General features: G+C 46.3%; 7 protein-coding genes and 1 long non-coding RNA gene across 12 annotated transcripts; 4 read left to right on the top strand and 4 right to left on the bottom strand.

Moving 5' to 3' along the window:
• Positions 1 to 5453: 5453 nt before the first annotated feature.
• On the bottom strand, positions 5454 to 10797 carry IL36G (interleukin 36 gamma). The gene is made up of 5 exons (XM_014558297.2): positions 10638 to 10797; positions 10152 to 10219; positions 9574 to 9681; positions 8720 to 8859; positions 5454 to 6193 (listed from the first exon to the last, which is right to left on the bottom strand). Exons 1-5 carry the CDS (start codon positions 10655 to 10657, stop codon positions 5960 to 5962), a joined length of 570 nt encoding a protein of 189 aa, XP_014413783.1. The 5' UTR covers positions 10658 to 10797; the 3' UTR covers positions 5454 to 5959.
• Positions 10798 to 22452: 11655 nt separating this feature from the next.
• IL37 (interleukin 37) lies at positions 22453 to 131119 on the bottom strand. Of its 3 annotated transcripts, XM_032469528.1 has the most exons (10): positions 131036 to 131119; positions 107912 to 108066; positions 63448 to 63604; positions 46881 to 47026; positions 45544 to 45749; positions 28301 to 28432; positions 27137 to 27199; positions 24650 to 24769; positions 24146 to 24288; positions 22453 to 23918 (listed from the first exon to the last, which is right to left on the bottom strand). In XM_032469528.1, the coding sequence occupies exons 5-10, from the start codon at positions 45560 to 45562 to the stop codon at positions 23628 to 23630; spliced, it is 768 nt and encodes a 255-aa protein (XP_032325419.1). In that variant the 5' UTR covers positions 45563 to 45749; positions 46881 to 47026; positions 63448 to 63604; positions 107912 to 108066; positions 131036 to 131119; the 3' UTR covers positions 22453 to 23627. The 3 variants fall into 3 exon arrangements, with proteins under 3 accessions (XP_032325419.1, XP_032325420.1, XP_006183689.1); XM_032469529.1 differs by lacking the exons at positions 45544 to 45749; positions 46881 to 47026; positions 63448 to 63604 and adding exons at positions 30604 to 31275; positions 34296 to 34380; XM_006183627.2 differs by lacking the exons at positions 45544 to 45749; positions 46881 to 47026; positions 63448 to 63604 and adding an exon at positions 30604 to 31275.
• Positions 71309 to 78505, top strand: IL1B (interleukin 1 beta). The gene is made up of 7 exons (XM_006183589.3): positions 71309 to 71423; positions 71873 to 71934; positions 72465 to 72516; positions 74242 to 74440; positions 75221 to 75382; positions 76821 to 76951; positions 77697 to 78505. The coding sequence occupies exons 2-7, from the start codon at positions 71888 to 71890 to the stop codon at positions 77907 to 77909; spliced, it is 804 nt and encodes a 267-aa protein (XP_006183651.1). The 5' UTR covers positions 71309 to 71423; positions 71873 to 71887; the 3' UTR covers positions 77910 to 78505.
• IL1A (interleukin 1 alpha) lies at positions 112415 to 122232 on the top strand. The gene is made up of 7 exons (XM_014558296.2): positions 112415 to 112599; positions 113248 to 113306; positions 114290 to 114338; positions 115667 to 115889; positions 117482 to 117655; positions 118930 to 119051; positions 121192 to 122232. The coding sequence occupies exons 1-7, from the start codon at positions 112486 to 112488 to the stop codon at positions 121387 to 121389; spliced, it is 939 nt and encodes a 312-aa protein (XP_014413782.2). The 5' UTR covers positions 112415 to 112485; the 3' UTR covers positions 121390 to 122232.
• A 145-nt stretch (positions 131120 to 131264) lies between the features above and the next one.
• Positions 131265 to 148945, top strand: CKAP2L (cytoskeleton associated protein 2 like). 2 transcript variants are annotated; one of them, XM_032469789.1, is made up of 9 exons: positions 131265 to 131347; positions 133021 to 133087; positions 134561 to 134612; positions 136522 to 137780; positions 141024 to 141234; positions 142112 to 142267; positions 144516 to 144579; positions 146093 to 146282; positions 147767 to 148945. In XM_032469789.1, exons 1-9 carry the CDS (start codon positions 131317 to 131319, stop codon positions 147990 to 147992), a joined length of 2256 nt encoding a protein of 751 aa, XP_032325680.1. In that variant the 5' UTR covers positions 131265 to 131316; the 3' UTR covers positions 147993 to 148945. The 2 variants fall into 2 exon arrangements, with proteins under 2 accessions (XP_032325680.1, XP_006183649.1); XM_006183587.3 differs by having other exon boundaries at positions 141027 to 141234; positions 147767 to 147992.
• Positions 148946 to 152758: 3813 nt separating this feature from the next.
• On the bottom strand, positions 152759 to 195373 carry NT5DC4 (5'-nucleotidase domain containing 4). The gene is given in 18 exon segments (XM_032469555.1): positions 152759 to 153283; positions 154377 to 154454; positions 157066 to 157126; positions 157513 to 157564; positions 158230 to 158400; positions 158514 to 158580; positions 158825 to 158932; positions 159729 to 159761; positions 160088 to 160171; positions 160422 to 160475; positions 160621 to 160682; positions 160685 to 160713; positions 161058 to 161115; positions 161225 to 161316; positions 161521 to 161815; positions 161904 to 161977; positions 195073 to 195244; positions 195358 to 195373. Coding segments are annotated over 18 exon segments (1560 nt in total). The 3' UTR covers positions 152759 to 153229.
• LOC116660390 lies at positions 163255 to 181460 on the top strand. Its single transcript, XR_004315890.1, has 3 exons — positions 163255 to 163266; positions 172859 to 172909; positions 181393 to 181460. It is a non-coding gene; the product is annotated as an uncharacterized LOC116660390 (long non-coding RNA).
• A 3765-nt stretch (positions 195374 to 199138) lies between the features above and the next one.
• On the bottom strand, positions 199139 to 213327 carry SLC20A1 (solute carrier family 20 member 1). Of its 2 annotated transcripts, XM_032469791.1 has the most exons (11): positions 213085 to 213324; positions 212001 to 212595; positions 211699 to 211839; positions 211395 to 211480; positions 207537 to 207633; positions 204944 to 205063; positions 203224 to 203493; positions 202544 to 203102; positions 201766 to 201951; positions 201126 to 201210; positions 199139 to 200101 (listed from the first exon to the last, which is right to left on the bottom strand). In XM_032469791.1, exons 2-11 carry the CDS (start codon positions 212326 to 212328, stop codon positions 199940 to 199942), a joined length of 2034 nt encoding a protein of 677 aa, XP_032325682.1. In that variant the 5' UTR covers positions 212329 to 212595; positions 213085 to 213324; the 3' UTR covers positions 199139 to 199939. The 2 variants fall into 2 exon arrangements, with proteins under 2 accessions (XP_032325682.1, XP_032325683.1); XM_032469792.1 differs by lacking the exon at positions 201126 to 201210 and having other exon boundaries at positions 213085 to 213327.
• Between the last annotated feature and the right edge of the window lie 9541 nt (positions 213328 to 222868).

Raw genomic sequence — 222868 nt, 5'->3', positions numbered from 1 at the left:
ATGAATCTAAGAGCTGGTTCCTTGAAAAGATAAACAAAGTGGACAAACCTTTAGCAAGACTCAATCCTCAGCAAGAAAAAAAGGGGAAGGGCGTAAATAAATAAAACCAAATGAAAGAGGAGACGTGGCAACGGATACTACAGAAATACAAAGACTCGTAAGTGTGGTGGCCTCAGAGGTGGGCCTCTCGGGTCCCCTTTTAAGAGGCCCTGTTATGAGACTAGCTGGCAGGCTGCCTCAGGCTGCCGCCACTGCAGATCCACGGCAGTCTTCTTGCCAAGGCTGCTCTCTGCCTGGGCTGCTCCCAGCCAATGGCTGAGAGCAGCAGGGGGACCGGAGCCCAGCCTTTCCTTGGGGCGGGGAAGCCTCCACAGGTCAGCTCTGCTCTGGGGTTCCTCCTCAGTCTGGCCAAGACTTCCTGAGCGTTTTCACAGCCGCCCCCCAACAGTCTGAGTCTCCCCCTGCTCACTCTTTCTTCCCTCTTTCCTATCATTGCTGTCAGTCTTGCATTATGACCTCAAGGCTCTGCCTGCCTACTCCTGACCCCTCCCCCCGGATATCTCTCAGGTGCATTTCTCCAAATAAACTTACTGCATGTCTCACTTCACTTTGGCATCGTCTCGTCAGAGCACCCAAATTGACTGACGTGACCATGAGTGAAGCTCAGGAACCGGAGGCAAGTTGTAAGAGAATAGAAGTGGTATAATTCCACTTACATAAAGTTTAAAAGCATAGAAAACTAATTAACATCTATTTTAGGCACGTATTTGTACGCGGTAAAACTGTAACAAAATGCAAGGGAATAACAATCATCAGATTTAGGTTCACAGTCACATCCGAGGGAAGGAAGGGAAGGGAACAGGATGGAAAGTGAACACACAGGCGGTCCTAAAGGTCTGCTGTTTCTTTAGCTGAGTGATGAGTTCCTGTGGATCCCTTTTATTTATATCTTGGATATATTTGTTATAAATATTTGTACTCAATATTTATTTTGAAAATAGAAAGTGGGTCCCAAAGAGATTTCCTGAATTTTCTGAAAATAGGAATAATATAACAAAATCTATCAGGTACTGTTTACCATCATTTCATTCCTTCATTAAATCCTCATAACAATTTCTTAAAAGCCATATAGAACAATTATTTTAAAAGCCATGTGTAAAATAAAAAAAAATAAAATATTAATTACAAGGTAGAAATAAACCAGTAAAAGAAAAAAAGATAAAAAATAAATTCAGTCATATGGAAAAGGCAGTCGTTCTTTTATCTAAATTTTACAAAGAGGGAAAAAATCATTTATGAAAGTTGTAAGTATAAATATCCAGATATTGCAGTCCCTCCAAATATGGCCCCATGAAGAATGAGATCATTTAGCCTCATCTCTCATCATAGACTTGGGCAATAATCTAGGCAACTTCAAGGCAAGGTCCTGCAGGCAGAGAGATGGTGCATCTTCCCAGCGGGAGAAAAAGAAGGTCTGTGGCCTCCAGGCCTGTTGGAAAAATTAACAATCACAATTTGCTTAAAACAGAAAAAGAGCTACTGACGAAGGAAAATGATTTTAAATTCAAATGTTAAAGGTTAGACAGCTGATGATGTACTGGAAAGCATCATTTTTAGAAGGCCATGAAAACAACCTGAGTTTTCCACATTGAAAAATAAAATTGCTCACCAATGCTGTTAGCTCTGACCTTTCTCCTTCCAAAAACAAAAGTTTTGCTTCAATATAGCCAATGTATCTCCAGGCCTTACCAGCTCCTAGGAAGGGGTCCCACCAACAATGATGACCCAATTGTATGAGCTGACTTAACGCAACCATGTGGGGAGGGCGTGGCTCACCACTATAATGCTGGTATGCGCTGGCCTTTCTGTCCTCCCCGACCCACCCGCACTCCGCCCTGATCCCTGCAGATAGCACATGCCTGTTCCCCTGCAGCCTGGGCATGAGATTTGGTTACCAACCCATAGGACCAAGAGAGATTTCAGAGTGACAAGGAAAAAAGCCCATACGTGGAACCTTGCCTCCTGACAGTTCATGCACTCAGCTAAATATTGTTTTGCCTCTTCAAGACACAGCCCAGGCAATATGGAACTGTGTTGTGATCTCTAACGAGAAATACGTATCTGGTCTTTGTCCCCATTTCCATCACAGAGTTCCTAAAACCCTTGGAATTTCCAAGATGCTGACAACAATAAAGATGTCTTTTGTCTGTTAATGAGGTGACTTTTGCTGATTGCCAGGAAAACCAATCATTTGATTAGAGGGTTGAAACTTTCAGTTCCACCCACTCCTGACCTCCAGGGAGGGAAGACGGGCTAAAGGCTGAATCAATCGCCAATGGCCAATGATTTAATCAATCATATCTAGGTAATGAAGCCTGTGCAAAAGCCCAAAAAAGATGGGTTTGGAGAACTTCTGGGTTGGTGGAAATGGGGAGTTTTGCAGAGACTGGCACCCTCAGAGATCATGGGAGCCCTGTACTCTGTCTCCATATCTTGCCATGTGCCTCTCTTCCATCTTAGGCCCTGCTCTAAACCTAGTAAGTTGGAAATCTGAGGGAAATGGATTTAAGTACAAGGTCTAAGTTAGCCCAAACACCTGGGCCTTCAGTTTATACCCCCAGGTGCTTCTGCTGCTGCTTCAACTTTGAGAAACGTGCACAGTACAGTTCAGCACTTATGTCATTACCTCAGGATGTTTCGCTAGCCAGGAGTGCCCCACCCTGGGCGGATCATCTGCTGACACCCTGCTGGGTGAGACAGCCCCAGCGGCGGCAGTGAGGTGGCTCAGCTGTTGCTGTCTTGCTCTGCATCATTACTGCTGATCTCTTGGACAGCGTTTCATAATAACTCAACTCCAGGAGACAGAAATTAAAAGACCCAAAATTAAAAGTGTCATCATTTCCAGGTCAAAGAGCGAATGTCAGTGCCACCCTCGGTGAGTCACATCCACTCTGTGGACCTCCCTTTCCTCACCCATAAAATGAAAAGGCTGAGGGAGATGATGTCATTCAGAAGAATTATCCAGTTCTTGGTGGGAGCGGGAGAGGATGGGGCAAAAAAGATTATTCTTTTCTTTTTTGGAAGGGGGGGAGGTAATTAGGTTTATTGATTGATTTATTTAATGGAGGTGCTGGGGATTGAACCCAGGACCTCGTGCATGCTAGGCATGCGCTCTACCACTGAGCTATACCCTCCCCCACCCCACCGTTTTTTGCATTATGAATAATGCTGCTATGAACATTCCTGAAAAGTCTTTAAGCAGACATATGCTTTCATTCCTTTTTAAAAAAAAATTTTATTGAAGTGTAGTTCATTTACAATATTAATTTCAGGTGTACAGCAAAGTGATCCAGTTATACATACACATACAAACATATTTTTTCCTTTTTTAACTTTTTTGGGGGAGGGGGTAATTAGGTTTTACTTACTTATTTCATTTTTTTTTTTAATGGAGGGACTGAGGATTGAACCCAGGACCTCGTGCATGCTACCACTGAGCTACATCCTCCCACCGTGTGGCTTTTCGGTGTCACTCTAGAACATCATCTAACAGGCTCACCCAAGGGTCATCTCACTCTCTATAAACACAGCTTTGTTTGGCTTACTACTTACTGTTAACTTGTAGGAAATAAAGAGCGTATGATTTTTGTCCAAGAGATATGCAAATAACATCAGTCTGATAGAAAAGATAACGTATGAAGTTTGTCATTCAAGAGACAAGTAAAAGCGTCCTACTAGACACACAGAGGGAAACAGGAAAGGAGCTGCAGGACTTAGCGTTTGCCTCATGAAACAGAAAGCAGTTGGCTCAGAAACAGGACTGAGGCAGGAGAGTATTGCTTTTAACCACAGATTTGTATTATTTCAGTAAGAACTGTCCTTTAGACAACTTTCTAAAGTCTAACAAATAAAAATTAATGTATTGACATGAAGAATTATTAACAACCACTGTTCTCGAGGTCTTGGGGCAGCAACTTTAGTCCCCGTGCCCAGGAGCTCATGAGTCAAAGGCAGAGTCTTCAGGAAATAGCCTTTGTTTGCTCTTAAGCAGTCCTGGTGCCAGGAGATGTGAGCCCCAAAGCAGCTGGACAGAAAAACAGCCCAGTCAACTGTCTTCTCTGTAATTGTGATTTGGGGTGGCAAGATGTTTAATTCCCAAATATGTGAAAAGCAGGTATACACCAGGCCATTACCCAAACATGAGAGTGCTCCTCCTCACAGGGGCCTTCCAGGATTTCACACACTGTTCCATGTTGTGTGTGGTAGTTCTCAAACGTGATGTGTAAGGCAGGGGTCCATGGAAGTCTGTTCTCCCAGTTCCACAAACTGTGAGATTATTGGGTTTTCTTTTTGAGAACGCTCTAAATATGCTCTCAGAACCCTTCTGGACCGCCAGAATGACATCAGGACTCATATCTGAGCTTTTGTCTGTAAGCTCCCACCCCAGATAAATGACATTCCAGGGTGGCAGAGTGCCTACATGAACAAAGAATTCACAGTAGAGAAAGGAGATGGGGGAGCTGAATCATCCCACAGCCTGGTAGGGTGGAGATACTGCAGCACTCAGAACCATCATCATGTCCCAAGCAAATGTGTCATCAGATCCCAACTGTCAAATGTAACAATTGACAATGTGACAATGTAACAATACTAACCGGCAGACGTAACAACCTGTCACCATTTATTAGCAGTGGGTATAGCACTAAATATCCAATGCTAACTCTTCAATTTGATATTCCAGAACTAATTAGCTTAGTGCCCACTTTAATGTTGGTTTTTATAAAACTGCATGCTCAAAAGATGCTTAATTGAAGAAGAAAACTTTTAAAAATTAAGACACACTGTATTAAATTGGTGCTTACTGATTGCTGACTAGCACGCCTAGTAGAGATTGTCCAAAAGTTAAATATATATATATATTGTTACTGGTGCAATTGTGTTGATTGTATTTAAGCAAACATAATTTTCTACATTTGCAGCATGTGTCGAAATAAGAAATCCGTTATACACAGGACCAGATCTCAGCAACATCTTTTCACAGTTATACCCACAGTCAGTTATTTCATTTCATCAGAGTGTATCATCTGAAGCACGGCTGGGGGGAAAGCTGGGCTCTCTGTTACAAGAAGACTCCACTTTACTGCAATTTTTAAAGGGAGTATGTGGCTAGTCAGCATGTCTAAGAGGAAAAGCAAGCCTGGCTATGAGACTATAGAGAAAGTGCTCAAACAGTGCCCTTTTACGTGCATAACCCCCCACCCCACCCTCTCAGCACTGGCCCTTCTCCCCAGAGCTAAGCCCCAGTCCCAGGCTCACCCACCGTGGTGTCCTCATTCAATGACTCTCGCTAATTTCAACTTACTCTTTGTTTCCTATTTCATTTTAAATCTATTTTGGCTTTTTTTTAAATTATTTAAACACATGGACTCTATATCTGGCTTTATGCTAACACATTAGAATTAGACAAAAATAATTTAATTTAATTAAGAATTATTCTTCTTTACAAGTTCCTGACCCTTAAAAGGATGTATCACACATCTTGCAATATACCCGCAACATATAAAGAATGTGGAAGACGTCATCCCGTTAGGGAAGAAAACAGAACAAAACAAGAACAAGGATGAGCTCCACGCTAGTCCCAGGATCTCGGGTGAGGTTCACGAGCTCTGTGGTGTCTTCAGAACTATCCCCAGGAGGGCACCGTGTTGTTTTTCGGTCCTGACGTCCTTGTACAGGCGGCTTGTGGGGTGGAGAGCTCAGGCTTGAAAGGGGATCCTCACATCACCCCCTCCCTCCTGCTTCTGAGCCCACGTTCTACTCCTTGGTTGCCACGAAGTCATCACTTCTTCTCCACTCATAAGATAAGATGAGAACAGAGTCGAGCCCACCTCAGCACGGATGGGCAATGACACTGAGATAAGATAGATGAAAACACGCTGAGAACTAGATATTTTAAGACCTAGTTGCCACCTCTAGGTTGAGTTTGAGTCTTGAAATCTAAATTGAAGGCAGTATTGTGCGTTGTCCCCAGGTCCGATGTGAGGATGATGGGCTGGCCTTTCTCGGAGGAGGCGATGAACCAGCCAGGGAAGGCCACGGACTCGAAGGTTGAGGTCCTGCCCATCCTGGTGTGGTAGAAGAGGTAGGGCTTCACAGGCTTGGCTTGGTTGTACAGATCCATGATCTTCTGCTCCTGAAAAGGGACAGAAGACACCAGAAGAAGGAGAGTCTGTTTGAGTGGTTCAAGCGTCCTTGTACATGGTCAGTAAATGTCCCAAAGTTTGAGAAACCCTATCCAACTCAGAGCAAGCCTAGAAAAAACACATTCCAAAGGAACAGCAGATCTCACCTTCCCAGCCCCCACTCTCAAATCCAGAGATGGCGCGGAGGTGACACAGGGCCAATAAACCAGTGGCCACACTTGAACGACAAACTGGAACTCTCCTCACACAAGAGGCTAAGGGCACCCCCAAGGGAAATGAAGGAGATGCTCATTTGCAGCAGGAAGCCGAGGACCCCCCCTCACCAAAACTGCATCAGGGAGGGCACCATCCTGCAGGAACCACTGCTTCAACCTCTGACCTCCGACCTCCGACAAAGGGCCACCCAGTCAGGGGTATATGGATCTCTGATCAATCCCAAACAGATTAGAAAGTTCAGTGACATGAAGAAGACACAAGACGGTCTAACAGATCAAAGGACTTGCACCCAAAGAACAAAATATATAGATCAATCAGGAAAGGTCTTCTATATTGTACATAGAAGTATATTTGTATGTGTATATATTTGTATATTCACATATTGTTATATTTAGGTAAGAGAAATGTTTCTAAGTCAATTACGTATGTCCAGGATCTCCAGAGAGACACACAGGAATGGCCTATGATTCAGCCACATCCCACCCTAAGTCGGGGGAGTTCTCCCATACGATCGCTTTATTCAGTTAATAACTTCCAGTTAGTCTATCCAATTCTCGGGCAGCCAGAAATATAGGCGTCATCCTGATAACCGCTTTCTTTGATCTCTCAACTTCTAAGCCAGCAGCACAGCCCAGGAGCAGTATTTCCAAAATATTTCCTGAACTGAGTCGCTTCGCACACCCTCCCCCACACACAGCTAACCCCAGTCCATCTCCTGCTCCTTTCCTACCATCCATTTCCCACCAAGCAGTTGAGTGGACTGCAAACTGAAATAACTGAATACATAAGATCGTGTTCCCTCCTGGCTGAAATGTATTGAATGATTTCCTTGTAATAATAATAAAATCCAAAATCTCTAACAGAGCCCGCAGGATCTACACCCACCAGCTCTTGCCTGCGTGGCTGAAAATGTACTTTTTAGTCCTCATCTTAATTACACGCCGCATTCACTCTATCAGCAAATCCCGTGGCCTCAATTCAAAATATATCTGGAATCTGACCATTTTCTTTCTACCTCCCTGCTTCCCCCTCCTCCATCAGATCACATCTGGGTCACCTCACAGCCTCCGCTGGTCAGACTTTCGCCTTCAACCTTCATACTCTGCTCTCAAGGAGCAGCCAAAATAATCCCTTTTAAACCTTTCTCCATTCATGTCACTCTTCTATTCGAGACACTCTAATAATTTCCCATTTCACCCCGACTGAAAGAGAAAATGCTCACAAAGGTGGGCAATGCCCTTCATGGTCTGCCTTCCTCTCCCTGAACTCCTCCTCCCCGTTCAGTTCACTCCTCCACATCGGTTTCTTCACTAGACCTTGAACTTGCTCTCCCGTATCCCCTGCTGGCTAACTCCCTGGCCCCTTCTACCCTCTGTAAAAATCTCACCTTCACAAGAACGCCCACCGCACTCTACAGGGGCAGCCAGCCGGACCCCAGCTGTTCCTGGCACCACCAGTCTCTCCATCCTGCTCTATTTGTTCGTTCCCAGGAGACAGAACGCCCTTCAACTCATCACAAGTCAACCTATCTGTATGCTTATTGTGCCCACGTCTCTTCTCCCATCAGAATCCAAGCCCCAGGAGGGCAGAGCTCTTTGCCATTCTGTGCACTGATGGTTCTCAAATGTCCCTAACAGGGAAGGGGGGCCAGGAAGCTCGCACACACATTTACTGCCTTGAATTGGACTGGGGTTGAATTAAATTGGGTTGAAGTAAGCTCAAGTGTAAGAAACAGGTTTTTTTCAAACAGGCGATTATAAAAAAAAAAAGAGAGAGAGAAAAATAAAACCAACTGGAGAGCTTGAGAAGTAACACAGCAAAGATCGAAAGTTCAGAAAACACAAGAGAATCATTGAGCAGACAGGATGAGAATAAAAGGTAATCGTGGCCTGGGAGATGGAACCAAGAAATTCTCCCAGAATGCAGCACACACACACACAAGGACAGAAAGTATGACAAATTAGGTGAGATATTAAAGTGAGATCTGAAAGTTCCAATGACAGATGAATAGGAATTCCAAAAGGGGAGATAAAGCAGAAGGAAGGAGAGAATGTACTTAAACAATGGCTGAGAATATCTCTTCTCAATATTCAAGAAAGACAAAAGCCCTCAACTAGCGAGGGGCAGGACAAATCAAAGAAAAGCCTGTTGCACGCACGTGACTCTAAAGGAGCTAGAAATAAACATGCTTAAGAACAGGAGACGATTTCTTTTTTGACTATAAAATTAGATTTCCTAACAAATCAGCTTCTTAGGAAAAAAACTGGGGTTTTCCCACATTATGTTTTTTAGTCACTCACCTTCAGCTGCAGGGTGGGCTGTCCTCCGATGTCCTCACAACACAGACACATTTCTGGATTCTCTATTCCCACGTAAATGGGAGTCCCTTTGCCTTGCTCAAGGGCCTCTGGATACTTGCATGGGACAATAGTGGCAGTGACTATTGGATAAGAGGGGAGATGGTGTCAGTGTCCTTTGCAAGTCAGGAAAGACCAGAATCTTCCAGTAGGTCCAGAAGAGACCTTGAGAGTATAATTGCCGCTAGTCCAGACCTACCACACAGCCAGCCCCATATTCATTCATTCATTCATTCGTTCGTTCGTTCGTTTGTTCACACCAAGCGCCAATCACCTCCCTAGGAAATGGAGCAAACGCGAAGCCTTAAACAGAGGGCAGAGCCTACCCCTGAGATTCTCACACGTCTGTCTGAACATCTGGAGGAGGGAAGCCCCAACCCCAAGCAACCCCTCTGATCCTTGGAGAGCTCAGCTCATCAGCACCTTTTGCCTAATGTGATGGTGAAATCTGCCTTCCTCTGGGATCCAACCAACTAGTCCTCTTAGGACACCAGAATTTGGAAGAACAAGCCCGCCTCTTCCTGAGGACAGGCCTTCAGGTCACTGAGAGCAGCTCTCTGTCCTGGGGACAGGATGGTGCTCCACGCTCTCTGCTTTCTTTGTCCTGATTGGAGACACCCATTCTCAGGCGGGTGTGGAATTCTTCCCCCTCAAGGGGGGCCCTGTTGTAATGCCACACTTTAACAAGAAGGCAGGCGCCAGTGTCCCAACCTCCCAGCGTCCCAGCGTCCCAACATTCCAGCTGCACGAATGTAAGGGGCTGCCTCCGAGGGAGCAGCTGCCCGACAACCTCTCACCTGAAGCCACCCTGTTATTCCGTGGGACAGTCACGAGGCTCTGACCCTGAAGGACCCACATCTGCTGACTCAAGTCAGAGATGTCCACAGTCTGAGGTTTATCCACTGCTGTTTAAATAGAAAAGAATACGAAGAAAAAATGAGCAAGGCTGCTTCAGCAGATGCTAGAAGACAGATCTAATCCAGGCCTTTCAGGAAGGATGGTCCAGGGTTTACACACCAAAACCAGCAGGTCTCACGTGACCTATCAACCCAGCCTCTCTTTCCGTAAAGCTGTGGGCTCTGGTGCAGAGGCCTGGGGCCGTAACTGGTCTAAGACAGTCACCCAGCAGCCCCACGAGCTCACGTGTGTCAAGGTCCAGCCACTCTCCCTGATGCCCATGCTGTGCTTGACCCAAGGTTGGGTCTGGAGCTCGAGCAGTGAACAAGCCATGGTCCCCACCCTCAAAAGCTCATGTCCAGTGGAAGATGGACAGCACTGGGTGGTAAGTGCCATATAGGGAGGGACAGAGAAGATGGACGTCCAAAGAGACAGGCATTGAGTGCAGGTGTCCCCAGCCTCCAGATCCCAACATTACCTGCTGTATGGTGTCCTCCATGGGTAGAGCCTTTCCAATTGCCTACCCTAAGGGGGTTGTCTTGGTACCTGTGGGGACAGGGATAGAAGATCTGAGCCTCAGGAGACATTTCCAAACCCTTCCCAGGACCGGTTCCTAAGGTCCTTATTCTGGACGGGGAGCTGAAGTCTGGCCTGATGCCAAGCCCTAGTCAGAAGACCTGGGGCAAAACTTCAAGGCAACCAACCTTAGGGAGAGGATATCAAGCAGAATTTTCCTCCACCCAGAGCTCCAGCTGGGGACAGTGTCCCCCCGGATGACTTTTGACCTCACATAGCCCCCAGCTCCCTGATGCCTGTGTCCCCTTCTCCCAGCAGCCCTCCCCACTCCTGCTGGCAAATTCTTCTGCCTGGAAGCAGGGGAGGGATCCGTGCCAGGGCAGCAGAGCCAGGATCCCAGGAACTCCCCAGTAAGAAGCAGCAGCCCCACACAGGACAGGACACGGACCCAGCCCGGCGTGGCTTCATCCTTCCACTAAGCCGCGGAGCATGAAAAAGACAGCAGGCTTGAGAGTCGAGGACCGTCCGGCTATCAGCTGTCAAGGACTTTTATCAAAAGTGCAAGGAACCGAATCACAGCTCCAGCAGCAACCAAGAGCGCTGACGGCTCCAGAGCGGACGGTATTTATCTGAGATCACAGGGAGGTGCTAGCTTCCTCAATGGGGCGTGACAATCTTATGACCTGAAAAAATTGCCAGGTCTTCCTTCCGGGAGATTCCGGGAGGTTCAGATAAAGAAACTGCAGCATCAGCATGAGTGTGACCTGCCTGGGCTCTCTGAGACGTAAGTGCCAAGTCAAGTCTCACCGACACGGTTAATAACAAACCCTGGGTTTTTCAGGAAGGGGAGACTGAGGGACTTCCCCAGGACTCAGTTCTCCTGCCATGTCACTCTGAGGCTAAGAATGGAAATGCAAGATCTAAGCGAAGGGAATCCATCCTCCGGGGCCAGGAATTTGCCCGCTGCAGTCCCACTAAGAGAGTCCTGGGACTGCAAAATTAGCTGTGTGCTCAGGCAGGAGCCAAAGGGCATTCCTGCCCACCCAGCACTTCCATCTCCGGTCACCCTTGAACGGAGGGTTAGGCTAGAAGCCCCCACCCCCACACACACACACTCTTTCGGCCCCTCAGAGATGCACTCCATCTCCTTGGAAGCTGCAGATATTGGGCAGCACACCTGTAACTGAGGCCATCTTGGTCCCTGGTGCCCCCAAAATACAGTGGACCCCAGAGCTGCCTGAGGACTAAAGAGGTAGGCAGTGATTTCTCTAAAAACTGAGCCCTGGATGCCAGCCCATCCTTCATCCTCTGCTCTGGTAATGCAGGACATTCGTAGGTTCTTAATAAATGGTAACAGTTATTTTTCTGCGTGTTTGTTACACACACACACACACACACACACACACCAGTCCTATCTGTTGAGGTCACACAAAAAAATTTTCCGGGACACAGGTTAACTTGACTAAAGTGAATTTCAGAAGACAGCTCAGTGGTAGAGCACATGCCTAACATGCACGAGGTCCTGGGTTCAATCCCCAGTGCTCCCATGGCAAAAAAAGTACACCTAATTACCCCCCCAAAATTAATTAATTAATTTAAAAATTTTAAAATAATTACTGTTGGAAAAAAGACATTTAAAAAAAAGAAAGAAAACAGACTAGCAGCCTACAGCTTCAAAGTCATCTATCTAGCTGGAAAAGAAAAAGTGCAAAGAATATGACAGAAGCTTCTAGGCAAGCAGCTCCATGAGCCCCTCTTCCCACCCTTGAAAAGAGTCTCCTTGCTCAACCTCTCACCCCCATCTCCTTTTGGGAGTTAGAGGAACATGATCTTTTCCTGTTGAGACCCCAATCCCATCACTTTGGGTTTCCAGTTTATCTGCTATCCTAGGAGAGAGAGTGTGGTCATGAATTCAGACACACTTCTGTTCAAAGCTAGGGTCAGCCAGCGTTACCTCTTGAGTCCCCTCTACCCGGCTGAAGAGTTTCTCCATCAGTCAACATATCCCCTTTCTTGGGATGCTTACCACAATACAGCATCTAAAAGTCCTCACCATCTGGCCCCCCAATTCCCTAGGTCTCTGTTCCAATCAGGATCCAGTCTGGAAAGCAGAACACACACAAGGAATTGCAAACAAAGGGAACTGAACACAAGAAACGGGTTACACTCATGTTAGAAGGTCAAAGAGTCAAAAGGAGCTGCCGAAGTACCCCAGATAGTACCAAATGCAGGAAGGAGTCAAGAGGGGACAAAAGAACCTAGGAGCTCAAAGGAGGAAGCTTGGAGGACCGACGCTTCGAACGCAGGAGGCGTTCCTCTCCCAAACTTGATTTCCAGATTCTGAAAAGAGAGTGTAGTCTGCTGGGTGCATGAACCACGAAGGTGGAGATGAGGGGTCAGCCCCAGTGATGTTCAGAGGGCCCAAGGAACACCACCCAGAGAGCTATATTTTCATTGACTCAAAAGCCTTAGGGTATAGCTTGAATCTTCCATGCCCAGGTGAAGGCTTGAAAACCCCACGTGTCATGGTGACGTGTGTCCTGCTTAGCCTCAGCCTCTTGTTCCACTTGACCCTGACCTTTCCCAGCTTCCCAACATTCAGAGGATCCAGCAGTCCCAGAATTCTCAGCAAGCAGCATCCATTCTGAAGTCCCCAGTTTAAACTCTGGTGTGAATGAGGATCAGAGAAATTAGAAGGAATAGGAGTGACGGTGGTAAGAAGGAAGAACTGACCCATTGGGGTGGATAATTGCAGAGCAGAGAGCCCACCGACTGAAGAAAGAGACCAGAACTTGTCTTGGAGCAGAATGGATGATTACATGATACCTCAGCTATATTTGAGCAGACTATCAATTTTCGTGCCGGTCATAAAAAGTAAAGAAGGCAGTTCTGCTATGTGAACATAACCCAGTTTGCCAGATTCTTTCCATGAATGTTTCACTGTCACCTGGAACAACGAAAGTTATGCACACGGTTCAGTGCGACTGGAACTGAATTCAAGTAAGTGTTCATAAAGCCAAACATCTGAGACATGCAAATATTTTTGAGATCACTAAGTCCAGATTCCAATTTCCAAGCTCTAAGGTGTCAGCATCCACGCTTGCTTGGTACCAAGTCCTGCCCGTTTGCTCACTTAATATGCCTATGATCTTAAGAAGCTGAGGGAATCATTGGAAACCAGCAAGAGGAAGACAGTTCGGTCATCCATCACCACTGGAATCTCTAGGTCTGTTCACAGGTGCACAGTCTCCACAGGGACTTATTCGTGTAACCAAGCTGACAATCACAATTAATTAAACAGAAGGGACCTTGAAGCAGTAGAGATGATCTGGCTCCAAAAGCTGACAAATACACAGAATCAGATTAATAGCAGAACGAGGCTTAATCCAGGGCTCTCTGCTACAGTGCTCACCAGCTCCGTTTGGGCTCCAAAAAGGGCTAAAGCCACTGTAGTGCAGGTCCCAGCACAAGCCACTTTCAATCAGGGCTGGCAGTCTGCCCTGGGCGTTGTTACTAGGGAAAAAAAAAAAAAACAAGCCTGGCACTCACCTTGGTTAAACTAATGGGGCAACAGGATGTGTATCATAAACCGCAAAGAACAGCACGGAGCCATTTTACTCCAACAGATTTGAAAAAAACGCCAAGGAAACCCCCAGGGCGGCCTCTGCAGCCCAGGCCTTACCCAGCACGTGTGGGATGATGCACTTGAACGCGCCCAAACCTCTGTCCTCCAGGTGGCCCAAGCCCAGTGTCTAAGACTCACCTCCCTGGGGGCTGACCCCTCACATCTCCCTGAAGCTGGTTTCTTCATGAAACCCCAGCCTGTAGGAGATGGGCCAACACGCTGTTTAACAGCTTCCTCTCCCTCAAGTGAAAATGAAGGCGAAATGAACAAAAATCACCCCCAAATATACTCACCAAAATGGCAGAAATAAACAGAAACATTAAAAGCATTATGCCAAAATGATCCAATCACTCAGAACCAACATAAAGGTATATCTCTCTAAATTTAAAATTGCCATCGACCAAGTTGGACACTTATGGGCAACCAAAAAAACCATACACAAACAGCTAAAGCCTAGTTGGACAGCTTGCGGTACAACATTTAAGGAGAGGTTGTAAGTCAAAAGCCAAAAGTTTGAAATTCCTGGTCAAAGCGCCAGATGACAGAGCACTTTCAGCCTTCACCCAACGATCCTCATCACACAAAATGCAAAAGCCATGAGCACAAAGATGATAAGCTGAACATCCTCAAAATTTTAGAATTTGGGGCAAACTTGGACCAAACATACCACAGAAGAAAGTTAAAAGATAAGATACCTGGGAGAAAATATTTGCAACACGTCTAACAAGCTAATAACTAATATCCAAAGGTTTTAAATAGTTCCCATTCATCAATGAGAAAAATGCAAATAATTCTATAGGAAATGAGCGATTGATGTAAAAAGCATTTAACTGGGAAGAAAATGTAAATATCCTATAATTAGAGGTAATTAGAGTTAACCATACTCGTGATTAGTAAGATGCAAATCAAAGCAATAATGAGATTCAGTTTCCACCCACCAGGAAGGCACAAACTAAAAAGATAATAGAATATGAAAATGAATATATGTATGCATATGCGAGACTGGGACATTATGATCCGTACCAGAAATTGACACATTGTAACTGATGGTACTTCAATTTAAAAAAAATAAAAGATAATAGTCAGTGGTATGAGGAAACAGATTCACTTATTGCATGGATGGATATGTGAATCAGCACACCTTTTTTTGGAAAGCAATTGCTCAGAAACCTAAAATATGTCTACCCTTTGACTCATCAAATCTACCTAGGATGATCTATTGGTTAAGCTACTTTCAAGCTTCAAAAGCTGGAAAAATCCAATTCAAAGTGGCTAAAACAATAAAAATATTTTCTACATCACATGATTGGAAGCCCAGAAGTAGTGTAGGACCAGGGTTGCTGATCTGATAGTTCTATGACATCAACAAAGATCAACATTTTAAAAACTCTCTCTGAACTGATGTTCTTAACTTAAGGCTAGCTTCCTTCCAGTCTGTAAGATAATTTTGCCTGCGATGATCAGAATTGCATACTCAGTTAGAAAGAAAAAGAATGTCTTTCCCACAACAAAGCCAACCCTAAAAAAAAAATACATAAAATTTCTGGTTTTTTAGACTGAACTACCAAGTAATATGTGCAACTGACATGCTCATTTAATGGCGTGGCTTCCCTCTCCCATTCCTTGACCCAACACTGGGCTTCCGGGTCCTGGTTTATCCCCTGGGTTCCTGCTACTGTCTGTTAATGGTCTGTTGCCTCAAAACCTCGCAGATCTGCTCACTTAGTCAGATTTTTCTAGAATACACATCTGCTCTTGTCACTGTGCTCTCCAAAACTTTCAATGACTCCCTGTTGCCTGGACGATAAAGTTCAAACTCTAGCACAGGTCAGTCCCTAGCAAGGGAGAGAGCTCAAAAGGTGCACAAGGGGAGAATCCGATCAAAGGGATTATTTACAAAAGTGAGCGGGACCCCAGAAAACAACAAAAGATGGGGAAGCTGCCGACAGCTAGAATCCACTTCGCCCTCCGGAGGAGGAAGGGCAAGGGGACCTCGGGGGACAGCGATGCAGAGAGATTCCGGCTGTGGTCTTTTTTATTGGAACATAGCCGCTGCCAATTGGCCCCTGGCGGTGGGGTGGGATGATTGTATGCTAACCAAACTCTCATCCCTCCCTCTGATCTCCCATTGCCTGAGTCCAACCCGGAGACAGAGGACCAGAGACCGCTGAAGCAGCCCCCAGGGTCAGTCTCGCAGGCGCGGAGCAGGTAGAGGCACGGAGCATGCCCACCTGAAGCTCAGGGGTACCACCTACCACCTGGATTCCAGCCCATAACTGCCCGCCCACCTCAAGGCGCAACCTGCTGCAAGCCGCCGCCTCACTCTAGCCAAGAAATCCCTCTACAGTTCACTCCCCAGAGTAAAACCCTCCGCGCCGTCCTCAGCAAGTCCAGGCTCTAGAGTGAGACTCCAGGTCTCTCCATGAGCTCACCCTGTGTGCCTCCTCGCCACCTCCATCTCACCTCAGCTTCGCGAACGCAAAGGTTTGGTTCAGCACAAACCCCTTAAAGAGCCCTCCTAAGCCCCTTCTCCCTCCTGGATGCTGCTACAGAGAGGGCATGGCCGCCAGAGAATCCAGAGGCCACCTTTGTGCTCACCCTGAAACACCGTCAGGGCTTCCAGCTGGGCCCTGGCTGAGCTAACGCAGAGCTGTGCCTTCTCTGACCAGCAGAGGGCGCCGTGACACCGAATGACGTGTCTGGAGACACCTCTGGAGGCCACACCCTGGGCTTGGAGATGCTGGAGCTCCGAGCTCCGCGCAGCGCCTGAAGGCAGGACCTTTGTCACAAGTTTAGAACTGCGCTTTTCAAATTTTTTATTTTAATGCAACCCACGGTTTGAAATAGATTTTACCCTGCATCCCAATTCACACATCCATGTATATTTATTATCGACTTTTAATATTATTCTTAATATTATTCTGCCAAAATCTGTTTGCTGATGGTATTTCAGTAATAAATTCAAAAATAAATAGTTTAACACAATTAAATCTAGTTAACTAATTAAAGTGGAGTTTTAGTCGTTGTACCTGTAAAGTGGAGCTTTTAAAATTGTTTTTATGTGACTGAAGCATTTATTTTGTGACAGTCACGTTTTTAGTTACTGAATACCTGAAATTTTTTATATTAGTACACCTTATTTTCTTGTTGCATGCTTAATTTAAAAAACTTTTTCGATGAAACTTATTTTGAAACTATATTTTTTGCTGAAGTAAATTTTGACCAAAAATTATGAAAATTTGATGGTATAAAGTCATAAGGGCCTAACATCTCTGCAAAATGCAACAGATTTCATTTTCATGCATTATTTATTTTCTGGGCAGTAGAGTGCACAACAGCTAATTAAAACTAGAAAGTTATTAGATTCATAAATTATACTTGTGGGGAAAAACACTTTGTAACCAACTGTTTTAAAATATTAAAAGATAAACTGAGGCTTATTAACAGTTTTAAGAGTTTATTTGAGTAAAAGTCCATTCGAATCGGGCAGCATCCAGTCTAGCAGACAGAAAGGAGCTCCGAGGAGACCTACAAATGAAAGACTTTTATGGCAAGAAGGGAGCGGGAACAAGGAAGTTTTACTTTGGATTTGTTATCGCAAAGTTACTTTCCTTTAGGGGATGGCTAATGTCCTAGCTAGTTCTGACCAGGCAATTCCTAAGTGACTGGGTTAAGATTCCTTTTCTGGGAGAGCTGGGAACTGTAATTGAGTTAAGTCTCAGTTTGGTGATAGGGGGCTTAGCATAAGCGACTCCATTTGGGACCTGCTGTCTTGTTTTTTTAACAAACATAATAATAATTATCTCCTATTTAGAGCCATGTTCCAAATAATTCTCTTCCGTAGCTTAAAAGGCTTGTTTGCATGGGAGGTTATCACAGGCAGCAAGAGCAGGACACAAACTGCATGGACACCTTGTAAGATGAATGGAACTTCCTAAGCGTCTACAAATGCAAAACAAGAAACAGTGTATTTCATGAGCTTGGTGACAACAGTGTCACATGTTCTATTGTAGCGGGAAGGCTGCCCTAGACAACCAGTGAGCATGGCTGGTTAGCAAGCTCTACAACACAGGCAGGGAGCTGGATCTGGCCTGCAGACTATGATTTGCCAACCAATCCTGGTTCTAAAATGAAGATCTTAAAGGGGTGCCGTGGCGTGCTGGAGCCAGTGCACCCCAGCTTAGAAGAGCCCACGTGAGCATCTCCTCTTGACTGCAGTCCTGCGACTGCATGTCATTGAAGTTGGTTCTGCTGGGAGTCGTTACATCGTGAAAACCAGCAAGAGCCGTGTTATCAGAGCTCCCTCCCAGTCCCCCTGCCCCACAACGACCGAGAACTGGTTGAACATCACTAGGGGTGTGCCTGCAGACACTGGGATGGAGCGAGGAGGCGGGGTGAGACAGCCCTTTGGAATGTTAGAAGAAACTAAATGTTGGTTTCTAATTTATTTAGCCCTTGTAAATTTTCTAATTTTATGTCAGCTTCATTAAGTGCTATTGTCTACGTTTCAAGATATGTCCTCAATTTTGTTTAATTCATCGGGGTAACCGGGATCAAAAATGCCTGGGGTGCACCACTCGTAAGGCTGTCTGTTACGCTCTGCTGGGTAACTCCCTCCCAAGCAGGGTGCAGGACGGATCAGAGTCTTCTCTTTCCATTCCCAAGACAGCCTCCCTCTTTCCCTCTCCCCCCTTGTCCTGCCCAGGATCTCGGATGGGGGTGGGGGAAGTGATCAGCTGGGGAGAGGACCCCCTGGTTGGGGCACTTCTGCGTGAGTTCTTGCCCTCGGATCATCCTTTTACAGGCGTAGAGAATTCCTTGAGGTGAACAGCTGAAACGTTGGGTGCTATGGGTTGAATTGTGTCCCCCCCAAAAAAAGATACATTAAAGTCTTAACCCCCAATACCTATGAATGTCATGTTATTTGGAAATGGGGTCTTTGCAGATGTAACCAAGTCAAGAAAAACTTCTCAGGATGTGTCCTAATCCAAAGTGACTGATGTCCTGGAAAAAAGAGGGAAATTTGGAGACTGACACACACAGAATGCTTCATGAAGACACAGAGACACGGGGAGAAGAAGGTCATGTGACAATGGAGGTGGAATGATGTATCTACAAGCCAAGGGACGCCAAGGATGGCCAACAAAGCCGGAAGCTGGAAGAGGCTCGGAACAGATTCTCTGTCAGAGCCCTCGAAGGAGCCCGTCCTGCCAACATCTTGATCTCACACTTCTCACCTCCAGGACTGTGAGAGGATAAATTTCAGTTGCTTTAAGCTGCTTCGTGGTTTTACTCTATTCCAGCCACCCTCAGAAGGGAATACACTGGGATTCTGGGGTGTAATGTGTAAGGGCCAAAACCTTTTCGCTGAACCCCCAAACCCATGATTACAGTGACAGTTAGGAAAATAAAACCCAAAACACCTTCACATCAACAAGAGAAAGGACAAAAACCACATGATCATCTCAATCAATGCAGAAAAAGCATTTGATAAAATTCAACACCCATTTATGATAAAAACTCTCGCCAAAGTGGGTATAGAGGGAACATATCTCAACATAATAAAAGCTATATATGACAAACCTACAGCCAGCATAGTACTCAACGGTGAAAAACTCAAAAGCTTCCCACTAAAATCTGGGACAAGACAAGGATGCCCACTATCACCACTCCTATTCAACATAGTCCTGGAAGTCCTAGCCACAGCAGTCAGGCAAGAGAAATAAAAGGGATCCAAATTGGAAAAGAAGAGGTAAAAGTGTCATTATATGCTGATGACATGTTACTATATATAGAAAACCCTAAAAGGTCCACACAAAAGCTACTAGAGCTGATTGAAGAATTCAGCAAGGTAGCAGGTTACAAAATTAACGTTCAAAAATCAGTTGCATTTCTTTACACTAACGATAAATCAACAGAAGAAGAAAGTAAAGAAACAATCCCCTTTAAAATAGCACCCAAAGTAATAAAATATCTGGGAATAAATCTAACCAAGGAGGTGAAAGAATTATACACAGAAAACTATAAACCATTGATGAAGGAAATTAAAGAAGACTTTAAAAAATGGAAAGATATTCCATGCTCTTGGATTGGAAGAATCAATATTGTTAAAATGGTCACACTGCCCAAGGCAATCTACAGATTTAATGCAATCCCTATCCAATTATTTGGATATATTTCACAGAACTAGAAAAAATCATAATAAAATTCATATGGAACCATCAAAGACCTAGAATTGCCAAAGCATTACTGAAGAGAAAGAAAGAGGCTGGAGGAATAACTCTCCCAGACTTCAGACAATACTATAGAGCTACAGTCATCAAGACAGCATGGTATTGGTACCAAAACAGACATATAGACCAATGGAACAGAATAGAGAGCCCAGAAATGAACCCACAAACTTTTGGTCAACTCATCTTTGACAAAGGACGCAAGAATATACATTGGAATAAAGACAGTCTCTTCAGCAAATGGTGTTGGGAAAACTGGACAGCAGCATGTAAAACAATGAAGATAGAACACTCCCTTACACCATATACAAAAATCAACTCAAAATGGATTAAAGACTTAAACATAAGACAAGATACAATAAACCTCCTAGAGGAAAACATAGGCAAAACATTATCTGACATACATCTCAAAAATTTTCTCCTAGAAGAAATAAAAGCAAGAATAAACAAATGGGACCTAATGAAACTTACAAACTTCTGCACAGCAAAGGAAACCAGAAGTAAAACAAGAAGAAAACCTACGGAATGGGAGAAAATTTTTGCAAGTGAAACTGACAAAGGCTTGATCTCCAGAATATATAAGCAGCTTATACGACTCAATAAGAAAAAAATAAACAACCCAATCCAAAAATGGGCAGAAGACCTAAACAAGCAATTCTCCAAGGAAGACATACAAATGATCAAAAAGCACATGAAAAAATGCTCAAAATCACTAATTATCAGAGAAATGCAAATCAAAACTACAATGAGGTATCACCTCACACCAGTCAGAATGGCCATCATTCAAAAATCCACAAATGACAAATGCTGGAGAGGCTGTGGAGAAAGGGGAACCCTCCTACACTGCTGGTGGGAATGCAGTTTGGTGCAGCCACTATGGAAAACAGTGTGGAGATTCCTCAAAAGACTAGGAATAGACTTACCATATGACCCAGGAATCCCACTCCTGGGCTTGTATGCAGAAGGAAATCTACTTCAGGATGACACCTGCACCCCAATGTTCATAGCAGCACTATTTACAATAGCCAAAACATGGAAACAGCCTAAATGTCCATCAACAGGTGACTGGATAAAGAAGATGTGGTGTATTTATACAATGGAATACTACTCAGCCATAAAAACCGACAACATAATGCCATTTGCAGCAACATGGATGCTCCTGGAGAATGTCATTCTAAGTGAAGTAAGCCAGAAAGAGAAAGAAAAATACCATATGAGATCGCTCATATGTGGAATCTAAAGAACAAAAACAAAAACAAACAAACAAACAAAAACAAAGCGTAAATAAAGGACAGAAATAGACTCACAGACAGAGAATACAGACTTGTGGTTACCAGGGGGGTGGAGGGTGGGAAGGGATAGACTGGGATTTCAAAATTGTAGAATAGACTACACTGTATAGCACAGGGAAATATACACAAAATGTTATGATAACTCACAGAGAAAAAAATGTGACAATGAGTGTGTATAAGTCCATGAATGACTGAAAAATTGTGCTGAACACTGGAATTTGACACAACATTGTAAAATGATTATAAATCAATAAAAAATGTTAAAAAAAAAAAAACCAAAACACCTGCACTGGATTTATACACGTTTTCAAAGATGCATCTGCTTTGCAGGGGAAGTCCTATTAGCTGTGGCAGGAAGAAGAGCATCATTTAAATAACAGCCCTTCCCTCTCTCTCTGCCTTTCTCCCTTCCTCCCTCTGCTCTTTCTTCCTCCTTCCTTCATTCATAAAAACCTTACTGAGTGTCTACAAATGCCGGGTGTTATGGTAGGTTCTTGCGATGCATCGGAGAAGAGGACACGCGTGGAACTTACATCCTAGCAGAGGAGGCAAATTTAAACCTAAGAAATAAGCAAATTATACAGTACGTTAGAAGGACATAAAAATCAGGCCAGGTAAACGGGGGGTTGGTAGTGCTGGGACAGGGAACGACTCACAGCTTTAAGGGGGGTGGAACACCCAGGTGAGCACCAGAGCCATTCCGGAGCTTTCCAACAGTAAAGCCAACAGCGCGCAGGAATCCTGTGCTTCTGCCAGGTGGGGGCAGCTACGTCTGTGGTCTTGGTGGAGCCTCACAGGAAGCCCACGCGACCTGCTAGCGCATCACAGCAATTTGCTCCATGTCATCAAGCTGAGTGTCTTGTAGGGATGTTGATCAAAGGGTGCTGCCATTGACTGACCGAGGAGTAGATGCGTGAGCTGAAGCAGGGGGTCACACGCTGTCCTTGGAGTCTGAACCTTTTCCTTATCCATCTGGACGGTGGGGCCAAAACCTCCCTGGCTCTTGTGATTTTGGACCTGCTGGAAATGTCCGACTCTGGCTTCTAAGCACAGCCTTCATGTGCTAAGCAGAGTGATGCTCCCACAGATGTCCACATCCTACCCGGATCCTGGGAAGATACGTACCTTCAGTGGCAAAAGGGACTTTGCAGACGTGGTTAAATTAAGGGTCTTGAGATGGGAATTATCCTGGGTTACCGGGATGGGCCCAATGTCATCACAAGGGTTCTTAACAAGTGAGAGAGGAAGGTGGGGGGGGGGGTCCTTAGAAGAAAGACTCCACCAGCCCTTGCCAACTTTGAAGATGGAGGAAGGGGCCATGAGCCAAGGAATGCAGGTGACCCCTCGCTCGAGGCCAGAAAAGCAAGGAAATCAAATCAGTTCTCCCCTTGAGGTTCCAAAAGGAACGCAGCGCTGACTACACTTTGAATTCAGCCCAGTGAGGCCCATTTCAGACTGACCTCCAGAAAGGCAAGGTAAGAAACTGCCTTGTTTTAACCACTATTGTGTGCTGATTTGTGACAGCCGCGATGACAAACGAGCGTGCCCCCAAATCCTTCTAGTACATTCCTGTTTGTTTGATGTGCTTTCTGCTTCGGGGAGCCTGACTCAGCTATTGTCGCTTGGAACTGAGGAGCCATAAGTAGGCATTTCCAAGGCTCCCCTCCCCTGCTCTGCTTCCAGTCGTGGGTTTCTGGTCAGCCAGCCCCTCCTTTCAGTCTTCACTGGGATCCGAGCCAGCTAGGGGCGGGCACCTGGCCCTTGTGGGCAGGCCTCCCAGATGCCAACTGGCTGCTCACCTGGTCCCCCGGCTGCCACCTGACCCAGATTCCTTGTGTCTGTGCCTCTCCCACACCTTGGGTCGCCCCATTCCTTTATCTGGGACCCACTCCACCCTTTTCCACTTGGCTGGATGGTCACTTTCTGCTTTTCTTCCCATCACACTGTGCTCTAGACACAGACTAAACCATTCCGTGGACTTCAGCATCCCCCCGACCCAAAGTGCCTGTCCAGCCCCTGGAGGAATGCTAACTTTGGGGCACAGTATTATCGCAGCTGCTCCTTCCTGTCACAAGTTCCGACCGCCTGGCTCGATCATGCCATCCGACACTGCCTATGGATGGCTGATGGTTCAGCGTAAGTCGCACACAGGCAGAACTTTATTTCATCTAAGAACTCTACAATGAAGCAAGCCTTCTTTCTAAGACCTAAAGACACAAATTCCCAAAGTACTAGTAAGAAACAGATGAGTTTAATGAGCAGCTTCCGTGTTCCTCTGCCCTGGGCAGGAGTTAAGGAGTTAAGGACAGGAAGGCGTCTGATGGGGCAGCTGCGCACTCGCTGACCTCACTGGGGCTCATTTCAGCTTCGCAAACTGGGTGAAATGAAAACTCAGTGTGTTTCTTTCTCCCTCGAGTATTTGTCATTCCAACAGGTTCCCAGGCATTGCAGGAGGTGCAAACGAACCATCCGGGGTGGGCAGCTGACTCCAGCGTGTTCTTGGAGCCCACCTTAGCCCTATAAAAGGTGAAGGGCGGACATGCTGGTTCCTTCTGGGCAGCCAAGTCAGAAAGATTCTTTTTCTAGAAGGTGAAAGGGTTAATTAGATGCCACGGGCTTTGAGACTGAGAAAACCCAGCCTATGCACTCTTGGGGCACAGAGGCAAAGAGGAGGGCAGGAGACCCTTCCACGCAAAGTTTGCGGAAAGGTGGGTGCTCCTGTTACACTGACCGAGATGAGAATGTGTGGAGCGTGACAGGCATTGAAGACCCCGGCCGAGGGTCAAGGAAACCGAGCTGAAACACTCACCTTCAGCAGCAGGGATGGATGGAGCTGCCCTTTGTTCTTCTCGCAGCAGAGACACAGCTCTCCTTTAGAGACGGCCAGGAAAATGGGGCTTCCTTTCTTCTCACAAGGTGAGCCCACGTGGGAGGCAAGTACAAAGAAGGTCTCTGGAAAAAGACAGTCAGAAAAATGGGGTGGTCCTCAGCGCAGGGAGGAAGACTCTCTCTCTCTTGTCTGCATGATGTGTCGGCCCCTCCCCTTGGCTCTGAGTCAAAGCCCCCTTGTTCATTCTGGTTCAAGCTGCCTCTTCTTTCAGGAGAAACTTTCCAGAAAGACCTCTGTTGGATCTGGTCATCGTTACAGACTCGCCACCGAATTCCTAGTGGCCCTGGTGGTCGCTGGGCTCCTCCGCCCTGCTGCCTCCCACCGGCTGGAGCTGCAGGCGTGGGGCAGCCTGAGCTGCGCCCCACAGAGGAAGGCCTCACCCTGACCGCGGGGATGGAAAGCCCGACCACGACTGAGAGTCACCTGGGAGAACGTAGCTTTTATACGGAACAGCTCTCAGCGTCCCAGAGTCCAGGACCAGGACTTTGTGATCCCCGTCATGGATACTGAATTTCTCCGGACCTTTGGCCTTCACTCTTGGACCTAGGTCAAATCAACCAGTTATCAACACTTCAACATTTCACACTGAGAACACAAAACTCAATCCTTCCTGGCCCACTGCCGATGGTCCCAGCCTCAGCCCTCCCCTCCGCCTGCAGGCTCGGCTACCGTAGCCCCCTGGGGATGTCTTCCACCCTAGGCCTTCTGCCTTGCTCCAGATAAGCAATTTCGCATGTATGTAAGCACGTGGGCCCCCACTTAGACACATGGGCTCAAATCCAAGCTCTGTCACTTGCTACTTTAGGACTTAGAAGTTCCTGAATCTCTCCAGACCTCCATGTCTTCATCTGTGAAATGGGGGGGGGGGGGGAGCTGGGTCGATGAAGGGACAGTGGCAGAGCGAGGAGTGAGAGGCGGAGGCCGGACGCCCCCGGGAGCCCAGCACCGTGCCAGACTGAGCTGGCACTGCCGGCCTCCCACGAAAAGCTGCAGGGCTCGCGCCTGGCCCTGAAGGAACCTCGCTAACAGACAGGACCAGCTACAACAGTGGTCAGGCGGCTTCCGAGGGCCCGGCTCCTGGGGGTGCATTCTGGCCATTCCTGCCTAGAGGTGGGGGCCACACAGGGAGCCTTCCCTACTGGGCCTCTGACCGGGCAGGTGACCTGCCCCTCAGAGAGGTGCTCAGGCCCTTGTTTGCTGAAGGGCAGGAGCCCGAGTGCAGGCCAGTGACCACCATGGACGAGTGGCTGTAAAATGCTCGACATGATAACACAGTACCCACTGCACCGGGTGGTTCTGTAACTGAATTACCTTCCGTAGGCGATTATCACGAGAGATGAAATCTAAGGTCTCATTCTCTGCAATCAAGACAAAGCCTCTCTGACTGGACTCTCAGCTCGGAATGTCCTCCTGGCCTCCTCCTGCGTGAGACTAGGGGGGGGGGGGCTTCTGCTGACTCCCCTGCTGCCTCCTCCCTGAAGCCCTCCTTGGCCCCTCTGCACGGGCCGGCCTCCTCTCTGGGCTGCACAGTTCTTTGCACCCATCCATGCAGCACACGTGTCGGCGTCCTTGCCTCATCTCCCTGTGGTGCTGTAACCCCCCGGGAGCAGGTCCTCTGCCTGACTTGCCCACAATCCTCCTCAGCCTCCGCCTAGAGCCCCAAGCATCGCAGACGCTCGGTGCTGATGGCATGGATGACCGGCCCCAGCGAGATCCTACGAAGCCCTACAGCGGGGCCAGAGGAGACCGGTGGTCCTCAGCTCTGCTCACATCAGACTCTCCTCCGCAGCTCTTCCGGGCCCCAGACTCCTGAGTTCACGGACGGATGTATGTTGATTCAGAGTCATTAACTAGATTAGCTCTAAGCCTTCCAGCTTCTCAAATGTTAACCACACCTACAGACCCTGCCTTTCTAGACGCCCAGGTGCTGTTGATACAGATGGTCTGAGGACCACTCTTTAGGGGTCACCATCCAAGGCAGCAGTTCTCAGTCTTGGCTCTACACTGGAAATCACCTGGTGGGTGATGTTTTAAGCCCATGGGTGCCTGGGCCCCACATCCCTGAGATTCTGATTCGGTTGGTCCAGGTTGAGACCCACGCGTGCTATTTTTAAGAGGCCTCATTTCCACCACTACCACTGTACATCTTTAAACATTTCTTAAATCCGTTCTCCCCTTTTACCTCTGGTTCCCTCCTATCATGCTCTGTCTCAGGCCCTCATCACCTCCTTCTCAGGCCAGCGCAGTGTCCTCTGCACTGGTGTTCTTGCCCATCTTTTCTGATCCCAAGTCCTTCTCAAGACCACTCTAGAGGTGCACTGGAGGCCTTCCACCTGACCTGGGCAGACAGATGTTATAGTAACTTCAAATTCCAGCATCTGTCACATACCGTCTGTGTCACCTGGGACAGGTAACCTCCCTCTCTTCTTCAGTTTCTGCCCTGAAAAGTGGTGCTGTTAACCATTTCCCCATGGGGTGCCGTGAGCTTCACGTGGTAGCCTGTGAGAAGGGTTCTAGCTCAGAGGGGCCGCCATGGTGCTCAGTGGTGTGGGTTCCTGTGCGCCCCCTGCTGGCCACGTTTCTGGTTTTTATAAGCACTGTGGGGCAGGCCGGGCTGCCAGCCTCGTGGCAACAGTCAGAAAAAAACCCCTGGAAGGTTTCTAGGCTCAAAACCTTTCTCCTCCTGTGCCCTCAGCACGCGTATGTTGCTTGTATCTCTCTGGAAAAGCAGAGGCCCACCTGAATAACCCTCCTGGGATTTGCTTCTAAAGGTAATGCTTCAGCCGGGTCCCAGCGGCCTTAGGTGTCCCCAGCCTCTGACTGTCCCCCTCCCCTAAGAGAGCCCAGTGGCCCATCCCCCACCCCATCCCCACCCCTCCCCAAGTTCACCAGTTCCCTGGAGGGCCTTACTTGAGTGGGCAGAGCTCACGGAGGTGAGGCTGGGGCCCAGCTCCAGGGCATCTCTGGAGGGATCTGGGATCAGAGACAGTGAGGTTAGCACCCGCAATTGGAATTTTCAGGAGCATCCGGGGCCCTTTACTGCCTTACTTCTTTCTTGTGTGTTTTGAGAAACACTGAAGCACAGAAACCGTCATGACATCAGAAACAGCTTCCCTGGTCAAAAATGGCAGGAAATGGAGATGAAACAGAGCTAGCTCGTGTCTGAAGGCAGAACTCCCTAGAGCACCTACTTACTGGCAACATCTGCATTGCATTCATTCAGAGGGCATCGTGCAACTTGCCTGTTTTACTTTGAGAATAATCTGGAAGATTCTGCCCCCGTAAAACATTCAGTGTGAGCAATGCCTGAATGAAATGCCTGGTTGTCACCCACACCACTTTTGCACATTGACAGCACGCAGAATTGTGGAGGAAGAAAACCCAAACCCTGTGCTCTGGGGCAAAGGTTCTACCCAGTCTTGGCTTTGCTACTGCTGGGCTGTCGTAGACAATTCCGCGTCGCTCCACTCCGGGCCTCATCCTCCCCTGTCCCTGGAGATCTGACAGTCTGCGCTTCCGAGACGCAGGGGGGCTGCACCTTGCTGGGGGAGGTGGGGTGGCGCATGAGCTGACAGCTCAGGGATTTGGCCTCTTGAACTCCACGCATTAGATCATCATTCTGGTCAAATGGGTCATTGGGTCCTCATTGTCCCCCTTGAGCCAATGCCCAAGTGCAGGGACCACTCAGAAGCCCTGAGCAGGGGTCATTTTCCCAACTCAGCCCCAGAGGACCCCTTGTCCACAGGGCCTTCTCCTCCCTGTAGGTCAGTTGGAAGGAAAGAGATGCATTTGGAGGATTCAAAACCATCCAGTTGGTGAGTCAGGACTTCAAAGCTCCGAATCTTTGGATGAAGATGATCTGTTTCTCTACCATGTACTACACCTGGACACCTGTGGCAAAGCTTCATTCACCCCTCAAGGATTTCTCCCTGATTCATTTTCCAGAGAAGTTCTCAAAGCTCACTTACCATGCACGGTCAACAGTGAGGAACTGGGTCTGGGCACAGTATCTCAGAAGGTCCTGCTTCGGGAGTTACTCTTGGGCCCTGGGGTGGACATTTTTAAGAATCTCACCTTCTGAGCAGCACTGAGGATCGTCTCTTTCCTGGTCTTCAGAATCCATAGTCACACCTGGGTTCTCCTCCAAAAAGGACATTTTCAATGTGATGAAATGACTCAACAGGAACCTGGGATGAAGGAGAGGACCTGAGTGGACAGGAAGGAGACTGGTTATGGCATCTTCTGACCCCAGGAGACCTGGCTGGACACCCCTAGTGCCAAACAGACTGCAGAACTTGCTCTCTGCTTGGAAGGCCTCCAGGGCTGGACCGTCCTCTTCTACCAGTCCTCCACTGATGTCTGCCCCTCCAGAACAATGTTTACCAAACTGTGGATCACGATCTCATTTTTATGGATCTTAACATTTTAGCAAAACAAACTAGGGAGCAGGGTCTAGCTCTGTGGTAGAGTACATGCCTAGCATGCATGAGGTCCTGGGTTCAATCCCCAGTGCCTCCACTAAAATAAATATTTAGATAAACAAACAAACAAACAAAATTACACCACTACCACCACCACCACCACCACCACCCCCACCACCACCACCACCACCCCCGCCAAAGGGATAAAAAGACAAAATAGAAAAGTCAAAGTATATTGTTCTAATCCTGGGACTGGCAACCTACAGCCCACAGGCCAAATCTGTCCTACCGCCTGTTTCTAAATAGTTTTACTGGAACACAGCCACGCCTGTGTTTACATGTTGTCGGTGGCTGTTCTCCACAACAGCAGAGATGAGTGAATAAAAGACAGGTCACCTGGCCAGTCACGCCTCTACTGCTTACTGCCCCAACCTTCTTAGAAAAAAGTTGCCAACAGTGGGGATTGAGGGGTGGGTAAAGCTCAGTGGTAGAGCTCACGCTTAGCAGGCACGAGGTTGTTTGTTTGTTTTTTTAAGTAAAGTTAGTTTATTTTACCTGTAGCTCTTCCAATATAAACTGAATATAAATGCTGATACTGAGAAATATTAGGAAGAATTACTGATAGATGTCAGAATACCAACCTCAGGACCTCCACTAAAAATGTTTTTAATTAAAAAAAAGAAAAGAAAAAGGTTGCTGACCCCCTGCTATAGTCTAATTGTGGCAAAGAAAGGCAGTTTCTTTGCAGCCTCTTGTCATGGACAACTGAGCCTCCAAAGGTCCCAGGAGGTTCAGCTCCCGATGGCTTGGGGCGGGGCTGACACAGGACGCTGAAAAGGCTTGGAGGAGAGAGGTTTCCAACACCCTCCATTGTACAGATCACAGCCCACTCGCTTCACGAAGAACTTCCCCCAACAGCAGTTCAGGACAACAGAGCGAGGGAAGTGGGCACGAACGGTTATTCCCATTTTACAGATGAGAATCCTGAAGGTAAGTGGCTTCTCAAGGATCACACCACTTTCCAGGCTGCAGAGGTAGACCCTGTGCGTGGAAACCCAAACCTTTGAGAATGGCTTAGGAGAGAGGCCAAAGGAACCTACATGGTTCTGCAAAAAGTAAAAATGACAAGACAAGGAAGAGCCCCAGGACTGGCAGCAGGGAGAGTGGGCAGAAGGAGAGGAAGACCGTCGGGCAGCTCTAGGCGGGGCGGGGAGACGCGCTGGATCTTCAAGGGCACCGATATCTACTGTTTGATCTTAAGTTGTTTGCTGTTTGGTTGCACCCCCTAAACCCACAAAGCACGCCTGCCCCTGCAGTCTGGGGGACAGGTCAACGGACACGGAGGATTGGTGGCACCTGAGAAGGCAGAGAATTTGGCAGCCAGAGGACATCAGAACAAGAGACAGGAATGTAGGTACCCAAATCCATGAAGATGCTGCCGGAGGCCAGAATGATGCCCACAGGCTGGAGGACCTGGGGATGTCCCTGTGAGCAGCTTATGGAATTTGCCGTCCATATCAAGATAAATGTGGGTGGCTTCCTCAGAGCTCCTTGAAGGAGGAGTGCTTTTGGCCATTGAGACCCATCTCCCTCCACCCAAGACCACTCAAAATATTGTGTTCCAAGACCTCTTTCCGCAGACCAGCACTTTCTAGACTCTGAAATCAGTCTTTTCAGCCTCCAGAGGAGGGGCTGGCATTATCAGGGTTGGCAGGGTCTGCCTGGGCCTGGAGCAATGCCCGCTTATTGGCAGAATCTCTGCTAGGAGACATCGGGCTGCTGCTGGAGCTGACAGCAGCATGGTCTGGGCCGATCTCAGAGGTAATATTTAGAAATTCAGGAGATCCACAGCGGGGTGTGTTTCTGATGGGGAAACAGCAAGGCAGGTGCCAGCTGCTGCTCTGCGTCCCTACCTGCATCAGATGGCTTCCTGAGTCGGGGGTGAGGACCACTCACCTGGGGCAGGGATCCCTGAGGTCTGCGGCTCTGTCTTAGGCTCCTGGAGCTCTGTTGTTGTCTGCTCTGGAGGGGCCGAGTTTGAATAATAGTTTGGAAGCAAAGATGCAAATGCAACAGCAGCATTCCTCTAGCCAATAATTGATGGTATCTTAGGTGATCAGTCATCGCCCATTGCCTGCCATCTTCCATACCAAGAATACAAAGAATTCCCGTGGGCAGCGTCACTCTGCTGAGGACTGTGCACATCCAGTCAACACACTTCACAGCACTTGAGACAGACTGTGTGGCTGCCAGTCCAGTCTGACAGTGACAGCGTAGGAAAGAGGAGACAGGGTCCAGGTCAGGCAGGGGGCCTTGGAGGTACAGGGAAGTCCCCGTCCTCATGCCGTTCAGGAAGGTGGGGTCCCCACATCCCAAAGAAAAATGTCCTTCTTTCGTCTGTCCTTCCAATGCACTCCAGAATGTCACTGACACCTCCCGCCACCTCTTCTGTCCTCTCTTCTTCAGTGATGACATGCAGAGCACCCCCATGGGACCATCCTTGAGCAAGTCCACCAAGGACAGGCTTCTCTCTACAGCCCGTTGGTTATTCACTTGCAACTTCTTGCATGTTGCGTTGCATCTGCTCACCAGTTCCTCTGTGTGATTGTGCCTCCCAGTACCAAAAACCTGGTCAAGACAGAGGAAAATCCACAAAGCCAATTCAGATAGTAGCTTCTGGGCCACCACCACCGGCATCACAACCCAGGGACAACGGCGACAACCACTGGAGTCAGCCTCGGTGCTCTCGCCGCGCAGGGTGTGGGCTAAGTCCACTGCTTGCCTTATCGCACCTAACCCCCGGGTGATCCTGCAGGTGGATGCTGGCCGCCCTGCTTCCCAGACAAAACGCAGTGCAGCCTTAGAGGTTCGGCAAATGTACCCGCCATCGCGTATGTAATTACGGGCAGCACAGGACACGCGCTCGGGCCTTTCTGAGCATGTGGGAGCTCCGTCTCTTACGTGTGGTTACAGACTAGGGTCTCTTCTTCCAGTCTTGTGGTTGTGGAATGTGGTTGGCACATTATTTTGTATCACATCTTTCCTGCTTAGCAAGTGTCCTGCCGTTCTACTCCATATGATATCTTGAATGTTATTTCATCAATACATTTTTACACTATTTTTAATTTCTGCAAGGTATTTCATTATTTGTCTAAAAACATGGAAAGAGATGTTACTCTCTTAACAGCCAAAATAAAGCCCTAATTCGTCTGTTACATTTCTAATAAGGAGAAGTCTCTATTTGGAGAATTTCTTGATAAACCTTTGGGATGGGGATGAGAGTGATGAAGGAAAAGATGACATAAAGATAAAACAAGTCCCACCAGTCACTCAATCGCCTTCTAGGAAGCACTTCTGTTGTGCTGGGTTCTGGAATGAGCGAGAAAGCCCGTGTGGGTGCAGCCCAGCATTGCTCTCAGGGTGAGGGCCGTGGACACGGGTGGGGAGGGGCCGTGCTGGGGTGGATATGAAGTCGACTGGCAGAGGTCCTGCTCCAGGGAGCCCCAACACGGGGAAGCAAAATGAGAGCCAAGGGCTACCCCTGACAGTGCTTCCCTCTCGCATCTCCACCCAGTAGCCCGGGTGGGCGGCTGGCCTGAGGACACCTGAAGGCTGCTTGTCTGCTCACTCACCCTTCGGTTTCGCTTCGGAAACCTAATCCCATCTCTGGCCTTTTTCCAAACATCAGCCTACTTGTCTTACGGGTTATGTCACTTCTGCTCAGTAGCTTGACGCAAGGCCCACATGTTAACGAAAACGATTCTTTTGGAAATTTTCAATCTTACTTTTTAATTAGTATTTTATAATTCTCTTTAGTAAGAGAGCCTCAGTGGAGATTATTTTCATCTAAGAAATGTTAAAACTCAAAGACCATGGTCTGGAGATATTGGTTAAGATGGCTAGGGAAAAAAGGTAATACAACAGGCTGAATGCATGTTAACAGTGGGTGCTTCTGAAAGGTGGGGTTAATAGTGATTTTCTTCTATTTTTCTATACTTTCCAATTCTCTGCGAAGGCCTTATGTACTTTGATAACCAGGACCTACAATAATCTGCCCCTGGCAAGTGCAGTCTGCTCATTAATGAGGGAGGTCAGCTCAAAGAGAAGAGAAAGGTGTCAGGGTGGGGACCCAGGCTCTGGCTGGCGGGAACCTGGCAAGAACCCAGCTCCACCAACTGCCTGGGGCCCCGGCCTGGGCTTTGCTGGGCATGGGAGGAACAGAAAGAAGAGAGAAACTCCAGGACCGGAGACATCCAACAATCCACAGAGCTGAATGAAGACAGTCACCTCGACTGTGCTGAGGTTCTGTGTCCCCTGGGTCTCCTGACAACAAGGCAAAGTCCTGCAGAAAACCAGCTCTAGGCGCCCCTGCTGCAGAGGAGAGCGCTTACGAGCATGCGGGGTCCGGGCCACCTGGATCCCTAGTGGGCAGCTTACAGTTCATTCACCCAGAGCCTCCTCATTTAGTACATGCCACGTGCTAAGCTGGGTGCTGGCAATACACCAGGAATCAGTCCACCTTGACCCCTGCTCTCAGGGCGCTCTCAGTCCGGGAGCACCAGGCAAGGGGAGCGAGAGAAGAGGGCGTTTTCAGCAAAGAAAATGGCGAAGCCAGGGCCCAGGGGCACGGGAGAAGCTGGCCTATTCTGGGCATTGCGAGTCCTGTGTGGCTGGAGGTGAGGTTGAGGACCTGACGCAGAACTTTCTGGGCACAGATGCCATACGGATGCCTTGGGGTTCAGGGTCCTTCAGGCAGGAGAGCATCGCTTCAAGTTTTTCCTTTTATAAAAATGCTTTCCTTAATGGCGGGGTGAAGGCCAGATCTAGGAAGAGAAGGACTGAGCTGGGGGACGAGTTAGAAGGCTGAAGCCAAGGACGATGAGGGACACTTGAACTTGGGCAGGTGCAGGGCCTGGAGAGAAGCAGGTGCCTTCCCGAGGTCTTGAGGAGGCAGACTCTAGGTCATAGGCACAGATCCCTCCTTATCTCTGGACTGGAACAAGCCATCAGCCCCAAGACAAAACGGGAAGACAAATTAAGACAGAGATGGGCTTGGGACAAGCCCTGGAGGCGTGTGGAGTTCAGGGTAGACAGTGTGACACTGATTATAACCAGGAAAAGTGTCAATCCACATGTATGTAGCACTTAGTAGGGGTGTTTACCTAAGAGAAATAATTAGCCAGCATTGTAATTCACTAGAGTTTAGTTTGGAGGGGGTTTTAATATCAGATTGCTAAAGTGTAAAATCAGAACCAAATAAAGAAGTTAACAGAAAGGCAAGTATGGCCCCCAGATGTCCCCCATGTGGACGCAGAAGTCTGCTGGGCCAACCCCACTCCGTGTGCTGGCTGTGTAGAGTGTCTTCAGTGACTCTCCAGTGTAAATACAAGGACAGCTCTGTAGAAGCCTCTGGGGACACTTCTCTGCAGATTTCCAGGCCAAATCCAAATGCTTCAAGAACCAACCCTCACAGACATGCAAATTAGGGCAGAAAAGAAACTTTAAAGAAGTCCAGAAGACATACTCTACATGAGAAAACAAGGGGGATCTGAGGGTGATGGAAATTTTTCTCTTCTCTATGCTGTTTTGAAATTTTCTCAATAAGCTTTGAATTGCTTTTATGTTAGGGAAACAAACACGATACTTACGAGAAATCAGGTTCATGAAGAAGGGGAGAAGGTTTTCGAGGTATTTTGCCAGATGTTTCGCTTCCATGAATCGTGTTAACAGAAGCTGTAGTAATAAGACCAGCGAGACACTGTTGTTGCAAAATCAAGGAAACCCACATCACACCACCTCTTGGCCTCCCAGGCCAGTGTCTCAACCGAAGACACATGTTGTGGTCGATTGTGTGTCACAAACTAGAATGACGTGGTGAGAAAAGGCAGACAAAAAGCCCTCTGATTAACTCATGGCAGCCAACACAGACAGCCCCGGTGGCTCCACAGGGCTAGTCTTAAAAGGCAGGAAGATGTGGACAGCTTCTGCGACCACAACAGGAAGGACCTTATGCCCTTAAAGGATGACATTGAAATTATGCAACCCCCACTGGTAACGCCCTCGCTCAAGGGAGGTGTCATGCAGGTGGCTGTTAGGGCAAGGCAGGTACTATGGTATCTGACAAGGGAACTGGATACAAAATAGACGAAGAATCAAAACTAAATATGGAACTCTTCCGTAACGATGCTAAGACCCAGTAACAACGGGATGGGTGATGTTCACATACACATCCACCAGGCAGTTCTCTGCCATACAAGCTGGGTGTCCCACAATTCAACTCAAGTTTAATGCTATCTTCCCGAGACAGCGTTAGACCGCACAGGTTAAGGGCTCAGTCCCACAAGACCCTCCCAGCCTGCTTCAGGCACCAGTTGCAAGTCACAGGTCCCCAGGTTATACACAGCTTCCGTCCGACTTGGCTACAAATCAGGAGTTCCCACGACCCCCTCCTTCGATTTGGTTCGATTAATTTGCTAGAGAGGCTCACCAAGTTCAAGGAAACACTTACATTTCCAAGCTTATTAAAAGATATGATAAAGGATACAGATGAACAGCCAGATAAAGAGATACATAGGACAAGGTCAGGGAGGGTCCCAAGAGCAGGAGCTTCTGCCCCATGGAGCTGGGTTACATCACTCTCCTGGTGTAGGTGTGTTCATCCACTTGGAAGCTCCCTGAACCCCGTACTACTGGGATTTCATGGAAGCCTCCTCACGAGGGCGTGCTCAATTACTAACTCCACTTCAGCCCCTCTCCCCTCTCGGGAGGATGGGGATGGGACTGAAAATTCATAGCCACTAATCATGGCTTGGTCTTTCCGGCGACCGGTCCTCATCCAGGAGCCCACCCAGAGCTGACTCAGTAGAACAAAAAGATGCTTCTGGTGCTCTTATCATTTAGGAATTCACAAGGGTTTTAGGAATAGGGGGCAAAGAGCAATATATTTTCTATTGTCTCCCATCTTCCAACTCAATAAGACAAACTGCCAAATTTTTTTTTATGGGCAAAAGATTTGAACAGAAACTACAAAAGAGAGATAAATGGTCAGTAAGCACATGAACAAATGCTCCACATGGTTAGTCATCAGGAAAAAGAAACTCAGAGCCACAATGAGATGCATCTATGTACCCACTTAGATTAGTCTAACATTAAATAAAGCAAAGAGTACTGGCAACGATGTGAACCACTGGAACTCACACACATTCCAGGAGGGAATACAAAATAGCATAACCATTATAAAGGACTCTGGCAGCTTCTTACAAACTGTCAAACATATACTTACCAAATGATCCCGCAACTCTGGTCCTAGCTACTTAACCAAAGACTTGTGTACAAACATTCATAATAGCTCTACTCGTAATTGTCAAAACCTGGAAACAAATCAAATGTTCATCAGCTGTCAAATGGATGTGCAAATTATTGTACATCCATACGGTAGAAAACTATTCTGCAAAAGAAAGCGATTAACTACTGACAAACACAAAAATATGGTCGAATCTTAGAAACATCATGTCGGGCAAAAAAAGCCAGACACAAAAGACTACACTGTGTATGATTCCATCTACACGAAATTAGAGAAGGGGCCAACTGAAGCCTCAGGGTTGGAAAGCAGGTGAGTGGCTGCCCGGGGAAGGGGTGGGAGGCTGGCTGCAGAGGAGCATAAGGGAACTTCAGGGGGTGATGGAAATATTCTATGACTCAGCTGAGGTATTAGATTCACAAGATTTTTTATTTGTCAAAACCCATCAAGGTGTACCTTTAAAAATGGATTTTTACTGTATGTAAATTATACTTCAATAAGGTTGAGAAAATAGAGATAAGTATGATCTCATTTAGGCATAATAAAAAGATGTATGTGGATGTGTGTTCCATGTACGGCATGAAGAGGATGCCAACCAACTGAGGGCATGGTTGGCGCAGATCAGGGGAGTGCGTTTGGGAAGAAGGATGTGTAAACCAGGACCTGGGCCTTTTATCCTACAAATTCTGTGCTGGTTGAATTGTGTGGAAAAAAAAATTAGAAGAAAAAGAATGAGGAGGAGAAGACGGAACAGAAGTGATTTGTCCAGGGAACACCAGAGGCACGCAGGATTCAAGTCCAAGCTTTCTGACTCCATGTGTGGATGTGACCCAGGTCCCAAGAAGGATTAAAGGCAGACGCTCTCCATCATCTGTTGCTCATTTTGATGGCATGCAAAACCATGTCCAAGGGCCGCTTGGAAAATTCCTAATTGTGGAAAACATTGCTCCCTTTCAGTGGAAACACGTAATGCTGTGGTTTCTGATTTCAATTGTTAAATAAATATTTGTCATTTTTACCAATAACTTCTTCCCAAGAATAGAAAGAACTGTCTTTCTGCTTCCTCATCCTCAGCTGTCGCTCCGGCACAGGCAGTACCCACGGACTCACCTGCCAGTGCTGTCCGCTAAGTCCGCAGCTCAGCCCTTCCTAGTCCCATCAGGGGTGGTCCTCTGAGCATTCTAGAATGCTGCAGCCTAGACCTCAAAACACTCTGCATCTTTAGTTCCAAAAATATGAATCATGGCAAATTTTATATCAACCATCTTTTAACGCGCAGTAACTGGGCACCTCTAAAAATGTATTTTCAGTTTTAGAATAGTGCCTGGTACATATGGCACTATTTACGGTAGCAATGAATCCACATGGAGCTGAAACAGCAATGCCAAATTTCTCTTATGACACTCAGGGGGTTTTGCAGGGGAGAGAAGGAACGAGTGGTTTTTTTCCCCCTATTTCTTTACTGAGTTTACTGTCTCTTTGCTAACATCTGGAGCAAATCTTGGACTGGTGAACCCGAGGCGTTCCCCTGAACTGTGGCTACGTGACCACTAGGTGGCAGAAGAGAGCCTGTTGCCGGGGGCTGGGGGCGGGTAAACAGCCTCGCAGCCCGACGAAGTGACTCTTGGGGATTTGTGACCCACAGCTTTCTAGTAAACGTAGAATCTGTTTCTTAAAGCCTCCAGAACATGTCTACCTCGTGATGAAAAGACTATACTTCAAAAGAAAACCGTGGCAAACTCATTTTAAACGATGTTTCCAACATGATGTTCTCAACATGATGTTCTCAAGGCAGACACCTTCCAACAAGGAATTTACCGGCTCTCGGGAGCCTGGCTTTGCTTTGCCTGCAAACTCACTGTTCTTAAATCAGAATAGAGCCAAGACGGCACCTCGTTCACCCTTCAACTGCTGAAATAATATGCAGGCTTGTCTCTTTCATTACTTCCTATTGGCTTATCTCTCTATGGGGAGAAATAACCAATATGACCAATTAGCCCAAATCTGGGAATGGGGAGCAGGGACGCCTTGGTGGCAGGGGAGAATCTGAGAATTTCACTAAGGATTGTCTCGACACACACCCACTTCGCATTTTCTTATGCCCTTTTCCAACTGCTCTCCTGAGCCCCCTCTGCCTCCCACCTCCCAAAACTACCCCAGGAAATACTGGTTTGTGGATTTACGGAGGGCCAGGTGACAATGTCAACGTGACAGCTTTCTAAAGGAGTTTCCGAGGGTAACCTTGATTCCACGTAAGGCTTGCCCATCAAAGCTGCAATTCCGCAAACAAGAGCCAGACAACCTTCCCAGAGGACTAGAGCAGTCTGCCGCAGGGTGGAGAGAAGGGGGCCCAGGGAGAGCCTGCCCTCCAGGCTGAGCCCTGCGATGGGTGAATGACAAACACCGACATCTGTTTAGACACCTAAGGGAGCCCAGGGAAGCTGCAAGCCTTACGGAAACTAGAAATTACAAAAACGGTAGCAAGAAGTGTCTGGACAGAAGCATACTACGCGGACACAGACACACACTTTCTCCCGTGGCCCCGGGAAAGTTCAGAAGAACACCTAGAAGCTGCCTTTAGTCTATATCTCAGCAGTGAGAGAGGCTGTGGGCCTGAAAGTCAGTGGTTGGGACAAAAAAGACATAAAGCATCCTGCAGTGAGGAACGTGGGGACCAAGACCAAACGACCAGAGACCAGCCGGGGCCAGAGACAGCACAGCAGTTCCCAGCAACCACCGCAGACTCGCTGCTGGCTCTCTGCCAACAGCTCTTTGCTGTGAAGACCGCTCCACATCTTGGGAGCCCCCCTAGGAGGAAGAGGGGAAGGGTAGAACCCTGACCTGGCTGAGTTTAAACCTAAAGGGACTGTGAAATTATTGAATTGCCTGAGTTTACTTGAGAGAATGAAAAGTGAGGGTTTCCATAAGAGATTAAGGAGAGTTACGCAAATAGGAGGGAAGTTCTGCTTGTGCTCCGCTGAGTATGTCCCCGGGGGCACGGACTCACTCCCTGGAAAATGGGCGGAATCCGAGTTCTTAGCAATGGGACGCAGGCTGACTTCTATTTCCTAACTTGGCACAGAGGGCAGGGAGATCACTGTTAAAAGAAGGAAGTGAGCCCCAGAAGCCAGCTCAGTGATCAGCATGCCATTCTCTGCGTTGACATCTCTGTGAGGCAGGTCATGGGATCCCATTTTACAAACGAGGAAACTGAGGCTCAAGGCAGTTAAATGACCTCCCCAAAGTTGCTGGTGGGGAACGGAGCTTGAACGTGAACCCAGCAGTTCTGCATCTCGAACCTGCCCTCTTTGCATCACACCTCACTCCTACTGCAGTGCATGAAATGTTTGTCTCAAATCAGAAATAACAATAATAAAAATAATAACAACTTAGATGTAACTACCACTCCCTCCTCTTACTTCTTGCTTATATTTTCAACACCCCATGCCAGGGTAAATTTCAGCCGCTTAAAAGTTAGCCATGGCCTTGACATCCAGCAACCATCCTTCCAGGAATGTATTTCCATTTCTTTATTTGTAGACCTGCACTGTCCAATATAGCGGCCACTCACCGCCACATGGTTATTGAGCATGTGAATGTAAAGTACATACATGTAAAGTATAAAACATGTAAATTATGTAAACATAGAGTATAAAATGCACCTCAATGTCACAGATGTGGTATGAAATAAAGAACGTAAAATGTCTCACTGATTTTTTTTATATTGATTATGTGGCCAAGTGATAATATTTTGGATATATCAGGTTAAATAAAATACATTAACATTAAGTTTACCTCTTTCTTTTTACTTTTTTACTGTTTTAATGTGGATACTACCAATTTTTTAAATTCCATATGTGGCTCACCTTTGCAGCTTACAATTAAGTTTTTCTCAGACGGTGCTGCTCTATGAAATTAATTTGATATCTATTACGTGATCCTTCATTGATTATTTTCCAAAGTCAGTGATTCAACGGAAAGACAAAAGGTTCCCAAGACCAAGGTTTTGTTTGAGTTGATTTTTGCCGGTGGTGTTTTTTTCCAAATGCTTTCTTGTTGCTGTGTTCCAGTGGCTCTTAGGAGAGCCAGAAGTCAAAGCTTGAGAAAGTGCAGAAGCTTTGAAGATATGAGACCCTGGTTCATATTCTGGTTCTACTTCCTATTTATGGGGAACTTAGGCCAGTTACTTAACTCCGCCTGGATTATACCCTGCAGGAAAGGAAGGGCAAGAATAGCTGATGCTTAAAGATGCTGAAAGGATAAAATGAAATAATAAGTATGAAGTGGCTGGTACCCACTTTGTTTTATAAATACAGCCCTGCTCTTCTCCCTGACTGCCCTCATCCTCGTTTCGAGTCCACTCCTTGAACTATATTTAAAATTCACTTTGTAAAGGCAATCAGTGTATGTGGGGAAATTTGAAATGTAATAAAGCTGTAAAAAAAAAAAAGTGCGAAACTGTGCTTAGAGAAGTGAACTTCTAGCTGATTTGGGGAAAGCATGGTCATCTGTGCTGGATGCCTCGGCTTCCCCATCTGTGAAAGAGGGAGAAGGTTATACAGCAGTAACGTTTGGAAGCCTTAGAGGTGGGGCCGGCTGTGGGTGTGGAGGGCGACTCCAGGGTGATCCTGCCCCACCCACTGAAGACCTGACAAAGGGACATCACTGGGCTCTGATGGGGGGGACACAGTCCCTGACGCGGTGGTCACTTTAACTTGAGTTTCTCCCATTGCTTTCCATTCTTTTTTTTCTTTTAATTGAAGTATAGTAGATTTACGATGTTGTATTAGTTCCTGGTGTATAGCATAGTGATTCAGATATATGTGTATAGATATATATTCCTTTTCGCATTCTTTTTCATTATAGGCCATTACAAGGTATTGGATATAGCTAGACAGTAGGACCTTGTTGTTCATCTATTTTATATGTAGTAGTTAGTATCTTTGAGTCCCAAACTCCCAGTTTATCCCTCCCTACCCCCTTTCCCCCTTAGTAACCATATGTTTGTTTTCTATGTCTGTGAGTCTGTTTTCTGTTTTGTAAATAAGTTCATCTGTGTCATTTTTTTTAGATTCCACATATAAGTGGTATCATATGGTATTTGTTTTTCTCTTTCTGTCTTACTTCGGTTAGTATGATAATCTCTAGGTCCATCCATGTTGCTGCAAATGGCATTATTTCATTCCTTTTTATGGCTGAGTAGTATTCCATGATATATATATACAGAAACGCCTATCTTAGCAACATTAAAAAAAAAAAAAACCCAAGCCTTCATTTTCTTCTGGAGAAACAAGCCTCCCTGTCTGGCCATATAAATCGTAATGTGAACAATTTCCAGCTTGCCGGCTGTGGCCATCCAGGTGGGCCTCCCCTGCACTGCAGTTACCTCCTAATTTACAACTTCCTCTGTGTCTGATGTGTTCCCACTCCACTCAAATGAGGAACCAAGACCAAAACAACCTCTGGTGCCCAAAAAACTGTTGGAAGCAGAGGCTTCAGCCCCCCAAACCTCAGATTCAGGAGGCGGGAGAGCCCCGCCCTGATCTTTCCTTCAGGAACCAAACGAGATCGGGGGTTGCTTGGTTTTGGATACGAGGAGTGATGGCTTCTGTGCCTTCCCTGGCATGAGGGCTGAGGCGAGGCGGAGGCAGTGATGCTAGAGGACAAGCCATCTCTACGCAGAGACGGGGCTTCGCCCTCGGCGGCGGGAGTGAGCCCCAGCCCTGGGGTCCAGCTCACATTTCTAGTAGAAACAAGATGTTCAGCAGATGTTGAACCAGAGGCTGGGCCTCTCCGCCAGGCGCAGCTGTCGGATCCAGTCCCAACTCCATGTTGGCCTTGGTTCCCCTTCCTGGACCGCCAGCACAAACTCCCCGCCCCCTCCTGTCCAATTTGCATAAACTGAAAATGATCAGCCCCAGGCTCCTTTTGTCATAGGAAAGGGAGGTTTATAGAATTAGACAGAGATGAGTCAACACAACAAGGATCTCACACGCAGGCCATGAGTCAAGGCCGATGTTTCCCTGGTCACGCTGGGTGTCCGGCCCCCTAGGAAGGGCTCCTTCTTGAATCTTCCATTCAGTCTCCCTTCTTCCAAGGCATGTCCAGCTTTGGGAACAAGGTCAGCACGTGGGGATGGGGTCAGATGACATGAAGACCCCGCCCACGTCCCGAGGGAAGTGCCATTTAGATCACATTGTTGTTGTTGTTGTTGTTTTTCACTTTTCCCAGTCTAACAGTCTAACAGTCACTGCTAGTTGCAAAGGCCTGGGGCCTCCAATTGCTAGAAGCAGAGAGGGTGGAGAGGGTGGGGAGGCCTTCATTAGGAGAAGATCACGAGTTTGCCCCAAGGCCCAGCCTTAGAAAAACAGACATCTGTGGACACCTGTGGGCCAGACACAGGGTCCCAGGATGGACAGGCTTCCTGGGTACAGCCTGCTTTCCCACATGATGGAGCTAAGTCAGCCTGGACGCAGTCCTGGCGGCAGAGCGGGAAGTGACGGCATGCCTGTCAGTGTCAGCCTGCGAGCTTGCATGCATTCCTACGAGGGTGCAGTGAACTCTGCACAGCCTGTCAGACCTCTCTCAGGCTTAACCCGCCGCGTTCAGGTCCGGCTGCAAAGACGACCCAGGCAATGGATGCGACACTGCCTCAGACCCTCGGAACTGACCCGTGGCCTCAGTTCCTCTCTTATTTGAACAGTCACTGGGGGCTCCCTTCTGGGAGTCCTGGGAAAAACAAATCTGACTGAATAGCAGTCTGCACGTCTGTCCTTCAGCCTGTCTGTCCGTCTGCTGCTGCGGATGGCTGAAGCTCCAGTGGCCGTCATCTGGTGCAGAGCCCGAAGTGCATCCAGGAAGCAGAGCAGCCGGGCCGGGTCACCAGCAGCCCCGCGGACTTGCGGTCCTGCTTTCCCCACCTCTGCACCCACAGTGGCCACCAGGACCCTCCACGGCCACCTTTGTTGCCCAGCCTCCCGATGGGATTTCCTACCACCCATCAGCTTCCTGGCCTTGGGTCCCTGCCTTGCTCTCTGCCCCAGGAGCCAGCTCAACAGCTCCTGGGGATGTCGTGTCTAACCAGGCCAAGGAGCACGTGACCTAAAGCCAGACTTTTCCTTCCTGAACTCTGGGACTAGAAGACCCCAGTTGGCCAACAGTCTTTCCTTCCTAGGAGCCCCGGGGAACCTGGTTTCTTCGGCAGACCCCTCCGGGTGGTCTAGGACGATGAGTGGGCTCCTGAGAACTGCATGCCAGCCTTCTCCCCACAGCTGACCCCACTGCAGGCCATTCTGAGCCCAACGTGGGCACAGACGCAAAAGGGACGAGCAGCTGATGAGTCCCGTGGTCAACGTCCCCATGGTGTGCGTGTGTCTATCTTTGTGAAGCGGCCATGCCTCAGATCCACAAAGATTTTCTGAGACCTGCTCTAGGGTCGAGCCTCTTAAGCTATACACACCATAAAACCATCGGAACAGAAAAGGAACATCTCTACTGATGGCAGTAATATCTGGGCAGCAGCCAGAGTTCCTTAGCATCACACAGGACCGATAAGGGAATTAAAGGAGATGAGTGACATAGAATTTCTCAGGCTTCCATGGCTATGACTACCCTCCTAGTCTAAGCTTTCCTGGAGGGCACAAGGCTTAAGAATTGCATATTTTCTTTCTGAGACTATATTCCCAGCTTGACTCAGAGAAAAACTACATTTGCTCACTTTTTCCCCCACCCTCACCTCCCCCCGGGACATCCTTTGACACCCCCAACCAAAGAGTTACCTTGTCTAGCTAGCTCGTCAGGTTCGTCAAGCTCAGTTGTTTAAGGAAAGTAAAGCTCTAAGAAGCTTTTTTTAAAGCTGCACCCCAGCTTTCATATGCTCAGGGCACCTGATGAAGGCATCAAGCAGGTGCCGGGAGGCACCACCCATCACTCTAACCTGTAGTCCCCAGGCTGATCCTTGGAAAGTGACCCTGCAAGGCAGATGGAGCCATTTCACAAGGACCTTGGTGGGAAGCCAAAGGGCCTCCTTCAGCGCACTCAGTGCTCCTGATCTGTCTAGATCAGGCGGAACTGGACACCCAGACCCACTATGAGTCACCCCCAGATCACTGCCAATGTCATCCTTTTACATAAATCTAGAATTATGGAAATGCCAGTTTTTCCCTAGAATTTCTCTCTGGGCCAGGAGAGTTTTAAGCGTTTCCCAAGCACACTGTCACCAGGGCCTCCCTTGTACTTCCAGTCCACCTTGTCTCTTAGGAATGTTGGAAATTTCCAGGATGGGAATAACTTAGTGGGTCATTACGAACCTCAAAGGATGGAGCCCCAGAAAGACGTGAATAGGAGATCACGGGCCAGGATTGGAGAAGCTGCCGTAACCTTGGGGGCGCTCCCTTCCTAAAATCAGGCCTGGGGTAAGAATGATAATGTGCCAAGCAACATGACTTTTGATACAGTTTCTTGAGACCCTGCCTCCCTTTCGTGCTCCAGGCCCTGAGGAGCCGTGACTCTGTGGGAGTGACCCTCGCACTGGTGGCTTGGGGTACCATTCCCTGCAACGTAGGTACCAGGAAGGGAGGGCGAGCGGTGCTGATGCAGGGAATCAGAAGACAGGCTCTCAGAGCCCCCTCCAATGGCCTCCCTCAATTCTCTCCAGCGGCTTTCCTTAGGCAACCCTGTTGAAGTTCCTAGAACCACCCTGATCCTCACTTTAAACAAAATGACAAGCTGGGTCTTGGTGGATCCTCACGACCTCATGGCTTAGACCCTGTTCCATCCCATTACCACCCCCTCTTCAATCTTGCCTGGTCCTGTCCCAGGTCTCGCGGGTCTCCCCAGCCTCAAGAGCCCTCAGCCATCTGTGCTCTGCATTCAGATCTGCCCTCTGGGGTTCCACCTGACTCAGAGGGGACAGGGTTTGTTGGTTTGTTTTTAATTCGGGTCCCAAAGATCCCCCAGTGGCATTTTCCTCAGGGAACAAATTATAATCATATTTATCAAGCAAAGCACTTACCAAGCGCTTGCTACATGCCAGGTCCTTACAAAGCATCTTACATAGTTTATTGTATTTACTCCTAACAACATATTCTGCAAGGCTGAGGATCTTCACTGCCCAGAGACGGACTTGCTCCAGGTGTGAGATGCCACATTCCAGCTCTTTCCATCCAATCAAGCCTGTTATTTGCTTACTGATGTGGGTCTAGCCTATCAATCACTAAGACGTGGATATTAAAATTTCCCACAGTAATGGCGGCTTTGTCAGTGGCTTCTTGTGACCTGTCAATTTTTGCTATATATTTTTGTATACCATTAGTGCGTACATGTTTAAAATTCTTTTTTATCACTACGAGTGTCTTTTATCAATATGACCCTGTTTCCCTTTAGTAATGCTGTTTGTCTTAATGCTTATTCCTTCTGTTATTAGTCAACAGCCTTATCTTGTTTAAAACTTGCTTAATACACATTCTTTTCATTATTTGGTTTTCAGTCTTTTCGTACCCTTAAGTGTGACTGTGGTTAAATGAAGCTCTATTTTTTTTTTTCTTAATCTAGTCTGAGAATCTTCGCCTTTTAACGAACAAGTTTAGCTCACTTACCTTGATGGTGATTTTTCATATATTTAGATTCACTTCGTATAGTTTGTCCACTTTTTCTGTTTCTTTTTTTTCCTCTTTTCTCAGATGGTTTGAGTTGCTTCTTTTTGTTTTCATCATTCCATTAATGTTTTGTTCACTAGTTTGGAAATTATATACTTTAGCTCTATTATTCTGGTGCTTACTTCCAAGAACTTTTAACATCATACCTAATTAAATAAAATTTAAAATTTGTCAGTATTTACCCCCTCTTCCTCTTGAAAAACAACAACAAAAAATCTCAGAATGCTTTAACTCCACAATCTCTCTCCTCCTGAAAACTACTGCTGCCCAGAATTATAGTTCCCAATCAAAAATTAGACATATTATTATTTTAAACAGCGTTATTCAAACCTTGTCCATTTTCTTAGACTTCTAACATCCCAGGCCTTCCCAGTGGGGTCATTTTCCCCTTTCTGTAATACCACCTTTGGAAGTTGCTTTAACAAATGTCTCTTGGTATGAACCCTCTCATCACCAACACCTTTACATGTGTTCTTGTTCTTGAAAGATGGTTTTACTGTGCACACAATTCTAAATTGACAGCATTTGCTTACAATACTGTGAAAGTATTACTGCATTGTTTTCTGGCTTTCCCCATCACTGCTGAAGAATCTCCCATCATTCTAATTGTGGTGCCTCTGGAACAAACCAACTCCTCTTTGCCAACTCCTGTCCTTATCCTCAGCTGTGGAATAATCTTATTGCATCTGCCCTCAAATTGTTTTTCTTATTAGCTGGGTCATGCTTTTAAAAATACCTTATTGAAAACTAATTTATCCTGATCTTTCAGATGTCTTTTACTGGGAGAAATTGCTCTATTCAGCTCGTCCTCCAAATGGCTAGAAATGAAAAGCCTTTTTATTTTTCAATCCACTTCATCTGGCTGACTCCTGGTCCCACCACTCCACTGAAACAACTTTTGTGAAAGTCTCCTAATTGCCAAATCCAGCGGACTCAGCCCATGTCTTGGGCACCATTAGTCACTTCCCTTTCCTTTTCCCTTTGCCCTCTGAGTCACCTGGCGTTTCTCCCCTCTGACTCCTCAGTCTCCTTTATTGGCAGTTCTTGTACTACCTGCCCTCCGACGGTGGCTGTCCTAGATAGATTCCTTTTGCACGTCCTCTGTCACCCTTCTCCATCCCGCTCTGGTCCCTAGGAGGCTGACCCAGAAGGACTGCATCCACTGAGCTCCCTGGCTGTCTGGCCTTCAGTCGGGTCTAGCCTACAGGAGGAACTGAGAGGAAACCAGAAGGCAGAAAGGGTGAGAGGTGAGAGCATTTATTCCCCTAGCTCCTCACCTGCAGGGTGGGCCTCGCCATCCAGCTACTCTCTCCAAGTTCTGGGAAATGCAATGACCACTACAAACTGTGCGTCACCAGCCAAACTGTCCTTTTTGGGTCCTTACCCCAGACAGACATGTTCAACTTCTGTCGAGGAGATTTACCTATAAATACCGAAGGCATACCAAATTCATTTATCCAAGCTTTAACGCAATCACTCCTTATATCACCCCCTCCAAAGCAAACAAACAAATTAAGCTGATCATCCCCCAGCTGCCTGATGATGTTCAGTCATGCCTTTCCCATAGGTCAACCAAGAAGTTTCAGAGTCATCCTCACCTTTGCTTCTTCAAACCCCACTCGTATCTAAAGAGCCACTAAGTCCATTCTATTTGACTTTGGAAATATTTCAACTCTATCCTTTACACTCTCTTCCCATCACCACTCACTTATTTTAGGACCTCATCACTTCCACCTAGACTATCTGTCTCCCTGCTTTTAGCCTGGCCCAACTCCAGCCCTGTCTATACTACAGTGCAAAAATAAACTTGCTTGGGCATAAATCCAGAGGGAACCTTAATTCAAAAAGATACATGTACCCTAGTGTTCATAGCAGCACTATTTACAATAGCCAAAGCTTGGAAACAACCTAAATGTCCATCGACAGATGACTGGATAAAGAAGCTATAGTATATTTATACCATGGAATACTACTCAGCCATAAAAAAGAATAAAATAATGCCATTTGCAGCAACATGGATGGACCCAGAGATTGTCATTCTAAGTGAAGTAAGCCAGAAAGAGAAAGAAAAATACCATATGATATCACTTATATGTGGAATCTAAAAAAAATGACACAAATGGACTTAATTACAAAACTCACAGACATAGAAAACAAACTTATGGTTACCAGGCAGGGAAGGGGGTGGGAAGGGATAAATTGGGAGTTCTACATTTGCAGATACTAATATATATATACTAGATAAACAAGTTCATTCTGTATAGCACAGGGAACTATATTCAATATCTTGTAGTAACTTACAGTGAAAAACAATATGAAAATGTATGTATGTTCATGTATGACTGAAGCATTGTGCTGTACACCAGAAATTGACACAACCTTGTAAACTGACTATACTTCAATAAAAATATATATATATACAAAAAAAACTTGCTGAAGTGCAAATCCAGTTGTGTCCCTCAGATCTCCTTTGCCTAGTACACAGTGTCCTTCATAATCTGGTCCCTGGCTACTTTCCCTATCTTATCTCTCACCATTTCCTTTCAGAGACCCCACCTGAAGTTCTTTTGCCTGACAGCCCCTATCCCCCTTGAGTACTGCTCCTCCTGTAAGACTCAGAGCAGGTAGCAGCTGCTCATGAATGTGTTCTCCCATGCTCAGAGACTCAGTCACCTGCCCCTCCTCTCGGTCTCTTGCACAGATCTCCATTACAGCATTTGTAACACTCCACCATGCTTATTAACTATTTTCCTCTGTCTTCCCCGAAAACCAGTGAGCCTCTGGAGATCAGTGACCAATTCTCACTCAGCTTCATTTTTCCGGTGCTCATCACAGTGCCCTTCATGGAGTAAGATCAATAAATGCACAGCCCTCTACCTTGAGGTTCCCTGGTCCAATCTCCCCCACATTGTAGAGTAACCGGGTCATAGGTAACTCGGCACCTGCTTTTGAATCCTTACTCCTTTCTTTCCTTCTCTCTGTATCTGAGCTGCCAGTCAGGACAGAGGTAGACGTCAGTAGGGTCCATCTCTGAACTAGTTCAAATTATTTCACACCTACTTCTTCCAGGCAAATGGCTCAGTAATTCTCAGTATTATACAAAACAACTTTTTTTTAAGAACTCAGACTATTTCACAACAAAACTAGGTATAGCTTTGAAAGATAAGTCAAACCACTCAGGGCAACAGCCTACTCTCTCAAAGTTATAGCTCTATCACCTTGTCCAATCAGCAGTCCATCTAAAACAAGGGAATGTTTCTTTCAAAACGTAAATTGACGTCGTTAACTCTTGTCTTAGTTCATAAGAGTTGAGGTCAGTTGGAACAGTCGCCTGATGGATAGATGATTTCCAACAGAGTCAATGAAACAGAGATCACTTTGCCCCGGCCATTTTCTTAGGAAAATATGCTTTATTCATTCTGGAGACAAGCTAGGTTCATATCCTGCTGCAGAGGATGGAGAGATAAGCATTTTTTGACACAAAGATGATATGATTTTACAATCTAGGAGTTTACATTTAGATTTTGTAAATCTATGATTTTATAGATTTTTTTTTTACTATTTACATCTATTTAGATGATTTTACCATTTAGATTTTACAATCTAAGGCCGGCCTTCAGAAAACAAATAGCTATGCTGTTTAAGTATTACCAAAATAATAGCTTCAAAATAACTTTTCTAAAACCAAAGCCATCATTTATGAAGACATCCCACGCATTTGGTTAGCCTACAACTAAGTTAAACCACCCATTTAGATGAATGTTAAAGGAATGCAAAGCAGAATTCTTCAAAAACTACGTAATAGAAATTCTCTGAGTATTGACTTCACTATCAAGAGTTTCCATCAACAATATTCCTATCCTCGGTTTCCGACATGGGAGATAAACCCGTATCTGAGTAAATGCTGTCACAAAACACCATTGAAAACTGCATAATCAAATACCACCTGAGTGTGATGAGTGCCACATCCTTACATTGCTCTGAAAGCGGAAGGCTTTGTTTTTGCATCTTCCCATGCTCTTTTTCAGGAGCCAGGGAGGGTTCATGCACTTCCACGTGGCACAGCCTTGTGTTTGATATGGTTCCCATCCCCTGGTTATGCTAGAAAGAAACAGTGCAATGGTCTAGGAGCCAATTAGACGTGGAACACACCCATTTAAGTAAAACTCAATTGGACATTCACAACCATTTATTATGTACACACTGTGCTGTGGGGAACAAGTGAATAGGAGCCAATTAGAAAATGATTTAGGCTGAGAGAGCATGGAAACCGTATCATTTTCTCTGCCTGGGGCAACGGCTTTGTGCATATTCACCTACTGAATTCCTACCTTAGAAGCCCATCTACTCCAAGATAACACCCATTGGGGGTTATTCTCTCTTCCTTTCCCATATTCCTAGAGTATCTTTTTTTCACCTCTATTATATTATTTATCATATCTGTTCTGTGACACAGTTTTCACTTTGTATCAACCTTTCCTCTTTCCTAGATCCCAGAGCTCCGGGGGATTTGAATCTTTTTGTTGTTGTTGCTGTTATTCACTTGTTCCCCACAGCACAGTGTGTACATAACAAATGGTTATGAATGTCCAATTGAGTTCTACTTAAATGGGTGTGTTCCACGTCTAATTGGCTCCTAGACCATTGCACTGTTTCTTTCTTGCATAACCAGGGGATGGGAACCATATCAAACACAAGGCTGTGCCACGTGGAAGTGCATGAACCCTACGCCATCACGAGTTGCCATCATGCAGAATAAAACACAACTCCTGGGCCAGGAATTCAGAGCCCTTCACAGCCCACCTCTACCTGTCCAGCTTTATCTGCCACCACATCCCGATGCATATGGTCTGTTACCTGCAACTGGTCCCCCATGAACTTGGGGCTAGTATATATTCTCTAATTCTTGGCTGGAGTATTCTACACATGCTTACCAAATCAAATTTGTTAAATTGCACTGTTTATTTTACCAGTTTGGGGGGGGGGGTGGAATCTATTTGACCTTTAAATAATAAAAAAAAAAAAAGATGAACTGAAATCTCTCCCTGTGGTGATGGATTTGTAAAATTTTTCACTATTGCCATACTAGTTTTGTCATCTATGTTTAAAAGCTGTTTTATTAGGTACATACAAATTTAGAATGATTGTGTCTCTCTGGTGAATAAAACTTTTCATCACTGAGTAGTGCCCCTCACAAGGATGCTCATCTCAGAACCCATCCTGGCCAGCACACTTAGAGCTGTTTTTTCTAGTATTCCTCTCTAGCTTTTTAAAATTTTTTTAAATTTATTATTTTATTTGGGGGGGGGGGTCATTAAGTTTATTTATTTATTTATTAGTTTTTTTTTTTTTTAATGGAGATACTGGGGATGGAACCCAGGACCTCGTGCATGCTAAGCACGTGCTTTACCACTTGAGCTATACCCCCTCCCCCCTCCTCTCAGGCTTTTTAGTGGTGAGTTTAGTGTTGCTGCTGATAGTCCTGATTTTGTTTCTACCTTTTTCTTTCTCAATTTTTATTTGTCCTGATTTTTCTATGCTTTAATTTTTCTCCCTCAGAAACTTTTTTTTTTTTAATTAAATGAGACATTTATTGGTTAGTGTCCTTATTCCATGTCTTTCCCATGACTGTTCCAGAAGCTGCTCCCTCTACTTCTATTATTTCAATGGTTATCCCTCAAGTTCTACACTGTGTAATTACCAGAGTCAGACACTATTGTCTTTACTTCCTGGGGAAGAACAGAAGGATCGCAGATCTTTAAGTCACTCCTGAATACGTCACATGCTCTACTTGTCCAGTATTTTAACTCTCTCCTCCCTCTTCTTTAATCCCAATTAGTTTAATTAATCACTAATTACTAATAGCATCCTTGCCAGTGGTATTCGTAACAGTGGTAGCAGCAGTAGAAGTAGTATATCTACAGGCAATTTTTTTTTTAATTTACCTGCAACTTTAACAATTTTTTTGTTCCTCGTTCCTTCTTGTGTCTCACACCCTCTTTGTGGGGTTAGTCCCCTTTCTCCTGAAAGTTCCTTTACAAGTCCCATCAGTGAATGCTCACTGGGGGAGAACTCCTAGTCTTCGTTTACATAAAAACGTTTTTATATTACCCACACTTCTTTTTGTTGCTATTTTCTCTAAGGCAGAATGGGTCTCTTACCAAGGCATCGCTTCCACCCTTACCCTTCACAGACAGACTGATGCTCTCGGCAGTTTGAAGATGCTGTTCCACTGATTTTCCTTCTGCTGTTCCTACGGAGTCTGCTGCTCCAGCTGCCATTTCTTTGTAAAAAAGTTGCCCTTTTTTCTCTGACTTTGAGATCTTCTCTTTGTCCTTGTCCAGGGGTTCCACGACAATTTGCTTGTGGTGTTTATTTATCCTCCCCCGTGCTTTTTGGACTTCCTCCATCTGGGGAGTCATGGCTTACATTTGTTCTGGAAAATTCTCAGCCGTCTCCTTCAATATTGCCTTTTCTGTACTCTCCATTCTCTTCTACCAAAACTCCGATTAGACAAATGTTAGTTCTCATTTTACCTCCCCTGTCACTTAACCTCTCCTTCATAATTCCCATCTACTTTCTATCTATTCTGAATTCTGAAAAATGTGCCCAGACCTGTCTTCCAGTTCATTCATTCTTTCTTCAGCTGTTTAATCATCCACTGAGATACAATATCTCAACAGTTATATTTTTTTACTTATAGGAGATTATTTGGTTCTGTTTCAGATCTGCCTGGTTTTATTTTTAAATTCCGTCTTTTATTTCTTCAAACATTTCCTGCATTATATTGCACCTCCCCTGCCTAAGTGTAGGCAAGTGGCTTAATTTCTCTGCTTCTCAGTTTCCTCATCTGTGAAATGGGGATAATTGCTGTACCTCCGTCATGGAGCTGTAAAGATTAAATGAATTACAATACGTGTCCCTGCCAATGCCCCATCAGAAACTAGCAATCAGACTAGGTATTTCAATCGAAGAGGGAGTTAAGAACAGACAAGTCAATTTCAAAATTATTGGAACAGCTGGAGAAGAAACACGGGGACAATGGCGCAACCCAGAGAGCAGGAAATACAGAAAACTGCGGCTGCCCTGCCGAGGCTCCCCTGAGCCCACACTGCGCTGCTTCCACAGAGCCAGTCAGCTCCTGCTCATCCACCGACTACCATCCCTTCAGGGACCTTGCACATCTGAGTCCTTGCCTCAGCTCTGCCAGGAGCCACTGCAGAGGAGGGGGGGGCACTTATCTGCGAGGACCACTGCAGCTGCCCATTCTGCCGCTGCTGCCAGAGGCACTGCCAAGGGCGGAATAGCAGCCACCTTCTCCCCACCTCTTCATCCAGCGCAGACGGCAGCGGGTGAAGGCGGGTGGGCGTGGGGCTGAGCCAGCCTCTGCACACTGTGTACAGGGCTTCCAGCATGGTCTGCTGCATAAATACTTACTCTGGCGGCAGCTGTGTCCTGTGTTCAGTCATTGCAAGAGCTGAAGTCTCAGAGGGTCCCCACTGTTGTGCATTCTTTCTGTTGGCTCTCATTCGTGTCACCCGTGGTTTGTGGCTCTGTGTGTTTGGTGACCTTTCATGATGAGCCCATTCACAGTTGCTATGAGCCTGTGGGGACTGTAACCTGCGGGAAATTGGAGTGCCTGTCTCCAGAGAGGACTTGTCTTTCTCTCTGCTGAGAGGCCCGGGAGGTATAAAGGACTTTAGCAGGCTTTAACAGTCCCAGGTTGAGACAGGCCCCTTGGGGGCCAGCCATGGGCCCTGAACTCTGCAATGCTGATGTAAGTGTTTTCCCTCTGGGAGGAAGTCTGACTTCCGAGCATGTTTACCTGCTGCTCACCACCACTCTGACTTAATCTCACTTTGGGAGGCAGGGGGAGCACAGAAGGAGGAATTTAGAGATTTCCTTTCCTTACTGGGAGTCCAAAAATGTGTTTAAGTCTGTTTTACATAAGACTATTTTTTTTTTTTTGAGGAAGACCCTGCAGAGTCTATAATCAGCCGTAGTGCCCAAAGCAGAAATCTGTGTTTCATTCAATAGAAAAAGAGGAGCCATTTAAGAATGGAGACCAGGGAATGATGGGAACCAATCTAGGTTTCAGCAAGAAAACTGGCAGTAAAGCAATCTGATGGGAACACACATGTCTTTTAACAACAGGGAGTGTGAGAATCATAGTTCCCAGGAACGTATGTCAAAGGCAAATTTCTAGAAAAATCCAAATTTCAGATATTCAGCCCAATAGTTCTCACATATGTATTTGTCAGAACTCTAATCCTAGTTTGAACTTGACTGCATGAGATCACTGTTAATATGGCCTTCACTATAAATGTAATCTACTGGCATCCTAGCTTATTAATCAATCCTCTGTGACTCTGATTATTGCTCATTGTCCCCAAACAGTCGGATCCTTGACAATTCAATAGAAACAAGGAACACCTGGGCAAGCAACACTGCAGTCAAGCATTTGAACCTTGGCGACTCCACCCCAGGCAGACACTCCCCAAGGCAGCCAGCAAAGCTCCTTAACAGCAACTTGGAGGCGTGCCGAGCTCCCTCTAAGAATCTGATTCCGTGAGTCATGCTCCGTGGGCACACCCCAAATTTCTGTTTGTTTTGGAAAAGTCAATTACCTCTCACCAAGAATAATTCCCATATGAGACTGACAGGAGAGTTAACGCTGAGTGTTCAAAAAGAATAACTTAGGTACCAGCACCATCAGCAGATTTTGTCAACTGGTAACATCTGTTAGCTGGCAAGTGAAGAAGGATGGCATGCTTTCAGATATAAACATAAAATGTTTAGGGAAGAATAATGTGTAAGGATAACTCCACCCGGTTGTGTTGGTTACATTTAAAATCTGGTGCTCTTGACAGGCAGCACAGTAAAGTTGCTTGGAGAATACATGGAGGGAGGAGGGGGGAGCTCCCATGACAGGTGGCTGGAGTGAACTGGTAACACACAGGCAGGATCTATGTCGGAGGCAGAGCCTGCATAAAGCTCCGATGGATGGGGTGGGCTGACAGACCAGGGATGGAGAGGGATCCAGGAAAAGCACTAAGAATTTTACATAAGCCATTAGGTCATTGGAGAACCATTTAGTGAGAACTGGGAGACTGGGGCAGGGACGGGGTGGACAGGAGTGTCAAGGCTCTGTTTAGGACACTTTAAGCTGAAGATGCTACAGGACAGCCGGGTGATCATGCCAGGTGTGCAAGGATCTGAGCCTGGAGCACACCCTAAGCCACCCTCCGCAACACAGAACTTCCAGGCCAGCTGCTCAAGTGTTCCCAGGTAGTTTCCGACTGCCATTACATTGATAACCTGTGAACTTGAACACCAGATAAAAATCCCTCTTTTAAAGATCACGTAAAAGGGTTGGCACTTCAGGAAGCTGACTAACACTGCCTGGTTCTACCACCACCCTCCGTGACATTCTTCACGTAAATACTTCCTACCCGACCTCAAGCAGAGTCCTGCATCACTCCCCAGTCCCTCCCGAGCCCCAGTATTCCTCCTCTCGGGACCGAAACCTCATCCCTGCCTCCATTCTTGCAGTCTGCTCCCCTGAGTACCCCACACAACTGCCTCGACTCTCCTCCTGTCTACCAGTCACTCTTCTGTTCCTGGAACAAGGAAGAGAAAGAGCAAGCAAGAGAGAAAGAACCCAGAACCCTTGCTCACTTACGGCTGAACTGGAGATTTGGGAGACGCGCTATGTCTGTGTGAACCCCTGAGAAGCCACGCCCTTAGCATCTGACCGCCCACCTGTCTCCCCGGCAGGTTCCCCACTACTCTCTTTCTTGCACTGTCCGCCAGGGCTAACCAGCCACTCTCCCCAGCACGTCTGCCCTCCCTTCCCCTCTGATCCTTACATTCCCCTCTCTCCCAATTACCACGTGTTTATACCAGCCATCAAGGTCTGGCTCAAATGCCACCTCCTCCTTGAAAAGGAAAAAAAAAAAACCTACAAAGTATGAAGAACATACATCATTCTAGGAGCACATTTATCTCCTCTAACTGTCACCACCACCATGGCAGGTAGGTGTTATGGCACCTGCTCCAGAGGTGAGGAAACAGGCTCAAAAGGTGTAAAAGTACACAGTTAGTCAGTGACAGGCTGAAGTACAAGCCCAGGTGTGTTAAGCCCAACATCTGTTCCCTTGACCACAGCTTTATTTTACCCCCAAATCCAGTGGCTCTCAGCCCTGAACCCCTGTCAGGATCACCTGATGCCCCGACCATGCCTCTGACCAATCACGGAGGACCTCTTGGGGTGGGGCCCTCCACAGCACATCTTAATGCCCCCCAGGGGATTCCAGTGTGGACCCAGGATGGAAAACCGCCAACCTACTTTATCTTCTTCAACTTTCAAAGGTATCTCTTGCTCCCTCTGAACTCCCATGCCACTTCGCTTCTACCTTCAACCATTCAACTATTTACTGTCAGTCGCTGATCCCTCACTGGGTGCCAGTGACCATGCAGGGCTCTGGGACCAGCATCAAACAAGACTGATGATGTCTCATGCCCTTGGGCAGCTTCTTTCCAAGCAGAGGAGGCAGCCAGTTAAGTGGAATAAAGGCAAAAATGTAAAAGACAAAACTTCAACACTTTTAGAACAAAATAGGGGAGAGTATCTTTGTGACTTTGAGCAGGAGGAGAGTTCTTAAACAAGACACCAAAGGCAGAAACCATAAATATAAAACTGTTCAATCTGATCTCATATTAAATGTTAAACTTCTTTCGTTAAAAGAAGTAAAAAGACAAGCCACACACTGGAATATAACATTTGCAACATACACATCTCAAATATACATATACAAAGGATTGGTATTCAGAAGATGTAAAGAACTCTTACAAATCAAAGATAATAATAATAACCAGCAGGAAAAAGTACACACATTTCACAGAAGAGTAAACACAAATGGTTAGAAAACATTTTAGGAGATGCTCAACCCCATTAAAAATTAGGGAAGTGGAAATTAAGTTACGATAAGATACCATTTTACACCAAACAGATCGTCAGATTTTTAAAGCCTGGCCAAGAAGGTAGGTGTGATGGAGATGCCGAGATACTGAGAGCGGGGTGTGCAGAGCGGTACTGCAAACAGTCGCAGCACAATGTGAAAACCTAAAACAGGCAGAGCAGGAAGCGACCAGGACCAGATGGCAGGTGAGGCAGGAAAAGGTCCACGAACGCTGAGATGTAAGGGATGAATAACAGTTAGCCAGCGGAAGAAAGGGCGGGGCGTCCCAGACAGAGGGAGGGCGAGCACGATACATTTCAGGTTAAAGAGAGGCGTGTGAAAGGGCTAGGTCGAAGGAGCTCGACGCTGTGTGCACCAGCTCGAGCTCTAAGAGCCTTGGGAAACTACTGGGTTTTAAGCAAAGGCATAACATCCATTCATTCACCAAAAAAGTCACAGGCACCTGCCACAGTCCAAGCCCCACGTAGGCTCTCGCTCCACATGATGGCACCTGTTTTAGAAATATCACTCAGGTGTTGGGTGGAGAACAGGTTGGAGGGTCACATGACCAGAAGTAGGGAGGCTACTGAGGAGGTGAGGTGGGGGTCGTCACCTGGACCGGGGCGTAATTGCACAGGAGGCAGAGGGCGTAAATGCACAGGAACGCGAGGTATTTGGGAGGTAGAAGGAACCAAACGGGGCAGTCAATTAGATGTGGGTCTATAGTAGTAAATGAAAAGAAGGCCCCAAGGTGATGCTCTAGGCATCCAGGTGGATGGTGAGGCTTCTGCGGACTAGGAATTAAAGAGGAGGGCGGGAAGTGGCCAATAGGTGCATGGTCAAGGGGTGGACAGAAGAAGGCTACATGGGAGCCTGGAAAGGAACGGCCAAACAGAAATCAATGTGGCGTTGCTGAAACTGGGGCAGGGGTGGTGGCAGTGGTGTCGTTGAAGAAAAGAAAATGGTCAATGGTGTGAGATGCTGCTTGAGAAGTCAAGTTTTAAAAGGTGGCGGGGGTTGGTGGGGAGGAGCTGAAAATTGTCCATCAACTGCGGGGCCAAGAATGGCCTTCATGAGAGAAGTTTCCGTTGGGCAGTGGGAGGAAGCAAAACTGCTGAGGGCTGAGGAAGGGGAGGAAGAGCAATGGAAGGCACCCTTTTAAGAGAAACAAAGTGCTAGGCAGAGAGCAGGGGAAAGACGTTGTCTTCATCTGTTTTGCTTTGTTTTAGAAAAGCAAGACATGAGTAGGTCTGGTGAGAAGGAGCCAGCAGGGGGGAGGTGGTTGAAGATGCGAGACAGAGATGGAAACAGCAAGGCCTTGATGACTACTCCGTTCCAGCTCCAACCGGGTGTCCTTCAATTCAGCTCCAACCCAGAGCTAGAGCAGACACCACAAGTTAAAAGGCACAGTCTCATGGGGAGAGGGAAGCTCAGTGGTAGAGCACATGCTTAGCATGCACGAGGTCCTGGGTTCAATCCCCAGTACCGCCTCTAAAAATAAACCTAATTACCTCCCGCCCTGCCAAAATAAAATAATAATAAATAAAATACTTTTTTAAAAGGCACAGTCTCTTACCTTAGATGCCAGCTGCTCTTCAGGGGTCCCCAGGCCACCCACACTTCTGACTGGCTATAAATTCAGAAGCTTCCATGACCCCTCTGGTTTGACAACCCATGAGATTCACAGAACAGAACTCAGGAACGTGCTACTATTATTGTTATTTTGTGTTATTATATAAATCATTATAATTTTATTGTAAATGACACAGATCAGGAGGACGAGCTGGAAGACAAGACATCCAGGGAACGGTCTAGGAGGGATTACTGAGCTTCCACGGCCCTCCCGGGGACTCAGGCTGCATCACCAGCCCACGACGTCACTGTGTGCACTGACCAGGAAGCTCCTCCAAGCACCAGTGTCCAGAGTTTTGGGGATTTTATTACGTACCTATGACACATTAAATCATTGGCTACATGCTTGAACACAGTCTTCAGCCCCCCTCCCCTCCCAGGAGGCCAGGAGGAAGCCCCAACCCTCTGACCACCTAGGTGGTCCTTCTGGCAACCAGGCTCTGGTATGAAGCTACCTAGGTGATCTGCCACGAGCCAGTGAAGAGACTCCATGGGTTTCAAAGCTCCCTGCCAGAAGCCTGGGACAAAGATCAGATACACTTTTTATTGCATGGCAGTGAGTCAGGAGGTTCAGGGCCTGGGTGCAAGGAAACCCCCCTACCACCCCAGCAACAAGGGAATGGTGGGGCAGCGGGGCTGCAAGTTGGAAGCGTGGTGGGAGATGCTCAGGGAGGTCTCCTACGACGGGGTCTAGTTTCAAACACTGACCGTGAGAGTGGTGGGGTCAGGATTTGAGGTCAGTGGGGAGAATTTGAAATTGTTGTTGACAGACACCTAGGGAAGCCTCATGGGACTGCTGGGCAGTGTGACAGCCCAGTGGGTGGCGGCACCCAGGCATCCAGGCGACAGCCATCTGTAAGGCTAGATGGTTTTCTCCAACAGCCCCTAGCAGCCCGGCTGGAGATTCAGAGGAAGCAGACTATGAATACAGCCAGGCCTGGGGTTTCGTCTAGTGAGCGCTGGGGAAGAAAAAGGGAAAGCCCGCTGAGACCAGCAAGAAAATGGTTGAAAAGATGGCACATAGAAATGAAACCGGACGGATAAGGAAGCAACGTTGCAGGGCTGTTAGAGGGAGGGTGTCCTGATAAGGGTGAATAATTGGTGTTTTGAGAGTATGGGAGTGAGAAAGCAGGAAGGCTGTGGTCAGAGAGGAGGAAACCTGTGCGCATGATTGCCGAAATGGAGCCTTTCCAGGAGGTGCCTTGGGGGTGACCCAAGGAGCACCTACTCCACATGGAGAATTAACTCCTTGCATTCAAGATAAGTTCCCTGAAGAGAGGGACCATGATTAATTCATCTTTGTATTCCCAGCAGTGCTGAAAATACTATATTGGAAGGTAATGATACCCTTTGGGAAGGAAGGATGCTAAGTTGTGGAGGATGCTGGGAAACTCAGGAAGCCCCTGTGCGGTGAACCCACTGGAGGTTCCATTTGGTCAAAGGCCTCAGGGAACCAAGGAGACAAAGGAGCAGCCGCGCACACGGGGGAGCAGGATTCCCCATGTTCACTGCAGCCCCAGGCCGAGCGAGCTCAGTAGGAGTCAGTGTTGCCAGTTAACACTTCCCAGTCTTAACACACACATACTCACTCACAGCCAGCGATCCCTGTTGGATCATCTCTACCATCAGAGATTCAAAGACCACAGTGGGAACATTAGGAAGGGAAGTCTCATCAGGAAGGGAGTGACTTCCAGGGACACGGTTAGAAGGGCTAAACTTCACTAATCCCCTCTTTGGTCTTTCCAACTCACCCACCGAGTGCCTTCTGGAATCCCTTATTCAGTGATAGTTCGGCCCATCTGTTGAGTGCTTACCCTAAGCAAGGTGTCACAAGAGAAAGAAGGATGGACAACTTTGTCAAGGCCTCCTAGGAGCTTACAGATTGATGGGGAGGGTCAGATGGGTTCCCAAATAGTCACACTCTAGGGGGAGGGTATAGCTCAAGTGGGAGAGCACATGCTTAGCAGGCATGAGGTCCTGGGTTCAACCCCCAGTACCTCCATCAAAAAACTACCTAAATAAATAAAATTAATTACCTCCTCCTGCAAAAAATCATAATAATAAATAATAAAAATAAATTTAAAAATTAAAAAAAAAAATAGTCACGCTCAAAGCAGCTCCCTGCGTACCAACAAGGAGGCTTGTCACCTGGGGGAGAGTAAGTTGAACAGTTCTGTTCTGTTTATTGATGTGACGAGTTTGTTTGCTTGTTTGTAGGATTTTTTTCCCTCTTGACTAGAACTTAAAAGAAGTAAGAGCAAATCTCCCTGCCCTGTGACAGTGAGCCTGAATCCTCTTTACTCTGGATACTTTAAAATAACGTCTCCTAGGAAATCAGCCTCTGGAGAGAGGGAGGTAAGGAACCTGCTGGAGTTCCCAGACCAGCTGCTCCCCGCAGGGTGATGCAAGAGCTAAGTGGTCCGACAATCGAACAATGTGCGCTCAGTCAGCAAGGCTGCTGTAGGGCGGGAGAAAACGTTGAGAACTTACTCCCTTCTCCCCACATCTCCACTCACACTAGGCTGGTCCCCTTGTCAACAAAGCCATTTGTTAAAGGACAGCAAGCGGGGCCAACTCCTGGTGTCAGGAACGGTCTGAAGAGCGTGGCCCCCAACTGATGCTGGGATTTCGGGGTCCTGGGGTTCCCCAGGGGCACGGTGTAGGCCCCGCTCTCTCTCCATCTCATCACCCAGCGTGGGTGGGAGGAAGTCGAGCCGGAAGTTGGGCATTTGCGTGGGAGTCTGTGACCTGCCGGATCTGCAGCTGGACCCTGGGCCAGGCTGGTCCCTCGGCCACAGACTGACCTGAGGAGCTTAGTCAGAGATGTCTGAGCAGGAGGCCTGGGTTCCTTAAGCCCCTGTGGAGTAGGACCCTGTTGGGCGAAGGTCACTCTCCGGACTGAACAAGCAATTTCAAAAGGAACTCCCATGCGGAAGTGAGAGAGGGCAGGGAAACTTGCCAGGTCAGCCAGGGCAGCACAACGTTCCGGGCAGGACCCAGGGACACAAGTCGCCCACCCAAAGGCCCTGAACTGAATGTCTCTAGGGCCCGCATCCTTTGGAGAACAAAGAATGAAAGCTAACACAGGAGCCAGCAAGAGCCAGCAACCAGGGATTGCAGGGGTGACTCGTCTGATCAGTTTCCAACTGATGGACAATTGTCCATCACGCTTCCTGGTCTGGGGACAGGAGAGGAACACAGCCTGCTTCGATCATCAATAGATGGCAGAGAAGAGGTCGCTGCAGACATTGAGAAGAAAACCGTAGGAGTAACGTGCCACAGAGTGGCTGGAAGTGGAGAGGCGGGGTGAGAGCTGGGGGCACTGGGAGATCTTAACGAGAAAAGGATAAACCAGGTTGCCCTCAGTTAGGGGCGAGACTGACGTGGTCAAGGATCAGCAGAGGTTTGTGAGCTGGGGGTGGTGGGCAGGAGGAAGGAGGAGGGCTGAGAGATAAAAGCCGAGGGGTGGAAAGTGCCAGCAAGTTTGGGCTGTGGGAGGGCCCTGGCGATGGAGACCCCACCCCCTAACCCACAACATTGCAGTGGGGCGTGCTGAGGTCACAGACTTCTACCCCAAATCCACAGAAATGGCAGAAGCCTCTCCCCAAAAGAGGGGCACTGAGGGTGCACCCCAAGCACGGCTGTGGACCTGTGCTCCCCAGATCTCAAGCACCCTGCACCCATAGACGTGGACAGGCCCCTGGCTGGACGATATCAGCCGCCTGGACTAGCCTAGGGCAAGCCACCCAGGCACTCAGGCCCTCCCGTGACTCACAGTCACACACGGTCATCCCTCATCATATCATGTCTTGATGCACGGTCCCAACTCCCAGTTCTTTATGCCTCCCTCTGCGCAGTACAATACCTTCCAGATGCCCGGCTCTGGAAGGCTTTCAGGGACAGGGAAGTGACAGTTGGGTTCCTGGACAGGGGGACAGTCCAGTGGTGAGAACTCTATAAGGGTGGAAATTTTTTTCTCTTCTTCCCTTGTCGTTTTTTTTTTTTAATCTAATAATTAAATTTACATAAGACAGATTAACAGGAGAAAAAAATCTCATTTAATTTCATACATAAATAAAGTAAAAATATGAGACTCAAAGGCAGTCGGGCAATCAAGGTTCTATGCAGCCCTGAGCTAAGGGATGGGAGAGGGGCCTGGGGCTTCCAAGGGGACAAGGCAGATAAGTCATGTTTGCCCTGCCATGTGGATAAATCTTTCAGTTAAAAAGTTGTTTCTGGGAAGAGCTCACCTTCTGATAGAGGTCCCCTTTCTAAATTCCTTTAGGTCATTAAGGGAGAGGTAAAAGGCTTTTCCTGATCAGCTGAGTCTCGACTGCCTTCAGCCCAGAATATCCCACGTGCCGAAGTGGTTCTTGGGGACCCTTCTTGACGTGGCTGCTCTGCTGGGTACACGATGACCCCAACTGCTTCTGCCACATCGGCCCTGGAGCGGGGGCATTGCCCTCCCCTAAGTCTCTGAGGCCACCTTCCGGCCTTCAGCAAAGCTCTTCTGAAGGTCTGAGGAGGAGGGAAGGCTTCTGCCAAGTCCACAATCCCTGCCTCCTCCCTGAGTCTCTAGGCAGGACAGGAAGTGCTTGCTCTTCCCCCAGCCCACCCCCCAGGGGGCTCCAGGCAGGTCCGAGGCTCAGAGGCCTGGCCCAGGCTGCCACGAGGGCTCCCAGAGAAAGAAGATTCTCCCTGTGCCCAGCAGGGCCCTCCTCCTGCCCCAGCCCGCCCTCTCCCCAGGATGTCTGATGGTGCCTCTCCATTCCCCTCAGGGTCCCAAGCCAGGAGGTGACAATGGCCACCATTGTGGACACCAGGTTGCCCTGTTCTTCCTGATAGTTCCTTGTGCAGAGGAAGGAGACCCTCTCCCCATGCCTTCCCTGACGCCCTCCGCTCCTCCACTCTGCCCCGCAGCAGACAGCCCTTCCCACCAGAGCTCACAGTCTCCAAGGAGCAGCCCAGCGTGCAGCCCAGCGCATTCCCAGTTCACAGAGAGCCAGAGGGCGGCTCCCTCTCACGTGCCCGGGTGGGTAGAGGAAAGGGCAGAAGACTCCTCCGTGGAGGTTACACGTCTGCCACGGGCTTGCCACATTCCAGCTCAGACTGTGGACATTTGCAAAAACTCTCAAGGATGGCGACCATGCTGTGTGTGGTTTTGTTCCCCTTCCTCTGTGCACAAACACACACACACACACACACGTTTGTTTCTGGTGAGTCTCTGCTTTTGATGCAAAGATATTCTTACCTAAGGAAGCACCTTCCTATCAGAGGAAGCTAGCTCAGGATGAACGCCGTGAGGGTGGTGTGGCATGATCACTCCCGGCTTCCGTTCATTGGGTCAACACTCTTTTGTGGAGCCCTGTCATGTGCCAGGCATGGCCACAAGTGCTGGGATCCCAGGCCTGCAACAGGTATTAATAGTAAGGGAGACAAGCAAATACAACACCGTGAAGGAGGTCTGCAGAGGGTGTTAGGGGCACACGGCAGAGAGGAGGGCACCCACCACCCAGCTTGGGGAGGGGCTTGACGTGGGGCAGGCAAAGCGTGAGCTGAGCCTCGAGGCCCTAGGAGTTGGCCAAACCACAAAAAGGAGAAGGAGGTTCCAGGCCAAAAGAACCGCTGGTGCAAAATCACAGAAAGATGATCACATTCAAGGGACTGCAAGTTGCGTGGAAGGGCCGTGTGTGGGTTAGAGAAGAGAGCAGAGGACTCTGTGGTGGGACCAGCTTGCCATGTTCAGGAGCCGGCAACCATCCGCAAAGGGGCTGGGCAGCCAAGGATGGGATCTGAGCAAAGGTCTGATCACCAGGTTTGCTTTATGGGGAGGTCTCTGTGGCTGGTGTGTGGAGAATGGATGGAAGGTGTTGCCATGGCAGCCAGTGAACCAATTAGGACATGACTGAAGTAACCTAGGTGAGAAAGGAGGAAGGCTTACACAACGAAGCATGAGGATGAAGAGAAATCTACAGATCCCAGGCATTTAGGAAGGAGTCAAAAAAGACCCTTTCCCAGAACTGATGGTGGGTCATGAATCAATGGACGGGTGAGACCTTGGGTGGGAGTGACTGGGATGCTTTTTGGTCGAGTGGCTTATCCAGTGAGAGAAGAGTGGGGAAGGAGGAGCAGGGGCTTCCTCTTTTTACTCCAAATGCTTTGGTATTATTTGAAACTTTGAAGATGGGCATGTATACTAACAAAAAGCCTAAGAAGGATATTTTTTAAATGACAACTAGTTCGAATGTAATTTTCTGCTGTGTGCATCATCTGTTAACTGTGATAGATCATTTCTCGAACTATCATATAAAACATCCTTCCTTGTAAAAACCTGTTTTGAAAAGTGGACCCTGTGCGACAGCTTCATTGGTTCTTTATGAAATATTGGAAGATTTTTTTTAACCCTCTGATGTCAGGAAGAGAAAGAAACCCCAAGTCAGAGGTCAATGAGTTCTGGACTATATCCATCATATTAAATTTTCGGCAGAATTTTTATAACACCTTTACACAATCAGATGTTCTCATTCAGTAATTAGAGGAGATCCTAGACTTTACCGATGCATCCAGCAATTCCCGAGTGACCTTGCTGAGCACTTCCTCTCCCAGAAAAGAGAAAACTCAGTTCCAGCCAACAAGGAGGAAGTGAGAGAAGAAGTGAAATTAACTAAGCCCTGGAAGGAAATGGCCAAATCACCTTCAGTTGTGTAACAATCAGCGAATAGAACACAGACACAAGGAGACACAGTTAAGGAGAGAAGTGTTTTATCATCAGTTTTAGGAGAAAAGCATTTTTAAGCAACATTTAAAAAACAAAGCCTAATAAAGTGATGGTAAGAAAAGTAAGTTTTATGGATGAATATAAATAATGTATGCAATATATATCTTTATTACTAATCCAGATATTTCTGGCCCATCAATTTAGACATGCTCAATGGTAATTTGCTATCTGATGTTTAACCTAGTTTTGTTTGTATGTGTTAACTTTACACATATTTTTTGATGTCGTCATTATGAAGAAAAGTTTGTCAAGATAGAGGCTAGGACATATTGCATTTAAAAGTTTGTTAGCTTAAACTCCCAAACCAGAAACTGACACATTGTAACTAACTATACTTCAATTTAAAAAATTATTAAAAATAAAAACAAAGCCTAAGATTCCAGGGGCAGAAACCCTAAAGGGACTGTTTTGACAGCTATAACAAAGTCTTAAGGGAAAAGGAAGGGACAGAGGAAATCACGCAAACAGCTGCCAGGAGCAGGTGAGAAAATGAAGAGGAATAAGGAAGAAAGTCAGAAAAGGGAAGCGAGAACTCAGAACCCAGCTGGAAAGTCCCCGTGTCACCCTGAAAGAAGGAGAAAGAAGCAAACTCACATAATATGTCACAGCCAGGTGGGAAGAGGACGGAGGACAAGGGAATGGAGTTCACCCTAATCCTAAGAGGACAATATGGAAACACTTAGGGGCAGATACACGATCTGTCTAAACATCGTTCCGAATACAACCGGATCACTGAGAAAGGAGTTTACAGCTGGGCACTTTGGAAACACAAGAGGCGGGCAATAAATGTTTGTAACCAAAAAAAAAAAAAAAAAAAAAAAGATGAAAAAGCATCTGGTGTGGGTTTGGTGAACCAATATTTGAGTCATGGTTCCAACATTTACGAGTTGTGTGGTCATAGATACATTACCTCTATTGGTCTCAGTTTCCACATAGGTGAAATGGGTCAATACTATCTACCTGAAAGTTTATGTGACGACTAAATAAGATGATGAGAAAAAAGTGCCTGGCATTTAGTAGGTGCTCAATAAAGGACAGCTTTTTTATTTTTAACTTGTTTTTCACATTGACTTTTTCTTACTGAGTTATAGTTGATGTACAATATTATATGTTATGGGCATAAGATATAGTGATTCACAATTTTTAAAGGTTATACTCCATTTTTGGTTGTTATAAAATATTGGCTATATTCCCTGTGTTGTGCAATATATCCTGGTAGCTTATTTATACATAATAGTTTGTACCTTTTAATCACCTCCCCCTAAATTGCCCCTCCTCCCTTCCCTCTCCCTGCTGGTAACCACTAGTTTCTCCTCTATATCTGTGAGTCTGCTTCTTCTTTGTTATATTCACTACTTCGTTGTATTTTTAAGATTCCACATACAAGTAATATCATGTAGTATTTGTCTTTCTCTGTCTGACATTTCACCTAACACAAATGGCAAAATTTTGTTCCTTCTTTCTTAAGTAGTAGTCTATCATATATTCATATACCACATCTTCTTTATCCAGTCATCTGTTGATGGACACTTAGGTTGCTTCCATATCTTGGCTATTGTAAATAATGCTGCTATGACCATTGGGGTGCATGTATCTTTTCGAATTAGTGTCTTTTTTTTTTTTTTTTTTTGGATATATACCCAAAAGTGGAATTGCTGGCTCATATGGTAGTTCTATTTTTAGTTTTCTGAGAAATCTCTGTACTGTTTTCCATAGCGGCTACACTGATTTACATTCCGACCAACGGTGTACAAGGATTCCCTTTTCTTCACATCCTAGCCAACATTCGTTATTTATGTTCTTTTGATGATACCATTCTGACAAGTGTGGGTGATATCTCATTGTGGTTTTGATTTGCATTCCCCTGATGATTAGCAACACTGAGCATGTTTTCATGTGCCTGTTGAACATCTGCATTTCCTCTTTGGAAAAATGCCTATTCAGATTTTCTGCCCAGTCGGGTTAGTTTTTTGTTGTTGTTTTATTTTTGATGTTGAGTTGTATGAGCAAGGACCGCTTTTTTTTTTTTAAGTAAAAAGTAGTTTCTAAATTTATATCCAAGAAGAATGGCATAATACAATGGTATACGAAAGGGACTCGCATCCTAAAGTCTGCAGGACATACCCCGTTAAGCCCATCTGTTTACATATTAACTATGACTACGTTCTCACGACAAGGGCAGAGTTGAGTAGTGGCAACAAAGTTTAAAATATTTGCTAACTGGCTCTTTATAGATAATGTTTCCAGACCCCTGGTATAAGTTGTATCAGAATCCTGTGTTTGTAGCCCACTCTCCTATATCCATTATGTGTGAGAAAAGATACAGAGGAAAAAGGCCACCTCCCCCCCAACCCAGGACTTTTACAGTTGGATCCAAAGGAAGTACAAGTCTTCATTGGCCTCTCAGAGCTGGAATAATAACTCAGCCAACAGGGAGAGGCCACTGGAGACCAGTTACCTCACCAGAGCCAGCCGCCTGCTTGTACATCTAAGCCCTCCCTGTTCTAGACCAGGGGAGAGACCACAGCATTTCTGGAGTCTGTGTCCCCTCTCTGAGCACCTGGGTCCAAGGGGGTGGGGGGCAGACCCAACTGAAATAATGCTGTAAGAGGAAGAGCAGAGGACTCAAAACTAAAAATTAGACCATCCAATCCGAAATCATCCCGAAAGCAGGAAGAAAAGAAGTGAGGTGTCCATGGAGACAGGTGTTAACGACACAAGACATCCTTTACACTTTCAGATGCCAGCAAGACCCATGGAAATAAACAATGGAAGGAAAATGACAGACTCATATGAGCAATGTTAGGACATCAAAGCCAAGGATGAGATGGGTCTTGAGGAAAATGGTAGGAACGGTGAGCAAGGGAGTAAATGAACAAGGAAGGAATGACCCAGGGCAGAGAGCAGACATTCCTACATTTCTCATGATGATGTAAGAACTAACTCGTGATTATTTTGCTTATCTTCTTGTTCAAAATGATCGAAGACCATTTGGGTGAGGCCAACCTTGATAAGAGAGGTGAGAAACCCATGATCAGGCATAAAATGGTACCAAGGCTCTGGCTGCTCTGAATCAATGCCAGTCTCCCATCTCAGAGGAATGACCTACCAGGGTAGAGGGCAACTTGTGGCTGAGAAAGGCTGTGCTGACTCAGTCGCTGAAGAATTCCCCAAAAGCTAGAGTGGAGCTCCCTGTGACATTCTGGCATTGCCAGCTCCCCACTTCTGCTTGGTCCATTTCCCTGGTCTGCATCTCCACCTCCACTGTCGTCACTCTTCCAGACCTGCCCTCAGTGCAACTTTCTCTGTAGTGAGATGTTTTCTGCTTATTAGGAACCGGAAGGAAGTGCTGTGGCCTGAATGGTCTCCTTGGATAGACGGGGTTTGATACATGCATTGCGCAACACACCTGCTTGACTCAATAAGAGGTTTCACTTCCTAAGATGGACAGGATGCTGCCAGATTTGGGGTCCAGGCTACAGGGTCAGGATGAGACATGGCAGAGACTCCTACGTCAAGAGCTTTGCCCCATGGCTCCAAAAATGTCCCTTGAGCCAAAAGAATGAGGGCTCACACACCCTAGATACTAGACAATGGACAAGTAGATTCATTCCTGACCCCAGTCTCAAGTCCCAGGAACAGAATGGATTAACTCAGAAATGACCCTCGAGTCCCTTGCATGCCTTCCTTCCTATCACTGATTGTCCTCCTCCTTCACTCAGCTTCTAATTGCATCAGCAACCGAGGGTCTCTCTGAGTTCTCTGTCAGGAGAGCGCACAGAGCTACCAGACCACCAGGTCCCGTGGACCTCTGCACAGAGTCTGAGGAAGGTGGTCATTCCTTCAATGAGGTTTGGGGACCAGGGTTAGTTTGCAAAGTGCACCCTGTGGAGGTGAGGCAGGCAGGTCCACCGGGCTCCCTAGACAGGGCCTCTGGGGAGTCTGCAGAATCACACACCCAATTTCGTGAGGGCTTAGAGTTGAGAACTGACTATTGCTCACCCAGCACTTAAGAAATGGCTGCACTGAGCAGGATGTAGCTTGGAGATTCCCGGTGGAACATACAACTTACTGAAGATGGAATTCTTGTGTCTGCCTTCCTGATATCAAGGTACTGGGAGTCAATTAAGAATCAGGAGGCTGGTTAGTGAGTCCACTGCATTATCCTTGCCCACAGTAGAGTCTCTTTCCCTCCTGCCTGTAAAAGTCAGGAGCTCTCTCCCACGAACAAGGCTGAGCAAGCCCAGGCCTTGGCACAGAGTCACTGCACGCGTATTTGAGTGAAAACACTGTCAAATTCCTGCTCACTGTCTCAGGCTGCAAACCTTTACTGCCTGAATTTGCACATACTGGGCTAGACCCAGCTCTAAAAGAGTTCACAGACCCTTAAGGGACCCAGGCAAGTGAGCAAGGTTTCAACTCAGTGCTGTAATAAGTGCTATAGCATAGGTATGCCCAAAGGTGTAGAGAGAGCACAGTTCCTGGACTCCACGCACCCTTTACGACCTGGTCATTCCTCCTACCAGGGCTACCGTAGGCAGGTGCTCTGCCACTGTCTGAGTTAAACAAAGTCTGGTGCATTTCCAAACACTAGCAACAAAACACCCGGAAAGAGAAATCTCATCTACAATAGCATCAAAAACAATAAAATACTTAGAAATAAATTTAACTAAGAAAGTGAAAGATCTGTATGCTGAAAATTATAAGGCATTGACAGAAGAAACTGGAGACAAAAATAAATGAAGAGATCCCCTGTTTGGGACTGGAATAACTAATATTGTGAAAATGTCCATACTACTTAAAGCCATCTATAGATTCAATGTGATCCCTATCAAAATTCCAATGGCATATTTCACAGAAATAGAACAAACAATTCTAAAATTTGTATGGAACCACCAACGATCTTGAACAGCCAAAGCAATCTTAAGAATAACAAAGGAGGCATCACACTTCCTGAGTTCAGATATTACAAAGAATATACATATATATATAATTTAGTGTGACATAAAAAAAGAAAACTTTGAAATTCATGACAACCTGAATGAAACTTGAGGGCATTATGCTAAGTGAAATAAGTCAGGGAATCACAAATGCTATATGATCTCACCTATATGTGGAATCTTAAAAAAGGAAAAAAAGCAAAATCCATAAACAGAGAAAAGAATGATGGTTGCCCAGGGTTAAGGGGATGGGGAAATGCGGAGATGTGGGTCAAAAGGTACGTACTTTTAGTTATAAGATAAGTAAGTTCTGGGAATCTGATGTACAACATGGTGACTATTATTAAGTTCCCTGTAACATATAGTTGAAAGTTGGTAAGAGAGGCAATCTTCAATGTTCTCACCACCGAATACATACATACATACATACATATATATATATATATAATTATGCAAGGTGACGGCTGTGTTAACTAACCTCTTACGGTAATCTTCTTGCAATATATATGTATATCAAATCATCATGTTGTATACCTCAAACTCACACAGTGTTATATGTGAATTACATCTCAATAAAGCTAGAGAGGAAAAAAACAAAGTCAAGTAACTCTTGGAGTCACCAAAGGAGAGTCCCAGCTGGATATTCCTCTTTTAAAAACATTTTTACTTTTCAGAGTTAACAGAAAATTTCTTTTAGGCAAAAAATACCTCTGCACTTTAAAAAGAGATTGTGATCATGAAGCTTGACTTATTCACAATCTTTTCAAATATGTTCTTAATCCAGGCCCGTTCCACTGTTCATCAAACATTGATGTAGACTCCATATGCAATTGGCTAGGATACCAGCCTGCCTGGGTTGGATGAGCTTGTCTCCAATTGTGCATCCCGCACAATATTTTCTCTGCCTCATCCTAGCAAGATGAAGGGTCTCCCTAGAGGCTCCGGTAACTGGCCTGGAGCCCTCCAGGTAGAGAACAGCACCCTGGGCTTGGAACTGGCAGGGCCACCATCACTTCATTATGCCCACTTAATCCACCTCCAAGTGGAAAGATTCCTAAACTTCAGGGAGTGAGGGAGGGAGCGTTCGGGTGTATCTGTGTGCCCTCCACTTTGTCACAGAGATCCTAAATTAAAACATTCTTCTAATCTAGGAAAGCCCAGTATTTTGGTTTGACATCATCTGCATAGTAGTTTTCAGGGAAAAAACAAGTATATTTGCATGATGACACATTTGCAAAAATGTGTCACAATTTGCTCCCACTTGCCTTTCCAAGGATTGGAGGGTAATTGCAGTTTATCCTCTCCCAGAAGTTCCCAACAATCCTCTTTTCTTTCTTTTTTTTTCAACTTGGTTGTGAAATCAGTTGACAGAAGGGGAAATTTCTCAGCTCTCCACTTCTGCTTTTGAAGGCCATAAAACAGTGAGGGAGAAACTGGCAGACAGCATACCTCCTAGAGGCACAGCAGCCAAGCGAGGAATCTTCTCTCGAGCCAATCTTCAGTGATCAGGTATCGCGTTAACTCTTCCTTATGACTTAGGTCCTAAGGGAGTGTCTCTCTCTCTCTCTCTCTCTCTACCTCTCTCTCCTCCTTCTTCCCTCCCTCTCTACCTGAGGTCTGGGCTTTTTGCAAAAATGCCAGGTGTATTATAATCTGCTATAATCTGCAAAATATTGGGGTAAGAATTTAGACTGCTTATCTGGCAGCTGACATCTGATCATTACGTATCAGACCTCTGCCCCAGATCCCCTAATAAATACATTCCTGACTTGAACTTGGTTTAGCAAATGCTTTTCTCTGAATGCAAAGGATGGCTCTTCTATGCATTCGCTCAGTCATTCAAAGATTGTTTCTTTGCGTGCGCGCCGTGTTCTAGATGCTGAGGGAAACGTGTGTCAGGGCAGCCCTTGTGGGGACATGCATGGCAAGCGGTGGCTCATTTTCTCCTCTTTACACAGGTGTCTGAAGCAGCCATGGCAGCAGTACCTGAACCCGCCAGTGAAATGATGGCTTACTACAGGTCAGTGGGGGGACTGAAACCAGTCATGTGAGCAGGGCTCCCCTTTTCAAGAGTGGAATATTATCTGTGCTTGGAGACCAGATTTGTCCCCCAAGTGCCTCTTTTGGTGGCAAGCAGGGTTCCAAGGTAACCTGGTTTAAAGACTGATTTCGTACTACAAGCCCAGCCTTGGGGCCCACAGGCCCCAGAAATTGCTGCAGGGGCTGCTTGCAGATGGCAAACAGGACAAAAAGACGCCAAGTGGACAATGCAGGGGCTCCCTTGGCAAAATTTGGCTTCAGTGAGAAAGAAAGCTCAGATTTTTAACCGGGCTGCAAGTTAGACCTCAGGATCCAATAGAGAGCCACCGGGGTTCCAGCCCTGCCTCCTCAGCTGTTCCACACACGTCACCATGGAAACTGCCAGCTTCAGGCAGCTTTAAGGAACGTGCTGTTTGCAGTTTCCTATTAACAGTAAAGACTGTTTGCAGGGAAGGAAAAATAATCTTGTCCGCAAGACATAATTGAGCAATCTCTCTGTTTTTATTACAGTGACAATGACAATGACCTGTTATTTGAAGCTGATGGCCCCAAACAGATGAAGGTGAGACCTTGGGCTTAGCTGTCAACACGTGGAGGGGCTCTGACATGGGAAAGAATCAAGGAAAGGGGTCTGGGTCACCTTGTTCCTATGGCATTTGTGATGCAGTGACTTTCTCCTCTTCCAGTGAGACAGACACAGGCCGCATGGCATGCTGGCCTGGCCACCACGCAGTCAGCACAGTCGCTCACCGAGGCTGTGTGACAGTGGCCACGCTTGCGGTGGGTGAGGGGAATGACTGCAGAAATACTTTCTGCTGTCTCCTGGTAGGAAGACAGTCAAGGCTTCAAAGCACATTTGATTCTCCTCTCAGGAGGGGTGTGCAGCCCTAAAAGTGATGAAACTTCGTTAATCACTTGAGCTGAACTCTGAGACCCAGAGGAGATGACTTTGAGAACGAACATATCTGCCTCTTTAAGGGTGGAATCTTTTTTGGCTCCCTAGGGTGGAGTTTATGACAACAAGGGCAGATGATGTAAACAAAAAGACGAGCTGGGGGTTGCAAGACAATCCTTCACTTGCCGTTTGATCTCGGACAAGTCATTTTATCCTCTTTGGGCCTCATCTGAAAAATCAGGTCCATGAGCTGAATGTTGTCGGAGACTCTGGCATCCTGTAACCTTCAGTTCTAAGCTACTGTCAGTGGCGGGGAAGTTTATCCCAGCAGAGGAGTGTTTCTCTGACTCGCATCTTTGCAGGGAGCGAGGCTGACCTCCAGCTGCCCCTTCTCTTCTGTACGAGGCCCAATAGCTTCCCCAGGTGGTACAGCCGTCAGCCCAGTGCGTGCAGCTACATGGGCAGCCATTTCTCTCTGACTCTTTTACTTCATGGCAGCCTCCCCCAGCTTCATAATCCAATCTTCAGTCTTGTTAAAAGTACATTTCTTTAAAGGCTTTAAAACCAGTATAACTGGTTCCCTCCAGCCCTGGGTGGAGCGCAGCTTCTGGGTCCAGCCCTCACTCCCACTGCCTCTCCCAGCAGCTGGGCTCTCTCTCATCCTGAGCCTCAGCTCTGGGCAGGAACTCCTCTCCCCTCCAGCTTTCCTCTGTGCTGTTGGAGGTCTCTCTAACCGTCCTTCAAGCTTTTAAACCATTATCATGCCTTGGGGGCAACCTCAGTGAAGCCTTAATACAATTATAGTTTCTCTGAAAAAGGCAAAAGTGGGAAACTATTTCATAAATATTATTTATAAATTATAAATATAAATTTATAAATATTTATAAATTATAAATATAAATTTATTTCATAAATATTAACCACTTTTAAAGTATTTGCAGGATGCTTATGAGACAGCATTTGAAAAAAAAGTGTATAGAATAATTGAAGACTTGTTGATTGAGCTTAGATGTACCCAAAATACTATGATCATCATAGCCATGAAAAATTAAATGCATAGTGTTAGTGCCTTAGGTTTACAAAAAGATAAAAAGTGTAAGAAAGTGTATGTTTATGGTTAGGTGTGGCATGTGTAAGAAAAGACTAAGTAGCTATGGGATTTATTCTAGAAGTACGCTATATAGGACATCAGAAAGCCCACACTCGGGTTTTGGGTCTGCGTCTAACTGGCCACGTGCTCCTGGGTAAACCACTTAACCTCTCTGGGCTTCAGGGAGATGAAGGTGCATATTTAGAAGCTCTGTTATCTCCTCCTTCCTCCTCTCTCGCGTCAAAATGAGAGTTTTCTGGTCCAACCACCTGACCGCACTGACTTCCTTGGTCCCTCCACAGTGCTGCGTCCAACCCCTGGACCTCGGCTCTCTGGGAGATGAGGGGATCAAGCTGCAGATCTCCCACCAGCTCTACAACAAGAGCTTCAGGCAGGTGGTGTCGGTCATCGTGGCCATGGAGAAGCTGAGCAAGTGTCCCTACTCACAGTACTTCCAGGATGATGACCTGAGGAACATCTTTTCGCTCATCTTTGAAGAAGGTACTGAGTGCGAGCTGAGGACAGACACGAAATCTCTGGTCATTTCCTTCTCAGAGGCCATATCTCAACAGCTGACTCCCCCAAAGCTGAAATCCTTTAAAAGTAAAAGGCCTAGAGATGAGATGAAAACAGAGATGCCTAGAAACCCAATTAATCATCTTTTTAGTTGAAATGATTCTTTCTTTTTTTTGGCTTCTGCCAGATTTATTTGTTCACTTAAGATTTTTTTAAGGAATTCTTCTCTAATGAAATGATGATGTAACTGGCTGATGGTGCTATTAATCTTAAGAATGAAAGCTTTTCTAGAATTTATAGACGTGCACAAAATGGTACCCAAAAAGTTACATCGCTATACCTCGCTATATAAAGTTCAATTTGGTGATGTAGTTTTAGCCTCATTTTTAGTTATTGAAACTCTTCCTGAAATAGGACCTTGATAGCTACTCACATCGACAAAGCATCCAATCATTCTCAGAGTGCTTTCACGTACATTATCTCCTGCAAGTCTCATGATGTCCCCGCTGGACCAGTTCTATTGTCATTGCCATTTTACAGAAGTCACTCCATGGCTAGACCACAGCAAGCAACAGAGCTGAAGCTTAAACCCCCATCTTAGGATGCCAGGTCCAGCGTTCTGGCCCACCCCAACTTCCTCCCCACCAACGTTATCATCAAACTTCGGCTGTGCGTTCTCAGATGTCCTCTGAGAAACCTGCCTCACATCATCAGGCCTGCCCTTCTAATCTTCTGCCTAAATGACCTATGTGCTCCCCCTTTTAGAGCCTGTCACCTTTGAAACGTGCACTGATGATTTCGTGTGCGACGCGGCCGTGCAGTCGCTGTACTGCAAACTCCAGGACAAAGAGCAGAAGTCCCTGGTGCTGGCTAGCCCGTGTGTGCTGCAGGCTCTCCACCTCCTCGCACAGGATATGAGCCGAGAAGGTAACTGGGGACGTCGTGATTCTTTTCTTGGCCTCCTGGTGGCTTGCTAATTCTCTACATTTTCCACCAAGTAGAACATTCAGGCAAATGATCAACAGAAGTGAAAAAAAATGTATAATGAAGGACAGATAAACTTTCTATGTTGGTCCTGGCGATGACGCCAGACCGAGTCCCTTAGCACGTTCATTTTTGAGCAAGAGATGGGGCTTTGAGAAATTAGACTACTCCAGCACACCCAGGACCACTGTCCAGCCAAGTTATTTAACGGTAGTGCAGTGTTGGTGCTTCTGTGAGAAAGGGGTCATTTGATAGACATGACCCAACTGCCTGTGGGTTCCTTCTGCCTGTCATTGAGGTTGAAACTAGAATGGTGAAGAGATAATGTGTCCCTCCTCATTCCCAGTGCTTCCCTCTGGCCCCTAACGCCCTTCCCGCCCAACACCAGATGGTTCCTTAGAGGGAAATCTTACTGACAAGCAGGAACTGATATCTGTCTTCTGTAACTGGCAGTTGTGTCGAGTCTGGGGAGCCCATTCGTTGGGGGAATCTGCCTGTAATCTTGCCACTGTGGCTGAACCGTGTGGTGCAGCCCAGGGGGCAGCTGAAGGGAGCGGCCTGTTCTCTCCCAAGGCTGGTGACCTTGGAGAAAGCTTCCTGGTCTCAGCCAGGCCAAGACAATCCTGTTTCTTTAGAACTGGTTTTTGAGCATGACCTTGGTGGCCTCCAAGTGAGGCAGCTGTGACTGAGGAAGAGTAAAATGAGTGTCTCTCTTTGGATCCCCTTTTCCCAGCTAAGCCCATCCTTTCTCAAGTTCCTCTGCTTGGCTGCCGCATGTTCTGGAGACAGATTCATGCCTGATCTCTTTTGGGAGCCCGGTTTAACCTCTTTTCTCACTTCCAAGTTGATTAAATTGCTCGGCTCTTGTGGATGGGCACATCACCAGACAGGGACAAGACGACTTTCTTGTTCTCAGTTTCTAAAAATTATACCCCCTAATTCTTTTTTATTATTATTTTTTATATTTCTCTTTCTCCATTTTACTTATTTATTATTTATTGATGGCGGGGAGGTAATTAGGTTTATTTATTTATTTTTAATGGAGGTACTGGGGATTGAAGCCAGGACCTCATGCATGCTAGGCATGTATTCTACCACTGAGATATACCCTTCCCCTCCCCAAGCCCCCTAATTCTTCACTGTCACTGTGATGAGGCTCTGAGAAGCCTCTAGATCTTTGGGGAAAAATCTGATGTAACCACCTGAACTGGCTATTGTCTGTGAGAAGCCAGGATATCCTGTCTGTTGGGCCACAGGAACCTCGGTGTGGGTTCCCACAGAGGATGCTAAATTGTATGAGTCCTGGGCTTGGGGCCCAGTGGTTGGGCCGACCCTGCGGTGCTCCATGTCCCTGACCACTAGGCCCTTCTCCTTTCCCCAGTGGTGTTCTGCATGAGCTTTGTGCAAGGGGACGAAAGCAACAGCAAGATACCTGTGGTCTTGGGCCTCAAGGAGAAGAATCTATACCTGTCTTGTGTGATGAAAGGGGATAAGCCCACCCTGCAGCTGGAGGTAAGTGGATACCTTCTCAGGCTCCTCTGAGGCACCCCTAGCCATCACCCACTTCCAAGTCAGCTACCTCTTCCCCCCAGAACTCTGGGAGCAGATCTCCTTGACAATTTTGCATATATGTAAATACATTTAATGTCAGTGTTAAGTGCACGCAACGTTCACTCCCACCACAGAGGATGAAACCATTGTGCGGGTGTCCTCACATCCTGCCGTGGTTACCACCCGGCAGATTCTGCAGTGTTAGCGCTGGAAGGGTTGTACATTGCTGGGGCTGCTCCATTTGACAGATGACACTTTGGGAACTTAATCGATTCAAGGGATCTGTCACCTGTCATCATCTCCACTCCACTCCCCAAATCACACCTCCCCTCTCCAGCTTTCCCAGCAAAAGCTTCATTTCCAAGTTGAAGTCATTCTAGCCAGAGCCACGGGAAACAAATTCAGAAAAAGTCCCTGGAACCTAGGTCCTCCTAGAAGCTTTAAACTCATTTTCACTTTTTAAAAACATTCCCGCCCATATTATGCTCCCCAGCATTCAATACGAAGTTTCAGAAAAGGATAAGGTCTCCTTCCAGTCGCGATACAGAAGGCTGGGGTCACAAAGGTAACTCCAGAGTCCGACTCTGGGTCTGTGACCTGCTGACCCGTTTTCTCTCTAGCCAACCTGGAGAACATCCTTGTCCAGACCAGAGTAGAGTATCTCTGACCCTCCCTCACGAATATTTTTATTTCTGTTTTGCTGCAGGCACTGGACCCCAAAAGTTATCCAAGGAGGAACATGGAAAAGCGATTTGTCTTCTACAAGACAGAAATCAAGGATAGGGTGGAATTTGAGTCTGCCCTGTATCCCAACTGGTACATCAGCACCTCTACAGCTGAACAAAGACCCGTCTTCCTAGGACAGTCCAGAGGAGGCCAGGATATAACTGACTTCACCATGGAAATCGTCTCTCCCTAAAGAAAGCTGGGTCCAGAGAGTCCACATGCGTGGAGTCACCCGAGGGCTGGCAGAAGGGGGATCGGGTCTGAACATGGCTGCAGCCTGATCTTCACTGTTGTCTAATCAATGCCCAGCCACCTTCCCTACGTTAATGCTAAGGCGAGCTCCTGCCCATCAGCCGGCAGGAACAGCCCCTCCTCCCAGCGCCCATCCTCAGACCCCATCCCCTGAGCCAGCCCTCTCTCACCTCTTCTACTCACTCCGCGCCAGGCGGGTGGAAACCCCGGCGCACTTGATTCAAAGAAATCCTCTGTCCTTTGTGCCAGCTTCTGATAAGTGATCACTTAACTATTTATTTATTTATTTATTAATGGGTTAGTCTATTTAATTTAATTCAAGGGGGCCCCAAGAAGCAGCAGTGTCTGTGAAAGACCCTAGTCTTCAATATCTATGGGACCAATTTAATTTGGGTTCGTGCACCATCTTTCAATCAAGTCCTTTCACCAAGGCTGAAAACATATAAGCTCAGATTATTTAAAGGGGAATATTTATGAATGAAGTGTGATCAGATTGTTCAATGATTCCGAAATAAATTTCAATGATAAAAAAAAAAATTTCTTCCATGTGGTCATTGACAGTCCTTGCCTCTGACATAAAAGAAAGATAAATGGGACCTACTCAAATCAAATGGTGATCATTTCTTAAAAGCCTTTTGTCAAAAAAAAAAAAAAAAAAGACTTATTCGGGGGAAACAGCTGTTGAAATGTGACGGTCCTCAGTGGCCGTCCCAACACCCTCTCCTCCTCCTTTTCCACAGCTGTCCAAGCAAGGACACAGTATGTGGATGGACGGAGGCCGTACAACCCAGCAGAGCCCCTCTCCCAGCTCTCTCTCTCTCTTTCCTACTTGCAGTACAAAGCACGGGATGACTGTTATGAGAAGGCATCCAAGAGGTGCCCGTCCAGAATATGTAAGAGGATTCCAGGGAGGCAGGCAGCTGCTCTGGGGAAGAAAGCAGAGGTGCCCCTGGGAGCCCCAGCAGTGACAGTGTCCCCTTTCCTTGGTTGAGTCATACAATTCCACGCACCTCTCTCAGGCCCAAAAGGGAGGACACGCCAGAAAGAATATGAAGGCATCTCACCTTGTGAGGAGCAGAGTCTAAATGATCTATGTGAGAATACACTGGCACAGCCATTTCAGGGAGAAAATTGACAGTGTCTAATTTGTTTTCAATGTGCCTTATGACTCAGCAGTTCCGCTATTTGGTGTCTTCCCTAAAGGAACATGTTCAAGGATGTTTACTTTTAGAATTGTTTATGAAAAGTTTAACAAAATAAACTGGGAACATTCTAAATGTCCTTTGGGGCGGAATAGGTTAAATCAAAAAGAAAAAGAGCGCTGAAATGGAAAGAGATCCAGGCAAATCACTGCAAGAAAAAGTCAAGCTGTGAACAATAAGTACAGAATGATACCATTTACGTAAAAGAAAAAAACATTGCACGTCCAAAATGCCTGCCTATGTGTTCCTAAGCGCATGTAAGGCAGAGAGCCATAGGAGAGTACTGACTAGACTGAACACAGGGGTTACCTGGGGTGGGGTGGGGCTGCGGAGGCACAGATGTTTTGAGTGAGGAGAGCCAGGGCCCTCCCCTACTCGACCAAGCACAGAAGTACAACCGGAAGTAGGAAGTCTTCCCAGTGGGCTGGGAAGTCAATTTGTCTGCACCTTCAGCAGGTAACACACCACAGCTCTGATCACCTTTCATGGAGATCCCATCCACATAGCTAGAGTAGGAGGCAAACGCTTGTGAATTTGACTTGATGTCTTGGAGTCTGTGTCAGGCGGACCACAGGGTTAGGCTGTGACTCATCCCATAAGCTTGGGCTGGAGTAAGCAGGTGTGGGGAAGGTAAATGATGCAATGGCAGGTGGGAGCATCTCTGGTCTGAAGGACAGGTTGGGGATGGGTGGCTGCTACAATGTCCTGGTCAGAGCGGCAAGGGTAAGTCAGTGTGCCTTCTGTGCAGACCTCCTCCCCACCCCATTCCTTACCCCCTCAGGACGGTCTTGCTAAACTACCCACAACCACCTGGTTCAGCTGGACGCCAGGGTGAGGATGACCTGGAGAACAGGTGTGTTGCCTGTCCAGGGATGTGGGTCCACAGTCGAGCCTCCTCCCAGTTCCCATCACATCCCACCCACATCCTGGCTCCTAAACCGGCAGCTTGGAAGCAAGCTGAGTGGTTTTATTTTCTCCCTAGAAAGTCCAGAAGGCCTGCTTTTCTTATTTGCATAAGCATGACTGTTTGTTTACACAAGTAATCATGAAAACTCACATCCCTCTCTCAAAGTAGATCATAAAACCATGAACTTCAGGATATGGACCAGGAAAAGTAGGGCTGGGAGGGGCAGGGAGGATGCCAGGGGCCTGGGCTGCTCTCTCCAATCAGGGACCTCACTGTCTCTGAGAACGTTCTGGCAAACGGGGCAGCTGGGGACAGAGGGGCCCAGGTAAGGCCTGGGCCTGGGCCTGGGCAGATGGGGCCCTCTGGTAACCGAAGTACAAGTTGGGACTATCATTCAGCTACTCTCTTCCAGGTCTTGAATTTCCCCACAGGCTGTTTGAAAGGACCTATGCTTCTCTTTCTCCAGCCCGTGCACCCCAATCCCACCAGCCCTCAGAGACAAAGGTATGAAATCCTTCATCTGCCGGGGATCAGGTGGGCTTCCTGAGGCTTGTAAGTCAACCCAAAAAAGCACCGGCCGGAAGGGGATTATGTAGTTTACATATGAAAGTTTGGTTTGGATCCATCCTTGCGCCAGAGGGATGTGTGGAACCCAGGTACATCCAGGAGCATCCACAGACGCTATGATTTGGCTATGAAATGTATCAGGAACACCTGGAGGGCTGTCAAGCTTGGAAGCTGAGCCTCAGTGCCCTCCCCACTTTGAGAATGAGACCCTGGTCCCAAGCAGCTCATGTCCTCCTGACACATTGTCTGCTGGAGCAGCATGCCCAGTTCCCTTCCCCAAAGGCCTTCCAGGGCCCTAATCCTAGTAGAACGTCAGTCTTCTGACATTTCAGCTTACACATCACCTACAAGAATTTTGAAACACTGTGACCTCACCATCCACCAACACACACGTTTTATGTTAAAATCTAACATTTTTCATCACAATTTTAAATAGTTCATTGCAAATGTTCTCATTTCTGGAATATTGTAAATTAGACATTTTAAAAGAAAACTATTACGTCACTTTTGTAAATGCATCCAATGAAATCTCAATACCATAGTGACCCTTTCCTACTGTCATCCATCTAAACATAACATGAACAAATTCTTCAACAGTCAGAAAATGTACATTCATTTCTCTCCTTGAACTGGATATTTCCAATCATATCCTAGATGAAATTTTATACTAATGTAATATCTACTACACTTAAAAGCACTTTACTCATCACCTTATGATACTTCTTTGTGAAAATAGAAATACATGTTGATCAAAACTTAATTTATTATATTTTTATGTAACCATGGGATGCTGAAGTTTTTAAAACTTGGTGTAGGTTGAGTCATCATTACAATTATTGTTAGTACACAACTGATGAAAATAATATACATATCTAAATTTTTATTAGCAATGTATCTTGAGGCAGAGCTTTTTAAAATGATGTCATATATTTATATATTATTCATAATTAGAATGAAGGCTCAACATTTCTTAAATCAAGTGCTGGAGAAACTTGCACATTTAAATAATAAATAGATGGGAATGAAAGGAATTTTATCATAGCAATGCCACTCAATGCTTTGAACTTCTTCTGAGTTACTTGCCAAAAATCACATAGTCATCTATCATCAAAAACTATGTTTAATGATTTATTAGCCAGCAAGTTATTTAGGTCCTATTTCCATTTTACCGGAAGATGAACAGAAACCACCAGAGCTGCAAAAGTCCTTCTGGTTCTTCCCCAGACACCGAGAGGTTCCCTTTGTTCCACAGGTTCCACAGGGACTCTGATACCCCAGGGCAATGCAGCTTCCTAAGACTCGGAACATGCAGGAAGCCTGCTGTTCTCATCTTTTTCGAGCTAGGAGATGGGCAAATGCACAATGGGAAGTGCAGGTCACCGCAGCCTCCTTTCTACCACTCATGCAGCTGCTGCCCTGTGTTCTCTTGACTGGATAAACGACACCAAGAGTGATGGCAGCGACAGTACGGAATCAAGCTCTGCTGCACAATCGCGGGGGAAGAGGCTGGAGTGGAGGCCTGGGGCCACTCGGACCTCTGGCTTGTTTTCTTCCTCTGTAATGATGGGGGTGGAGGAAGGTCAGGTCAGGTAATCAGCTCTAGCATCTGTGGTTCAGTTCATCATCACTGATAGGAAAGCAACTAAGCAGGGTATAGGATAGAGAATAAAAGGTGGGTGCAACGAGAGGTACTATTTTAGATGAGGTGGTCGGGGAGGTGGCGAGCAGAGATCTGAACGTCGGGAGGGCACCGATTTTGCAAAGCTCTGGGGGGGCAGCACGCCAAGGGGAGGGAGCCTTGAGCTGTAAATGGGCCTGGTGTGAATGAGGTGAAGGGGAGGAAAACAATTTCCTCTACTTTTCTATGTCCTTTTTTGGCTGCTCTAATAATGAAATTCACATAAGACAGAATCATCGGGAGAAAAACAATCAAATTTAGTTTCACACGTACAGGAACCCCAAAGATATGAGGCTCAAAGAGCAACCAAAGCAGTCAGCTTTTACACCTTTTAGACAAAGAAAAATCTGTGAAAACTTGACAAAACAAAGGAGTTTTTGCTTGAGATAGCACACTACTAACAAGGTTTGTCTATACAGCTTCTAAGCCTTGAATTTTTTCTCTCTGGCCATAAAAATGCCTCCTATCCTGCTGTAGGTAGGATATCCTCCCATGGGAGATTTATTTCCTGCTTTCAGGGGGACAAAGGAAGGTCAGAGCCTTCTTCTTGCACTGGCTGCTTCCAAAGTACCCTTAATTCAAAATAGTCAATATGCCAAAGTGGCACATTTGAGGGCGGCCTGCTCTGAACCCCACTGGTGGCGCAGTAAGAAGGCCAGTGTGGCCGAAGCACAGTGAGCAAAGGAGAGAGGGCTGCAGAGCAGGACAGGGAGGCGGGCAAGGGCAGGTCTCTGCGTGAGGAGTTCCGACTTAGGCTGTGATGCAAAGCCATGCGAGGTTCCTAAACACAGGAGGGATGACCTCGTGTGGATTTTATCACTCTTGCTGTTTTGAGAAGAATGGACCCTGGCAGCAGGAGGAGAGGATGTCAAGAGTGGAAGAAGAAGATCCGTTAGGAGGCTGTGGCAGTGGAGGACCCAGGAGATAATGGTATCTTGAACTAGGGTAACAGGAGAGGAGGTGGGGAGGGATGTATTCTGGGCATAGAGACAGCAGAACTGGCTGAGGGAGTAAATGTGGGTCGGAAAGACAGTAATCAAGAAGGACTTAACAGGTTTGAGAGCAGATGAACTGGGAAGATGGGAGTATTTAATGCAAATGGGGAAGCCTTGGGAAGGAACGTGCTGGGGGGAGGGAGGGTCCAAAAGTCCTGTTGGGGTCAAGTTTTATTTGAGATCCCTATTCGACAGCCATGAGAATATAAAATTGGAATCTCCCTTGAGATTCAGATTCAGGAGTAAATGGCATGTGGACAGCATATAACGCCATGGGTCACGTAAGACTATCTACCAAGAGTGTGGAGCTGGGAAAGAGAGAATGGCTAAAGACTGAGCCCGGGGCACGACAACATAGAGAGATCGGAAGGAAGAAATGAAGCCGTCAAAGGAGACTGAGGAGGAGTAATGAGTGAGGTAAGAGAAACATCAGGAGAGGGAGAGGATGGCAGGAGAAAATGGGTAAAGGAGGAGGTCCCCCAGGTCCAACGATGCTGAGAGGCTGAGTTCATAAGGACTCAGCCATTGGATTCCCGGTAAGAAAGAGGTGGTGTGTGGCCATGACAAAAATAAGGACAGAGCTGAGCACAAAAGTGTGATTGGAATGGGTTCCAATGAAAGGCAAGGAAGGGGAGCCAGTGAGTAGACAAGGCTCCTTTGAGTAGTTTTGCTGCAAAATAAAAGTGGGAGTGAGGGGGGCAGAGAAATGGAGCTGGAGGGGACTGTGGGATCAAAAGAGGATTTTTATGAAGATGAGAATTGTAATAGCACATTGGTAGGGTTACATGAATCAATCAGTAGGAGGAAGAAAGAAAAGCTCACAGGAGCCAGAACCTTGAGTAGCCCATAGGGGAGGTGATGAAGGGAGGTGACGTGCACGGGGACAGATGCAAGTAGGTCAGTAGTTGCTGGAGTAGACATACGAGGCAGCTCTTTCCTGCCTGCTCCTGTATCCTGAATGAGACAGCACAGAGCATGCTCAGGACTGATTTAGGTCCTGGTGGTTACTATTCCTGCAGGGTCTGGGTTTCCTCTCCCAGCTCCCTAAGCAAGACCATTTTCTCTGCCCAGCTCTTACTCTCAGATCAAACAGGCTGAGCTGCCCAGGCCACTGGCACGTTCTCTTGGAATCATCCTCTGCCAAACTCCAAGTGCGGTCATGCTTTACCTACAACCCCTTCAAGGTCCTGCTGACGTCTAGAAGAGTCTGGAAGGCATCTCCTCTTATTCATTGTCACAGGACGGCTGTGAGCAGTGGCCATCCCAGGCAAATGAGAATTTTTCTGCCCTCACAGACAGGAAATGCAGAAGAATAAAGAGACTTTAAAGCATCCCATTAATCAATACAATGAGTACAGAACTGTACGGGAGGAAGAAACATCAACAGTAAAGAAATCAGTCGAGTCTGATAAAGCAATGAGAGATGTTAACTGCAACAGGTGGGAAAAAGTTGAAAGTGGTTAACATAAAAATTGCGTTAAGGGTGACATTTGAAAGATGTCCGTAGGGCTTAGTTGTGAAACCGATTCACAGCTAAAAAGCATGATCTGAAGGCCTCCCACTGACTCAGCAGCCCGACTCCAACACTAAGGGCTGAGTGTGTTACCCTGTGGTTGGCGTCAGCGTTATCCAAGAAGAGGCCACTGACCCTGTCTCAGATTCTCAAGCCAATGACCCAAATCAAGTTCCTAAATCTTTGACTCAGGATCCTCGGGGTCAGAATCTTTGACCTAGGAGCCATCTGAGATGGCTGATCTGTGATCTGTGTCTCTGTCTCTGTGTTAAGTGGATTTACCACACCAGAAAATTATTTAAAGGGGAAAAAAAGCATAGAACTGATGATGGACATGAAACCCACAGCTTTAAACCTCTTTTGTGTTGTGCAGACATCAATTCTGAGATTCCTTTAGTAACCTGTCTTTGTTATTTAATGTGCCTGAAACAAGTATAAAGAAATTGAGACACTAAAGAATTTGAAATGTTAAATTTGTAATTCCAGTTTGAAGTGTGTAATTGATATTAGACTTCTGCTTTTACTTGGAAGAATAGAAAATTTCATTCTGTTTGTAAAAAGTGTTTGAATTTTTAAAGCCTGATTTACTACATTTTTTAATTTGCCTTTTTTTGTGGGGGGAGTGTAACTTAGGTGCTTAGAAATATTTTGCTCATTAGATTTTTAAGTCTGCCCTGGCATTGTTTGAAAGAATCATGTATTAAATTTGTAGATATATTAAATTTGTAGTTTAAAATATTTAAGGAAAAGTTAAGTTAATTGCAATTAACTATGCTAGAAAAGAGAGGTAAATATTGAGATTTAATATAGTAAACAATGAAATAACTGAGCATTCATTTAAGAAATGAAAGTGGTTTTTCTCATTGTTAGACCAAAAATTAGCCTTAGAATAGCAAGACTTGTAATTTGAGCTAATTAAGAAAATTTGGGTTTTTTAATTTATAATTGTAATAGTTCACTAGCTAAATTAAGGCTCAAGTAACTCTAAATGCTTTTCTATGCACACAAGCAACTCTTGAACCTTAAAAAAAAAAGTTAACTGAGATCACAGAAAGTCAGTTCACCTCTGCAACTCTTCAAGTCAGAAGACCCCGAGTGGTCTTTGGAAAGCTGTGCTGTCCTCTCCCTTCCCAGCATCCTAACAGTCCTTCAATACTTCATCCTCATTGGTTGCTTTTAATCTCTGATGACGGACAACTCTGCTGCTCAGTCTCAGGGCTGAGTCCCAGTAGGGGAAACATCCGCCCACCACACACACACACACAGAGACTCTTTGGCAACAAAAAAGCAATTTCCACATAATTCAGATTCTTGTTTATTTCCACGAACCCCATGAAAAGTACAGAGCCTAAGCAACATTTCTGATGCCCTTTTCCTCCTACATCCATTTCCCTCTCAGCTGCCTCCACTCTTTCTCTTCCAGGCTCCCTGTTAAAATCCCTACCCCGTGTCCTAGACCCCTTGCTCTTCACAGACTGGCATCACTCAAGTCTAAACAACTGGACTGAGTAAGGCAGAACTGCCCCGTTTGAGGGCAGGGATAAGAAGAAAAAGGCTAAAACATGATGTGAAGAAAATGTATCCAATACACAGAAAAAGGGCAAACAAATTATTTGCAGCTTTTCAGGGTCTAACTAGCCTGCCTGAAAGGCACTGGATGTTCTAAGGCAGGGGTTCACCAAATATTTTCAAGAAGAGGCCAGATGGGAAATCTTTTAGGCCTGAGGGCCACAAGGTCTCCGTCATAACTACTCAACACCACTGTTATAGCGTGAAACCAGCCGCTGACAATCGGTAACAAATGGACAGGCTGTGTCCCAGTACATTTTCATTACAAGAACACACGGAAGGCCAGATTGATCCCATGGCCAATGTGCTCACCCGTTCTTTGGAGGCAAGTACCTGTGTTTAATGTACTATTTACTACTGATGAAGGCCCAGAGGCTGTAGAGTTAGATGTTGACTTGCAGAAGATGGATGAGTGGTGAGTAATTTTTGTCCAGTACAACAGCAAATTATTTCTGTCCAGGAGAAATGGTGACTTCTACTGTTATGATCTTATTACCCCAGTTTGTATCTAACTTTGCTATCTTATTCCAGCATTCTTTATTCCTCTGATGTTCTGTATATGTAGAGGTATATCTGTATCTATCTATGGATATAGATATACACGTGTGTATATGAATTTCTCATATCCTCCTTTGACCAGCTTTGTTGGTTTCCCCAATACTGAGTTAAATAGAATTTTGACATGTTTCCTGTATATTTGTAAGAGAGTTATATTTTTAATATCTTAAAAGTTATACTTCGACAATGTCTATGTCAGTAATGTTTTCCTGTCCCTTTAAAATAGAAATCTCTTGGGTTGATCTGGACCAGACTGCCCCACCATTCCCCAGGCTTTAGAGGTTCCACGGCCATTCCTCCAGCCCCGACCCATCCTCAGTGCTAGGGCGCCTGGAATTAAAAAAACTTGCAAATGAGACTGGGCTGAGCAAATTAAGAAGGAACTGCAGGAAGCAGGATGTGTCGGGGCAAGCTCCACCTGTCCTGACTCGCTAACCTCACCCAGGGAGGTCTGTGGGGACAGGGAGGGGCCCGCTGTCTCCACCTCCTCCTGTACTCCCCAAACCTTGAGTCATGCTGAGTGTAATAAACCTTGAATAAAAGATTTCAAGGGCGATAGTATCTGAAGTCCTCAAAATACTTCTCCTTTAGTCCAGAGATATTACTTATAAGAACAAGTCAGGGATGTGCAAGAAATTTTACATACTTTACAGATGTTTACTTTTGAGTAATGTTCAAACAATTTTTTTTTAATGAAAATAACCTGATCTTCCAAGAATCGAGGACTGGTTAAATAATTTTTGGTATATCCACATGGTGAAATATTATACAGCCATTAAAAATCACATTGAAGTAAACTATCTTATGATGTGGATAAATATTCATTTTATAGTGTTTGATGAAAATAAAAGCAAATAACAAAATAAACAATTTGATTCGGTTTGATAAGCATATATATTTGTGTATATAATTATATAGAGAGATATAAGAAGTGTAATACATATACAATATATGTATTATGTATATCCATTACATATATACACACATAATATGCGGTATATATGTGTAATGTATATTTTATATATATAAAGACAAATCTGATGGTGAAGATATGGTACATCCATGCTCTGCTCAGCCCGAGAGGCTGGTTTGGAGCCCTCATAGTGGGGAGAAAGTCAGACAAGAGATCAAGGCAGCTGTTTGTTCAGAGTCTCTGTGTTTCATGCTGTTTATGGGAAGACAAAGGACAGCACAACTGTAGAAAGCCCCTCCCTACTCAACCCACAGACTGCGCAGCAGCTTTGGAACCCCCAGAGCTCAAGGAAGCCACATGCAAAGGAGAGGAAGCAAAAACGTGCGTGGACCTGCCCCGGCGCTCACAGGCTGTGCCATGAGCTGGGAAATTCCTGAGACACGGGGAGAGACTAGGCCAGAAGGCAGAGGCTGCGCATCAGCAAGCCCAGGCAGGAGTCCACGTAACGCAGATGCTTCTCTCTCTGGCTGGTGAAGTCTAGGACATTTGGTCTCAATGTTAAGTAAATACCGTGAGAGCTATCCCAGCCCAGGCCCGGCCGCAAAAGGAAATAAACATAATTTTTGGTTTAGGGGGGTGGGGACAAGGGTGAGATTCAAGAAAGTTTTCACAGAAGAGGTGAAATTTAAGCCCCGAAAAACAAGAAGAATTTCTATTAGTAGACATAGGGTAGGTGAAATATTCGCAAAGACAAAGGTGGCGGGAGGGATACAGGGGACAAAGGTAGTTGTCATCACGGTGGGGAGGGACATGGCTAGTGTGGAAGGTAAGACTGGTGTTTGGAAGGAAGAGAATGCCGCAGTATACTTTGGATTTAATTCTGTGGGCGATGTGGCCAGTTGGTCACACCCCAACCCTTGTGACAAGACAAAAAGGGTTTGTTGAATGTCTCCTTTCACCCCACTGTTCCCTCCCTCTTAAGAAGAAAAAGAAGGCTGAGGCACAGAGAATGGCAATGACTTGTTCCAACTGCACTGTGATTTGGGATGAGACAAGGACCAAGCCTCACACCCAGCGCGCTGACTTGGGCTCCCTTCGTCACTAACACACTGATTTTAGCCACTGCGGACTACCTGGAGGGTGCACCAATATCAGAGCTTCAGCTTCCCCGCAGAATGCCCAGCGTTAGTCACAAGGCACAGAGGTTACGAGCACTGGGCTGGGATTCCCAGCTTTCATATAAAGTTGCTGATTGACCCGTGACCATTCACTTAACCTCCCCACGCTATTTTTCCCACTTATGAAAGGAGATCGAGGTGTCAGCATAGGAGAACATGCAACTCACCTCTCCACTATGAACACATAAAAAATACATCTACAAAGAGGGGAGGATGTAGCTCAGTGCTAGAGAGCGTGCTTAGCATGCATGAGGTCCTGGGTTCAATCTCCAGTACCTCCATTTAAAAAAAGCAATAAAAAAAAAAGAAATAAACTTAATTACCTCCTCCCCCTCAAAAAAACCAAACAAACCAAAAATACATTTCAAAAGAAAAAGATGTACAACAGATTTCTTCTGTATAGCACAGGGAACTATATTCAATATCTTGTAGTAATCAATAATGAAAAAGAATATGAAAACGAATGTATGTATGTATATGTATGACTGAAACATTATGGTGTACACCAGAAATAGACACAGCATTGTAGATTGACTAGACTTCAACAATTATTTTTTTCAAATACATCTACATGTGGAACAATTCTCACTGAAAACCAGCTGGAGATTGGCAGAAAGACTCCTGCACAACCAAGGCTGTAAGAAAGATCCACGTGGAACAGGATAGGAAGGGGAAAGAAGTGATCAGATCAGGACCTGTGTCCCTGGGAAGGGACTCAGAGGAAAAGGGAGATTACACGGGCGGAGATACTCCTGGGGAGTGAGTGATTCAAGTCATATATCGGGCACCCCAGCCCTGGGGTCCAACACACAGAAGACGAGCCCCCTTGGCTGGCTGGAGGGCCAGTGGGACTAACCGGAGGGCTGTGGGAAGCCTGGACTCTGCTTGTGAGGAATGTGTGCATGCATGCTTGCTGGGTCCCAAAGCAGAGCAGGAAGAGCAGACTGAAAATTGTCCTAGTGGTTGACCGCCCCAGTGCGCGACCCAGCCTGAGCCAAGTGAACACTCCCGTTCTGACTGCTTCATGACACGGCTCCGCACTGGGGCAGTGGCTCAACTTTGAGACACGGAGGCAGCTCAGACCGGAAGTGGCATCTGAACAGAGTGGGGACAGCCATTTACACCAGCAGCACATCAGAGGTAGCCCTGATCCCTGTCTGTGGACCACCATGGCCCAAGCTCTGACCCACCTCGAGTGCTCACAGCAACCCCTCTTGCTCCAGCTCTCCTCTGGAGTGAGGGTCTCGTGCTGGGAGAAGGGAGAGCACACACTTAAAGGGAACTAAGCCAGGTCAGACCCAATCCTCAGGGCTTCTGCTTCAACAACTTGGGACCTGACCCCACTCCCAATAGGGCAATGATGGCCACTGAGCAGAGGAGAAGCCCCAGCTGTGCACTCTTTGGCCAACATCTCCCCAACCCTCCTACCCTCAGCCCCTGGCAGCTATCTTTCTACTCTGTTTCTATGAGTTTGAAATTTTTAGATTCCACGTAGAAGTGAGATCATGCAGTATTTGTCTTTCTCTGTCTGACTTAGCGTAGCAACCCCAAGGTCACTTAGCATAATGTCCTCAAGGTTCATTCACCCATGTTGTTACAGACGGCAGGATTTCCTTCTTTTTATGGCCGAGTAATATTCCATTGTGTGTATGTACCATATTTTGTTCATCCCTTCATCCATTGATGGGCAGCTGTTTCCACATCTTAGCTATAAGTGAATAAAACTGCAATGAATATGGGAGTGAAGATATCTCTTCAAGATAGTATTTCATTTCCTTTGGATATATACCGAGAGTGGAATTGCTGGATCATATGGTAGTTCTATTCTTAAAGGATGTAGATTTTTGTTAAATGTCGATCATATATTTTGTCTTTTATCTATTAATGTGGTGTTTCACATTCATTGATTTATGTGGAAACACCCTTGCATGACACAGGTAAATCCCACTTGATCATAGTGTATGAACCTTTTAATGTGATGTTGAATTCAGTTTGCTACATTTTCTTGAGAATTTTTGCATCTATATTCATTAGGAATATTGGCCTGTCCTGTAAGTCCACAAACTTTTATTCCTTTTATTCTTTCTATTTGCTCTTCTGACTATAATTTCAAATGATCTATCTTCGGGTACACTGACTCATTCTTCTGTTTGATCCTCTGCTGTTGAAGCTCTCTACTGAATTCTTCAGTTCAGTTATAGTATTCTTTAGCTCTAAATTTTCTGTTTGGCTCTTTTTTGTTTTCATCTCTTTGTTGAACTTCTTATTTTGTTCTTGTATTGTTTTCTTGATTTTATTAAGTTACTTAGCTAGGTTCTCTTGTAGCTCTCTGAGCACCTTTAGAACAACTGTTTTTGAATACTTCTTTGAGCAGTTCTCCATACATCTGCAGTCAGTTATGGAAAGTTTACTGTGCTCCTTTGGTGGTATCATGCTTCCCTGACTCTTTGCTATCCCTGTAGCCTGGTGCAGGCGTCTGCATTTGAAGAAGCAGTCACCTCTCCCAGTCTTTATGGGCTGACTTTGTTAAGGAAAGACCTTCACTTGTGGGTGGAGCATGCTGTGACCCTAGGTCTAGTGGTGCAGGGCATCAAGTGCAGGTGCATGTAGACGCCTATGTAGTGGCCAGGGGCCAAACTGCAAACATATATGTGGGAAGGGGGTGGGGGGTGGGCCACAGCCAGCAGCAGTGGCCTGAGCCAGCTGCAGGGCCTTGGCTGCTGGCATGCACTCCTGTGGCTGCAGGGTCTCCCCGTGGATGCAGGCATGGCAGTGGAGGCTTGTGAAGGGAGTTGGGCTGGATGTGTGCAGGTGTACAGTTAGAGGGCTAGTTCCAGGTAAGCCCAGCTGTATAAGCCAGTAACAGCCATTCTATACGTCTAGCTTTGCTGATCTCCAGGGAGGGTGAAACTGAAGTGGGTCCTTCATGCAGTGCCCCAAAAGGCTCGGGGAGCGGGCTGCTGACTCTGCTTTCCCCTTCCCAGTAAGAGGAACTCTTTCTAGCTGGGGAATTCCCTTCTAAGGCTGAGTGATGCTGGTTCGAGGGATAGGATGATGCAGGCAAAATGAAACTGTTCTTCCTTCCCATTTTGCGTAGTTATTCTCAGATATTTTGTTCCTCTGATTTGCTGAAGTTTCTTGGGTGGACTCCAGAGTTCTCTTAGAGCTGTTTTTGTTCATGGACAGCTATCCAATTGTTGATCTTTGGGGGAGTGGGACAGGGGATGAGGTCTGCTCCTTAACCATCTTGGTGACATCACCTCAACGATCCCATTTTAGATGAGGAAATTGAGGCCCAGAGAGGATAAAGAATGTAACGAAGTTCATTTATTCACTCAGTAATATTTAGTGAGTACCAACCATGTGCCAGACCCTGTACCAGGTGCTAGAGATTTAGAAGGGAATATTTTAATGTGGGGAGACAGACAGTCACCATGTAAGAAAATTACTTCAGTTAGAGGGAAATGCTGTGTCAGCAATAAAACAGAGTGATGTGATAGAACTGAGAAGGGGGTTCGTCAAGGAAGCTCATCAACGAAGTCCTCTCCCAGCAAATGTCTCTGAACTAAGCTCTAAATGATAAGAAGAAATCAACCATGGAAAGCAAGAACAATCCAGGCAGACAGAACTATACATTTACATAAGCATAAGGGCCCTGAGGAAGCAACCAGTGAATGAGATTAAGAAAAAGCTAGAAGGCCAGCGTGGCTAGATTATAATGAAAAAGGGGAGAATCAGTGGCAGGATAGGAGGTGTTTTAACAACTGACCCTCTGAGGAAGAAAAAACACAAAAGTATTGGTTTGTAGCATTTTCCAAATTCCAAGGTGTAAATATTTCCACCACGGCCAACTTTAAGCTACCAACGTGACGTCACTAAAAGCGAAGTTGGAAAGAGATGAGCACAGCCATCTCATGAGCAGGTGTAAGTGGCTTCAGCACACCACTGAGTGCTATGAGGTGAAACCAAGAAAAAGACAAGGCTCACCATCACGCGGGTTTTGTAAGCTGTACCGAGGAATTTGGACCCACTTAGAGATTATTGAGAAACCACTGGACGATTTTAAGCAAACAGTAATATTACCAAATTTATGTTTTTTAAACATTATTCTAACCACTGTGTGGAGAATGGACTGTCCAGGAGCAAACGTGGAAGCTGAGAGACCAATTAGGAGGCTGTTGCTCCATCCAAGGAATGGTGGAGGCTTGGACAATCATGCATGCAAGCTTCCCTAGTGGAGAACGAAGAAAGAAGAAAAAGATGTAGATACTAATTAGGGGTAAAGTTATGGACTGGATGTGGGAATGAGGAGAATACATAAATCAAAGATAACTTCTTAGAGTTTTCATAAGAGAAGCTAGGTAAATCTTGGTGCCATTTACTGAAGAAGACCCCGAGAGGAACGGGTTTAAAGTAGGTGATGAGTCAAGGGTTCTCTTTTGGACATGTATAATTTGAGACACCAATGAGATATTCAAGTGAAGATGACAAAGACTTGGACAGATATGCAGGCTGGAGATACAAGCTTAGGAAGCACAGCAAACAGAGGGCAAATAAAGAGAAGAAGGTAGGCACAGAGCTGAGCCTGGGACATGCCCAGACCGAGAAGCAAGAGAGGAAGAGCCTGCAAAGGTGATTGAAAAGGGCAGCCAGGGGCAGAGGAAAAGTAAGGGGGAAACCAGGGAAAGTAGGCGTCCCAGAAACCAAAGCAAGGAAGCATTTCAAAAACAAGGGTGTGGCCACCCGTGTCTGGTGCTGCTGAGAGACGGGGGCAGATGAGGACAGACCAGATGGAAGTCAATGGTGACTTTGGCATGAGAGTCTCAGAGGACTGGTGGACACAGAAACCCCACTGGAACAGAGAAAGAGCAGGCGATGCAGCCGTGGAAACAGCAGGGAGAAGTGCAGCCCTCTGGGAAGGAGCACGGAGAAGTGCGGTGGTGGCCACAGAGGGAGGGGGGTCAAGGGAGGATGCCTTCATGAGGGCAGACACTTGGGCAAAGACCTGGGAGGGAGGGAGGAGTGGATGTTGTAGGTGAGAGAAGGGTCCTGAGCAGGCAGTGGGGGGGTAAAAGCCAGAGCTCAAGATGAGGGTTGTCCTCAGGGACACCTCTTCCATTGTAACAGAAACAAAGGCAGGTGGACTTGGTGTTGCAGTGCGAACATAAGAGAGCGCTTGCCCAATTACCTTTGTTGTTTTAATAAAGTACAATATGACTATCATCAGCTGGGTGTAGGGGTGGGTGAAGGTGAAACCATTTCTTCCTCCTGTTCAGCCTCCTCCCCTTTACCCTACTGAATACAGTCATACTCAATGCCTTCAGCCTTTCCCTCCTCTTTTTGTACTGGTCCTTCCGATCCTGCTCTGACTCACCAAGCTATCTCACCCGAGTAAGATGTCTACATTTTTAAAACAAAGGATCTGGAAATAATATATTAGTCTCCCCCAAAAATGCTTCTCTATAATAGAAACATCTCAGCCCAGAAGGGGAATTTTGTTCCCCCAGAGATGGTAGGAAGGACTTAACCTTGGACCTGATACCACAGCTATCACATGGACAAGTGAAGAATGACATGTGAGACTGTCATGTAACTCCCCAGGCTCCAGGATGACTCCATTACTCACATTTGACCACCAAGGCTCCATCCATAGAAAGTGAGCTTGGACTTACCTGCCCCAAAGAGGGGAGGGATGCCCCAGAACTACTGAGAGGCCTCATCAAGTGTCACTTTAGGATCCAAATGCAGTTTGTGGAATGTCCACACACTTGACATTCAGCTGTTAACTACTATGAGTGGCTGGAACTCAAGCCTAGATGCCCACGCATTCCCCTCTCCCAGTAATGACATCGGGGACACCTGCATCTGCCATCCCAGGGAAAGGTACAACAGGCCTTCCAGCCAACCATGGGTGGAGGCTCGTGTTGGAAAAATGAATTCTTCACCCACAGCTATTTTCTTTTTTCATCAATAGAAATACCTACAGACTGAGTTGGCAAATGAGAGCCTGAGACACGTGCGAGGAAATTCTGGTCCCTGCTGCTGCTCCAGCTACTGAGTAATCACTCCGAATTCATTCTGTCTCTCCCAGGATTCTGCCTCCGCTTCCTTGGGAATTCCCCAGTTCAGGGAGTTTGCAGTAATCTTGATGTCTGGCTATTTATTTCTAAGGCTAGAAATGGAATATTTGTGGAACTTCCTTTGTTAAGAGGAAATGGTGACCTTTAAACTTTCATCAGAAGAAAAGGAAGTAAATGCTATAATAAGGTTCCCTCGGTCATTACCATCTGGCAGGGCTAAGAGTCTCTGGCCTTTGGAGTGACCTCAGCAGAGTCCCTGAGAGATAGCAGGGCCACGGCCCCATGGCTGTGCAGGACCTAAGGCCCAGCTATCCCTTCTCCTTCCACCCACCCTCCACTCTCAGGAGGCCTCAGATTCCATTTTCTAAGGTTAGGGATGAAAAAAACTCACCAAGAAGAACTTTGTAGTCCCTCCCTAAGCCTATTTCCCAAGCCCGCCCCAGGATGTCCCTCCACACCTCGTCACCCATCAGCCACTTGGCCTCCCTATGTGAGGAAGGAACATCGACAAAGCCCCCCTTGGCCTCCAGGCTGCTCCCATTAACTGAGGTCCTGACGCCTCAGACCTAAAGGTTTCTTCCTGGCTCCAGCCCCTAGAATCCCTATACTCTTTTCCCAAGAAGCCACTAAAGGGAGTAAACCAAGATATAAGAAGATATTGGTGATGGCGAGGCTGTGGAGAAAAGGGAACCCTCTTACACTGTTGGTGGGAATGCAGTGTGGTGCAGCCATTATGGAAAACAGTATGGAGATTCCTCAAAAGACTGAAAACAGACTTACCATGTGATCCAGCAATCCCACTCCTGGGCATATATCCAGAGGGAACCTTAATTCAAAAAGATACATGCACCCCAATGTTCATAGCAGCACTATTTACAACAGCCAAGACATGGAAACAATCTAAATGTCCATCAACAGATGACTGGAAAAGAAGCTGTGGTATATTTATACAACGGAATACTACTCAGCCATAAAAAAGAATAAAATAATGCCATTTGCAGCAACATGGATGCACCTGGAGATAGTCATTCTAGGTGAAGTAAGCCAGAAAGAGAAAGAAAAATACCGTATGATATCACTTTATTATCTCAAGGGGAAATAAAACATTGAACTGGAAAGGAAAAGTACCTAGTTTACTAATTGGCTCAGTTCTGAATAGCACTGACATGTTATCATAATATAAACACTTGCTATTGATGTAAGAAAACAAAGATGTAACCGTATCAGGAGGACTGGGAAGTAGGTAAAATGAATGTGTTGGGGGGCAGTTTGGGGCAGGACACAGAACCAAAGTCCTCATTTCCCAAAGTGGGAATATCACTGTCAATACCTAAAACTTAAAGTTCAAGAAGTAATAAAGCAAGCATGTCATTACAAAATAAGGATTCAAGAGCAAATAGGAGAGGTGGGAGAAGGAGATAAGAATCTTCTATATTTAACAAATCTTATAGACCCACTTGACTCTTTACATGTAGAGCTTTGACTTTAAACACATACACAAAAATTATAAAACTGTACTATTTTTTAAAACTAAGTTTAAAAAGGAGAAGAAGAGCTCTAAACAGTCTCATTTCAGTAATTAAAACTCCCTTCCAAGGTAGCCCACCCAGTCAAAGTCAAAACTGCAAACTTAAATTCAAAATCAATACTTCATAAGCCAGGAAGAGAAAGAAAGACACCATATGATATCATTTATATGCGTAATCTAGAAAAATGACATAAATGCACTTATTTATAGAACAAAAAACAGACTCACAGACAGAGAAAACAAACTTATGATTATAAATCAATAAACAATGTAAAAACATTTTTTATAATTAAAAAAAAAGAAAACAAACTTACGGTTACCAGAGGGAAAAGGGGTGGGAAGGGATAAACTGGGAGTTCGAGATTTGCAGACACTAACTACTATATATAAAACAGATAAACAACAAGGTCCTACTGTACAGCACAGGGAACTATATTCAATACCCTGTAGTGACCTATAATGAAAAAGACTATGAAAAGGAATATATGTATGTTCATGTATGACTGAAGCATTGTGCTGTACACCAGAAATTGACACAACATTGTAAACCGACTATACTTCGATAAAAACAAAAATTGTAAGCAGAGATGATAGTCAAGCAAAAACAAAACAAAACAAAATCAACACTTCAGTCCCATGTGTGACCAGGACACCAATTCCTCACTCTGAAAAGGGAGCAATTAAAGAGAAAATAATTGAACATTAGCCTGTCCCTGTGTGTGTGTGAAACAAATGTGACAACACACTGAGGACTACTGGTTTAGGAAGATGAGTATACAGATGTTCATGGTGCTATCCTTTCACTTTTTTAATTTTTAAAATTTTTTTAATAAAATTTTTAAAGATTACACTCCATTTACAGTTATGACAAAATATCGGCTCTGTTCCTCACATTGCACAAGACATCCTTGCAGCCTATCTTGCACCCAACGGTTTGTACCTCCCACTACCTCACCCCTGTGTTGCCCCCCTCCCCACACTGGTAACCACTAGTTTGTTCTCCACGCCTGTGAGTCTGCTTCTTTTTTGTTACACTCACTAGTTGGCTGTATTCTAGATTCCACATATAAGTGATATCATACAGTCGTTGCCTTTCCCTGGCTGACACATTTCATCGTGCTCTTCTTTAAACTTGTCTGAATGTTCGAAAACGTTCGTGGTGACAGCTGGAGAGGGGGGAAGGAGGGAGAACCCCAGTCCCACATCTAACTCTAAGCCTGCTCAGCCTGGCCTGTGCCTCTGGGAAGGGGAGCATGTCTGTTCCTTCACTCTTTCCTCTTTCCCCTCCCTCTTCTGTCTGACCTTCCTCCCTGACTGGGAGCCTCAGAAGAAGCAATGGGAAACAGAGAAAGTCTTCCATTTCTGGGATTTGCCGGCCAGATCGAACCCGCGTGCCAGGCACAGTCCTAGGTCGCCCAGGTGCTCGGAGACAACTCGTCCAGGCAGGTCAGCTGAGTGGTTGGGGCAGGCGGCAGGAAGTCACTCATTGGCATGAGCTGATTTGTATGCGGGGGCAGGAGAATCTGCAAGGAATTGTGTGAGGTAACAGGGTGGCATCCTCTCTAGTAGGCGCCTCCCCTCGGGCACGGGAATCACCCAGAAAGGGCCTTGGGGAAGGTATTTCACCAGCGACTCCGTGGGGCGTGGGTGTAACAGTCCCCGGGACACAGGGGCAGGGGGCAGGGATGTGGTCTTCCCTCCTCTGCACGGATGCAGAATAGCCTTGGGGCCTGTCCACATGCGGGTCCTCAGAGGACAGCCCCTCCCGGAGAGACAGGCCTCCGGTGTGGACATCAGCCTTCGCTGCTGGCCCCTGGCAGCAGGGCCAGGGCTGTGACCTCCTGAGGCATCACAGGCCACTGTCAGCAACAGCAGGGGCAGTGCCATGAGGGGACTGCAGCCGCCAGGCTGATTTATCTGTCAGATAGCCCCAAAGCTAGCTCTGAGTCCAAGACAAGCTGGGTCAGACGCGGGGTGGGAATCCGAGTTCTTGGCCGGAAGGGAGCAGAGCCAGGGAAACTGAAATTACGTTTTTGTCATTCCTTTACCCCCACACAGTATGAGGCCCAGAAAACTTTTGCTTCGTTTTGTTTTTCTCCGTATAGTCTTTTATAACAGCTTTTTGACATGCAACTTACAGTCCAAAAAATGCACACATTGAAAGCAGACAATTTGATCATTTCTACATAGGCATACACCAGTGAAACTATCACCATAATCAAGATAATGAACATTTCCATTGCCCTCCAAAGTTTCCTCAGGCCCCTGTGTAACCCCAGTGCCAGACAATCATCGGAGCTTTCAGTCCCACAGATCAGTTTGCGTTTTCTAGAATTTTATATAAATGCAATCGTACAGTATGTATTCCTTCGCGTCTGGCTTCCTTCGGCATAATTATTTCGAGGTTCATCCATATTGTTGTGTGCATCATTCATTCCGTTCGTCGCCAAGCAGTTTTCCATCACGTGGATGTCTCACGGTTTGTTTATTCACTTGCTGATGGCATTGAGTTGCTTCCATTTTTAGTAATGACAAATAAAGCTGCTGTAAATATTCCTGACATGTATTTGTATAAACACATGTTTTCATTTCCTTTGGGTAAATAAAAACCTAAGAGTGGAAAGTCTGAGTCATATACAGTAGATATACGGTAGACATATGTTTCAATTTTTAAGACACTGTCAACTTGTTTCCCAAGGTAATTGTATCATTTGTTCTAGTTCTTCCACATCCTCATCATCTGCACTTGGTGTGCTCAGTCCTTCTCATTTTAGACATTCTTATAGGTGTGTAACGAGGCCTAAAGAGTCTGGAGATATGTTATCTTCTTTGGTGCCAAGAATGGCGCCAAGTCTGGAAATACTTGTTGCTTGATTGATCAGTCTTTTTCAGTAAATGGAATTAGCTACAAACTGGTAGTCCCACGGGTTAAGCTGTGCCTAGTCAAAGGCACAGACGCAAACACAGAGACAGTGAGGATCAGAAGACAGAGTAGGCGATTGGTAAGGAGGTGGCCTGGACTCTCGTTCCAGTCCGTCATCTAGTCAAAAATTAGGTAAGTAGCCATGGGCAACTCACTCAACTTCCCAGAGGCTCAATTTTTTTTTTATCTGTACAATGAGAACATTAGAGTAACTGAATTGCAAACGTTTACAGGTGATCAAAATTATACGTATCAGTGAAGAAGAATTTGCTATATTACGTTAGAGAAATTTCATTCCTATGAGAGATGCAAATTTCCAGAGATTTTAAGGACTCCATCAGATGCAAAAGCAGGGAACTTAAATATTTTTGAGTCTTGATTTTGTTACCAGGAAATTCACCTTTTGTTTGATTTCCCCAACTACCTCATAAGGAAAGCACGGCTACCCCATTTCAGATGATAGAAAACGTTTGTCTGTCAGGCTGCAAGGTCGGGCTCTTCTTGCTGCAATGATAAAGGAAGCAAGGAGTTCCCTACAGATGCATTAATCACTCAAGACCCCTGCATATGGGAGCTCCGTCCCCCTCAAACTGAATAGAGTTGCAGTTTCATGATAATCTCAGTCCTCCTCAACCCAATCCTTAACGTGAATGGTTTAGCCAGGCCTTGCCTCTAGAGACAAAGTTGCTAAGGATTTAAAAGAAGAAAAATGCGGTTCACCTCTGCTCCACTGGAGAGGAGCAGAAAGCGCAGCCCACACTGTCCTCCACGCCTGGAGGATTCGGGGTCATGAGTATTTCAGGAGGGCCATGGGCGAGCTGAGGCTTCACTGAGGAGAGCAACCAGGTCACTGAGGGGTCTGAGAGACAAGCTGGGAGAGGGGCAGTTAGAGCAGACTTGGGGAGGGGGGGCCACGCACGAGCGATGTCTCCATGTTCCTCAAGAGCTCTGCTGCGGTGTCCGCACCTCTGTGCATCTTTGAAGGCACACCTTGGATAAACAGATGGGACTCACAGAGGCATTTACAGGCTTTGGTTCACCAAAAGGGAGACTATTTTAACAACACAGAGTGGGCTGCTAAACAAAGTTACAGGTACCCCACTCCACTTCTTGAATTAGCCTCATCTTTGCAGGAAATGCAACTGACAGTACTTACTCCTGCCCTGGGGAAGAGGTTGGACTAGGAACACAGTTTCAGAATTCTAAACAGTAGAAGGTATGGTCACAAACTAGGAGTCTTCTACAGTTTGTGTTTAATGAAACTGAAGAGTTGAGACAGGAAATGCCAGATTAGACATTAACAGAGATTGCATTGAGACAATGCAAGTGGATGGTAATGAAATAATGAGTTCTAGGGCCTGGCTCAATTAGAGTGGGGAGGGCTGGGTCAGAAGCTTTCCCAGAATATTAAGTAACGCTGAGCACGAGGAACAGACTAGAAGGACCTTTATACAGGGGTCTGCCACCCAAAAAGCCACCAAGGTGTCCAACAAAAAGAGGGGTGTGTGCTCACCCCCCTTTCAGGACCTCAGAAGAGAAAATTCCCAAGAAATGAAGGCCAGAGGAAGATCTCTTCATAAAATTTTCATAGGCAATTAGGGAAGACTTTTTTTTTAATGTTTTAAATGTTTTTAAACATTTTTAAATGTTTTTCTTATTATAACAAAAGTAACATTTGTTTGTTATAGAAATGTTTTAAAATAAAGAAAAGCACAAAGAAGAAAATTTAAAACATCTGTGATCAAAAATCCAAAATATTTCTGTTCTTGACATATTGATATACATCCAGCCAGTCTTTTTTGTTTTTTATAAAAACGGGATCATACAGATATGGCTCAGTAGCTAAAACGCAGAACAAAAGGAAAAAAAAAATTTGCCGCCTCTGTCTCAAAGAGCTTGCATTATTATTTTATGAAGTGCTCGTAAAAGCTAACAGTAAAAAATCAAAAAGGGTAAAATTCATTAACAGAAAATCAATGAATTTTTTAAAGTGAAAATTGTGCGCAGTGGCCAAAGTATGGGAAAATGGACACTTTCATACAATGCTGGTGGCTGGGTCAAGGGACACAATCTTCCCGGAAGGACAGTCTGGCAAAGATGTCCATAAACCTTTGGAGTCTGAATTCCACTTTTAGAAATTTAGCCAGAAAAAATTTATCCTATGGAAATTGAGTCCCAGGATGATATAAATATTTGCCTTTATTTTCTTCTCGTAATTTTATGATTTCATTTTTTTAATGTTTAAGCCTTTAATTTATTTGGAATTGAATTTGGTAAGAAGAAAAGAAGGCAATCTTTTCATTTTTTATATTTTCAAAGGAAATTATTAATTCCCAAACACCATTTATTACTTAGTCTATGCTTTCCCCCTCTGGTTTTAAATACTGGAAGTTTGGCTCTTATGTGTGATCCACTGCCTTTCAGGCTGCATTTGAGGACATCTTAGACTGACAGTCAGAGGATCCTGTCTCCTCCCACAAACCTATGAGATAAAGAAAAACGTCACTTCTTCACTTTTCACTTTATTTCTATGAATTCCTTCTTTCCAAACTCTGCAAGGCCACTGGTTCCAGTCTATAGAAATTCCCGGGACCGCAGACAAAGCAGAACTAACCAAAATGGGGAAATTCAGGAAATGCTTCTCTATCAGTTAAGCCGACCCTATGTGGTGACTCAAACTGTCCAGAGCCTAAATCATCGTTTTCCTCCCCGAACCATTTCCTCCTCCAGACTTCTCCATTTCTGTTGTCCAGACTCAAGATCTTGATGTCAGCCCAGAGTCCTCTTTCTTCTCTCTGCACACCGCTGACCCATCACGTCAGTCCCTCCTTCCGCATTCGGGCATCTCAGCTCGGTCCCTCCACCTGGTCGCATCACTGCCCCTCAGACAGCGCCTTCCTCCCCTTCCACCGGGAGGAGCAGAGTGGTCTCCCAGCTTCACTCACTTCCTGTGCTAACAATCACAGTCAGAATTTTCTGCGTCACAGCATCGCTCTGCGCAGAACGCTCCAGGGGTTCCCCCTTGCTCACGAAGTCCAGATGTTATACTGCGCGAGGCCCGCCGCAACTTGGGAACCCCCGCCTACCGTTCCCATCTTTTCTCCTGACTCCGACACAAGCCCTCTACCTCTCTAATATATTTTTATTATTCAGTTGTTATTTCTCTCCTCTTTCACCTCTAGTCTTAACTGGATTTAGGGATATTTATACAAGTATTGAATGAAGTGTTATGATGCCCAATGTTAATTTGTAAAATTTTAAATTACACCACACATTGATGCCCATGTGTTGACTTTTCTCAGTGGGTCAGTAGCCCTCACAAAAGCACAGCTCCCAGGCCCCAGTAAGACCTGGCTTTCTCCAAGCTCTTCTTTTAAGAGACATAAATGTCTGCAAGTTGCACCCTATTCAGTCCTGGAAATTTTGCACCAAAGATTTGATCAGAATACTTTCCTCTAAGTCAAGTAAGAGCTGGAGGCAGAAGAGGCTCGGGGAGACTGAAAATGAAAGCGCTGTAACAGGTCAGAGCAAGCTGGAAGGAGCAATGAGCACCACCAAAGGTGAGCCGGTGACGGCTGCGGCTGCACTGACGTGCGCGGCACACCAGCTGTATCTCTGCGTGGATGGACCAGAGCCCGCTCCCTTGAAGGACACCACACTCTCCCTGCTTGCCCTACTTCCCTGACTTCTGCTTCCCAGTCCCCTTACCTGCACTTCCTGAGTTTTGCCTTCTGACTGCTAGGTGTGCCTCCCCAACTCTCTCACCCACTCTCAAGATTCCCATTGCTAAGGATTCCACATCGCCAGCTCTAGCCCACGGTCTTCTGAGCTCTCAGCGCATGGGTGCACTTCCTACTGGATTCGCCTCACGGGCTCCTCCCACTCCACATCCTTTTCTCCACGTCTGCCACCATTTCTCTCAGAAAATGGTGCTTTGGTATTTATTCCTCACCGCTCCTCCCGGAATATGTATAACTCACATACGTCAACCATCCAAGTGGGTAGCTCCCTTGGTGCCACCTGTCTTCCTCACACCCCAAATCTAACCAATCACCAAGTCGTGTAGAGCCTCCTTCTGATAACTCAAGTGCATCCTTTTCTCCCCATCTCCATGGCCACCATCCAAGTCCAAACCATCCTCATCTCTCACTTGGATGATCCAACAGCCTTCTCCCCTCATTTGCTTTCTCCCCTTCAGAATTCTTACAGATCTTTTGAAAACACAAATCTGATTTGACCACTCCCCTGCTTAAAAACACCTCAAAACTGCCTTCAGGATAAATCCAATGTCCTTAATTTGTTTACAAGGTTGCCTGTGACCTGGCCCTGCCTGCTCTTCAGCCTCATCTTATGCCACTTTGCCCCTCACTCCTTTGACTTCTGCCAGACGGGCCACTTTTCAGTTTCTCTAACGCAGCTTGGTCCTTCTAACTTCGGGGTCTACGCACATGCTGTTCGTTGCCCAAGACACAAATCTCTTTCCCTACACCTACCTGTCCTTCATCTGCCTAAATCCCACCCTTCCTGTCCATTATGTTGCTTTCTCAGAGAGACTTTCTGTGACCTTGCAGACTAGATTATGTGCTCCCCTCCCCCACCTAGTATCTAGCTCCATAGCATCCCATACCACCCCTCTCTTAATAACCACCCACAACTGTGACCATATGTGCAAGACATGGCGTCCCTGGGAGCAGACACTCTTCCATGAGACTCAGGCCATGCTTCTCTTAATCACACCTCATTCCTCAGCTCCAAACACATTCCTGGATCAAAGATCCCCATCTTCTATGAAAGAATGAATGAACTGATAACTTTTAATAATTATTTCAGCCTACTATAACTGACTATAGACAAGCTTGCATTCTACTCAGAATTCCTTTGACTATAACCTGATTTTTGGCTAGTCAGATTTGACATTCCCTGCAGCAAATCTATGCTTTCCATTCTGTGTCAAGGAGGGACCTGGAGCAGTAAGGAAAGATCCAAATTACATGGATGGAGGAGGGGGGAGAATGAATCCTAAAGGGGGAACAGCCTGGGCAAATGTGGAGAGATGGGAGGATGATGGATTGGGGAAGAAGGAAAAAGAAACTAACGCTAAACTGAACACTTTTACAAACACAATCTCATTTAATCCTTCCAAAACTCTATGAAGTAAGAATTACAAGCCCAGTTTTACAGATGAGGCAATCAAAGCTCTAAAACTTAAGGAACTTGCCCAGGGCCACACAGTAGGAGAGACAGACATGAAATGTTATGTCTTATGCTTTTTTTTTTAATTGAAGCATAGTTAATTTACAATGTTGTGTTAGTTTCAGGTGTACAGCAAAGTGATTAAACTATATATTTTTTTCAGACTCTTTGCCATTATAGATTATTACAAGACATGGAATATACATTGTTATTATTATTCCCTGTACTATACATTAGGTCCTATTCTTTATTTTATATACAGTAGTGTGTATATATCAATCCCAAATTCCTAATTTATCCCTACCCCACCACCCCTATCCCCTTTGGTAACTATAGTTTGCTTTCTATGCCTGTGAGTCTATTTCTGGTTTGCAAAAAAGCTCATTTGTATCATTTTTTTTAGATTCCACATTTAAGTGATATCATGTATTTGTCTTTCTCTGTCTGACTTATTTCACTTAATATGATAATATGCCTTACGCTTTTGCTAACCCAATTTCCTCAGCCTGGACTACCTACTCTCCACCTCCTAAATCTAATTCTTCAAGAGCTAAAATGCAGCCTCCAGGAAGGCTTCCCTAATTCTCTGTGTTTGCTTCAGTCACTCTCTTCCCGTCGGTCTGCTCCTGTCTCTATCACAGCACTTCTTTTATTCCGCTTGTTCTACCGTCATCTGCACAAGTCTTGCCCACAAGTTCAAGCCTGTTAAGGGCAAGTGGAGTTTTTTGCCACCTCTTCCCTGTGGCTCCCACTACAATGCCTTAACACATGATGGACCTGGCAAGATGACTTCAGGAAGGTTCCATGGAAGTATGCTATAGGAACACCTGCTTCTCTCCGCCTCCAGGTTCTGCTCCTGAGTCGAGGCTCTCTCAGGCTGCTCCTTCTCGCCCAGGTGAGCCACCATGCTTTGAGCAACCCTGCAGGGGATATAGTGGCATATGGGGAACAGCACTGGATGGTAGACCCCCTGGATGGACGAATCCAGGAGAGGGGAAATTAAGACAGTATTTCTTCCTTGGATGTTCCTTTTATATCAGAACACTCCAAAACTTGTCCAACCTTTCAGATTCAGAAACTTAAACTTCCTTTTCTTGATGGTAATTGAAGGCCCAAATGGCCCTCCATGTATCTCAAGCTTTCTAGAAAACAAGTCTGAGTCATCACCACTTAACAGATGGAATAAAAGTGCCATTTCTTTCTAATTTATCAGCAACTGTCCTATATTTCTGCAGCAGAAGAGGAACTTATTTCTGTTTCTACTCAGAGTGACAAATCAAATTTGCCACTGAAGTCATGAAAAGCGTGTATCTATTTGTGACTCAACTGTACGTGTGGCTGAGAAAGTCTACAAAAGGACAGTAAGGAATGAGTCCAGCGTGGACTCCACTATACGAACATAAAATTTCAAGAGCACAGAGGTGCCCAGAGGAAGAAAAAGGACATGTTCAGGGTAATCATGAAATATGGATTGGACAGTTAGGGTTGGAAGAACCCTAGCCATCATCCAGCACAACTTCCTCCCTTTAGAGATAAGGAAAGCCCAGGGATGTGTGGAAATTGCCATAGGTCAGAGCCAGACTTAACTCTCTTGAAGTACACTGTCTGTCACACTGGCCACTCCTTACCCTGGGCCGGAATTGCTCTAATCAGGGGTCCATCCTCTCCAGCAGCCAGGAGTTCATACTAAAGGAAGGGAGAATATTATGCATTAAGCATAGGACCTTTGCAAAGGACCATCTGCATGCATAATAAGTCAGTCTCACATCATATTAGATGCTTATATTTATGTTTATAAAAAAAATGCCTTGAAAAACTGTAAAGCACCCTATAAATGTTAGATTTTTAATGTAATTATATGATTTGTTTCTGGGATGTTCATTCGACAGTACCAACTTTTATTGGCTATCTTGTTTTCACAGCTAATTGATGTTTATATCTGGAATATCTGGCCAAAATGAAAGCATCTGATTAAGTTCTTGATTTGCTTTATTGGGAAATTCATCTCCCAGAGGCCGAAGAATGTGGCAAGAGGAATGCTAATCTAGACACACTTCTGTCCAAGAAGGAATTGATTATATGAAAGAGGAATTTTGAGAAAAAGTGCATCATACTTTGAAGTTTGTGATAGAGAAAGGAAGGACCCTCAGATACAGTTGTAATCAGAATAGGTTAGGTTTTGCCACAGTAACAAATAAACTCTGAAATCTCAGCAACTTAACACAAATGCAGGTTGTTTTAATCTCATGCATTAGCAGCCACACCTCATGCATTTCTAACCACAACATATGGGACACATGACCTCCGAAGTTGCTGCATCAGGGGAAGTTGGCAATGACGGAGGCACACACTGGTCCTTGATTGCATCAGCCTGGAGGTGAAACATATCTCATCTCACTTCCTGCTCACAGTACATTGGCCAGACAAGCCATGTGTCCCTAATCTAACTGCAAGGGAGACCAGGAAATGAAGACAGGCATTTATCCAGTAATTCCACAAATGGGCAGATGGATATTCAATGAGCATGGTCTACCAAATACATGCTCCTTAGATTTCAGGAAAGCAAATGTCGAAATGCATGGAGTATCTCGTTTGTCTAAAAACAAATCTATGTATGCCTTGAAAAAAGAAAGACTGAAAAGAAATTCACCAAAATAGTAATAGTGACTACTTTTAGTTATTCAACAGTGGGCGGGTGTTTATTTTCTTCTTTTCTTTGCACATTTCCCTACCAATATTTAATAAACATGTTTTAGAATCGAAAAAAGTAAAAAGATAATACAAGTTTTTTTTAAATTGAGAAACAAGTTCAGACCAGAGGTAACTATGACTCCGATGAAGAAAATGACTTGAAAGGAAAGGAAATTCCTTAAAAACGCGCTTCTAATTAGACAGTCAAAATTAACCAGCAAGAAGAAAAGTGAGACACAGGCACAGAAACGACTGCTGCCACACAGGAGACTTTCCCATGAACTCCGATTTCTAAAAGTGCTTCTGTGAAAGACAAAAAAAAGGGCACACAGCCAAAGGAGAAGGAAAAGAGGGGACACAGCCCTATTTACCACCATCGCAAGAGAAGAGAGAAAGGGAATCGAGATACAAACAAGCCAAAAAGGCACATAAATTAGGAAACAAATACCCTTAGGCGAAGAGAAGGGGTCACGGCCAAACGGGGATTTGCCGGCTGATCATGAAACTGTCCCTTCCTGATTCTGCCAACTTGAATTTCTCCATCTTCCCCAAGCCACAGCCATCCCTCTGCTCTCCAAGTTCCACAGCACTTGCCCAAAGTTTCTGCAAAGTTAAATGGGTAAAGATGTTAGTGGGGTCTACACAAGGCCCTGCCTTTCTGGCTCTTGCCTTTCTCCCCATCCTCATTTCACCACCAGTTTAGCCTACCCATCACCCCAACTCTGGGCTCCAGCCTCAATGCCCTACTTGAACTGTTTTGGCCCCCATGGAATTTGCTCTGCCTGGAATATTCCCTCTTCCCTCTCCATTGAACTACCCACGCCCTATCTAAGACTAGCTCCTCTGTTCAATGCGCACACTACACGTATCTCAGTTGGTACACATCTACTCATGTGGGGGTTACTGATCAGTACTGTCAGCTTGCAGGAGAGCAGAAACCATGGCTGTTTTGCTCACTGAATAGGGTCTCTTTTTTTTTTTAAACTCCTTTTTTATTTACGGGCGAGAAGCCATGGAGAGATATCTTTTCTTCACTTTACCTTTTACTAAAGAGCCAGGATATTTCAAACTAGAAATCAAGAAACAGTGAGTTTCCATTTTCATTCCTACTCTTATAATGAACTCTCCGTGTGACCTTGAGACTTAGGCATTTCCCTTCTCTGAGCCTGCTTCCTCTGTAATAAAGTGAGAGTTTAATTTAGATGGAATCTGAAGTGCATCGTTCTCCAACATATATCATTCTATGTCCTTCAATAGAGGAGACAAAGCAGAAACAAATCAGAAATCAACAAGAGCAAAGGAAAGGAAGACGTGCTAAGAAAAAGAGAAGGTCTTGTGGTTGGCTGAGGCCATGCTCTGGAGTCTGAATCCCATTTAGGCAACTTGGTAACCTTGTGACCTTAGACAGTTGCTTAATCTTCCGGGACCTTGACTTCCTCTTCTGTAAAATGTAATAAGAATGCCTACCTTGCAGGTTTGATTAGAGATTAAAGGAGATAATGTATTATAATGCCAGGATCATCAAAGACATGGTTAACTGTTAGACCCTTTCCTCTTTCCCACTGTCACGGAATTTAAAAACATTATAACTAAACAGGGCGAGGGTTGAGCCAAAGGGTCAATCGTCTCTGCATGTGATGCTTTACACGCACTTTATTCCTCTGAAGAGGCTTTCTATCACCTAAAAGGAAATAATTGCTGTTCCCTTATAGAGAAAAGTCATGTTTTCTCTCTTCATTCAAGCACCCTGAGAGATCCAACTACATGCAATGATTTTAAAGTTGGTTCTGTAGACGATTATAGGCATTTCCTGTCTCCACGTACAATAGCAAGAGCGTCACTAAATCCCCAACCAGACTCCACCATCGACCATGCACTCAGGTACGCTGATCACCTTCACCCCTTTCCTGTATTTCAAAGAAAAAAATCAAGATTTCATTGGAGGGAGAGAAGAGAGATGGAGGTTATTTCAAACCATTTTTCTTTTTTTTTTTTAACAAAGAATCCTACAATCACTGAATGATACACTGTTTGAGGCTGGAAAGACCTTTAAGGATGATCAGTTTCAGCCCTGTCACTTGGCGTTGGTGGTGATAAGAGACTTGAGCTTCTCTATGCAGCAGAAGGAGAAGATTGGACTTGGGACCTGAATCCAAGCACTGGCTCTGCCACTTTGGGGACCGTCGTTTGGTTACTTAACCCCTTCAAAGGTCCTCAGCTGTGAAAGGGTGTGGTAATCACTACCTCTCGTAGGTAAAGCGAGGCGCCAGTGAGACAGGGCGGGTGAGAGAGAGCTCTTTGTGAACTATGTAAAGCAGTTTTCAAAGGAAAGCATCACGTGATTTTTTGGACCCACAGCTTCTGGAGCTTATAAAGCATATCCACTCACCTACCAAAATACTGCACTATCTCATCTCACATACCTGATTGTGTGAATCATGAAAGAAAAACACTGATGCCCAGCAAAATCCCTGGCATAGAATAAGTGCACAATAATGTTTTTCTGGATGAGTCAGGTAAAACTGATTAAAGAAGGATTTATTGGTGGGGGAGGTGGGCAGGGAGGTAATTAGGTTTATTTGTTTGTTTGTTTGCTTTTGGAGGTGGTACTGGGGACTGAACCCAGGACCTCCTGCACGCTAATCATGCATTCTACCACTTGAGCTATACCCTTCCCCTAAAGAAGTCAAGAGGTGGGTGCGTGAAAAGCCACCCAAAGTGTCAGTCGCACGACAACCCCCAAACACCCTTGGGCTCCAGCAGAGTTCTACCTAGAGTCTCTCCGTGTTCCCTGGGAAGAGGTGGTCTGGTGCTGAGTGAGGCTTACTTGCAAGTCAACCTTTGTTCACACTCACAGAAAAGCAGGTTCCCCCAAACCAAGCAAGGACCTCTCACTCTATAAACCTGACGCACATTGCTTTCTTTAAAAACCAGCTTCCAAGAAGGTCATGTGCAGGAAAAGGCTAGACAAGGCTGCAACCTGAGTTGGCTGTCTAGAGAAAAGTTCAAACCCTCCTTGAGAAAGTCATCAGCCACACTGGAGGAATTCTCTGCAGCAGATGTGACATCGGCCAGGATGGGTGTGGCCACTGACGGTGGAACCAAGGGTATTTTCCTGGATTACCAAAGAGGTGGTATGTATTCCTCCCAGAAACTGAATAACTTCAGGGTTTCAGTGGAGGTTTTCACCTGAAAATGTCCTCCCTGTTGAAGTTTCAAACCATTACTTTCATGAGAGCTCTGTTTTCTTCTGTGAACTCAGGCGTTACGATGATGGCCATACATGACTGTTCCCAAGAGACAGAAGCCATCATTAGTGCTGTTATTATTTTTGTTTAGCTGCATCTCCATAGCAGCCCACGTTCACAGCGTGCTTTGCAATTGTTTCTTAGTAATAGTCCTCACAAGATCTGTGGGAGGCCGAGGGGAATAACCAGGGATAACATTTCTGTGTTGCCTAAAGGAGAACCACAGATACAGAGAATTGGCAGCCATCACTGTTCACAAAAGGATCCACCCCGATCCGTCCAACCTGGTCCTACCCTGGCACTGCCTACAGCCAAGACGCCAGTATTTCCACGGCTCTTATTTATAATTGCTGTAACACCAGGCCTATGACCAGCAGGAACTGGACTGGGCAACTGAATCAGAATCAGAAATTTTGCACCTAGGACAGACCTCAATGACCACCTAACTAGCCTCATTGTTTGCAGTTAAACAAGACCAAACAGAATACTTTACTCAACTCACACAGACCACGTGACTCCTAGTTCTGAGTTTTTTTGCTTTTCAGTATGTTGCGTTGTGGTGCCTTGCCTTCCTCTCTTTACATTTCTATTCCTCCCCCACCTTCTTTTCCCATCTATTTCCTTTGTTTTAAATTATGAGGCTTCAACCCCAACCAGAAAACCTGAAACACTTACCTGCCAAGATTCTGGTGTTCTACCACCCAAACTGGGCTAGCCTCGGGGTGCCAAAAATCTTTGATAGTAACGACCAAGCAGCACTGAATCAGTGCCATTTACAGTCCTTTCCTCTCCCCTAGTCTCCATTCCTGAATCCAGCCACTGGCTCTGGCCTTGCTCACACCTCCCTGAGTCTGCACGACCCTCACACAGCTGGAGTTAAGCCTAGAGAAGGCCAGGCTTCTCTTTGGGCTCTGGAAGATGGCGACTTCGCTCTACCGTGGCCAGGGCACAGTTTTCTCCTGAAGCTCCGCCACTTACTGTCTGAAATGGACTGAGGCGCTCAGAGGAGTAAGAGGATTAAGACTTCTGTGGCTGAATATCACTCTTCTCTCCTCCACCCTGCCCTAACCAGGAGGCTGTTGCCTACTCAAGCAAACCTCCCTCTTCAGAAAAGATGGAATCTCTCCCTCAAGAGTCAGCCCTTCGCTGCCAAGTGTTCCATCAATTCATCCTCGGCCCTGCAGTGCAAAAAACAAATTAAGCCAAAACACAAACTACAGCTCCTGCGCCTCTCTCCCATTCTAGCCATCTACAATTCCGATTTTAGTTCTCCCTCTCTCCCCCACTGAATATTTTTAGAAATGAGTTTCCGGCTCTTCTTCCCTTTTTCTAAGACTCCATGTTTATCATTGTTTAGAACAAAGCAACTAATAAAGGAACCAAGTCGGAAACTCCTGGGAGCTCTGTAAACACTATTATCAAGTATATAATTTGCCATTATTCTGGCCAGTATACTGTTGAATGAACGTTAAAAAATACAAAACGGAGGTGGGTGGAGGGATCAATTTGGGAGTTTGGGATTGGCAAATACAAACTACTATATATAGAATAGATAAACAACAAGGTCCTACTGCACAGCACAGGGAACTATATTCAATGTCTTGCAATAACCTATGATGAAAAAGAATATGTAAAAGAATATATATGTGTGTAACTGAATCACTATGCTGTACACAGAAACTGACATGATATTGTAAGTCAACTATATTTCAATTTTTAAAAATTAAAAAAAAAAAAAAACCACCCCAGAATCTTTCCCTGTAAATTCCCAGTGATGCAATCATGGCCACGCCTACTCCACAGCCAACAAAAGGCAAAGGAGCCTGACTCGGGCCACAGTTTCCAGAGAGACGAGCGAGTCATTTCATTGTCGCTCGAGTCGGCAGAGGTATCGTCCTTATCACATCTTTGGCTTTTAAAGTATTTCTTGTTTTTCTCCTTGGCCTTTATCTCTCAAACTGCCTTCTCTGAAGTTAAAGCCTCTTCCTTCGTTTTCCAGCCCTTCCGTGGTTTGGTGTGTGAGTTAGAATCACAGTCAGATTTCAGAAAATGATTCCCTCTGCTGGTGGGAAACTGAGGGACAGAGGAGCTGGTTTCAGCTGAGGGCACAGAGGGGTACAGCCGAGCATCCCCTTGGAGGGAACTTCTTCTACCAGAACTTACTAGGAGAAGGCTGCGAATTTCTAACTCTGTCTCTCGCTCTCATATCTGTGTAAATATCTCATTCTTGTCGGGGTGTTTTGTTTTGCTTTGTTTTCACACGTCCAGACGTTCATTGAATGCCTACTGTGAGCCGTGCATCAGGCTGGGCACATGAGGGATACCAAGATTCTATTAGAAGTTTACAATCTAGTAGAGGAGGCAAAAATATACGCAAATAATTCAAGGGGGTGAAAAGAAGAACGGGGAAAATGCTGAGTGTGAGCTAAGTCATTCATTAAGTTTCTCAAGAAGCACAGAGCAGGGATGGTTCCCCTTGCAGGCATCTGGTTCAGAGGCAGGCTGGGCTGACAGCTACCGGTGTTCTCTGTTGCAGAATATGCAGAAGATGGCCAAAGTCCCCGACCTCTTTGAAGACCTGAAGAACTGTTACAGGTAGGAAAGAGATTTTTTCTCTTGTGATTTCAAGGAGGGGAGCAAGGCACATTGGAACCCAGCTGGGATTACGGTACCCTGAATGGGGCCAGACTAGCAGAGGATGCACAGGGGTGCCCCACCTCTGCAGTGAGCACAGGCTGAGCGAAGACCCAGGGGACCTAAGCATCCAGCATGGAAACTGAGATGAAGAGGATGGGGAGACAGCCATTTTAGAAAGCTTATTGTTCAGGTCTGCTGAGTCCTAGCGGTTTTCAGCATTGACTTAGACACAGCCTCAGTGGGGTTCACAGACCCTGATACAGTAATGGGTTTTAATGAACTGTCGGAGAGAAAAACCTTTCTCAGGAAAACTTCTCGATCTCAGTCTGGAATAGGAAATGGTTTCACAGCAATTTGAGCACATGAAACATACACAGTCACACCTCCTTCATAGGACACAGGTAAATGAATAAAAAGTTAAAATTGTAGAATACCTTAAACAAACATTGGTGTTCCCATTACCTATTAAGATAAAGTGACACAAAATAGACTATGGAAATGTTGCCTGGATATTTTGCAAAGTATACATGATTAAATCTGTTTTAGTGAATACATGAAGGCAAGCTGTAACATGTAACCTATTTGGTTAAAATTAAAATGAGGTGCTTCGAACAACTTTCTTCTCTCTTGAGGAGTTTAAAATTTTCCCTTGAAATTCAATTACAACTCTTCAATTGGTTAGCCAAGCCTCATTTTTACAGATAGAGCACAGGTAAAGTTCAAGGCCTGGCCTGATGACTACTAATCCCAAATTATCAGGGACAGATTACTGTATGTATGTGTATGTATAGACACCCTTAATTTTCAAAGATGACAGTAATTAATGGCCATGTGCATGTGTGTGCGTGTTACCCAAAGCTAATGTGCTTATTAACATAGGTTTCCCAGTGACTGTAGTGATAAAACAAACAGAATTATATCCTCATTGTTTTATTTAACAGTGAAAATGAAGAATACGGTTCTGAAATTGACCATCTCTCTCTGAATCAGGTAAGCAAATGATTGTAATTCTTATGGATTTGCTATGCTTATGCAGTATTTTCTCCACCAAAAGAGAAGAGCACGGGCTTGAATCCTAGATGCTCTGGTCTTACCCTCGCTAGAAGGCCAGAGACATGCATTTCTTCCTTACAAATGAGACCAGCTGCCTCTCTGCACTGACACTTGATGGCATTCTTCATGCTCACCAGATATTCCCAAAACAGAGCAGAACTATCCTGAAACCTCACGGATGGAGGCTCCTAGGTCAGCTTTTAATCAGAATGGTAGTTATGCCATCCTGGGACAGCCCCTTCGGGCCACCTAACCAGAGGTCTGTCTCCTAAAGTGATAATTTGTGGTCAAAACTGTGGTCCTCTCCAACACCAGCTCCAGAGATTAGAGATAGCTCCCCGGACGTAATATCCCACGAAGCTGAGGTGGAGGAAGCGGGCCAGCTGAACGTGAGAAATCTGCAGCCACTCACCGTGCTGTGTTACTTTGCTGTTAGACCACAAATAGGCAGTATGCACACTGGCACTGCCTCTAAAAGCTATTCCCGGAGGAGTTGTTCTAAAATAGTTGAGCATTGTCACGCAGATGTTTAACCTCCGGAGTGGGAACTAACTGGAAGGTTACCACTAAGATCACCTGTAGACCTCTTCCATGACATCTCAGTTTTTGAAACTGAAGTATGATTGATTTACTATATTGTATTAGTTTCCGGTGTAGAGCATAGTGATTCAGGGTTTTTTCTGATTATATTCCATTACAGATTGTTACAAGATAATGAATAGAATTTCCTGTGCTATACAGTAAATCCTTGTTGCTTATCTATTTCACACATAGTAGTTTGTATCTGTTTATCCCATACCCCTAATTCATCCCTTCCCCACTCCTTCTTCCCCTTGGTAACCATAAATTTGTTTCTTATGTCTGAGTCTATTTCTGTTTTTTATATAGATTCATTTGTATTATTTTTTAGGTTCTACATATAAGGGATATCATATAGTATTTGTCTTTTTCTGATTTACTTCACTAAGTATAACAACATCTCATTTTTGAGTCTCCAGATGGATGACAAAGACTTTCCAAGACATCACATCCTTTCAGGCAAATCCTGAAGGGAGGATGGGAGGAAGTAGGGGAGGAAGGGCAGGGGGCAGAGAAAGAAGAAAGAGAGAAGGAGAGATGGTGGGGGAAGACTGGTGAAACGTGGGTTACCCAAGACCAAAATGGACGTCGTTCTCTCTAAGTCTACTGAATAAAGCCCCCTCGATAAAGGAGTCTTATTCCATGGCTATGGACAGCCTCTCAGTTTCCATTTTCCTTCCTCACAGAAGTCCTTCTATGATGCAAGCTATGAGCCACTTCAAGAGGACTGCATGGACAAACTGATGTCTCTGAGTACCTCTGAAACCTCTAAGACATCCAAGCTTACCTTCAAGGAGAGTGTGGTGATGGTGGCAAGCAATGGAAAGATTCTGAAGAAGAGACGGCTGAGCTTAAATCAGTTCATCACCAATGATGACCTAGAAGCCATTGCCAATGACACAGAAGAAGGTAAGGGGTCATGTGCAATAATATCCATTGTTTTCCATGCAAATGAGGACAGCATAGTCCAGGGGAAAACAGAATCAGAGTAACAAGAAGGCAACCAGCCATCAGTCTGGTAACTAACTATAAGAAAGGAAAATTAAATTTTATCCTTCTCCAGCAGGGATAGGGCAGCAGTGGCCTGAGCCTAGCACACTTGCTCACAGGCTCACGTCGGGGCCATATTGTTAAGGTCATGTGACTTTCAGCATTTTGACCGAAAGCAGTTATACACTGCTAGCAGGTGACCACTTATAAGCTATGCTCCTCCACATACCAATTATGCCTCCTTGGGCAAGTTACTTAACCTTTCTGTGCTTCTGCTTCCCCTGCTGTCAAATGGAGATAATCAGAGCCCCTACTTCTTGTGAAGATTAACTCAGTACTCACAAGCTTCTGGACCAGAATAATGCCTGGCACATAGAAAATACCTAATAAATGGTAGTAATTATTATTATTACTACTACTACTTTTGTTAATACTACCAACACTGCTAACTTATTAATTGGCTGCATTATCTCTAACCATCACAACAACCCTACAGCCTTATTTTACACATGAGGGAACTAAGCTCAGGGAGATAGTGACCTGCCCAAAATCTCAGCATGTAAGTGGCAGAGCCTCAAACCAAATCAGTTCCATCTGACTACAGAAATCATGATTTATATCTGATGCCTTTAATGTACAAGCCTCTACATGAAATACAAGCCCAATATTTTTAAGATAACAACTAAACATTAATATATGTTCTCCTAGAAAATTGGAAAATAGAAGAAAATAGAAGAAAGAAAATTTGAAATCACTCATACTACCACTCAGTTTACCACTGCCAGCACTATGGTACTTTCCTGAAAGTCTTTTCTGTATACATACACACACATGAACAAACATGTTGAATATATTATTAGGGTCAACTGTATACAATTTTGTATCTAGCTTTTTCATTTAGCAATAAATAAAGGGCATTTTAGAATGCCAATCTTTCACCATTATAAGTAATGTGACAATGAATATCTGCATCAGTAAACCTTCATTTCTATCACCATTTACTTCTTTAGAATAAAAGATTCCTGGAAGTAGAATTACTCAGAGCCATGAGGATTTACGAAGCTATTGATGCACACCCCCGTTCAGAGAGATGGTAGACTTCCACCTCAAGTGGCATCTATAATTCCTAGTGGATTCCTTTTTTTCTCAGAGTACATTCATTTGAAAATATAGATGGGGAACATGAGGAGTCTTCCTGGTTACTTACAAACCTCCAAACAACCAAAAATGAGAAAGTTGCACAAGTAATCTCTTAAATTTAAAACAAAACAAAAACAAACCAAAAAAACTATTGCCTGAAGAAGCAAAGTTTCAAAAGAAACAAATAAGTAACCACAATAATCCTAGAACCAATTCTGCTGACTGGGTGACTTCACTTCTCTCTGTTTCCTCTCCTACATTGGGACAGTCCTCATGTCCTCCTATAGCTACTTTCTGTGCTTGTATTAGAGCAGACATATCAGCTGTGTTTGTACCTAGACATTCATCTGAGCTTGTGATCATGGTTTTAGAAATTATCAAGCCCAGATCAGTACCTTACAACCTGCAGAGCAACGTGAAATACAACTATATGAGGATCGTCAACCACCAGTGCATCCTGAATGACGCCCTCAATCGAAGTATAATTCGAGACCCGTCAGGTCAATACCTCATGGCTGCCGTGTTAAACAACCTGGACGACGCAGGTAAGTGGACAACTCTGTCACCCTCCCCTCCCTTTATTTCTGTGTTTCTTTTAAGCGTCCTGCTTGCAAAGAATAATCCTCTCTAGGTTCCTGGCTTTGCACAGTCCTTCTAGAAGAGGATGAAGCACATCACCCCCGATGAAGGACAGGAGCTTCAGCCAAAACCTGGAGGCTCCACAGGAGAGAAGTGTCCTAGCTTGGAAAGCACTCAGCACAGTGTAAAGCCTCCTGAGATCCTACCTCCTTTGGTTCTCTGAGATATTCTTATCCTTAATTTTAGAGATAAGGAAACAGAGTCTCAGAAATATTGACTTACCCAGAATTTACTCAGAAGCCAACGAGGGGCAATCACTCTCCACTGGAAAGCCTGCTGCTCAAACTTACAGACAACACCAAACTAGAAAGAATCACTATCTTTGATGACATAATTGTGAGGCAAAACAGCCAATCAGCTGCAAATATGTCCTGAAGAATGAAATTTAGGGTCCAAGAAAGTGTATCACACAGGGCTCTTTTTGATTGGACATACTCCAGCCAACATGCTTTCCATTCTATGACATTTACAAGTTATTTTGTGTTCTATTTCCCTACTTCAGATTAGTTCACAGTTTTCCCACGTATTGACAAGGCCTGTGTGTTTGCCATTTGCAGTGGCACTAGAATATGCAGTCATGTTGCTGTGTGGGTCCCTTGGGTTTGCTCTAAATAACTCAGTTGCGAATGTCTTTGTATAAATTCTTTTCTTCCCTATAAGGTTATTTCTTTGACGCAGATCCCAAATGCTAAATTCCTGAGCATAAATAACCTTACAGCTCTTAATAAGCTTCGTTTGCTACGGAAAAGTGAACTACTCTGTACTATCATTAGCAGCATATGAGTGTTTCAGCTTCCTTAAACCCCTCCATTTTACTCATAACCTCACAAATTCCAGGGTCTTATCCCACTAATGTAATCACAAGAGATTCAATAAACACTCAGCCCCCAAGCATTCATTCAACATAGAAAATTCTAAAGTCATTAACCAAGTATTTACCTGCCCAGTAAATATGGCAGACATTGTGAAGGATATAAAGATGCGTAAATTCCATTCCTGACCTTTAGGTACTTACACCATACTTGGGGAAGTAACTACACACACACACACACACACACACACACACATGCACACGCGCGCGCGCGCACACACACACACACACACACCCCATTTTCATAAACACTTGATATTATTGAAATACAATGGATTTACTCTCTTTTTTGGCATTTCTCTTTGCCAGTGAAATTTGACATGGGTGCTTATACATCAGAAGAGGATTCTCAACTTCCTGTGACTCTAAGAATCTCAAAAACACGGCTGTTTGTGAGTGCTCAAAATGAAGACGAACCTGTGTTGCTGAAGGTCAGTTGCTCTCAGTCTCCAGCTCACCTTCACTTACAGCCCATACGTTTGCAGGTGATCCCAGCAGGCAGACACCCCCAGAGGGGTGGCACCACCCTCTTCTCTTTCTACCACCATCCCACCTGCCCAGCTGCTTTCCCATCCGACTTCTCATCCATCCCCAGAGGCCTTTTTCCATCTTTCTCCTTCCCTACCTGATCCTGTTCACCTCCCATCCCCGGGCATCAACTGATTCCATTTATCTTTGATCTTCACTGATATCTACTATCTGCCCTAAGTGATAGTAGGCATCAGGACAGTGGGGCCTGCCTCCAAGAAACTCCAATGAGCCACTGAGATCAGAGAGGACTAATCGCCTGCCAATAAGTACAAAGCAAAAGGCTGGGAGCCAGGACGCAAACCCTGGCCTTCTGACTTCAGTGCTTCTCTCTCTTTACTGGTGCCAATTTTATCCTCATCTCCACCCCATCTTCACTATCACCTTCCTGTCCAAATATACAGACACACACACACTCATGCCCACCATAGCTTTAGGTGTTCTCCCCACTGATAAACAGGTGATTCGTTCTCAGTAAATGTATAATCCAACCCCTACTCCCACCCAACTAGGATTTATTTGAATACATTGTTTTTTTCTACCTGGATCAAGTGAGAATAAAGTGATGTCTATAGAGTAGAGCAGTAACTTCATTCATGAATTCATTCATCAGACGCTATTTACTGAGCGCCTTCTGTTTTTCAAGCAGAGTGCCAACAGCTCTGTAGACAGCGGTGAGCCAATGCCTTATAGAACTCAGTCTTCTGAGGGGGCACAGACAATAGGCAAGCCAAACAACCGGCAAAAATCACAAGACGCTGCAAGTCAATGAACAGGGTGCTGAGATGGAGAAATTGGGAGCGTGCTCTTTAGCTCGGGCTCCCTGTGAGATGAGAGCTGCTTGATGGGAGGGAGCATGCCATCAAGGGGTGAGTGGGGTGGGCCCTCCAAACAGAGGGATCTGAGTGCACCTGGTCCTAGGGCTTCAAGAGCTTACAGAGATCAGAAAGGACACCCAGGGAGCTGGGGTACTCCAAGAAAAAGGAGAGATAAGTGGAGGCTGGTGTTTGCAGAGCCTTGCATTTGGATTTCATTTGAGGGACAATGAAAAGCCCTTAAAGGGCTTCAAACAAGGAAGTGTCTGATGTTACTTATATTTTCTAATATGGAGAACAGATTAGAAAGGAGGCAATAGAGAAAGCAGAGAGCTCAATTAGGCGGTTATAATAACGTCTGGGGGTGGGGAGTGGTGAGACAGGCGGGAAGAAGTAGACAGAATCTGGTTGTATTTTGGAGATAGAACCAGCAGGAGGAAGAGGGGAAACTCCACTTACTGAGACGGGGAAAACTAAAAGAGAACTGGGTTTGGGAAATAAAATCCTTGGCGACACTGAAAACTCCAAGGAAACCTCAAAAGGATATTTAGTTGTTTTAGCTTTTAAGAGCAGAGAAAAAGCATCTCAAATTGGAATTTGAATTTTGTTTTTCCATGAAAGTGCTGTTAGATTTTTTTCACACTCACCAAAAGGAGTATGGTCAAAAGAGGTCACAATTGTCAAAAAATTGTATTAAAAGGATTCAGCTGCTGATATGCCTGGGAAGCTGTGTGTGCTAGGTTTTTTAACCTTCAATTGTTGACTCAAATACAGGATAAACATCTCTAAATTCTCAAATACTTTCCTGAAATATGATTTTCACACTTAGAGGCCAAAATGCTATAAGGTCTCAGAGTCACCAGATTCAGATTTGATGCAAAATGCTTTATGTCTATGTTGGAGGCAGGACACGAATGGTGTTTGCTCTACCTGCCAGGATGCAGGGAGACACTAATGTCTTTGGCAATCCTCATGATGAAATTGAATTTCTCTCCAGTTAAGTAAGGAAATCAATTATTATGAATAGACAGGGCCATACATCTAATAGGCATGTAATAATTGCTTTCTGAATGAACAGATGAATGAAGAACGTATATCATCATGTTACAGTGTCATAGGCCTGGAGTGCTACGTTTCTCACAAAGGCCAAATGCCAAGGGATTGAGCATCAGTTCTTTTTTTAGCATCTTCTTGTTCTCTAACAGATCTTTGTTCTACTTATCCTTAGGAGATGCCTGAGACACCCAAAACCATCACAGATGAGACCAATCTCCTCTTCTTCTGGGAAAAGCATGGCAGTAAGGACTACTTCAAATCAGCTGCCCATCCAAAATTGTTTATTGCCACAAAGCAAGAAGAACTAGTGCACATGGCAAAGGGGCTGCCCTCGATCACCGACTTTCAGATACTGGAAAACCAGTCTTGATTCTGGAGGCTACGTACTTGTGAAGTGTTGACAGTCCGTATGTACCATGTACATGAAGGAGTCAAATCCTTCACTCTTAGTCACTTGCTCAGCAGGTGCCCTTTGTAGTTCTAAAGGAATGCTTACTCTCTATGTAAGAGAGAGAGCCAAGTCTAGCAGAATCAACACTGACATCTAATATTGCTTGTTATTTAAAGAACACCCTATACTTTGCAAACTACCAATCATTTTAATTATTATTCTGCATAAAGATCTTGGGTGGACCAGGGCAACTGACTATGGCTACCAAAAAGGCTCTACCCATATTATAGCTGAGTTAACTAAAGCATAAGAATACTAAGAAATACCCACAATAGCAGCTGGAATGAGAAGCCATGGACCTGGTATTTCATTTCAACTGTTCACCTTCTGCTTTTAAATCACTGATGGACCCGGTATCCAATACTCTAAGTTTCTGGGACCTCAGTCTGATCATCTTCAAAATGGAGGGGATGGTACCTATATCCTTCCTGCCCCAACAGTGTTCTATGCCAATCAATGAGCTGTTTTAGCAAAATGCTTCTTGAAGCTGAGCTCAGGAAGAAGGCAAAGCAGGAAATGTTATTTTAAGTTATTATTTATATACATATATATATTTATAAATATTATTTCTAAGATAATTATAAGATATTATTATATTTATGGCAATTCCTTGTCTTCTCTGAGTGTGATTTCAGCAATAGTAGACAGCGTTTTCCAGGCTGAGAGAGTCTGAGTTACTAAGGCACTTTGGTCCAAGTTGTGAACCTCTGTATTCTGCTACCTCAGAGCCCTGTAATTATGATAATAAATTTATATTAATTATCTTGTTTGTTTGAACTGATCGGTCAAAATCTTTCATTCCTCTGCCTTTAAACTTGCTTTGGCATTCTTGTGCCATTCAGTTTCACCTACTACCCAGTCCTACTGGCTCAAATGGGATGAAATTAACTTTGGCAACTACAGGACAACTGTTCTCTAAACTTTCTTTTCTGGGACATAAGCAATTGTTCCTTCAAGGTTCTAAAAGTTGTGATCAAATCATAGTGTTACATTACTACCAACAATGAGGATTGCTACATTACTATCAATCATAATTGAGTTAAAACCTACCAAAAAAAGTAAATCTGACACATAATTACTTGTTGTCTTAATCATTATTTTACTGCATGGTAATTAGGAATAAATGATAAAAATTCACATAAATAACTATACTTAGTGTTACTTTACAAAACCAAGATTTTATGGTTTTCCTCTCCCCTTTGTTAACCTGCCAGTATGCATAAAAGGCATTAAGAATGATAATATTCCCAGGTTCATTTAAAGCTCATATAACACACGTACAACACATATATTCACATATCCATACTAACTCACACATTCAGAGCCACATTAAAAACTAGTGATCCATTTGGAAAGCAAGATACAAAGTATGCTAAGTTGGAAAAAGTTAAGATCGAGAGAATTTGGAATTAGATGTGGAAAATCATGGGGAAGGAGCAGAGATGACTGTCAGTTTCCCGCTACTGGAGTGTGGGTGAGTGGTGGTGTCTTAATCAGTATTTTTGGTAGAAATATGGAGTTCTTCTACATTCCAGGATGTGGTATATGAGCACTGTTGTAGACATGTAATTTGAGCTCCTGGCGGGACACTCAGGTGCAGATATATCTGGGCAGATGATGATGCGTCTGGAATTCAACAGATGTTATAACTAGAGACAGATTTGGGAGACATGGGCAGGTTTATAGTAGGTAAAATCCTAACAGTAACATCAGAGAGAGAAGAGAAGCATATGATGAACCCTAATGGTTGCCCATGCAATCACTGTCTCCCCATCTTTCTTAGTGGCAGAACTCTGACTTCATTCAGAAGGACATATGTCTTGACCCAAAGAATGAATCCAGTTGGTCTAAGCCAATCACTATTATTCTGTCCTCACATGACTGACTCATGCTGAGTTAGTCCTGTCTAATGAGATGTCAGTCAGTTGGGGGCAACTGCTGAGAAAGATTTTCTACCCAGATAAAAGATAGAGCCACGTAGTAGAAAGTCTTTTTTTCCTCCATCCTTTCTGCATGAGACATGTTCTGTGAGGATGTGGAGCTTGGAACTGTGCTAACCAACTTGCCACCACTGGGAAGCCTCAAGCTGAAGAACGAAGAATGGAAGGAAGAAATCAATCGGCATCTCTGATGACACTGTTGCACTAAGAACGTACTGCCAGACTTTAAGACCACAAGAACCATTATGGTGATTTTAAGTCATTTACCTTCGGTTTGCTGTTACTTACAGCCAAACTCAGCCTAACAGCACGGCAGAATACAGACAGAAAAGTGGAGAGAAAAGGAAGAAACTGCTCTCTTGTTTGTTTCACCTCGTTCTTTCTAGCCACTGTGACTTCCTAGGGTTTCCATACCCCAAGTCTGGCTGGAATAAGACTAAGTATCTTAATATTTTAAGAAATAGAGAAATGCAACACAATTGAGCAAGCAGTATCAATTCAAGAAATCTCAAACATAATATCTGCTCAGTCTTTAATAGTGAAATATTGAATCATTCTAGAAATGGCCTCAAATGGTATTCTAACAGGGTATTCTCCACTCCCCATCCTCCCACTGCTTAAACAACAAGGTCACCATGATGAGCTTCAACAATCCTAGCCCTGAACTTGTTGGAGTCTATTTTTCTCAATACAGTCTCACACATCAGTTGCCAAATTGATGAGAGTAGAGCCAAATCACCTTTAAGTCCAAGCTATAGAAGTAAAAGGGAAAGGATATTTCCCTAACCCGCACCCACATTAAATCATTCCTCTGATGCTTATATACACCTACACTTGAACTTTTGGGGGACAATGGAAATAGTTGGGACAGCAATAATTATTATGACGGATGTAAAGTACGCTTGTATGTCTATATGTACTCCTTGATTGTGTGGTGGTTTTGTGACCAAATAAATACATTTGTCAAAATTGTCCTCTTGAGTCTTGGCCAATGTTGGCTTGTCAACAACTTTCATAAAACTTGTTACCCAGAATTGAGTACACTATTCAAGATATGGTGAGCCCAGTAAAGCCTGTCCTTCCGCCCTTCCTATTTTAGACACCATGCTGTGGTTAGAAAGTGACATTAGCTTTTTGAAAACAAGTGACACTGTTGATGATTCATATAGTGTTTGTAGGCAACTCACCCTAAATTCAAAATTTTAAATATATCCCTGTTCAATTTAATCTTAATTTGGCCCCAGATCTTTCTAGATTGTTCTGACGGATTCTGATTTCTTTTTTAACACACTGACTCTTCCTCTTAGTTTTGAGACATCTGTAATTTGGTGAGCATATTTTCATTTTCTTGACAGTATACTGAGGAGTATAAAAAATAGGTTACAAACATTTTTATAGTGTGATCCTGTTTTTATTTAAAATACCTAAAATTTGTATTTGGAAAGTTGTATACAAAAATGTTAGCAATTCTTATCTCTGAGTGCTTGGGTGATTTATAAGGTTTTCTGGTTATGTATTTTTCTGAATTTTTAAATGAATGTATGGTTGCATAGCAAAATACCAATTTATATAAAATTTTTATGAATTTGACTTTTTATTTAGATTCCACATATAAGTGACAGCACGCAGTGTTTGTCTTTCTTTGGCTTATTTTACTTAGCATAATGCCCTCAAGATCCATTCATGTTGTTGGAAACAGCAGGATTTCCTTCCTTTTCATGACTAAACAATATTTCATTTTATATATAACATTTTCTTTATCCATTCATCTGTTGATGAACACTTAGATTGTTTCCATATCTTGGCCATTGTAAATAATGCTGCAATAAACTTTGGAGTGCAGGTATCTTTTCAATATTCTGTTTTCATTTCCTTTGGGTATATAATTAGAAGTGGAAATCCTGGATCATATGGTAGATCTATTTTTAATTTTTTGAGGAACTTCTATACTGCTCTATAAAAGTTATTTCTCTTTCCTATAGATGCATTATTTGGTTTTCTTCCTCATTCCATTTCCTGTGCTCCACTCTCACTTGCCAAGAACTTTGCCCTCTTTACTTAGAAACTTATATCTTACCTCTTTTTCCATCAAAGTGACTGACAAACAAAAAGGAATCTTATACAGTCTTAGATACAAAGAGGCTAAACCCTGAACGGTAATAAACTGAGGTCTCTGAGGTGCCTGGAGTTCTCTAACATTGGAGCTTTTCCCAAGTTTACGTGCTCAGGCCTCACTTCTAGAATTCTGATTCAGTCAGTCTAGGGTGGGGCTTTGAGCATCCTATTTTCTTTTCAAAGCTCCAAAGGCAATTCTCATGTTCATCTCTGGTTAAGAATCACTGAATTAAGGCATCCCCAGGGTCAAAGATGGTTTTAACATTGGGCTCCTCTTTGGGCAAGTCAATTCATGCTTAGAAGAAGAGGGAACACAAAAGTCCCATCAACTCAGCAGAGGCCTTCTTACAGCTCTGGGGACACCAATGGGCCCCATTTGGAAATAGGGCGCTAAACAGTCAAAGCCCACCCATTCATACACTCACTCACATTCACACAGAAGCTGAGGGGCCCGGCAAGCACGTTCTTGCCACCAGATTCACTCTTTCAAAGGTCTGTAATGCTCCACCCCACTGAGAGAGGACTATGGAATAAAGAAAATATGAGTAGATTGTCCCTGGGTTGTCCTCTTATCTCTCAGCATCCCCAGAACCAACTTTGACTTCTAGGACCATGACGAGAGGCCTTGATTTCCAGAGGAACACTCCCCTCCAACCCCCACCAAGAAGTAGAGCTGATATCCTTCCACAAAGCTCTTTCTACATCTTAGTTCGTGACACCAGTTCTTCCTCTTGTGAAAAGAAATGCTGTTACTAAATTTTTAAAGGGGAAAAAGAAAGGATTTTTGAAAATTACCAACAGGCATTCTTAGCGTGACATACTGCAATAATTTAGAAAAGATTATTCAACAGATGTTTTGTGAGTACACAGAATAAAATGTTTCAGTCACAAGCCTGAGCTCCCCAGGAGCAAGTCATGCCACAAAACTCATTTCCATGTCTGCTGGGATGATTCCCCGATTGGTGTCATTGGCAAGTATATCTCTATTGTGACAACAGGCATACTGTAGCTTAATGTCATTAAACATTTAAATCAGATAGCTACCTCTTCTTGTTGTGGTTCAAACTCATCAAGGGAATTTCAGGGATTATAACCTAGTTTCCTGCATATTGGCCTCAAGGAAGAGAATGTGCTGGGTAGAGGATACGAGTATCAAGTGTCTTCTGCAATTCTAGCCATCTTGTAAATTAAAATTGGCTCTCTCTTACAATTTGGTCTCTTGTGAATTTAGAATACTATAAAGAAAAATAGAACAGACTTTGGAATCAGTACTGGATTCAAATCTCATTTACTTTATAACTCTGGGCTATATCTTTGGACTATAACTTTCTCTTAATCTCTCCATCTCAGTTTCCTGACCTGTAAGAATGGAACTAGTAATAATCACATCAAAGGTTTTTTGTTTTAAATGAGATAAACTACAGAAAGAACCCATCACCAAGGATTAAGAATGTTCAGTTCATTTTCTCATTCACTTAAGAGTAGCTGTTGTAATTTTTACTTATCCTTGAGAGACTAATACATAATCAGGGTAACAATTAAATCAAGTTCCTGAACCCACAAAACTGAAGACTGGGCCACAGGTGAAGGGATACATTCTTCAAACCATCAGGTAATGTCTCTGGACCAGCTAGTCTGCCATTCTTGGTGACTTCAACATGGCCATGTTATATCTTTCCAACTTCTACATTCTGTTGTATTTTTTTTGGTATGTATATGCACACATTTTTTTTTGTTGTTGAAGTATAGTCAGTTTACAATGTTGTGTCAATTTCTGGGGTACAGCATAATGCTTCAGTCATACCTGAACATACATATATTTGTTTTCATATTCTTTTTCACCATAAGTTACTACAAGATACTGAATATAGTTCCCTGTGCTATACAATATGAGCTTGTTGTTTATCTGTTTTATATATATATTAGTTAGTATCTGCAAATGTATTGTATTTTGATTTCTACCATGGCATTTAACAAAGTCTTTAATGATATAGTGATAGACAAGATATATAAGGGCCAGAACAGCCAATAGTATTACTGTGTGGACCTGCAGCTACTTCTACATAGTGTGGTTACTATAGTCAAAGTCTTTTACAAAAGTTCCACTCAGTCATTCAATAGATATTTATTGAATTCTTATTTGGTGCCAGGTAAAGTAAATATACTGGTCTGTTCTCATAAAACTTACAGACTAGCAAAGAGAAAGATAAATAATCAAGCTAATCACAAAGCGAAACTCAGGAAAGCTCCCTTGCGAAAGGGATGCCTTGCCTGAGACTGAAAGATAATTAAGAATTAACTACAAGAGCCTCTTTGGGTATAGCTCAGTGGTAGAGCACATGCTTACCATGCAGGAGGTCCTGGGTTCAATCCTTAGGACCACCACTGAAAAAAAAAAACTCTCAATAATAAAAAGACAAATGACCTAATTAAAAAATGAGTGAAGAATCTGAATAGATATTTCTCCAAAGAAGATATACAAATGGCTAATAAACACATGAAATGTTCAATGTCATTAGCCATCAGGGAAATGCAAATAAAAACCACAATGAGATACCACTTCACACTCCCAGGATGGTTATAATGAAAAAGATGGATAATTAATAAGTGTCTTTAGAATATGGAGAAATTGGAACTGAACCCTCAACAGTCTGGCAACTTCTCAAATTGGTAAACAGAGTTACCATATGACCTAGTAATTTCACTCCTAAGTTAAATACTCAAGAGTATTGAAAATATATAAAATATATGTCCACACAAAAACTTGTACATGGTTGTTCACAGCAGCATTACTTATAAGAGCCAAAAAGTGGAAATAACCAAAATGTCCACTAAGATGAATAGGTAAAATGTGGCATATCCATACATTAGACTATTATCCAGTCATAAAAAGGAATGAAGTACTGACACAAGCTACAACATGGATGAACCGGAAAACATTATGCTAAGTGAAAACAGCCCATCATAAACCACACATTGTGAGAGCAATGGGAAGCCATTAAAGCCACAAGGAGACCAGAGGACACTCTGCTTGATGAGTTGAGAACTGTTAAACCTGCCTAGCTTTTTCCCCATATTTTGTGTCCTACAAAATAGCTCTTCAAATATTCAAAGAATGCAGAAAAGAGTGCAAAATCGGCCTATGTTGCTCCAGAGAACTAGGACCGACGAGCAAGAGGTTTATTTGAGCTCATTTTAAAGAAAGTTTCCTAATAACCAGAGTTCTCAGAAAACAGGAAGAGAAGGTAGTTCTCTGGCACAAGCAGAATCCCTGCAAAGATGTAATATGTCCATGGGATCTGAAGAACACTCTAGCACAGGGTGGGAGATCAGGCAAGATGACTTTTAAAAACGTTACCTACGCAGTTACTAAGAGTCTGTAAAGACCAACAGAACTCCCTTCACTTTTCTGAAACTGTAGCAAGCCCCTTTCTTACTCATTAACCAAACATGCTCTTGCCTAGCTGCTAGATTTAACTATGAGGCAAGGATTCATAGTCGTAAATAGAGTCCACATTTTTCATTTAAACAATTATCAGTTGTCCTATTTTAAACATATTTGTATACTACTAATGTAAATGCCAAAATACGTAAATCCAGAAACCCTAGGGTGGTCCCCTGCTGCACACCCAGTTTGTGAACAAAGCGCTGCTCCAGTGGCTTCACTGGAGAGCCCATGTGTAGAAGCGAACCTGGCAAAAATGGACCCAGACACAGCTGCACCTCTCTGGCATCTAGGAAAGAGGAACCCTAACACACACGGTGCAAAAAGCATTTCCCAGACCGCTTCATGGAACTGGGGAATAGCCCAAACAGGACAAACTTCAAAGGAAAAAGTATTAGGACCAAAAGAAGAAGAATGAGCTGTGTCTAGGGACTCAGGAGGACTGGGCCAGCCCCCATTAACCCTTCCTCGGGTAGGCATACACCCAGCTGATGAGGTGTAATCAAAAACACACATTAAAAAGGGGGGAGGGTATAGCTCAAGTGGTAGAGTGCATGCTTAGCATGCAGGAGGTCCTGGGTTCAATCTCCAATACCTCCTCTAAAAATAAATAAATAAACCTAATTACTTCCACCCCAAACACACACACACACACACACACACACACACAAATCATGCATTAAAAAGGAGCCATTCTCGGGGGGAGGGTTCAATTCCCCAGTATCTCTGTTGTGGGAGAATAGGTTCTTACCTTACATAGGAAAGAATTAAGAGCAAGGCATGGTAAAGTGAAAGCAAGTTTATTTAGAGAGATACACACTCCATAGACTCAGAAGGGAAAACAGCCTAGGAGATATATACTCCATAGGTAGAGAGGTGTAACGTGTTTAGTTTAAAGTAAAAGTAGATATACACTCCATAGACAGAGTGCGGGCCATCTCAGAAGGCAGAGAGACAAGAGACAGAGACAGATAGAGACCACAAGGTTTGGAGTTTTAGGTTTTATAAGCTCGGTAATTTCATATGCTAATAGTAGAAGTATTATTCCAACTAGTTTGGGGAAGGGGCAAGGCTTTCCAGGAATCGCCCCCTCCGCCCACTTTTTGAATTCTTTTAAGGTCAGCCCAGGAACCCTCAAGGCGCCTGTGGGAGCACCATGAGGCTCAAGGTCTACTGGAAGTCAAATCTTCCGCCATCTTGGTTCTAACCAATTTGTCTTGTCCTCAGTGACTGTGCTGTTCCTTCAGTGGGTGTGCCCTGCTCCCTTTCCTCCCACTTCACCTCCATAAAAAATAATAAAAAAATAAATAAAAAGGAGCCATCCTGAAAACGGTATGGCAGTTCCTCAAAAAATTAAAGACAGGCTTACCATTTCATCCAACAATACCCCTTCTAGGTATATATCTCAAAGAATTGAAAGCAGAGACTCCAACAGATAGTAGTACACTCATGTTCAAAGAAACATAATTCACAAGAGCCAAAAGGTGTAAGTAACCCAAGTGTCCAGGGCAGATGAATGTATGTGCAAAATATGGTATATACATAGAATGGAATATTATTCAGCCTTAGAAAGGAAGGAAATTCTGTCATATGTTACAACATGGGTGATACGAGAACTCCACCTTCTGGTTTCCCCACTCTATCCGAGGTAACTGTTCATTAATTTTTTACAGTGGTTATGGTTGTAAAGCATTGTTAAGTGTACTTAATGCCACTAAACTGTACACTTTAAAAAAATGGCTTAAATGGTAAATTTTGTTATGTATATCTTACCACAATCAAAAGTCGAAATGGTACTGACCTGCTGTACCAAAAACTAAGAGCCTTTAGTTTCACAATAACAAGTAGAGATGAATGCTCGCGAAGAGCTGCCAAATTCATCAGATTTGGGTTTTATTTTATTTTTATGTGAACCTTAGGATCTGAGAGGGTTAGGGAGGCCTTGCCTTCTAGGTCCCCGGCGCAGCCCCAGGGCCGGTCACCCCTCCCCTCTCCCAAGCTTTCTAAGAAAATGATAGCACCACTGCCCAGAAGCCGCATCCTTAAAAGGGTCGGGGAGACTCACAGAGCTGCTCCGCCTCCATCCCAATCAGTCGCCTTCGTCCCAACCAGCCGCCTTCAGAGCCAAGGGCGCTCTCGCCGCACGTCCTTCCAATCAAAGGGCCCCAGGAGCGGGCTTGAAAGGCAGAGCCAACCGCAACGCGCCTGTTTCCTTTAGTCCCGCCCTCCCCCGCTTCCGACTGGCGGGTTTCAAATCCTCGGGCGCCAATGAGAGCGGGCGCATGCGCAGCGCACTGGCCTTTGCTCCAGGCGCGGACTTTGAGTTGAAACTGTCGCTGGGGCGTCATGGTGCGGCCGGGGCCCTCCGCCGCCGCCGGTGAGTATGACCTTCAGCCTCTGTGACTTAAGGGCGGGGACGAAGGGAGGCCGCAGAGTAAACTCCTTCTGCGGAAGTGGCCCGTTCGCTCGCCTGCCTGCCTTTGTCTCCCCGCGGGCATTTTCGGTCCTGGGAACGCTGCCCGGAGCCCAGGCCCCGGCCCCAAATGATAAGCGCCAGGCATCTTCCAGTCCAGTGACTCCCGCAGCAGCTCTGCAAAAAGCTGCCTTGTCACCTCCTTTGGGTAAAGAACCTGAGGCCCCTAGCCCGGGGTCGCACAGCTAGTAGGGAGCCAAGCCCTCCTGCGCCCCAGATTTGGCTGCGGGCAGAGACGGGGTGTGGCCCTCGGGGCTGCGCCGCCTTCCCGAGCTGTGACAGCCGTCAGGGCAAGTCTGAGCCCGTCGCGGAGCTAGTCTCCTGGCGAGCCAGCGCACCCTGGAAGCTGATGAGTTAAATCTGCACGGAGACTGAGGGTCCTGGGGTCCCTGACTTCCTAGGTGTGTCTGGAGCCCTTTGCTGCCTTTCAGAATTCTCCTGCTCAGATGCCTGCCACCTGCCCCCAAGTGCACACAGTGTTTAGTTTCGGTGACAGTGCCTGCTGACTGACTGCCTCCTAGGGCCTGGGCATTGTCCTAGACACTTTACCCAACAACCCTTAAAGATGAACGCTTCTGCCCCATGTTACAAGCTCAGCAGCAGCAACGTTTGCTAACTTGCTAGAAGTCACAGAACAGAGCTGGGCTTCCAGCCGGGTCTTTCAGCCTCCATCAGCCCTCCTCTACACTGCTGTCTCCTAGGGATGCGTCAGAGCCAAATATCAAAACACAGGGCAACTCAGTTTAGATGAGGTTGGGTAGTTTTGCACCCTTATGGTCTTTTTTTTTTTTTTTTTTTTGGTGCCATTATTGAATTTTAGCCTTTTCCAATCACCTACTCCCCTCACTCAGTCCCTGCCTCTGGACTCCCATCATTCTTTCTTTGACCCTCCCTTATGGCCCTTATATTTTGCCTTATATTGTCATTATTGTTGTGTTTATTGTATCTCCAGGACTAGACTGAAATTTCTTGAAGACAGAAATAATGACTTTTCATCCCTTTGCCTTAGAAGGTCACCATGTGAATAGATGTTTGCCATGAATACCCTAACCTGGCCTATTTTGTCGTTAGTCCGAAAGGAAACCATGTAAGGGTTTGTGGGCAAAAATCATCATCCCTGTCAGAGGGATTAATAAGACAAGGCCTGAGCTCTCCAGCTGAGGTGGGCCAATAACAGGATTTCTTCATGCAAAACTTGACATAACTGAAAACAGTGGCTCTGAGCAGGGACTCTGGGGCTAGATAAACCTGGTTTCAAATCCTGGCTTAGGCACATGTTATCTGGGTAACTTTGATCATATCATTTATCCTCTTTAAAGTTCAGAGTGTAAAATAACTCATAAGATCGTTGCGCAGATTGAAGGAAGTAAAGTAAGTGTGGAGAGTGTAGTATAGAATGTGGCATATAAATGACATTGTTGATGTTAACTTGGAGGCAATATTGTAGGGCTAGGGGCTTTATAATGTTATGGTCCAAAGCCAAAATCATTAGAGAAAAGTGTCATCTTTTAGACTGTAAATGAGCTGGTTAAAATCTCGAGCTGAAGTTCTGTCGTGTTTGCTTGCCTGTTTTGCAGAAGAGCGGCAGAGAAAGCTGCAGGAGTACCTAGCAGCCAAGGGAAAGCTGAAGTGCCAAAACACCAAGTGAGTTCTTCTCCCACAGTTATACAAGTTCTGTTGCCCTGGTTGCTAATAGTAATTTAAAGCTTTTTCAAAACATAGCTCTTAGGTTTGCTGTCTACTCAGGCAGCATTGGGATCCTGTGATTGTGCAGAAAGGGCATTTCCATGCAGGCAGGACAAAAAACATTGGCAAAGACTTAAGCATTATTATTGTAACAATCTCTGAAGGCAGGAGGGGAGGGTCTACAGTATTACCTGGAGCGCTGGAAGCTTTTCCTGTCCCTGCTTTGTCTCCTCGGAGGATGATTCTTGGGAAGGCAGTGTTTGGCCAAGGAGTTGAATGGCCCTGGTTCTGGTGCTTCTTTGTAAAGCAGAAGAGCCAGTTTCAGTCGACCCTCCACAGCTGCACACCCACATCCTCCAGCTCTTTGGTCATTTTCTCAGCACTTACTCGAGGTGAACAGCATGTGCCTGCTTCGCTTTTATCTCTTGCCAACATCTTATCATCTCAATGCTATTATTTATCTCCCTTGCCTTAGTGTTGATATCTTTTCTCCCCAACAGGTTGCTAAATTTGTATTTGGAAAATGAATTTTTACAGAGTTAGCTTTCACCCCTTTTTTATTTTAGTTTCTTCTCACTTTGGGTTTTTACTCGACTTTATTTCTTCAATTAAACAAACCTGATTCATTTATTCAACAAATATTTATTTAGTATCTATAATGTATCAGTCACTCTTGGTTCTAGACATATGGTGCTTAACAAGACAGATGTCCCTGCCCTTCCAGGACTTATATTCAAGGTGGGAGAAACAAACATCAGGTCGTGTTCAAAGTCCCTGTTAGTCCCAGTTGTTTATGATCCATGAAGATTGTATCTTTCTAAATTCTCTATTTTTCTAGTTTTTTTTTTTTTTTGAGTTTTCTGTCTCATAACTAGATTTCATATGTGACCCAGTATTTTTTAATTATATCACTTTCCCCTGCTGAAAATTCACTCTTTGAGGATACATTTTTAAAAAAATTTTTTATTAAAGCACAGCTGATTTAATACAAATGAATTTATTGACAAAACAGACTCACAAGCATAGAAAAAACAAGCAAGTTTTTTAAAGAAGCAGTTAATTATCTCATTTGGCATTGAATCCCCAGTGCCTGGCACATTTGCAGCATTCAGGGAACAATGTTTGAATGAGTAAGACTATGCAGATAAGACACATATTTCATTAATATTGTTAGAATGTAATATTTATACATAGGACATCTCAGAAAGAATCACAAAAAAACGGGTGAGGTTGGTTGTGGTCACTGAGGAGCAGAATAACAGGAAGGAAGGGAGGATAAGGAGACTATGGATTATAATTTTTGAATTTTTTTTCCATATATGGAAATTCTAGTGATTTAAAATTCTAATCATCGTAATTTTTAATCACTATACTTCACAAGCCTTGCTGATTCTTCTGTACTAAGAATTAATCTTGTTTTGTCTTTTGTAGGCCTTATCTAAAAACCAAGAATAATTGCCCAAATCCTCCACCTTCTAAATCTGTAAGTAGAAATCAGTCTTTTAAAAAATACTCATTTTGGATGATTGGCAATAAAAATAATATATTAACAACCTAAAAAACATGTTTTGCAAAGATATTTCTCGTAAACATAAGAATAATTTGGTTTAGTTAGAAACAGTATTACTTTTTGAAAAGTACAACATATTATAGTTCAGTTTTGTTAACTAAAAAAATCTTTAAGTGCACTTTGTTCCTCTTAGTAACTAACATTTATTGAATGCTTACCATGTGTCACTCACTTTCTGACTTGCATTCGCTCACTGAGTTAATAACCTTATGAGGTAGGTACTGTTCAGGAGCCCTGTTTTACAGATGAGGGAACTGAGTCACGGAAAGGCCGCATAACTAACTTCCCAAGGTCGCATAACTGTTAATCTCTTAACAGGTTAGTAGGCTTAGGAGCCTGTGGTCCTAACCACTTTGGTACACTGCCATGAAGGTAAATAGCTCAGCAGTCATTAAAAGAGGACATGTATGTTAGACCTTCCAAGCTGTCAAGTCAGTTCAGCTAGACTGTGGATGGAGTGATAAAGGATCGTAACATATTTAAGGTTTAAGTGGGAGAAATTATGCTTATGAAAGTGACACAGATTCTTCCTCTGCAATAAAATAACAAAAATCCCAACTTTAATTTTTAAAACCATAGTTTTATCTAAGTTCAGAAATGTAATTGAAATAATGTTGCCCAAAGTGAGATACTGTTGCCAATTTTAATAAGTTTTAATGACTCATTCATTAAAGACACATAAATACACACATATATACATATATATCTACATGCATAGACATATATATGTCATACATGGACTATACATGTTATGTGTACACGTGACATTAAACACTGGAGGTTAGAAAATGCATATAAGGCAAAATTGGTGCGTGTGAACAGTTGGGAATCACTGGGTTAGTCTTCTACTTTATGCAGATTGAACTGGTGTAGCATTCAAGTCTTAAAGGAAAAATCTGCTGGAAGGGGCCCTCCGTAAGAGTTACTGATTTCAGTAAATCAGATCTTCAGTGAGGTGACACCCTATCTGCTGTATACAGTTGTGAAGATAAAAATGAAGTGGGAAAGGCAGTTATGGAACGTAGGAGAAACTAAAAGTACTAGGCAAATAGGCATCATTACAATCTGAGTGATGGCGTTCAGTGCAGGTGCTCCACAGTCCAGGGTGGCCTGGTCCTATTAGTTACCATATCAACTCTAAAAGCCCCTCCTTCATTTTCAAAGTTCTCTGCAACCTGGTCCTACCTTTCTATTCAAAATTAAATCACATGACTGAAATATTTACTTATTAGTAACATAGAACCTAACCTTAAAACCCTGTCCTGACTTCACAAATATGATTAGCTTTCTACAAGATGTTAGGTGCTTGTTGAGAGATGTTCCAAAGCATCTCATGCCTCCCAGCATCTGCCACCTGATCGTGCTGCTGATCTCCAGGAATGAGACAGAGCTTCTTGAGTAACACTGTGACTTTTACAATGTTGTCTAAAAAAAAAAAAAACAGTGCAGCAATCACAAAGTACCAGGAGGAACTTGAGAGGTACCCTCACATAAGTCTATTATGTATGTATCTTTACAGAGTCCCTAGAAAGGCTCTTCACTGGGACATAATGGGCATTCAGCAAATACTTGTTTGAGCCAAATTTATTTTTAAAATGGTAATTTTTGTATGTTCACTGCATCTCTGCTTAATTCTATCAAGCTAAAAGATTCTAATATATTTTTGATAGAAACTTAAGTTATAGAAATCATTTATTAGTGAGCCTTTATTTTCCCAGGATTCAAGTTTCCTAAATGAAATTAGAAATAAAATAATTAACTTCTTATCTTAAAAACAATGGACTATTGTTATGAATTTACTTTTTGTGTGTGTGTCTTTTAGACTATTAGACCCAAAAAGGATGTTACCAACCATGTTGCTTTGCCTGTCAAACCTACAAGACCCATCAGCACTGAACTTCGGTTCAGAACTGCCAATATCACAAGGTCCCAGAGGCCACAGTTGGAGCCACCAAAACTTCTGGGCAAAAGGCTGACTTCAGGATATGTTTCTTCTAACCCAAACTGTAAGCGTTCCAGCAATAGTCAACAACAGTGTGGATTTGGATCATCCACTACTGGCGAACTATCAAGAAAAGCCATGGGGTCACTTAATATACAGGAATTGAAAACTACAAAGCAGCAGGTAACAGATCGAGGGGATGCTAAACACACAGACTCCGTGGCTAACACCCATGTTGGAAATGAATCTGTAGATAGTTGTCAAGAAGAGAGAAACAAAGAGAACTTGTCCCAAACCTCACCAGACTCTGAGAGGGGGCCAAATGCTGAATTATGGGTGAAAAGTAAGCCAAAAACTGACTCTTATAATCCAACCAAGAGCAGTTTGGCTCCAACAAAACAAGCCTTGAACAAAAGTTCAGTGAATAGTGCTGTTCGGAAAAAAACAGTTAATAAACGATTTATTGGAGAAACACAAATCCGAATTCCACCACTGAAGTCACAACAACTCTCCAGAGGAAAAGATCTTGCAAGACCAGGTGCAAAACCGGCAAAAACCGTTCCCTCTCACTTTGTTCAGACAATTAATAGGACTCAAGCATCAAAGAAACCAGCGGTCAAGGACATAAAGAATATAAAGGTTAAGATGGGTAAATATGAAAGATCAAATGAAACTCAGTTACAATCATGCACAGTTACCGAACAGGAAGTAAAATGTACCAAGCCCAGGACACACCCCAGTGTGCTTCAGGGAGGATGTAGCAACAGAAATCCAAACGTTAAGCGAGATCGTAAACCCACTCAAGCCTGTTTTAGACCTCAGACGTCATGTGTTCTGCAAAAATCCAAAGCCATGAGCCAAAGACCTAAGTTGACAGTTGGTAGCTTCAATTCAGCCATTCCAAGCACCCCTCGCACAAGAGCCAACGGAGGAGCCAATGGGAACAAATTCAACAACAGCTGTCAACAAAAAGCGCGGACTTTGGACTCCAAGCTGAAGAGGACCCTTCCCCAGAGCTATTTTCTAAACAAGACAGCTCCCAAAACGCAAGCTGGTCGCACAGCCGTAAATGGAAGAGGAGCCTCAGGTGGGACCCAGACTAATCCAAATACAAAGAAGACCACAGCGGAGGATCGAAGGTACCTCACTTTCATTCCAAAATTCTGCACATTAAAATGATTAGACAAATTGACCATCAGGAATGCTCAAGTCAGGAAGCAGGTCATAAATAAGGGCTCCTGAGTAATTTTTAGCTACAACCCTTAAAAAAAAAAAATAAGAAGAAGAAGATTTGAAGCAAATAAAACAAGTATTAAGATTTGATAGAGCTGCATGGTACATACATGTCTTATAAATTATTCTCTGTAATTTCCTTTGTGCCTGAAATAATTTATTTTTTAAAAAGAAACTGAAACAGAATGGTTGAATAAGAAGTAAGGGTTGCAGATGGAGACTGCTCAGGAAGTCAGGAAGCGCCCTGCAGGGACTGAACAGCAACGGAGGAGGCCGGGTAGGAGGAGCCAGAGTAGCGAGTTTACCTAGCTCAGAAACGGGGAGATGGTAGTCCCTTGTCCAGCAGACTAGTGGTTAAATCCAAAAAGTTGTCTGGGGAGAAGGAACAGGAAACGTCCCTCAGCCTGAGCAGACCAGGTTTTGGAAAGTAAGCTGAGGCAGAGAGGACTAATCAGCTCACGTATAGGGCTAAAATGGTAAAAAATCAGGATCTCAGGCTTCTGGGGTTAACATTAACATATGCAATGCTTGAAATAGAACCAAGGGATTTCATACCCTTTCTGCACAGGACCAGACATATTCTCATACAGCTGTGAACCTCCCAGAAGCACCTGTGTGCACTTAATTGGAGCAGAAAATAAGGAGATTCCTGGCAAGGATGAAAGGAGCGAGTATATTTAGATGGCGGCTAAAAGGTATTGCAGGGTGAGCTGAGGGCAGGATTTATTCTCTGAACACAGCCCTGAGCGCCACCAGCCAGCTCTCTGCCCTGCTGAAGAGACAGACGTAAACAACTTAATTCAGGGTGATGTGAGTAAGAGGGGGAGGCTGGGGTGGCTTCTTTAGATGCTAGGGTCAGGAAAGGGACTTTCAACTGTGACATCTGGGCTGGGAAAAGGACACTGACAAGAAGAAGGACCAATCTTCTGAGCAAAAAGAAAGCTGAATGCAAAGACCTGGGGCTGGTGAATGAGGAGGTCAGGGACCCTACCCTGGAGCTCACGGTCTAGACCTGATGACAGACAGTGGATTGTAAGACAGTTTGATTACAGTGGGGCCATGTTTGATTACAGTGGAGAGAGAAGGATCACTCATTCATTCCTTGAGTGTTCCTTCAGTACCTCCAGTGTCCTAGGGAGATACAGCGGTGAGCACACAGTCACAGTCAACCCTTAAAGAGCTTTTTTCTGCTGTGTATGTAGAAAATACAAGAATGATAGAGTTGTGGCATTACATTGGCTTTAAAGAGGCAAATTCCCTCTTTGTGTGTGATGAGAAGGAGAGGTGAGGAGATGAGAATGCTGAACACATGCCGGATGTCTCTGCTTCCATCATGAAGCAGAAGGGGAAGGAGTTGGGCTGAAATAAGCATGGTATGGCCTGGGCTCAGGAGTCAGGGGGAAAAGAAAAGCGTTTATTAGTTATTGACATTCTGGAAAAAGCAAAACTATAAGGACAGAACCCAGATCAGCGATTGCCAGGAGCTGGGCGTGGAGGGCAGGGTTGACCACCAAGGAACATAGGGGAGATTTTGAGGGTGTTAGATCTGGCTTGTAGTTATGGTTACACAGTTTCATGCATTTGTCCAAACTCACAAAACTATACACCAAAAAAGGTGAGTGTTATTATAATGTTATTAAACAGTTGTGTGTTCCAAATGCTATGCTAGGCACTGGGACATCCAGGCTTTCTGCCTCCGTAGACCTTGCATTCTTGTGGAGAAGATAGAAAATCTACATGTTGGTTAAGTAAGACAGAATAATTACAGAAAGTTACCTCTTCAAGATATTTGAATAGAGGACAAGACCCTGAGGGAGGAATGGGCTTGGGTCAGGTAACTGAAAGGACGCCAGAGCTCCTGGAAGGTAGCGAGTGGAGGGGAGTGGTGTGAATGAGGTTGGAGAAGCAGGCAGGAGCCAAACTGCACTGCACCTCCCGGCCATGGAAAACCGTTTGAATTTTATTCCAAGAGCCATGGGAAGTTCCTGGCAGTGACTCTGGTTTACATTTTAAAGATGGCTCTAGCTGCTGTGCACAGGGTGAATCTGACAAGAGTGAGAGCAAGGAGATGCGTCAGGAGGCTGCTGCAGCATTTCAGGCAGAAGGCGACAGGGATCTGGGGCAGAATGGTGGTGGTGGAGGTAGAGCGATCTGACTGCGATGATGTGTAGGACGTCGGGGAAGGAGAGGACTGCTCACAGGCAGCTCCTGGTCCCAGGTCCTAGCAACTGGGCAGATCGGGATACTGTTCACCAACGTAGGGAAGGCGGTTTGGGAAGAGATTTGAAGATGAAAATCAAGAACTTTGTTTTGAACAGTATTAAATTTGAAAATGCCTGTCAGACATCAAATAAAAGGTATCAGTTAGGCGGTGGATTTGACAAAGTTTGGGGCTCTAGGGGGAGATCTGGGCTGAAATGTATGTTTGTGAGTCATAAACATGTCATAATTTTAAGAAGCTAAAGAGCCTGCATTCAAACGCTTGGGTCACCGTGTCATGGTGCGTCCCCCAGCAGTCTGCTGACTGCTTAGAAGCAGGACTCAGAGTGAACAGGGTGGGGAGAGGGGAGTGGGGGTTAGGACTTGGCACCATCAGAGGACTAGATGCTTAAGAAAAGAGTCTGGAAATTACTGATCTTGTTAGGGGAAGAGGGGGTCATGTGTGGTCAGGAGAGGGCCAAGGAACTGGGCAAAGCGGGTCACTTTGCGTGGCCAGGACCCCACTGAGAGCAGAATGCAGGTTTGGTGGGTCTGGCTGAGTGCGGGTAGAAAGCTCCCGGTGAGAGAAATGGAGTGCTGAGTTAGTGATCTCAGAGATGGGGGGATGTCTGAGGAAAGCAACTGCCAGAGGTAGCATACAGGAAAAAAAAAAATTTTTCAGAGAAGAATATTGAAGAATCATCAGGAAATTAAGGAGTGTGAAGACTGAGGTACTAACCACCTGTGAGCCTAGTAACCCCTCAGGCATCTGCCTTCTGAAGGGCGGGGGTGACCGGTGCTGCCATTCCTGATTTGTAAATTGTTTTTAATCCCGCTCTCCTGACTTTGTAGTTGAAGGTGTTTAGTGATAATGTATGCATATCATACTTTAGAAGCTTGACTAGATACAGAATAAAACCCTAACGCCTTTCTCTCCTTTAATTGCATAGCAGGAAGCAGTTGGAAGAATGGCAGAAATCTAAGGGGAAAATCTATAAACGGCCTCCCATGGAACTTAAAACAAAAAGAAAAATAATAGAGGAAATGAATATTTCGTTCTGGAAGAGTATGGAAAAAGAAGAGGAAGAAAAGAAAGCGCAACTTGAGCTGTCCAGTAAGATCGACAAGACTCTGGCAGAATGTGTGCAACTCATTGAAGGGGTGAGTGAGGCCGAAAAGTTCCCGAAGCTCTGCCGAGTCTTAGAGTTTTTAAACATTTTTCTTAAATATAGTGTAGAGGAGATAGCCTCTGTCTAAGCAGAAATTCAGCTGCTCTTTTTAATATAGAAGGATGATATGATAATGACATGTGCTTAGATGCCAGGCGCTGCTCTGAGCACTGTACTCAGATGATCTCATACAGTTACCATAATGACTGTGACTGTACCCACTTTGCAAGGGAAGCTGAGGCACACAGAAGTTGGGAAATTAACCCTCTGGCTCCAGAGGAATCCAAACGGAACTTTGCCTTCTTCATGCATCAAGGTCCAAACTGTAAACGTTTGACATTTGGGTGTGAGGCTAAAGTCAAAAGAGTAACTGTGGACAGTCCCACGGGGGAGCTCTGGACGCCGTGCGGGCCACACCTCTCAGCGCTGTCCTCATCAGGGACGGGCCCGTAGCGTTAGTAGTTCTGTGATCATTGATTAATGACTGCCCCTGAGGGCTCAAAAATACCCAGGCACTTCTGACTCTCTGGACACAGACAAAGAGGTGCAGAAGCTAGCTGTTGACCATGAAAGTACTTTGTGAAGCCTGTGTGCACAAAAATGATCGAAGAATTATCAGAGGGGATGGCGTGCCACACACAGGGCTGACAGTGAAAATTTAATGATCAGTGTCAAAACTCATTGAAGTGTACTATTTAAATGGGTACATTTTATTACATATAAACTGAACTTCAGTAAAATTGAATTTTTTTAATTCAAAAAAAGTATTGATCCGACTGATTTCCGCATACCTGCTTTGATAAATATTAGGAGATGTGAGAATAACAGGTGGCAATAATTATCTCTGGGTGTTTTTCTTTTTTTTCCAGGGTGTGCTTTCTAATGAAGTATTTGCCATATTGTCCAGTATTCCCGAGGCTGAAAAATTTGCTAAATTCTGGATCTGCAAAGCGAAGTTGCTGGCGAGTAAAGGCACCTTTGATGTTATCGCGCTGTACGAAGAGGCCATTAGAAATGGGGCCACAGTGAGTATCAGTCTTGGGAGGGCGACTTAAAAAGTCTCCCGTGTGAGTTCTCTGCCGTTTGCAAAGTGAAATGTTCAAGCTTCTATTTCACTCCATAAAGTTATATGCAAAATAAGAAGTGCAATGTGTCCTTTATGGACATTTTCATGAAAACATTTATTGTGTACAAAATAGTGTTACATGTAAACCAGAAGAATCACTTTCTTGTCAAGTGACTATTTCTCACTTTACACTCACTGTAGAAATATGTAATGTTCCTGAAATTATTGTCTTGTTTTCTCTGCTTAGTTTTCTGAGTATTTGTTATAAAATTAATACCCAAACTCTTCTCTAATTGTCTGAATTTCTCGATGCTTTCAAAACATCAGATATTCTGTTGATTTCTTTTTCTCAGAGACCTTTCCCCTAGACCCTTCCTGATCTCTTCCAAGCTCGGCACGTTGTCCTTTACCCCTGTCTTTACCGGCCGTCATTCTGGGACCTCCTTTCGTCAAAACCCTCAGATTCTCTTTTCTCGCTGTGTTGTCTGATTCTCCTCCAGTCTTTTCTTCTCTCACTTTTTTTTTTGGCGGGGGAGGTGTTGTTTGTTTGTTCTCTATTGTTCGTTAAAGGCTTTTCTCAGATGCTGATGAATCTGGGCTGTTTGCATATATAAGATGGGTTTTAAAAAGCTTATTAAAAGCTGTGGATACAGATGAGGCTTTACTATAGGGTGATCTGGCTGAGACAATTGATTGAAGAACCCTCAGTTTCAGTGTCTTCAGGTCTTTGCTCTGAGGCCAGTCTCCTTCCTGGGAACTAGAGACCAGGCTACCCTTGTTACGCGGGAGTGGAGAGCTGGGAGTCTCACCCTTCAGCCGGAAGACTTTCACTGACCCTTTTTCAGTAGGCTCTCCCCCACTCAGTCTTGCGTGATTTCCCCCAGAGATTCTGAGCATCCAGGCCCAGCTGGAGTTAGGAGGAGGGAGGAAGGGCACGGTCGCCAGGAGGCCTAGAGTTCAGGGATGCAGGGTGCGTTTGGAGGTCTGCCTGCTTTTTGACAGATGCTCAAGGGTCCTCCTGAGTTTGACCCCACCATCCATTCCTGAGCCTTTCAGAGGCTCTGGGGTCAAATCCGGCTGTTCCTCAGCCACACCCCCGGCATAGAATTGGCTCTTTCACGGCAGCCAGACTGGTTATCTCTGCCTCCTGCTCTTTCTCCTGTTCTCTGTGGCTGCTGCTTGCCTTTCATCCCTTTATTGTCGTTTCAGTAAAGCTTCAAGAGGGATTAGAAGTCAATGTGTATTCAATCCATCATCTTAAATAGAAGCCTGTAAACATATAAAATCCACTTGATGAAGGTTTTATATAATTAAGACTTTGCAATGTATTCTGTACATTTATTCCCATTTCCTTAAGCTCACAGTATTTTAGATTTTGCAAAACTGTATAGATAGCTTTGCTTTTATGCCCTGTTGTCAGTGTACATTTGTTACTTATCTGATACAGAGACCCGGGTCAGGAAGAGCAGCCTCCAAATACTACGTTCCTATGAGAAAGTGCAGTTCATTTGTGATGTTCTGCTTCATGGCGTGGCTGACACCCTTTAAAAAAGGAAGACTATCTCAGATAATTTTATCAGAAAATTACTTTTCTGTAATAGCTTTCTTTTTTTTTTAGTGTATATTTTTTATGTTATGTCAAATAAAAGAAGAAAGAAAGGAAAGGCTGGGCGAAAACTGCCCAAAGTGCTAACTGAAGGTTGTATTTGGGTGATGGGATCATGGGTGATTTCTTTTTAAGTTTGACCTGTTGTTTGGTTTTCTGTAACGAGGTATATGACTTCTATGATAAAAACAAAAATTCAGTTAAGACAACACTAAACATACATGACAAATTTTCTATATGGCTAGCTTTACATCTTTGGGCCAGAATCTTTATGTGGGAACACATCTTCAATGGGATCTTATAAATCAATAAGAAAATTAATTTGATTTGGAGAAATTTTATTATAGACAACTTTTCATAAATACATATCTTCTTAAGGCCAAGCATGCCAGCATTTAACCAACATTTTCTTTGTTCCTTCATTTTTCCCAGAAAGCGAAAACTGAAACCTTTTAAATGGTATTTATAGTTAGACAAGAGATAAAAAAGGAAACATTTTTATTATAAAAAGCATTTGATGTTAAACAGCATAAGTTCCTTAGATCATTTTTTCCATTAATTTTTTTAATACTTTTCATGTATTTTCTTCCTTTTTTTCCAGCCAATACAAGAGTTGCGGGAAGTTGTTCTTAACATTTTGCAAGATCCAAAGAGAACCACAGAAGGTACTGGTACTTTGTATTTAAATTCATTCCCTCCAGCCACTCAAGTAAAAGTCACTGAGGAATATATAGGGGAGAAAAAGAATTATAAGTGCCCTGAAATGCCTCTTGCTTCTTGATTTCTGTGGCCTGGCCCTTTCGGCCTTCAGCAGCAGCTGATTTATTTCTGTTATTACAAGTAGATATGACTGCTTAACACCAAACAAAGGTTCCCACCAGAGCAGCCTAGATTAGGGTGTCTTGCTTCCCTGGAGAAAAGGTAAGAGAAGACAGGTGGCTCTTTGCCGGAAGAGACTGAGGCAAAGGGGAGCACTGGTTTGGTTTAAGTTACATGTTTAATCGTGACAAACCCAGCAACAAGTGTACATCCAAATTCCTGTTATACTTTAATAGTGGCCATCTCAGGAACTGTTTCACTTAGTTGACCATTGCTGTCATCGGTCAGAACCTTTAGAGAACTCTTCTATGAAAAATGTGCCCAACACAGTGAGTGGCACATTATGTATAATTGCTTATAATACTTTGTTCTATGAATAGGAAGAGAAAGCAAGCTGCCTTGAGAAAATGAAACGAATTCTTTTTATGACCTTAGAAGATGACAGATCTTTTTCCTTTAAGAGTAGATTGATTGAAACTGTCACAACATTGTGAACCAACTGTACTTCAGTGAGGGAAAAAAAAAAAGAGTAGACTGAACTTTGGGAAATAATCAAGGCATGTGGAATTACAGCTCAGTAACTCATTACTTCTGGGAGTAAGATCGTAGAGTAAATGTCCTCAGTGGTACTCCTACTGGGAATGATGCTGCAATTCAGATGTTTGTTTGTTTTTCCTTTTTCAGTTTTAACATGTGGCAGTGTTCTTCAAAGGGATTAAAAAAGAAAAAAAGGACACACGAATCCATGCCTTTCTACTACTGGCCCCAGTTGGCCTCTCTTGGGGGGGGGGGGGTCCTCAGCCTCCAGCCACAGTGTCTGCCTGTCTCAGTCTAATTTCCTTCCCTTCATTTGGCTGTTGTGGTTAGGCTACCACGCAGATTGTGTTAACATAAGACATTTTTTCACTTACTGTCCAGGGTGACAACCATATGGTCATCTCTGGGTACAGAGGGGATCAAGTTCAAGTGAGTTAACCCTCATGAGTCAGGAAAATTGATCCCAGGTGTGGTGTAAGGGTACAAGGCCAATGACTAGTCCCTAAGGGGCCCTCTCGAGCATGAGGAAGAGATTGGGGATGTTTTCAGAATGTTGAAAGGGAATGAAGGGTCCATTCGCAAGAGGCAAGGAGGCCCACGGGCTGTCTGGAGGGCTGGTTAGGAAGATGGGTATTACTAGAGTGATTAGCAGGGAAAACTAGTTAAAAGTCCCACTCCAAGTCAAATACTCTTTATTTAGTGTATAGAATCCATAAGGATCACTGGGAAATCATTGTATATGTTGCGTTTTCATTTTATGGAGTTTTAGCTTCTGTATTAAACTGCTAAATCGTACTTTTCTTTTTGACCTTGCATACACAGGGATTACCTCTGACTCTTTAGTTGCTGAAACTAATATAGCATCAATAGAAGAGCTGGCCAAGAAGATGGAGTCTGGGAAGTCTTGTCTTTCCCCAAAGAAGAGGGAACAGGTTACAGCAACACCTCAGATAACCAAGACAGAACAGAATAATCATTATGGTATCAAATTACAGATCGCCCCAATCCCTAGGTAAGCAAACTCGAAAGCAGGCTTTGTGCTCGCAAGTCTAATTCATGTCCAGTTCTTAATTTCTCCTCTGCAGATCCAGGATACCAGCAGATGAGTGAAACCTTACTCCTCATACGAGGACTAGGTGGTCTAATCCATCTTTGGTGTTCAGGGAAGGAGCTGAGGGTGAGGGGATGGGTGGAACCATTGCCAAGAAGGTCTGTGTCCTCTCTCCATACCCTCATCATCCCCACCGCCCCCCCAAGGAGACCCGACCTGCAGTGAGGAAGGTGCTGCTGAGTCAGGAGGGGTGTTGGGGAGGACTCACCCCTCCCTCCTGGAACGTCCTGGAATCGTCTCACCCGTTCCCCCTCATTTGTCCTGCACTTGCAGGCCCCGCCTACCTTTCCTGCCAGTCCTGGGGGGGACGTGGTGGCAGGCAGGGATGCTGCGCAGACTGCCAAGCAGGGGTGACCTCTGTAGCTGGGACAGATGGGGCAGTTAATAGCCCTATAAGAACAGGGATGGCGGTCGGGTGTGTACTAGTAAGAGGCTGCTCACAATATCAAAGGCAGTTTGGTTTCTAAACAAGTAAAAGTTTAAGGCAGAATCCATAGAAATTTAAGGAACTGCATCAGGCTATCAGTGTCATTTTCTAAAACATTAGCATAGCATTTGATCTCTATTTGTGCTCTTGAAAGGAGAATTCCCAAACAAAAGCACCAGGACCACAGTTCTGTATCTTAGTTCTCTAGAAAGCACAGCCAGGCCTCTTCCAGTCCTCATCTCCTCTCTAACGTGGTACTTCCCCACTGTAGGCAGCTCAGGGGTGGATGAAAGCAAGCAGTTGATGTGACAATCCCCCCTTGGTGGATCTAGAATTCATTGGGAGAGTTTTCAGCAGACTGGCCGCCAGTTTTGTCAGGCTAATGTAGTCAGTGGTTTTGTGGATGGGGACAGCATTCACTAGATGGAAAGGTCCCTGCGGCCTGTCCTGCAGGCTGCCTGTCACTGGAATGCGTTAAAGTTTACCAGGAAGACGTTGTTTGTTCCAGTTTTCGTTCGTGGTTTAGTCCACCATCTTAAAGGATGTTTTTTGAATAAGTTACTGTCAAAGCCAGAAAGAATCTTAGAATTCATTGGTCCAACCTCATTTGGTCTTAGGCCCAATTTCCTCAAAACCTGTCAATTCTTTGAAAGTTTATGAAATAAACAAACACCAACTGCCAAGTAGCTGACTTCACATAAAAAACACACTTAACACTTCATTCAGTTAAATCCCTATATTTACACCATCTGAGAGCGGACAGACACCACCTGGTTCATTCTGACAATCAGGGAAAAGCCGTCTTGGGACGAGAGCTGCTCTAGACATGGCTCTTACATGGTTCTTACAGTAAAATGTCTACCATGTTTTGTTAAGGAATAAGAAAAAAATAAAGAATAGTAAGTAGGATTTCAGAAGAAGTAGTAAGGTTTTGAATGCACCTCTTGCTGTCTCTCAGGGTGAGCGGAATGCCGGAAGTGCAAGACATGAAACTCATCACCCCCGTGCGGCGCTCCACGAGGATCGAGCGAGCGGTGTCCCGCTACCCGGAGATGCTGCAGGAACACGACTTAGTCGTGGCTTCTCTCAGTGAGCTCTTAGAAGTGGAAGACACAGAGTGTTTTATATTCCGCAAAAATGAGGCTTTGCCGGTAACATTAGGGTTTCAAATCCCTGAATCATAATTCCTTGATGCTTAAAAAAAAGAGAGACATTTCAGAGCCTCCATGAGACAAGAAGTGCACTTACCCGGGAGACCTGGAGGACTGTGTAATGGAGAGGCAGCCCGGGTGCGGACTGTGGGCTCCCGGCACTTAGAAAGGAATTCACTGGGCTTACTCTCAAATTTTATATCCCCACAGGAAAGTTTGATTTGTTTAAGACTAATTTGCTGCAGTTTTACAGCACACAGAAATTTCAAACTACTGGATATTTACCCCACAACTACGGTAAAAAGTCTGAACTTTATTGACCTACCTTAGTCCCAACACATTTTTTGTATCAGCAGGTCAGTTCTGCAATACGATTGACCTGCATCCACTTAGCACCCCTCCTCCTCCCGGCGTGGAAGATCTGAGCTTAGGAACTAGCCTTCCCCGCCAGAAGGGATGTGACAGACCATCTGGTCAAGCCCCCTCGTCTTACAGATGAGTTTATACTAGTTAGGCCTCTGCTCCGAGATCACAGATGACTTTCATGTGTGATCCTTGACCTCCGTCACAGAAACCTGTAAGTGAGGGGGTAATTCATGTCCTTTCTGTGCCTGGTCTCCTGTCATGAAACACAATTCTGCACTGGGGTGGTCATCCAGCTTTTTATATTCAAACCTAATTTTGCAGTTATTATTCAGAAATGCTTCAAATAAACACAAAAGGGAGCAGCAGAGAGGGGTGGGGAGAGGACCCTTGCCTCTTCGGGTCAATTCCTTGCTCTGCTAGGGGACACCTGGCCTAAGAAGACAGTCTAGGCCCCACTATTATAGGTTGCCTTTCCTCCTTCTGGGCAACTGCTCTTGGAAAGGTAAAATCAGAACCGTTCTGTAAATAGAATGTATAGAAAAACCTAGGCAGCATATTTTAAATTTTAGTTTTCTTCATATTTATGTATTATCTTAAAAAAAACATTAAATTTTATTCATTCCTGCTTATTCATTTGTCTTACTTATTACAGAAAACAGTGATTGTGGCTTGGCCTAGAGAATTAGGGGTTTGTCTGGGGAGACACCAACAGGCGATCCCAAGGGGCCCCAGAGGAAACACTCATTACCCTGGAGAGCTCGCCTTGATCTCACCATCAGCCTTGCCCAGGACATGAGTTTTCCAGTGTGAAGGAAGCAGAGCCATCTCTCTCTGAAGCAGAGCCATCTCTCTCTGCTTAAAAACCAGGTTCATAAAACATATAAAACTATACTGCTAATAGACTAACTTTCAGTGAGAAAAGGACTGTCACCACAGCCAAAATGCAGGAATCCACACAGCCAGCCCTTTCCTTCCCTTTAGACAGACTCACTTTATCTGTGAGCCAAATAATGCCCAGGGGGTGGCTTAGAAATCACAGAATCTGAAAATGGGACTTAAAGAAATCAAATATTCAAAATCACCAGACTTTCTAAAAGAGTCTGAAGCAGGTCCCTCCATGTTAGGAACGTCCTGTCTCAGACCTCAGGCACCCCATCTCCCATCCATTGACCAGGTCCTCTTGATTGGACGGCACTGCCATCCTTTGTGCAGTTCCCTTTCTTTGGCTTCAGATGGTTCATCCTTGCTGACTGATGCCCATCTCTTGACCCAGCCCTGGGAATCAGCTGTCTCTTGATGATTTTACACATCTGTCCTCAGAACCATTGTCTCGATATTACAGCTCAGTTCTCAAAAGTGCAACTTCATTGTCTGGAGTGTCAGTTCCTTGCAAGATGTCTCACATGACCTCCCTGGATACTAACAATGTAGGTTGAATATTGGCATCTAATAATGTATAGTTTTCAAAGTAACAAGTTGGAGGTTTTAAAACAGCTTGATTATACTAAATAGCCTCTTCAGGATATAAAAGGATGTGGAAATTTACAGCAACTGCAGAAAACTGCACCCTAATTCTGGAGCTCTTTGTAGATTCTCAGTAACCCTCTTGTTTAGTAAATAGCTGTTCCTAGAAATGGAGCAGGAAGGAGGGAGAGAGGGAAGGAAAGAAGGCAGGCCCTTAATCACGCGGGAGGAAGAGGCATCAGGAATTGTGCTGGAAACATAGGCCTTGGCAGAAACTAAGTCTAATGTTTAGGGACAGCTTCTTAGAAGAGGTGAGTGCAAAGCAGTTTTAAAGGAAGATAAACAGGCTGGTTATGTGCTGGCATCCCTGTGCAGGATGACCGTGAACCAGAAGACAAAGCCAAGGCGTGACAGTTCACATTTATCACTGTTTCCTCGGTCCCAGGACTCATGCTCTCAAAGCCATCGGTTGCACCTCCCTGGCATGGAGTCCTTATAATAAGAGCGCCCTAATTTCCACAGGACCACCTCTTTCTGCGGTTTAAGAGGAATGGGCTCCACCCACAGAGTGAGCACGTGGCCCAGGCCTGGCCAACCGGAGCCCAGGCTCTCCCGGCAGCAGCACTGATTGGACCATGGGGTTTTGTCTCAGTCAAAACCAGTGAGACTCGTTTCTCCAACTTTTGTTGGAAAGAGACTCTCTTCCTGGTAGAGTTGCTGAAAAGATAAGATGGAAATCTGCAAGCCTTCTTATTGCTACGTAGAAAAAACTTTCCAGAGAATGGTTCCCAACACGGAATAAGTGAGAGCTGGAGAGGGCGAGGTTACGTCCAGTGACATCATTTGACCCCCTGGCAAAAGCCTGGTGTCCGTCAAGCCCTGTACTCTTCAATGATATGAGGCAGTAAATTCCCTTTTTAAGCCGGTTTCATTTAGGTTTCTGTCCGTTGCTAGGGAAACGCCTGTTTTGTGCTCGCTCTGGCCACCTTCCACGCGTGTTATCCCCCCGCGGCCTCACGGTAGCCGTCCGGCGTGAGACAGCGAGACAGTGACTGACAGGGCTGAACTTTCAAACTCAGAGCTGTCTGGCTCCAAGTCCAGAGCTTTTAAATTCCTGTCTCTAAAGTATGGAAATGAGAGCTAGGATAGTGATGAGGAAAGAGCAAATCTGAGAACAATTCTTGAACTGTCCCCGATTTACCAAGCAGGAAGCACTGTGATAGCCCAAGTCCTGCTGTTTTTCCTACAAATGAGGTGACGTGATCACATCTTTACCCCCAGGTCACTGCCCCAGGGACGATGCTTCCTGTTCTCTTCGTTTCTGCCTGTTAGGGACTGGGTGCCGGAATTGAGATACCAGTTTAGCCACTGTGACCAGCCCCATATGGAAACGCGTCTCTCTGCCTTCAGCAATCCCATAACAGCCCGGCCCAGACCACGTCTGTTTTGTGGCTCTGCCATCCCCAGGGTGCAGCCTCCTCCGTGTGGCCAAGGATGGCTCCCAACCAGTTTCATGTTCCAGCCAGTGGGAGAGGGGAGAGAGGAGGCAGAAGGCACACCTCCTTTTAAGGCCACAGCCTGGAAGTTGGATCCATTATTTCTGCTTAGGATGGAGTGGCCAAAACTTGGTCACTCATCTTAAAGAAGGCTGGAAAATTCCTTTTGGGTGGCCACATGACCAACTAAAATTCTTCCAGAAATGGAGTATAGCTATCAGTGTCTGCCACAGTCTTAGAAGTAACGTAGTCCGTCTCTAAGGTATAGATAATATGATGGAGGTGACACAAGGTTTAAAAAACTGCATCAAATGAACAGCCCTCAGTTAGAAGTGTCTCCCACCCAACCCTGCCCCGGATGAGTTCCTAAGAGTTAGGAACATTCTAATCCAAAGCTTTATATATAGCCTTTCCCCAGTTCCTCCTGTCTTACATCTTCTGACCCACCTTTTCCCCTGCAATTCTACAAGCCGACCCAGAGTAATAATAAACCAGGTTCCATGGTCCACTCATACAGGGCACTCAAAGCCAGAGATACAATGATGACCCAAAGGACCTGTCCCCATGGGGCCACAAGTCCAGTGGAGACACGTGTTAAAGAGTCACAGATGTCAAAGGGTGATAATCCTGAGAGAGAGGTCCCTGGGGGAGGGACCAGTCAAGGAGGTGGAGAGGCCTCCTGAGATCTCAGCAGAAGCAGGAGATGCTTCAGGCAGAAGGAAAATCATGGGAAGGGCCCTTTGGCCACCTCTTCCCTTCCTTTTGCCGGGTCTCTCCCCACCTCCTCCCCTCCCTCTCCCTCACTCTCACCTCAGACCCCTTAGGGGTCTTCTGCCAGGCTGTTTATTCCCCAGGGCCCCTCCTGCATTCTCTCTACCCTAGGAGGGAATTCTAAGGGTTGATCTTTGCAGTATTAGCTACTGTGCCATATTCCAGCATCTTTCCAGAAAAGCGTGGTCCCTGCAAGGGGTCTGAGCAATTTTCCTGATAAAATAGTATCCTCTAGCCCTCGAATAAAATCTCGTGATTAAAAACACAAGGCCAGGGATACCGGGTCCTTGCCTGGAAAACCTGCCCCTGCAAACTCTGGGGTCCAAAAGGCAACCCAGGAAGAAGAACGAAAGGTCTAGAAACTTCTGAAATGCACAGGAGATGTAAGAAAATGACTGCGAACTCTGAGCACACGAGCTAGTGTCCCTTATTTATCTTCAGATATTCCAAGTTTTCCCCTTGTTTATCCACAGGAAATAAAACGAGTGCACTGTGTCACAGACCAATTCCTTCAAGAGTTCGGTCATTTCAAACATGAAGATATGTCCCCTCTAAACCTTCATATAATGACAGATGGTACCACTAACAGACGAAAAGTGAACTCAAACCAGTGACGGCAGAACAATGAAAAAAGCCCGGGGCTTAACCACGGAACAGCTCCTACTGAAATGAAGAATCCAGTTTTTAAATAATGAGTATGACTTTTCACAGTTTTTATTTCATGTGTACATCAAGTTCAAAGACATCTGGGCTATCTCCTTGACTGTCCTTCACAGTGACCTAGAAAGAACAGTTAGTTAAGGAGGTCGTCTATAGCCATTCAGGTATTGTTTTAGTAACAGAATCCAAAGTGCACAGAAATACTACTTTCCAAAAGAAATGGATAGAAATAAAATTGGATATGAAATGATGCTCTCCAGGGACCTGGGTAAAACAATTCCACTTGTTACACCCATTTCCAAATGGCCCAGCAGCCATGGGGGGTGGTGCCTTCTGGCATCAGAGCAATAAATACTCCTTCCTCCTCCCTAAAAGAGAGGTTCTTGGGCTCTAAAATCTGTTACATTTAGGAGATTTCAATAAGGTTGCTTTTTCTCTCTCCCATATTTTCCTTGTTATCTGAAAAATGTCTCAGATAGAAGATGATCTGTGATGCCAGCCCCAGTGCAGGATTCAGTCAGCCTCCATGCAGCCCTCCTGGTCCTCCTCTGTCTCCTTCCCGTCAGCCTTATAAAAGACAAAGAAAGTTGGTTATGGAAACTTTCTTCCCAAGTTCACACAGTGGCTCCTAACCAGGGATAGAAAATGTGTCAAAATGCCTAGTCTGGGCTGGGATGGAGATGATAGGGTAGAGAGACCAACACATCCCCAGAGAAACCACAGTTACTGATGGGAGTGTGTCCAGCCCTCTGGTGGACTGGGAGGGAAAAACAGTTGCAAACCACTGATTAAAGGTTATTAATGTCCTTGGATTTTGAGCTTCTAGGCAGGAATGAAGTAGCTTACAATTCAGTTTCCACCTTACGGGGCATGTGGGAGGTGCTTGGCAAACACCAGTTGGAAGAACTCACACTGAGCCTGGAGCTACCCAGCTAAAGGCCACATGAGAAGGGCATTTTGAAAATCGAGACCCAGGAACACCAGGGCAGCAGCAGGAACCCTCCTGCAGGGCTCGGGGCTGCAGAACTAGGCTGGGAGCCGAGTCTGCCCCTCATGCAAGCTGGAGTCTCAGCTCAAAAGGCAGGGAGGCAGCACACACAGCAACAGAGGGGTCGAAGCAGGAGCCCCTATTCACTGTGTTCACGAAAGCTGCCTAGAGAGGAAGCTGGCTGGGGAGAGTATGTGTTCTGCAACCTCTCCCAGGATGGGGACGGATCAGCCAGAAGTGGTCCAGAGACACACAGAGCACCAATACAGTCAGCTCAGCCCCGAGGAGCAGAACCTGTGAGTCTGGGCTTGGGGCCAGTGGCCCTCAGTCCTCTCCAACCCAATGCCTCATTTTAAAAATAAATACTTTAATTTCCTCTTTACTATCCTGAATTGAAATTCACAGATAGCATCATTATTATCTCTATAATTTAAAAAAAATGAATATAATACTCACATAAGAGAAATGAAAAGCAATGTATGATAAAATATGTATTTCTACGTAAATACTCAGGAATGATTTCACTTGATGAAATATCTCCCGCAAATCTCCAAAACGCTCTCTCGGGTTGATACTGCTCCGTTGGGACCCCTGCTCTAGCCCATGGTAGCCCCCAAGTCACCGAGCTCCTCGCCACAGCCAGGTGGCTCCTCCCACCTCCCAACCACTCACCCTCTGGCTGCAGAAAAGAAGGCAGGAGGCAGGATCCAGACCGGTCCTTTCTTGCACCACAGCTGATTCGTGGGGCATCTGTAGGGACCAATGCAGCAGGAGATGGAGTAGCTCCATCCATGGAGAAGCCTTCCGGGGTCCTCAGTTATGCAAAGACACCTCCCCGTCCCCCTCCAGTCAGCGCTCTGCCCACAGCTGCCAGCTTTCTGCCCAGAAAAACTGCAGAAGAGGGAGCCCAGGAGGGTCAGCAGGAGAAGGAAGGTTCTGGCAGATGGACTTCACTTCCTCAAAAATCCCAGGCAGCCCAACAGCATAAAGTTCACGTTTCTTTAACTGTTTCCCCTTGGCTCTCCGGAGGCTTTTTTTCCACCTGTCTGGTCTCTACTTTAGCAACGATGTCTAACAGCATGATAACTATGCCTCAGAACCCCAGGTTTGCATCAGAAATTCTCCAGCCCTGCTCATCTAAAACCCCAGAGATGAAATGAGGCTGCACAGTGAGACCTCTGCTTTCCCCAGCGTGTGGCAGTGTGGTGCAGGGGACCGAGTGCGTCCCCTGGCTTCAATCCTGACCCTGCAGGCAGTCTACCAGCAGTGTGGCAGCAAGTTACTTAGGTCCTCTGCACTTCCAATTCACCGTGATAAAATGAGGAGAAGAAAACCTACTTTGCTGGTTTATATTAACCATTCATCAGAATCAATTAAAAAAAAAAAAACACCCAGCCCAGTGTAGGAAACATAGCAGACACTCAGAAAAATGGTTCCCTCCCTCTTCAAACATCAGTAAGGCAGCTGAGAGTGGTGAGAAAAGCAGGAGGCAGGAAGCCCCAGGGAACTAGTTTCAAAAAGTCCAGGTCGTTGACTTCAGGTGGTACATCTAAGACAGAAATAATGATGCTCTCGTTGGGAGAACTGACGTGCGTGCTCAGGGGAGCTCTGCCCTGGTCAGTCCCATGGCCACGTGGACCCCATTGTGTCATCACCACCTCTGCTTCCCTACTCTTATTTAATCAAGAAGCATCTCCAGGTCTTCCAGAGGAAAACCATCTGGAGCGTTTACTGTATCGTCCGCTGTTTGGTCCACTTCCTCCGCAGTCACCGTATGTTTACTGAGGGTAGGGGGACCATAGCCGCCCTCCTTGAAACCAGTATCGTATTTACTAGGGAAATAGAGATAACGGAATCTCAGCTGAAAGCAGAAGTTACAGTTGGGCAGGAGGAAAAATTTCCTGGCAGAGACATCCTATCTGAACAACCGTAACCCCTCCCGAGCACTTTTTCAGGTGCAGTTATCAGCAAGGCTTTGACCCAATTGTGTCTGGAGGTGGGAGAGTGGGTCCGGCGACCTGGAAAGCTCTCGGCAGGGCTGGGGACCGGCGGGTCCTGCTGGGGCGGAGGGTCAGGGATGCCCGGGAGGTTGGTGCAGGGACCCACCAGCTCCGGGGCCGCGCGGTACAGCGAGCTGAGCGGGTGGCGCGGGAAGTTGAGGCAGGATGGCCATGTAGAGGTCGGCGTAGCGCATCAGCTGGCTGGAGAAGAGCGTCTGGCGGAAGCCGCAGCGGAACAGGCTGCCCATCGCGCTGTAGCACAGGTCCCAGCGCCCAGGGTGACTCGCTGGCGGAGGGGCGGCTCGCTGAGTTGAGATCCCACCCCCCCCCGGGACCTGCGTCTCCCACGGGCGAGCCCATCTGCGGGGCCAGGCCCAGCTCTGCCCTCCCAGGTCTGTCACCAGAGGACACTGAGGCCCTTGCCCACCCCAGGGAAGAGGCTGCCGTGTGTCTCGGCCAGCCCGGGGCTTTGGGGGTGGGGCGGCCCTCCACTGGAGACCCCACTCCCTGCTCTCCTAGGTTCCTGCCTGGCCGCGGAGAGCGACCACCCTGCACGAAACTCTCAGCCGTTATAATTCACCTTCTGATGCCCCCACGGAGGGCTGTCCAGCCCCGCTCCTGCCCCTTCAGGAGGCCCCCACCTCATCACAGGCCCTGCTTTTAGAGTCTAGAAAACTGGCCCATACGTTACTCCCAGGGTGACCAAGCGCCCCTCTCTGTGCCTCAGTTTCCTCATCTGTAAAATAAAGGCGCTGATCCCTGCCCAACCCACCTCGCAGGGCTGTGGAAGGATCAAAAGGCACAAAAGGGCTTTCCACCCTCAAGAGGCTCAGCAAAGTTCCTTCCTTACTGGTCCCCACTGGGCCCGGGAGCGTCAAGTGGCCTGAGTCCCCTGGACGTGGTCTCTCCTAGCTTTGGTGGCTGCTCAGTCACACCACAAGGGGACGTTTCTTCTTTCCTGAGATCCACCAGCTCCCAAGCCCTAAATCCCATCTTCTCCGGCCCCTTATCTGGCTGACCCCAGACGCTAGCCGTCCAGTCGGTCACATGAGGACTCAACCAGGGAAGCAGACACTTCTCAAGGTTGAGAGTGGAGAGTGAGGAACAGGAGCCAAGCCCCACAAATCACCCCGCAGGCTGAGCTCAGCCCTTCACGAGCTGAGCTGAGTGTCATTCAGATCACAGGCCAGCAGAGGACGCTGGCGGACAAGGGTTGGAGGCGCTCCTGGGAGGTTGGGGGAATCATAACTGGGCTCCGGGGACTCAAGACAGAGCAGATCGTGGCAGGCAGCCCCGAGGCCCGTCCCCCTCCCTCCACCCCACCGGGCCCATCCCCACCTCAGTCGGCATCCCACTTTTACCTGAATCTCCCTCTTGGTGGAGTTGATGAGTTGCAGTCCATAACTGCTCCCATCTGTGTGCCTGGTGCAAAAAAAGGCCATGTGACGCAGGAGGAGGGGAGCTAGGCCCCTAGGCTCCAGGCACAACCTCTCGAGAGGGCATGGGGGTCAGGGGGTCCCCTACAGGCACCCGCCGCGGGCGCCAGGCTGGGTGTGTGCACGTGTGTGAGAGGGTGAGCATCCTGGGTCCATGCTGTGGGTTAGGAGGAAGGGCCTAGAGGTCACAGTGTGAGTGTCCCCAGGGGGTCAGAGGTGTCTCAGAGTCCAGTTTACCAGGGAAGCCCAGCCTGAAACAGATAGCAATTTCCTGACTCCCCTGACCAGGACCCCACTGCCAGGCCCAGACACGGACTTCCACCTTCTACCCCGCTCCCCTCCCTGGTCAGGGGTCACCACCAGGGCTCTCACTGGTACAGGTCTGCCAGGTGAATGTCCAGTCTCTTCAACTCCTCCATCTGCTCTGAAAAGTGGACAGGGGACAGCGGACGTAAGAGCCTGCCCACCTTTTCCCAGGCCCAGCTCAGCTAGGAGAGGCGAGGGTGGAGAGGTCATTGGGGGTCTAGGCCCCCTCAGCTGTGTGCATAACATCCTGAACCCTTTCCTTACATGGAGTGAGACTCCACCCAGAGTAAAGCAGGGACCACACAGGACCAGTGGGACAGGTGAGGAGCCAGCCAGGGAGTCAGGTGACCCACCCAATGTCACATGGCAATGACTCAAACCCAGCTCTTAGAAGAAGCCTGCATTGTTTGGGCTCACCACAACTCCTGACCCCAAGGATACAAGTCATTCTCAGACAGGGGGAGTGTCCCTTCCTCTCGCTGAACTTCCTCAGGGTGGGTGAGGAGGGTGAGGGTCAGGTGAAAAAAGTAACCTCTGACCACAGGACTCTGGAGTCAGGAGATGGGACTGGCGTCTCAGCTTTAGCCTCTCTGGCTGTGTGACTTTGGGCAAGCTGCTTAACTTCTCTGGGCCTCTGCGTCCTCGTGTATAAAAGAGATCCGCTCTCATAAACCACAGAATGGATGAATATCATGGTCACAACTGACCCCCCCACTGGAGAGAGGGGAAGATGACAACAGAGCACCGCAGTCCAGCGCCCCCTGCCGGCCCCCCATGGCTCACCTTTCTCTCTAGCCCAGATGCCCAGCTCCCTGGACAGCTCAGGAACCACCAGGCAAGTCCGCCAGCCCTGCCGCTTCTTAGACTTGAGAATGTCCCCAAAGATGTGGTCCCCGATATATAGGATATCCTTTCCCCGAACCCCGAGCAGTTCGCACACCATGTCCGAAGAGCCTGCGCCACCAGGGGAGAACAGGCCGGCTCATGGCCCTTCCCAGGCTGGGGACATGGGCTCCCAGGTGAGGAAGGTGCCGGTGGAGGGACGGGGGCGGGGTAGGAGCCAATACCTCCCGAGTAGACGGCACAGTGCTGGTGGGGCCCCGTGTAGGTGCCCACGCGGAGCTTGCCCGAGTCCTGGAGGGGCAGAGGGGCACCCTGGTCAGAGAGGGCTGAGGGCTGGGATTGGCAGGGGTAACCATGGGGTGTGGGAGGAAGGAGGCGGCAGAGGGCCCTGAAAGGATCCCCTGGGTCCCTGCCTCCAGGGACAGACAGACAGCTGAGCAGCAGCAGCCAAGGGTAGGTCAGGCCTGAGAGGCGGGCGCCCTCCCCACAGCACAGTCCACGGGTCCAGGTGGTGGGGACTCAGCCCGTGCATTACCGTGTTGACCTGTCTCAGCACTGTTCCCTCCGCAAAGAAGTGGGGCTTCTGCGTGTCCACCACGATCAGGTCAAAGTAGGACCTCCAGGGTCTGGCTGGGGCCTCGGCCTGTGGGGCAGGCGTGGGGGAGCATGTGCAGACATGGCTCAGCCTGGAAAATCTGACCCGCCAAGGCTCACGGGTCCTCAGCCAGGTCTCCTGCCCCTGACCCACCACACCCGCCAGGGCGCCTGCCCGGGCTCAGCCACGCCCTGGTCCGGGGAAAGCCGGCCAGCTCCAGCCCTCCCATCGTGAGCCCGTCCACGTGCCTGGTCCTGCCTCTCAGCCAGATGAGACAGTCCAGGCTCAGGAACCAGGGAGTCTAGCCACCCAGCATCCCCAGCCACGCTGGCAGGAGGAAGTACTCCAAAGGTATTAGTGGAGGCCAGTGTTGGATGTGATGTGGGCTGTGTCAGCCTCCAGAGCACCTCAGAACACAGAGAGCCAGGGACACGGGATGACAGCACAGTCCCGGAGGAAGCGCCCTGCTCACCCACTTGCCTACTGGGTCATCACAGGATGTGTCACTGTCCCCTCCCCTGGGCAAGCCACAACATCCTCTCACCCCTTCCTCATTCACTTCCACTCCATCCAGCCCCTCCCCAACTTCTGAATTCATTGCTTCCTCCAAGGCCATAAGTGGCTTTCTCCACCCCTCCAGGCTCCTCCCAAAGCCTGGCAGAGGTCACCAGTCTCTCACCCACTGGAGAAGTTGCAGCGGGCCCACCCAGCTGAAATGACCCCTCACACACTCGGCTCTTCCTCTGGGGGAGGGCTGACATGGGAGAGGCCATCAGCCAGGTGGTCTGGCCCAACCTTCCCTGCCCTTGACACAGCCTTCCCCAGCCAGGCCCCTGGCACTCACCTCACCAATGCCAAACAGGTAGGTCATGATGGCCTGGTGGAGACAGGGCAGGAGTCAGGACACCCAGCTGGGTTGGGCCAGGGGCCACCACCTGCCACTGCCCTCACCAGACAGGACACACTGGGGGGACCACAGGACACACTAGGGGGACCACAGGAGCAAGATGGCAGGGAAATTACTCGTTCCACCGAGACCTTAAAAGGCCAAGAAATGGATCCAGGCAGTGCGGGTAGTGGGGTCCGGGTTCCTTCCCACCCTCTCAGTGTTTCCTGCAGTGCCTTAGTTTCCCCCCCAGGCCAAGAAGGAAGCAGCTCTCTGGTTCAGAGGCTGAGGCCGCATGCCTCCATACACACACTCACATCTGTGTAGTTGTAGCTGCTGTTGGTGGCCAGGAACACCTTTCCAACCTCCTTCATCTTGCCCAGCAGGACAGGGATTCGCACCTAGGGCAGAGAGAGGAGCGGCTTCCAGGGGTGGGGCCTCCCCTAGCTGCCCCGGGATCCTCTGCTCAGGTCTCAGCGCCCTGGGCTGGGGGCTCCAGGCCAGGCAAAAAGGCCGGGAGCAAAGCCAGGGTGCAGAACTCTGTCCAGATCTTGAGAGAGGAGGCCAGGGAAGGGGGAGCAGCCCCACTGCCCTGGGGAGGAGGGGGCAAAGGGACAGGCTTGGTCATGACCCTGGTCTGTGGCCACTCACATCCCTCTCCACGTATTTCTCCAAGTCCTCCAAGGTCTTCTCCTTGAGACAGCCCTGCAGGAGGGAGCAGAGCTCCTGCACACCTGCTCATGGGCTTGCATGCAAGGTGGGGGGACCAGACCACCGTCCTCAATGAAGAGGAGCGAAACCCTATGGGGGCTGGAGGCCTGGGAGGTGGCCTGGGGCCTGGGCCACTCACCGAGTGGTGGACATTATCCATGGCATCTGTCACATCCTGGAAGGGGCTTTGAAAGGACATAAGAGGTTCCCATGCTGATAGCCAGTGTCACAGCTGGGTCAGGCCAAGAAGGGACAGGGGAGGCTGAAAAGGGGCCTGAGGCGACCACCAACCCTGAAGCCCTGCCAGATGGACCCCTCCAGCCACACCGAGCCTGACACTGGGCTCATGTCCCAGCCCTCCTGGGAGGGGTGTCACCCTGTGCTGAGGGTCACCCCCGGGGGCATCAATTACAGGGTTGGGGGCCCCACAGTGAAGGCCTTCCTGTGGGGCTCCTGGAGCCCCTCAAACCCCTCAAGAGGACCCTCCCCGCCTTGGCGGGGTCCCCACTTCAGGGCGTGGCCCCTGGGCAGCCAGTCCAGCTGGTCACCCAGGGCTGGCCAGAGCACAGAACTCACTTGGTGTATCTGGAGCAGCCAGAGAAGAAGTCCACCAGGCAGGCGTACAAGTAGGTTTCTGGGGTGGGGAGGCTCGTCAGTCACTGGCTCAAGGATCCAGGCAGCAGCCCCCAAGGCCAGAGCGGGGCCCCAGACCACCTCCTCCCCCACCCCCATCCGGGCCTCACCAGGCAGGTTGAAGAGCGTGTTGAGGACGTGGAACCGCTTCAGGTCATCCCTCTGAATGAACTTGCTGGGGTAGAAGCTCCACATCTCCGCCCTGGGGAGGGGGTGGGCGGAGTGCGGCGATGCTCCCTCCGCAGCGCCTCCCAGAGTCCGGGCCAGGCCCTGCCATTCCTTCCCACCTCCACTCATCCCTTCTCTCCCTCTTTATCCCCCTGGCAGCCGAGCCCCTGCTGTGTGCCCGGGTCACCCCCTCTCCCGTCTTTCCCCCAGCATCCTTGCCCCCCACCCTGTCCCTTACTCCGAGAGGAAGGAGAAGCCGTGGGCGCCCAGCAGCACGTTCCCGTGGGCATCCACCTTCAGCAGGTTCCCGTAGAGCGAGTCAAACACCAGCCCCCTGGGAGAGGACACAGAGGCTGTGGATGGGGTGCCAGGGCCGGCGACCAGGCACAGCCTCCCACCCTGCGAGCTCCTGCACCTGGTGCGGAAGGCGGGGTCGTAGGTGTAGCGTAGGATCTCGTGCGGGTACCCGATGCTCACCAGGCGCTCCAGCAGCAACTCAAAGGCCAGCATCTCATAGGCCGGGGACTTGTAGGCTGCGGACCCAGCAGACTCAGGCCCTTTGGTGCCCACCTCCTGCTCCCCCAGCCCCCAATTCCCTGCGCTCCCTCCTTCCCTCTGTACCTGCCAGAGTGTAGTCCATGTCGAAGCCGAAGCAGCGAATCTTCCCCAGCGCCAGGCTGCGGTTGACAAAAATCCTGGAGGGGGAGGTCGTTGGAATCAGTCCCCCAAACCCCAAGACCCAGGGCCTCGCTGGATCTGAGTGTGTCTGAGCACATGTGTGTGAGCGTGTGTATGAGTGTGCGCAGGGCTCCGTCTCACCGTGGGAGTGTGCTAGGGGCATCCCTGTGAGCGAGGACGGGCGGCTGTAGGAGGGGGTGTCAGTTTCCTGAACAGGGTCACCGCGTCCAAGTTCAGAGATGATGTGTTTGCCAGAAATGGGCAGCACATGTCACCAAGTCAGCGTGTGTAACGGGGAGAGACCCTACCTCCCTGCTGAGGGTACGCTGTCAGGTTTCCATCTGACGGGTCACTGCCCACCTACAGAAAGATGTCCCCTTGTGAGTGCGAGTGATTGCCTGTGTATTGAGTGTCATCATAGCTGTGTATTTGAAAGTCACTCTTGGGTCTCCTGTGTTGTAGAGGTTTTTATCGAGATCCCCCCAACCTCCATCCCCAGTGCCCATCTCACTGCTGGTGCCAGTGCTCCTCCAGGCCCTGGGGCTCCCCTCGGGGCCCCATTGGCTAGTCCCCATCCACACTGGCCATTGCCACCAAGACTGAGGAGGCAGTGGTCCCTTCCCTGGCCACCTGCACACTATCAGTGGGGCCCAGCAGCTCCCCTCTCCCTCAAACACTTCAGACAGCACTGACCCAGCCGGCCCCACCCTGGGCCCACATCTCCTCCTCCTCTGAGGGAGGAGTCAGCCTGGACAGCCTCTGGTGTCCCTTCCCTTCCTCAAAAGAGAAAGCAGTAATGATCTAGGAAGAAGAATTCATCTATATTATTCTGTCTCCAGGGCTCAAGCATCCAAGGACTTCAGCCACCTAGAATGCAGGAGAGACACCAGAGTGAAGCAAACATAGGGGTTACAAAGGCAGGAGACTTAATGTGCTTTAAAAATAAAAGAGCATTTAATAAAGAAATAATGAACTTAGGACTCTTGCTTTACGCACAATTCTAACGCACGCGGTTATCGGTCCTCCCGGCCCGAGGCTATTTAAAGAAGCAATTGCTAGAGGTGTGCCAGGAACTATAAAAAGTGGCAGATGACTGGAATCTCAGAGTCAGGAAAAGAAGCACAAAAATGAGTCTCAAAAACCGGAGCAATTGGGACCTTTTTCGTGTAGAGCTGTAAGTAGGCCCCACGGGTACACGATTGCTGATTTTACAACAAAGCACGGTGACTTCCATTCAGACTTTTGACCTGGGTCAGCCAGAAAGATGTATATGATGTGGCCTGGCCTCTCTTAAAAAGGAAGACAAGTTTACGATACATTTTAGGAAATTTTCTCTCTAAAATGGCCAAACTAAATGAAGCTAGGCACTTTTGAAGGGATAAAAATTAGCTGGGGGAAAAAAAAAGATTTCCCTGAAATAGTTCCTTCCTTGGTAATGCCAGGTGAGCAAATGTTAGGATGGAGAGGCAAATGTATGGCGGCTGCAGTAGATGCGTTACCTCATTGGATGGATGGAGGGAAGGATGGATGGATGAGTGGATGGATGGATGAGTGGATGGATGGATGAGTGCATAGATGGATGGAGGGATGGATGGACAATTGGATGGACAGACAGATGGACTATATTTGGTAGCCTTTATTGAGGATGTCAGAGGAGAATCAAGCTTCAGAAACTAGAAGGGTCTCTGGAATCCCTTTCATTCATTATGTGCTTTCTGCTCATCTCAGGGAAGCCTTTTTAAAAGTGCCCTTTCCTAGAGCTTGGCTCCTCTCTGGGTCAGAAACAGAAGCAGGAAGAACACCTGGTTATGGGAAGTCACTAGGCAGTTCCTCAGCTCTCCCACTGGGCATTAACATGGCAATTGTGCAGAAGTATGTCTTGTTTCTCCCGTGCCTGGCACAGGGGGGGATCCAGCACACCTTGCTGTGTGCTGAGGTGGCCACATCCCCACTGGATGTTCAGCTGGCTGGTCTCAGTCCAGGACATCCCTTGCCAGACCCCAGTGCCCCTTGGCTGATGGCAGGTCCAGCTGGGGAGGACCGTGAGCTGTCACAGGTCCCCCTTGGCCCGACCCCTGTGCCATCGGCACACTTGGGGGGCTAGGTGCATTTCAGAGCCACTTCCAGGAGAGGAGATTTGTCTTAGTAACTATAGTGAATCCTTGTGTTGCTTTTCCTGTGTGCCTGGCTTTGTAACAATCCCGAGCGGTAGGCCTACCATTTTTCTGAATTTACAGATGACAAAACTGAATTACCGAAGGTTTAAGCATCTCGCCCACTGTCACAGAAAAAAACGGTAGAGTGGGGACTGAGCCCAGAGGCTGGGCGCTAGCATCTGCACTCTCAACCCCTGGGCGAAACTGCCTCTGCCCAGGAGCCCTCACAAAGCCCCTGGACTTTTCAACAGCATGAAAGACAAAGAAAGGCCAGCGAGATGTTCCAAATTAATGGAGGAGACTTAAGAGACATGACAACTGAATGCAATATCTGCCTTCAGATGTTGAATCAGGGAGGAGGACATAAGCCCAAGGACATTATTAGGTCAACAAATAAGACTAGACTATCAATGGCAGATTAAAGCACTGTCTCGGTGTAATTTGTAAAGTCGATACCATAAGAAAAATCTCCAGTCTTGGAAAACACTGAAGTATTTGATGTAAAGGTCATGACATGTGTAACTTACCTTCAGATGGTTAAGGGGAAAAATTATGCGTTTGTACACACACACACACGTGTGTGTGTGTGTGTGTGTGTGCACATGGCGGGGACAAATGATTAAGCAAATGGAGGAAAATGTTAACAACACGTAAATCTTGGTCAAGAGTGAAAAGATGTTTTCTGAACTATGTTTTATTTTTACAAGTTTTCATAAATTTGAAATCATTTTCAAATTTTAAAAAAATTTCTTTTTTTCATAAGGAGCCCCAAGGCCCCCACCTTAGCACCTGGAGCTCTCACTTCTGCTACCACTTTCTTCTGAGCTCCCAGCCGGGCGCCTCCCAGCCTCCGAGGACCACCCAGCCAGCTTACATGTTGATTCTTATACCCAAGCTGTGTCTGTTTAAAAAGTGTCCAGGCCCAGCAAGTGATGGCTTTGCTCCCCGTGGCTGCCTGATACTCAGAGAGGTGGCCAGACCCGGGGTGCCCAGGGGGTGGGGTACCCCGTCACCATTATTCCAGATCACTACAGCTGGGCCACAGCTTCGCAGGCCTTTAGGGGCCTTTCATTCCCCTGAGTTTGGAGAAACCCTCTCGAGACCACCAGAAACAGCCTGCAGATGGGGGAAGGGGGGTGGCTTCCTCATACTGGGGTGGCTGGTACAGGGGGATTGAGGCGGGGACCAGGGGGGTACATCAGGGAGGCTTTTTAACAGAGGGGAGTCTCTGACCGAGTTCTTCAGGAAACGTAGGATTTGCATTAATTTAAAGGAGAAAGGAACTTCACATAGCTGGCAGGGCACAGAGCAGGCAGGAAACTGGCCTTTCGGGACAGCAGGGGCTGGGAGCTGCCTCCAGGGCAGCAGCGCTGGGAGCCCAGCCCAGTCCTGGCCCCAGAGGTCTCCTCCCCTCTGATGTGGCCACACTGCCAAAGGGCACGTCCTGGGGTGAACAGGGAGGGGCTGTGACTGGAGGGTGGACTCCACTTGCCCTGAAGGGCCGGCACCAGTGGCCCAGATACAATTCTACCCCAGTCCTGCCTCACCCAGGGCAAAGGCCAGGCCCTGAATGGGTGGGGGGCCAGGGAGGGAGAGATTTGGGGTAAGAGGTTAGGAAACTTCCAAGAACCTCTGTCTCCTTCCATCAAAATACTGGAAGTGACTGGGAGTGTGTGTGAGTGACCGTGGGGGTGAGCGTGTACGCTGACCGCCCCCACGGCTGTTCTGACCGCCCTGCAGGAGCACGGCTTCAGGGCAGGGAGGCCAGGGGCCAAGGCTCCCCCAAGGGACACCAATGCAAGGCTTTTTATCTCCTTCAGGGAACACTGGCCCCTGAGGGGAGAGATGAGGCCTCACTGACCCCTAACCTGGGGAACCAGGGGGCTCCCTAGCTCAGCGGCTGCGCAGCTCTGCAGGCCATGGGCCCCAGGGGAGAATCTCAGGATGGCAGGAGGCTGAGAGGCCAGCAGCTGGGAGACAGTGCTGTCCGTCCCGAGGACTCTGTAGTTGGGGGGGAGGGGGGTGGCGCTCCAGTCCGGCAGAGGGTGAGGCCCTGCAGGAAGCTTCGAGGCAGGTCTGGGGCAGGTTGGAAGGGCATATGAGTCCAGCCAGACCCAGTTCCCTCCAACACCTGACAGAGACTCACACCTCCCCTCCCTGCAAACTGGAGAATCCAGAGGGGGCGGGCAGCCACACCCCAGGGGCTGGGCAGGGTGAACCCAGGCCAGAGCAGAGTTCCGGGGCACAGGGAAGCGAGGGAGTCAGAAGTAGGGCATATGTCAGTACTATGTGCAGTATTTTCCTGCACATAAATCGATCCAGTCAGACACCTCACATTCACTAAGTACCCACCTTGTGCCAAGCTTGTGCTACAAACTGGGTTTAACACTATGAAGAAGAGTTATCTGCCTTTAAGCTGCTGTCGGTCCAAGAAGGGAGACAGAGAACACGCCTTCATAGGGAGCAGTGAAAAGAGAAAGCTATGCCCTGAGGACCCCGGGAGGTCAGGGAAGGCTTCCTGGAGGAAGAATCGTCCAGGCAAGGGCCACTCCCAGACTTGCTGAGCAGGAGTCCCACAAGCACGCGGGAGTCACAGCAAACAGGCCTGGCCAGAGTGGGGAGCTGGGATGTCAGCTGAGGGCATGCCGTGGCCAGCCCAGCAAGCCACACGGACAGGCTGGGGCTTTCTCTTGGAGGTGGTGGATCACAGGTGAAGGGACGTAAGAGAAGGGCGACCTGGGCCCGTGTGCCCCAGGGCTGGATCTCCATGACTCAGGGGGGAGGAGGACACATTAGAGGGGTTGGCCGGGGGGCAGAGGCCAGTCTGGCGGCTGGTGCAGGGATGGGGTGCCTCTACCAGCCCTCCAAGGGAGCGATGCTGTCGAGGAAGAGCTGGGGGAAACACTAGGAAATAAACCAGGCCAGCTTGCAAACTGATCGGTGGTGAGGGTGAGGGAGGGGAAGCAGAAGGGACTGAGCCCGTCTATCTCTGCTGAAGGCGCAGTGGGGGCGCCACTCCGGGGGGTCGGGGGGCGTGGAGGGCGGCAGGCACGAAGCATGGAGGACAGGGGATGTCACTCCCACCGGGCTGGAGTGGAGACACATGACCTAGGAATTTCAGCTGCTACTAGAAGATTCCATCACAGACCTGGGGCTCTGGGAGCAGAATTCAGAAGCAGGACAACAGAAGAGTGTGCGCCTCACCCCAAACAGGCCTTTGTAGAGACGGGGCTGCTCTTGGCCTCAGCACCACTGCGGTGAAAACCCAGCCAACCAAACAGCCCGGGGCCCAGCACCCACGTGGCTGCGAGGACCGGAACCAGCAAAGCCAGGGCGACTTTCTGCTTGCGGCAACCTTGGAGGCTCAGGGGCTTCCAGGGACAGCTCTTCACAGGCAGGGGTGGCTTCCTTCGTGCGCCTTCCTGGTGACACCCCAGGTGGACCCCACATTCGCTCTGGGAGGTCCCTCAAAGACCGCAGCTGTGGACCCTCCAAACCCCACAAGGGAGGCCCTCGCAGGTGCCTGATGGAAGCTGGAGGCTGAATTCCAGCGGGATCTGTGCCCGGCAGATTCACAGATGCTCATAGACAGTCTCCCAGTCAGTGCTTCTCGAACTTTAATGTGCACGTGCATCACCCGGGAGTCTGGTTAAAATGCATTTTCTGACTCAGCGTGTCCGAGTCTGCATTTCTAACAAGCGCACTAATCATCACTGGCGTGATGCCCATGGCACCACGTTTCAACGGCACTAGTGGTGCATTGGCTGGCAAGGCCAACTCACCTGGGGAGCTTTACAAGCTCTGATGCGCCGGGCCAGGGCAGGTGGGGGGCACTCAAGCCAAGAAGGGCCACGGCCAGTGCTGAGTGACCCTTCCCCCACCATCTAGAGTCTCAGGCAGCTGGTCCAGGGTGGGACCTGGACATCGGGCTTTGTTTGCTCCCCCGATGATTCTCACTTACAACAAAGTTTCAGAACCTCAACTTTAAAAAGCCATTTGACAAATCCAACCAACACTAGATCTCGTGGGTGAACGCGGATGCTGAGACCCTCACTATCCCAGGCTTTCATCCCTCTGGAAACATCCAGCATCTGTACAGAACTGACTAGGTCCTAAATTCATTTTCTCACTTGCTTCTCATCTCAGCTCTGCAATATAGATATTATTACTATTATTATCATCCTCTTCTCTTTTGAAAAGGATATCAAGGCTGGGCTGGGTTAAGGACTTGCTCTGTAACCCTTGGTCATTCCCTGGGGTCTTCACCTGTCCTTTCACTGCCCCTCCTTGTAAAGGTCCGCCCCCACCACACACAACACCGCTGCCATCTCTGCAGGAAGACTGAGGGCTGGGAGGTGGGTGGGAATTCACTTCCTGCTGCTTTCTCTGCAGTCTGCCCTTGGGTATCAGTCACCACCCCATCCTGGCTTGTGAGGGCAAAGGAGGGAGAGAGTCATCTCCCTTCTAGGGCAATTGGTCCCTGTTGCCCTGGCCCATTAGGCAGATGCAGGGCAGGGGTGAGAACAGAGATGCCCAGCAATTGCCAGGAGTTCAGCTCAAAGCAGACAGGAGTGGAGGGCAGGGAGAAGGGGGTCACATCCCAGTGTTTTGTTGTCTGGCAAATCCTCTCCAATCCTGGCCAGGCCCCACGTCTCTCATTGAATCAGACAGGACCTGTAGAGAGGACGGGACCCTGGCCACCTTCCTAGAATGCCCACCCCTCCCCAACACAGTGTTGTGTCATCATCCACTGCCCCAAGGAAGTGAGGCTTCCCTTCAGAAAACCACCTGGTGTGTGCCCATCGCGTCGTTAGAATGTCCGTTTCCTTTGAACCATCCCATTCCGAGAATCCATCCTTAAAGAATACAAAAAATTAGAAAAAGTAAATACAAGACGAGGATTCATGAAAAAGCAGAGAACCCTTCAACGTCCAATTAGAGAAAAGTGCCCCTGTTACTTTTAAACGATGACACCAACTTTGCTAACGGTGGTTAAGATGAACTCCAAACCTGTGAATACATTTTTCCCATGTTGTGGGAAGGAAAAACAAACAGAACACAAAATTATGTTTGCACAAGCATGTCAACCACTGACACAATGCCTGCAAGGAGGAAATAACTCTGGTGACTCACCCGGGGGTCTGGGTAAAATGCAGGATTGCATGTAACTTCTCATCTTCAACATTTAAATTGTCTGGCATGTGGTTCAAGAATGAAATTTCAAGGACGTAAAATGACACAGAAACTTCAAGAAGTGTCTATGTTAGACCGGGACACTGTGCTGTACCCCAGAGACTGACACGTTGTAATTGACTGTATTTCCATTTTAAAAAAATTATTTTTAAAAGGAAATATTTATGCTAAATGAAAATAGCAGAACACAAAATGATACATACATGAAGATTCTTTTTTTTTTTTTTTTTGAGTAATTTTTTTTTTCTTTTTCTTTTTTGCATTTCCTGAGCACCTGCCCTGAGCCGGAACGGAGCACTGGGGGTGAGCCCATCCCCCACCCCCCACCGCACAAGCCAGCACCTGGCACCATGTCCTGAGCACAGCAGGGAGATGCCCCGACATCCAGAGGTGCCAGCCAGAGGGACAGGAGAGCACCTCTGTTGCGGGGGAGGGCAGTTCCAGGAGAAGGGGATGCCCACCAGCCTCTTTCAAAAAGTGAACAGGAGCTCCCCAGGCAGAGCACGGAAGGACTTCCTGGCAGAGCAACTGCAGGTATGAAAGGGAGAAGGGGTGTAATGAGCCCATAACTGTTCCCGGGGGTGGGGAAGGGGAGCAAGGCCAGACTAGGAAAAGCTCCAGTGTCCTACTGAAGACCTTGACCTTGAGCCTGTAGGTGGTGGGGCGCCCTGGCAGTGTTTTGAGCAGGAGGAGGATGTGATCCACCTTATGTTAAAGCTGCCTCTGGTGTCGGTGCAGGGGAGGGCTGGCCAGCTAGGACGAGGTGGGCTGCAGGAGAAGCTACTGCAATGGCCCAGTGCCTGCTTCAGATGGGAAGAGGGCGGGGAGGGCTGGCCCGAGCTGCTGGGTTAATCAGGAGCTGGAGACTGGAGGGCATCCTGGAGAGGAGTGAGGCTGAGATGCTGAGGACCCCGGGGAGCAGGTGGCCACACCCAGAGATGCCAGCAGGAAGGAAAGGGGAGAGCACAGGCCCCACCCACGAGATGGGGACAGAGCTCTGACTCCACCAGCCCTGACCTGAAACCCCTGGGACCAGACATATTTGAGAACTCAATAATTTCCGGGAGTGGTTAAGACAGGATTTGCTGCATTCGTGCATGATCACCCGTGGTGGAGTCTAGGGCAACAGCCCATAATCAAACCCACTGACATTCCCGCAGCCAGCACATGAATATTCATTCACACGAAGTCCGGAAAGACAGTAGACAACCTCACGTCAGGGCCGATCAGGGCTGCCACCGAAAGAGTCTGAAATCCTTTGGGTTTGGGGATCTGGGACTGAGGATGAGGGATGTCTCATCAGCATCCGTGGTAGCCGAAGACCCAGCAAGCAGCAGGAGGGTTACCCAGGGAGGCGGGAGCAGACGAGAGCTGAGGACAGAGGCCTGGGGACAACCACGGAGGGACAGAGCACGAGAGGACCCGCTAAGGAGCCTGAGAGGGAGCTGCCAGATTTGCAGGGGACATGTAGAAGGAGAGGCTGTCCCTGCAACCCTGGGAGGAAAGAGGGAGCCGTGAGCAGGGACGGCACTGCAGAAAGCCAAGTCAGAGAAACCCAAGGTCACAGGAGACCTGGACCCGTGGGACATCAGTGACAAGACTAGGTGGCAGACAAGTGGGGGCAGAGGGCAGGGAGGTGGGAGCAGCAGCGCGCGAAGCTGCTGCCCCACCCCCATCCCACAGGAGCCTTGGCCAAAAAAGCAATGAGACTGGGCTACAGAGCCAGACTGGGGAAAAAAAGTGGGTTAAAAGACACAACAATCCCAAGCTGGAAACAACCAAAATGTCCATCAGGACCAGAATGGATAAATAGACAGTGACTTATCCACCCAACGGAATTAGAAGAATAAACTACATTCCCCACAGTAACATGGGTGAATCTCACAGACGTAACGCTGAGGGTAAGAATTCACGTACTGAGTGAAGGAAGCCAAGAAAGAGAAAGAAAAATACCTCATGATATCACTTACATATGGAATCTAAAATTTAAAAAAGGGGGGAGGAGGGGACACAAATGAACTTATTTACAAAACAGAGACAGACTCACAGACGTAGAGAACAAACATGGTTACCAAGGGGAAAGGGGGTGGGAAGGGGAAAAGTGGGTGTTTGGGATATGTGGGTACTAACTACCCTGAGTAAAATAGATAAACAACAAGGTCCTACTGTACAGCACAGGGAGCTATATTCAGTATCTTGTAACGGCCTGTAACGAAAAAGAATATACAAATGTGTAACTGAATCACTATGCTGTACGCCAGAAATTAACACAACATTGTAAAGTGACTATACTGCAGTTAAAAAAAAAAACCTAAATAAATGTGATCTATGTTACAAAAAATAAAACATAAAAGCTAAAAAACAAAGAACTCACGTACTTCACTGTATGTACTTTGTACCTCAAGAAAAAAGATTCAGGATGACGGAATTTAAGGTTCCCGACTGCAGCCATCTGGAGGAGGCAAGGCCTTGCGGGCTGAGGCAGAACCAGATCGAAGGGAGGCTGACGGAGTCGGGAAGGGGAGGCAACCGTGGCCCCGTGGCCATCAAAGTCACTCAGCAGTGTCCACGCGTGATTGTGAAACAGCTATGGGGGAGGGTAAAGCTCAAGTGGTGGAGAGCATGCTTAGCATGCACGAGGTCCTGGGTTCGATCCCCGGTACCTCGTCAAAAAATAAATAAACCTAATTACCTCCCCCCCAAAAAAGAAACAGCTACAAGAACTATTTTTGAAAGTGGGTGTGCTGTACCAGCTTATTCACAGGCCCTGTTCCAGAGAGGCTGCCAGTCCCAGCCGTCCTTTCCCTGTTTGTCCTCAGTCCTGGCCCTTCCTCTGGGCAACAATGTGGACCCCCGGACTCCCCCTACACAAACACACACACACGCACACCCTGACAAGGACCAAACCTGGATAAAGGCTTTAGTGAGAGCAGGTGAGAGGAGGGGCCCTGGCTGGCCCACCGACGCCTGAGGCCCTGCTCAGGCTCAGCCTGGTTGTACTCGGCTCCCTTCCTTTGGTTTGAGCTCCTCCCTCGGGGACCTCCGGCTCTCACGCACATGAGACGTGCCCCATCCGATCCCCAGCCACTCCAGGGGCTCCATGTTTGTGACACAGGACAGACAGACCAGGAAGGCCACAGGGGACAATGAACAACAGTTGCCTGGCATCTCATTTTGCTGAGTGACTCTATGAGATCACTTATATGTGGAACCTGAAAAAATACAACAGACTAATGAACACATAACAAAAAAGAAACAGACTCACAGATGCAGCGAACAAACTAGTGGTTACCAGTCGGCAGAGCGGGGAGGGCAATAGAGGGTCCGGGATGTCCGAGTTATTGGGTGTAAGACAGGCTACAAGGATGTATTGCACAGCATGGGGTATAAAGCCAATATTTTGTAATAACGGTAAATGGAGTATCAAAACTTATATTAAAAATAGATATGTTGTAAAACAAGTAAGTTAAAAAAGAATAATAATAACCAAAAAATAGCTGCCTGGCATGGTCACTATTGTCATCCAAGATTACTCTCAAAAATGGTGAGGCGAGGGAGGGTATAGCTCAAGCGGTAGAGCGCATGCTTAGCAAGCACGGGGTCCTGGGTTTGATCCCCGGTACTGCATCTATAAATAAATAAATAAATAAATAAATAAATAAATAAATAAATAAATAAATAAATAAATAAATAAATAAAAAAAACCTAATTACCTCCTTCTGCCAAAAAAAAAAAAAGATTTAAAAAAATGGTTAGAATGTTTACTTCATGAGTCTCAATTTGCTCTTTAATAAAATAGCTGGGCCTAAAATAAATTTTTAAGGAAGATACATTAGAGAGGCATCAGGGCGACAGTTCATAAGTTTCTCAAATTCAGACTAAGCAAGCGGAAGTGCAGGGCGCGCCTGTGAGTGTCCCACCGGGCTGCGTCCCCGGGGTTCGGGGCAGCACAAGCTAAGCCCTGTGCAAAGATTCTAGGTCGCAGGAGAGTGACCTAATTAAACACACAGGCTTATTCTTAGACAAGGAGCCCCAATTAAGGCCCCTGGGCAGCCGCAGCACAAAGGCGCAGCCCTAGAAGTGACCGGAATAATTCTTATTTTTAAAAAGCAGTTACTTACTTCTGATTATGAAAGTAGCACAGATTCATCGTAGCACGTTTGGAAAATACAGAAAGCACAGAAAAGAAAACGCTACCCGTAGATAACCACTATTTTTGCTTCTTTCCTCATGGTCTTTTTTTAACACACGTTTCCATGTTTGACACTTGGGGGAAATGTTTGCTTGCGTAATGTAAGGGGGAAGAGATCCAAAATTATAAGCAGCCTGATCCCAAATTTGTTAGGGTTGGCATATGGGTCTAGTTCTGTATCCCATTTCTTTCACTCAGTGTTAAAACACAAACATCTCCTCCATCTCATTAAATATTCAGCTACTTGATTTTTAATGACCGGACGGTAACCATCATTTAGAATAACATATACACTCTCCCCCTGCAACGGGGCATGTTTCCAGTTTTTCAAATAACTCTACAGTGGAGCTCCCTGTCTACCTCTGATTTTTTTTCTTGGGCTAGATTTACAGAAGCAAAAATTATGTAGGACTCTTGTTATATGTGAGCTTTCTGAACGTGCGAAGCAATTGGCAACGCTTTGAGTAAAGTAGGAGGTATGCTAGTGCCCTCGGCACATCCTGATTCCTGTCGTAACAACCGGGAGTCCTTGATCCCCTGGTGGCGGATCCAGACCCAACACAGATGCCAGTGCTAGCAGGCGCCAGGTCCTCAGAGCCACCTGGGACTGCGTGACTAAGCACAGCCATGGCATTAGTCAGCTTTCACTAGGTGAGGCTGCTGTAACAAATAGCCCTAGGATTTTAGGGGCTTACAACAGGGAAGCTTTGTCTCTCACACACATTATTCAGAAGATGTGAATCTGCTGTGGCTTTATTCCAGATGCCTTCTTGTTCTGGGACCCAGGCTGAAGGAGAAACCCCTGTCTCGGTTCTCATGGCTAAGGACCAAGAGACAAAGCAGAAGCCCACCCTGGCTTTTAACGCTCTGACATGGACATGACAGGAAGGACCCCACTATTTCCGTTGGTCCAGGGAGGTGATGTGGCCAAGTCTAATGCCAGGGAGGGGAGGCACCGCAGGTCACATCCGGGCGTGCAGAATGCCCTACCGAGTGGACAGACAGTAACTGGGAGCAAGACGGTAACGGGACAGACAATAACAGCGGCGAGCTCTCCGAAACAACGGCTGGTGTCTGTCGTCGCATCCTGGGACTGAACCTGACGTCAGCAACGTTTGGCAACCGGAATCCCCCTCACGGTGGAAACCCCCATGACCCCAAATGCTTCCCCCGTGATGAAGGGGGTCGCCTAGGTTTGCCTTTCATGCAAATACAAGCAAATACGTATGTGTTTCTGTGTGTGTGTGTTTATGTACATATATTTATTAAAATAGTAAAGATGTATTGTTAAATTCTAAAAAATTAAAAGAAAAGCCTTATGTGCAGGCTACTATTTCTTTTACAAAGGGGGAGACTACAGACACATAATACATACAATGCACGCTTATACACGCCTAAAACAGTTCCCAAAAGTCAGTAAGAAGCTGGTAACAGTGGTTATTTAAGGAAAGTGAACTCTAAGGGACTGAGGGTGAGAGGGAGGTTTTTCACTCTATGCCCTTTTTCACAGTTTGAATTTTTTTTCCTGTGTTTATATTACCTCCCTCCTCCAATTCTTTTTAATTAAAAAAATTTTAAATGTCCTCTCTCACTCTGCTCTCACATCACACAGTCTCTCTGTCTATGTTTCCTTTGTCGTTCCCACGCTGGGACGTGCCCTGATTCCCATGCCTCGCGCCTTAGAAAGCAGGGTTTCCAGAAAGCCCTGGAAAACCCAGGAGGAGCAAATGGCAGCGGCTCACGCTCCATCAAGTCCTGCTAGGTAAGCCCCATCGAGGAAGGTGAGCTCAAACCTTCGGGCTCCTTCTCTTGCATGGGTCAGGAGTCTTGCTCCTGTGAGGGAGGTGGGGAGACGGAGGGAAGGCAGTAACGTGTGAGAAGGAAGCTCGTGGTGCCCCCAGGACAGGGCTCTCTAAAGACGGGGCTGCCTCCTGTGCCACCAGCTGCCGAGACCCCTGCTCTGTCTTCCTCACATCCCCACATCTGCTTCTAATCTTCAGAAAAGCCTCCTGTACCCCACATGCATGGAACAGGCCAGCACCCCCTGGGAACAGGAGCTGGAGGCAGAGAAAAGGTGAGAACATAAAATCCCCAGGGAAACAGCAGGGATCCTGGGGAGTACTTCAAATTTCTAGAAGGCATGGAATTTAGAGTCCAAATCAAGCCTGTGTCTAGCAAAGCCTGGAGCCCACAATGATGACTGGGTTACAGATGCCAAGGTGCTGAATGTCAAATGTCCCTGCATGGATGGTGATGGTGAGGCAGGTTGTGCCATTGGGAACTGGCTGCTGACACTGTCAGGGAAGCGGGAGAAGCTGGGCAGGTAGAGGCCCTGGGGAGTTGGGGAAGGGGGTTTCTGTGATCACTGTGGTTGCCTCCCTGAAGAAGCCAGAGGTCAAGTTCAGGCTTGCTGTTCTTTAGCAACAGAGCCAAGATGGGCAAACTCAGCAAAACAAAAAACAACAAAAAAGGCATTGATGAGAAGGTGGGATCACAGAAGGAAGCAGCAGAAACTAAAGTCAGACAGGCAGGAGTAAGGGTAGCTGTGGGAACCCAGGGAGCAAGAACTGAGCCAACGACACCTGTCAGGATGCCTCAGGCGTGGGTCAGCACCAGCCGCATTTCTCTGGTTCTAGCCTCGCACACATGAGTCAAAGTGCAGGAGAGACGGTCTCATTGGCCCTGATGGAGTCCCATGACCTCATACCCTGGCTAGCGGGGGTTGCTTTCCTAGAAGCCACCTGACCTTGGACACGCATATCCCCAGAAGGAAGTAGGGCTGTTGCATCCAGAAGGAAAACTGAGCGCTGAGAGGCCAGGCAACCAAAAATCTTCATCCCAGTCTGAGAGTGGAAGGGCCAACCTCTGCATCTATCCCTAAAATTAAGACTTTGAATTGCTCAGTGTCTATACAAACATCCAAACGATATTGTGCCCAATTGCCAAACAAGCCCCAAGCACCTCCTCTGATTTAGCCTTTCCATCGAGTCTCACAGCTCCGGGTAATGGCAGCCGCTCACAGTGGAGCATGAAACAGAAAGCTCCGTGCACACCGTTACTGTCTGGGTTGTGACATTTCTCACTCGATTTCCTGCCAAGCCTCGCGCAGGTTTCTACAGCCACCCACAAGGCGTATGCAGCACTCGCTGGAAGCAGCCCCTGGGAGGCCCACCCTGCCCACTGTAACTTGACACCCCGGGCTGCGAAGGGCTAGAATTTGTCCCCAGCTGGACTTAGCCGTGTCCCTCCTTACACAGGGGAGTGATACACCACCCGAAGACGCAGCCAAGTTTGAATTCCCAAAGACTGACGACAACTCAGTCTCCATCAGGAAATGACATGAAATTAACCAGGGTTCATTCACCATTCAGCCACCAGAAAGCCTCAGGGGGTCCTCTGTCTGTACGGAAATGGAATGATCTCAAGCTATGCTCTTAGAAGCAAGGTGCCCAACATCGTGCAGAGGACGGCATCGCTTTGCAGAAAAAGCGCAGGAACAAAATTATAGAAGTATAAGCATTCGGCGTTTCCCCGGCACCCCCTACGGAAGCAGGGAGCCCCGCAAGGCAGTAGAAGAGGGAGGAGCCAGACGGCGAGTCAAGGAGACAGTCTGGATTACCTGCAATACTACTGCATTGAGTTTTCAAGGCGTTTTGCAGGGTAGTATTGTAAAAGGCAATTTTCATTCCTTTGGGCCCATCCAGCGCCTGAACCTCTATGTTAAGGGAAGCCCCTCTTGAGCAGGCAGAATCCCCTTCACAGTAGAAGCTGAAGATGCCAGAAGCTCGTTTTCTCAGTTTGCCTCGCAGGTGGGGTACAGACACAGGGCTCCACCGATCAGACAGACTCAGCCAGGGTTTGAATCAGAAACTACGAACGGAAGCAGCCGTCGTGGCGGGACGTTCAGTCTCCAGGATGGCAGGTGCAGCCAGGGTCCAGAGCGGGCATTGCGGTGTTGGCAGCTGCAGCCCCCAGCACCTTTGACACAGTATTTTTACCAGAATTCTGGGACATGATTTCGGGGTTGGTCACATCTGCAGAGCCTCCTAGCTGTGACTTATCCTGAGATTATGTGAGCAACCAATACTGCCTAACAGAAAACAGTGATTTCTGTTGCTTACAGCCAAGAATCCTGACTGAGACCCATGCACATGTGCTGTGTAGCTCTCTCCTCAGTGCTCTCAAGAGACCTTCAGTAAAGACCTAGACTATTTTCAAGGGTGAAGCTAGGAGGAGGGTGTAGCTCAGTGGTAGAGACCATGCTTAACATGCACGAGGTCCTGGGTTCAATCCCCACTCCCTCCTTTAAAAAGTAAACAAACAAACTTAATTACCGTCCCCCTAAAAATGAATAAATCAAATTTTCAAAAAGTGAAGCCAGATTTGTGTTTCTTGTGGACAGATCACTGTGCTAAGGCAAGGACACGGAGGCCGGCTTTATTTGGGTTACGTACAACATGCACGTTGGACGTTGTAACTGCTGGGAGAAGATTCTCATCAACTTGTTCTCGGTGGCTGCCCTGAGAAATGAGACTGACTTTTTCTCCTCATTTTACATTCTTCTGTACTGTTTGAATCTTTACAACATGCACGTTGGACGTTGTAACTGCTGGGAGAAGATTCTCATCAACTTGTTCTCGGTGGCTGCCCTGAGAAATGAGACTGACTTTTTCTCCTCATTTTACATTCTTCTGTACTGTTTGAATCTTTTTTTAAACCATATTCATATATTATTTTTAAATTTTTTTAAGTTTAAAATAATTATTTAAGAAAAAATGTGATACATCTACAAATATATCAGAATGTCTATGCAAGAGAAAAGATAAAGTAAAATATGCATTCTGGCAAAAAGCATAGCCTTTTGAGAAAGCAGGTGGCCTGGTAGTCTGCTAAAGTCGCTGGGAATCTTAATTTGGTAGGCTGTCAGAACTACACATTGATTTTTTTTTAGTTTTTTAACTTGGCATCTCTTGATCCAAATTATGTTACTTGTGCGAGAAATGGTTATTTCTAACACAATCTTAAGCATCAGAGGAATTGCTCTGCTCTGCAGCAGACTCAAAGCAAAGGGGGTGGGGGCAGGGAGGGGGAGAAAAGGCCCAGGTTTGCAGGAAGAGTTAGGAGATAAAAATCCAACACAAAGAAGTAGCCCAAACGGTCACTCTCATTGGGTGGGGGCGCTGAATACCCCATCTGTTGCAAAGTCACAAACAAGAGACCAATTAAAAATTGCGGGTATACTCATACAATGGAATATTGCTCAGCTACAAACATGAAAACGCTGCTGATTCCCACAGCAATGTACAAGAATCTCACAGACATCATTTTAGTGAAAAAGACACAAAAGAATACAAGCTGCTTGATGAAATTCACATGAAATTCAAGAAAAGGCAACACTACGGTGACTGAAAGCAGGAGCGGGAGAGACTGACCGCCAGTGGGCAAGAGGGAGTTTTGGGGGCTGATGGGAATTTTCTCTCACTTGATTATACGATGTTTACACTGGTAGGTACATTTGTCAAAACTCATCATACTGGAGCCATAAAATGGGTACATTTTATTTGATGGAGAAGTTAGGGTTCAGGTTCAATAAAGTTGATTTTTTTTAAATAGGGGGGAGTTTTGAGTGAGACCCTGATATGCTGGGTTACACTTACAGTTACAGTTACTCCACTGTGCGTGCTTGGTGCTACTGATGAATGAATGGTGGAGGACTGTGAGCCCCAGTGCCGCCCATTTGGATTCAGGCCATGACTAGACGGAAGCCAGGTTTTCAAGCATCAGAGAAAAGAGCAAACCGGGCCTCTATCCATCCCTCCTCATCCTTGGCCCAGGCACCAAGGGATCCCCGGCACAGGTGAGCAGTTGGAGTAACTCTCCTCTTCCTGCCCTCCCTGCAGGAAAGGAGGGTGAGACATTCTCCAGACCATCACTCTGAGCAGGGCCTCCTGCTCAGCCTAGAGCTTTGGCCAACCCTGAGCTCAGGACATCTTCATCAGGAAAGCACCAGGTGTGCGGGTTGGCTGAAGCCTCCGTTTTATTTTCAAGATTTGGCGTTCGTCCCAACAGGGAAATAGATGAGCAACATTGTGAAGAGCAGACCCGAGAAAGTAATGACCGTGACGGCCACAGTCAGCCCCAGGTTTCTATCTCATGGGATGCCCCACCCAGTAACTGCCTAGGCTGCCAGCTTGACCTTGCTCTGGGGTTGGGAGAGGGGCCAAGGGTGCCGCTGGACCTTGCCCTCAGTCCACTCACTCTTCTCTCTGGGGCGGGAATCCTGCACCCAGTCCCTATACACCCTTGATTACCCAGCCCTGGGATGAGAAGCAGGGCTGCCCAGCAGGAACTGTCATTAACACCTGACTCCAAAAAGCAGGCAGGCTGTGAGGGAGACCTTCCTTACCCTGACTGTAGAAAGAGGAGAGTTAAAAGAGAGCTATTACAGCAAGTTCCAGCTCCAGCCCGCATCCAGCAGCTCATAGTGGATTTGTGTATGTCAGAATGAGAAGGGGAACAGCCCTGCAGCTTCCGCCCATACCGGGACCCAGCCCACCCCCAGCAGGCCGATAACAGCTCCGAGACACCTTGGACCCTCAGCTAGCTGCCCTGGGATCCAGCCCCACTCACTAGTGAGCTAACATCAGTTTGGGGACACCCCAGAACCTGCAGCCAGCACTGTCAGGAGCTGGTTCTGCCCACCAGCAGATCAATACTAGATCTGGGAACCCTGGCCCCAAAACTACCCACTCCAGAACCCAGCTCTGCCCACCAGTGGCCCAGCACGAGACCCGGTACCCCTGAAGCCTTGCAACCACCAACCAATGGCAGACAGCCTCTGCACAAGGCAGGGCCTGGCAACCAACCAGACTGGAGGCCGCCACACCTACCAGACCCTCCACACAGTCAACCCACCACAACAGAAGGACCAACACAGACCAAATAGGGGTACCCCTAGAGCACATGGCTCTGGGCACCAGAGGGGAGCACACTGTTGGGACACACAGGACATCTCATACAAAAGGCCACTTCAAGGTTAGGAAACATGCCCAGCCTACCAGATACATACAAATAAAAACAGCAAGTTAGGTAAAATGAGGCAACAGAGGAATATCTTCCAAACAAGGGAACAGGCTAAAACCCCAGAAGAAGAGCTAAGTGACTTGGAGGTACAGTCTACCCTATGGAGAGTTCAAAGTAGTGATCATGAAGAGGTTCAAAGAACTCCAGAGAAGACCGGATAACAAGAGTGAGCAGCTAAGAGGGGGAGGGGATCACTCAAGTGGTAGAGCACACAGCTAACACGGATGAGGTCCTGGGTTCAATCCCCAGGTCCTCCTCCAAACATAAACAAACAAATAAACCTAACTACCTACCCACCCCCTGCCAAAAAAGGAGACAAGGTGAGAAGTTAGAAGTTTTCAACAGAGAAAACATAAAGAAGAACCAAACAGAAATGAAGAATATAGTAACTGAAATGAAAAATACTCTAGAAGGAATCAACAGTCAGTAGTTTAATGCTATAGAGGAACAGATCAGTGAGCTAGAAGACAGAGTAGCAGACAGTGATAGTGAACTGAAAAATGAAAAGAAATGAGAATAGTTTAAGAGACCTCTGGGCCAGCATCAAGCATACTAGCATTTGCATCACAGGGGTCCCAGAAGGAGAAAATAGAAAAGGGCAGAGAACACATTTGAAGATGTAATAGCTGAAAACTTCCCTAACCTGAAAGAGGAGATGGGCATCCAGGTCTAGGAAGCACAGAGAATCCCAAATAGGATCAACCCAAAGAAGACCACACCAAGACACACTGTAATTAAAATGGCAGAAAATTTAAGATAGTGGGGAGTGTATAACTCAAATGTAGAGCCCATGCTTAACGTACACAAGGTCCTGGGTTCAATCCCCAGTACCTCCTCTAAAAATAAATAAGTAAACCTAATTACCACCCCCTCAAATTTTTGTTTTTAATTTAAGATAAAGAGAGTCATAAAAGCAAAAGGGAAAAGCAACTAGTTACATACAAGAGAATTCCCATACGGCTGTCAGCTGACTTCTGAGTAGAAACTCTGCAGGCCAGAAGGGAGTGGCCGGCTTGTTGGATACACACTGTTCCCCATATTGGAGGCCTTCCCCTACTGTTCCTGGGCCCCGTGCTGACCTCCAGGGAGCTGTCCCCATGCCAGGGTCCTCCTGTCCAGCTGGGGTCTCAGGCTGTCTTCCCCTGAGTGTAGCCAACCGAGAGACTACTCCATGTGACCCAGCCAGGGATGCTGGGGACACACTGCCCTGCAGGGGCAGAACCACGCCACCCTGGGCAGATGCACACTTTATCACTACAGTAGTCATATGATCATTGCTGTTTTTATGGGTGCCTTCTCTTCTTTCTACTGGGCATTTTAAACCTCCCTGGAGGGACCAAGCCTCATCAAAATTTGAAATGCTGTGCACAGATGAACACCGCAGATCATGGGAGACTGGCCCATGGGTCCTCGAAATGGTCTCCGGGAATCTGTTGTCTGGGCAGCTTATCTGGGAGACCTACCCGGCCAAGACCCACAGCCCAGGCCGTTCTGTCGCTGAGAGATAACTTGACCTGTCTCCCCGAGCCCTCACATCCTGCTCCCGACTCTGAACCTCCCTGCACTATCTGGTGTTTCACCGCACTAGACCTGAGTTGGTTCTGTCTCCCTACTTGTCTTTGAGCTCCAACAAGGCCAGGCTGTGTCTCGGGCCGTGGAGGAGGGTGGGGTGTAAAGGGAGGACCACTGAGGGGGACAGGGAAGGCTTGAGACCCTGTCCCTGCTCTGCGAGGTATGCTGTAGACCCTCCAAGCCTTTCTTTTCCCACCTGGATAAGGGGAGGAATAGTCCCTGCCTACTTTGTAGCCAGTAGCCACGTGTGGCAGGTGAGAACTTGAAGTGTGCCTCGTCTGAATGGAGATGTGCTCCAAGTGTAACATACACACCAGACAGCAAAGCTTAATACCAGAAATAAACATAAAATCTCTCAATAATGTTTATATTCATTACCTGTTGAAATAATATTTTGATATATTGGGTTAAATAAAAAAATCATTAAAATTACTTTCACCTGTGTCTTTTTACTTTTTAAAATGTGGCCACTGGAAAAATGACAATTACATACGGGCTCGAATTATACATCCATCGGAGAGCGCTAGCGGAGAAAACCAAGGCGGCATGGAAAAGAGCTATTCGAATGGACAGAGTCATAACAGCTCTGCTTCCTCTGTTCCCCACTTCTCCCTGAACCCTGAAGAATGCGGGCTTGAAAAAATCCCAAACATAAAAGTCTTGGAATATTTCAGCTGAAAGTGTCGGCGAGTCCAGACCTCCCCACCCCACCCAGTGCAGATAAAGAAATTGAGACTTGGAGCAAATGAATAGATACCCTGATGATCAGCCAGCAGGATGATTCCTTCCCCAGGAGTTTAGGGACTTTTCTGTCCCAGTATCCATTTTTAAATATCTTTTTTAAAATTAGCTTTTATTTTGATAAAACTGCTCTTATTTCTGTCACTCATGGAGTCTTTCTCCCTGTCTCTGCCCGGGTCTCCTCAGTGACCTGGTAACAAGGGAGCTCTAGGTTCCCAGTACATACAAAGGCCCTGGGGTCGGCAGAGGCCAGTTCAAACAGCCCTGGACAGGAAAACACCAAGCCCAAGTGTCGTTATTCTCCCTGGACTTCAGCTTGCTGGGCTGTAAAATGGGCCTTTCTTTACCTTGTGTTTACCTTGGGGCAAAGGCCCAATGAGGGAAGAGCCCTACATGTAAGTTTTTTTGTAGGTTAATTACCTGTTGGAAACTTGTGAGTCCCACATGCTATTATTAATGGATAAGATGAATGAGCAAATGTTTGAGCATAAATCCTTACAGGGCTTGTTAGCCGGCAGCAGCAGCTGCAAACTAGAGGCATCTGAGAGTCTGAGTTCATCCAGCCCACGTTTTAGAGGAGAGAAGACTGAGGCCGCAGGGGAGGCAGGGGATGGGGCTGCACAAGCCCGGAGGCCCAGGCTGCAGACAGCTGGGACAGCACTCCGTCCCTGCTTAGCGTCCTCCAGCCACTCTGCTTGGAAGCTTTGAATCTTCTTTTCTAATCACAAAGCAGTCTTTTAGGATGTTTTGAAATACACAGAAAAAATACCCATCACCCAATCTCCTCCCCAACCCTGCAACCCGAGATGATTCCATCAGTGGATTAGCATCTTTACTTAAGTTGTCTTTTTTTCTACTCATGTCAACATCTATGTACTTTTGCTCTTACAAAAATGTGACACTACTGCAACATTTTGTATTTTTTCCCCTCGGAATAAATAAAAAACATTTTTCCAAGTGAAATGTCCTTTTACACTATTACTACATTATCATCAATGACGACATGGTATTCCATTGAATGAACGTTTAACTGACTCCTCATTAGTGGGCACTGGGGGATTTCTCGTTTTCCTCTATTATAATAATGCTACAATAAGCATTCTTGCAGATATTTTTTGCGCATTTATGATTATTCTCTTTTTAAGATTATTTGTAATGTTGACAATTGCCTCTTCAAAATGTTGTAACTTCACATCTCTAGAATGGGAGAAAATCTTTGAACCATGGAATCAGATAAGGGGTTAATAACCAAAATGTACAAGAAGGGGGTGGGTTATAGCTCAGTGGTAGAGTGCAGGCTTAGCATGCACGAGGTCATGGGTTTGATCCCCAATACATTTGTTAAATTAAAAATATTAATAATAAATAAATAAGCCTAATTATCTCCCCCCCAAATTTTTTAAATAAAAAATAAATTTAAAAAACCCCACATTGTATGCCTTAAATAGATACAATGTTTTATTTGTCAATCATACCTTAATAAAGTTGGAAAGAACTCACTGTAAAAGGATGTTTAATTTCTTTCAGTGATAGTAGAAGTGCGGGGAAAAGATGTTAATCTTTTGTCACACATATTACAACTCTTGCTGGTGCTTTTTCATAGTGCCTTATGGTGTTTTTCATGATTGTAGAGTTGTCTCTTAGTATTTCCTTTATTGTTTCTGATTTGTTTGTGTGGTTAACAAAATTTTTACACAGTAAGGACAAGAATTTATCTCTGTTTCCTTCTAAACCTTAGTAAAGATTCTACTTATTAAAATTTATATTGTGTCTAATGCGGAATTATTTTGGCTGTGGTATGACTCAGAAGCTAATTTCATTTTTCTGTTCCTTCTGAATGATTCTTCCAATATCTCCTTTATCCCAGGGCTTCTCAGCAGCAGCACTCCTGACATCGGGGCCGGGTAACTCTGTAGAGCTTGTCCTGCACATTGTAGGATGCTTAGCAGCAGTCTGGTGTCTGTCAAATTCCAGCAGCATTTCCCCAGTTGTGACAACAGAAAATGCCTCTAGACATTGCTCAGCGTCCCTAGGAGACAAAATCGTCCCCAGTTGAGAACCACCGATTTATCCTTCCTTGGAAACGATACCATTTCTACCACGAAGTACATTCTTAAGGATCATGTACACTTGGGTGCATTTCAGGACTTTCTGTTCAGTTTCAATTATTTGATGTCTATTTGATGTCTAGTCCTCTCTTCATTATTGCAGTTTTGTATTAGCCTGTGATCAGGTTACACTCCTGCTCTCCCAGTCTCTCTTCTGCATGCCTTCACAGTGGATGCTCCATCTTACTGAAAGGAACAAAGGAGACCTGAGCCGAATCTGGAGCGGGGGAGGCCCCCCACTGCCTATCAGGGAGGCCCACGCTGGGTGGAGCAGACCGGCCCCGGGCTGCCTGAGGCCGATAAGAGAAAAGGCGCCTCTTAGGATCTGGGAGCCACCTCCCCAGGCTCATCTGGTGAGACCCAAAGGAAAGGAGCTACAGAAAAGAAAAACAGGAAGAGGAGGCAGGGCTTGGCACTGCTGGCATCACTCAGGGGGCTGCGGGCAGGAAGCAGGGAACGAGATGCTTGGGGTGACTTATAGCGCAGCAGCGAGGGATGCTGAACAGAGCCCTGCAGGGCCTTGGCCCTTGAAGCCCGGTGGGCGGGTCAGATTTTCACACACATTACTGTTCGAGATTCCCCCTCGATTCTGGGAAGGAAGGGTCTACCTCTGCAGGGACTATGACTGAGATAAATAGGTCAGGGCTGCCTCCTCCCTCAAGCCCACAGCCCGGAGCTTCTAGAATTCTCAGAAGGGCCGTGGCCATGATTCTCCAGTTGTCTCCCTCGACGTCGGAGACAACAGCTCAGATCAAAGACTCTAGTGACAGGCTTCCCAAGGGTACCAGGTGGGATGGTGCAGTTCTAAGAAATAGGAAACCTGCCTCAAACTGGCTTAAACAATGAACGAAATTTATAGGCCCAGGTGACGGAAAGTCCACAGGGAGGCTGCCTCTAGCAGCTTGATGACATTACAAGGACCCGTTTCTTTCCTGGGCTTCCTCATTGTTGGCGGCATCCTTGGTAGAGGCTCGGGGCCCCCAGCTGGGTGCCTGAGGCTGCCTGGTTGCCTTTGGATTGTGCTGATAATCACACAGCAGAAACCCCTTTGCCCCAGAATTCCTAGCAGAAGTCCTGACATTCACTTTGATTAGACCACACTGGTCCACGCGTCCATCCAGGAGGAAGATAGAATTGGCTTGTCTTGACCAGTTTGGAGCTGGACCACTTGAGTCCCCAGCAGAAATCTGGGGCTGCTGGGAAGGGGAAGAGGGAAGAGGAAAGGGCTGCTGAGACCCCCCCAACTTGTCTGCTGCACCGGGCTTCCAGAAGGCGCTGGGAGGGAAGCAGCCTGGAGACCAAAATCTGGAGAGAAATACTTGTATCATAGGGGAAGCTTTGCCCCTTGCCTCTTAGGTAGACTCAGAACATCATTTGCCTTTTATAACACCTTATCACTTCTTCCCAAGCTCAGGATACGAAAACTCTGTCAGTCCCTAAAGGAATGTAAGCCCAGGAAATGCAGTGATCTAAATCAGGAGCGAGACCCCCAACATCAGACAAAGCCATGTTCTCACTGCCTGTTCTGTCCAGGGCCTCCATAAAGGGCACCCACAAGCTCTAAGCGACAGGGGCCACATCACAGTGTTTTGTCCAGGTAACAATCTCCAGCTCTCATAGCAAAAGTGCCCTGGTGATGCAGGCTGGCCTGTCGTAGCCACAGTCCTTCCTGAGATGCTCACCTGTGCCCTGGTGCCAGGAGGGATGTGCAGCAGGAAGCAAGCAAGGAGCACGCCCCAGCCTGCTGTTAGCCCAGCGGCTTTGCAAAAGCAATGTCTGGAACAGCTTATCTTCTCAAAATGTGTTTCCCATCTGCTTGTTCCAGCAATTTTGTGTCATCAAGCAGATCAGTGGCTCCTACCCATGAACTTTGCTCTGTTCAACAGAAAGTTCTGCAAGATGGCAGCGGGGGAGCGAGGGTAGGGGGCAAACCAAGGCTTAACCTGTTCTGACAACATGATGCCTCAGAATTCCTCCTGCAGTCAGGGTCCACCACGCTGCCATAGACCATGGGGTTGCACCGGGACGCCAGAGTTGCATGCCAGGCATTCAGAAAAAGGCAACATTGTCAGTGTCCTTGTAATTATGCCTGCAAATCAGACTGTGTTTAATCCAACACTGCATCTTAGTTCATTGATATGGGCGATCTTACCAAGGGTCTAATATCCCAGCAATAAAACCCCAGAAATGGGTGACAGAGGCATCTCCACCATCTACAATGCGAACCATCACCTCTCTGTTCTTTATTTTCCCTCTCCATCAATCACCACATCTCTTTATTGGCTTCGAAGACCCTAAAAGGACAGGTCACAGATTTCGTGGTAAGGACCCTTTTCTCCGAGTATATGAAGAAGTCTCAATGGTGCTGTCTCTGTGGCCTCCAGATCTTCTACTGGCTGCAGATTCTTCTAAAGGAGCTTGTGCCAAAGCACACAGCAAAGGTTGTTTCAGTGCTCCTTAAATAAGTTTCCTAGCGCTCATTTACTCAGGGAGGGGCAGTCCAGTGGGCATCCTGCAATCTCATTTATCTCAGATTTGGAAACGCTCCTGCCTTACCTGTGGACGGTTTTCTCTCTGTACGGGCACCAGCTAAACTGTCCTCCTTGGCTTTTTATGTTCTCCATTACGGTAACGACACACTCCCCGGTGTGCTGCTGCCTGTACGACCTTGGGTTGTTCCCTAACCTCTAGGATGCCTTAGTCTTCTCGGCTGTGACTTCCTGACTGAGTTATTGTGAGCATTCAATGAGTTACAGCAAACTGAGTGCTAAATGGATGTGAACTCTGACTAACTTTGCACCAACCTAATTATTGATCTCCCTTTGACCACATCCAGCTCAAAATTATGACACAGAACATCCAAATTGTATCTATTTCATAATTACCTATTTAATTAGAAACTAAATATGCAGCTAAAGCAAAGACTAGAACAGGACATGGAAAAATGCAAATAGGGGACTGGGAGTCAGGGGTAGGTGGTTCTATAATGTACTGTTTGTATAACATGGGAAAAGTCTATTCAAAATAGTCATATTTGTGGATTTAAAATTTTGAGCGGGAAGGGTATAGCTCAAGTGGTAGAGTGCTTGTTGCCATGCACGAGGTCCTGGGTTCAATCCCCAGCACCTCCTCTAAATAAATAATAAAATATTTGAAATGAGTGAAATATATTTTATCCATGAAGGATAAAAAAATCTTCCCTTCAGTTTCTGCCTTGGCTATAGCTCCAGGTACCTATTGTCACATAGCAAACGACACCAAAACTAAGAAGCTCAAAACAATCACCTTGTTTTGCTCACAGTTTGGAGGCTTGGGAATTTGGAGAGGGCTCAGCTTGACTGCTCTTCTCTGCTCTTTGGGGCAGCGGGTCAAGTGTCTCCACTGAGGATGGAGAATCAGCTCCTAGCGTGGCTCATTCCCATGGCTGACAAGTTGGGGCTGGCTGTTGAGGGGGAACCTTGGTTCCTCTCCATAAACCTGCCTGGGCTGCCTCACAACACAGCCGCCCCAAGGTAGTCAGACTTCTTACATGGCAACTACCTTTTCCCCAGACCAAGTGTTCTCAGAGACAGGAGGTAGAAGCTGCCCCTGGAAACTGGCTGTCACTTCTGCCAAATTCTATGACTCAAAGCAGAGACAGCCCACCCAGATTTAAGGAGAAGGGACACAGACTCCACCTCTATGGGAAGAGGGTCAAAGAATCCTGTGGCCACTCTTAAGAGTAACCCTTTCCTCAGGCCAGCTTGCATGCTGGTGCGACACACAAGGCATTACAGTGTCATACCTGGTACACTTCCTCTCTTATTCCCTCCTAAGTCCTGGTCCTTTGCCCAGCTGTCATCTCTCACGCCTGCTGATGCTCATCTCCAGTTATGGATTCAGGAGCTCTACCATGTTGCAATGAATTCCTGTTAATCAAGAGCTTTGGCTTCTGGTAGACGTGGGTTAGAATCACGGCTGTAAGCCTGGACAAATTACTTAATATCTGACACTCAATTTCCTCACCTGAAATAAGAAGCCTACTTCATAAGATTGCTGGAAGGATAAACAGATAATATAATTGGCAAAAATTTTAAAGTCTGACAATGCCAAGTGTTGGCAAAGGCATAGAAGTGGAGCTCTTAGACACCACTGATGAGAACATATCCTGCTTCAGAGGGGAGGGTATAGCTCAAGGGGCAGAGCGCATGCTTAGCATGCACGAGGTCCTGGGTTCAATTCCCAGTACTTCCTCAAAGAATAAAGAAGTAAACCTAATTACCTCCCCCCCACCAAAAAAAAAAAAAAAAAAAAAAAACCTATGGAGAATATTATACTGCTTCAATTTTGGAGACCAAGTTGGCAACATATGGTAAGATTAAACATGAAAATATACCGCAATGCAACAGTTCTGCTCCACTCCTAGATTTAGACCCAGAGAAACTCCTGCACAGGTGCCCAAGGAAACCCATACAAGAATACTAATGGAAGCACTGCTTTTAAATGCTAAAAGTTGGAAACCACCTAAGTGATGACCAGGAAAACATAACAAAACTGTGGTATGGTCATGAATGAGCCAGAACGACATACTAACACGGAGGACTCTCACAACCTCCATGCTAAGCGAAAAAAGTAATTTGTATGAAAATGCATGTAGTGTGAGATCATTTACATATAGCTTGAAACATACAAAACAATGCTCTATATTATTTAGGGAAACACCAAATACTAAATTCAGTCAGTTGTTACTAGTCTTGAATGGAACAAGGGGGAAAACAGTCCAGGCCTTGGAATCTGAAACAATGCGGTGGGTACAAGTGTTCATTATTTTATTCTTTTTATAACCTTCTCTATGTCTGAAATATCTCACATCAAATTTTGAACGTTTTAAAGGCCTATTTTTAAGTATGTGCAAAGGCTCAGTAGGAACCGCTGTCATTTTCGCTCAGACATTTCACCCCTTGTGACTTTTCTCAACTTCAGGATCCTCTCCTTCACTCCAGCCTTAAGCTAGAACAAGGGTGTTTCCATTTTTACAGGCGCTCAGATGGGTGTGTGACTAAAGTCATGCGACACCGGATTTCTCTGGCTGCCTGAATCTGGACCAGCTGAGTCAGACTGGATTTTGAGAACAGTCAGCTTTCCTCCCCCCACCCACCCCCTCCCACCCCACCCAAAGGGAAGGAAATCAAATTTACAAATGTGCCACGTGGTCAAACATGGAGATTGCTCAAAGTGCTGATTTGAAAGCCAGGGATGCCAATGTGCCTAGTTCGGCTCCTTCATTCCCATCCCATACCATCCGGAAGGTAACAGAGAGCACCCGTTTACCCCCCGTGACCCCTGAGAGGAACCCAGGCCTCAGCGCTCCAGGTGAGTTCAGTAGGCAGCCAGGGTTGAGGAGCACTGCCCACTTGGTCCTCTCAAGAGAATGACACCCCGAAACACCCAACACCACCTGCGCCTAAAACACTCATTCATTCCTTCTTAATCCTTCTACAGCTTTTACAATTCAAGTCAATCATGAGTCCAATGGCAGAGAAATGACTGCTCAGGCTTGGGACTGAGACAGAGTGCCACCTGCCTCCACCAGCGTCTGCTCTGCCCAGTTCTTAGTAATCCAACTCCAACTTTTACCTGAGATGTGGCTACCGAAAACCACACTTCCCAGAGCAAAGGATGAGGGAGAAAAGAAAGAACGCCAACTAATAAATGTTCAGGGAGTGAGAAAAATAAGAAATCACCATTTTACAACCAGCTTAGTAATAACGGATGCAGGCAAGACTCTTTAAAGGAAACTCGAGCCATTGGGTGAAAGACGGCTGGGGCACAGGACAGTCCCCCAATCTCAAATGTTCCACCCCACAGATTAGGTATTCATCCCAAACATACTGTGAAAACGGAGAAGTCTGGCAGGCGCCCCTGTGTTGGTTGTTAAGCTGTCACACCTCGGCCTCAGACCAGCCCTCCGTGCTTTGTGGCGACTCTGGGGCTGGGACTCTCCCGACCCCATGTGTTTGCCGGTGGCTTGTCCTCGTGGTCTGCCAGTAGGGGGCGCTGTGAGGAGCCCGCAGGGAAAGGAACTCCTTACTCCTTGTTGCTTCCTCCTCCAGTGAAGGTCACTCACATTTTTTCACTCTGACAGCAGCAGGTCCCTCCTATACAGCAGTTGAATCCTGTCTGCAGTTTTTCAGCCCCACAGAATCTTTACACACCTCTTAAGGTGACTAGGCGCCAGCAGGCCCTCCTCAGTGGTTTGGGTCCCAGGCCCGTGGGACACGTCTACTGAGACACCAGCACCAGACCATCAGTGACCCTTCCTCAGAGGTCCGAGTTTCAGCTCAAAGCTATTCTCCCGGCTTCTTAAGTTTTAATAATTCTAACCTCCCGCCTCTGTGGTTGCTACCTCCATGATAGCTTGGTGTTGGGTTTTTGCCACTGCAGTCACCTGGTTAACACCTGGTGACGCCTAGTTTACAACTCTTATTAAATTCTCTGTGAAAACACCTATGAGGCCTGTCTTGACTGGAGTCTGACACAGAAATAGGTACCAAGAGTGGGGGTCATCGCCCACCCTCCAGCATGTACATTTATCTCATGGAGGCGTCTAAACTACTCACTACTCGCTACTCATCAGGACTCTGAGTGATCACACATGAAATTACCAATAATGAGACAACTGATGTCTTTGGGTCCTTGGGTCTTGAGGCAATAATCACATGTTGAAGATGGAGCGAGACAGAAAGAGCCTGTCTACCCTGGCGACCAAGCAGCCAATGCACCAGCCCCTGGGCTTCTTTTACTTGGGGGAGAAGTAAATTTTCTTCTGTGTTCGTGGGAATTTTTCTGTCACCCACCGTTTCACCGAATTCTAATTTATACAGAGTCTTACTACACTTTTCCTCAAAGGCAATCCACCAAAATTAAATCCTTCATTTCAGATTTAAGAAATACAGAAAGGTACAGTTTAGGAAAATTGCTTGTCACACCACCGTCAAGGAGAGATACTCAGGGAATCAATGCCAAGTTCAACACTACCTTGGCAAGGAAAGTTACGTATATTTATTTGGAGGATGCGATCAATTAACAAACACTGCTTCAGAGGCACTTCTGAAGTCTCAGCACAGCACACTTGACATGCATTATTTTACTGAACCCTCACAAAAATCCTGTAACATAAGTACCATGATTATCACCAATCTTTGGACAAGGGAACTGAGGCTTAGGACGGTTAAATGACCTCCAGGAAACACAACTACAAGTGCTAAGCTGGAATTAGAACCCAGATCGGTCTCGCTCCAAAGCTTAGGTTCATAACCACTGCACCGTACTGCGCACAGGAGGTAACCACTGCCTTTAAGATCTGATTCCAATGGGAACTCTGAATTTAAAGCCAAGACCTTAGCTAAAAGAAAATTACCTCTCTTCTAAATCAATAAGTTACGCACAAGACCCACCACGACTGTTCAACTAACGGATAATGTTGACTAGATTCCCAGAATCTACTCCCCCCCAAATTTTTAATTGAAATTAAATTTAATAAAGGCTCCTAGAAAAAGGCATTAAAATCAATAGGCACTTGGTTCTTACAGGCTGAAATTTGATCTCTAATTGTCCTGGTACACAGCAAAAGCCCTTGCTGGGATTTCCAAAGGTCCATTATCCTTAATGCTCAACTAAAAAGCACTATTTCACTTTAGGAACCAAACAGGCAACTCAGCTGCCAACTGTTATTTTGCAAAACAGGACACAGTTAGTTGAAAATTATATTTTTCCAATTAGCACAGTGGGAAACACTGCTGAGGCATTCAGTCCAAGCCTGCAATTAGGGAACATTTGCTTGCTGCTAGAAATAGAATGAATGGGAAGTAAAAACCAACTATCTAGGTCTTCAGCAATAATACTCTGGGAGGGGACGGCACTAATGTCAGCAGTCCCCAGAAAGTAAACATCTTGTTCCTCTGAATGAGTAGCATTCTGCACTGCACTGGATGAAACCCAGCCTCATCTCTGAATATAACAAAAGGGGTTTACGCAAGAGCCCAGCCATTAGAAAGGCAAGGACCATTGCCAGTGAGCAGCTCCGGTATTTTATTTTAGTATTTTAAAAAATCTATTAATGAAGTCTTGGAAGTCTCCATCTGTCACAAAAGTAAGTGTTTGGTATAAGGTCCTCAGCAATCTCCAGCTAGCTGACTCTTCTCAGATTTTCAAAGATCTCACTGTGTCTCAGATGAAACAATGGCTGGTTAACTAATTGAGATCTCTCAAGCAGAGGCAGAGACAAAGGCACAGAACAGTGTTAGAAGGAAACAACTTACACCATGGAGCAGGCGTTCAGGAACCCTACTAACATGTGGGACACTGAACGAGACCTTTGTGTGAGGCAAGGGAGAAGCACGGGCAAACCAGTTATTTGCAAATCTCACGCACGGCACACACGCAGGGGAGAAAGGGTTTTAGTAGACCAGGCATCTCCCACACCCCTAGATTGTACAGGGAACACCACAATCCAGCTTTTAACGAGCAAGTGTGTTAATGCTGTCACCTTTGGTCTCTGAGCCAATGTATGTTGCCTGAAGGCGAAAGGAGGCGGCAGGGCGAGAACAAATCCTTCTATTTCCTGCCAGGCAGGAAATGAACTGTTGCAAGCGCTGGCTTAGCCTAGAACTTAGCCCAGCTTGCAAAGGTTGTGGCAATTTGCAAGCAAACAACTGCATGATTGCGTAACATCTAGTTCTCAGTTACTCTATTGTAGGTTAACCAGGTGACCTGTTTATACTGTGAATGATACACTGTTTAACTTCTAGACACCAAGGAGGCTTTACCAAGGAATAAACAACATCTCTCAAAGAGATTCCACAAGGGTGTGTGTGTGTGTGTGTGTGTGTGTGTGTGTGTGTGTGTGTGTTTGTGTGTGTGTGTGTGTGTGTGTTTGTGTACCTACCTAAGAGACACAAGCTACCGACAGTCACAATTTACTGATACGCAAGCTGTTGATAGTTATGGGATCATGGGATCGGGAAAGGGGAAAGAGGTTCTTTCATCCTCTGCCCTCCACACTTGACATTTTTTCCATTCCTACGAATTTTTCACTTCTTATTCACTTCTTAAAAAGAATTCCCAAAATACCTAGGTAAAGACAGATTGAAACATTCGCCTTCACTCCCTCGTCAACACCACCAAAATGGCAGGAAGGGACTAGGGTGAGAGACATGGTCAGCCGCCAAGGAGACAAGACGACAAAATTGCGGAAGCCGGACGGTGCTGGAGACAGAGGTGGTAGACCCCGCAAAGGCTGAAGCTAAACTGGCCCCTACAGGCCCAGGATTGGAGAACAAGGTCCCTCGAGAAGGCACAAAGGAGGGATTAAAAGCAGACAGACTGGAAGTCTAAAAAACAGGGGACATGCTGGTGACATTTAAAAACACGACACTATGTTTTAGACACATCCTGAAGTGTTTTACAGGTGACGTGACATATTTGGGATTTGCTTTAACACACTCCAGTAAAAATTGTTTGGTGTGGGAGGAAAAGATGAAATGACAGCAGAATGTTGATTGCTCTCGGGGCTGGTTAAGGGGTACGAGTACACAGGTTGACTAACTCTTCTCTTTTCACGTATATTTGAAAACCTCCGTAATCAAACTCGCTTTTTTTTTTTTTTTAAGTAGCAGCAGTTAAGCCCCCCACCCCCGTCTCCGATCCTTTTGCCCCACGTTGCAGACAGCATCTGTCTTCCACACAGCATTCGACTGGAAGTTTATTTTATAAAGGGCACCATGGACGGCCCATGGGCTGGACAATAGCGGAGTTAAGGGTAAGTAACATACAGGCAGCCTTCACTCTGCGCAGGAGGAACCAGTGCATTAAAACGACCATGACCCTGCTGAAAGCATGCAAAGTGATCTAATAATCAACAGGAAAAAGTGTGGCAGTCCTGTGAACTTTAAAATTTTTTCTCAAATTTTTAGTTGTAAATGCATGCAGAAATGGAAAAAATTATTAAAAATATTTAGAACACTGTCATTTAAAACATTAGCAATATTGGGATTAAAATGTTCAGGGATCAGCTTCCAACATGTTACCTTTTCTTCACTGTGAAGAAATTATCTCCGGGAAGTCCCTTAGTGTGAAGTTCCAGCCAGGCCAGCGTCGCCTCCTCTGGGACATGTGCATCCTTTCCTTCACAATCACTTTCCTCGTTTATGCCAACAAGCCCACCTGCACCAAGGGCCCCTGGCTGCCCACCTACAATCCCTCACAGGAGCAGGGTCAACCGTCCCGAGTTCAAATGCAACTCAATTCGTGTCCAATCTGAATCCCGCAGAATTATTTGCAGTGTAGTAAGTTTCTGCCACCCTGCGTATTACTGCTATTTTCTGCCATGTTTTCAATTTCTTCCAAACCTCAGCTGAAGCAATCACAAAACGACCATCAACGGGCTGTCCAAATCTGTTAAAAGTTGAAATAACCTCTTTGCCCATTGGCTGGATCCATGAAAGTTGTTTCATGGTAAAAGGCAAGTTTGCACAGTTTCATCCAAGCCCCCAAGAGAACCTGGAACAATCCAGCAGCGGTGCTAAAAAGCCTCCAGTATCTCTCTACCGCTGGGATCACCACCAAAAAGCTTTGCTGGGAGTGAACTGAACAAGCGCACAGCAACCAGTCCCCAACAGGCTTTGAAAGGAGTGACCCGAGAGGTCACTCATCCGGTCGATGTGCATCTGTTCCTCTGTAAATGGGATCTGCGGACTGAAGAGCTAGCATTAAAGTTTGTACTTTATGCAATTACTCCGTGAGTATGCCTCAGCGACTGACATTCGAATCGTGTTATGGGGGACTGGTGTTACCTAAAAACTGTGGTAACGAATGCGTGCATCTGGAGTCACCCAAATCAAGGACTACAGGTACTGAAAGCAAGGAGACTGAAACATACAATGACCTCTTCGCCCACTGAGCCCCAGGACGCCGAGCAGTCAGGGCTGTACCTTCCTGATTCTTCTCTGGGATTCCCCCCAAGGAAACAGCCTAAGCAGATCACACCCGACCAGGATTTCTCAACCTCAGCACTTCTGACATTTTAAATCAGATACCTCTTTGTTGTGAGGGGACAGCCGGTGCATGCAGGAGGTTTGTACTCACATCTCTGGTCAGTAGCATCCCCCAGCTGTGACAACCAAAAATGTCTCTAAAATTGCCACATAGCCCAGGGGGCTGGGGCAGCAAAAAAAATCACTTCTGGTTGAGAATCATCACCCAAAACAAAGCTCCCGCCCCCCGCCCAGTCCCACAGGTGCCACCCACACACTCGGAGCTTCCACCAGCATTTCAGTGCTCTACCCCTAAGTGGGAGCTGTTGACCAGAGATCACCAGGAAAGCCTCTGGCATGTGGGACTAGAGCGAAAAGTGCCCATGAAAAGAAGAAAAATATTTTAATAAATTAAAATGATCACTAATATCCTCAAAGAAGAGATACTGACTGCATCCATGAAATGGGATGCTATTTGTAAGATTTTGGAAATTAAAAAGCAGAAATTTTCATAACAGGGTTCGATAACAGAAGTTGAGGACATCTCTCAAAAAAGGACAAGGTCAGATAGACAGAAAAACGTACTGAGCAAAAAACTGGGAAATGAGACTCGTTCAGAAGCTTAGAAAGCGCCAAGGGAAGGGAGGGAAGGTATGGAAGATAGCAAAGTAATTCAGGAAGTTCCTCAAACTGAAGACTGTGAACTTCTGGACTTCAAAGAAGTTAAGTGCTCAGTTCACTGAAAGTAAACCGACTCTTCACTGTCAAGTTTCCAACACTAAAGATGAAATATCTATCAACAAGCTTCCAGGGAGAAAGATGGGTGTCACACACATGAAGGATCAGTCATCAGCAAGTCCCTGACTTCCTCAGCAGCCCCGAAAGCAGTGCCTTCAATATTCTGAAGGGAAAATTCTTCTGAACCTAGATTCTATATTCAAATGATCAATTAAATGTGAAGAAAGAATAAAACCACGTTCAGATGTCCAAGGTCTCATGAAAAAAAACCCTCCCAACACTCTTGCCCCAGAAGCTGCGACAGGCTGCTCTCCACAAAAGAAGGGAATGAACCAAGAAAAACATACACACGGGCTATCTATAGGAAATCCAACAAAGGAGGTGAAAGAAATCCCCAGAATGGCGGAGCGAAGTGCTAGGATGCAGATGTGAAACTTGTCTAAACTGGAACAGATCAGAAGCGGTGAGTGAGGCTTCCCTAAAATACTGGGAACCTTCCTGTTTCCTGAGAGCCCTAAAAGGGAATCAGACAGCTTGTGGAGAGTTTTGGGATGACTAGTGGCAAGCACCCAATTTAAAAAATGGGGGGTGGGGGGGTGGGGAGAAGAGGGGAGGAGACAGCATACTGCAGGGAAAACAAAGTCGTCATCACAATCTATTTACTGTGAGACTCAGCAGCTCAGTGATATTTTTAGTGACTTTACCAAAATTGAGTCCCGACTGCACGGCGAAGGTGGGAGATGAGGGTCGGTGTATGATCAGAGTTGGAGAGGACCAGGACTAAACATCGCTTCTCACTTACGGGGAGAACCACAACTGAAAGAACCAAGTAGTGATACAAACACAGAAAGGAAAGAAAGCGGTTGCCTCAGGAAAGGGGGCAATGGTGGTGGGAGGCCCGCTTTCCTTATAAGCCTTACTGAATCAGAGTCCTTAACATGCACACATAAACCTTGATTAAAAAAAAAAAAACCTGGGGGGAGGGGTGGAGTAAAAACAGGACATCTATGCCCAAGAAAAACAGGCCAGGTTCTCAACAGCTTGTGTCCCTGGCCCATGGCAGGGATCACTATATACAGAAGTACAAATTCAAATTCTCTCTGGTGTCTTCCTAGTGCTTGGGGCTCTTCCACCCCAGACCTGGCTGCTCTTCCTAAAGAAACACATTTTTGTTTCAAGTACTTCCTCAGCTGTCCTCTCCTGAGCCGCGGGGAAACCCTTGCTTGGGGTTACTATCCCCATTTCATCACAGGGCGAAGACAGGAGCTGGGCTTGTGCGAGGTCACGCAGCAGCAGGTGAGGGCCTCCTGCAGAACCTCCAGTCCTGGGCTTAACGCTAGGGTCCCCTTCACCGCAGCCCTCTTCTTCCCCTTCCTCAAATGAGGTCGCCCGGCTGCTTTCAGCCAGCCTAGGGCTTCAAGTCCTGTCCATTCTCTGCTAACCAACTACTGGGGAAGATACGGAAGGTCTCCAGGTCTGTTTTGTCATCTGTAAAACAATGGGAAGGCCTACTGCAAAAGGCCTGGAGGCCTGAATGTACACACGAAGCTCAGTGCCGTACTTGACATGGAGTGGGGAACACTTACTGAGAGGCTCCATGGTGAGCGCACATCCAGTGGTCTCATGTCCCTCAGGCACAGGTCAGGCAGGCATAGTCTTAACCTTGTTACCGTCTTCCTAAAGCATCTTCCTGAAACCAACTCTTAGGGCAGGAGTCATCAACGTAGTTTGCAAAGCAATGCACTCTTCCTCAACTGTTCTGATCAAGCGTCAAGACTGAAGAACCCAACGCTGCGAATTTTCCAGTGCAGCTGAGATACACACACAACACACACACACCACCCCCCTACTCATTTTAGCATTCTTAGTAATAGCGATGCTGCAAACAATTTAAGTAAGGATCTGGTAAAATAAAAGTCCATTCAAACAGGAAAACTTTGTGGCTGCTAAAAACAAGTAGATCTCTGCATGCAACTGTGAAAATGTCTGGGGTGTGCTAGTAAAAGGAGAAATGCCAAACTGTTGAGAATAGTCCCCATGGAGTAATGTCACGTACATTCTGGAATCACAAGAAACCTAACAGGGACAGGGGGAGGGCGTGACTTGGTGGTAAAGCACATGCTTAGCATGCATGAGGGCCAGGGTTCAATCCCTAGTACCTGTTAAAAAAATAAACAAACCAACCTAATTACCGCCACCCCCGGAAACAACAAAAAAAAAGCCAAGAAAAAGTATTTTAAAAAAAGAAACATAACAGGGAGGAGTGGAAAACTTTAAAAGCTAGAGAGCGGTTCTCATTTGTTGAGTCACACTCTCCTAAGAATGACAAACGGCTAACTGATCAGGATACGCTTCAAGTATGAACAAAAACCATGAGAACAAGTTTTCTAAAAACTGTAGGCTTTTTTATTCAGTTCAGAGGTAGACAGATGAACATGGAAGGCTGGCCCATTATTTAACTCACCCAAAGTTCATATTCCACTTCCTTCATCCATCCCACACTGCCAGAAATCTTAAAGAAATAACCAAGACGGCCAGAGGGATTTTTCTTCCTACTTCTTCTTAGCAATAACAGTCAACGAACTGCTTGCAAAGAAGTTACTACTAACTTAATTTTCACTGTGTCCAAAGAACCTCGTCCCTGTAAGAAGCTCCCACAAATGCCAAGAAAACCTGCCGCTACCGACGGGAGGGCAGACGACAAATGACTATTTTTCTAAGAGACTATGAGGGAAGCTTCAGTTATGGTTTCTGTTAAGTCCCTGTGCGTGTTCGGGCAGAAGCTGGTGAAGCCAACAAAGCAGAGCGCACTCCGTCAAAGGGCTCTGAATGGTCGTTTAAAAAAAAAAAATCACACGTGATCTTCAGAGACAACATTGTAACATAATGGAATTGAAGCCTGATACAAAAAGTAGAGAAGTATGTACAGGAATTCACAGCCCAGAAGGAAAGGGACGTCAAGAGGAACCCGTGGAAACCTGGCTGTTACACATCGCTAATTTTGAGACAAGTCATATTTAGCACAAAAGCAATTAATTATAGCACGAGGAGCGCTTCCCTCCCACAGCTCCCTAACTTTACAAAGACTCCTGTCGGTCTCCTGTAACACTGTCATCATTCTTCCAAGGAGCAGGAATGTCTAAGGTGGTCCCAAACATTGACCCGACTTTCATCTCAAACAGCTTCACGCTTTGAGGATGACATACTTGAAGACCGCCATGATAGCAGCACTGATCACGCCAGAGATGGGGACTGTGACAAACCAGGCCATGAAGATGTTGCGGAAGAGTCGCCAATCAACAGCCTTTTTGGATCGGAGCCAGCCGACGGACACAACAGAGCCCACCTACGGGGGAAAACGATCGAGGAAACTGGTTACTGAAGGGCCGGTGGCATTTTGCTAAACAGACACATGACCGTGTGCAGGTCAGGAGCCCGGCCGTTCCAGGGGAGCTGGTTTGTAACAGGTCAGGGAGCTTACTCACGGGAAGATGAAGGCAATATAAAACCCAGTCACTGAATCTGTGCTAACCGGGGAAAAATACAGTAGGAAAGGAAAACTTCCTTTTTCCTTTCTGAGCTGCTAGAATTTTTTTTGAATTTTTTGGGGGGGAGGTAATTAAGTTTATTTTATTTTTAATGGCAATAGTGAGGATTGAACCCAGGACCTCGTGCATGCTAGGCACACACTCTACCACTGAGCTATACCCTCCCCCAGCTACTGGAGCTTAAGGAACTAGATTAACAATAAACTGCTTTGGGGGGAGGGTATAGCTCCAGTGGCAGAGTGCGCACTGCCGTGGGTGCTCAGCTTGCACGAGGTCCTGGGTTTGATCTCCAGCACTTCTACTGAAAAAAATAATTAAATAAATAAACCTAATTACCGCCTCCCCCAAAACAAACAAAAAAATAAAATAAAATAAACTGCTTTAAGAGTGTAATCCTTTAGGGGGAAGGGTACAGCTCAAGTGGTAGAGCATATGTTTAGCATGCATGAGGGTCCTGGGCTCAATCCCCAGTACCTCCCTTAAAAATAAATAAACAATTACCTCCCCCTCAAAAAAAAAAAGATAAACTGCCCTTCAACAGTCCAACAAGCCTCACAGACTCATTAACTCTATATGAAAGGGCTTCTGCATCATTTGGAAAGAAAACATCACCTGCTTAAAGTAACAGACACAAGAAATTGCAAAATGTAATAAGCCTCTGCATTCTTAACAGTCACTCATCCTAAACATGTGAACTCATCAAGACTCCAACTGCGTAAAACTTCTTATACCAAAGTATCAAAGTGAAAACAAAACCAAAAAAGCCCTCCACGTATCCACTAGAACCATTGAAAAGATACGGGTCTGCGACATTACACTTACTTTACAATGTGTTGTACTGATGGGAAGGCCAATATTTGATGCAATTACTACCGTGAGGGCAGATGCCAGTTCAATACTGAAGCCACTGTAGACACAAAAAGATCACTTATCAGGAACGGAATTTAAATTTTAATAAGCCAGCACTACCTCAAAGTTAAGTAGTTCTGTGCTCTACCTAGTGGCAAACCTCCACTGACATCTTTAGTTTGCTTTAACTCCTGAAATGTACTTTAATTTAGGCCATGAGATTCCTCTTTTCCAAGGTTTGAGGTTTTAAGGTTTTCTAGAAGCCCATTATTAAGGTCTGTGCTTTTATTTTGAAGATTCTAATAAATTTTGAAGAATTTAGTAAAGACAAAGGCCAAATATATGTGGCTATTCGGTCATGGCCCACACTTCTCAGAAAAGTCACTCTGTTAAAGAGTCCACTGGAGTTGAATAAATATTTAACCAAAATTATGTTTAAGGGCCAGACACTAAGTAAAATCTAAAAAGTTCACACCAACACAGAGAATAGCATTAGGAACTTGCACAAACTTGGTGACTGTAACTAAAGCGTGATTTACGTGGTCACGCTGTGCAGTATCATATCTCTTTGGAAACGAGCATTAATTAACCTGAGCCCTGCTTTACCGCTTACCTAGATGGTGTGATTGGCGTCAGGTCCTTCCCCATGGTCTGGATAACTCTCCGTCCCCAAACCCACAGGCCAGTACAGATACCAACACCACCATAGAGCAGGAGCCATATGGGTGTCGCTACTTTTGTAGAAACATCTCCCGTGTCATAAACGAGATACAGAGCAACCAGAGGACCAATGGCGTTGCTGAAAGGAAAAAGAGGGCAAAGATGATTTTAGGCAGAACTAGACCTTGGCAAGATCCTACTTGTTAAATGACCTACTACGCTGTCTGAAGTTAAGCTTCCATTAGCAAACTGGTCAATAAATAAAAGGAACCCCCGCACACACAACAGAAGGAAACAAGAGCCCTTCTCAGGGGGAATGCCACACATTTGGTGGCCTGTCCTCCCTCCTACAGGCCACCTACAAGCTAATCTGGGGTTCCAATGAACAGTTTACAAATCACAAAACTAGGATTAACCTACAAATTCATTCTGTGGAGCAGTGATTACTACCAAAGAAGCGGATCCCATGTCAACAGACCAAAAGGCTTCCCCATGAAAGCTCTGTGTTGACATCATCTACAGGAACAGAGTTAAACATATTCTTTGTAATCTCTCGGAAGAAAAAAAGATTTCTTCCTGTTTTAAGTCATTAACTGCTACTTCCTCATCCTCTCTAGACTATTCAGTGTCCCACGGGTGGTGTGAGTACCATAGCCACAAGCAGAGCCTCATAAAAGGACGAGGTGGTATAAAAATAAAACACGCGATGCCAAGAATCGTAACTGACTGACCTGACGTCATTGCCACCATGGGCGAATGACCCAAAGCAGGCTGTGAGGATCTGCAGGAACTGGAAGAGGAGAGACACTTCAGGTTTGTCCTGGTCATACCACTCCTCGAGAGAGCTGCCACTGCCTTTTCTGTCCCCCAGACCCATCTCTGCCTTGACACTTATGTCGATCTCGGACGCCGAGTGAATGTCAGACACGGCGTTGCAGTAACTGGTGTAACTGTCCATTCGAATTCGCTTCTTGCTGTCCGTGTTCGGCCAGGTCAGCTTCTCCATCTCCTCCCCTTTCTGCTCGCCCTCTTTGGCACGGAAGGAGTCCAGGGGCATGCCGCAGATCGCCATGGTGTAGGAGGTGTAGCTGTTGTTGCGCCGCAGGGGTTTGTCGCCCGCGTCCCCCATGCAGTCGCCCACCTTGGCCAGGTGTAGCTTGTGGAGCAGCTCTTTGTACAAGCCAGAATCCTTGTGCACGGTGTGGTACTGATAGTGGCCGCTGGAGCTGATCTGGTTACTGACGGCTTGATTGAACTGAACCAGGTTCCCGTTAGGCAACTGCACTGTGCCTGGCCAAGACCAAAAGGTAACGGTCAACTCCAAGAGCACCAGGTCCAAACAACGAGCCACCCCGCAGCAGTGGTAACAAAGGGAACCCCGACTCCCCCCACCCGAGGGGAGCCCACTCACCGTTCATGGCACCATCTATGCTGGTCTCCTCCTTCAGGTCCACGCTCGGAAGCCTCTCCCGCTCTGGGGCTTCCTCCAAGTCTCCAAGTTTGAAGGAGACCGTCCTCTCCTCCACCACAGCCCGGAGGGGTACCGGGGCAGACCCGACCTCAGAAGCGGGGTTCCTGGCCTCGATGTCACTGACAGACAGCTTTGTTTCTTCATGGTCTTCTTTCAAGCTGTTCTTTTTTTCCATTAAGGGGCTTTCAGAAGGACTAGACTTGATCTCTCCTAGAAAAGAAGGATGTTTTGTTTGGTTTTGACCAAACTAACTCGTTCTAGATTTCTCCGTTCCCCCATCTCAAAGTAAGAACACAGGTCACCTTCAGCCAAAGTTCACGATACTTTTCCTGTCTGCCTCGTCATCTCTCTTACCTTTCATTTGGGTAGAAACCAGCAATGCAAATGCAGAACACCCTCTTATCAGGGGTTGCAAACTTTTTTATTGAAGACCCAGACAGTAAAATATTTTAGGCTCTGTGGGCTGTTGTGTATTTTTGTTTTTTATAACCCTTTACAAAGGTAAAAACCATTCTAGTTCCCTACTGACCCCCTCAGTAGTGGAAGGCAGCTCAGAGAGGGCTGACAGAGAACTGAAAGTCAGGCTGCACCTACTTCACGTTCTTTTTGTAAGAGGAATGCCCGCAAATTTCAGTCCCTGCATTCAAGCACAGTGACACAGCTCAATGCAGGCAACTAAAGACGACTGTTAACTCCCACCTCTACAAAACAAAGAGATGGGCCTTCTGGTTCTAAATTCCATGACCCGGTAGGAATGTTTTCTGCCTTTCATACCAATGCCCAGTCTGTTTACATGTTCACTGAGGCATCACAGTCAACCTACAGACCGGGACATAAAACATTAGCTAGACTTGTCTCATCGTCTCCCAGACGGGGGGGAAAAACGAGGTCACGAAGTCCTGAAGCCTCGTTCCCACTGAGCTGGGCCCGCAGACGGCTCAGAGGCCGCCCAGCAAGCTGCATGACGCAGCACTCTTCCCTGCGCCAATGCAGCCTGGGCGGCCCTCTGCTGCAAAGAGCAAGCTTAAATCACTACCGAGCATTTGCAGATGAAAACGACAGGGAAAGGGCATTTCAAGAGAGCCCAAGCACTCGGAAGGGAGTCCAAGATTAAATAAGACTGATACTAACCAAAATCCACGCGGGATTTGATTTCACTGCAATACTACGTGTAGTACTGGTCTAAGTGATTCCTTCACGACACCTGCAAGTGTCTACCTCTAGAACATCTGCTCCAGTTCTGAGAATTAACCAAGTCTCAAGTCAGATATATACATTAACATAGCTCTGAACACCTGAACCTAAAGTTATACACAGTAGTAGCTTTAATAAGTGTTTCCTGCGAAAATATTTTGTACCTACCTTTTATTTTTCATTAAGGTATATCCTCAATCCTTCCCAAGTGATCAAGGCACAATAAAAAAGATAGATTAAGTGCCTAGCCTGTCTGGCAGCCCACATCAAATGTCTTATGACTAGGTCTCAGATCATTTTAAGTCAGTAAAAACATATTTTGGACAATAAAACTACATCCTTATATTTCCATTTAAATTTTCTGGCTTTACCAGTCTATCCAAGTAGCAATTTTTATAGGCGGCCAAACAAAAATGCAAGCACAACATTACTAAGTTAAAATTTTCTGCTACTATTTGTTACTTACGTTCAATTTTTCTCTTCATCCTGGGACATACAAAGAACCAGACGATAAGGGCACAGAAAACTGCACATCCCACCGAGATGAGGATGGTACCCCACAGAGGAAGTTTGTCAAAGCCCAGCACTAGGAAATAAAATGGTGCATCTTGAAAACCCCAGGGCAACTGCCCCCTGCAAACATGTGTAAACCCTCCTGTGGGGACTCGGGTTCCCCAAGCCAGCCCATCACCCTTTCCAGCTGCTGCCGGCCTTAGGTCCACAGAATTTATGGTGCGAGCAGCTATAGCAGATCTGGGAGGAAAGTCTCATGGCATCTGAAAGCCCCACCAGTCTGGCCCACTGTAAACAGCTGCTAGACTGAAGTCTCCCCAGCTTCTTCACAGACTAGCCTTTTCCTTTTCTTTGCTTTAGAAGACAGCAAGGGTTACCACACTGAGGATCTGCAACTAGCTTTGAAAAAAAAAAAATGGAAGTGTTCCACTCCCCAGCCTCCAGATGGGAGCTGCCACACATTGTGTTTGCAGAGACTTTAGTCAAAAAAGGAAAGTGCCCCTGTCCTCACATTTCTCAGACTGATATAATTAACTCCCTGTGGAAGTTATCACACCCATTGTACTAATAAAATCCTTTAGAGTAAAGATTATCTCTTAGAATGCATTCTCAAAGTAAGATACAAAAAACTGGGACGTTATCAAAAGATAAGAACAGTTCAAAGGTCTGTCCTGCACAAAAGGACAACATGTAGTGGTAACTGCACTAACCAGCCACATCTTAGAGCCGTGCCTACTTCTCCCATGGCTCAGGGATCATTATATTAGTCATCCGGTTATCACTTAAATGCCAACAGGCTCCAAGCCACTAGACTATACTAACCATAGAGGCAAAGCACCAGAGAATCCTACTTAAGCCTGGAAGAGGTTATAATGATCCGTGGTTTACCCAAGAGCAGCTTGCTTACTTGTGCCTGTTTGCTTTATTTTGCTTATTAGGAATTGCTTATAAAATGGAAATTCAACTGCTCCTCAAAATGATTAATATTTAAAAATCAGATATAAATTGAGGTCCCTTCAAAGCTAAAGTTCTGTAGTGACTAAATCTTTCCATTTTAATTCTTGTTATCCATCCTAATGCCGTTAAGTCACACAAACTAAAATATACATGAAATTTAATCAATCTCTATCACAATTTAAATTTGTCTACGTTCCAAGTCAAAAAGGGGAAATGCAACTGGCTTTTCTTGTAAATGATCCACCAAAGGACAGGACAAAAATATCTGTGTTCTCTTTTCAAAAATGACTGAAAATCATTCTAATGTCACTGAACTAGGAGCTTCGCTGCTGCCACATGAAGCATCAGTGCTTACAGCCTCATGGAGAACTTTTTTAGGCATGAAGAACCCAATTTAAAACAGAATGGAAATGTGGCAGGCGAGCTTTGCTTTGCCTGTACCATTTGTTGAGGAGTCTGGTATCCCCTAAATAAGATCAATATTCTCATAGAGTTGTCTAATTTCTTTCCTGATTATTCCAAGAATAAAGACAAGGTTAAAAATACTTAGCTAACTCCATTTTTGGTCAGTGGCTTATTACTTCAGTGAGGTTTACGAAGCAAGTTACCATCCATTAGTTAGAAATGAAATCAATTTAGTGGGCCACAATGAGCATTTAAAAAAGCTAAAAAGAATCTTCGGAAGTACAAGTGCACAGCACAAAGTAAGGTTAAGTAGCTTCAAGACACTATTCCAGTTATCTTTCTTTCTCTCCCCCTCCCTCTCTATACACGTGTGTCCTGGGCAGCAATGTACAATGTATTTCTTCCAGCGCATCAAAACAGTCGAAAGATTGAAAGCCACTGACTTGAGAGGTCAAAGGCCACCAAGCCAAATGAATCTAGACAAAAACTAACTGATCAAGGCATGTGCTGACCTGTCTGACAAGTTACAGGTAATCAATCTTTTTCGGTTGCTAAATTAAACACGTACTGTCATAACTGAATCTGGGCTTTGCCTTCCTCCCAACATAAAAGTAATCAACATCTCAATCTTTATATTGTCACAAATTATTTTTCCTCTTAGCTGCATGAATTCTTCTTCCAAGTGTACTTAGAGCAGGTGTTAAACATCCCAGCTCTTCTCATTCAAGCAGATTCAGGAGATTAAATTTTAGTACTTAGAAACAAAAGTGGCTCCATTCGGGAGAGAAAAATCAGAGCATCCAGCAAACTAGTACTAAATGACCAATTACTGACGACCAAGTATGACTAATGACTCTTCAGTGGCCAGTCGTCCAGGTAAATACCAATTTCAGTATTTTTGAAATAGACAGGAGAGAGGGAGGGAGATCAAATTATTGGTGGATCCTGTGAAGACTAAAGAGTAAATGTCTGTAGTGATTTAGAATCTGAGCAGGTCTCTTTGGTTGAAAAACTATCTAGGTTAACTCAGCATACACTAGCCTGCAGCCTTCTGAAATGGGCGCAGGCCAGTCACCTTCTAGGAGATTTCAGCCCTGTAAAGCAAAAAGGGGTAAATTGGGCATTTAATGCAAGTTTTATAAACAACTTTAAATTCACATTTAAATATTTTGGTATGTACTTACAAGGTGCTCCAGTATACATGATGGAAAAGAGGTTTATCCCAATTGTGCAGGCATAGAACACTGGCAAAGCTCTCAAACCATTAGGAACTGGATCTGCCTGTAAAATATCATTAACATTAAGATCAATCCTATCTTAAAAGCTGTAAAGAAGTTAACCCATTTTCAAAGAACCTTTTATAAAAGGGCAGCTTCCGGGACTATAGTGCCAAGAACTAGGAGTTTCCAAGGCGAAATAGCGTCTTTCGACATTTGCTCCTGGAAGTCATCCCACCAAGGTCAATCTCGTCTTTTACATATATCTGAATGTAAGTTTATGTTTGGTTTTACCTTCTGCGGTTGGTTGGGTTTTTTTGCTGCTGTTATTTTTAACAAGGCTGCCTATTCTAGTGACTGGTGATGTTTGACCTTCCAGTGCTAAGGTACCTAGTGTCCAGATGTAAATCTGAGTACACATCTGAAGATGTACTACATACATCTGTAAGAGATGCCAAGAAACAGACTAAGAGATATTACAACATTTCTCACCTGACTTTATACCTGCATCTCTTAAAAATAAAACGGGCTGCAGAATACACCTGCAACGACCGTCTTATCTAGACATTTGATAAATAAGCCACAACTAATGATTGACCAAAGTGCTAAGATCAAAATCAATTGTACACTTGGCCACTCCCTCATTCACCAGACTGTGCCAAGAACTATTTCCGGCACTAAAATATGGGAATGACAAGACTAAGTTCCTGCTCTCACAGAGCTGACATCACATTCCAGTACAGAAGAATGCCATGAAAAAAAAAAGGATAAAGAGGCAGTGATGGAAGGAGGAGCACACTTTCATTGGGGTGGAGGGGGTCAAAGACTATCAGTGGAGCAAAGACACAAATAATGTGTTATGTCAACAAGCCATGAGCCATGTACACACCCAGGGGGAGAGAAGAGCACGCCACAGAGCAGGCTACCTGGAGGGCAGGATATCCCAGAGACTTCAGCAAGTGCAAAGCCCCTGGGGCCAAACACTTGAATTGTCTGAGGAACAGCAAGAAAGCCAGTGTGACTGGAGACAAGAGTTAGAGAGTGAGACACAGGTCTGAATATACAGGAAGGCTAAACTTTAAAGGTGTTGTTAGCCTAAAGGTTTAATGCAATCCTGGATCACAATCCGAGAGAAAATCTTGGGGAGGAAGAGACAGAGGGAAACAATCATCAATACATCGGGAACAGTGCGGTAATGGCTCAAGATCAATGAAATGGAAAGCAGAGGTTCCATTCCAAATCAGTCGAAACAGGCCCTCAGTGAAAACCACACTGAATTTTAGTGCTCTGTCCAGTTTGGTAGAATGCTACAGATAGGGAATTACCCAAAATAAAAATAGCCAATAAAACCCAAGCATCCCAGAATAACGTAATGATGTGGGTCATACCCCAAGGGTAGTCAGTAAGGACAGGAAACTGAGGGGTGTGTCCTTTTCTAAGAACTATCATCGTTATAAGAAATTCTCCAAGGAACCTAAGACGCCCCCTCACCCCCAAAATCAAAACCCATTAGAGTTCTAGACATTACGTGGGGACTTCCCTTTCCTCCAAACTCCTCTGTCACTCCCAAGAGGTACCAGGGCTAACATTTTTATGAAATGTTTACCACAATTTGACTTATCTAGCACACACTTAAAACTACCTGAAGGTAAATTTCTCATTATCCAGGCATGTGGGATGGGAAAAGGGTCTTCATAATCTCCCATTTTTCAACCAGAATAGCTCATTTTTTATATATTGGACATTCCATAAACTTTTGTCTGAAGAAAAAGGTTCCTCTGACTTGAAAAGATGCCCTAGATATATTTAATAATGTGATTCTTAACAGAAGGGAGAATGCTGAAGACCCATTTTCTTTGACTAGAACTTAAAACTCTCAACAGGTAATCTCCTTCCCCAGTCCTTGTTTATTCCAGTCCTTAAGGGAAGTACCTCGTCTCCACTGTTTTTTCCTACTAGACTATCCAGCACTGTTGGTATGTTCAGAAAATTGAACATATAAAAAAACAATTTTAACATTAATTTCCAAAATAGAATCTTTAATTGGGAAGTATCTTAATGGTCAAATATTCAGATTTTAATAGGCAGGACCCCAAAGGTTACCAGTCTAAAGATGTTTTCTTGAGATTTAAAACCTAACAGTAGCTAGAAATAGTCACACTCATTACCTAAAAATTCATGTTATTGATAGATTGGACAAAAGAGTATGCCGGTGGGGTGGAGATCCTCAAAGTCAGTATTGAATAGTTTTAAATACTATTCCAATCATTTTTTATCATACCCATCCTCACACCCAAGTATAAGAAGTTAATATATTTAACTTAAGCTCTCAGTAATTGGGGGTTAAATACGTGGCATGCATTCCCCAAAGGAGAGGTTCTGGGCACCTGAAACTTCCTCTCTGCACCCCAGAGCACCACCATTCCCCCTCCAGAAACGAAGTTTGTTTTGGCTTAAGACACCAAAGCCTCTCCAGAATCAGAACCACCTGTTTCCCAATAATCAACAAAGACCCAGTGTAAACCTTTAAGAGCAGGAACCCGTAAAGGGATCCTATTAATTCTCCCGGTTCTCTGGGAAGGAGCAAGTTGTTCGGCTCTAAAGATACTGAAAATTCTGATCTGTGAGTAGTCAGCCTCAAATTAAAGCATCATAGTATCACGGTCTACGGTTGAGGGGAGGGGGAGGGGAGGTGCTAATCACACTGGATCAATGCTAAATCATTGCTAAAGGAGACAATGTCAGACTTTGAGTCCATTAATATCAACAAACTGTTTACTCTCAAATTATACCAGGCTATAGAGGTTTTTAAGTTTCCAAAATGTTGCACTGCTATCTTTTGCCAGACTCAGGCCACGGTAAAAGATGACTGGGGAGTCACTTCACCAACCACAGAATTTCTATAGAAAAGAGGTACCAATCCTTCCTTAGAGAAGCTTAGAACGAGACCAAACAAGTGGGTCTGAACACATTCTTACACCTTGGGATTAAGTCACCTACCTGCCTTCACTCAGATTTCTACAGTTAGGAGCATTTTTAAGAACTTACAATGGGCAGTTAAGAGTCATTCACCTCAGGAAAAGGACAACTTTGTTTCCTGAGAAAAATACATTTATTCTTGCTGTAACTCAGTCCAATGACAACATCCCTTGTTGTCTACATTTATTTTAGAGCCGGCACCAGACTTCTTGATAAAAGAAATGCTATCGGGTCCCTCAAAAGGGATTTTCAAATAGACAGGAAATTAAAGGGCTTTCTGGAGATTGTTTTTTCTTCCCAAGAAAAAAAACAAAACAAAAATTACCCTTACTGGTTCCTTTTTACCTAGACTAAGACATTAGAGTCAAGTCGCTGTGAGAGGTAGAGTTCCCACCTAGAAGCTTGTCAACTGGTTGGGACAGGTTGTGTCAACCAACACTACAGAAATAGTAACTATGTAGAGACCCAAATGACTCCATTTTAACCAGCAGCTAAAGCCACCCGGAGATTGTGACTTGTTGAATCCCGCTTACAAATCAAACTGCCCTGCAAATGACAGTGTTGTTAAAGCAGTACTCTGCCGACAGCTAGAAAAAGCCACTTCAAATACATCTCAATTTCTCACTTCCAGACTCTTCCATTTCTGAGCACATCACAGTATTCATTTCATTTTTCCTTCCTAAATGTCTTTTTGGGTATTGAAAACGTGCTTCTTTCAGTGAACTCCACAACATACAAGGTGCAGAAATAAAGAATTTTTCTAACTTTCCAAGGCCATACATCTACATACCAATCACATTTTTAAGAATGCTATTACAGGTCACACCAGGGGGAGAAAAGGATTACCTTGCGGAGGATGAATGCACGAACAAGGAAGAATAAAATTCCAGACATAATACCAGAAAGCAGCGGAGAGATGAACCAGGACATCACTGGAATAGAACACAGGAAGGAAAAAGGTCAGCTCGTGAAAGTCAGGAATCAAAACACACTTTAAATTTTAGTTCTCCCTTTTCAAAACTTTAGTCCGTCTCTCCAACCTTATACCATATACTCCCACACACAACACAATGGTAACACAGGAAAAATAAAAAGCCATTTAGAATTAAACATACCGGTGAGGGCAAAAAAAATAAAGAATTAAACATACCAATTTTGATCAGCTCAGACCACTTGACACCCTCCTGCCCCTTTGCCACCAGGGAGAAGCCAATGGTTGCACCAACAATACAATGGGTTCCAGAAATGGGCAGCTTCAAAAACGAAGCCACCAGTTGCCACACAGCAGAACCTGAAAGACGTCAAGTTTCATTAAGCAAACGGCAAGATTCCATTATGTACGCAGTGCATCCTGAAGGAAATAACCTGAAAGGCGGTGCACAAGAATGAACTAACTACCCACGAGAGGGATTTGCTCACCCACCGTTATGGGGACAATACATAAGAACTCACCAAACATCGCACTGACGGAGCCGGCCATCAGCCGGTCCTGGGTCGTGTTGTACATCTCCACGTCAATTAAGCCCTTCCGGATCGTTTCGCTCACTTTGGCCCCCAGGAGGACCGAGCCCACCGTCTCAAAGATACTAGCTAGAATGCAGGCTTGCTTCAGGGTTACTACACCTGACCCCACGGCTGTACCAAACGAATTTGCTACATCATTGGCTCCCACGGAGAATGCCAAGACAAATGCAATAATGAAGCCCAGGATAAGCATCCATAGGTAGTCTACCAATGGACCAGAAGTACTGGTAATCAGCGTTGCCACGGTAGATGCCATTCTCTAGAGTAGTGGTTTTTTCAATTAATAGAATTACTGAGCGGTTTTCGAGATGTGTAAACAGAACGTGAGGTATCAAAATGCTATAATAAATAATATATATTATATAAAATTAAATACTGTAAACTACGGCACAGAAACCGAGCTGGGGAGTTACTGCTATACGCTGCGTATGGGCATCTCTTGTCTGGGGTGTCTTTGGCTCTGGAGGGCTAAAAGCACGGAGCAGAATTCCATGGCGGAGAAGAGAAAGGACGCAAGTTCATCCTAGGAAGGGGGGAGAAAATGACAATAGCGGCGCGCCCTTGGGGAGGGGGGCCCGTCCGGCACCCCGCGGGGCAACCCCCGGACTGGGGGCCCCCGGCCCTGCCCTCCACCCGCGATCCGCTATCTCCCGCCCCGCGCAGGACGCGCCGGGAGGTGGGCACGTGGCGCCGGGGACCTCCTGGGCCCGCGCGCGCCCAGTCCGGCCCCCGCCCCGCCGCGCGCGCCCTCCCCGCGAAAACCGGAAAAGGGCCGTTCCCGCGCGCGCCGCCCGGGGACCGCCAAAAAGGCCCGCGGGCGGGAGACCGGGCGGGCGGCCGGGCGGGAGGGCGGGGTGGAATGGGGTAGGGCGCGGTGGCGGGGAGAGAGACGGGCGGCGACGAAAGCAGAATCCCGCGGCTACCGGCACACCCGGCCACCCCCCGCGCCGCTGCGTCGGCGCCGGGCCCCGAGGAAAAGAAAGAGCCTTTCCAAGGTGGCGCCGCCACTCACCAGAGGAAACGAGGGGCCGAGCGGGAGGCGGGCAGTCCGGACTGCGGCGGCGCACTGGGTCCACGGACGCACGCACCTGCGGTCGGCGAGCACACGGCCCGGGGCGGAGGCTCTGGGGATGGCTCGGCGGGGCTGAAGACCCACCCGGGAGAAGCCGCGGGCGCCTCAGCAGCCGAGAAGGGCGAGCACGCAGCGCGCGCCGGCAGCCATCACTCTAGCGGCGCACGCCGCCGGCCGCTACTTATAGCCGGCGCCGCGCCCCGCGTGACCCGCCGCGCCTCGCGCCGGCCCGGGAGCCCCGCCCCCGGATGACGCAGCCCCCGGCAACCGGGCGCGCCCGGCCGGATGAGCCCGACCGCAGCTCTCATTGGCCCGACCCGCGCCGGCGGCCACGCCCCCAGGGGAGAGCTGGTCCACGTTAGGAGGGCCAGCCGCGTCCCTGCGGCCATGCCCTGACGTCTTGGCCAGTCTGGGGCGCGGGGGACCGAAACCCTGCCGCCAGAGGTCGTCAGGCCCGGTTACAGAAACCACGACCATGGTCATAGTTCCTCGCGAGCCCCCTTTTACAGAACTGGCCAGGCTTCTAGCCGCACTTTCAGCGCACTTGTGACCTGCAGCATCCGAAGCCACACCTGGCCAAGTTCCCCTCCTCCCGTCCTCCTGGTGACGCTGCGGGGGAGCTGGCGCCCTGGGGCTCGGATCCAGTCCTGGCACGTTGCTGCACCTGTGACTTGCCCTTGGCCAGACAGGCACTGTCCCTCGCGGGGAGGAGGAGGGAGGGAGAGGGCTCACGTGGTCACTTTGCTCCCGCAGTCATGCAGTTCGGTGAAAACTGTAAGACCGAGGAGTCACGAGAATCAGGTTGTCTCCCAGTTATGGCGCAGAGCCACAGGGTGGCTGTGGGTCATTAATTTTCCCGTGGCAGACCTGCGTTTTCTGCACTGCTTCGGATTCAAATCCTGACTCCTGCTTGCTGCAGTGTGTCACCTTGAGCGACTTAACAAATCTCTCTGACTGCGTTCTCAGGAATGTAAATTGGTAACAATCAGTACCTATCCGGTAGCGAGAATTTAAAAAGTTAACGTGTGTGAATGTGACTAGAACTCAGTAGGTGTTCAGTGAATGCTAATTTCCGTTTTGTTTCCGTTAGTATTACTGTTTTAGGTTGTAGAAAAGGATATAAGGGATGGTCTCTGCATCCCGGAAGCTTTCCTATTCTGAGGTTAATTGATTTCTGGTCTACATGGTATCTAATGTTTTGACATTAGTAAGATTTCCTCTGCACATTTGGGGGCATTTCATTACTCGGCTTAAGATCAAGACTAACCAGTCATGCCAACGGAGGGAGATTAAGGTCGTGGTCTCTTGTCAGGGTTGTAGTGAGATTAAACAATTCCGACCAGAAATACTTACCAGGCTTAGAATGTTCTGGAGCCCTCCCCACCTTTTGCCATCTCTAGCATCTGGACACAAAATAGCAGGACACTGTAAGTCATTGCTATGCCTGGGTCATGTATGGAGGCTTAAACTCCTCTTGAGTATCCTCTGACCTACCTAGAACATCTGGTGGAGTTATATGAGTAATTTACAAAGCTCTAAGTCCCAAGGTCATGTCCAAAAAAAAAAGAGAGTGTATGCCAGGAGCACTGACCCTTGAGTGCAATTCTAATGTAATTCTGGCACCTTAAATTGTACCCCTCCCTCCATCTTTACTTCATTTTAAGGTTATGAAAAAAAATAAAGGACTGGTCTGTTAAAGGCCCTTCGTGCTCTGCCACTTAAAACAGTAATTTTCAAAGTGGTTATTTGTAAGGCTCTTGCCTAGAACTTTTCCCAGTATGTTTTTTTCATTCTGTCTTTGGCGTACTTTTGCCGGTCTGTGGTGTTAGCCCTTTAAGTTGGCAAACACTTGCTGGACAACCTCTGTTGGAGGAGGTGGTGTAGCTATGGTGAATATTCATCAAGGTGAGAGACCACAGTCCAGGCCCTTTGGGGTGGCTTTGAGGGAAGTTCTGGGGCAGAGATTCAGAGGAAATTCCCTTTGTGACACATATGAATTCTGTAAACATCTTCAGGCTGTAGAAAGGTTTTACCCTTCCTCCTTATGGCAGCCCTCAGAGTTCCTCTGCCAACCCTGGGCTGAAAGGGGAGATGGGAGGCTGGGGTGGGACCTGGCCAGAGAAGATCAGTGGGTCTGGCCCTGAGACACCTGGACTTGCCTTGATTGAGATGTCTTCATCCTCCACTAGTGGAGGAGAGGTAGGGATCTCCCTGTGGAGAGAGTTACAGTGCTTTGAATATGGGAAGAAAGGGGGTATGAGGATTGCCAAGTCATACAGCTGGCACTGGTTGTGATCTTGTCACTGAACAGGAGGAAGAGGGCAGAGAGCCCAAGGATAATGTTCCTCTCTTAGAATCCAGGCGTTGGGACACCCACTCTAGGACCCCAGCAAGGCCGTTAAACACACAGACTGTTAACTACCTGCACTGCTACTCATTAGTCATGTGACCATGGCAAGTAAATTCTCTGCCTCAGTTTCCTCATCTGTAAAGTGGAGAGTTGAGAGTTGCTACTTCATAGGGCTGTTGTCAGGAGACTCAATCAATGTATGTGAAGCCCCTGGAGAAGGTGTCTGTGTCTAGTCCATGGCTGGTGTGATCTCCTCTCTTACTCCATTTAACAACTAGCTGAAGCCCTACTGTGCAGATAACACACGTCTCAAAGGAAGCTTGTGTCACGTGTCAGAGCTGCCATCTGGGCCAAGCTCTTTCAGACTTCTCCCGTTGCTGCTAAAGAATGGGGGGCCGGGGGTAGGGGGTATAGCTCAGTGGTAGAGTGTATGCTTAGCACTCATGAGGTCCTGGGTTCAATCCCCGGTACCTCCGTTAACAAGATACAAACAAACAAACAAGAATGAGGGAGCTGCAGGAAACAGGCCTGCTGCTGGGGACCTGGAGGTGGGGGGCTACAGTGTGAGGCTCAGGGCATGTGCATGGGCTTGCTGGCCTTGGAGTGAGAGGCCTGGGCCTCGCCCAGACACTGACTGTCCCCAAGACCTTTGGGGAGTCACTGTCTCTGGGCCCATGAGCCTAGCGGTCCCTCACCTACCCTCACCTCAAAGAGAATGGAACAAGACAGCCAGCCTGCCATGTGCTGCTGAACACCAACCTGGGTGCTGTGGATTTGGAGTTTTCTTGGAGACACTTCCACCCCTTACTAACTCAGTGGGTGGAGTTAAATTGCTAAGAGCTGAGAAAGCCGACCCAACAGGCCCTCCAGACCAGAGGGCAGGGAAATGCCTCTGAGGTCACCATTCACTGAGCAGGAAGTAAGCATCCTGGAAAGGGTCTGCCTGGAGGAGGCAGGGCTGCAGTGGGGAGTGGGAACATTGTGGAGCCAGACCAGGGTCCAAGGCAGGCAGTTTCAGAGGCCATCCGTTAGGACTTGGATGGGAGCAGTGAGGAGGAACATCCAAGGCAGAGAAGGTGGCAGCCTTTGAATAAAGCACCACCCCTTCCCCACCCTCCAACTCCCCTCCCCTCGGCTAAACGAGGCAGCAGTAATATCTACGATGTTTACTGTGCACCAGACACCAGTGCACGGGCTCTGCCTGCATTATCTCACGTGAAGCTCTCGATAAACCTCTCTTGACGTACTCTGACCTTACTTTACAGATGGAAACCAAGGCACAGACAATGCAGCCATAGTTAAACCAATGAAGAACCCAACAAACTTGAGTCTGTAAATGCTTTTTCCCTGGCTATCAGTAAGTGCAGGGGCAAATACTATGCCCTGAGACAGTGACTCCTATTTGCACTTAAGTTAACACATTCATTTCCCCCTTTTTTCCTCTTTATTTGTATTGACTCTGTTGCTTTTACAGCCTGTATTTTAAGCCTTTCCAAACCCTGTTGGAATAGAAAAGGGAATTTCAAGGAGACCTGACTCCGAGATCGCCCCCATTTTCCCCAGAGGAAGAAGAGGCAGGAAGTCAAGGTACATGTTCTTCCCAGAAATAAAGTTTATACAGTGCCCTGACCAGGTTTTAGAGTTACTGCAAACTCTGTTCTCTTGAGATGTCACAAGAAAGGAAATCTGTCTTGTCAGTTCCTACAGAAATAGGTTTGAAATAATGCCTCAAGTAAGGACCACACATGGCCATCACCACCAGCAGTTTCCCACCTGCTGTTTCTCCAGACATTTCCTCACTCCCCATCAAACAGGACTGGCCACCCAGCGTCCAGGGCTCTGCCCTCACTAAGTCCTGGGAAAGCGCCAGACAGTGAGGCTGAGTAGGAACGGGACGCTTTCAAGCACCCACACAGCCAAGCTCTGACGTGGTCGCTGCTTGAGAGAGGCCTCTGGCCAGCGTCCCGCAGCAATAAAGAGCTGGGTTTACGTTGTGCCAGGCAAACAGGTTGGACCCTTCCTCCACCGCCACAAGGGGTAGGGACTGGCCCATCCGCTCCAGACCTTACGTGCCTCCTCCCTCGTCTCTCCCCTTTGGTTTTGAGTTCACACACTTGGGCGTGAGGTGGCCCCAGACAGAGGGGACAGAGGCACAGTTCTCAGAGTTTGAAATGGTCCTGAAGTCTCTGCTGCTCCTTTGAGCCAGCTTCTGGACAGCCTGGGGATCCTGAATGCTTCTTCAGAGGGGCCTCCCTGGGGACCTCACCAGGGACTTCATTTCCCTCCCCCGGGGCCCAGCTCTCTCAGCTCCTCCCAGGAAAGTGGGGAAGAAAGACAACTTGCTGGAAACTCAGGAACTGTGTGTCATGAAGATTCTGTGGCAGAAGGGAGGAGGGGGCAGCTCATTGCCACCGCACGCCAGGACATGTGGCTTTAGCCCGAGAAAGTGAGTGGGCAGCCGGACGTGAGTCATGCACATGGCCATTCCACAGAGGAGGTGGAGGGCAGTGACCTTGGGTGCCCTGATCCTTCCCCAAGCTCTTCATTTCTTCACTCATTCAACAAGTAGTCTAGTATGATTCTGGCAGATCAACAACATTGACCATCGCATGTCCTCACAAAACACAAACTCCTTCATCTAGAATTTCACACTGAGGACCAGCCGTGAACACAACAGCCAAGGAGGCAAGGCGGGGAGGGGTATAGCTCAGTGGTACAGCTCATGCTTAGCATGTATGAGGTCCTGGGTTCCATCCCCAGTACCTCCATTTAAAAATAATAATAAAAACTTAAAAAACAGCTAAGGAGGCAAAGTCAACCTTACACTGGCCGCTGCCAGAACTCCCACTCCTGTGCTGACCCACACAGCCCGTGGTCCAGGTCACTCTTATTTGTCCTCCTTCTCTCAGCAAACATTTCCACCCAACTCCGCTCGGCCTCCTGCTCTCCGTGGCCACCCCTACCCCCACCCCACCCCCAGCCGGCTCAGGACCCCTCACCTTCTTCGAGAAGAGCCTCCTCAGAGCTCAGTGGGTAAAGCCAGAGAAAAAGCTACCTGTCAGGGGAGCAGCCAGAACCTGGGCCCGCACCTTAGCTTCACAGGCCCAGAAATGCAGGTGTTCAGGGGCTCAGAGGGGCTTCAGCTGTTGGGAGCTGCCTCACAGGAAACTGAGGTTCCAGAAGGAACCCAGTTGCTTTGTTTATCAGTGGGAAAATCCATTTCTAACAATGGAGACCCTCCTGCCCTCTCTGCATAGAGCCTGGCTCCACAAAGTGGGGTCTGCTGACCAGCACCAAGGCCACTGGGTAGTCTCAGTCCCCACCCAGATTTGCTGAATCAGAATCCGCATTTTCACAAGGTCCCCTGGGGTCCATGGGTGCCTTGCAGTTTGAGAAGCAATTATAAGAAGAATAACCATCTTCATCATTCTAAGTGAAGGAAGCCAGAGAGAGAAAGAAAAATACCATATGATATCACTTATATGTGGAATCTAAAAAAAAAAAGACACAAATGAACTTACTCACAAAACAGAAAGACTCACAGACATAGAAAACAGACAGGGCGGGGGAAGAGGGTGGGAAGGGATAAATGGGGAGTTCGAGATTTGCACATACTAACTACTATAGATAAAATAGATAAAGAACAAGTTTCTACTGTGTAGCACAGGGAACTATATTCAATATCTTGTAGCAACTTGTATTGAAAAAGAATATGAAAACGAATATATGTGTGTATATATATGACTGAAACATGATGCTGTACACCAGAAATTGACACACTCTTGTAAACTGACTATACTTCAGTTAAAAAAAAAAAAAAAGAAGAATGATCTTGTTATCTGGGAAGTTTAGAAACAGTATGTGAATACATTCTTTTTCCATCAGATGTGGAAAAACCACCGCTCTTTTCTATTTTGAATCTTACTTGCCTGAGGAAGAACTCCTACCATTTTAGCTAAGGAGCAGTTCAGCACAGAGGCTCTGGGGTCAGACCATGTGAAATTAGAATCCTGCTCTGCCATTTCCCTGCTATGACCTTGGGCAACTCACTTCTCTGTAACTCACGTGCCTCCTCTGTAAAGTGGAGATAATAGGGTTGTTACAAGGATTAAATGAGTAAAGTGCTTAGCCTGGCATTTAGCAACTTCTCAATACTCTTAGATACTAATTGGATTAGGGTGTCCCCCAATTTTCTACACATTGCACTTACCATCTGTTAGGATGCAATGCTTCCGGAGTTGGTGGTCTCCGCCATGAGGCACAGATTCCTCCCAGTTTTATTTTCCAAAAGTGACTTTATTCCTGGGAGCAACCTACTGTTTAGCCCAAAATACATTCATTTCAGGACTGGCCATCTAATTTATTCCATACCCGCCATCTACAGGGAATTGGACTTTTTAACTGAGACCTTGGATCACACCTCTGAAGATGAGCTAGAAAAACCTGAAATATGTGCATAGGGCTCTAATCTGGTTCCAGGTACCTTCAGAAGGGTTGTTTCATTTCATCTTCACACCTGGGTGATGTAGGCAGAGCAAATATCATTACCCTACAGCGCAGGGAAATGCGAGGGAGCGCCCAGGACCACACGGTAGGTGGGAGAGCAGGGCCTGGAATGCTGGCACAGAGGCCCCCCGCAGGCACTGGACGAATGAGCGACTCCAAACCCAAAGTTCTTCCCACCACCCTGGGTGGCCTCCGATGTAAACCAGACGAGCGACTTTCAGGGGTGCAGTTTTCAGGCCAGATGAGGGAGAAAGAGCGAAAAGAGAGACCGCTATTGCAAGGCTCTGTTCCATCGACCGCATAAGAATTCATATTTATCAGATTTGCGTTCGGACTATTTAGTTCACCAAATGTGGTCGCTGAAACCATTAGGCTAAATATGCACTCATGTCAGAAACTACACCATACAGAAGAGTTTCGAGTTAAAAGTACCCCTGCTTAGAACCCCAATTTTCTAATCTAACTCCCCAAATTATTATTAACAGTTCCTTGTGAACTCATCACATCACTTAATTGTAAATTTTATATGCCAATCATACCTCAACAAAGTGATTTTAAAAAGAAATTCCTTGTCATACACACCGTAAACATAGAATTATTTCTATTTTTGTATAATATAAAATTATACCATTTTTCCTTTTTTTTAAATCAAGTGAAATCCTACCGTGCACAGTTTTACAACGTGTTCTTTACATGGAACATTGTCTTAAATACTTTTGCCTGTCGTTGCATACAGAGCTCCCTAGTTGGATTCTTTTCAAATCTGCATAATATTTCTTTTAAGAGCTGCACAATAGTCCATCATAAGGCGTGTGTGTGCCCTGGTAGGAGCTGGGACACTGGCCACGTGAATGTTCTCATTTATTCGATGTTGCCAGACTGTACCAGTTAGATGCCCACCTATCAGCCTATAAGAGAAAATGGCCGTTTCAAGACTGGGGACGTTTTAGGTCTCCTTCCAGTCACACGGGGTCAGGGGCCTCACGGCCCACCTACGCCTCCTTCATCAATATCCACCTCCCTCTTTAGCATCACTCAACTCTCAGTCAGATCGAGACCCTTTGACTCTCATCCCCAGCAGGCTTTTTTTCTCCCCTTCCCCTTCCAGCTCTTTACCTGTCATTCCTGCAGAGGCTTGACTTTCCCTTCACACTGTCCCTCCCAATCTAGCCCAGTCCTCTCTCCTTCATCCAGCCCTCGTCCCTTCCCGCCCAGCGCTCCCCAGAACAGCCTCCCCCGGCCCAGCTGCAAACACAGCTCCTTCCCCTCGCGGTGTTTGCTTTTCCAGTGGCGTCATCATCATCCTCAGGTCGCCTCCTGGCTTGTTGATGTTCCTACTTCCGTAGGGCCCGGTTGGCTGGGTTCTTGCCACAGGATCAATGTGGGTAACCAGCCCCTGAAGAGATACACACTGCCACATTTAAATCTGTAGTTACTCCCCATCTCAGCCAAGGCTGGCTGAGAACTTGCTGCCAAGGACTCTGATGATTAACCCGGTCCTCGCCGCCCCCTCCCTTCCTCGTGGTTACCCACTTTTACTTCCTGTCTGTCTGCTTGTGCCTGGGGACCAATCAGAGCGCTTCACTGCTGTTGACAACCCTCTGGACAACATCTACTACCAGTTCTGATGGGGGCCTCTGATAGAGAAGGAGCAAGGAACACAGGACAGAGGAAAAAGGGATAAATGCTGGTGCTTTGGGTCCCAACCCTGAGCTGAGAACACCCTCGCCGTTCCCAGAGAGTGCCTCATCTGGCCAGCTCCCCAATTTCCCTCTGCTGCCCAACCCCAAGAATGAAGATGACAGACAGTGGGGGAACCCAGGACCGGGCACAAGATGAGGGCCAAGGGGATGCAGCTGATGTGAAATCCAAGATTAGGATCTCCGTCTACCACTCCCACCTCATCTGGGTCCTTCATTTTATCCGCTCTCCTTTGCAGCTTTAGGATATCTCTCATCACCGTCTCCTTTCCTTCTTTTTGCCGTCAAACTTTCACGAGTTTTCTTTTGTTCTTAACTGTCACTGAAACCCAGCAGGACCCTGCCAGGTCTCCTGGGTATCAGAGCCACTCTGTGTCCCCATTTGTTGTTTGTAGAAAATGGCTTTAAGTGTCCTAGACCTTCCCTGAGTTCCAAAAAGCAGGAACTGGCAGTTACTTATTAGGGAAGTGAGGAAACAAAAGAAAAAAGAAAAGCAGTTAACAAGAAAAGTAATGACAATAGTTCAGCGATAAAACACAGACGGAGTTCCTCCTCGAGGGATAGAATATCCATGACAATCTGATAGTATCTTTGAGTTGTTCTACAGGAACTTAAACACCCCCACCCCCACCCAAGCAGAGGATGATGACTACAGGCTGAACCCAGGCATGTAGATCCCGGACTGGTTAGAACCAGAAGGTTGATGATCAAGACTCCTGAAACATCACCCTGTTACCTCAGAACCAACCAATCAGAAGAAAGTCACCACCCTGCAACCCTCACCCCAAAAGTTGCCTCTAAAACCCCCTCCCTGAAAGCCATCAGAGAGTTCAGGTCTTCTGAGCACGAGCCGCCAGCGCTCCTTGCTTGGTGCCCTGCAAATAAACGCTGTACTTTCCTTCACCACAACCTGGTGTCGGTAAATTGTCTTTGCTGCCTGGCAAGGGAGCTAAGAGGTGATGTCATTTCCATCTACTATGGGCTCCTTGAGATAACAGTCTATACCCCCTTACCTTCCTCTCCACCCATGCCATCTTCTTGACTCTGAAATATGTGGCCGACTTCTCCACACCTGCCAAAATCCCTGCCACTACCTCACTCCAAATCCTCTGCAGTCGATGATGTCCGTGGACCTCTTTCTGAAGGTTGTCCTCCCTGCTGACCTCTC

This window comes from Camelus ferus, chromosome 28 (genome assembly GCF_009834535.1).
Source record: "Camelus ferus isolate YT-003-E chromosome 28, BCGSAC_Cfer_1.0, whole genome shotgun sequence".
Classification (NCBI taxonomy): Eukaryota; Metazoa; Chordata; class Mammalia; order Artiodactyla; family Camelidae; genus Camelus; species Camelus ferus.
This window is presented reverse-complemented; position numbering and strand designations above follow the sequence as displayed.

Excerpts from the sequence above, each read along its gene's own strand:
- IL36G (XM_014558297.2), bottom strand. The coding sequence starts at position 10,657 with ATGAAGCCACGCCGGGCTGG. Across the intron at positions 10,220-10,637 it reads ATGAAGCCACGCCGGGCTGG|GTACCAAGACAACCCCCTTA; the intron begins GTCCGTGTCCTG and ends CTGTCCCCACAG. Across the intron at positions 6,194-8,719 it reads AGCCCACCCTGCAGCTGAAG|GAGCAGAAGATCATGGATCT; the intron begins GTGAGTGACTAA and ends GTCCCTTTTCAG.
- IL37 (XM_032469528.1), bottom strand. Across the intron at positions 27,200-28,300 it reads TCCTCAGTGCTGCTCAGAAG|ATCCCTCCAGAGATGCCCTG; the intron begins GTGAGATTCTTA and ends CTCTGATCCCAG. Across the intron at positions 23,919-24,145 it reads ATCCATCCCTGCTGCTGAAG|AAAAAGAATCTTTCTGACTT; the intron begins GTGAGTGTTTCA and ends TTCACCTTCTAG.
- IL1B (XM_006183589.3), top strand. The coding sequence starts at position 71,888 with ATGGCAGCAGTACCTGAACCCGCCAGTGAAATGATGGCTTACTACAG. Across the intron at positions 74,441-75,220 it reads TTCGCTCATCTTTGAAGAAG|AGCCTGTCACCTTTGAAACG; the intron begins GTACTGAGTGCG and ends TCCCCCTTTTAG. Across the intron at positions 76,952-77,696 it reads AGCCCACCCTGCAGCTGGAG|GCACTGGACCCCAAAAGTTA; the intron begins GTAAGTGGATAC and ends GTTTTGCTGCAG.
- IL1A (XM_014558296.2), top strand. The coding sequence starts at position 112,486 with ATGCAATCATGGCCACGCCTACTCCACAGCCAACAAAAGGCAAAGGAG. Across the intron at positions 114,339-115,666 it reads ACCATCTCTCTCTGAATCAG|AAGTCCTTCTATGATGCAAG; the intron begins GTAAGCAAATGA and ends CCTTCCTCACAG. Across the intron at positions 115,890-117,481 it reads TGCCAATGACACAGAAGAAG|AAATTATCAAGCCCAGATCA; the intron begins GTAAGGGGTCAT and ends TCATGGTTTTAG.
- CKAP2L (XM_032469789.1), top strand. The coding sequence starts at position 131,317 with ATGGTGCGGCCGGGGCCCTCCGCCGCCGCCG. Across the intron at positions 142,268-144,515 it reads CCATTAGAAATGGGGCCACA|CCAATACAAGAGTTGCGGGA; the intron begins GTGAGTATCAGT and ends CTTTTTTTCCAG. Across the intron at positions 146,283-147,766 it reads CAGATCGCCCCAATCCCTAG|GGTGAGCGGAATGCCGGAAG; the intron begins GTAAGCAAACTC and ends GCTGTCTCTCAG.
- SLC20A1 (XM_032469791.1), bottom strand. The coding sequence starts at position 212,328 with ATGGCATCTACCGTGGCAACGCTGATTACCAGTACTTCTGGTCCATTG. Across the intron at positions 211,481-211,698 it reads GTCTGAGCTGATCAAAATTG|TGATGTCCTGGTTCATCTCT; the intron begins GTATGTTTAATT and ends GTTCTATTCCAG. Across the intron at positions 200,102-201,125 it reads TCAGTACAACACATTGTAAA|GTGGGCTCTGTTGTGTCCGT; the intron begins GTAAGTGTAATG and ends TTTCCCCCGTAG.